This window comes from Capricornis sumatraensis, chromosome 8 (assembly GCF_032405125.1).
Source record: "Capricornis sumatraensis isolate serow.1 chromosome 8, serow.2, whole genome shotgun sequence".
In the NCBI taxonomy this organism is placed as follows: domain Eukaryota; kingdom Metazoa; phylum Chordata; class Mammalia; order Artiodactyla; family Bovidae; genus Capricornis; species Capricornis sumatraensis.
The window spans coordinates 107,237,718-107,518,926 of NC_091076.1; the positions used below are offsets into that span (position 1 = coordinate 107,237,718).

Genomic DNA, 281,209 nt, shown 5'->3' on the forward strand with positions numbered 1-281,209 from the left:
CATGGAGAGAGGAGCCCGGTGGGCTACAGGTTGCAAAGAGGAGGACTCAACTTAGCAACTGAGCACAAGTACCAGTCTCCCCTGGAATGAAGATCGCTGACATCTTCCACTTGTTGGGGGTTTCAGTTCCGTAAAGAGCTCAAAGATCCTGTTATGTGTATCCCTTGAGACAGACCAGACCTGCCCCAAAGCTGCACCGCTGTTCCCTGGCTGCTCTTCCCTGTCTCTGCCTGCACGCCCTTCCCTGATCACCCGCCGCTGGAATCTTCTCTGTGGGACTCAGGGAAGCTCGTGGAGTGTGGAGCCATTCCCTACAAACAAGGAACAGGGGACATGGAAAGGCTTCCATGCCCAGGAGCCCCAGTGGTGTCCTGCTCAGTTTCACCACCACCAGGGTCCAAGCTAAAGCCTCCTCTCTTCTCAGGTCCTCTCTCTCTCTCTCTCTCTCTCTCTCTCTCTCTCTGGGCAGGGAAGTACTTTCCCCCCAGAAATGAAACACAGCGAAGTCTCCAGAAGGAGGTATTGCTCCCTGGAGATCGTGTCTCCCTGGAATCCCCAGCAGCAGCCCCTGATGGACTCTTTTTTAAAAAATATTTATGTATTTGGTTGTGCTGGATCTTAGCCTTGGCACATCCAATCTTCACTTGTAGCAGGTGAACTCTTAGTTGCGGCATGTGGGATTTAATTCCCTGAGCAGGGGTTGAACCTGGGCCCCATGCATTGGGAGTGCAGAGTCTTGGCTGCTGAACCACCAGGGAAGTTGCCCGATGGACTCTTGGCATCTGCTTTTGCCTCCTTCCGTTCCTGTCCTGCAGGAGGGACAGGGAAAAGCAGCTGTCACTTCATGAGCTCCAAGACTGTGTGGTCTTGGTCCCCACTGTGTCTCAAGGTGTCACGAGGTGACCGGGGCAGAGGTAACAGCCCAGAGCCGCTGGACTCACCCATGAGAGAATGACTCACAAGGATCCCCGACTGTCCCAGTAATCCTCAGCACCCCCTCCGCCCCCAGGACCCACAGGACCTGGTCCCCACGCCCGCGGCTTGCGGTACTCCGAGACGCCTCACCCACCGGAATGCTGTCTCTGCAGCCAGCCTGCAAGGCCTCCCAGTGGGGCTGCGTGTCCATCTTTGCATTCTGGGGCCTTTCCTGTAACTGGTGTTTGCTGAGCGAAAGGGTCGGTGAGACGAGTCATGACCTTGAGACGATCTGTGCTGAGAAGGTGTGTGTCCTTTACGCCAACCTTTCTAAGGGTTGTTCCACACCATCCCTAGCTTCTTCGTCTTCTCGAACTGTGTTGGACTCTCCTCTGGGATCCAGGGAACAAAACGGGACTAGACTTGGGAGAGGCTAGAGATGGAGCTTGCGCTGGTCCTACCACCCTAGCAAGCCCCCAGGATGCACGCACGTGTGTGCACATACACACAACACGCACACTCAGAAACTGACATCCAAACTCCTGAGCGCAATCCATAAGCCCCTTTATTCTCTGAGACCCCTACCCTCCCAAATCATGTATTCAAAAACCCGGCCAGGAGATGCCTCTACATTTTCTCATGTTTTCCTTACCCCGATTCTGCGAGGCAGGAGCTATGATCTTCACCTTCTTCTCCTCCAATGAAGAAATCAGCTCAGAAGGTTTAAGTGATTTGTCCAAGGTTGTGCAGCTCCTAATTGGAGAAGCCAGGGCTCAAAGCCAAGTTTAGCCTGCAGACTGCTCCTGTGGCCGCTGGGCCAGCCACGCTTCAGTTCTCATGCCCAGCAGCCACCATCCTTCACCCTCTGTCCTCGTCGTATGGAAATACCTGAAGTCCCCAGAAGCCACTGTGCCTCACGCTTCCTGGCTTCTGCACACCCACCCTCTGCCCGAGACAGCCTTCCTCGGCCCGATGCAGGTCCCACCTTTCCTGCTGGACCCTCCAGGCCCAGCCATGTGTCACGGGCTTCCCTCCACCATCACAGGGCTTGCCCATCTCCCCGTGAGCCTGTGAGCAGCCAGAGGACAGAGGTTTTCTTCCGGCTCATTGTGCCACGTCCCGCATACAGTAGGTGCTCAATAAAACTTGCTGGATTAGCAAGGTGAGTGAAGGGGGAAAGGAATGAAATGCGTGCCCTGGATTACAGCTGAGAGCCTCCGTGTGAGACGGGCGTCCAGGGCTCAAAACCTCTAGTGGGGAATGGGGGGGCTGCGTGGGCAGTGGGGTGGAAGGGCCAGTGGAAGCCAGGAGGAGCAGGTTCTAGGGCAGGACGGGCTGTCTGGAGAGGACGCTCTGGGCCTGATGCTGTGCGTCGAGTTGAGGGAAGCGAAGGGGGATGGTGAGAGGCAGGAGGGGAGACAGGAAGGTCAGGGGCCCTGTGCCTCCTCGGCCTCCGTGAGCCTCTTCCCGGCTCCTTCCCCATCTCGCCTTCTCATTCATCCTTGTGACAGGCTCCCATGGGGCTTTTGCGGACCACATGTTTTATCCCTTGTCACCAGACAAACAGCCCTATTCTATTAATTTATTGTCCTTTCCGGTAGCTGGTAGCCTTCCTGTAAACCCACCCCCTTTCCCACGCTGGGTTTACCCAACACCAAGCCACAGCTCCCGGGTGGCCCTCTGCTCCCCATGCCCCGGCGTGGCTGAGGTCTCCTGGGACCCTCCTGGCCTCAGCCCTTGGAGGGCATCTTCTAGAGCCCACCCAGTCCTATGTCAGCTCGCCATGAGCACCTCTCCTGGGTCTCACCCTGCTGGGGACAGGACCCTCGCCCATCCCGAATTCTTCTCCCAAGGGCCAGCCCTCAATGACACCTCGCCCCCCCCCACCCAGAGAACAATGATCAGAGATGACCTTGGCCATGACCCAAAGGGAGACAGGTCTGGAGAACTAGCCCGGCCTGTGTGAGCTCATGCAGGTCCTGGGGAAGCGGGTCTGCTGACCCCGACCACGTGCCGCGTGTGACGGTTTTGCAGTCCAGCCCCCGTCCACGGGAGCTGTGTGCTCCTGGCGGGAGCTGTGACTCTCATCCCTGCCTCCCTGGGACTCGCGGGTGGTCACCGACAGAGTGCCCAGATTTCCATTCCCTCACCTCTGCCGCCTGCTTCAGGCGTCACGGTAGAAGGAGTGTGGACTTTGCGGACAGACCGCCTTGTGTCCCTCTCCCAGCGCCTGCGCCGACCGCCTGTGTGGCCTGGGTGGGCTAAGACACTCCGTGACTTGGAGCGACAGATTCCCTCTCTGTGCAATGGGACTGCCGTGTCTCCGTGGGCTCAGGGATCACACACAGAGACACCTGGTCCTCGCAGCCGTGGACGGAGGCTGACTCCGGGGACGTGGGACCCTGGCTGGGTCAGGGTGGGGAGTCGAGCCAGAGGGGAGAGGGCAGTAAGGGAGTGACTCCTAGATCACTGTCTCCAGTTGGGGGCTTCCCTGCAGGAAAAGGGGGCTTCCCTGGTGGCTCAGTGGTAAAGAATCCGCCTGCCGATGCAGGAGACACAGGTTCGATCCCTGGGTTGGGAAGATCCCCTGGAGAAGGGAATGGCTCCCCACTCCAGTATTGTTGCCTGGAGAGTTTCACAGACAGTGGGTCCTCATGAGCTACAGTCCGTGGGGTCGCAAAGAGTCGGACACGACTGAAGCAACTAAACGCTGCAGAAAAATGGGGAGTGCAAGGAACATCGTATCCGCTTCCTGAGCCCGGGAGAGCTAAACGTCCTGCCCGTGGCTGCGCCCCAGGGGGGAGGCTGGGGCTTTGGTCCCAGGAAGGACGAAGGAAGGGGGGCACCCACGTGCGTGGGTGGCTGGGGTGGGGGCCACCCCGCTCTCCTTCCCAGAAAAGCTGGGCTTCTGGGGAATGAGTTGGAAAGGCCGTGTGGCGCTGTCGGTCACTCCACTGCCTCCTGCCAACAAGCCGGTCCTGCCGCCCTGGGCTTCCGGGCATGCGGGGTGTCGTCAGTCACCATCAACAGAGCCGGGGCCCCGTCGCAGGGCAGCTGGCACGAGGCTGGGGCCAGGAGGGCACGTGGAGGGGTGACGCCAAGGACAGGACGTGATGCGTCAGAGGTAGGGTGGTCAGAAATTATAGCAGAAGCCTCTGGAAACAGGAGACCTGCTTTCTGTCTTCCTCCATTTGGTGGTGGGTTTCTGTTCTGTGCGGCAGCCAGGGAAGGGACCAAGGGCACAGAAATGGCTGAGACGTGTGCGTGCCCTCACGGCAGAAGACGGGGACCCCAGGCGCTTCCCAGGGAGGCTCAGTGAGCACGAAGGAGGGGCTCGCTTCTCTGGGGGAGCAGCTGTGAAAACTCCATAGAATTGGGGGCTCTGCTCCATGCTGGCTTTTTTTTTTTTTTTTTAATTTTTGTCTGGGCCACGCACATGTGGGATCTTAGTTCCCCAAGTGAGAGAAAGTGAAAGGCACTCGGTCATGTCTGACTCTTTGAGACCCCATGGACCATGCAGTCCATGGAATTCTCCAGGTCAGAATACTGGAGTGGGTAGCCTATATCCTTCTCCAGGGGATCTTCCCAACCCAGAGATCCAACCCAGGTCTCCTGCATCGCAGGCGGGTCCTTTACCACCTGAGCCGCCAGGGAAGCCCAACCAGGAATCAAATCCATACCCCTTCCACTGCAAGGCAGGGTCTAAACCGCTGGGCCCTCAGGCAAGTCCCCTATTATTTATTTATTTACTTATTTAAAGGATGATTGCTTACAGCATTGCGCTGGCTTCCACCAACCATCAACATGAACCCTATTTACCCATGTCGCCTCCCACTCGAACATGCCTCCCATCTCCCTTCCCATCCCTCCCCTCCGGGTCCTGAGGGCTTAGTTTCTGAGGGCTGTCATAACCACGCTCCAGCAACTAGGTGCTTTAATGCAGCAGCAGCGTCTGCTCTCTCAGTTCTGAAGGCTGTGCTCTCTGAACGCTGTCGGGGCCAGCCCTCCCCTGCTCCCTCCCTCTTCCAGCACCTGGTGTCCTCAGTGTTCCTCTTATCCAGGCTTATCAAGGCTTCCCTCCGGTCTCTGCATTGGCATCACATGCCTGTCTTTCCCTGGGTCGCTTACCCCGGGTGTCGGTCATATCGGAGGGGGGCCTACTCTGATCACCTCATCATCACTTAATCCCATCTGCCAAGGCTGTATTCCCCTCCTCCCCCACCGAAAAGAGGCTGTATTTCCCACTAAGGTTACATTCACAGGTACCACGATTAGGACGTCAGTGTATCTTTGGAAGGACATAGTTCAAGCCACAGGAGGGTGTGTATCAGAAATGGAAGATCCCCTGGAGGAGGGCATGGCAGCCCACTCCAGTGTTCTTGCCTGGAGAATCTCATGGACAGAGGAGCCTGGAGGCTATAGTCCGTGGGGTCACAAAGAGACAGACACGATTGAAGTGACTAAACACAGCACCAGGGTTAGGACTTCAGTGTGTCTCTGAGAAGACATCATTCAAGCCATAACAGGGAGTGTGTCAGAGACACATGAAGAATGTTCCAAAGCACCCAGCCCTTGCTCCATCTAGGAGTTAAACTTGGAAAGAGGGCAGTGGGCATCTGTGAAGCCCTTGTGCCCATTTTATAGATGGAAGAAATGAGGCCAAGAGCTATCAAGTGAGGCAGAGTGGCTTGGTATCAGAAAAGCTGGACCTCAACTGAAATTCCTGAGCCTCAGTTTCACCATCTGCCAACAAAAGGGGTTGGACCAGGCGAGTTCGAGAGATGCTTCTTCCAGTTTGGGGTGCGTGGAGCCCGTGAGAGGCCACAGACACAGCTGGGAAGGGCTGGCCTGCAGCTTTCAGGGCTCTGAGGTCCAGCCCCAGCAGCACCCCCATGCCTCGCCCCTCACACAGGAGGGCTGGGGACCAGCGCTAGGAACACAAACCCCATCATGACAGGGACCACGGCTCCCGTGGAGGTGCTCTCAGTAAACCTGGCCTGCGTCTCATTAGCATGACTTTCCTGCATCCCCGTCTCTCTCTTGTTTGCTGCTGGCATCAGGTGCCAAGGCCCAGGCTCCTCCAGCGAGGGCTGTGGAGCCTGATGAGATCTGGGGACACGCCTTCAGGAGCAAGAGCAGGACGGGGTGCTGCTGAGGGGAGAGGCCGCCCCCCGACCTCCCCTGGGCGGGTGACCACCGGGATCAACAGCGGCGGGCAGACGCCCTCACCCCTGCCTGCAGCCTCCGGCTGGGCCGCCTCTAACACACGACAGATGGGCGCTGGGCTTTCAAAGGGACAGAATGGAGAGGCGGGGCGGGGAGTCCCGGCTGGCTGCCGGGCAAGGGTAATGAATGCAGCCCCCCGGGACATGGTGGGGGGCCGCTGCCTGTCTCTGCCCCTCCCCTCCGCTCCCCCCCTTTCAGCCAGCTCTGTCCCTCGGCTTCTCCAAGCCGCCCAGCCCGGCTGCCGTCCTGAAAAGCCACCTGCTACCATTGCACGTGAGCAGGCGGAGGCCGGCCAGAGCCAGGTGGGCCGCGGGAGCAGCTGCAGCCTGGGGGATGGGGTCCAGACAGCCCCCGGCCATCATCCCCACCTGCGCTTGGGGTCAGCCCCCACCTCCTGCACCTCAGGCTGAGCCTGCGCCCTCCACTTCTCATCCTCCGTTCACACTCTGGGTTGTTGGCTTTTGGCGACTCTGGGTTTTGTGGGAGCATCAAGAAAACTCACTCGTGATGTTTACCTATAACCCCACCCCGGCCGCTTCCCAGGCACCAGACGTGGGAGGGACCCTACCTACCCTGCCAGACACTGGCCCATCCTGGACCCAGGATGGTGAATGGACCACGGGAGGCCTTCGGAGCAAGGCCCGCCCCAGGCCCCAGGCAGTGAACACTCAGCCAGGCCCCTGGGCCTGCTTTCTTTAAGTTTTATCCCAGCGAAGCTTCCTGAGAGCCAGCAGGCGGGGTGAGGCAGGACTCCCCTCCCGCACTGAGGAAGCAACTGCTCAGAAAACTCAGCTTCTGACTCAGTTCAGAAGCACAGAGCGGGGAGCCTGTGTCTACCTGCAAAGCGGAGGCTGTCTGCCCTCGTGCACTCAACCCATCAGCTTGGGCAGCAGCTGGGGAGGGTGTTTGAGGCCAGGACGGGCATTTGGCCCCGTTCCCGTGAGACCTCCTGGAGTTCCAGTCCACCCTCCATGACCCGGAGAGCGGGCCCCGCAGGCCCCTGAACTGGGAGGGACCCTGAGCATCCCATCAGGGGAGGAGGTGAAGGCAGGGGCCAGCACACCCCTTAGGGTATGAAAGAGCACTTCGAAGCCCTCCCCAGCCTTCCCCCAGGGAACACAGGGGGCTGGGGGCAGAGAGGGTGCGGGGGCCGGGAGGGGCTGCTGAGTGAAGGAGACAGAGAAACGCGCTGTGACGAGGCTGTCTTGCCTTCTCTCAACTGAGATGAGACTCATAGGCAAAACCAGCGCTTTCGAGGGAGCCGCTCTGTGGCACTGAGTGCGTTTGCGATGTGAGACTCCTACCGTCTCTACTTGATTCCCAACCACTTTCATCCCCCAGCAACGACACCCACCCCCTGCCCGTTAAGCAATCACACCCTACCCACTTTCTCCCGACCTCCTGGCAGCTACCAACTTCTGTCCTGTCTCTGCGTTCACCTCTTCTGGGGTGTTTCATACCCATGGCTCCACTCTGATGGGAAGAGGGAGAAAGGGGGCCTCCGGCACGCTCCGCCCAAAGCCCCTGCCTACTGGAAAGACCCCGGGCCTGCTTAGAAGAAGCTGGCTGGTCACCCAAGCCCCTGGGTGGGGCTTCCTCCACCTGGCTCTCCCGAGCTCCGGGCTTGGTCTCCACGAGGCAACTGACGTGGGGCCCCTGGGCGTCTCTTCTGTTAAGTGGGAGGTTGAAGGGGTGGGTCCCGATGACTCCTGTACCCCCACCTTCCCCCGTGAGGTCTAGAGGAGAGAAACTTCGTGTAACAAAGGCAGGCTGGATCAGAGATCCAGTACGTGCACGCTAAGTCGCTTCCATCGTGTCCAACTCTCTGTGACCCCATGGACCGTAGCCTGCCAGGCTCCTCTGTCCATGGGATTCTCCAGGCAAGAGTACTGGAGTGGGTTGTCCTGCCTGCCTCCAGGGGATCTTCCTGACCCAGGGATCGAAGCCACGTCTCTTATGTCTCCTGCATTGGCAGGTGGGTTCTTTACCACTAGCACCACCTGGGATTCAGAGTCTCTTTCTGAAAGAGGAGGAAAGAGACAGACGGATGGCACCTACTCTTGGTCCAGCAGGGGCAGCGAGGACTCGGTCCCTGCCAGGCTGGTGGTGGAGGGGGGTGCTTCCTGCCGATGACCGGGCCTTAGAAGGAGCCCAGGGAAATGCTCAGGGCTGCCCAGGGTCTGTTTCCCTCCCACTGGGCGCGACACCCAGGCAGTGGCAGCAGGCAGGACGCTGGCACGTGTGCCCGTGCAGGTGACTGGGGAGGGGCCACGTGCGCGGCGGGCAGGCGCGTGCAGGCCCCCGTGTATCATCCAGCTTGTAAATTGCTCGGGGCCTGTAACTGCTGAAAGGGCCATCGAGCCGCGCAGTGTTATTATTTATGATGAAGTGCGGAGGTGCCTGCCAGGGGCTGGAATGGGCTGCACGCTGCACGGGACGGACGGCAAATTGAACTCCAATTTTCTGCTCCGCAGTCTTTGTTACGCGCCACAAAACGCCGGTGCGCCGGGGTCAGCAGCCTGATGAATGCGTGCTCTTCCCGGCGGCGGCTCCATCTCGCAGCTTCTGCACGGAGGCAGGCTCTCGGCTTTGCTTTTCCCTCCCCCTCCCAGGCCCCGCCGCAGACTCCTTCCCTGGGATCCAGGCGCAGCGCTGACCTCGGAGGCTTCGCAGGAGGGCAGGCAGCCATGGGTTCGAAACCCGGCTCTGAAGCTTGGGTCACGGGTCTCCTCTGATGAGAGTCATAAAAGGGGCAGGAAGCGTAAGCTCCCCCACCCCCGCCCCCCGCCACAGGTGGCCGTGAGGGTTAAATGAGAAAAGACAGGGAGCTCGGCGTGCGTTAGGCTTGCCACAAACGTGTCCTCTTCTCTTCCCTTTTCCCAAGGCTGAGCTGCCTCCAGCCCCGGCCTGATCCCAGCGAAGGCGAGGCGGGCAGAAAGCACCAGTGCAAGCGCCCGTGTGGGAGCAGGGAGGTCAGCTGCCCGGCCCAGCCTCCCCTCTCGGTCAGTCCTGATGCTAAGTCAGACGCCCGTCCTCAGGCCCAGGGCTCCATCTTCCCTGAGGTCGTGGCGTTTTTCAAGGGCAGGAAGCAGGCAGAAAGGGGGATCACCCTTGGGAGATGTGCCACGTGAAGCTTAGGACCACTGTCCACTGCTCCCAGGACACCCAGCCCTTCTGCACCCTGCATCTGGTGGAGGGGTCGCTGGCTGTGGTAGACATGGCTTCCACCGGCTGTGAGCTCCCAGAACCATCTCCAAGCCGCCTAGCCCTTGTTCTTGGCTTCCCCAGGCCTGTGGGAGGTGGGCGTTTCTCCATCACCGGAGCGTAGGGGAGCAGGTCAGAGTGGTACCCACTCGATGGAGAGAGCTCACCTCTTAAAGAGATGCAGCTGGAGGAGTGACTGATGCCAGGGGGAACAAGTGTCTTTGGGGCCTGGCCAGGCAGCTGACCCCTAAACCTGAGTTTTGGCAAGCCCCTCATCCCCACCCTGAGGTGCGGGGTTGTCTTAAGTTCCAGCTGTGAAGCTGGAAAATTGCTGCAAGTGAGTCACCTCAGGGTCACCAAGGGGAAGACAAGCGTCCTCCATGTGGCATCACAGAGCTTCTTGGGAGGGATTCCAGGAGATAGGGAGAATTTTATTCTCACCATTTTTATAGCTCTAATGAATCTGAATACCCTGAAATGATAATAGCACCGTTAGATAAAAGCATTCTAATCAATGGTATAAGTTTAATCTTTGAACCCTGCAGCTGAAATGTATGGCAGGGCTCCCTTCCCCTCTGTTAATTGCAGAATAAACCCATCGGAAATGAGAACCATCTTTTTTCCATGCAAGGCTGGGAGAGCTCCTGTGTTATTTACCTGTGTGGTTCCACGGGAGGCCCCCCGACTGTGAGATGGGTTTGCAGAGGTTACACCAAGTAATAATAGGCATAATAGGAGCTCGTGTGGGCTCTTCGTGCAGGTGCTGGCCGAACGCCTTACCCCTCTCCGTAGGCCATGGGGTAGGCACCGCTATTATCCCCTTTTTCCATTGTAGACTCTGAGATGCGGAAGGGTTACAGAGAGACATCCAGGGTCCCGTAGCTGGAAAGCAGTCAAGCCAGGGGGCTTCCCAAGTGCCTCAGTGGTAGAGAACCCACCTGCCAATGCCGAAGACACGTGTTTGATCCCTGGGTTGGGAAGATTCCCCTGGAGGAGAAAATGGCAACCTGCTCCAGAATTCTTGCCTGGAGAATTCCATGGACAGAGGAACCTAGTGGGCTTCAATCCATGGGGTCGCAAAGAGTCCGACATGACTGAGGGACTGAACAACGACAAGCTGAGCCAGGACTCAGATCCAAGTAACCCCATGCCAGGGGCCCGGCTTGTAACCCACTGTCCAGAACTTGCAGAGTGGGAAGAACATAGAAGAATATCAGCTCTCGAGAGGGAGGTGGCCTGGCCAAGTTCAACCGCAAGTTCCCGTGTCTGGTTTTGTTTTTTTTTTTTTTTTCATGGCTCTGGGGCCTCCTGAAGGTCAGACTCACCGCCCAGCTCTGGGGCCCGGGAGGTGAAGGGGCCCATCCGCAATCTTCCCGTGGAAGACACTAGCCTGGGCGTCACCACGCGTGCAGCCCCTGTCTGTGTCTTACCTGCTGTAAGGGATGTAAGCCCAGACGTCTGGGGGCCCTGGCGCTGAACATCAGGAAGAAAGTTACGAAGCCCATCTCTTTGAGCCCTGAAGAGGGAGCAGGCAGGAGGGAGACTCTCTGGCTGATGTACAGTGGGCCGGCCAGCTGGGGAGATGGAGGCGGGGTGCTTGGGACACACAAACCCCCTGCTTTCCCCAGGCTGGGCCCCTCCGCCCTGCTCACCATTCCCCAGGGCCGTGTCGAGGCTCAGCTGCCCTGGCTACCCTGGTGGCTGGGCCCCTCCTTAATCAGATTAGATGTGTATTCAAACAAATTGATGATCCGTTCCATTAGATGCTTTTTGAACACGCTTTTCTGAGCGAGAAATCCATTCGGCTGCAGCTGTGGAGACCGAGGTGTAATTGACTGCCGCGCCTTCCCAGGCCCCCAACGTCAGGAGGTGCCCGGTTTCCTGAAGGTCACCGGTGAGGATTAGATTAAGGAGGGCGAGGGCCTTCTTTCCTGGCTAATGAAGCACTTGGCATGCAGGCAGCACTGGGCTGAGCTGGGCCAGGCATCTGCTAGGAGACAGGAAAGGGGCATAAATTAGCATCTCATTTGTGGGTGAAGCAGGGAGGGGAAGGGGAGCTGGAGGGGAGAGACCAAGGGGCTGGGGGGGCAGGAGCAGGCAGGCGCGTCAGGCACGGGGTGTGAGAAGAGCAGCTGGGGAGCCTGGCATCCCCTGTCTGCCTGCTAGCATCTGCCTGCTGCCTGTGTACCCCGAACATTTCTAGGGGGCGGGGCTCAAACAGACTTCTGCATGGCGCCCTTCAGGGGCCCCAGCTCCCTGCTCCTGAGCCCCGACCCTGGCAGCTCCCAGGCTCAGCACGTCCCTGACCTGGGTTTCAGAGGAAAAGGCATCGCAGGCGTGGTGCAGAAGCTCCAGCTGCTCCTACCCCAGTCCCAAACCTTTGCTCAGGGCCTAACAAGCCATCCCGAAGCCAGACTTGGCTCTTGAGCCAGTTTGAAGGGAGCTGAATTCTAAAAGCTCAGACTTGGGACATTCAGGAGACAATGGGCTCTGTAAGGGGGTGCGACCAAGTCAGGGGGAAATAGGTGGGACGGTGATATTACCCCTGGACCCCATTTCCCCATCTCCTCCTCCTCCTGTGATCACCCCCAGGGGCCTGAAGAGCAAGAAGGGGCATCCATAGGGGTCAAGCACTGTGTTCTGAACTTGACATACGTTGGCTCACTTAGTTCTCCCAGGAGCCTCTGGGGCAGAGGTTAGAATCTCTTGCATGAACAGACCAGTAAGGCTGGGGAGGTTACTGTGCTCAAGGTCACACTTTACTTGGCGAAAAAAGGGCATTTAAACTCAGTTTCTTGTCTTCCACTGGGACCTTCAAGCCAGCCCCCTGGGAAGGGGTGCGCCTGGGGGCTTGGGTGGCAAGCAGAGCTGTGAGATGGGGACCCCAGGTCTGCCTTTCCTTTCCAAGAAGCCCCCAGGACACCAGCCCTGCCTCATTTTACTTGACCCCTCCCACCCACATCTGTTCATCTTCTGGACCCTTTGAAGTCTTATCCCCAGGCTTCCCTGCCTGCACCACACTAGCCAAGCCCACCATAACGCTCACCCCTAGGTGGACTGCTCTTCCCTGGGCGATCGTGGCCTATTATCCTTCCAGGATCCTCTGGACCCATGCCTGGCCAGCCCATCTGGTTCACCCTCACCCCCAATGTAGGCCTGAGCCACGACATTGAAAGCAAGCCAGTGTAGCCCCTGCTTGTGACTTCCAATCCCTCCGAGAGGCCACCATCCCTCACGTAGCCCCTGTGAGGCCACAGGTCGGGGTGTGAAGAGTGGGACAGCTCATAGGGAGGCCCCATGTCGCCTACAGAAAGATCCCAAACTGTGAAGCCTGCCAGATCTGGGTTTACGTCTATGTGGCTAGGTCGTATGACCGAGTGTTCCTGAGTTTCATCTGTAAAATGGGAACAAAGGTAGCACTGGCTTGAGAAGTCCCTGTGACCCTTAACTGAAGCGATGGACTCCTTCACGTGTGGGGAGTTCGCGCGATCGTGTGAAATCAAGGCAGCAGGAATAGAAGTGTGGGGAGAGGAGGGTGGAGAGGGGCCCGCTGGGGGCCGCCGCCGCCTCTGACCTGCGCTCCAGCCAGATCCAGGGCGGGGACCAGTTAGGAGGCCACGAAGGTCAATCCAGGACAAAGGTCAATCCAGGGCCACGGAGGTCAGTCTAGCCTAGTGCAGAGGCTAGGAGGTGGTGAGGTGAGAAGTTTGCAGGAATCCCAACCTGCACCCTGTCCCCAGCTTTCCAGAGAAGTCGAGATGGCTGAGTAGCAGAGGCTGTGGGGTCTTTCAGAGCTGGGGAGGGCGTGGTCCAGGCTTGGTGCCCCATGAAGCGGGCTCTGGAGGGCACACAGACATCTTTTGGCCAGTCAGCAGCATTAGTGGCCAGTGGAGGTCCTCACCCTGGCTGGCATTCCCAGCTGGCGGGGGTCTGGCTCCAGGCAAGGTGGGCTTCCCAGGGCTGAGCTGGCTGGGAGGTCAGATCCCAGGAGACATGAGGGTAGGCTCCAGAGAAATATGGCCTTATTGTGCTAGGGGCTGAAGGGAGGGGAGAGGTTAAAGCTGCGATAAGCATCTGTGTGGGACCATTCCGCCTGGCGCTGGCAGTGGAAGAATGACGGTGGGGGTGTTTAGTGGGAATTCGGAGGAGCAGGCGGCCAGGGGCCCCTGTCTGGGGAACTAGGCGGAAGCCCAGGACTGAGGCCGCTTGCTTGCCTCTCTTGGTGGCTCTTCCTTGAGAGGAAGCTTAGGCTCTGGTGATCAGGGACCCCCCTCCCCGCCCCAAGCCGTTCCACACCCTTGAGCCCCGGGCACACGGAAGACCCGCCCTCTCCTGCATGGCCAGCTGGGCTGCCCGTGACCGCGCACCCTCTCCACTCACAAACGTGTTTGCATCTATGTGCATACATCTGATTATGAATGAATGAAAAGTGAAAGTCGCTCAGTCGTATCTGACTCTTTGTGACACCATGGACTATACATTCTGTGGAATTCTCCAGGCCAGAATAGTGGAGTGGGTAGCCCTTCCCTTCTCCAGGGGATCTTCCCAACCCAGGGATCAAACCGAGGTCTCCCGCATTGCAGGCAGATTCTTTACCAGCTGATTATAAATAAATAATCCATACCTATAGGGCACAGTGGGGCTTCCCTGGTAGCTCAGTGGTAAAGAACCTGCCTGCCGGGAAAGAGAGACTCGGGGATGTGAGGGTGATCTGGTTGCAACATCCGTCACCCCCATTGATCACCGGGGTGACTCAGCTGACCTGGCTGGCTAGGCCCGTGTCCCCTGCCTCACCGCCCTACATGCGTCCCTCCTGAAGCCGCACACTTGGTCAAAGAGGACAGCCATCCCCGACAGAGGAGGACGCATCTTTGGTCAAGCATACGAGTAGCTGTGCTCTCTGTTAGAATCTCTAAGCCTGCTCTAGAAAAAGAGACGCAGCAAGGTTCTATCCCCGGGTCAGGAAGATCCCCTGGAGGAGGAAATGGCAACCCACCCTAGTATTCTTGCCTGGGAAGTCCCATGGACAGAGGAGCCTGGAGGGCTACAGTCCATGGGGTCGCAAAGAGTTGGACATGACTTAGCGACTAAACAGCAACAGCTTAAAACACTTTCTAAAAGTTACGAAAAGACACAGAATAAAAGTGTGGGCCCCTCCCTCCCAGCCCCAGTCCCCCAGTTCTCCTCCCTAAAGCGTCACTAAGCCCAGTGTCTTACGTGACCCTCTAGAAGAAGCCTGTGCCTGTACAAGCAAATCTATTTTTATCCTTGAAGAAAAAAAGTGTGCCCAAGTGATAGCCAATTACACACCCCATTCTACACCTTGCTGTTTTTACTTAACAGTAGGTCTCAGGATTTGTTCCAGAGCCTTTCGGTGCAGAGAATTCTACTGTTTGGAGGTGCAATCATTTCTTTAACCAGCGCCCTCTTGACAGACATTCAGGTCATTTCCAAGCTTTCGCTGTTACAAAAATACAGTGTCCCTGGCAAAGCTGTCACTTGCGCGTGTGTGTGTGTGTGTGTGTGAAGGAGAAATTCCTTAAAGAGTTGGTGGATGGAGGGGTGCATTTTTAGTTTTGATGGAATTGCCAAGCTGTGTGCATGAGGCCTGGATCTCCGCAGGCTGGCCAGCCCCAGGGTTTTATCGTGTTTTCAAATCTTGGCCAAAGTGATAGGGAAAAAAAACATCCTATTGAGTTTGCCTTGCCTTTCTCTTATCGCAAAGTTCAGCATCTTTGTGTTTCCAAGTTATTTGTAATTCTTCTCTGTGAACGGTTCATATCCTTTGCCCATTTTTCTGTTGGTTTGTTCATCTTTTTCTTATTGATTTATGAGAATATTTTTTATATCAGGAAAATGAGCTCTTTGTCCATGATAGAAGTTGCAAATATTTTCCCCCAGTTTGTCATTTGTTGCTTTTTGTTTATGGGTATTTTTTTTTTCTATCCATGCAAGATTTTTATAGAGTTGAAGGTATCAATCTGTTTTTATGACTTTCTGGAGTTTGCCTAGTACTTAGAAAGTACTTGGCAAATTCTTTGCTTTGCTGAGATTGTGTATTTTTAAGCCCCTGTGATTTTTCCTAGTTCTTTTAGAATTTCATTTGTTTTTGTTTAAAACATTGATCCATCTTGCATTTATTCTGTGGTAAAGTGTGAGGAGTAGATTCAGCTTGATTTTTTTCCCTCAAATGGCATCCTGGTTGCTCCAAGACCATTTGTTGAATAATTGATCTATTCCCCACTGACCTGAAATTCTACTTTAACCCTCTCTTAAATATCCCGTATATACTGGGGTGTATTTCTAGACTCTGGTTCATCGCTTCATCAGTCCATTTGAAAAAGAACACACTGCTTTAGTGACTGCAGCTTTATGATATAGTTCGGTATGTGTGCTAATCTCTTCCGCTTGCCGTTCTTTTTCAGAATTTCCTTGTCTATTCTTTTGTGGTTTTCTTCAGTGTGAATTTTTGAATCATTTTGTCTAGCTTAAGAAATCTTCCATGTGTACATTTTCAAAGTGAGGAAGAGTTGACGAGAATGACATCTGTGGAACGTTGATTCTGTCGACCCTTCTCCACTCTCCATTATCCCTTCCCCACTGAGAATGTGGCTAGCAGGGCTGTCGTGTACAGTAGTCCAAGTTGTGTACTGCACAATCCCAGAACTAAGGTTAAGAGGCTACTGGCCCCTGCTAAGAGTGTATGAGCTCTCCCCGCCCAGGGGATCTGCCCCCCTGCCTATATGATCAAGAGTAGTAATAACTGCCTCTCCCATAGCACACACCAGTCACTTGCCTTTCCTAAGCACTTTATGTTTTTTAATTAAAGCCTCACAACAAACATATCCCCAGTTTACAGCTAAGGACACTGAAATGCAGAAAGTCAAAGTCATTTGCCCAAGGTCAATGATCTGTGTTACCCACCTGTGCAGCCACGATGCAGAAATCTTTTCCTGCACATAAGTGCATGCGCGCGCGCGCACACACACACACACACACACAGATACACATGCAATCAGAGAGTCATCCAGACACACACATGAACACACAGACGCACACACGTGAATACATACATACATACAAAGATGCATACAGACGCATGCTCAAAGACATACAGAGACACACACACACACTCAGATACACAGATACACATGCAATCAGAGAGTCATCCAGACACACACGTGAACACACAGACACACACACGTGAACACACACACATGAACACATACATACAAAGATGCATACAGACGCATGCTCAAAGACATACAGACACACACACACACTCAGACACACAGATATACATGCATCAGTCATGGGAACACACACACATGGGAACACACAGACACGTGAATACACAGACACACATGTGAACACATACATACATACATACAAAGATGCATACAGACACATGCTCAAAGACATACAGAGATACACACACACACACACACACACACACACACACACACACGCTGTTCCCACCAGCATCCTTTTCCCATCAGTCTTTCCTGCCACAGCTCACACACTCCCAGCCCCCCTGCCTTGGGGCAGGGCCGGCCCATCTAGGAAAACAGGCTGGCAGGACTCACTGCCACGCCTGCTCTCAGCTCTGCATGGGCCTCCCTCCCAAATCCCTGTATCCCGACGTGAGTCCCGACATGAGGGCCCTTTCATCTTTGGGAAAAGGAGGTGTGGCCGCATCTCAGGGTCTTGGGGCAGGGAGCCTTGGCCTCAGCCAGGAGGCCTTGTTAGGATCGCTTGGAATGAGGGAAGACGCTCTGATCTGGGTACCCAGCAGGTTCTCAGGAAAGGCTAATGCCCCACCTCCCCTCTTCCCTCAAGTCATTATCTCCAGCAGCCTCTGGAATCAGCCCATCCAAGCAGAAGCCATTTGGCTCCAGACTGGCGCCCCTAGGAGAGCCTGAGGAATGCATTGGCGACTGCGGATGTGGGGGGCACATGACCCACAAGCCGGGTGGCAGAGGCCTGGGGTGTGGGTGCCGGGTGCGTGTGCCCGTGTGCGTGTGCAAACATACCCGCCGCCCACCCCCCCTCCCCCACCGACTCCTCTGGCTCTGAGTCAGCCCACCTCCAAGGGATCTGATCTTTGGGGGCTGGGAGCGTTATTGTTTTAAAACAAACGAGGGATGACAGGAGCTAACAGAGGGTTTTTAAGAACGCGATTCAAAGGGCTCTTGAAAGCTGCTGGAGAATATGAATGCGCCTTTGAAGTGCGAATGTGCCCATTTGTTAAACTGAGAGGAGCCGGCTGCCTCCGAGGGTGGGGGATCGTTTTTCTTGGCAAATGAGGGCCTGCCTGCCTCTCTGCCCTTCGGCAGCTCCAGAGATGCATGAGGACCCCAGAAATGGGGGACCAGGGGTGGCAGACAGCCCCTCAGGACACACTCTAGGAGAGGCGCCGCCTCGGCGTCTTTAAGGCAGCGTGCTCACATGCCCGTTGTTACGCGTGATGGGCAGACGTGCCAGTGAGCAGCATCAGCTCCGGGCTGGGAACACCGGCGCCCGGGGAGAGAGGCCGAGGGCAGGGTGGTCCAGGGTGCGCCCCTTGCACGTCTGCACCTGCCCTCCAGCCGCCATCGGACCACCCCCGGCCTGCCCTCCAGTGGCCCCCACAGGGAGGGTCTGTAGCAGGGTTGGGGTTCCAGGAAGACTCCCCACAGTCTCTAGTGAAGATGGAGAGACCTTGGGGTTGGGTGGGAATCTCTGCAGCCAGCTGGTGGACCTGGGCCCCAAGCCGACATTCGGCTTGTCCTGAGTTATCCGTCTGTGCATAAGCTCAGACTGAGGCTTTGTCACAAATGCGTAAACTTATCTGAAACCCAAGGATGCCCAACCCTGGTTAAATCTGAGGGTGAGAGGATAGAGCGGAAATCCAGGCCACCAAGCCCCACTGATCCTCCAAAGATTCCACCTGGGATGCAGGAGGGGCCCTGCTTCCCCAGCCCCTGCACACACCCCGACCCGGCCTGCCAGGCCGCAGCTGGGTTCACTCCCTTCCGCCCTTGAGTCGCTGCCTCCCGACCCCAGACAAGTGCCCCTTTCTCTTCTCTGGCTGGTCCCATATCTGAGGCCTGAAGAATAATGCCTTGTGTTTTTCACTGTCTGGGCTCCTAGTGGGTCGTTAACTCTCAGACCAAAGTCTGTCTGGGGCATCAGCCAGTGCTGAGGGTGATGGAACCTCCTTCCCTGGCAGGAACACCAGTTCTCTGATGTTGGAAAAGAAATGAACGTTTGCAGAACATTTACTCTGGGCCAGGCACAGACCTAGAATTTTCACAATTGTTGTCTCATTTAACAATGGGCTTCCCTGGTGGCTCAGGCAGCGAAGAATCTGCCTGCAATGCAATGCTCAATCCTGGGTCAGGAAGATCCCCTGAAGAAGGGCATGGCAACCCACTCCAGTATTCTTGCCTGGAGAATTCCACAGACAGAGGAGTCTGGTGGGCTACAGTCCATGGAGTCGCCAGGAGCTGGACACGACTGAGTGACTAACACTATCTCATTTAACTCTTAAGATATCGCAGTGGCTGTTTCTCTTGCTGTGTCTCCTGATGGAGAAACTGAGACTCAGAGAGGTGAATGCGTGTCCACAGCCAGGCAACTGAGCACAGACAGGGTGTGGTGCCGGGACCCCTCTCCCACAAGGCTTGGAGGTCGGGTGCCCAGTGCCGGATTTGCCAGCAGCTTTCTGGCTTTGCGCACTGCCCACCCTTCAGGCAGGGTGATGGGTGGAAAGTGCTTGGATTTGGGTCTGGCAAGCTCAGAGGGTAAAGTGTCTGCCTCCAATGTGGGAGACCCAGGTTCAATCCCTGGGTCGGGAAGATCTCCTGGAGAAGGAAACAGCTCCCCACTCCAGTATTCTTGCCTGGAAAATCCCATGGACCAAGGACCCTGGTGGGCTACAGTCCATGGGGTGGCAAAGAGTCGGACACGCCTAAGCGACTTCTCTTTCACTTTTCACTTTCAGGCCTGGACCTGACTCGCCCTGGTTGCAGCTCAGGGCTGCGGGGTCCCCGGGCCGTACCCCTGAGAGCAGGTGATCAGAGCCCCCGCACAGAGTGTGCTCGCTGGATGAGCTGGTGCACAGTGCTTCCTGGAGCTCGCTTCCCCCATCTCTCAGACGCAAAGGCGTCGAGTCCGCGTGTGGGTGCCTTAAACCCATCTTCCTCTCCATTTCACCCTCATGGCCAAGTGCAGGGTTGAGTGCTCAGCCTGCAGGGCTGGCTGCTTGCCTTCCAGCTGTGTGACCCCGGGCGGGTTTCCAACCCCTCTCTGAAAGGTGGATTTGGATCCTGTCTGGCTGTGAGCTAGATCCGTGAGAGGATGTTAAAGCCCCTGGAACAACCCAGAACCTAGTAGTGCTTTGGCCCCTGTGTTGTTTCCAGCGCAGGCCCCTCCCCCAGCCCAGCCCCTCCCCTCAAACACCGGGCTGCTCAAGGGTGGGCGTGGAGGCCCTCTCCCCCTTGCTGCGTCTCCCAGTTCTTTGGTCAACCCCTTCGTCTACTTCACTTCTGCCCCTTTTCCAACTGGCCGGAAGACAGAAAGCCTCTGTTTCCACCCAAAGCTTTTGGTCTAAGTGATCCCCTGAAGCCTGGGGTCCTGCGTGCACTGTCTGTGTCAAGGGGAGCTGTGGGGGGCTCGTGCTTGGCTGGGCTGAGTCGGGTCAAAGGGATAGGAAAGAGATTAGAGCAAGGGCTGTACCCCACGCCCACAGCCCAGGCAGTGGCATTTCTTCTGTCCCCACAGCCAACCTGGTGTCAGTGACGAGGTCAAGCCAGGCTGGCCGACAACCTCGGGTGGAAGATCAAGCAGCCTGGCGATGGAGGGGGGGTGGCCGCTAGAGGGACCCCGCCCCTGGCGCCTGGAAGGGTTTCCTGTAGCCTTGGGAAGCAGGACTCAGGCCGCCCATCACCTGCCACTCCTGCCGACCAAGAGGTCCTATCCCTGTTTCCTTTGAGATATTTATCTTATTACTTTTTAGAATTAATTTTTGTTGGAGTTCAGTTGATTTACAATGTTGTGTTAGCTTCTGCTTTGCAGCAACGTGAATCAGTTATACGTTTACAGGTGTGCACCCTTTCTGAGCTTCTGTTCCCGTGTGAGTCATCACAGCGCTGAGCAGCGTTCCCTGCGCTGCACAGTCAGGCCTTAGTAGTACCGTGTGTCAGCTCCAGCCTCCCGGTTTATCCACGCCCGCTTTTCCCCCTTTCCCATGTGACGTTTATTTTCCCTTTGGCTCAAGTGCAGAAGTGCTCCCCCCACCCTTCCTCCCTCTCTGGAAGGAGAAACCAGAAGCAAAGCATGTCGGATGGATGGGGATCCTGAGGGGGGAGAGACCATGAGTCCTGGAGCCAAGGGGTGGGCCCAGGGGCTTCTGGGAGGAGGCAGGCGGGGAGAACTCGCTCTGCATACTAGCCCTGACCTGAGTTCCGGCCCTTCCTGGGCACAGGACCTTCGCCCGTTCCCCGCTGCGCCTGCCCGGTCTGCCTCCCAGAGGCCGGGCTCCAGGTGAGCGGCTGCAGGCAGGTGAGAAGTGGTAACCGGCGCCTCGGTGTCTCTGTTCCCCGCAGATGACGTGCCCCCCTATTTCAAGACGGAGCCGGCGCGGACGCAGGTGCATCTGGAGGGCAACCGCCTCGTGCTCACGTGCATGGCCGAGGGCAGCTGGCCGCTGGAGTTCAAGTGGCTGCACAACAATCGGGAGCTGACCAGGTTCTCCCTGGAGTACAGGCAAGCGCGCCGCCCCGTCCCTCCCGCTGCCAGGGTCCTGCCGTGTCCTGCAGTGGTACCTGAAGGGGGAGCGGGCTGGGATGGCAGTTCAGGGACGCTCTGGGCCAGGGCTACAGGGGGGCTGGGAAGGCGGAAGTTGCAGGAGGTTGGGCGGGGGGGAGTCAAGGCACCCTTGCCCTGGGGTGAGAAGAATCTGCCGGCTAAGGCAGCAGAGGATGGCTGGAGGGTGGGCTGGGGGCGCCGCCCCGATAGGGTGGTCCAGGCAGCCTTGGACGGGGCAGAGGAGCTCAGTGCCAGCGTGAGCTGTGACCAGATCCCCACCTGCTCCCTACTAAGAAGATGCTGCTGTCTCAGGGGAGCTGTTGGAGGGGCCTGAGTCCAACAGAGAGCTGTGGCATGTGACTACCCGGGATCCATAAGTGATGGATAGATTCTGTTCGGGAGGGAAATTCAGGGGGAACACGGAAGTGGGGCCCCCTGGGCGTTTGGACTCATCTCCGCTTCCTGCTATGGCCCTGCATGGTGCTGTGGGCTGGCCGGGCCCGCTTCCCCAGGACACGGCAAGTGGGGAGAAAGGGGAGCATAGAGAGAGAGAGAGGCTCGGGTCTCAGTGAGGGCAGGTGGAAGAGTGAGCACGAGGCAGCCACCCCCGAAGCCGGACGGCCTCCAGCCTCTCTCCTGGCTCTCCCCCATTCCTCCTCCTGTCCCCCCATCCCGCCCGGTTTGATTGGCTCCCGACCCTGTGCCTGGTAGTTAATCCCGAGGCCTGATGTGCATAATTGGTTTTGTTGGGGAAACAAGATTGTCTTGCCCTGGGGACGTTGACACAGATCACGGATAGGAAGGCAAATGAGAGGAGGGGGGTTTAATTGCTTGAGGATCTGTCCTTCCTAGGAGACCGTCCTTTTCTTCATGAAGCCAGGAAGCCAGCATTTGGGGTGACCCTGGTGCCCAGGTTCCCTCTACCCCAACACTGGTCTGGATGGGCTCGGTGGTGATGCCGAAAACTCGGCCGCTGTACACAGGTGCCAGTTTGAATTTCAGAGACAGAGTTTTGAGTGAGGTAGAAAAGAATAGCGTTATTGTTTTGCCAGGCAAATGGGGACATCAGTTCAGCTCAGTTCAGTCGCTCAGTTGTGTCCAATTCTTTGCGACCCCATGAATCGCAGCACGCCAGGCCTCCCTGTCCATCACCAACTCCCAGAGTTCACTCAGACTCACGTCCATCCAGTAATGCCATCCAGCCATCTCATCCTCTGTTGTCCCCTTCTCCTCCTGCCCCCAATCCCTCCCAGCATCCGAGTCTTTTCCAATGAGTCAACTCTTCACCTGAGGTGGCCAAAGTACTGGAGCTTCAGCTTTAGCATCATTCCTTCCAAAGAAATCCCAGGGTTGATCTCCTTCAGAATGGACTAGTTGGATCTCCTTGCAGTCCAAGGGACTCTCAAGAGTCTTCTCCAACACCATAGTTCAAACGCATCAATTCTTCAGCACTCAGCCTTCTTCACAGTCCAACTCTCACATCCATACATGACTACTGGAAAAACCATAGCCTTGACTAGATGGACCTTAGTCAGCAAAGTAATGTCTCTGCTTTTGAATATACTATCTAGGTTGATCATAACTTTTCTTCCAAGGAGTAAGCGTCTTTTAATTTCATGGCTGCAGTCACCATCTGCAGTGATTTTGGAGCCCCAAAAAATAAAGTCTGACACTGTTTCCACTGTTTCCCCATCGATTTCCCATGAAGTGATGGGACCGGATGCCATGATCTTCTTTTTCTGAATGTTGAGCTTTAAGCCAACTTTTTCATTCTCCTCTTTCACTTTCCTCAAGAGGCTTTTTAGTTCCTCTTCACTTTCTGCCATAAGGGTGGTGTCATCTGCATATCTGAGGTTATTGATATTTCTCCCGGCAATCTTGATTCCAGCTTGTGTTTCTTCCAGTCCAGTGTTTTTCATGATGTACTCTGCATATAAGTTAAATAAGCAGGATGACAATATACGGCCTTGATGCACTCCTTTTCCTATTTGGAACCAGTCTGTTGTTCCATGTCCAGTTCTAACTGTTGCTTCCTGACCTGCATACAGATTTCTCAAGAGGTAGGTCAGGTGGTCTGGTATTCCCATCTCTTTCAGAATTTTCCACAATTTATTGTGATCCACACAGTCAAAGGCTTTGGCGTAGTCAATAAAGCAGAAATAGATGTATTCCTGGAACTCTCTTGCTTTTTCCATGATCCAGCAGATGTTGGCAATTTGATCTCTGGTTCCTCTGCCTTTTCTAAAACCAGCTTGAACATCAGGAAGTTCACAGTTCACATATTGCTGAAGCCTGGCTTGGAGAATTTTGAACATTACTAGCATGTGAGATGAGTGCAATCGTGCGGTAGTTTGAGCATTCTTTGGCATTGCCTTTCTTTGGGATTGGAATGAAAACTGAGCTCTTCCAGTCCTGTGGCCACTGCTGAGTTTTCCAAATTTGCTGGCCTATTGAGTGCAGCACTTTCACAGCATCATCTTTTAGGATTTGAAATAGCTCAGCTGCAATGCCATCACCTCCACTAGCTTTGTTCTTAGTGATGCTTTCCAAGGCCCACTTGACTTCACATTCCAGGATGCCTGGCTGTAGATGAGTGATCACACCACTGTGATTATCTGGGTCATGAAGATCTTTTTTGTACAGTTCTTCTGTGTATTCTTGCCACCTCTTCTTAATATCTTCTGCTTCTGTTAGGTCCATACCATTTCTGTCCTTTATCGAGCCCATCTTTGCATGAAATGTTACCTTGGTATCTCTAATTTTCTTGAAGAGATCTCTAGTCTTTCCCATTCTGTTCTTTTCCTCTATTTCTTTGCATTGATCGCTGAGGAAAGCTTCCTTATCTCTTCTTGCTATTCTTTGGAACTCTGCATTCAGATGCTTATATCTTTCCTTTTCTCCTTTGCTTTTCGCTTCTCTTCTTTTCACAGCTATTTATAAGGCCTCCCCAGACAGCCATGTTGCTTTTTTGCGTTTCCTTTCCATGGGGATGGTCTTGATCCCTGTCTCCTGTACAATGTCACGAACCTCATTCCATAGTTCATCAGGGGACATAGCAGGCTCAAAAACTGTGTGTCCCAACCCAGGAGGATTTGGGGAGTTCTATAGCAGTGGTTCGATCCCTGGGTCGGGAAGATGCCCTGGAGAAGGAAATGGTAACCCACTCCAGTATTCTTACCTGGAGAATCCCATGGACAGTGAAGCCTGGTAGGCTACAGTCCACGGGGTCGAAAAAAGTCGGACACGACTGAGCTTCACTTACTCACTTACTCACTTACTTATAGCAGTGGTTCAAGGGTGGGGTTGCTGATCAGATTAGGGTGTGCACTTCCTTAATCTGGCTTTAGGTGGTCTCCTGATGAGTTTCTGTGGTTCTTGAGCTTATCAAGCTGTGACCTTCCCTCTGAAATGAAGAATGCTTCATTAAATACTTCATCTTCCTTTTATTGGGACTTTTCCGTCTGTAAGTGGGCTTTCCAGGTAGCTCAGTGGTAAAGAATCCACCTGCAATGCCGGAGACCTGGGTTCGATCCCTGGGTTGGGAAGATCCCCTGGAGAAGGATATAGCAACCCACTCCAGTATTCTTGCCTGGACTTTGTGTGTGTTTGTCATTCAGTCGAGTCCGACTATTTGGACTGTTTGACCCCATGGACTGTAGCCCTCCAGGCTCCTCTGTCCATGGAATTCTCCAGGCAAGAATACTGGAGTGGGTTTTCATTCCCTTCTCCAGGGGATCTTCCTGATCCAGGGATCAAACCCAGGCCTCCTGCATTGCAGGCAGGTTCTTTACCATCTGAGCCACAGGGGAGGCCAACACTACCGCTTTAATTCTGTAAAGAGTTCAAAGATGTTGTTCTGTGCCTCCCTTGAGGTGGAGCCAGGACCCCACCCCAAGCGTCCACTGTTGCTTCTTGGCCACGCCTCCCTTGTCTCTGCAACCCCTCCCTTCCCTGATTAGCAACTCTGGACCTCAGGGAAGGTCATGGAGGCTGAAGGCTGTTTCCTGCACAGAAGAAAACAGTCACATAAGAAGACTTTGGTGCCCAGGAGCCCCACAGGCTCCTGCTGGGTTTCAGTGGGAGTGGCCACTTTGGCAAACGAGAGAGCAGGAGGGGCCAGGGCGGGAGGACCACCCTCCCCTCTGTGGGTGGTGAGAGACCTGGGCCTGGATGAAGGAGGCCCTCCAGGTCTGGCCACTCTGGGCTTTGGTTCTCCAGAGAGCCACAAAGAGACCAGAGGGGCCTCCCTGAGCGGTCCCTGGGATGGTTTTCAGTCGGAGTCCCAGAACCATTCCTAAAAGCTCTGTGGCACCCTGGGCAGTTTTAACAGTTTCCATGATGAGCCCCTGGAGCCTCTTGGATGGCGGACGTGCTTGAGTGGGCACCCCCAGAGCACGCCGATGGCATACCACACTCTCAGTGGTGTCTTTGCCCTGGATTTCCGCTGGCAGGGAGCTGGAGGCAGGACCCAGGAGGAGGAGAGTTGATTCCTTATCTGGTTCTTCTGGTGCCTGAAACTGTGAGAACACGAGGGTGGGTGTTACACAGAAGCACATCCTGGCTCTTCAGGTTCAGATTCGCCCAGTGATGGAATGAGCTTTCTTTGGACCCCGTCAGCCCCCTGACCCTGGAAGCATCCAGTCATTGTCAGGGTACAGGTGTTGTTGATGATGGTAATGATGATAATAATCACTGGCAACCAAAAAAGAATTTATTTCATGGCTGATGTTATGATAGGCTCTCTGAGAGTATCTCCTTTAATCCTGTCAGCAGTCCTATGGGTAGGTTCCATTGTTTCTCCCCCATTCTACAGATGAGCAAACTGAGGCTTAAACAGTCCACGCAAGGTCAAGTTACTGAGTTGGGCTTCAGATATAAGTCAGATGACCACAGGGCTTGAATTCTTTACCACCACCCACACTGCCTCTTATTGAAGAAAGATTGTTGCCATCGCCTCCTCCATGTATATATATCCTAAGCATCTTTCTGCTAACCGTACCCTGCAAGTTCTAGAGAACAAAGATGCATTTCAGAGCTTGGCTGGATGGGAGTTATTCAGGGGGACATAAATGAACTTCCATTCGAGGAGCTCAGTCTCTTGCCTCCTCACCCCTAGGAAGGCTTTTTATGCCCAGGACAGCCTTCTTTTCTGCCTTTGTCCAAACTGTCCTATCTCCTCCGCTTAGAATATTGTCCCTTTCAGAACCTTCTTGTTGTTTCCTCCAGGGTCCCAGCTCTTTGGGAAAGCCTTTCTGGATAGAATACCTGTGTACTCTCAGTAAATCTCTCAAACACACATACGTGCGCACGCGCACACACACACATACATCCCCTCATTTCTGCCTCTCTCTGCCCTTCGTTTCTGTCTCTAATACATCTCCACATACTTTGCCTTCTAATTACTTACGTAAGACCATGCAAGTAAACCGCAGAATGAAGGAAGAGCTTCAGGTGCCTTGGCAGTTCCAGGAGTCTCAGGACTTATTAATAGAACCAAGAACTAGATACTGTCAGGGCCTCTGGGCTCAGGGCTGCTCAGCTGTGCCTGCCTCTGGATTTAGACTTTATTCTCACGCAGTGAGACGTTGAGAAGTCCAAGAATCCTAGGCTTACAGCCACATGATCTCAGAATAGAAGGAACTTCCCTGTAGGAGGAGATCCATGTAGAAAGATCCAGGGAAGGATTCTTATTGGTCCAGCCTGGATCTGCCCCTACCAATCCCCGTGGGGCAACAGCACGGAGAGCTGTGATTGGCCAGGTCGTGTCACGTGTGTGCTCCCAGTCCCAGGACTTTGCACAGCAGCTCCACCCACTAGAGCCCAGCGGTGGAAGTGGAAATGAGAACTCTGAGCAGAAGAAAGGAAAAGGGTGTTGGGCAGACAGACAGAAGTTCCCCCACCAGTCCCTTCACCGCCTCTGCCCCTGGGGAGGGCAGGGTGCTTTTTCCTTCCTTCCTTCTTTGCTTTTTAATTTTGCAAATTTCCAAATATTGGAAAAACTATGATGGTACCATCAACACTTGCACACCTTTTTACCATTCATTAGGTGTTAATATTTTGTATCATTTGCACTCTCTCTTGCTCTGTGTACACATATATGCATTCATGAATTATTTAAGAATTAGTTGGGACTTCCCAGGTAGCCTAGTGCCTAAGGCTCCATGGTCCCAATGCAGAGGACCCTGGTTCCGTCCCTGGTCAGGGAACTAGAGCCCACATGCACAATTAAGACCTGGTCCAGCCGAATACATAAGAATAAATAATTTTTAAAAAAAGAAATTAGTTGCCGATATTATGTCAGTTCACCCCTAAGTAAAATTTCCCAAGAAGAAGGCGTTTTCCTACAGAACTACCACACAATTTTCACACTCAGGAAATTGCACATTGATATTAATACAATATTACTATCTGACACACAGTCCCTATTCAAATTTCTCCATGGGTCCCAATTATACCTGTGTGGACATTTTTATTATTGTTATTTAATACAGGATCTAATCAAGGACCACGCACTGGGTTTAGTTGTTATGACTCTTTAGACTCCACAACTATTCCTCATTTTTCTTTCCTGTCTTTCCCAGCGTTGACAGTTTTGAGAGTTCAGCCAGTTTTGCAAAATGTCCTCCAGTGTGGATTTGTCCAGTTATATCCTCATAATTACGTTCATCTTTTTGGCAGGGATATTCTCCAGATGTCCTCCTTTTCAACACTTCACACTTACACGCACCTGATGTCAGTTTGTCCCATTATCGGCGACGGTAGGTTTTTTCAACTGGTCAAGATGACACCCACAGATTTCTCCCTTGTCAGGGTATCGATGTAATTTCTCCCTTTCGGATGATAACTGGAGACTGTGTGAATATTCTTCTCCCCAGGAATCTCCCAGCCAGTGGTTTGACATCCATTGATGAGTCTCACCTGAATCAATTATTACCAAGATAGTTGTGATTAGCACCTTTTCCGTCCTTTCTTGTATTAGTTAGCATTATTTCATGAAAGAGACCTTTCCTTTCTCACCCCCTTTAAAATAGTGTAACACCTATATGTACTCATGGATAATTTTTCATCTGTGTTTTAATCCATTCCCATCATTATTCATTTGGACATTCATAATAACCCAGAGTTGGCCAGTGGGGCTTCTTCAACCCGGCTCTGGAGTCCTTTTGACCTGCCCCCATTGGATTTCTAGCACTTTCTTGCTTTTTGGCTCAACTGAAGATTCTGATTTCCCCTTGGGAATAAATGCGTACTAAAAACCCCGTCAAGTAAGAGATCAGTCAGCTTCTCACCATGATTCTCTGACCACTGCTTTCTGCTGAGGCCTTCCTGTCTCTTGCAAACCCCAGGTTTTGAGTTGGGTGATAATATCCAGTTTTCAGGCAGAAAGATGGCTGAATTTACTCAGCAAGTTGAGAGAAAATAAAACTGGGAGCGACGTTGTAAATTTAACTGTTTCCCATTCCGTGTTCAAAGGAAGGAGTTAGCATGCACAGCCAGTCTCCAAGGATCTTTATTCTCAGTGGGCTCTGTCCCAGAATGAGCCAGGGATGTGTGGAGTGTGTGTGTGTGTGGAGAGAGAGAGAGAGAGAGAGCCACACGGAGGAAAGCCTCGGCCTCTTCCTGAGCGCCAGGGACTCTGCAAGGTTTGTGGGTCTAAATCCACCCTTGGGGGCGGAATGGAAATAACCTGGACTTTGGGGTTAGGCCCACCTGAATACTTTCATGCTTTTCCCGTGACTAGCTCTGTGACTTTGGACAGGAATGCTTAGCCACCCTGAGTTCGTTTCTCACTTTGGAACTGGGCACAGTCATGCCTACTCTAGAGGGTTATAGTGGGGACTCGGTGAGAGTCTCTGGGGCAGATGCAGTTAAGGTGCAACAGACATGAAATAATGGTAGCTGGTAGGTTACAGCGGGTGTCGTCTTAATAGAATAAGGAGACAAAGAGCAAACCCACCAGAAATGTCATGTGCAGGTGAGTGTGTCTCCAAAGGAAATGGCAGCCCACGCCAGCACTCTTGTCTGGAAAATCCCTTGGACAGAGAGGCCTAGTGGGCTACAGTCCATGGGGTCTGACACGACTTAACAACTAAACAACAGCCGCTAAGGCGTCGTGGTGCTCTGCGTACATGTGATTCCTTAGGTCTCATACATGTGTTTAGTGGTTGCTGCTGCCGCTGCTGCTAAGTCACTTCAGTCGTGTCCGACTCTGCGCGACCCCATAGACGGCAGCCCACCAGGCTCCGCCGTCCCTGGGATTCTCCAGGCAAGAACACTGGAGTGGGTTGCCATTTCCTTCTCCAATGCATGAAAGTGAAGTCGCTCAGTCGTGTCTGACTCTTAGCGACCCCATGGACTGCAGCCTACCAGGCTCCTCCGTCCATGGGGTTTTCCAGGCAAGAGTACTGGAGTGGGGTTCCATTGCCTTCTCCGGTTTAGTGGTTATGAGCTATGAGCACGCAAAGCATAGATGTGTTTGTGTGATGTCCTGGCTCTGTGGGGTGGTAGCTCACATAAAGGCCAGGCCCTCTGCATTGCCCTGGAGCCTGCTGTGCCAGTTTGCTCTCGCATCCCTCGCACCCTTCCCTCCCGTGGGGCGTCGGGGGCATCTCTCCAGGTTGAATCAGGTCAGGCTCCATTGGTGTCTGTGTCACCGGCCAGGGCTGCGTGGATGGGGACTCTCCCACCAGCTGAAGACACGGCAGGTGAGGCAGTGGCCATGGGGAGGGTGGAGGATAGACCTTAACCTCCCGTCCTCGTGACCACGTCCTGGCAGAGCCGTCAACTGCATTATTTGTCCCGCCCAGTAGTGCCTCCTCCTGTAAGTATTCTCACATCTAAATAGGCAAGACTTTCCTGATGGTCCAGCGGTTAAGAATCTTCCTGCCAATGCAGGGGCCACCAGTTCAATCCCCGGTCTGGGACAATCCCTCATACCATGGGGCAGTGAAGCCTGTGCACTGCAGCTGGGCCCGAGCACCCTAGAGCCCATTCTCCACAACAAGAGAAGCCGCAGAGGGCCTCCAGACTGCCCTCCGCAACCGGAGAGCAGCCTCCGCTCAATGCAACTAGAGCAAGCCTGCACACAGGCACAAGGACCCAAGGCAGCCAAAAAAATAAAGTAAAAATAAAAATTTTAAATCACATAGGAAAAACAAATCAGCAAGGCAGACCACACACACACACACACACACACACACACGTGGATTCCCACGCATAGTCAGGCACACGAATCCAAAGAAGAGCTACTGTTTATTCAGGCTCACTCACTTTCAAGAACTTAATATACATCATTTCACAGCGACACTGGGAGGTGTTCTTACCCTCCTTCTGCGGAAGCTCGCAGAAGTTCCGGAACGTGGCTGGGCTCGTCCAGGAAGCAAGTGGCCGATCCAGGAGGCCTGCCACCTGAGTGTTTTGCCCTTTCTGCACCGACGCACACAGGTCCCTGATGGGGCACTCGTCACTGTGTGTTGTTCTTCTGGCCCCAGAAGCGAGAAGCAGGGGGCCCCTCAGACCCTCTGGGGTGCAAGGGTGAAGGCGTGAGACCAGTTGAGGCTGGGCCCTGCTGGGTGTGGGGGTGGGGGCAGGGAGGCTCAGGTGAGCCAGGCCTGGCATCTGGCTGGCCCCCGCTGGGTCCTCAGGCCCACCGCCAGCCCAACATCCTTTGGGGGGGCATGGCATTGGGGAGCCACCCGGCTCGGGGGTGGGGAGAAGGCAGAGACCCCCACGAGCGACAGCCCTGCTGTGGCCACAGAGTAGGGGACTCCTGCAGAGCGGCCGCTGCTTTTGAAACCCTTCAGAGGAGAGGGTGAAAGGGAGCCCTCGGGGCCAGCTGCAGTGACCCTGTCCCCTCCCCCGGCCTCCCCGTAGACACGAGCGCAGGCAGCAGAGGCCAGGGAGGCAGAGGCTGGTGGGCTTCCCAGAGGGCACACGCCACGCGGGGGCCAGGAACCGAGCCAGGCTCTTCCCAGCAGCGATTCTGGGAGGTTGGTGCCATTATTATTATCTCTGCCCGAAGTTAGGAATCACCGTTCGGAGAGGCCCAGCAACTTGCCCACAGTCACACAGCCAGACCTGGAGAGCCAGGTTTCACCCAGGATCTCTGGGACCCTGAGCCTGTGCCCTGGCTCTGAGCTCTCTCACCCTGCTTGCCCTCCCCCAGGGCAGAGGCACTGCCAAGGCACAGCCCCAGCTAGCCTAAATCACCACGGAGGAACCAGTCATGGCTGATACGTGGAGCAGAGCGTGGACCCAGCCCTGCTCCAAGTGCTTCTCACACATCCACTCTTTTTTTTCATTGTTTTCTAATTTGGCTGCACCAAGTCTTAGTAGCGGGATCTCCAGTCATTTCAGCAAACGGAATCTTCTAGTTTGCAGCGTGCCTGCGTGCTAAGATACTTCAGTCATGTCCAACTCTTTGCGACCCTATGGGCTGTAGCCTGCCAGGCTCCTCTGTCCACAGGATTCTCTAGGAAACAATAGTGGAGTGAGTTGCTGTGTCCTCCTCCAGGGGATCTTCCCAACCCAGAGATCGAACTCACGTCTCTTAGGTTTTCTGCGTTGACAGACGAGTTCTTTATCACCGGTGCCCCCGGGGAAGCCCAGGTGCAGCCTGTGAGATCTTTCAGTTGAGGCATGTGACCTCGTAGTTACGAATATGGGTTCTAGTTCCCCCACCAGGGATCGAACCTGGGCCGCCTACATTGGGAGCGCAGAATCTTAGCCTCTGGACCACCAGGGACGTCCCTAACTCTTGATGACGAACACTCCAGACGGCCATCCACCCCTGCTTTGTTCCTCACCTCGGTTCTCGTTCTCAGTCCTTGCACATGCCAGCTCCTAAGGGAAGCCATCTCCGTACATGAGGGACACATCTTCCTGGTTCAGCTCCCCGCCCAAAGCTCAAAGTCACAGGACTAAGGCGAGCCTGATGAAGGAACATCAGGAGATGCTCATTGGTTCACCCGGTGGAGAATTAGGACCTTCTGTCCACCTGGCCCAGAGCTCGGCGAGGAGGATCAGCCCCAAGGCAATGCCAGCTCCCTCCCCACCCCACCCCAGCTCCCACTCCCTTCCTGCTGATCTTTGGAAATGTTGATTCCAGCCCAGGAGCCAGTGTGTGCTTGGTGTCTGGACTGCCTCTCTCCCCACCGTCCTCTTTCTGCCCCAGCCTCATTCCCACCCTCCTGGGAAGTCTGGACCCCTTCTTCCTCAACAAAACCAGGCCCTGTCTGCGTGTTACCAGCCTTTTTGGAGATTTACTCCAGTTCGACCGTGAGTTTGGACATCTTGTCTGAACGTTGAAGGCTGCTGGTGAGAAAGCTGAAGTGCAGGAATTAGTTATGATGGGCATAAATTGAATTTTAATAGAGATGTACGTGGCATGGAGCCAGTGTACTCAGGCAGAGGGAAGGTAGTAATTAAAAGTTAACGAGTTTAGAAATGTCAGAATCCTTCGGGAGGGATGGGGGAGGCAGGCCAGGAGGAGGACGAGACCCCCCAGCCAACCGGGCTGTCCGGCCCCTGGCCCCGAGGCCACTCTTCCCACCCCTGAGGATCCTGATTGGGAGGGAGGCTGCTGGGAGGTACCCAGCTCACCCCAGCTGTGCATCCGGGGGGGGGCCTAGCAATGGGGTGGGAGCCGAGTGTGAGGGGCCCTCCGCGGATGGCAGTAAGGAGAGTAGGTTTTCTCGACCTGGGCGTTCTTAATGTTTGCGGGGGTCGGGGAGGGGGGGCGGTCATTCTTTGTTGTGAGGGGCTGCCCTGTGTTGTAGGGCGTGGACCTACTTCATGCTGGGAGCCGCCTCCCCCAAATGTGACAACCGAAAAGTTCTCCAGATCTTGCCAAAGGTACCCTGGTGCGGGCTACCTACCCACCCCGCCTTTGAGAACGAGAGCAGCAGAGCTGGGCACCGGTGCATGCAGACTCCCCGCTGGAGCCGGGCTCGGGGGCCTGGCATGGGAGGGGGAGGGCGGAGAGGGCTCGTCCCCCTCCGGCCCCTCTTGCGGGGAGTCTCTCCCGCCCCAAGCTGTCTGTACTTCCTGTGGCACAGAGTTGCTTTCATCAACGCTGCGTTTGGTCCTTGGAGTGGGATGAGCAAGGCAGGTGTGACATCCATTGCCCAGACCCAGGCAGAGCCTCTGAGTCCCTGGGATGCCTGGCCGGAGCTCATCCGCCCCGTGACCGGGAGGCGCTGGCTCCACAGGTGTTGGTACTGTCTGTGCCCTGGTCTCCACTGGGCAGTCTTGCTTTTTAAAGCCGTGGTGGAGGTTGAGGCCATTGGTGGGAGGGGTCTCTGTTATCCATAGCATCCCTGATCTGATCCCCACAGGGGCCCAAGAACGCCTCCTGACACCGTCCTGAGGCCCCGAAAGCCTGGCCCATCCCACACCCTGAGGTGGAGTCCTCCCCATGCTTGAGGACAGGTCCTTCCTGGGCCCCAGGAGACCGGCCACGGCCACGGCCTCGGGGTCTGCTGGTGAGTGACGGGAGAAGCCGGGAGAGGGGCAGGCAGGAGGCAGAGAGACCCCGCAGGGCCAGGGCCAGGGGTGGGCAGTGAGGGGCACGGCTGGCTCCCCCGCCTCAGGGTGCCATTGCAATAATTATGCCAATTAAGATGAGTAAGTTCAAAATGTGAGGGGAAAGAGAGAGGGGGGAAAAAAGGAAGCGAGAGTCTCTAAAACACTGGCTGTCTCGGTTTCCATAGCAACCAGTTTCCTCACTCTCTCACTAATGGGTCCTGGCTTGGAGAGGGGGGTGGGCCCCCCACTGCCGAGGAAGCTGGGGATGGATGGTAGGTGTTGCCTAGCTGGACTCGAGCTTGGGGCGGAGGGGTCCTGGGGACACGTGCCTGGGGCGGGGGGAGAACCACGACTGCAGGATGGCTCCCTGGCCGCGGGGCCAAGCCTGCACCTAAGTCTCGGAACACCGTGAGAGGTGCGGGCAACTTGCCCCGGAGATGCCAGAGTTAGAGTCGAAGCCCAGGCTCCCCCAGCCTCCATTCAGCACCGCTCTGATTTCACCAGGACAAGTTCGGGAGAAGGCGGACTCCCCGATCCAGTTAGATCGGGGGCTTTTCCTTTGGCAGGTTGAGCATCTCAGGATATAGGGAGGGCAGCTTGTGCTGGGGGTGAGGGTTGTGGCCAGGCCCCGGGTCACAGGCTCTGTCCGCTCCTTTCTCTCCCCTTGGGTACCCACTGAGTCCTCATGTGTCCCCGTGGTTCAGCGTGTGGCTCCAAGGCATCACAGTCCTGAGAACCCTTGGGGGCAGGCAGGAAGACCACCTCCCTGAGGCCGTGGGTTTCCCCTGAGGGGGCAGGCAGGGAGGGGCCACTCCAGTGTCCTCAGCTCACTGACACTTGTGCGGCTGGCGCAGCTCTGGGGGGGCCCATCCACAGGCCACGCGTGGGCACCAGGTGTGACCCGATACCCGGGTACATGCGTGAGCCCTCCTTAGTGCATTTAATGCTCCCTGGGGGCCAGAGGAGGCTGTTATCAGGCTTCCCACTTTACAGATGGAGAATCTGAGAGCCGGGGGTAAAGGGACACATCCAGGGTCTTGCTGCAAATCAGGGGCGGAGTGAAGGACGTGGACCCACTGGCAGCCCCGCTGCCCAGAACAGCCTAGAACACACGGGTGTGCACACAGGAGCCACACCCTCTCTCCCTGCTCCTCTCCTACTTTCTGACCCGGGCAGCCCTGGGGGCAGGTGGCCTCGTCCACCCAGACTCTCCAGAGTGCAGACCGATCGCCCAGAGGAAGCATCCACTGCTTTATTAAAGGCTCCCGGGGAAAGCTCCTCTCGGTCGAACCAAGGCTGTTTATTTCTACCACTAGGAAGCTTAACATGAAAATTAGGGCGGGCTTGATCATCCATCACCTGAAATTGATGGATTTGGATTTGGCCCGAATCCCTGGTAACCAGTGCAGGAGAATGGGCATCGGGCAGCGGTCACGTGGTGCCCGAGGTCCTCCGGGAGGGACGGGAAGGGAGGTCCCAGCAGAGGCACGTATGTTTTTCATCGGGGCTGTTTCGGTGCATGGAAATGAGATGCTCATTCCTCCTCCCCACACAGCTGGGCTGGAGACCCCAGGCTGCCCTGAGAGCCTCCCTCTTGACTCCCGCCTCCCCAGATCTTCCCAGGGGTGCCCCCTCCCGCCTTGGCTCTCAGCCAGGACACAGAAACTAATTAGATCTTGCCTCAGTTCTGTGCTCAGGCAGGCAAATGGGCTAGACAGATGCCTGGGGAGTTGGTAATGACCCCTGCTTCCTGGGGGCTGCCTTGGTGCCTGACTCCCCGTCTCCCCACCCGTACCCCTCAGAGACCCATGAGACCTGTTCATGAGATTTCTCAGTGTGGGAGGATTCAAGTGGTCCCTCCCCTGGGTCTTCATTCTCCCAAAAGGAGTCTCTGCTGTGACCCACTTTCTGCTTTCTGACTGAGGGGGTGCCGGGGGAGTTTGTGATTTTGAACTTGCCATCCTGCCAAGGAAGAGACCGGCTCCCAGCTGGCTGCCCAAGTGCTCTGGGACCTCCCTGGTGGTCAGGTGGTGAAGAATCTGCCTTGCAATTCAGGGGACGTGGGTTCCATCCCTGGCTGGGGAACTGAGATCCCACATGTCCGGAGCCCCTGCACCACAGCTGCAGAGTCGCGTGCCTCACCAAAGACCCTGCATGCTGCCACGAAGACCCAACACAGCCCAGTGAATAAGCAAATTTATTTTTTTAAAGCCTGCCTCCTAGGGGAGGGCTTGGAGGAGGGGTGGGGTTGAAAGCAGGGTTTACGGCTCCAACCGGCAGCCCTTGGGGGCTGGAAAATGCCCGAGAGTTCCCCGGCTCAGTGTGAGCTGGCAGCAGGTGGGAGCTTCCTGCCTGCAGAACAAGAAGCAGCAACCAAGAAAGACAGCCTCCCCAAAAGAGGTCGGGCGCAGTCCCTGGCGGTCAGCCGGCAGCTGGCCTCGTCCAGAAGCTCAGCCGCTGCAGCTGCTCCTTGGCCTTTGACCCCTGGGGAACAGAGCGAGGACCCCGCCCCCAGGTGCACACCCGGCCTGGCTGCGGCCACAGCTCCTGGTCAGTTGCCTCCAAACCTTAGTCACCCAACCGTGGTTTGCTGTTTCTGGGCTGGTCCCTCCTGCGTGCTCTCATGACGTTGCGTTTAGCGGGCGGTCAGCAAGGCTGGCAGGTCATGGCGAGGACAGCTGGGCTGCTGGTCTCTCTCTGTGGCTTACTAGCCTTCGTGCCATGGTGGTCTGGGGCAGTGGTCTGGGAGGGCAAACGTGGAAGCTGCAAGGCTGTTGAGCCCTGGCTTTGTAATGTTCCACCAGGTTCTGCGGGTGAAGTCCTGAGGCCAGGCCGGATTTAGGGAGTAGGGGCGGAGGGTAGCTGCCACATCCCGCCTGGAGTGGCTGCAAAGCTTTGAAGCGGCTGCCTGTCCAAAGAGGATGAGTAGAAGGTGGAGGCAAATCAGGCTAGACCCAGGCCAGAACAATCAGGGCTGGTGGGATGCTTTGTGGGACCAGCTGCCCAGGGTCTGAGCAGATGTTGGGAAGCGCAGGAGGTGGGGGCTCAGCTCTGGGCCTGGGGGCTCAGGGCAGCCGCCATCCTAGCTCCAACGCTGGATGGCATGGCAGCCGAAGCTCGGACGCTGCTCCTGGGGCTGGCAAGCAGGACAGGAGCGTTGTGCCAGGTGTTAGGAGACTGTTAGAGGGGCTGAGGGCAGAGCTCCTTTCTCCCAGGACACAGTGAGTAAATGACAGTAACATGAGTAATCCCAGTGGCAGCTAACTCTCAGCACGTGCTTGCCACCTGCCTCATGCCAGGCCCTGTCCTACTAAGCACGGCGGGTGAGATGTCATGTCACCCTTGCACCGTGCCTTCAGGTAGGGACCATGGTGTCGTGGTGAAGAGCACGGAGTCGAAGGCCCACTGGCTGTGTGATCTTGGACAAGTTGCTTAGTTTCTCTGTGCCTTGGTGTCCTCATCTTTTTCACCTGCCGAATGTGGATAAGATGAATTCTGATCTCATAGGATAGGTAAAGGGGAGTACATGCATTATTCTGTATGTAAAGTGGGTAGAACTGCCTGGTTTGCTTATGATAATTATTATTATTACCCTTGTTTTATGGCTGAGGAAATGGAGGCACAGAGAGATTTGGCAACCTGCCCAAGGTTACACAGCAAGTAATACATACAGACAGTCCACAACCCTCCTTCTTCCCCTGTGCCCACCACCCCGAGAGCTGTTGCCCCCCAAGTCCCCAGCCCAGCTCTGGACTCTAGTAGTTGTTCAAGCCTGTTTTCTGACTTCAGTGGCAGTGTGGCCAAGACTCTCCTAAAAGTAGATATAACCCAGAGAGCCGGGAGCTAGGGGAGGGCTCAGGGAGTGGGCACCTGCCCCGCTTGGATGCCTGAGCCTCGGGACTCAGAGAAGAGAGACACAGGGCCATCTGAAGCCTCACCCCAGGTAGACAGGAAGGGCATCCATCCTGACCCTGAGCCTGGTCTGGGCAGGAAGGGAGCGGGCAGCTCATCAGGCACCCCGCCCCCCTGCCCGAGCTGCCAACCGCAGGCACGGCGGGACGTCCAGGGACACCTCTGCCCAGTGCCCCCAACCTGACCTGGCCCAGCAAGCTGGAGGCACCCCAGGAGGACAGTGGTTCATCCTCCAGCCTCATCAGCATTCATTCAGTTCAGTTCAGTCACTCAGTCATGTCCGACTCTTTGCGACCCCATGAATCGCAGCACTCCAGGCCTCCCTGTCCATCACCAACTCCCGGCGTTCACTCATTAATCCCCACAAAATCTGTCCTGGGGAAATCAGGAGCCTGGTGGAGACCAGGGAGCGGGACTCAGCCATGCAGGAGGCGCGGGCTGGTCGGGCAGAGCATCCCCCACACTCTGTGCCCACAGGAGGCTCCTGCTTCAGCGAATGTTTCTACCATGCACATTGGCCCCGCCCTCCTTAGTATTAATTACGCATCATCCCTTGTGCCCATTAAAGTGGCCACAACAGTCACTTTTGCTGTAAAAGGAGCAAGTCCTTGTTCCCTCTCTCCCCTGGTATCCTGAGATGTCCGAGGGATGGCGGTGGCAGATGGAAATGAAGGGCCTGGTTGTGGGGCTGGGGAAGAGGGCCTTGCTAGGCAGGGTATGGCAGCAGGAGCAACATGTCCTCTAAGCTGCGGAGCTGGGGGCCCGCCAATACCAGGAGGACTATGGTTGTGCTGTTATTGTGGTCGTCGTTATCACTGCTGACACCAGAGCCTAACGCAGTGCCCGGCACTTTGTGGACTCTCCAGTCTGGGTCAAATGGTTAGTGGCAATGGCAGACTCATAAAGACGCATTTCTCAAGTGCTTACCAAATGTCAGACACTGAGTTTAGAGCTTCGCAGCCGGGTCTGCTAAAATGAGATAGAAACGATGGCAGACGTCAGCACACTGCAAAATCGTGCAGTTAAAAACCACAGGGCTAGTGGGGGGACTGGGGTGAGAGCCACACTCAAAACTTCATTGTCCTTGTTTACTCGCTAAGTTGTCCGACTCTTTTGTGACCCCACGGACTGTAGCCCACCAGGCTGGGATTTCCCAGGCGAGGATCCTGGAGTGGGTAGCCATTTTCTTCTCCAGGGGATCTTCCCGACCCAGGGATCCAGCTCTTGTCTCCTGCTTGGCAGGCGGACTCTTTACTACTGAGACACCTGGGAAGCGCACCCAAAACTTCATTAGGGACACATGGGGGAAAAAAGAGGAACGTGATGAGGGTGATTACTCACGCCCCCGAGCATTCAGTGGGTAAGAAATGCATAAAGGCCACAATAAATGTACTTAGCCTTCAAAAGGGCCTGAAATCTGCTCGCAGAAGTGGGCGTCGGTGGGTTGTAGCTGTTGAGTTATCATGAAGGGTGCAAGGAGGGTTGTCTGCAATGGAAAGAGGATTATAAGACCAGATGTGGGCAGGTGAGCTCGTAACACACCCATGAGCTGAGGCCCCCAAGGTGTGCGTGTCCCGGGAACTACGTGGCTCCATTCACCTGCGGGCAGGTTTCTGGATTTACTGAGTGTTTCTTGCAGACAAAAGCTCACACAGCAAATGCAAAGCTCAAGTTATGTTCCGATTCTCCCCTCATGTATCTGTGGCATCGCCACAAATGCATGGTAACAAAACAAGCCGCAGAACGGAACTACCTTCCCTCATATTTTCTTTTATTTATTTTTTTTTAACATTTATTTCTTTCTGTGCCTGCACTGGGTCTTAGCTGTGGCACTCAGGATCTTTGATCGTCATTGTGGCCTGCCATATCCAGTTCCCTGACCAGGGATCAAACCTGGGCCCCTGCATTGGGAATGTGGAGTCTTAGCCGCTGGACCACCAGGGAAGTCCTGCTCACATTTTTTATAAAGCAGCCGCCCTTATGTTGCCAGTTACACGGGTGGAGTGCCCCCGGCTTAAGAAGTTTCAGCCCCTTATCTAAGGCCCCTTGCTTAACAAGTGATGCAGGTAGGATTATAGTGAAAATCTGAGGCCAAAGCGGGATTCGTCCAGTCTATCACTCTTTGGGACTGCGTCAGACTCACTCTCAGACTGATTGCGTCAGACTCACTATCAGACTGTGATTAGAGTCGGAGTCATCTCACAGATGAGGACACAGGACTAAAGAGTCCTTTTGTCCTCGCCGGGATGGTCCTTTGTGAAATCTTACATTCAGACCTTCTGCGCTGTGGCCACCCGCCCTCACCTCCCTCCCTTCGCCCCCCCCCCCAACACGGGCCGTGACTGTCTTTGGGGACACAATTTGGCCTTCTGCACTGGCCGTCTCATTCACTCACTCAGGGAGCGTTCACTGAACATGTGCTGTTCCAGGCGTGACGCTTGGGGAGCACGGGTGCCTCCGGGACTCGCATACAAGTACACGGCTCGTTAAACTAAATGGTGAACCATGCACCAGGCAGAGCCCTGTGGCAGCCCAGAGGACGTTCAGGAAGGCTTCCTGGAGGCAACTTCCTAGCTGAAGGCAGAGGGGTTCCCCATGAGCTGGAGAGCAGCGTGTGGAGAGGTGACGGTGGTTGTATTCTTTAGACACAGCTGGAAGTTTGATAGAATTGGGGCCAAAGGGGAGCTCTGGGCTCTGGGGGCGGGGTCTCTACGAGCCTGATTCCCGCTGTTCCCGGACGCTGTGGGCGCTCCAGACACCTGTGCGTGTGAGCGAGCCCTGGGCCCCCTGCCCCTCTGCTCACCTGCGCCGTGGCCACCCCATCCGCCTGCGCGGGGGCGAGTTGAGGCCAGAAAAGAGGGATGCAGAGACTGGCGTCTTGGACCCAGCATCCCTTTATCCCCCACGTTCTGTGGTCAGAGGCAGGGGCCTCTCCCCCTTCCATCCACGGCGGCCCCACCTGCATCCACCCTGCAGGTGGATCCCACCCCAAACCCAGGGATTGAACCTGGGTCCTCTGCATTGCAGGCAGGTTCTTTACCATCTGGGTGTACATGAGTACATTTATGCGATGCGTATACACATGTGTATACGTGTGTGCATGGGTGTGGGTTGTACACATGTGTATATATATATAACACATGTGTGTGTGTTTGTACACATGTAAGTATATATACATCATGTGAGTGCATGTGGGTATGTGTGACTATGTGTGTACACACGTGTGTGCATGTGCACACGCACCCTCCCCCACGTGAGCACCACGCGTGCGTCTCTGGCATCTGATTTATTAACGAGGACAACACAAGGAGAGTGGGCCTATTATTTCTGGTGTCCTCATCAGCTCCTGACAGCTTTGTGGAATTGAAATATCTTATTTAATGTGAGTAAGAATCATTTTAAATATCAACCGTGACACTCAAGGACTCGAACCAAAAAGGGCATTCTGCATTTCCCTGTGTGCTGGAGAAGACACCGCGTGTTTTAGACAGTTATTTTCTCCACTGTCCGTCTTGTGTCTCTAAAAATCCAGTTGTCCATCCCAGCTCCTGTCTGGGTTGTCGCCATGCACCCTCCACCCCGAGCCAGCCTTTCATCTTGGAGGAGAGAGCTTCGTGACCAGGGTCCCTCAGGTTAAATCAGGATGGGTGGGTTCTGTGTGTCTCTCTTTCCACCCCCACCCTCCAGGCTCTTTCTGCACCACCTGCTCCTTTTAACTGGGAGGAAGTCAAGCTTCTCCCAGCCAGGAGATTCCTCACCTTATGAGGAATTTACTTGCATTTGCCTGATAATTCTGAAAAGATGCCCAAGAAACTAACAGTGGTTTCGTGTGTGTGTGTGTGTGTGTGTGTTAGGAGCTGAGGATAACCATGCACCTGGGGGCAGGGATGGGAGAGAGGTGCGCTGTGTCTTTTTCTTTTAGTCTTTGAATTTTAAACCCCAGGAATATATTTCCTATAATTAATAAATAAGTGCTCCTGTGCTGGGGCCTAGAGACAGGTAAATCCAGGTGTCCCCACACCCCTGCAGCTGTTCCTCATTGGATGGAAAGTGAGGTGACAGACAAGCCAGGAGGAGGGTACAAACAGGTGACCAAGAGGCTGGGGGGGGCAGCCTTTGGAAAAGGAGGGGTCATTCCTTTGCTGTCCCCAGTGTCCTTGAAGAAGGGGGCCAGGGGACAGGGTCTGCCAGAAACTGAGGACCAAGACAAAACCTTCTACCAGTAGGAAGGATGAGAAGGGACTTCCCTGGTGGTCCTGTGGCTAAGACTCCAAGCTCCCAATGCAGGGGCCCAGGGTTCGAGTCCTGGTCAGGGAGCTGTATCCTTCATGATGCAACTAACTCCCAAGACCCGACACAGCCACATAAGTAAATAATAAAAATTTTGAATTTTTTTTTAAAGGGTGAGGAAGCCAGCGGATATGGCAGATCCGCGGTGGGCGGCTGAGACAGTTGGGGTTCACTCCCACGGGGAGCCAACAAATTTTCCGGGGAACCTGTGCTCCCCTGCTGCTTGGCATGGCTGTCTTACTGTGTCTCACTCAGGTAGGGAGCAGGGTCCTTCCGCACCCTCTCCATCCTCTCCTCTGACCCTCTCCACCTCACCCCAGCGCTCTCCACGCCCCGCCAGTGACCCATCCATTTGCACCCTCGTGTGACAGGCATAGGCATGGCACCTGCCGTGTGCAAGGCACGTGAGTCCGGGGCTTACATCAGAGACAGCCATAATCAAAGCCACCGCAGTGTCCATCACCAGTGAGTGGATGAAGAAGATGTGGTATTTCCATGCAGTGGGACGCTACTTGGCCATGAAAAAGAGAGAAAATGTTGCCATTGGCAGCAACATGGATGGACTTGGAGGGCATTATGCCAAGTGAGATAAGCCAGAGAAAGACAAACACTATATGACATTACTTATATATAAAATCTAAAAAATAGTGAATATAATGAAAAAAGAAACAAGCTCACAGCTCTAGAGGCCGGTTACCAGTGGGAGAGGAAAGTGGAGAGGGGTAGCAAAGAAGTAGAGGATTAAAAGGGAAAAACTATCAGGTAAAAAATAAGCTACAAAGCGGGGCTTCCCTGGTGGTCCTGTGGTTAAGACTTCAGCTTTCAATGCATGGGGTTCAGGTTCGACCCCTGGTCAGACTGCTAAGATCCCACATACCCCACAGCCAAACAACCAAAACAAAAGCAATATTGTAACATATTCAACAAAGCCTTTAAAATGGTTCACATCAAAAAAACAAATCTTTAAAACAAGCTATAAGGATATACTGTACAACACAGGGGATAGAGCCAATATTTTATACTAATATAAATGGAGTACAACCTTTATTTTTTTAACTTTTTATTTTGTATTGGCATATTGTCGATTAACAACGCTGTGATAGTTTCAGGTGAACAGTGAAGGGACTCAGCCGTACAGATACATGTGCCCATTCTCCCCCAAATGGAGGATAACCTTTAGAAACTGAATCACTTCATTGTGCACCTGTGACTTCTATAATATTGTACAGGAGCCATACTTCAATTTTTTTAAACGGTGGCCATTTTTTAAGCTTTTTATTTTGTATTGGAGTATAGCCAGTTAACAGTGTTGAGATACTTTCAAATGAACAGCAAAGGGACTCAGCCATACATATACATGTACACGATAACCATTATTGTCCCCATTTTACAGATGGGAAAACTGAGGTTTGTGCCTTTCCATCACTTGCCCAGGTCAAACCCCTGAAAAGCGCAGAAGCAGATGTCAGGCCTAGTTTCCTCAACATCAGAAGCCCCAGCGCCCCCTCTAGTGCCAGGCAATCACGTGTGCGCCCTCCTCACAAAGCATTTCAGCCATCCCCTGCCCCTGGAAGTAACCTCGACAGGACTGGGCTCCTCCAGTTCCCTGCCAGGCCGGCAGCCGCAGGTGGGCGGGGCAGATAGAGCTGTGGGCATCCCGGGGCCCAGGAGAGAGCCCTGTGGGGCATGAGGAGCTGTCAGGGTCATTATCTTGGATGCTCCGATGCTGTGATGCCACCAGCCGCTCTGGATTTGCAAATCGAGATGCTGGCCAGCTGCCTCTTCCACCCACGGGGAGGCAGTCTGGGTGGAGCGAAGCGGGTTTCCCTGGTAGGAAAGGCAGTGGGCGGCACTGTTACTTTAAATAATATTGCCTACAAGCCAGAAATAGTTCTCCCAGGCAGGGAGGGGAGCACCAGGGACAGCTCGGGGAGAGGGGCTCCACCCCACACCACGGCCGACCACAGATGCGGGAATGAGGATGCCCACCCCCTCCCACAGAGGTGGCCGAGGTGGGGCCCAGAGCCAGCTCTCCTCCGCTGGTCTCAGGGAGGGGCAGACCCGCACCCACGGCTCTTCCTCAGGGCCCCAGGTGGGGCCTGGGGCTTCCTGGCTGAAGCAAAGGAACTCGTGCTTTACGCTGAAATCAACTTTTATTAAAGTTTAAATTTCACTACGCATCACCGATACCAGCAGACAAACCCCAGATCCAATGAGTCCCTGGTGTCTTTTTTATAATGTATACTGACATTATATGCTCAAAGTGCATTTTTTAATTTTATTTTTAAAATAAAAGCAATATATGCACACCATAAAGAACATTCTGATGGTGCAGAAAGACATAAACTCCAGAGGCAGAAGTTTACCTTCCTCTGAGTCTTCAATACTTCTCCCAAAAGGCAAGAGATGAAGAATCCTGAAAAATGTTTATGTCCAAGCCAGAATGGGTACGTGATTATTGTTGCTGTTTAATCGCCAAGTCGTGTCTGCAACCCCATGGACTGTAGCCCACCGGGCTCCTCCCGCCATGGGATTTTCCAGGCAGGAATACTGGAGTGGGTTGCCATTTCCCTCTCCAGGGGATCTTCCCGACCCAGGGATTGAACCTGCATCTCCTGCATCAGCAGGCAGTTTCTTTCCCACTGAGCCACCAGGGAAGCCCGTATATGTGATTGTGTGTGTGCAAATATATACAAATACACACTATTCCAGTTTACCTACACGTTATACAATTTACACTGTTCCTTGACTGTTTTTGGCTCACAAACTCAAAGTTCTTTTTATGATCCTAAACATTAGACTAAGGATTTGGCAGCCTGTATCAATAAATAACTTATCAAGAGATAAGAATACATTCTTTCATGTCCCTAATACTCAGCTGTGATATTATTTAGCTTTTTACTTTCTCATGTTTTTATTTCCATAAATATCCCCTGTCTCCAGCTTCGACTTCCTTTGCGTGCTTTGTATGTCTTGGAGGCTGTTCTGTCTTGTCCCATAGAGGTGTTCTTCGTTTGTTCTATGGCTATAGCGTTATTACTCGATTCGATTCCATTTCTGATGGATGTTTATGCTGCTTCTGGTTCTCATTTGTCTCTGCTGTTACAAGCAAACCGCAGTGAACATCCTCATACCTGGTTTTTGCCACATTTTTGTAAGTACAGATAAAAGGCCAGCTCCCTGGAGTCTAGCCTCAGGGTCAGAAGACTTGAATATTCTGATTTGGATCGATTCTGCCCCGAAGGTTGGACCAACTTACTCTGTCATCAGCCTATCTGTGGTCAGCCTCACCTCCACCTCGCTCTAGCTGTGGGTATAATCGTAGAAGAAAATTTGGTGCCATCTGAATACTGTCTTGTTTTGATTGGACTTTCTTTCATTGTGACACTGGCCGAGCATCTTTTTTGTGAGTTTGGTCATTTCTGTTCATTTTTCTCTCCCTGGTGCTTTTTAGTAGTATCTGATTCCGTTTTTAAAAATAGAGAGCTTTTCCAGTCAATCTCTCCTTCTATCTTCCCTGCCAGGTCACTTCATCGGTTTTAAGACCAGAACGGTTTATCCAAAGCTGTCATTCCCCCTCCCCCAGGGAGCCATGGGCCTGTGATGGGCCTGAGGGTGGGGGAGGGGGAGAACGGGAGATTTGCCAGAGCCTGGGTACCCGCTATCTTCCCAACATCACGCTGAGCACAGGAGTGAGGGACAGATAAGAGCTGTCACCAGGGGCAGAGATAAGAGACTCGGACAGCCAGGAGGTTCTGGGTGATACTGCTGCAGAGTCAGAGCAGGCTTAGCACACACCCACCTGTGAGTCTGGGGCTCATGCCGTCCCAGACCCGAATGTTGGGTCCTGTGTGGTCGAATGTCAGTGCTGCGGGCTTCCCGGGTGGCTCAGCCATAAAGAACCCGCCTGCAATACAGGAGACCCAGAAAATGTGGGCTCTGTCCCTGGGTCAGGAAGATCCCCCTGGAGGAAGGAAAGGCAGCCCACTCCAGTATTCTTGCCTGGAGATTCCCGTAGACAGAGGAGCGTGGCGGGCTACAGTCCATGGGGTCACAAAGAGTCGGACACAACTGAGAAACTAAGCATGCCTGCATGCACGTCAGTGTTGAGCAGGTTAGCAGCTGGGCTTGGAGTCAGAGAGGTTCCATGGGTCCCTGGCACTGCTTCTTACTGCCTCAGAAACCACAGGTCAATGATGGGTATTTCTGAACCTTAATTTCCTCACCTCTAAAGTGGGGGTATAGTAGAAGTATCCCCTCCATAGGGTTAGTAGCGTGATTAGGTAAAAAGACTCTCAAATTCAGACCTACTACCCTCTTCCCCATCCGCATAAAATGAAGGAAGTGAAGCTAGTGTCGTGGGCATGACACAAAATTTCAGATTAAAATGTGTTAAAATGGCTTAAGTGTTATTGGTCCATGATGTCCAGTAGTCTGGGAACTGCTGTGTGAGGTGAACAAATGAATGGAGAGACGCCCTGGAGGTCCGGGGGTTACGACTCTGTGCTTTCATTGCCAAGGGTCCAGGCTTCACACCTGGTCGGGGAACTGAGATCCCACAAGCTGTACAGCAAAAAAAGAGAGAGAGAAATGAATGAAAAGCGCTTAATACAGCATGTGAAGCACAGGTGGTGCTCAGAAAGTGGCAGCTGTTTCATCATCGTGAGAAGCTGATGCTGATGATGGTGCTGATGGTGGTGATGGTGGTGGTGATGGTGATGATGGTGGTGATGATGGTGGTGATGATTCTGATGATGGTGGTGATGGTGGTGATGACGGTGATGATGGTGGTGATGATTCTGATGATGGTGGTGATGATGGTGGTGATGATGGTAGTGATGACGGTGGTGATGGTGGTGATGATGGTGATGATGGTGGTGATGGTGGTGATGATGGTGGTGATGGTGATGATGGTGATGATGGTGCTGATGGTGGTGATGATGCTGATGATGGTGATGATGGTGGTGGTGATGGTGGTGATGGTGGTGATGATGGTGGTAATGGTGGTGATGACGGTGATGATGGTGGTGATGATGGTGGTGATGATGGTGGTGATGGTGGTGATGATGGTGATGATGGAGGTGATGGTGATGATGGTGGTGATGGTGGTGATGATGGTGGTGATGATGGTGGTGATGGTGGTGATGGTGGTGATGACGGTGATGATGGTGGTGATGATTCTGAAAATGGTGGTGATGGTGGTGGTGATGGTGGTGATGATGGTGGTGATGATGGTGGTGATGACGGTGATGATGGTGGTGATGATTCTGATGGTGGTGGTGATGATGGTGGTGATGACGGTGATGATGGTGGTGATGGTGGTGATGATGGTGGTGATGGTGATGATGGTGATGATGGTGCTGATGGTGGTGATGATGCTGATGATGGTGATGATGGTGGTGGTGATGGTGGTGATGGTGGTGATGATGGTGGTAATGGTGGTGATGACGGTGATGATGGTGGTGATGATGGTGGTGATGGTGGTGATGACGGTGATGATGGTGGTGATGGTGATGATGGTGGTGATGGTGGTGATGATGGTGGTGATGATGGTGGTGATGGTGGTGATGGTGGTGATGACGGTGATGATGGTGGTGATGATTCTGATGATGGTGGTGATGGTGGTGGTGATGGTGGTGATGATGGTGGTGATGATGGTGGTGATGACGGTGATGATGGTGGTGATGATTCTGATGATGGTGGTGATGATGGTGGTGATGACGGTGATGATGGTGGTGATGGTGGTGATGATGGTGGTGATGGTGGTGATGGTGGTGATGATGGTGGTGGTGGTGATGACGGTGATGATGGTGGTGATGATTCTGATGATGGTGGTGATGATGGTGGTGATGACGGTGATGATGGTGGTGATGGTGGTGATGATGGTGGTGATGGTGGTGATGATGGTGGTGGTGGTGATGACGGTGATGATGGTGGTGATGATTCTGTTGATGGTGGTGATGGTGGTGGTGATGGTGGTGATGATGGTGGTGATGGTGGTGATGGTGGTGATGGTGGTGGTGATGGTGGTGATGGTGGTGATGATGGTGGTGATGGTGGTGATGACGGTGATGATGGTGGTGATGGTGGTGATGGTGGTGATGATGGTGGTGATGATGGTGGTGATGATGGTGGTGATGACGGTGATGATGGTGGTGATGATGGTGGTGATGACGGTGATGATGGTGGTGATGGTGGTGATGGTGGTGATGATGGTGGTGGTGGTGATGACGGTGATGATGGTGGTGATGGTGGTGATGGTGGTGATGGTGGTGGTGGTGATGATGGTGATGATGGTGGTGATGATGGTGGTGATGATTCTGATGATGGTGGTGATGGTGGTGGTGATGGTGGTGATGATGGTGGTGATGGTGGTGATGGTGGTGATGATGGTGGTGATGGTGGTGATGATGGTGGTGATGATTCTGATGATGGTGGTGATGATGGTGGTGATGATGGTGGTGATGGTGGTGATGACGGTGATGATGGTGGTGATGGTGATGATGGTGGTGATGGTGGTGATGATGGTGGTGATGGTGGTGATGACGGTGATGATGGTGGTGATGATTCTGATGATGGTGGTGATGGTGGTGGTGATGGTGGTGATGATGGTGGTGATGATGGTGGTGATGACGGTGATGATGGTGGTGATGATTCTGATGATGGTGGTGATGATGGTGGTGATGACAGTGATGATGGTGGTGATGGTGGTGATGATGGTGGTGATGGTGGTGATGGTGGTGATGATGGTGGTGATGATGGTGGTGATGACGGTGATGGTGGTGATGGTGGTGATGGTGGTGATGATGGTGGTGATGGTGATGGTGGTGATGATGGTGATGATTGTGGTGATGGTGGTGATGGTGGTGATGGTGGTGATGATGGTGGTGATGGTGGTGATGGTGGTGATGATGGTGGTGATGACGGTGATGATGGTGGTGATGGTGGTGATGATGGTGGTGATGATGGTGGTGATGGTGGTGATGACGGTGATGATGGTGGTGATGGTGGTGATGGTGGTGATGATGGTGGTGATGGTGATGGTGGTGATGATGGTGATGATTGTGGTGATGGTGGTGATGATGCTGATGATGGTGATGATGGTGGTGGTGATGGTGGTGATGGTGGTGATGATGGTGGTAATGGTGGTGATGACGGTGATGATGGTGGTGATGGTGGTGATGACGGTGATAATGGTGGTGATGGTGATGATGATGGTGGTGATGACGGTGATGATGGTGGTGATGATTCTGATGATGGTGGTGATGATGGTGGTGATGACGGTGATGATGGTGGTGATGGTGGTGATGATGGTGGTGATGGTGGTGATGGTGGTGATGATGGTGGTGGTGGTGATGACGGTGATGATGGTGGTGATGATTCTGATGATGGTGGTGATGATGGTGGTGATGGTGGTGATGGTGGTGATGATGGTGGTGATGACGGTGATGATGGTGGTGATGATGGTGGTGATGATGGTGGTGATGGTGGTGATGGTGGTGATGACGGTGATGATGGTGGTGATGATTCTGATGATGGTGGTGATGGTGGTGGTGATGGTGGTGATGATGGTGGTGATGATGGTGGTGATGACGGTGATGATGGTGGTGATGATTCTGATGATGGTGGTGATGATGGTGGTGATGACGGTGATGATGGTGGTGATGGTGGTGATGATGGTGGTGATGGTGGTGATGGTGGTGATGATGGTGGTGGTGGTGATGACGGTGATGATGGTGGTGATGATTCTGATGATGGTGGTGATGATGGTGGTGATGACGGTGATGATGGTAGTGATGGTGGTGATGATGGTGGTGATGGTGGTGATGATGGTGGTGGTGGTGATGACGGTGATGATGGTGGTGATGATTCTGTTGATGGTGGTGATGGTGGTGGTGATGGTGTGATGATGGTGGTGATGGTGGTGATGGTGGTGATGGTGGTGGTGATGGTGGTGATGACGGTGATGATGGTGGTGATGGTGGTGATGGTGGTGATGATGGTGGTGATGATGGTGGTGATGATGGTGGTGATGACGGTGATGATGGTGGTGATGATGGTGGTGATGACGGTGATGATGGTGATGGTGGTGATGGTGGTGATGATGGTGGTGGTGGTGATGACGGTGATGATGGTGGTGATGGTGGTGATGGTGGTGATGATGGTGGTGGTGGTGATGACGGTGATGATGGTGGTGATGATTCTGATGATGGTGGTGATGGTGGTGGTGATGGTGGTGATGATGGTGGTGATGGTGGTGATGATTCTGATGATGGTGGTGATGACGGTGATGATGGTGGTGATGACGGTGATGATGGTGGTGATGATTCTGATGATGGTGGTGATGGTGGTGGTGATGGTGGTGATGATGGTGGTGATGATGGTGATGATGGTGGTGATGGTGATGATGATGATGATGGTGCTGATGGTGGTGATGATGCTGATGATGGTGATGATGGTGGTGGTGATGGTGGTGATGGTGGTGATGATGGTGGTAATGGTGGTGATGACGGTGATGATGGTGGTGATGATGGTGGTGATGATGGTGGTGATGGTGGTGATGACGGTGATGATGGTGGTGATGGTGATGATGGTGGTGATGGTGGTGATGATGGTGGTGATGATGGTGGTGATGGTGGTGATGACGGTGATGATGGTGGTGATGATTCTGATGATGGTGGTGATGGTGGTGGTGATGGTGGTGATGATGGTGGTGATGATGGTGGTGATGACGGTGATGATGGTGGTGATGATTCTGATGATGGTGGTGATGATGGTGGTGATGACAGTGATGATGGTGGTGATGGTGGTGATGATGGTGGTGATGGTGGTGATGGTGGTGATGATGGTGGTGATGATGGTGGTGATGACGGTGATGGTGGTGATGGTGGTGATGGTGGTGATGATGGTGGTGATGGTGATGGTGGTGATGATGGTGATGATTGTGGTGATGGTGGTGATGGTGGTGATGGTGGTGATGATGGTGGTGATGGTGGTGATGGTGGTGATGATGGTGGTGATGACGGTGATGATGGTGGTGATGGTGGTGATGGTGGTGATGATGGTGGTGATGATGGTGGTGATGACGGTGATGATGGTGGTGATGGTGGTGATGGTGGTGATGATGGTGATGGTGGTGATGATGATGATGGTGGTGATGATGGTGGTGATGGTGGTGATGGTGGTGATGATGGTGGTGGTGGTGATGACGGTGATGATGGTGGTGATGGTGGTGATGATGGTGATGATGGTGGTGATGGTGGTGATGGTGGTGATGGTGGTGATGGTGGTGGTGATGGTGGTGATGGTGGTGATGATGGTGGTGATGGTGGTGATGATGGTGATGATGGTGGTGATGGTGGTGATGATGGTGATGATGGTGGTGATGGTGGTGATGGTGGTGATGGTGGTGATGGTGGTGGTGATGGTGGTGATGGTGGTGATGGTGGTGGTGATGGTGGTGATGATGGTGATGATGGTGGTGATGGTGGTGATGATGGTGATGATGGTGGTGATGGTGGTGATGGTGGTGATGGTGGTGATGGTGGTGGTGATGGTGGTGATGGTGGTGATGATGGTGGTGATGATGGTGGTGATGACGGTGATGATGGTGGTGATGGTGGTGATGGTGGTGATGATGGTGGTGATGATGGTGGTGATGACGGTGATGATGGTGGTGATGGTGGTGATGGTGGTGATGATGGTGGTGGTGGTGATGACGGTGATGATGGTGGTGATGATTCTGATGATGGTGGTGATGATGGTGGTGATGACGGTGATGATGGTGGTGATGGTGGTGATGATGGTGGTGATGGTGGTGATGGTGGTGATGATGGTGGTGGTGGTGATGACGGTGATGATGGTGGTGGTGATTCTGATGATGGTGGTGATGGTGGTGGTGATGGTGGTGATGGTGGTGGTGATGGTGGTGATGGTGGTGATGGTGGTGGTGATGGTGGTGATGGTGGTGATGGTGGTGGTGATGGTGGTGATGACGGTGATGATGGTGGTGATGGTGGTGATGGTGGTGATGATGGTGGTGATGATGGTGGTGATGATGGTGGTGATGACGGTGATGATGGTGGTGATGATGGTGGTGATGACGGTGATGATGGTGGTGATGGTGGTGATGGTGGTGATGATGGTGGTGGTGGTGATGACGGTGATGATGGTGGTGATGCTGGTGATGGTGGTGATGATGGTGGTGGTGGTGATGACGGTGATGATGGTGGTGATGATTCTGATGATGGTGGTGATGGTGGTGGTGATGGTGGTGATGATGGTGGTGATGGTGGTGATGGTGGTGATGGTGGTGGTGATGGTGGTGATGGTGGTGATGATGGTGGTGATGACGGTGATGACGGTGGTGATGGTGGTGATGGTGGTGATGGTGGTGATGATGGTGGTGATGATGGTGGTGATGATGGTGGTGATGACGGTGATGATGGTGGTGATGATGGTGGTGATGACGGTGATGATGGTGGTGATGGTGGTGATGGTGGTGATGATGGTGGTGGTGGTGATGATGGTGGTGATGGTGGTGATGGTGGTGATGACGGTGATGATGGTGGTGATGATTCTGATGATGGTGGTGATGGTGGTGGTGATGGTGGTGATGATGGTGGTGATGGTGGTGATGGTGGTGATGATGGTGGTGATGGTGGTGATGATGGTGGTGATGGTGGTGATGATTCTGATGATGGTGGTGATGGTGGTGGTGATGGTGGTGATGATGGTGGTGATGGTGGTGATGATGGTGGTGATGGTGGTGGTGATGGTGGTGATAATGGTGGTGATGATGGTGATGACGGTGATGATGGTGGTGATGGTGGTGATGATGGTGGTGATGATGGTGGTGGTGGTGATGATGGTGGTGATGGTGGTGATGATTCTGATGATGGTGGTGATGGTGGTGGTGATGATGGTGGTGATGGTGGTGATGGTGGTGGTGATGATGGTGGTGGTGGTGATGATGATGGTGATGGTGGTGATGGTGGTGATGGTGGTGATGATGGTGGTGATGACGGTGGTGATGGTGGTGATGACGGTGATGATGGTGGTGATTCTGATGATGGTGGTGATGATTCTGATGATGGTGGTGTTGGTGATGGTGGTGGTGATGGTGGTGATGATGGTGGTAATGGTGGTGATGGTGGTGATGATGGTGATCATTGTGGTGATGATGGTGATGATTGTGGTGATGATGGTGCTGATGGTGCTGATGGTGGTGATGGTGATGGTGACGGTGGTAGGCTCATATGAGAACTCATGCAAAAGAAATCTTGGCAATGCCTACAAATAGGTTGCTCTGTTCCAGGGTTGGCATAGCCTGGTGGCAGGGTGCAGTGAGCTTGTTCCCAGTCAGTTGGGTAAGGCTGAGGACACCCAAGAGTAGGGGAGGCATCCTAGGCACCAGCCCCTGGACCCTCAGAGGCTGCTGCTGGGCTAGTCACTGCCCAGATCAGCAGGGAGATCATGGGGTGGGGGCCAAGGGAACTAGCCCCTCCATACCCAAGAGCACCCACCACCTGCCACGTCTCACTGCCAGAAGCTCCTCGCAGACTGAGCCTGGCCTCCTCCCTGCCCCCAGCTGGGTGAGTGCACCGCACACCTGCTCTCCAGCTGCCCTCCTCCCAGGACCAGACTTTGCAGCTCTGGGGCCAGTAAGGTGCTCCCTGAGAGCATCCCCTGGGGCCCCCTTGTGTTCATGCACTCTGGCCATGGGGCCACACGTACAGAAAGCCACGCAGCCTGCCCAGGTGGCTTTGCCCGGATGGCATCTGGAGCACAGGCCTGCTCCTAGGCACCTGAGCCAGAGCCTTTGGAAGGGATCTTCTTACAGGACCTTGCTGTGAGCCCCATGGTACAGCTGAGGGCTCCCTGGCGCCCTTGGTCATGGAAGAGGGTGATGTGGCAACCTCTGACCCCCAGTTTGACCCTGCGTCCCCGCGGCTGCCTGACTTGCTCACTGGCTGTCTCGTCTGCCCCCAGGTACGTGATCACCAGCCTGGACCGCACCCACGCCGGCTTCTACCGCTGCATCGTGCGCAACCGGATGGGCGCTCTGCTGCAGCGACAGACGGAGGTCCAGGTGGCCTGTGAGTACCGCGTGGGGCCGGGGAAAGGGGGCCCGTGAAGTGGAGAGCGTCTGCAGGGTCTTTGCCCACCGGCCACACGCTAGGCAGAGCCAAACCCCAGCCTTGGCCTTCCATTCTGGTGGGTGCTCGTGGAGGCCCTTCCCGCTATCCGGGCTGGTGCCGTCCACTTACAGCGGACGGAACCAAGGCTCAGGCTCTCAAAGCCACACTGCTGACACATGGCACACCTCTGCTGGCTGTGAGTCCAGCACTCCTTTATTTATTTTTAATAGCTGTGCCAAACGTGGGATCCTAGTACCCCTCCCAGGGATCAAACCTGTGTCCCCTGCGTTGGGAGGGCAGAGTCTTAATCACTGGTCGACCAGGGAAGTCCCCAGCACTCTTTAGAAGGGACCAGTTGCTTCTTTTTTGAAAAGGAGGCCTGCCACCTGCTTTGAAGGTCTCCTCTGGGCTTGGCCTCCAACTTGGGGAATCTTCATAATGGCAGACTTCCCCAGGGTCTTCTTGGCAGATTTCCCAGGATCCCCCCTCCCCACCATGACCTTCCCAGGTGGTGCTGGTGGTAAAGAAGCCGCCTGCTTCTTTACCGGTGCAAGAGGTGCAGGTTCGACCCCTGGGTCGGGAAGATCCCCTGGAGGAGAGCATGGCAACCAACTCCAGTATTCTTATCTGGAGAATCCCATGAACAGAACAGCCTGGAGGGCTACAGTCCATGGGTCCCAAAGAGTCGGACACGACTGAGGAGATGTGGCACGCACACGCCCCCACAACCTGGAATTTTCCATCGTCCAGCTTGCCCAGCCCTGAAGCAGTAAGAGCTTGGAGGTCCCCACAGTCTCGGGAAGCGCTGCCAGATGCCTCATGGTGGGTCTCAGCTCTCTAAGAGGGAGAGGGGAGGTGAGCAGTCAGAGTTCCTGGAGGGAGCAGAGGGTAAAGGAATAGGCCTTCGCTGAGCCTTTCAGGTGACAGCCTCCCCTCGTTGCCACCAGGACCCAGAAGAACGTCCTCAGATGAGGGGTGAGAGAGAAGCCTCAGAAGAACCCATTGCACCAATCAGCTCCACCCGCACCCCCGACCATGACTCAGTATCCCCTTTGCAGACCCCACAGGCCCCGTATGCTAGAAATAAGCCTCAGTGTGGGCCGTTTCATTCTGGGGTTTTTAGGGGGAGACATCTAAGGTTGCCCAATGGGCCATGGGAGTGTGGGAAACCTTAATGAGCCCTGATTTTTTTTTTTACAAAGAAGACCCCCTTGAGACTTCCCTGGTGATCCAGTGGTTAGGCATCTGAGCTTCCAATGCAGGAGGGGCACAGGTTCAATCCCTGGTTGGGGAACTAAGATTCCACATGCCGTGGGGCATGGCCAAAAATAAAATTTAAAAATAATAAAAATTTTAAAAGAAAGTAGCTTGCCTTCTAAAAAAGAAAAAAACTAAAGATAGCCCCTCATGCAGGGCCCACTAGGGCTTGACTCGGATTTACCGCAGCAGAGAGCTTGCTGCTTTGGAGGGAAGCAGGAGAGAGAAGTCGAGAAGGAAGCCTTAAGTGAGGCGAGGAGCGTTTACAATAACTATGGAGAGCAGCCGTCATCAGAAGCGGAGAACCGGCTGTCCCGTAAATCAGCACTAAGGACACCTCGGCTTCCTCAGAGGAGCGGGAAAGCCCTGAATTAAAATGACAGGTCAGGGCTGCCGGCTGGAGGGCTCCCACGGAGCTCCGTTTAGCGGGTTCCCAGAACCCAACGGTGCAGAGGCAGCCATGGGTCGGCCACAGACAGCCTAGGAGTGTGTCTGTCTGTGTTCGAGTGTGGGTGTGCTTTCATGCATGTGAGTGTGCAAATGTGTTTTTGGATTGGTCTGCCTCTTTGTTCACCTGTGTGCAGCTGAGGGCTGTGCCTGGTCTTCGTTGCAGCACATGGGATCTTTAGTTGCAGCATATGAGGTTTTAGTTCCCCGACCAGGAATCAAACCCCCGTCCCCTGCTTTGGGACCAGCAGACAGAAAGTGCTGACAGAGGGCTTCAGGGTTCTTCACGTGCCAGGTCATGACCCTCGTGGGGATGGGGAGAGGAAGCGTGGATTCCAGCCCTGATCTAGCCGCTGACTAGCTTAGGGCTCTGGGCACCTGGGGAATGGAGGGGTTGCAGGTGGAGAAGGAAGCACAACCTCCGTCCCCCTGGAAAGGTGAGCACACACCCAAGACCCTGCAAAACAATCAGAGCCACAGGTCCAAGCTGGACAGCGCGTCCCTAAGGAGATGCCGAGGAACCACAGAGGAGCCTCCCAACCCCCCACCCTCCAGTGTCGTGCAAATGTCTTCCCTCCGTGGGTCCCTGGGGGCAGGTCTCCGAGGTAGGAAGGTGTGTCCCGGGAGCTACATCTTGAGAGGGGGAAACAGCCTCAGAAAGGTCAGAGGACTGGACTTCCCTGGTGGTCTGGTGGTTAAGACTCTGCCTTGCAATGCAGGGGACGTGGGGTCAATCTCTGCTCAGGGAACTAGGAGCCCACGTGCTGCCCGCGTCACAAGTAGGGGATCTATGCCCTGCAACAAAAGATTCCACCCGATCAAGGAAGGTCCCACGTGCTGCAACTGACAGCCGATGTGGCCGAATAAATTAAAAAAAAAAAAAAGTGAACTGGGGACAACCCAAGGTCCCACAGCTGGTATTTCTACCATCTTCCTCCTCCTTCCTCCCCCCATCAACCAAAGACTGGAGCGTGGACCCAGCCATGGACCCACCCAAGAACAAACATTGAGCTCAAATTCCCCTCACCTATCCTTTGGCTTCCCTGGTAGCTCAGAGGTAAAGAATTCACCTGCCAATGCGGGAGACCCCGGTTCTGTCACTGGGTTAGGAAGATCCCCTGGAGAAGGGCATGACAACCCACTCCAGTATTCTTGGCTGGAGAATCCCATGGACAGAGGAGCCTGCAGGCTATAGCCCGTAGGGTCGCAAAGAGTCGGACGCGGCAGAAGCGACTGAGCAAGCAAGCACGCACTTATCCCTGGCTGTGTGACCTTGAGCTAGTTACTTAACTTCTCTGTGCCTTCGTTTCCTCATTGTAAAAAAAGGAATGCTACTGTTAGTGCCTACCTAGCTGGGCTGTCATAATGAGTAATCAGTCAGTGCATACAAGGAGCTTTCCTGTCAGTCAAGTGGTTAAAGACTCCTTCTAATCAAAAGGTGTGGGTTTGATCCTTGGTCTCTGGAGGGAAGATCCCACACTCCTGGAGGCCAAAAGACCAAAACATAAAACAGGAAAAATTGTAACGAAATTCAATAAAGATTTTAAACAATCAGTGCACACAAACCATCATGAAAGGCCCCCAGCCCGGAGAACCCTCGGGGTGGACGAGTACATTTTCTTCTCTGCCAGGCCAACCAGGGAAGGCTTCCTGGAATAGGCATCCACAGCCTTTCTCTTTCTGTCTGATCTCCTCTGCTCTCCAGGGCTGGGACTAGGGTGAGGCGAGGAGAATGGAAAATTTAAGGAGGCACACCCTCTCAGGGACTCACCGTCTGCTTGCAGGACCCTGACAGTGGGTGCCACCTTAAATCGTTCCCCTCCCCCACCCATCGCAGTCCTGGGGCTCTCCCGGGCCTGCATCTGTCTGTCCCTCCTGTTTACACTGTCACCCAGGTGCTTGCCGTTCTGAGGATGGGTAGGGTACGGATGCTTCTCCAGACCCCGCATCTTCCCTTCTTACCAGTTCTGCCCCCCAGGGTGGGAGGGTTTTGTCCTGGGGGTTCAGCAGAGGGGTTGGGTCAGATCAGGCCCGGCAGGCCCCACCCCTGGCTCCCACCCCCCACTTTCCAAAGAAGGGCTGTGAATCGGGTTCTAATGGGAAATTAATAAGGCAGCTGTGCTAACCACTAATGATGATGGCAAAGTCGTTACAAAAAGCTTGTTTACGTGTTTTTAATTACAGCAATTAGAGAGAAGTCGATAAAACATCGCCCCCCACCCCCATCTCCCGTGTTGGCCCCACCCTGAGTCGCTTTGTTTTTGTGAAGCTGCCATAAATTTCTGGCATGCAGCAAGTGGATTAAATGGCTGAGAAGGTTGGGAGAACCTTCTGGAGTCGGCATCCAGCTTTCGTTCCATTCAGTTCAGTTCAGTCGCTCAGTCGTGTCCCACTCTTTGCGACCCCATGAATCGCAGCACGCCAGGCCTCCCAGCTTCCATAGGCTGCTCTTAGTCCTCCTCACCTGAGCAATGTCCTGACGGTATCCCAGCCTCCCTGGGTGGGCGATGGCTCAGACTTGGAACCCCCAGCCCCAGCAACAAGCCCCGCCTACCCATCACAGGGCCGAGGGCTCCTGCTCCCTGTCCTCCGAGGCAACTTAGCAGCCCCTGTGCAAAATGAGAGCTGAGGGCATCAGCCCCACTGTCCCGTGGGCTGGGGTTGATGTCCAGAATGCCAGCGGTCGGCCCATTCTTCTTAATCCTCAACCTGAGTGGACTGTTAAATGTGGAAGAAGGGAGGAGATATGGCTGAGGAGGTGGGGCCCTGGGGACAGAGGGTGACATTCTCAAATGCAGCTGGATGTTTGGATGTCACTTAGGATGCAGTGGAAGTCGTGGATGGTTGGAGTCAGAGCCATGACTGGATGGAGAAATAGCAGCCTCATAAGAAACACTCACAACCACAATGAAGTACCGTCCCATGTCCACCAGACAGGCAAAAACCAAAGAGCCTAGCAAGACCAGGTGTTAATAGAAACTCCCACCACTGCTGACGGGAGTGTGAATTGGCAGATTGATGCGAATCTGGAAAACAGCTTGGCTTTATCTCATAAGATCGATGTGTGCACAGCCTACAACCCTTCCACCTTTAGGCACATCCTCTTGAGATTCTCTCAGCGACGAGTGCTAGCAGGCCCACACGAGACTGTTCTTAGCAGGACACCAAAACATCAATAACAAGCCCGCCTGCGGCAGCACCACACTGTCTTGATACACGGACACCCAGGCAGCTCTGAGGATGACCAAGCCAAGTACAAGGACAGAGGTGGAGCCCCCAACAAACACATTGCAGAGTGGATGACATACAAGATAATCCAGAGGGCTTCGAAACAGGCTAAATTATCCATAAAAGTGTTCAAGGATGCATCTATATGCGGGGAAACTCGAAAGAAAGAGAGCAATGGTATAATGGACAGAGCATCCAAGATGGCAATTAGACCTCTGGGGGGCGCGGCAGTGATGAGAAGGAGGCTGTTGGGGAGGAAGGTGAGGTTGGTTTGTCTTCTCTTCCTTAAACTGGGTGGTGGGTTGTTGTTGCTGTTATTGTCCAGTCGCTAAGTCGTGTCTGACACTTTGCGACCCCATGGACTGCAGCACGCCAGGCTTCCTTGTCCTTCACCATCTCCTGGAGTTTGCTCAGACTCACGTCCATTGAGCCATCCAACCATCTCATCCTCTGTTGCCCTCTTCTCTTGCCCTCAGCCTTTCCCAGTGGTGGCTATGTGAGCATTTATTCTTCTTCTTTGAACTATTCGTAAAATTATATTCACTCTTTTTTTTATGCATGACATACTTCATGATGAAATTGTTTTAAAAGTGGGACCTCCCTGGTGGTCCAGTGGTTAGGGCTCCACGCCTCCCCTGTAGGGGGCACGGGTTCGATCCCTGGTTGAGGAACTTAAGATCCCACATGCTGCATGGCATGGCCAAAAAAAGTTATTTAAAAATAACTAAAGTTATTTAAAAGTTATTTTAAAATAGCTAAAAGCGGTAAATATACTCTGAAGTGGAATGCATGCTTTACAGGACCTTTTAAGATAGAACAAAGACATTAGGAATAATTTTTAGGCCCCGTCTAGCTGGGCCCCAGGCCTATACATCTTTGCTCTCAGGGAAATTCCTAGGGCATTAGATCAGAGCTGCAAGGCACGGTATGCTTTATTCACCAGCATGCATCGCCAAGAGGAAGTGCAGTAAATAAATCCTTGTGTTTCCACCTCAGTGGGAGTGAGTTTCCCTAGGAGATCCTGGACCCCCAGCTCCACCAGCGTGCACTTCTCTCTAGCCTTTCCTTGAGCAGCCCCCTTGCAGCTGGTGTTCGGGACACACATACCTGTGCCCTGGGTCCCATGAGCAGAGACAAGGGGCTCCCTGGGAAGACCTAGCAAGCCCAGGTGGCAAAGTGAGTGGAGAGAATCAGGAGGGTTCGGGGGTCTCAGAGCCACAGCGAGGGGAGATTGTGAGATGGAAAGGTGGATGGGAGCAGCAGCGGCAAGGCTTGGACCAAGGTCAGCTCTGCCCGCCCTTCACCCGTCCATCCTGCCGTATGTACATAGTCACCTGTGTCTCCATCCCTCCCTTCCTCCATCCCTCCATCCAGCCACTCATCCATCTATTCCACCGTCCACCCACGGCACAAACCCACCAGCCGACCCCACAGGCGCTTTTTAAATTCTCTCTAACTAGCTCTTCTCTCCTGCCTCCTAGTCTTCACGCATTCTCCTCCTCCTGGACTTTTACGACTGCCAACCACACAGGGGCACACGCACACGCGTGCGGCTCACACCTACCCTTTATATAGCGCTGCTTTAAAAAGCCTTCCCCCCCGCCGCCTTGGTGGCTCAGCAGTAAAGAATACACCTGTGCGGCGCAGGGGACGCAGGTTCAATCCCTGCTCCAGGAGGACCCCACGTGCCGCGGAGCGACGAGGCCAGGAGCCACAGCTGCTGGATCCCCACGGGCCCTAGAGCCCCTGCCCCCCAGCTGGAGCAGCCACCGCCACGAGGAGCGCCCGCTCGCTGCGGCTGGAGAAAAGCCCGCCCGCAGCGCAGACCAGCACCGCCGAAAACCAGACAGAAACCGTTTTTTAGACAAAGCCTCCCCCACCTCCCAGTAGATAAGGGAGACTTTCTCTGATGCCTCCTCTCATAGAGGAGCCTTGTTTCTCCGCCCTAACTGTTGTCGCAATGTGCCGCTGCGGGGCTGCCGGTTGCTGTTCTTGTGATTTTTCCCCTAACCCTGCCGTAAGTTCCCAGCACCTGTCGCAGAGCCTGCCTGACCCACGGAGGGGACTCGGCACTGTCCGTGAGAGTACTGGGTGACTTGTTAAACGCGTATTTATTTGACTGCCCTGAGCCTTAGTTGCAGCATCTGCAGTCTAGTTCCCTGACCAGGGATTGAACCCGGGCCCCCTGCTTTGGGAGCCAGGAGTCTTAGCCACTGGACCACCAGAGAAGTCCCGGTATTTGATGAGTTTAGAGAGAAACTGCTGTGTGCAGAGTATGGGGCCAGGTATCTTAGAAGGATTTCCTCATGAATATAATTAAATAGAACTGCCTCATGAAGATTTCAGTGTCGCAGAAAGGGATAAAGAAGGTGTATGAAGAAGTTGAATGCAGGGGCTAAGTCGTGGAGGAGGCGAGGGCATGCCAAGACAGGGGGCGAGTCCGGACGCTCGCTGGCCGCTGGCCGGCCCGGCCCTGACTGCTCAAGCTGGATAAACCACTCTATCTCCATGAGCTTTAATTTCCTCACTGACGAAATGGAGCTAATAAAACCCGAGAGAGAAGAAAGAAACACTATTACCATGAAATTGCTTTAAATTGTTCAAATATATCTTCAGAGTTCTGTGAAAAGTTTTTTAAATAGATAAAATTATTGTGAAGACTGAAATCAATGTGATTTATTGATGCAATTTTTTTATAGACAGAGCCAAGTAATAAAAATTAGTGAACAACTAGAAGATGCGCATTTAGGAAAACTGAGCTTTGTCGTATTACTATGCAGATGAAATGAAAAATCCATGTGAAGTCCAACTAGAAAGAAACCTGGTGTAGGGTCAGCAACTATTTGGGTGGCGGAGGGAATCTTTGTTGGAGAGGTTGATGTTAAAACTGTGAAAAATGCATAGGATTCCAGTATTCTGATACAATGAATATTAGACCCAGTTTCACCACTTTAATATACTCTTCCTGTCTCTATGGCTACATAACAAATTAACCCCAGACGTCAGGCACTGCTCAGTCACTCGTCATGTCCAACTCTTTGCCACCCCATGGACTACAATCTGCCAGGCTCCTCTGTCCATGGGATCGTCCAGGCAAGAATACTGGAGGGGTTTGCCATTTCCCTCTCCAGGGGGTGGACCGCAATTATTTGTCTTGCTCACAGATTCTGTGAGTCTGGACAGAACATGATGGGAACAGCTTGTCTCTGCTCTTTGATGACTGAGGTCTCAACTAGAAGACCCAAAGGCTAGGGACTAAAATTACCTGAGGGCGCTCATGTTCAGTCACGTGTCCAGGGTTGATGCTGGCTGTCGTCTGGGACTTCGGATCCTCTGCACAAAAGCTGTTCCTGTGTCCGTGTGGGCTAGACCGAGTTCCCTTACAATGTGGCAGCAAGATTCCAAGCAGGAGTGTCCAGAGAGCCAGGTGGAAGCTATATCCTACTGATGACCTAGCCTGGAAAGTCACATAGCATCACTTCCAGCATATTCTACCAGTGTACTCACAGATCCCTCAGATTCAAGGGGAGGGGACATGGCCCCCACCTCTCAGTGGGAGGAGTGTCAGTCACAGTGTAAGAGGGGCGTGTTGGATGGGGGTAAATATTGGTGCAGCCAGCTTTTTTAATTGAAGTATAATTGGCGCACAATGTCGTGTTTCAGATGTACAGCTAAGTGATTGACTTATATATGCATATATATATATATGGGCTTCCCTGGGAGCTCAGCTGGTAAAGACTCTGCCTGCAATGCAGGAGACCCCGGTTCAATTCCTGGGTTGGGAAGATCCCCTGGAGAAGGCCATGGCACCCCACTCCAGTATTCTTGCCTGGAAAATCCCATGGACAGAGGAGCCTGGCAGGCTACAGTCCCTGGGGTCGCAAAGAGTGAGCCATGACTTAGTAGCTGAGGATGAGCACAACATAAATATACACATTCTTTTTTGAAATAAATAAGCCTCTGCTGTTAGAGTCGAAGCCCACCCTGACGCCAGCAGGCAGGTGGGCAATCAAGCCTTCCCACCTGCATCTCTGCCGTTCTCCTCCGGGCTGATGAAACATCAGAGCTGGGACCCATGGCTCCCTCTCTGTCTGCTGACGGGGTAGACATGCTTCTAAGGGAGCAACATGATGTTGTGTTGACACGTCTGTGTAGGCTCACACACAAGGGCCAGGAAGCTGGCCCCCAGAAGTGCCTTTCACCCCACACCTAAACCCTTGCCACAGTACAGGGCAGGGGACCAGGGACAGACTCCGGGGTCTGAGTTCACATCCTGCCTCTGCCCCATCCCAACCATGTACATGCTATTGGACACGTCAACCAGCGTGTTTCAGATGGTTTTTTTTTTTTTTTCCATTGTAAACTCTTTGAAATAATGACTGACGTCTCCTGGTTGTTGAATGAGTCCACTGATTCATGGACACACAGGCGTAAATGGATATAAAGCCCAAAAGCACCAAGCGGAGCACACCGTCGTGAGGGAGGGGGTGAGGGGGCCGCGTGAGGTGGTCCAAACGCGGCGGCCGTTCCCCGGTGGCCACCCTGTGTCTGCCCTGCAATTCCCTTGCGCTCCCACCACTCCCCACCCAGGAGCCGGGCAGTCTCGGTTGCTGACCTCCGGTCGCTGACCCCTACGTGTGCTCTTCCCTCCCGCAGACATGGGGAGCTTCGAGGAGGGCGAGAAGCACCAGAGCGTCTCCCACGGAGAGGCCGCTGTCATCCGTGCCCCACGCATCTCCAGCTTCCCGCGGCCGCAGGTGACCTGGTTTCGGGATGGCCGCAAGATCCCGCCCAGCAGCCGCATGTGAGCGTCCCCCCCACCCCACCCCCGGGGGCGGGTGTGAGAAGCCAGCCCCACCCAGGAGAGGCAACCTGGGGCCACACGGAACCCCCAGATGCTGAGGATGCAAGGTCCTTTCCACTCTGGGATGGAGCCAGGTGGAGGACATCCCCAGGGAGGGCAGCCGGGTTCCCAGGGGGCCTTTCTGGGAAACCCTGGGCCGAGACTTGGAACTAGGACAGCTCTCGGCCTTCTTGGGGAATCCCAGGGTGTTGGCCTCTGTCTCTCAGCTGGAGAATAATTCTGCCTCTCAGAGCACTCCAAAAGCTCAAGTTGGCACAGACAGAGGCTCCGTCCCTGTGGCTCCAGGCCAGGGTTCGGGGTGCACAGGCAGGCGCTGGCATCTCCCAGGCAGGGTGGACTGTGCTGGGTGTTTCTGCTGGGCGGGCGGGTGTGTCTGGGTGTCCATCGGTGTGCGCGGCTGTGTGTTCTGGCTGCGGGGAGAAGGGGAGGCCTGGCAGGGAGAGGAACACACGGTCCTTTCAGCGCTAACAAGGGCCCTTCTGTGTAGCCCGTGTCAGGGGTGGTGGCCGCCGGGCTTGTGGGCAGAGGGATGGAGCCGACACCTCCCAGGAGGGCAGGCGAGGGGTCAAGGGTGGGACACAGTGGCCCTCCTGACGCCCCCGGGAGACAGCTAGCAGAGGCGTTCCTCTTTCAGACTCCCACTCTCCCCTGCTCCCAGTAGAGGGGGAAGCCCACCCTTGTCCTGGTCCACGTGGGCCGCAGGTCCGCTGAGGGTGGAGCCTGTCTGGTCTCTGCAGGAAGCACCAGCCGAGATGGCCAGTTCTTGCCTTCGGGGAGCATGAGGTTCCACGAGAGATGTTATGATCGTGTAACATAGTAACATCCTGGCAAGAGCCGTGGCGGTACGGAGCACCGGTTGTGTTCTCCGGCCTCCGCTATGCACACCACACATCACCCTCCGCTCCAGGACAGACACGCACCTCCCAGCGAGAGGGGCTCTGTCTCCTTGACTTTTTGATCACCGGAGTGAACGTTCAGGAAGTATTTGTTGAATGAATGACCCTCACGAGAACCTTACGACACTGCTGATTTTATCCCCATTTTACAGATGGTAAAGTGAAGGCCCCCAGAGCTTAACTGCTTTGCCAAATCTCACGCAACTGGTTCCAAGCTCACCAACTCCAGAGTTAGGGCCTTTTTGTATAATGGTTTCAGTGTCTTGTTTAAACTACGTATGTGAAGTGAAAGTTGCTCAGTCGTGTCCGACTCTTTGTGACCCCATGGACTATACAGTCTGTGGGATTCTCCAGGCCAGAATACTGGAGTGGGTTGCCTTTCCCTTCTCCAGGGGATCTTTCCAACCCAGGGATTGAACCCAGGTCTCCCACATTGCAGGTGGATTCTTTACAAGCTGAGCCACAAGGGAAGCCCAAGAACAGTGGAGTGGGTAGCCTATCCCTTCTCCAGCGGGTCTTCCAGACCCAGGAATCAAACTGGGGTCTCCTCCACTGCAGGCAGATTCTTTACCAACTGAGCTGTGAGGGAAGCCCAGATATGTATGTCTTTGTGTATTTTGGGCTGTGCTGGGTCTTTATCGCTACACACAGGTTTTCTCTGCTGCTGCTAAGTCGCTTCAGTCGTGTCCGACTCTGTGCAACCCCATAGACGGCAGCCCACCAGGCTCCCCCGTCCCTGGGATTCTCCAGGCAAGAACACTGGAGTGGGTTGCCATTTCCTTCTCCAATGCATGAAAGTGAAAAGTGAAAGTGAAGTCGCTCAGTCATGTCTGACTCTTCATGACCCCATGGACTGCAGCCTACCAGGCTCCTCCGTCCATGGGATTTTCCAGGCAGGAGCGCTGGAGTGGGTGCCATCGCCTTCTCCCAGGTTTTCTCTAGTTGCGGGGAATGGGAGCTATTCTCTGGTTGCGGTGAGAGGGCTTCCCATTGCGATGGCTTCTCTTGTTGCTGAGCACGGGCTCTAAAGACGCCGTCTTCAGTCATTGCAGCTCATGGGCTCAGAAGCTGCGGCACATGGGCTTAGCTGCTCTGTGGCATGGGGCATCTTCCCAGACCAGGGACTGAGCCCATCTCTCCAGCATTGGCAGGCACACTCTTAACCAGTGGACCACCAGAATCAGGATCTTTAATTCTCTTTTGCATGGACATTATTTGAAAGCAGGGACAAAGACATGGGGCTAAACAGGATAAAGTGATTGTACTTGTGGAAAATTGATGTGGTGATTCTCAACCTGGCTACCATCCGAGATCATTTGGCACCATTTGAAATATATTGATCTTTCGATTCTGCCCCTCACACGCTCTGATTGCATGGAAACAGTGTGTATGCACCTAGATGTCGGGATTTTTAAAAGCTCCCCAGGGATTCAGCATGCAGCCACAGTTGAGAACCACTCTCCTGGAATGCGTCCGTTACCTCCAGGTACAATAGTGCTGCATAACAAGTGGTCCCAATGGCCTGATGCGAAAAGCATGCATTTATCGTTCACATCAGCAGACTGGTGAGCTTGGCCTGGCTCTCTCGCTTGTTCGGGGCTGGCTGATTAGAATGTCTGGGTGGGTCCCTTCTGATCTGCTTGTCCCAGCCTCCAGCCAGCCGGCCCTAACATCTCCTCTTGGCAGTCACAGAACCAGCAAAGTCAAGGTTCTGCTGACATCCCAATGGTCAAGGCAAGTCACGTGGTAGAAGTCAGACTAAAGATGAAGGGAAATTAACTCTGCTCTTGAGAGAACTAGAGAGTCACCTGGCGGGGGTGCTGCTACAGAGCAGGTGATGGTTGAGGGGACCCCAGGTTCACAGGTGGACCCGTGCTGTGTGTGAGGACCAGGCTCCCTTAGGCCTAGTGAAAGTTCAATAGAAGCTGCGAGTGAGGATGATTAACGCAGAGACGAGGCTGAGTCACAGGAGGGGATCGCCCTGCCACGTGGGTGTGAGAAGGCAGCAAGTCCTGGCTGCTTCCCGACTCCCTTTTCTGAGCCAATCTCCCGGGCCCTCCAACCGACTGGGAGTGGCTGCAGAAATACTGTGCTGAGGAGGACCCTGAAGACTCAGACTCGGCGGGAAGAGCGCCAGCATGGATGAACCACGGGCGCCATTGCCGCCGGAGGGCCCGAGTGGACATCTGTCTCCGGGGTTTGCCGCATTAGACCCAGCTCTTTCTGCAACCTCACTCCCATCACCCCTTTCCTGACGGCTTCCCACCTCCTCTGGCCGTTCCTGGCCTCTGACATTACCACCCCCTTTTTTCATTCCCAACAGCCACTGTCACCAGAACAGAACGCCCTCAGGTTGCGTGCACACACACGCGCACACACACCTTCCTGGTCACACCCACCCCCTCCAACCCTCCTACCAAACACACACGAGAATACAGGGCATTTTTATCTCAGCAATTATAGCAGATTAATATTCGTAACCCAGAGGAAAGGTCCCTGGAAACAAATCCTCTGGTGTCTGTTTGCCGGAGATATGCATCTGATGAGCGCTATCAGCCATCGGGGCAGAGGGGCTGCACTATCTACAGAGGACTGCTGTCCCTCCCAGGGCAGAAGCAGAGATTAGCAGCCACCCCTTACCCCCACCCCTTCCTTGATACTCATTGTTGAAAAGGAGACAAGATTCCTAACAAAGATGCACGCTGAGGGTTTGGGGGCAGGTTCTAGGGTGATTTATTTTACTCTTAATTAAATGATCAATTGCCCCACACCCCCGGAGCCGGGAAAAAAGGGCTGGCTTCATTGGAGGGAACAGAAGGGTCAATAAGAGAAGCGGGACAGACCCAAGAAATTGAAACCAGGGGAGTGTGGCTGAAGAACGTAACCCAGCCTCTGCTGAGAGGGGACCCCTGACGTCCACACCCTGCAAGAATCCTGGCAGCCTCCTTCAGCATGGGTGCCCCTGGGCGAGCCGACTGGAAGCCCTCCTGAGTGCCTCAGGTAGCTGGTGCACTTTGGAAGTGAGCGACAGGGTCGTGCCGGAACCATCTATCAAGGGGATGGTCATCCTGCTGAAGGCTGTGAGCCCAGGGACCTTTCTCAGTAACCTCCTGCTGAGGGCACACAGAGGGCAAGTCAACAGGCTGCTGGCCCTTCGCTGCCCTCTGCTGACTCCGCTCACTGGGAACTCAAACCCAGGCCCCGGGGGTCCCGGACACAGAGCTCTCCTCCAGAGGCAGGCAGAGCCACTCTGGCTGCATCACAGACAGACCCCTAAACCCAGAGACTTCGCACCGTGGAAGTTTATTTCCTGCCAACTTAAAGAGCTTTAGAGCTTCCCTAGTGGCTCAGACAGTAAAGAATCTGCCTGCAATGCAGGAGACCCAGGCTCAGCCCTGGGGTTGGGAAGACCCCCTGGAGGAGGGCGTGGCAACCCAGTCCAGTATTCTCGCCTGGAGAATCCCACGAACAGAGGAGCCTGGTGGGCTATGGTCCAGGGGGTCGCAAAGAGTCGGACATGACTGAGCAACTAACACTTTCACTTCCTTTTTTCACCCTAAGAGGGGGCTGAGGGGGACATGTGAACTCCAGAAGGCTGTGTCAGAGGCAGGCTGTGGCTTTTGAGTCAACCTAAACAGACTCGTGGTGTTGGAGAAGACTCTTGAGAGTCCCTTGGACTGCAAGGAGATCCAACCAGTCCATTCTGAAGGAGATCAGCCCTCGGATTTCTTTGGAAGGACTGATGCTAAAGCTGACGCTCCAGTACTTTGGCCACCTCATGCGAAGAGTTGACTTATTGGAAAAGACTCTGATGCTGGGAGGGATTGGGGGCAGGAGGAGAAGGGGACGACCAAGGATGAGATGGCTGGATGGCATCACTGACTCGATGGATGTGAGTCTGAGTGAACTCCGGGAGTTGGTGATGGACAGGGAGGCCAGGCGTGCTGCGGACACGACTGAGCGACTGAACTGAACTGAAACAGTCTCGGGATTAGGCAGCCTCCCTCCCCCGCAGCCTTCACCCACCTCCACAAGCTGCACTAAAGGACCAGGTCCCTGCAGCCGGTTCCCTGCTCTCCACTGGGGGCTCTGGGCACGTTCATGGGGACATGGTCGCCATCCCTGTCCCACTGTGTTGACTTGAAAATATTTCAGCCTGGCGCTGTCCTCATTCCCATCACCCCACTTGTTGCTGTTCACCCGCTCAGTCGTGTCCGACTCTTTGTGACCCCATGCCCTGCAGCACACCAGGCTTCCTGTCCTTCCCCATCTCCCAGAGCTTGCTCAAACTCATCTCCATTGAGTGCGTGATGCCATCCAACCATCTCATCCTCTGTCGTCCCCTTCTCCTCCTGCCCTCAATCTTTCCCAGCATCAGGGTCTTTTCCAGTAAGTTGGCTCTTCACAGCAGGTGGTCAAAGTATTGGAGCTTCAGCTTCAGCATCAGTCCTTCCAATGAATATTCAGGGTTGACTTCCTTTAGGATTAGCTGGAGGTTAAAAGACCTCTTCAGAAAAAAAAAAAAAGGACATCATTAGGGTTCCCAGGAATTGGAGAGGAAGGCTTAGTCTTCCCACTTCCTGGAGCGCAGCAGGCAATGTAAGTCCCAGCACTGGAATCCTGAAAACCAGAATAGGGGGGAACCTGGCCCAGCCTGGCTTGAGAGAGACCAAGCTGGAGAGGCATTCACGGGGTTGTTTATTTGAGAGCCCGTTTAAAAGTCTGTCACATTCACCTAATGGGAGAATTTGAAAAGAATTCAACTGGATTTGTCCTTGTTAAACTAACATTAAGGATGTTTAACAGCTGTCTCGGGCATATCACATTAAAATCCGGAGATAGACTCGACAAACTAATGCTGTCGCTCGTCATCAGGAGGAAGGGGGAGAGGAGATGCTGGGCAGAGCCGGCCCGGGCAGGGCTCCTGCCCCCACACCCGGAGGGTGCCCAGCTTCCGCCTGGACAAGCCCTTCACCCAACCTGCAGACGTGGGGGCTGAGGGGCTGCGCCCTGCTGCCCAGACGGTTTCCCTTTTCCCTCTCAACCAGCCCTGACAGCCCCTCTAATTGGCTGGATTCAGGGTAAAGGAAATGGAGGTGCTTCCCTGGTGGCTCAGACAGTAAAGAATCTGCCTCGATGCAGAAGACCCAGGTTTGACCCCTGGGTCAGGAAGATATCCCTGGAGAAGGGAATGGCAACCCACTCCAGTATTCTTGCCTGGAGAATTCTGTAGACAGTGGAGCCTGATGGGCTACAGTCCGTGGGAGTCTCAAAGAGTCAGACACGACTGAAGCAACTACCTTCACTTCCTTTTTTCACCCTAAGAGGGGGCTGAGGGGGACATGTGAACCCCAGAAGGCTGTGTCAGAGGCAGGCTGTGGCTTTTGAATCAGCCTAAACAGATTCAGGATTAGGCTAAGGCAGTGATTCTGGAATGGGTCTGCTCATCTCTAAATGTATTATCATCTCTCATCATTCATTCATTCTGGGGAATGAATTTCTTTAGTTCTGGACCCTCCTGGTGCAGAGATGACCCGAAAGGGTAGAATTCTGGGGGAGCTCCGGCCCCTAGCCAGGCCTGGGGTGGACACAGAGAAGCGTCGCCTGGACAGTCTCAGACCCCTGGACATGCTCTGTATCTGGTCCCCAGCGCTGGTGAAGTATTGGGATTCTCTGCAAACTAATCGTGGCTGGAATTCAGGCAGTCAGTGGTGCCGGGGGGTGGGCTGGAGAAAGGGCTATTGGGCACCTGGCTTCATGTGCCTGCTCGCATTGCATCCCTGGAGGCCCGCCTGTCAGAGGAGTCCTTTTCTGCTTCCCAGAGCCATCACCCTGGAGAACACGCTTGTCATCCTGTCGACCGTGGCGCCCGACGCGGGCCGCTACTACGTGCAGGCTGTAAACGACAAGAACGGGGACAACAAGACGAGCCAGCCCATCACTCTTGCCGTGGAGAGTAAGTCGGCGTGTCATTAAATCTTGGGAATGGGGCTCCCGGGGCTTGTGGGGAAGACGGAATGGCATGGAGGGGGGAGGCTGGGAAAGGGCAGGGGAGGAGCCGTCCCGAGGAGGAGGCGTCCCAGCTGTGGTGGAAGCTCGAGCCGGGGAACCAGGAGGGTGCTGAACTCTGGACTCCATCCCCATGAATCTGAGATGGTTTCAGGAGCAGGGACAGTTAGCTTGGCCGTCAGCGGGCCCCCTGGAGACCCGGGGGAAGCATGAAATGTTGGGAAAAGTGTGTGCATGAGAGGGTTACAGCCACCCCTGGGGCTCAGGGGCCAGTGGCAAGAGCCCACCAGGAGCTGGGAAGCTCGTTGTTAAAGAAGGGTGCCGACTGCCTGCACTCAGCTGGCACATAAGAGGCACCACTTGCAGTCGGAGCTGAGCCATCCTCGCTGATGGGAACACAGGCTCTCTGCCCAGGCTCCCGCCTCAAAGTGCCCCTGTCCATCGCCAGAGACTGCCCCCTACCCTGCAGGAGAGAGGCAAGCCTCTCCTCAGCGGCAGAGTGCGGAGGAGGGCAAACGGAAAGGGTGACTCCTTGAGTCTCCTTGACGGAGAAGCGTTTGTCTGGCCGAGACCGAAGGCAGGTTTCCCGGCCCTGATGGAGATGTCGGGTGGGGTAGGGTGGGGGAGCGGGCGTTCTCCCTGGCCCCGCTAGCCCCCCACACACACACCACCCCCGGGAGGCAGAGGAGGTGGGGAGTCGCCGAGTCCGTGGGATGGGGCCAGAGCTTCCTGCAGCGGCCGAGCGCCACGCCGCCTGCGGGAGCCAGATGTTCACGTCTTCCACATCTGCACAGCTGCTGCTCCACAAGCCGGCTCATTTATTACCCACAGTCCCGCAGGGACGTCCCCGCCAGCAGCACGAGGAGGGTGCCAGCCAGCGCAGGACCTTCCCATGTCCTTCCTCTGATCCCAGCCTCTGTCTTCCAGGGCCCAGAAAGCCCAGTTGTTGATGAGTCACTAAGACGTGTCTTTTTCGACCTCAAGGACTCTAGCCTGCCAGGCTCCTCTGTCCTTGGGATGCTCCAGGCAAGGATACTGGAGTGGGTTGCCATTTGCTCCTCCAGAGGATCTTCTTGACCCAGGGAGAGAACCCACGTCTCCTGCATTGGCAGGTGGATTCTGTACCACCAAGCCCCTTGGGAAGCTGCAGAAAGCCCAAAACATTCCCCAGTCCCGACCTGCCCGTGCCTGGGCCTTCTGGCACCTGCAGAACCCCTTCCCATATCTGCAGTGACCCCCTCCCCCAGACCAGACCCCTGTCTGCCAAGAAAGAGACCTGGATGCGAGGAGCAGAGTTCCAGTCTGCGTGCTGACCCATGAGGGTCACAGGTGTGACTTCTGACCTTGACTTGAGCCAGGGTCTTGCTCATCCTGGCATCCTGGGGGCCCAGCCCACAGTGTGGGGCTGCTGTTTCTATGGGAAAAGGAGCCATCAGAGGGGGTGTTTTTCTCCATGTATTTTCCAGTGTTCTGAAAACCTGGAGTCTAATGGAATCGAGCCATTCGGTCCGAGTCAAGGTCAGGCATCTCCCTGGGTGACTCACTTGACCCTGAGCCCGAGGTTGGAGCCTTCCTCCCCCCGACTCTGCTCTGCCTTCCCCTCCCAGCACCAGCCTCCTCCCGGCCAGCCCAGGTGGTGGTGGGGGCAGGGGGGTCGTTCGCTCTCTGCCTCCGCCCCCAGCCCTCCGGGGGGCCCACAAGAAACAGGCAGGGTTCCCTCGGCCCTCCCATGTCTGCCCGAGCCTCCTCCACACTTGTCTGTTTCCTCCCGCCCCCCTCGCCCCCTGCTCTCAGGATTTGTGCTGGATTGAGAGCAGAATCAGCTGATTTTCAGCTAATTTCTCCTCCCACGAGTGACTGCACTTCAAATCCTGGTGGTTGTCGCTGACACAAATCCCCCAGCTGCCGGCCTGCCAGCCAATTTCCTGGGAGCAATTGCGACTTCGCCCACCTCCAGCAGCGTCTCCCTCATCTGTCTCGCCCTCCGCTCCCCACTCCCGCGCCCTCACCCCCTCTCTGCTCAGGGCAGGCAGCCTCTTCGCATCCCTCATCCCTCGGGAAACATCCATGCTCTTTGGAGATGGAGATGGAGAGAGCAAAGGCCAGTGACCCCCAGAGTTGCCCCCTGCCCAGGTGTCAGTCAGGTGACCTCACTCGGACCACCACAGCTCTTGACAAGTTCGTACCTGGCTGGTGGTCCCACTGGGTCCTGATCAGAGCTGCACCATGCAACGGAATTGTAATATGAGCCACATATGCAATTTAAAATTTGCCGGTAGCTCACTGTTTCAGAAGGAAAAAGGAATTGGCGAAATTAATTACACTTTATTTAGCCCAATATATCCAAAATATTATCAGCTGAACATACCATCAAGATAGAAAATATTAATGCGATACTTTACACTGGTTGTTTTTTAAGTCTTTGAAAATCCGTGTGTATTTTACACTTAAAGCACATCTCCTCAAATTTGGATGCTGGATTTTCATCTGGAAAACGTGATCTGTATTTAGATTTCATAAAATGTACAGCTGGAAAGGTGGGATCGGAAGCCCAAGTTGTTCTATACATACTTAGAAGTGTTCTAATAACTGACTCGGGGATCTGCTTTTAATCAGATAAAATTCAATCCCCTTCCATAGGGACATCGGTCACTCAAGAGCTCACGGCCCCCTGTGTTTCTCCCCCCACCCCTATGTTGGATGGGGCAGGTCGGCCCCGGGCTCGTGGGCAGCTGGAAGCCTGCCCAGGGCAGAGGGGCAGCTTGTCTCCCTGCCCTCCACCCGCTTGGCCTGTGGTCCAGTCACATGGTCCCCGAGCCACAGTTTCCTCATCTGGACGCCTGTGGCAAAGCATGGGCTTTCCCGATGGCTCAGCGGGTAAAGAACCCGCCTGCAATGCAGGAGACGCAAGAGACATGGGTCCGATCCCTGGGTTGGGAAGATCCCCTGGAGGAGGAAATAGCAGCCTGCTGTGTTATTCTTGCCTGGAAAATCCCACGGACAGAGGAGCCTGGTGGGCTACAGTCCACGGGGTCACAAAGAGTCGGATGCGACTAAGCACGCACGCACACGCCCAACATGATGCTTGTGGCAAAGCATTGTTGGGAGGATTCAGTGAAGTGACGGTGAAGAACGGGTCGAAGTGGGTGCCCCCCACCATACCTATCATCAAAACTGTCCTGGGGCAGCTGGCTGAGACCCAGCTTCACCCCTGGGTGGGGACCCCCCAGCTTCCTCCTGTCCCAGGGCCCCATCCACATCACAACCTCGCCTGGGAGATGCTGGCGCTTGCCTTGCCTGCAGCTTTTCCAGGGGATCCCTGGGGCCCCGTTCACTCCACTGCCCAGAGCGGATGCCCTGCCTCCTGTGCCTGCACCCTCGCCCTGGCCGGCCTCCCGGAGACCCGGAGTCAGCCCACCCCCACCCCTGACAAAGAGCCCCTGGCAGTCAGGTGCGCCCTCCCAGGGCGGGTCCACCTGGGCGGTCCCTCTGCTTTCCCCTCACACCGAGAGCCTCCCTTTACACCGCTCCCGTGGGCCGGGCACCATCCAGGCACCGCTGTTCCCTCGTTAGCAGCAGTCCCTGGAGGCAGGCTGCTACTCCCCTCCACGAGTTACAGATGAGAAAGCTGAGGAAACCGGTGAAGAGGTGAAGCAATTTACTTCCCGGCAACATTCACTAATGATGCACAAGGCCGATAATGGGGCCAGGTTTCCCTGCCTGCAACACTCAGCCCGTTGGCCACTCCCCGGATGTCTAGAGGCGCACACATCCCCCCGTTTTGGCGAGAAGCACCTGCTGTTGGCTCTTTCGACTCTGCAGAGGTCACCCAGCCCCCGGTCTTCACCTCCAGTCCTGGCCCCCTCCGGCTCCCCTGCTTTCTCAGGCCTTATCCCTGACGACCTCCCGGTTAGAAACCCACTTCCTCCACCCTGATTCTCCCTGATGCTCAGGGCTCAGCCCCACTGACCCCCTCCCTGGCACCTTGAAAACTGAGCTTCTAGAACCCTCCCTGTCTCGCCCAGGTCTCCAGCCTCCTGCTTCCCCTCCCCCGGATGATGCCTGGTTCTCAGCCCTTTGTCCCTGCCTCCACTGTGTTCTTGTCTGGAGAATCTCAGGGACAGAGGAGCCTTGTGGGCTGCCGTCTATGGGGTCGCACAAAATCGGACACGACTGAAGCGACTTAGCAGCAGCAGCCACTGCCTCACACCTGGTGCCTGGGCTTCCCTGAACCCCCCTTCCTATCTTCTCCGGGCACATCGCCCCCCACCCCCGGGGAACTCCAGCTTCCTGCTCCTGAAGGCCCCCCCTTGAGCACCTTCACTCTGACCTCCCGCCACCGTCTCCAGCCCATCTCCCTTCTTTGAAAACGGGGAGCCCGCAGCACAAGCGAGGAGAGCAGGAGTGGTGAAGGCCGAGCCTTGAGACCATGGCTGTGTGGCCTTGGGGAAGCCCCTTCACTACTCGGAGCCTCAGCTGCCTTTTCCCTAGAAAGGACACTACAATATACATATCTCCCAGGGCTGGGGAGAAGAATTGTAGGATTTAAGAGTGTCCTCCTCTTGGGTTTAACATTTCTCTGTAAAGAGGCCCCAGGTCGAGACGCTTTATCCTCACGTCTGCCCACCGCTCTGTGCCCGTGTACTCGCCTGGGGCCGACTCCCAGCTCCTAGCCCAGTTTGTAAATTCTCAGTAATCTGGCCCTGATCCGACCTCCCCCAGTCAGGTCCGCCTGGCCTCCCCTAGTAGGCATGGAGAACGGCGCTCGTCTTCCACCTGCTCCAGTCTGCAGCCTGCTCTTTGTTGTTCAGTCTCCCAGTCGAGTCCGACTCTGCAACCCTGTGGACTGTACCGAGGCTCCTCTGTCCATGGGATTTCGCAGGCAAGAATACCGGGTTGGGTTGCCTTTTCCTTCTCCAGGGCACCTTCCCAACCCAGGGATCGAATTCACGTCTCCTGGATTGGCAGGCGGATTCGTCACCGCTGAGTCACCTGGGAAGCCCGTTGGACAGGGAAGCCTGGCGGGCTACAGTCCATGGGGTCACAGAGTCAGACCCAACTTAGCGACTGAACGACCTCAAGAACCGATCCGTTGTTGGCACTGGGTTAAGAAGGATTCTGAGGACATAACGGGCTCCGCCAGGAGACGCCCTGGACAGGTCAGGAGAGGGGGCTGGGGGCAGGGCGGCGTGTGGGCCAGGACCCTCACGTCTGCTGGGAGGCGCTCTCCCCCAACCCTTCCTGGCGCTCTGAGGCTACCTGGGCTTGGCACCCACCTTTACCTCCAGCTCCCCAGTTCGTCTCACCGGCACCCACACAGGGCCCCCATTCCAGAATGCTCTTCTCCCTTCTGGCTCCCTGAGTCCCTCTCCCGTCCCCCAGGCCCTGGAGGCTTTGCTGACCTCCTGAAGCCCTTAGTACCCATGTGCTCTTTCCCTCAGTCACGTGGCCCCCGAGAGTCATGACTTCACCTCCTGGTGGCCTCTGGCTCCATCATTTGGTCCAGGCTGAGCTGGGGGTGGGGGGAAGAAGCAAAAAAACCCCACCCCACCCCCGCCCCAAGCACAGCAGTCAACTCCCCAGAGGAGGGGCTGTCACCTGGCGAGCACCTACTAGGGGCCAGGCGCTCTGCACCAGCCCCTGACCACCTTAGCCACGCCCCAGGATCCTCCCTCCAGGCGCCTGTGGCAGCCACCTTAATCTCCTGAATGTCTAAGCGCTGATCTGACTTCTCTCAGACTGCACGCCAGGGGGACGGAGCCCTGCCCATCTCCCCTGGTGGGGAATCCCTGTGCCTGGCACACAGCCTGGCGCATACTGAGCCCTTGGCCAGAGAAGGTTTGTCGAGCCAGGGGCTGAACCCACACAACCCTGAGAGGCAGTGACTTCTAACCCCTGTTTTGCAGCTGAGAAAACAGACTTGGGGGGTGAGGAGAGCAGCCAGAGTCATGCCCAGGATGCCCAGGGTGGCGGGGGTGGGGTCGGGAGACAAGGTTCTGAACCAGGTCTTCCTGAGCCCCAGGCCCTCCTTTGCTGAATCCAGAAGGGGCCCCTTCCCTCGAGCCGTGCCAGCTGCCGCCTGGGCCTGGACAAGGCCCCAGGACCCTCGAGGGGCTGTCCATCTCCTCTTTAACCTCCTGAAGCCAACAAGGCAGCCCCAGGTCCGGCGGGGCAGGGTGGGGCACCCCCATATTTTTAAACTCCGGGGGCTCTGTTTACCCACCAGGGCCGCGGGGCTCTGACTGTCTGTCTCCTCCGTGAGCCCCATTAATCTGGGCCTCGGAACCTGTGCGGCCCGGCGTGTCATAAACAACGCAGAGCACACTTTTATGGATTCGGCTATATCAGCAGCTTTCAATCCGATCGCTCTTTATGGCACCTACATGAGGCTTTTATATTGTTGCAATTATTTTGGTTTATACGCTTCCTTTCTTTCCCCCTTCATTTTACTTTATTTTTTACTTTTTATTCCCATTCTGTCAGGGCCTTTCCCAGCAAGGCCTGGGAGGCCCGGCAGGAAAACCTTTTCCCGAGGGCTGACCGGGCGATCTGACTTCCCCATAAAGGATGTACATTTGCCATTGACCCGGGGCCGTGTGAGTCATTATGGCCTGCCACCTCCGGAGCCTCCTGGACAGGCGCCAACTGGATGGATTTGTAATGAGAGGAAAAAGTCCTCTGGGCTTGTATTTTCAGGAGCCAGGGAGCAGGTGTACAAGACATAGTGGAGTTTCTGCCAGTTCGGGGCTTGGGCCGACCACAAAGAGAAGAGCCTGGCCCCTTCTCAAAAGACTCAAAGAATAAGGAAGGAAAGCCTCCTGCCTTTACTGGGCGTCCCTAATGGCTCAGTAGGTAAAGAATCCACCTGTCAATGCAGGAGACACAGGAGATGCGGGTTTGTTCCTTGGATCAGGAAGATCCCCTGGAGGAGAAAATGGTAACCCACTCCAGTCTTCTCGCCTGGAGAACCCCATGGACAGAGGAGCCTGGCGAGCTACAGTCCATGGGGTCACAAAGAGTTGGGCATGACTGAGCGACTGACACTTTTATTTCGTGTTATTTTTAGTTAATTTTTCTTGGCGTTTATCGTTGCTTCCAGTCGTACGTTAGTCTCTGCTGTGCAACAAGGTGGATCAGCCCTGCGTACCCATCTCTCCCTTCTTTGGATTTCCTTCCCGTTCAGGTGGCCACAGGCCTCCGATAGAGGCCCCTGTTTGCACAGCACGTTCTCAGTAGTCATCTGTTTTATCGTGCTGGACTTTGGGCTCACCCTGACGCAGCAGGACCTCCTCTTAACTTGACCGCACTTGCGAAGCCCCTCTCTGCAAATAAGGGGATATTCACAGCTGCCATGAACATGAACTTGAGGGACAGTATTCAGCCCAGTATGGGGAGTTTGCATTCTGGTGGAAGAGGTGGCAAATGAAGAAGCAAGCTGATGAGATGTGGTCGGCTTACTGACAATGTATTGTCCTTGTCACGGCATATATGCAGCCGGAAGGAAGGATTCTGAAGGCCAAAATAAGCCAGGACAGGGGATGAGGACGAGGGCACTGCATTATGGGGGGGACGTGGGTTGCATCCTGAGGTCTCCCGTGGGCTCTGCCTGGACGCTGTGCAGAGACCCACCAGCAGAGGAGGATGGAAGGGGGGAGGGTCCCCGGGGTCAGCGCCTGGAGGCTCAGCTCTGGGGCTGTGGGGCGTCTGCCCACCCCCCCTCCACACCCGCAGCGTCCCTCTGGCACGGGTGGGGCTCAGATGGGATTCCCAGCGTCTGTTCTCTCCCCAGATGTCGGCGGCCCTGCAGACCCCATCGCTCCAGCCATCATCATTCCTCCCAAGAACACCAGCGTGGTGGCCGGGACCTCGGAGGTGACTATGGAGTGTGTGGCCAATGCCAGGTGGGTCCTGCCTCCGACCCTCCCCCTTTAACCCCAGCGGGCACTCCTGATGTGGGATCCGAGGAGACCAGGTGGAATTCACAAAGGTCCAGAAATGTCTCGTGAGGGCCCATGAAAGAAGACGGGGTATTTAGCCTAGAGGAGGGGTGATGGGCCGGTGGTCAGAGAGCTGCCGGACGCAAGCAGGGCCCACCCGAGAGGAGAGGATCCCGGCCCAGGACACCTGGGGTTGGTGGGGGGTCCACTCGCGTCCGACATCCAGAGCAGCCTGGGGAGCGGCTGCTCGCCTCTGCTGCCGCGGCCTCCTTGTATGAAGGCGCGGGCAAGAGGAAAGCTGGACTTTGCTGCTGGTCCAGTGGCTAAGACTCCGCACTCCCAAAGCAGCGGGCCTGGGCTCGATCCCTGGTCAGGGAACTAGATCCCACATGCTGCAATTAAAGATTCCTGCATGCTGCAACTGAGACCCCGGATGTACATTTCCGGACTTCCACACTTTCCCATCCACTGACTTACACTGGACGGGGCAGAGCAGAGGCAGAGAGACATGTGGAAGGGCCAATTTCCGGCTCTCAAGAGTCCTCGAGCATGAGTTATCATGGGGCCAGGTGTCCCCTCACCACAACCCCCGGGGAGCAGGGCATAGTTGTCCCCATTGTACAGATGTGGAAACTGAGGCCCAGAGCCCTGAAGGACTAGCCCACACAACGGCCTGCACCTAGGAAGTGTCAGGGGCAGGGCAAACTCAGGCGCCCGGCCCCTGGTGCCTGCATGCCTCACTACGCCCTGCCCTGCCTCCCGAGCCCCTGGGAGGCTCTGTAGCTGACCGCCTCGTCCCTCGGCCCGTCCAGGCCTCTGATCAAGCTGCACATCATTTGGAAGAAGGATGGGGCGCTGCTGTCTAGCGGCATCAGCGACTACAACCGCCGGCTCACCATCCCCAACCCCACGGCCAGCGATGCCGGCTACTACGAGTGTGAGGCCGTCCTGCGGAGCAGCAGCGTCCCCTCCGTCGTCCGTGGCGCCTACCTGTCCGTGCTGGGTGAGACGGGGTGGGAGTGCTGGAGTCCTCCCGACGTGAAGGGGCAGCACGGGTGACCCGATCAGCAGCCATATCAGCAGGAGCATGGCTCTGATCCCCTCCCCCGGTCCTTCCTCCTGCAGAGCCACCTCAGTTTGTCAAGGAGCCAGAGAGACACATCACAGCGGAGATGGAGAAGGTGGTGGACATCCCCTGTCGCGCCAAAGGTAACCTGGTGGCCTGGCTGGAGGGGGGCCTTCAACCTCTCCCCTCCCTGACACGGACTTTTCTAAAGCCCACCACCCTCTCACCATTGCGCAGAGTCAGTCTGGCTGTAAGCAGACACCCCAGGAAGCAAACAGGAAAAATTACCGTAATCTTAGGGCTGGAAATCAACCCTGTGTTACCATAACTTGAAGGTTACAAATGAATCCAAATTACCGTAATTTCAGGACAGGTGACAGACTCAAATTGCCCGTAATGTGAGAGCTGCAACAATGCGGTGTTGTCGTCATGTCAGAACTGCTAGGACGTGGATGTGTCTCTGCCTGGGCTCTGCGCCATTCTGCTTCGTCTCCTCCGACTGTTTCTACTTAACCCCCAGCCCCTCTCAGAGTTCTTGCACCCTTACCGCGTTTCCCATCCTTCTCCTTTGAGTCCAGCTGAGCTAAAAGACACCCCAAAACCAGGGTGCAATCTGGGATAATGGGATGACAGGATGAGCAGAGAGGAGACTGTAACCCTGGCAGGCGGGAGGGCCCCGTGGAGGAGGAGGGGGCACACTGACCCCCGTCCTGAGATCACACACGGGGAAGACAGTGATTTATTGGACAAACATTTGGTGTGGGGTGGGCTTACCACGATCCCTGGGTCAGGAACTGCAGTATCCTTGCCTGGAGAGTCCCATGGACAGAGGAGCCTGGCGGGGTGCAGTCCATGGGGGTCCCAAAGAGTCGGACACGACTGAGTATCTGATACTTTGAGCAACGTGTGCCGAGACTGTTTTCGGGCTGGAGAGGCACGGAATGAACCCAAGAGCCAGATCCCTGCTATTACAGAACTGTGCGTTCTCGTGAAGGAGACAGACAAACCAATAAACAAATAAAGATGCCTTATTTCATTTCATCTACAATGCCATGGGTTGTAAGATGCCCCATTATTTTATGCGCCACTAAGAAAGAAAAAAGGCTGCCAATTAAATTATGACATGCTGTCGGTTGTAAGACACGTCCTCATCTCAGAGACATTACGATGAGAACAAAGGCGTAGCTTGGAGTGGGTGAAAAACGGGTGTCGGGGTTGAAAAGTGCGGGGGAAGGAGAAGCAGGCAGGCTGATGGGCTCGGCGCTGGAGGGTGGTCATTCGAACGGAGCCTGGGGAGCTTTTCTGTGGAAGCCACCTTTGAGCAGAGATGCAGGGGGAGAGATGGGAGGGCCAGGGGATGTGGGGAAGGGGTGCCAGGCTGGGGACACAGCTCGGGCAAGGCTGAGGGGTTAGGAGGAGCCCCCACACTCCTCCCTGTGCGGACCAGGCAGGACGGGGCTTCCGAAGAAACCCCCATTCCACCTGTGAACCCCTAGACACTGGGCTTGTGCTCGCCTGGGTTTGGAAAGGCCGGCTGGAGGTTCCCAGAGCATACAGAAGACTCCACTAAATATCCCAGGAGAAAATACAGTATGTCCAGCCTTTCCAAGCTGAACTAACCCCGGGAACTTGTAAATTTGCTTGGAATGCCTACTCTATGAGAATTTGAGAATCTAAGAACAACTTTCCCCGCTTCCAAGACCAGTAGTGGCACCTCTGAGAAGGTTCGGGCTTTCCCAGTGGCTCAGCGGGTAAAGAATCCGCCTGCAGGGCTGGAGCCACAGGAGACACAGGTTTGATCCCTGGGTCGGGAAGCTCCCCTGGAAGAGGGCATGGCAACCCACTCCAGTATTCTTGCCTGGAGAATCGCCATGGACAGAGGAGTCTGCAGGCTACAGTCCATGGGGTTGCAAAAAGTCGGACAAGGCTCAAGCGACTTAGCATGCAAGCACGCACTGAGAAGTTTCTAGAAACCAGAACACACCAGGGATTCTGCCCACCCCCCCACCTTAAGGACTTGCAGCCCAGCCTCCGGGGCCGGGGCATCCCTCGCAGGTGGCTGATGGTGGGCGCTTGACCCCCCAGGTGTGCCGCCGCCCTCCGTGACCTGGTACAAGGACGCGGCCGTCGTGGAGGTGGGGAGGCTGAGCCGCTTCCGGCAGCGAGGCGATGGGGGCCTGCAGATCAGCGGGCTGGTGCCCGACGACACCGGCATGCTCCAGTGCTTTGCCCGGAACGCGGCCGGCGAGGCGCAGACCTCCACCTACCTGGCCGTCACCAGTGAGTCCCCTTCGCTGTCCTGCCCGAGTCCCCACCCTCCCCCCACCCAGCTTTCCTCCAAGCCAGGGGCCTCTTGAGAACAGGCTGCTGTAGATGCAGAAATAGGATCCCAGAAGGCTTCCCCCCGGAGCGGCGTCACTGGCCTGTCATGCCTGCTGCTTCTGCGGCCAGCACTGGTTTTTGCTTTTACAAACCAGAGCCTCGATTTCTTGTTTAATGAAAGGTGATCCCATTTCCCTTGTCATGGAGGGTGTCAGCTGCCCTTGGGAGCCCTCAGTTTCCACCAGATGGAGGCTTGAGGATCGAGGCAGGGCAGGGACTGGCGTCCTTCCTGGGTCGACCCTTCCAGGGTCCTTCCACGGGGCAGGTGGTGAGGGGGCACTCGTGGGCACTCTGGCTCTTCCTGGCACCGGGTCCTCCCAGAACACTTGCATCCTTCCCTGAAGAGGGACCCACACCAATGGGAGTGGGGGGCAGGACAGGACTGGATGTGGCTAAGACACCCCACTGTCTCCCATTGCAGGCATCGCCCCCAACATCACCAGGGGCCCCCTGGACAGCACGGTGATCGACGGCATGTCAGTGGTGCTGGCCTGTGAGACTTCGGGGGCGCCCCGGCCGGCCATCACTTGGCAAAAAGGTACTTGAGACTGATTGACTTTAGAGGGTGGCCAAAAGTCTCAGGCAGCCCTGGGGCTCAGCTCCGGAGCCAGCCAGGGGGTTTTCCCGTGCACAGTTGGGAAGGTTGTGCACTGCACAACCCCAGAGGGCTTCTTTTACACACGGGACGCACCGTGTGCTGCCCTGTCCGGCTCCAGGCTCCAGAGGCTCTGCCTCTGGTGAGACCCATGACTTTGGGTGAGTTATTTACTACTCGGAGCCTTGACGTTCCCATCTATAAACTGGGGGCTGTGGGATGCGTCCCTGGGAGCAGCATGGAAGCTAGATGAGCGGGTGCCTGGGAAGGGCCTGCACCGTGTCTGGGAAGTAGACCAGCCTGTGCTGGCTGACGTAATTCCGTGGTGGAGGTTGTTAGTATGGGGAGGGGGGCCCACCCCCTCCCCAGGCAAAGCCAGCAAAGCCCAAGCTGTCCCCCTAGTCCACCCACCCCGTGCCTCCTCCACGCCCCCGCATTGTACACTCATGTCACAACCCTCCCCAGGGACACACACACAGGTACACACTGTCACTCACTCACACCCCCAGCCTCTGCCCGCATGACCCTCCTCTCACCCAGAGCCTCCCTCCGCCCCCTCCCTGCTCTGTCTCCCCACCTTCTAATACACAAGGTCATCGGCATATTCAGTCTACTGATCACCCCGCCTCCCACGATTCCAGGCTTTCAGTTTTGTCCCCTGCCGTCTCCCCGGAGCTTAGAACAGAGTGACCCACAGGGGCTGCTTCGTCAGTATCGGTGGGGTGTGTGCCCAGACCCAGAAATAAACACGCCCACTTGATACACTCACCGGTTCAGTATGCCCACACACGTGTGCAAAGGGACCCACTCACCCACAAGCTTGCACGTGGACAGTCCCCTCGGTACAGGCAGGTGGGACTTTCTTTAAAAACAGGTATGGTCACCAACAACACACTCTCAGACACACTCTGACACAAGGGTCTCCCTCCCTCTCTCCTTCCAGCCACCAGGGTCCCCGGGTCCCCAGTGGGAGGTCTGTCCCCGCCAGCGCTGCCCCCCGCCACACCCCCTCGCTGGCTGCTCCCGCCCGCCGCTCCTCTGCGCTCCCCTGAAGGTGACTCCAGAAGCATCCTTCTGCAGGCGGCCCGTCACCGCCCTGTCGCAGCTGTCTGTGCGCTCCCCCCAGCCCAGGTGCCAGCTGCCTCCGAGGGCTGTGCCCGCCGGCAGGAGGCAGCGCTGGTCTTCCCTGCTGAAGGGCAGATAGCGTGGTGGGAGGAGAGACAGCAGGAGCCCGGGCTCCGTGCAGGCCCCCTGCTCCTGTGTCTGTCCCCAGGTCCGAAACCAGGCTGGTCCGCAGCCCTGCCACCCTCGCCATGCCCCCTCCAGGGGACATGCAGTTGGCCTTCCTAAAGTTGGGAGCTCACCCTGGGACAGGGGGACAGGGGGGTGGTGAGGTGTGGTCCAGGCCCCTGGTGATGGCCGAATGCCGGGGGTGGCCAGGGGGCAGCGGGCCGGCAGCCTGAGCCCACCTGTGCCCGTGTCCCCCAGGGGAGCGCATTCTGGCGAGCGGCTCGGTCCAGCTGCCGCGCTTCACACTCCTGGAGTCGGGCAGTCTGCTCATCAGCCCCACGCACATCTCCGACGCCGGCACCTACACCTGTCTGGCCACCAACTCGCGAGGGGCGGACGAAGCCTCGGCCGACCTGGTGGTGTGGGGTGAGTGCCCAGGCCGGGCCGGGGTCCTTTCCACGCCTGTGTGTGAGCGTGCACTGAGAGTGTACGAGCCCCAGCGGCCCCACGTCCACCTGTCTGTCCAGCCCACATGGTCCTGAGACCTGGACAGAGGAGCTCAGAGGACGGAGCAGGAAGGTCACAGTCCCCAGGGCGGTGCTGGGTGGGCGGGGGCTCTTGCTGCGAGGGCTCGCCGCTCGGGCCGAGCCAAGAGAAGACAGCTGTGCGCGTAGGCCTTAGGGCAGAGATCCGCACACTTCTGCTGGAAAGGGCCAGAGAGGAAGTACTTCAGGCCCCGTGGGCCAGACAGTCTCTGTCACAGCTCCACAAACCCTTCCGTTTCATCAGGAAAGCAGCCGTAGGCAGTGCTGAACGCAGCAGGCGTGGCTGGGTGCCAGCACGGAGGGGATTTACCCAGGCGGCCCCCGGTCGGACTTGACCCCCAGGTTATGGTTTCCTGGCCCCTGCTCTGGGGGAACCTCCCAAGCCCCTTCCTGCCCCTTGGGGTCTGGCGCCACATGGAGGGGTGGGCCACCCTCCTAGCCTGAGTGCCAGGGGCCTGATGGGCGATGTCTTAGAGCCAGAGGTCCTGTTTTTACCCTGGCTGGACCCCGGGGAGCACGGCCATGATCATCCCCAGGCGTCTATTTCTTTGTCCATCCCGTGGGCACGAAATTAAAAGAGCCCCCGCTATGAGCATCACTTCCCAGAATTCCCGTGGCTCTTAGTGTTCTGGGATGTTCGCCGTGGTGGACCAGTCCACTGTAGAGCGCAGCCGCAGGGGCCCAGCTCTCCGGAAGGACCCCCACCACACCTGCATCTCACCTGTCCGTCTAGGGCCCACCTGTCCACCTTCCCACCAGGCCACCTCCCTGCTGTCTTTCAGCCCGGACCCGCATCACCAGGCCCCCCCAGGACCAGAGCGTCATCAAGGGCACCCAGGCCTCCATGGTGTGCGGAGTGACCCACGACCCCCGAGTGACCGTCAGGTACTCCTGCGGCCGAGGCCCCTTGGAGGCAAGAGGGGAGGGGCAGCTTTCAGGGGTCGCTGGTTGCTGGCTGAGTGTCCGTGCAGGGAGGTAAGTGCGGCCCGTAGGGGTCAGGGAGCAGCCACGTACAGACTCAGTGCAGGACTGAGACCTGGGGACCCTACGGCCCAAAAGAGCCCCTGACGCTGGGAAAGAGTGAAGGCAAAAGGCAAAGGGGGCAGCAGAGATGCGATGATTGAAAGCATGTCCATCCGATTCAATGGACCTGCATCCGAGCAAACTCCAGGAGACAGCGAAGGACAGGGAAGCCTGGCGTGCTGCAGTCCATGGGGTTGCAAAGAGTCCGACACGACCGAGCAACTGAACAGCAACGAAGTACATGTCTGGGGACTGAGCCAGCTTGAGTTGAAGGGGGCAGCCTGGGGTCGGGGGGAGGGGATGAAAGCTGGAGAAACATAGGAAAGAGGGTGGGCCTTTAGGGATCGGGAGAGGAAGAAGCCTCTGTCTGGGGAGACGTGGAAGCTCTGAGATGCTCGGGACCCCACTGCTAGCCCTCGCCCACAGATCTTAGACCCTCTCCCCACCCATGGACAGCAGACGGGTCTGGTGAAGAGGCGTGGGGGTCCTGACATGCCTGGGGCAGTGGAGGGCCCTGGGGTGACTCCCAGTGAGACACTCGTGAGGGGCCCAGGGCCCAGACAGGGGCTGCCCCTGCCGTCCTCCATCGGAGCCCAGACCTCGCAAGCCTGGAGGGAGCCGGGTCCAACCGGGAAAGCCCCTGGGGAGGCCTGGGAGCGCAGGGAGCAGCCAAGACAGGCCTGCAAGCTGGGAACCCGCCAGGCGGGGCACGGGGACACTTCCTGGGCTGTGCTGGGCAAGGTTTCTGAGCCAGAACTGGAGCGCAGGGAGCAGCCAAGACAGGCCTGCAAGCTGGGAACCCGCCAGGCGGGGCACGGGGACACTTCCTGGGCTGTGCTGGGCAAGGTTTCTGAGCCAGAACTGGGAGAAAATAGCCCCTTCAGACCCTCTTGAGCTTTGGATGCTGTGTTTAAAAAAAAAAAGTAACTGCTTCCGTAGAAATAAATAGTCCCTCGTGCTGTTCTATTCTATGGGCAACGTCACCGCTGAAGCCCACGGCCGGGCAGTGAGGGACGCCCCTTGGAGTCTCGGCCGCGCCGCGTGGGACCCGAGTGCGTCCTGGGGCGCCACCTGGTGGCCACTAGGCGTATGGCCGTAGGGCCGTGCCAGGTGGGACCCCAGGAAGCCAAGGGTACTAGGCTTTATTTCTTGATATTTATATTTGCCTCATTTCCCTTTATTTTATTTTTACTGAAGTACAGTTGATTCACAGTGTTGCGTTAACTTCTGGTGCACAGCAGTGATTCAGTTCTACGCATGTATACGCATTCTTCTCTAAAAAAAATATTCTTTTCTGTTATGGTTTATTACAGGATTTTGAATATAGTTCTCTGTGCTATACAGTGGACTTGTTGCTTATCCATTCTATGTATAAAAGCTTACATCTGCTAATCCCAGCCTCCCACTCCATTCCTCCCCCAACCACCGCCCCCCTCCTTGGCAACCAGTCTACCCACCCTATGCCTGAGTCTGTGCCTGTTTCATAGACAGGGTCCTTCGTGTTAAGTTTTAGATTCCACATTTAAGTGACATCATGTGATATTTGTCTTTGTCTTTCTGACTTACTTCACTTAGTAGGACCACCTCTAATCGCATCCACGTTGCTGTGAATGGCACCATTAAGTTCTTTTTGGGGGCCGAGCGGTGTCCCCTTGGATATATGCACTACGTCTTCCTCATCCATTCCTGTTGATGGACATTTTGCTTCCGTGTCTTGGCTGTTGTAAACAATGCTGCTGTGAGCACTGGGGCACGGGCATTTTTTGAAGCAGAGTTTTGTCTGGATATGCGCCCAGGAGTGGAATTGCTGGTGCATGTGCTAGTTCAATTTTTAGTTTCATAGGGAACCTCCCGACTGGTTTCCAAGGTGGCTGCACCAGCGTCCATTCAAGGAGACTAGACTTTTAGCCCCACACCCCTTCTCAGAGGCTCTGACTCAGGCCCCACTTAAAGAAACACCTCATTAAACAGCGAACATCGGCCCTTTGGACAGCCATCGTGTGGTACCACACAAACACGGACGTGAGCCCTGAAATCATGTAGGTGTGGTTAGAACGTGGCCATCAAATAATCCAGAACCTGCTTATCCCGGGGTTTATCAGAGTGTTGTTAAACATTAATATACCAACTGTAAAAATGTCTTCCAAGAGAACCCACACAATACCCCCGTAGAACACAGCTGTGGGTCTCAGACACTTACAGAAATAGTCACTATCATCTTAGCATCCGTCACTTGAAAATTTTTATTGTAACAAAAAGCTCTGTTGATTAAGGAACACTTTGGTGTTTTATTTATTAAAATGTTATCTACAAATTCTTTGGAATTGGAATGAAAAAACAAGGTCAGTTTTCATTCCAATTCCAAAGAAAGGCAATGCAAAAGAATGCTCAAATTACCACACAATTGCACTCATCTGACATGCTAGTAAAGTAATGCTCAAAATTCTCCAAGCCAGACTTCAGCAATATATGAACCGTGAACTCCCTGATGTCCAAGCTGGTTTTAGAAAGGGCAGAGGAACCAGAGATCAAATTGCCAACATCTTCTGGATCATGGAAAAAGCAAGAGAGTTCCAGAAAAACATCTACTTCTGCTTTATTGACTATGACAAAGCCTTTGACTGTGTGAATCACAATAAACTGGAAAATTCTGAAAGAGATGGGAATACCAGACCACCTAACCTGCCTCTTGAGAAACCTATATGCAGGTCAAGAAGCAACAGTTAGAACTGGACATGGAACAACAGACTGGTTCCAAATAGGAAAAGGAGTACGTCAAGGCTGTATATTGTCACCCTGCTTATTTAACTTATATGCAGAGTACATCATGAGAAACGCTGGACTGGAAGAAACACAAGCTGGAATCAAGATTGCTGGGAGAAATATCAATAACCTCAGATATGCAGATGACACCACCCTTATGGCAGAAAGTGAAGAGGAACCAAAAAGCCTCTTGATGAAAGTGAAAGAGGAGAGTGAAAAAGTTGGCTTAAAGCTCAACATTCAGAAAACGAAGATCATGGCATCTGGTCCCATCACTTCATGGGAAATCGATGGGGAAACAGTGGAAACAGTGTCAGACTTTATTTTGGGGGGCTCCAAAAATCACTGCAGATGGTGACTGCAGCCATGCAATTAAAAGACGCTTACTCCTTGGAAGAAAAGTTATGACCAACCTAGATAGTATATTCAAAAGCAGAGACATTACTTTGCCAACTAAGGTCCATCTAGTCAAGGCTATGGTTTTTCCTGTGGTCACGTCTGTATGGATGTGAGAGTTGGACTGTGAAGAAGGCTGAGCGCCGAAGAATTGATGCGTTTGATCTGTGGTGTTGGAGAAGACTCTTGAGGGTCCCTTGGACAGCAAGGAGATCCAACCAGTCCATTCTGAAGGAGATCAGCCCTGGGATTTCTTTGGAAGGAATGATGCTAAAGCTGAAGCTCCAGTACTTTGGACACCTCAGGTGAAGAGTTGACTCATTGGAAAAGACTCTGATGCTGGGAGAGTTTGGGGGCAGGAGGAGAAGGGGACGACCGAGGATGAGATGGCTGGATGGCATCACGAACTCGATGGACATGGGTCTGGGTGAACTCCGGGAGTTGGTGATGGACAGGGAGGCCTGGTGTGCTGCGATTCATGGGGTCACAAAGAGTCGGACACAACTGAGCAACTGAACTGAACTGAACTATCTACAAATACTTGGGAAATGCTTGCACATTTTATTCATAGTCTGGAAAATTCCTGTGAACAAAGAGATTCAGGGACCCCTTGCAATATAGCTGTAGGCCCACATTCCAGGCCCCCCAGTGAACTACAGATGAGAAATCGTGCTTCCAGTTTACTGGAGGAGACCTCGCCTTAGGATGGACTTACCCATCTAAGACAATCTTTTCTAGATGGAGGAGAGAGCAGAGTCGGTCCCTCCATCCCCCTAAATTGGCAAAAATCTGTGACCAAGTCCACCTCCTCATCTCCTGCCGTTGTCTGCCTTCCATCGCCTAGGCGAGGGGAGGGGAGTCTTAGGGGTGGGACGGGCCCCCAGACTTAAGTAATTTTAGAAGTCCCTGAGGTGTCTGGAAGAAGGCAGTGGCACCCCACTCCAGTACTCTTGCCTGGAAAATCCCATGGATGGAGGAGCCTGAGGGGCTGCAGTCCATGGGGTCGCTAAGAGTCGGACATGACTGAGTGACTTCACTTTCACTTTTCACTTTCATGCATTGGAGAAGGCAATGGTACCCCACTCCAGTACTCTTGCCTGGAGAATCCCATGGACAGAGGAGCCTGGGGGGCTGCAGTTCGTGGGGTCACAAAGAGTCAGACATGACTGAGCGACTCGCACTTTCATTCTCCTTCCATTAGCGACAGGAATGTTTGAATGCCATTTGAAGAAACTAAAAACACTGTGTTCTCTGCTTTTTCCCTGAAGAACCTGTTACGAATCTCTTGTTCTGTCAATAAATATTTTTGAGTAAACTCAATTACATGACTATTCCGTCCTCCACTGTGTGGACGCCCCATAATTTATCTTACCAATTCCCTAACGCTGGGTAATTTGATTATTTCTGAATTGCTGCTAATATTAGGAAATATCGTTCTGAATGCCCTTATAACTAAATATTTTTGCACATCTTCTGTTTCCTGAGGACTATCTAATATTACTTAAAGCTAAAAACCACTCATCCAAATTGCTCAACAGCCAGCTATATCTTTATGGATTATTTGGGGGGAAATGTCCCCTGAGTTAAAAGGACTGATGGGTTCTTTTTTTTAACATTCTCTTATTAAAGTTTTAAAACATACCCCAGAGAAGAGAGAATTGCATCCTCAGTCCTTCTGGACTACCTCTCAGCCTCAACGATCATCCACATTTGCCCATCTTGTTTCGTGAATGTTCCCCACGCTTTTTTTAAACTGCAAAGTTCTTTTAAAAGCAAATTTCAAAAGTGCAGTTTCACCCTTAGATATGTCTAGTGCATTTCTTACTAAAAAGGACTTTTCTTTAAACATAACAGCCATGTCCACTCTCACACCTGAGACAGTGAACAATTCCTTGGCTTCTTCTGACACCAGCCCGTGTTTCAGCCACCAAGAGTGTCTCAGAAAGCCTTTGTACACAGAGTTAGTTTCACTCAGGGTTTAAACAGGATCCACCCGTTGCGTTTAGTTGCTGCGTCTCTTCTATTCTACACGGCTCCCTTTCTTTTTATTTTTGTCTCTATTTTGGTTTTCATTTTTGTCTTGTTTTCATGCACTTAATAAGTTGGAGAAACCAGGTTCTATAGGAGAAACATCCTCAAATGTTTTCTGTAAAGAGCCAGAGAGTAAATATTTTAAGCTTTGAGGGCCATATAGTCTTTGTCACAGCTTCTTACGTCTGTGTCTGCAGTTCAAAAGCAGTCATAAGCAATCTGTAAACAAATGGGTGTGTATCTGTGTGTGTGTTCCAATAAAACTTTATTTACACTAACAGGCAGTGGGCCATAATTTGCAGAATATCCTTGCTGTAGAATAGCCCACATCTGGATTTGGCCAGCAGCTTTTTCAGGCTGTGGCTCACTTCTTCTATCCCTTGTATTTCTGATTAGATTTAAGTAATTGATCATGGGGGCTTCTCTGGTGGCTCAGCAGTAAAGAATCTGCCTGCAATGCAGGAGATGAGGGTTCAATTCCTGGGCTGGGAAGATGCCTTGGAGTTAGGAAATGGCAACCCACTCCAGTGTGCTTGCCTGGGAAATCCCATGGACATAGGAGCCTGGCGGGCTACAGTCCAGGGGGTTGCAAAGAGTTGGACGCGACTTAGCAACTAAAGAACAAGCTGATCTTTAGATTCAGGCTCAGCTGTTTTGGCACGAGCACCTGCAGGCAGTGATGGCTGCTCCCTAACACCTGGTGTCTTGGACAGAGTGTGTCTGCTTGCCACAGGTTGTTTCATGAGCAGGCATTACCCTCTGCAGCTAGATTCGCTTTAGTAAAATTCTACCCATCCTGTCAGTGCCCGTGAGGATGGTCCTTCTCTAGTCAAAGAGATGAACTGACGGTGATCACTTTTGGTGATCTGCAAAATTTGTATAAAAAGCCTTAACATTTAACTCAGTGATTTACTGCTGAGAATTTATACCCGAGGAAGTGATTTAGAATGTGGCAAATTTTTTGCCATAGAGGTGTTCATCACAGCATTAGCTGTAAGATCAGAAAACAAGGAGCTTGGGACTTCTCTGACTGTCCTGTGGCTGAGACTCCCTGCCTCCAGTGCAGAGGATCCAGGTTCAATACTTGGCCGGGGATCAAGGTTCCCACGGGCTGTGTGATGTGGCCAGAAAAAATTTTATTTAAAAAAAAAAAAGAAAACAAGGAGGTAAATTGGATGCCCATCATTACAGGATCAATTACAGAGAAATGATTATTTGAAGTGCTCTGCAGCCAAGTGAACCATGGTGAAGAAATGTCACATTAAATGGAATTTATGATATTGTCTTGGGTGGAAACAGCAGCTTTAAAATTAGGATGGATGAATAGCTAGGTATAGGGTTTTTTTTATTATTGGAGTATAATTGCTTTACAATGTTGTATTGGCTTCTGCCGTGCAACAAAGTGAATCAGCCATACGTCTACATATATCCCACCCCTCTTGGAATGCCTGCTCACCCACCCTAGTCCCACCCCTCGAGGTCACCACAGAGCACCAGCTTAGCTCCCTGTGCTCTACAGCAGCAGCCAGGTATTATTTATACTCAAAATATACTGTATCACTAAACAGTGATACACTGAAACCATAATCACAGAAAACTAGTCAGTCTAATCACACTAGGACCACGGCCTTGTCTAGCTCAAGGAAACCAAGCCATGCCCGTGGGGCCACCTAAGACGGGCGGATCATGGTGGAGAGATCTGACAGAATGTGGTCCACTGGAGAAGGGTATGGCAAGCCACTTCAGTATTCTTTCCTTGAGAACCCCATGAACAGTATGAAAAGGCAAAATGATAGGATACTGAAAGAGGAACTCCCCAGGTCGGTAGGTGCCCAATATGCTATTGGAGATCAATGGAGAAATAACTCCAGAAAGAATGAAGGGATGGAGCCAAAGCAAAAACAATACCCAGTTGTGGATGTGACTGGTGATAGAAGCAAGATCCGATGCTGTAAAGAGCAATATTGCATAGGAACCTGGAATGTCAGGTCCATGAATCAAGGCAAATTGGAAGTGGTCAAACAGGAGATGGCAAGAGTGAATGTTGACATTCTAGGAATCAGCGAACTAAAATGGACTGGAATGGGTGAATTTAAATCAGATGACCATAATATCTACTACTGTGGGCAGGAATACCTTAGAAGAAATGGAGTAGCCATCATGGTCAACAAAAGAGTCTGAAATCCAGTACTTGGATGCAATCTCAAAAACGACAGAATGATCTCTGTCCGTTTTCAAGGCAAACCATTCAATATCACGGTAATCCAAGGCTATGCCCCAACCAGTAACGCTGAAGAAGCTGAAGTTAAATGGTTCTATGAAGACCTACCAGACCTTTTAGAACTAACACCCAAAAAAGATGTCCTTTTCATTATAGGGGACTGGAATGCAAAAGTAGGAAGTCAAGAAACACCTGGAGTAACAGGCAAATTTGGCCTTGGAATGCAGAATGAAGCAGGGCAAAGACTAATAGAGTTTTGCCAAGAAAATGCACTGGTCATAGCAAACACCCTCTTCCAACAACACAAGAGAAGACTCTACACATGGACATCACCAGATGGTCAACTCCGAAATCAGACTGATTATATTCTTTGCAGCCAAAGATGGAGAAGCTCTATACAGTCAACAAAAACAAGACCAGGAGCTGACTGTGGCTCAGATCATGAACTCCTTATTACCAAATTCAGACTCAAATTGAAGAAAGTAGGGAAAACCGCTAGACCATTCAGGTATGACCTCAATCAAATCCCTTATGATTATACAGTGGAAGTGAGAAATAGATTTAAGGGCCTAGATCTGATAGATAGAGTGCCTGATGAACTATGGAATGAGGTTCGTGACATTGTACAGGAGACAGGGATCAAGACCATCCCCATGGAAAAGAAATGCAAAAAAGCAAAATGGCTGTCTGGGGAGGCCCTACAAATAGCTGTGAAAAGAAGAGAGGCAAAAAGCAAAGGAGAAAAGGAAAGATATAAGCATCTGAATGCAGAGTTCCAAAGAATAGCAAGAAGAGATAAGAAAGCCTTCCTCAGCGATCAATGCAAAGAAATAGAGGAAAAGAACAGAATGGGAAAGACTAGAGATCTCTTCAAGAAAATTAGACATACCAAGGGAACGTTTCATGCAAAGATGGGCTCGATAAAGGACAGAAATGGTATGGACCTAACAGAAGCAGAAGATATTAAGAAGAGGTGGCAAGAATACACAGAAGAACTGTACAAAAAAGATCTTCATGACCCAGATAATCACGATGGTGTGATCACTAATCTAGAGCCAGACATCCTGGAATGTGAAGTCAAGTGAGCCTTAGAAAGCATCACTACGAACAAAGCTAGGGGAGGTGATGGAATTCCAGTTGAACTGTTTCAAATCCTGAATGATGATGCTGTGAAAGTGCTGCACTCAATATGCCAGCAAATTTGGAAAACTCAGCAGTGGCCACAGGACTGGAAAAGGTCAGTTTTCATTCCAATTCCAAAGAAAGGCAATGCAAAAGAATGCTCAAATTACCACACAATTGCACTCATCTCACAAGCTAGTAAAGTAACGCTCAAAATTCTCCAAGCCAGGCTTCAGCAATATGTGAACCGTGAACTTCCAGATGTTCAAGCTGGTTTTAGAAAAGGCAGAGGAACCAGAGATTAAATTACCAACATCCCCTGGATCATGGAAAAAGCAAGAGAGTTCCAGGAATACATCTATTTCTGCTTTATTGACTATGTCAAAGCCTTTGACTGTGTGGATCACAATAAACTGGAAAATTCTGAAAGAGATGGGAATACCAGACCACCTGACCTGCCTCTTGAGAAACCTATATGCAGGTCAAGAAGCAACAGTTAGAACTGGACATGGAACAACAGACTGGTTCCAAATAGGAAAAGGAGTACGTCAAGGCTGTGTATTGTCACCCTGCTTATTTAACATCTATACCGAGTACATCATGAGAAACGCTGGACTGGAAGAAACACAAGCTGGTATCAAGATTGCCGGGAGAAATATCAATAACCTCAGATATGCAGATGACACCACCCTTATGGCAGAAAGTGAAGAGGAACTAAAAAGCCTCTTGAGGAAAGTGAAAGAGGAGAATGAAAAAGTTGGCTTAAAGCTCAACATTCAGAAAACGAAGATCATGGCATCTGGTCCCATCACTTCATGAGAAATAGATCGGGAAACAGTGTCAGACTTTATTTTGGTGGGCTCTAAAATCACTGCAGATGGTAACTGCAGCCATGAAACTAAAAGACGCTTACTCCTTGGAAGAAAAGTTATGACCAACCTAGACAGCATATTGAAAAGCAGAGACATTACTTTGCCAACAAAGGTCCGTCTAGTCAAGGCTATAGTTTTTCCAGTGGTCATGTATGGATGTGAGAGTTGGACTGTGAAGAAGGCTGAGTGCCGAAGAATTGATGTTTTTGAACTGTGGTGTTGGAGAAGACTCTTGAGAGTCCCTTGGACTGCAAGGAGATCCAACCAATCCATTCTGAAGATCAGCTCTGGGATTTCTTTGGAAGGACTGATGCTAAAGCTGAAACTCCAGTACTTTGGCCACCTCAGGTGAAGAGTTGACTCATTGGAAAAGACTCTGATGCTGGGAGGGATTGGGGGCAGGAGGAGAAGGGGACGACAGAGGATGAGATGGCTGTATGGCATCACTGACTAGCTGGACATGAGTCTGAGTGAACTCCGGGAGATGGTGATGGACAGGGAGGCCTGGAGTGCTGCGATTCATGGGGTCGCAAAGAGTCGGACACCACTGAGCCACTGAACTGAACTGAAACATATATTATAACTTCTATCAATCACCATGTTTCCAGCGCTACTCCAATATTTTATATTCACTCACACAGTCCTTATAGCAACGCTATGGGATGGATGGTATTTCTTCTGTCATATGACAAGTGAGAAAAGTGAGGTACACCGCATTTGATAAACATCCCCAAGACCACAACAACAGTAAGTGGCCAGGGAACATTCCAGCCCAGAACACAGAAGCACTGTAGTAGCTGCCTAGGGGCCAGGAGAGAGGCGTCTGGAAGGTTTACCCTCAAATGCCAGCCCTGAATATCCATCGGAAAGACTGTTGCTGAAGCTGAAGCTCCAATACTTTGACCATCTGATGCAAAGAGCCGACTCCTTGGAAAAGACCCTGATGCTGGGAAAGATCGAAGGCGGGAGGAGAAGGGGACAACGGAAGATGAGATGGTTGGATGGCATCACCGACTCAATGGACATGAGTTTGAGCAACCTCTGGGAGTTGGTGATGGACAGGGAAGCCTGGCGTGCTGCAGTCCATGGAGCCACAAAGAGTCAGACACGACTCAGCGACTCAACAACAACGGAGGAAAACTGTTGAATTTTCTCTCCTTTTTTCCTACTCTTTTCTCATCTGTGGTTGCTACTTTTCTGACTTTTTTTTTTTTAACTGTAAGTTAAAAATAGTACAGGCTCATTCTGTCTAGCCATCTCAGCCTCCCTAAAGCCAGAGAGTTCTAGGGCTGTATAGACAGTCCCCGCCCCCACACTAAGTCATTGATGGCTTATTTGCAAAGTGCCCCAGCCCAGCCCCTGCCCTGGTTGCCCTGATCCACCTTCCCTGGGGGGCAGCCGCCCTGCATCCTCCCAGAAGCTGGCACCCGGTGTGTGTTGATGACAATTATTGTGTCTCCTCCACAGAACAAATCCAGAGCAGGCATTTCTCATTGTCAGGCGCGGGTGTGAGTGTAATTTCTCAAGTTCCCCTTTGTACTGACTGACCAAAGCTAAAGTGATTTTTTTTTTTTTTTGGACACTGAGGTCAATTTGTCACAGTGATGCATTGATGTGATGGTTCTCTTCATAAAACTAATCCCCAAATGTAGTCTAGGCGGAAGCGTTCATCCTTTTTCCAGCCCTAATCTTTTAACCTCTTTGGGAGAATAGCTTGTGCCCACTCTGGGAGGCTTGGTGGTGGCTTCGGGTCAGAAGCAACCAGGCTGGGACCTGGACCTGAACTGAAGGTGTGAACACTGGATGCTGAGTCGATGTGGGTCCGCTCCTGGCCCAAGCCGCGCACCCAGACCCCCGCCGCAGGCGTGATGGTCGGTGCCCCCCCACCCCCCCGCCCGCCCTGGCCTGGGGCCCGCCTCTGGAGCTCCCTGCTCCAGACCTGCCCTGGGCTGAGCCCACCCCCGGCAGCCCCCACCCCGCCTCGCCTGCCTCTCTTTCCTGAGCAGCTCTTCCCCCTCTCAGGCACGTCTGGGAGAAAGACGGCGTCGCGCTGAGCACGGAGGGCAACCCCCGCGTCCGCCTGGACGGCAGCGGCTCCCTGCGCATCTCGCAGACCTGGTCCGGGGACATCGGCACCTACACCTGCCGGGTGCTCTCGGCCGGCGGCAACGACTCCCGCAGCGCCCACCTGCGCGTGAGGTGAGGGCGGCCTGCCCGCCTCGGGACGCGGAGGCGCAGGAGCGAGGGGCCGGGGCGGCCTGACCGGGCCTTTCCAGCCCGGGGATGCCGCCGTCTAGGGCGGGGAGCCTGGGTTACAGCTTTGGCCAGTTGGGCTCCAAAGCCGGCATGCAGTCTCTGGATAGAGGGCCGAAGGCTTGGCTGGGGGCTGAGTGCTAGACGTCACGGGGGCTCAGACCGAGTCCTGGCGCCCCCTGACTCGAGACCTCCCGGGGGGCCCACCGCGCCTGTCTCCTCCAGGCAGCTGCCTCACGCCCCCGAGCACCCCGTGGCGACCCTCAGTACCTCGGAGAGGAGGGCCATCAACCTGACGTGGGCCAAGCCCTTCGACGGCAACAGCCCGCTGATCCGATACGTCCTGGAGATGTCCGAGAACAGTAAGGTTCCGCGCCCGCCCCCCGCACCCACCGCAGGCAGGGCGGCCCCGCTCCCCAGTGCGGAGCCGCGGCGTCCGCCTCCCTGCGTCCTGTGACGAGGGAGCGGGCTGAGGCACTGGCTGGACCCGGAGCCCAGCGCCCAGAAGTCTCCCAGACGCCGGTCATTAGTTTTCTTATTTCTCCTTATCCTCCACCCCCAAGCTGTGAGCTCCCAAATTAGCAGGCATCACTTGAAGGGTGTTTTAAATACAGCTTGCTCATCAATTTGAGGGGGAAATAGGATAGGAAGGCCAAGTGCATCTCAGTTCCAGTGAGCCCGGCTCCGTCCGCAGCCAGTACCCTCCAAGCCTGGGACACGCGGGCTAAGAGGACCCAGGAAAGTGACATGGCCAGTCTCTACTGGATCAAGCTGGGCGGGAGGTATTAAGTACGAGGCTGGAGCGCTGCAGGGAGTGGGAGCAGGAGGAAGCATGCCCCCCAAAGATGCCCACCTCTGCCTCCACCCTCTGTCCCGGCAGATGCCCCCTGGACGGTGCTCCTGGCCAGCGTGGACCCTGAAACTACCTCGGTGACCGTCAAGGGCTTGGTCCCCGCACGGTCCTACCAGTTCCGTCTTTGCGCTGTCAACGACGTGGGGAAGGGACAGTTCAGCAAGGACACGGAGAGGTGAGGGGCGCAGGGTGGGCCTCGGGGGCTCCAGTGGAGGGTGGGGGCTGGGCGGGGCCATCTGCTGCCAAAACCACTGTGGCGGGGGGCCCCCGGCTGCCAGGCGCGTCCTGGTGGCTCCTCTCGGACGGATGGGGGTAACTGTACTGACGCCGGTCTCACAGGGAGGCAGAAAAAAATCAGGCGTTACGAGTGAAGGGCTGTGAGCAGCGCCTGACAAGGGATAAGCACTAATCCGGTTGAGCTGTGCGTCTCTCTGTGAGCCACGCAAGTTCCAACACTCACCCCATTCTGCTCCACATCCCCGTCACCAAGTGTACGTAAAGTTCCAGAATCACCAAGGATCCCCTTGGACCTCCGTGTGCAATGCTTTGCATGGCTCAGACCCCATGAAGCCTTCAACAAGCCTTTTTTTTTAATGACGACAGTTGAACAGCAACATAGTTCATCCACTCTAATATCTACTTATATGTAGGAGGCACATATCTACCCACCTAGATCCCGGTAGGGCAAGCAAAGTCCTCTAATGAGAAAGGAGACATCTGGTCAGAGTGACAGTGACCCCCAATCCCATGCCCCAGAGCTGTGTGCTTTGCTCTTTTTTTTAATGCTTTTTTGCAGATGGATTGGGATATCATGGGCATGAAACACAGTATGAGTATGAGACGTGCCGTGTGGTGTGACACACTCCTATATGGCAAAATGGTTACCCCTGTGGTGTTAGCTGACACCTCCATCCTGTCACATAATTACCGATTCTTTTCTGTCGTGAGAACATTTAAAATCCCCTCTCTTAGCAACCTCCAAGGGGATAATACAGTGTCATTAGCTATAATCACCAGGCGTGCATTCTCTCCTCAGAACTGGTTACTCTTACCCCTGCAAGTTTATACCTTCTGAGCAGCATCTCCCCATTCCCTCCACCCCCAACCCCTATTAATCACCACTCTCCTCTGTTTCTCTGAGCTCGGCTCGCCCGGATTGCACGTAGCCGTGAGGTCATGCAGTGTTTGTCTTTCTCTGCTGACTGCTCGTTGAGCACAGTGCCCCCCGGCCCATCCGTATTGTTGCAGGTGGCAGAGTTTCTTTCTCGTGGCTGGAAAATACTTCATTGTGTAGATATATTACGTCTTCTTTAACCAGTCATTCCTTGATGGGGCGTTTAAGTTGGTTTCACCTTTTGGTTGCTGTGAACAGCGCTGCAGTGAATAAGGGGGTGCAGATACGTTGTTGAGATCCTATGGATGGCTGGATTGTATGTAGTACTGCTTCCAACTTTGGGCAGAAGGAACCTCTATGCTGTTTTCCATCGTTTCTAGACCAATTCATCTTCCCACCAGCAGCGCCTAAAGGGCTCCTTTTAGCCCCACCTTGCCAACATTTGTTATCTCTTGTCTTTGGATAATAGCCACTTTGTCGGGTGTAAGGTGATTCCTCGCTGTAGTTTTGATTTGCATTTCCCTGTTGATTTGTGATCTTGAGCATGTTTTCATGGACCTATCGGTCATTCATTTGTCTTCTCTGGAAAAAATGTGCAGCCCATTTGTGCATTTTTTTACTCAGATGTTTAGGTTTTGGCTACTGAGTTGTATGAGTTCTTCATATATTCTGGATGCTAACCCAGTATCAGATATATGGTTTGCAGATATGTCCTCCCATTCTGTAGACTGCCTTTTCATCTCGTTGTTTCTCTTGCCGTGCAGATGCTTCTTAGTTTGATATAGTCCTGCTTATTTGTTTCTCTTTTGTTACTTGTGTTTTTTGGTACCATATCCAGGAAATTGCTGCCAAGACCAATGCCAAGGAGCTTTCCCCCTACGTTTTAGTCTAGGAGTTTTATAGTTTCAGGTCTCAAGTTTGTCTTTAATCCCTTTCAAGTTAAAAAAGTTTTTTTGTGATTGGTGTAAGATATGGGTCCAGTTGCCTTCTTCTGCATGTGGACTTCCAATTTTCCCAACATCATTTATTGAAGAGACTGTCCTTTCCCCATTGAGAAGAGTTCGTATTGTTAAAATGTCCATATCACCCTAAGCCATCTATTGAATCAATCCCATCCCTATCACAATTCCAATGGTATTTTTCACAGAAACAGAAAAAACGATCCTGAAATTTGTATAGAGCCACAAAAAATACCCAAATACCCAAAACAATCCTGAGAACAAAGCACAGAACCAGAGGCATCATACTTCTTGATTCCAAACTATACTACAAAGCTACAGTCACCAAAACAGTATGCCACGCTTCCAAAACGAGACACACAGGGCATTCCCTGAGTGGTTAGGACTCAGCACTTTCACTGCCATGGCCTGGGTTCAATCCCTGTTCAGGGAACTAAAATCCTACAAGCTGGGCAGCACAGCCACACACACACACACACAAATACAATAGACACGCAGATCAATGGAGCAGAATCGAGAGCCCAGAAATAAGCAGTCATAATATTTGCTAAGGGAGCCACGAATGCACTTTGCTCTTAGATGTGTACCCAGACCCCTCCCCACACCCAGGTTCAATCAGTCATTGTGGTTTTCCTTGCAGTTCCCGTGAGCTTGAGTCCTTCTGGCTTTTACGAGCCAGACGCCATTGAGGCGTGACACTCTAGCAGGGGGAAGAAGTGGCATGGAGAATTTAGTCATTCATCATTTTTGTTTTGTTTTTTTTGCAATTATTCTTTTCATTTTCTTGCTACAGCAGGCGTTGGTTGTGGCCCTGGGACCTCTCCTTGCAGTCCTCAGGCTTCTCTCGAGTTGTCGCATGAGGGCTCCAGAGCACACCGACTCAGTGGTTGTGGCTCATGGGCCTCGTTGCCCCAGGGCACGTGGGATCTTAGTTCCCTAACCAGGGATCAAACCTGCGCCCCTGCATTGGAAGGTAGATTTGTAACCACTGAACCACCAGGGAGGGCCCTCATTCACTGTATATTGAGCATCTGCTGTGGGCCAGGCCACGTTTGGACCATGAGGGGTGGTGCAGAGAAGCAAATAAACAGACCCAACCTTCCAGAGCCACGAACTCCCAATAACAGGAAGCCCCGCAGTGCAGGGAAACCATCCTATAACTTCTCCAGTCATTCAGGCTTCCCTTTGTAACACTGAGTCATCTTCGTACTGAATCTGCATCCTAAGGGCCCTGAGTCACACGGCAAAAGCTTAAATTACCCTCACTCCGGGCTGCACAAAGACATGGGAGGGTGTGGTACATTTTAGAAAAGCTATCCACTGGGGCACAAAAAAAATAAACAAACAGGGAAAGGCATCATCAGAAAGAATTAACTCTTATTGTTCGTGGATGCCTGTCAGTTATGTGAAAAATCCACAGAGGTGGAACGCCGCGTCACCAGGCCATGCCAGAGAAAGAGATGTAGTGGCCCCAGGCTTCAGGGTATGGGGTCAGAGGAGGGCTCAAACTCTCGCCCTACCCGGCCTGCCCCGCCCGGGTCAAGGTCCAGCTGGTTAGTGGAGGAAGCCTGTTTCGAGTTCACCACCAGCTAGTAACAGGGAGGTGAGTGTTTTAAACACTTCTACTTCTAAAATTTTCAAACACTCATGACCTCCACCAGACCCGACGGCAGCTTCTTTGACAAATGGGAAACCGAGGCCTGGGTCCCTCGACCGCACAGAAAATACACTCATCTGGTGCTTTCCAGGGACTTTCCTGGTGGCTCAGTGATAAAGAACCCACCTGCCATTTCAGGAGACGCAAGTTCAATCCTGGGTCGGGAAGATCCCCTGGAGGAGGAAATGGCAACCCACTCCAGGATTCTTGCCTGGAGAACCCCGTGGAGCCTGGCAGGCTATAGTCCATGGGATCTCGAAGGGTCTGCCGTGACTTACCGACTGAACAATAATTTGCCAACAGGGAGTGTTTTGAAAAGACATTGCATCATTTGAGCTTCAACCACTTTTATAAAGCAGACAAATGGAGCTTTATTATACTGCTTTTTTAGATAAAGAGACAAGCTCAGAGAGGTTAAATGACTTGCCCAAAGGCACACAGCAATTGCGCAGAGTCTGCAGGGACTGAGTAGGGGTGAGGTCTCTTCATATCCCTTTAAACTTCCGTGTTTGCCGTTGAGACAAGGAGTGAAAAGACCTGTCCGTCCTTGGTATCTTCCAGGGTCTCCCTTCCTGAAGAGCCCCCCACAGCCCCTCCACAGAACGTCATCGCCAGTGGCCGGACCAACCAGTCCATCATGATCCAGTGGCAGCCACCCCCTGAGAACCACCAGAACGGCGTCCTCAAGGGCTACATCATCAGGTAGGCATCCACCCCAAGGACAGCAGGGGAGAGAAGGGGGCAGAGACGGGGAGGGTCGGGAGTGGGTTGGGAAATAGAGCAGGTTCGTGGCAGGTCCTTCTCTAACAAGGACGAGACAAGAAATGCCTACCCTACACTAGGAAGCATTGAGGCTAGACATCCAGAAGAACTTCCAGCGGTGAGAGCCTCGGAATCCACAGGAATGGTGAGAGAGGAGCTACAGTGAAGTCTCCTTAGGGCTGTATGCATGGGCAAGTCTGTCAGACATCAGGGCTATAGGGAGACAGGCAACTCTCCAAGGCCAGGTTTCCCCAGTGGGTAAACGACTTGGCCAAGAATGGTTAAAAAGTGGAAATCTGGGGACTTCCTTGGTGGTCCAGTGGTTAAGACTCTGTGCTTCTACTGCGGGGGCCATGGGTTTGATCCCCGGTCAGGGAATTAAGATCCAACATGCTGCATGGCACAGCAAAAAAAAAAAAAGTAGAATTCCTTTCTTTGGTCTTTATGGCAAAATGAAGCCCAGTTTTATAGCCTTTTATTTTTCAGTTTAACTGGGGACACTTTGAAGAAGTGAAGGTATTAGTCGTTCAGTCGTGTCTGACTCCTTGCGACTCCATGGGCTATAGCCCACCAGGCTCCTTATTGGTAACCCTAAAAGCATGTTATTAAGTTGTAACTAAAATTTGGTGTTCAGAAAAGAAGATTTTGGCCTGTTATTTGAAACTACTGAGAACTCTCATCAATATTCTGAACTCGGGCTGGTTGCGAAATGCTGGGCAACTTCCCATATCTCTTTCCTGGACACTCACAGCATTGAAAGCCCCTAATTTTGGAAGAAGTTATTATTGGTTTGGCTACTCCATAGTCAGTTAATTGTGCTGTGGGTTTTCTGGTGACTCTAAAGGGCAGTGGTTCTCAGAGTGTGGTCCCCGAACCAGCCGTGTCAGTATGAGAACTAGACAGGAATGAAAATTCTCAGGTCCCACCCCTGAACTACTGAATGGGGAACTTTGGGGATAGCCCAGCAAGCTGTGTTTTGACAAGCTTTTCAGGTGTCCTTAACGCACACTAAGGCTTTGAGAACCGCTGATGTGGGGCTTCGTGATGCCTCAGAATAACCTGGGGCCTCTAATTCCCTAATAGTTAGAATCGAAAGTACGTGGGCATTGTGGTTCTCCCGTAAGCTATCCATCCTCCAAAATGTGCCTGTTCAGATCCCATTTCTTTATCGCCCTGTGTTCTCTTCCCAGTGGAGGGTGGAACTTGGTAGAGCAGGTAGCCTCAGGACTTTTGTCTCCAGCAAAGTGAGTGGCTGTCAAAAAAGGGAGCCATTCTCCTAGAGCAAGAAGGAAAATCAGCCCAAAGTTTGGAGGCCACTCTCCCATCAATGACCCCACAAAGCTGAAACCAGTGAGATCTTCCCAGGAGCTCTCAGCATCCTGTTAACCATCCCACCAACGTCCTCCTCCCCCATCAAAAACAGTAGTCCAGACACATCCCCTAGACCTGTGTTATCCAGTAGGGTAGCCTCTGGTCACTTGCAACTATTTAAATTAATAAAAAGAAATTAAATAACGAGAAAATTAAATTAAATGTAATTCCTCAGTTGCACTTAAGCACATCTCAGGTGCCCAGCAGCTACTGGATGTGGACCATTTCCGCCATCACAGACAGTTTCCTGGACATGGGGCCACGCAGGCTGACTCTCACCCTTGGCATCCTGGCTTTCTCCTCAGGTACTGCCTGGCCGGGCTTCCTGTCGGGTACCAGTATAAGAACATCACGGATGCCGAAGTCAACAACCTGCTGCTCGAGGACCTCATCATCTGGACCAACTACGAGATCGAGGTGGCCGCCTACAACAGCGCCGGGCTGGGCGTCTACAGCAGCAAAGTCACCGAGTGGACGCTACAGGGGGGTGAGTGGGCACAGTGCCCGCTGTTCTGCTTCTCCAAGCTCTGTGCCTGTGGGATCCTATACTCGCCCAGTCCTAACGTGGGCTTCCCAGGTGGCTCAGACAGTAAAGAATCTGCCTGCTGTGCAGCAGATCTGGGTTTGATCCCTGGGTCGGGAAGATCCCTTGGAGAAGGAAATGGCAACCCACTAGAGTATCTCTGTCTGGGGAATCCCATGGACAGAGGAGCCTGGAGGGCTACCGTCCATGGGGTCAGAAAGAGTCAGACAGAACCGGGCAACGGAGCAGCAGCAGCGCCAGTCCTGACCGCTTCAGCCATGTCGCCTGTTTAATCCAGCCCCAGGCTATTGCACCGGAGAAGGCAGTGGCACCCCACTCCAGTACTCTTGCCTGGAAAATCCCATGGACGGGGGAGCCTGGTGGGCTGCAGTCCATGGGGTCACTAAGAGTTGGACACGACTGAGCGACTTCACTTTCACTTTTCACTTTCATGCATTGGAGAAAGCAATGGCAACCCACTCCGGTGTTCTTGCCTGGAGAATCCCAGGGAGGGGGGAGCCTGGTGGGCTGCCGTCTGTGGGGTCGCACAGAGTTGGACACGACTGAAGCGACTTAGCAGCAGCAGCAGCAGCAACAGGCTATTGGACGCTGTGCCCAGTTACCCTGTAGGGCGGGAGAATGGAGGAGAAGATGAAGAGGTTGGGGTGGGTGTGATGAAGGCAGAGGCTTCGGGGGCACAGGGACCTTCTGCGAAGTTTCCCATTAACTGGATCATGAAACAGCTTACATTTAGCGTCATACCTAAAAACCACCCTGAGCATTTTCAGATTCATCACTTGTATTTATGGGCATCCTGTGAAATGGGCCAGACCGGTTTTATTAAACCCAAACTAATCTACAGAAGCTTCCCAGGTGGCTCAGTGGTAAAGAGTCCGCCTGCCAAGCAGGAGATGCCAGTTCGATCCCTGGGTTGGGAAGATCCCCTGGAGAAGGGAATGGCTACCCACTCCAGTATTCTTGCCTGGAGAATCCCGTGGACAGAGGAGCCTGGCGGGCTACAGTCCATGGAGTCACAAAGAGTCAGACTCGACTTAGCGACTGAGCACACAGGCAATCTACAGCAAGAGAGCATCTCAAGTCTCCATGGCTGCGGGGTGGGGTTGGGGGGGGGGGCGGTTTAAAGCTATGTCTGCAAACCTCGTGTGTTTCCTCTGCTTCCCTGGGCCAGACAGACAGACAGACAATGGCCCCTCCACCCACACCCCTACCTCTCTACTCTCCCCCAGTCCCCACAGTCCCTCCGGGCAACGTGCACGCCGAAGCCACCAACTCCACGACCATCCGCTTCACCTGGAATGCTCCCAGCCCCCAGTTCATCAACGGCATCAACCAGGGCTACAAGGTACGTGAGGTCTCTCCTGGCCCGGGGTGGAAGCCTGCAAGGAGGACTCGGGCTGGAGACGACCGAAGCTGGAGGGTACAGGAGGGCATCCCCTCTGTTTCTGAAATCACCGGTTCAGGCCAAGCAGAGGACATGTACGTGATCAAGGCAGAGGGCCTTGGGCTGTCCCCAAGTCCACGTCCAGGCCCCGGGGAGTACAGACCTTGACCTGTCTGTGACCAGGTGCAACAGCGCAGTTTCAGTGAGACTGGGTTAGAAACAAAACCAGGTTTGTTTCAGGTGCAGACCCTCCGCAGAGCCGTGGCCCTATCAGAAAAATCTAAAACGCACTTCTTGCCCCTGAGCCGTGAGCTAAGGGGCGCGTGCAAAGTCCTTGGACTGTACTTGACCCCCACAGTGTGTTTAAGGGCTGGACTAGGACTCAGAGCCTGGATTAGAGTCCTGGCTCTGCCTCTCACCGGCAACCTGGACAAGTGTGATAGTCCATCTGAGCACCCTTCCTTCGGTAAATATTTGCTGAGCCCGACTCTATGCACGTCTAGCTGCTGGGGAAGCAAGATAGATTCTGTTCCCTCATTTGTGCATGAAAATGATGCTAATTTTTATTCCTTGGGGCTATGTGGGGATTAAATGAGGATATTTGTAATTTTTTGAGCAGAACGGCAAACACCTAACAAGCCTTAGGGAAACGCTAGAAACAGGAGTGGAAGTGGACTAGCTGCGTGGACAGCTCTCACGCGGCACCACGGTCTGGGCGGCTTAAACACCAGAAGTGTATCTCCTGAAAGTTCTGGAAGCGGGAAGGCCGAGATCCGGGTGTCCTCGGGGTTGGTTCTGTCTGAGGCTTCTCTCCTTGGTGTGCAGACGGCCGCCTTCTCCATGTTCTCACGCAGGCAGGAAGCACGGGGGGGCGGGGGGTGGTGACACGTGTCACCAGGAAGCCAGTCGTGCGGGGGAAAGAACTTCAGGCTCTGGCTTGGAGGCCAGGGATCTGGCGACCTGGCAGTGACTGCAGACACTTCCAGAACATTCTCAAACCACCCATGTGCAGCAACCAAGAGTGTTTCTAGGACCTGCAGTCTCAGCCTTTATTGCTTCAAGGTCAAGGTGGTGGACAGGAAGAGACTGAGATTAAATCACTGAGAGAATTTTTCTGCTGGTGAACCAAGGAGGGGGGCTTCCCAGGTGGCTCAGTGGTAAAGAACCCCCCTGCCAGTGCAGGAGACCTGAGACGCAGGTTCCATCTCTCGGTCGGGAAGATCCCCTGGAGGAGGGCATGGCAACCCACTCCAGGATTCTTACCTAGAGAATCCCACAGACAGAGGAGCCTGGTGGGCCACAGTCCATGGGGTCGCAGAGTCGGACATGACTGAAGTGACTTGGCACAGGACAGCAAAAAGGAGGGAGGGTCTAGGTTGGGACACCCTCCAGCTGTGGCATCTTCCTCCCGGGAAGGTGCATCACCGAGGCCGAGCCGGCCTTCCTGGGCCGAGGCTGCAGCTCTCACCGGCAATGCTGGCTGGCTGGAGAAACCTCTTAATTGGGACTCTGGGGGGCGGCAGGGGAGGGAAGGGGGAGGCTCAAATCGTGCAGAGGAGCTGAGCTGGGAACAATTAGCTTCTTGTTGCTGACTCTAAGTTTCCTTCCACCCTGGGGAGCCCTGGGCTGCAAACTTCTAAGGCAAATGGCTCCCAGAGGCCAAGGAGACCAGCTCAGTGGCCGGGACAATTAGTGCAAAGACCCATTATGTGCCAGAGCCAGAGGGGGCTACAGAGGCCCACCTGACTCCCAGGTCTGGGCAGTGCCGAGCACCCACTCCCGGCTCCCTGAAAGTCAGCGGGAAGGAACAGGCCAAATAGCTGGAGCATAGAAACAGGTAAGGAAGACTCGCTCGTGCTTAGACAGGGCACGTTCTAGCGCCAGGCAGTATGGGCTTCTCTCCCATACTTGTCTTGGGCAAGGTGCACAAGAGCCCTAAGAAGGAAGGCTTGTTATCATCACCCCCATTGCATTTCTTTATTTTTATTATTTTCTGGCCATGCAGCACGTGGGATCTTAGTTCCCTGACCAGGGATCGAACCCACACCCCCTGCATTGGAAGTACAGAGTCTTGACCCCTGGACCACCAGGAACGTCCCTCGTTTTATTTTATTTTAAACATTGATTTGTGCCGGGTCTTAGTTGCAGCACGTGGGAGCTAGTTCCTTGACCAGCTCCCTGTATTGGGAGCTCAGAGTCTCAGCCACTGAACCACCAGGGACGTTCCCATCACCCCATGTTGTAGAGGAAGAAACTGAGGCGTGAGGACAGGTAATTTGTTCAAAGTAACCACAAAGCTCAGATTCCAACTCCAGAGCCTACACCTTGCCTTGTATTAAAAATACAGTGTCATGTGATTTAATGGTCAAATAATGACTGTAAGTGATTTTCTCCAAGTGCAGATGATACAGGTGGGATTTTGCTTCTTGCTCTTTCCACCTTCAGTGTCACAGGGAGAGAAAAAAAAAACAGTGTTTCTCTCTTCCATCCTTCAGTGCGAAGGGACCTTTTTTCCCCTTTGAATTGTGAAAAAGTTTCAAACATCTACAGAGTTAGAGAGGAGACTAAAATGACGAGATAAAACCATAACGCACCCTGGCTTCAACAGTTACCAGCACATGGCCCAGCGTGCTTGCTCTATTTTTTTTCTTATTTATTTACATGGCTGCGTGAGGTCTTAATTGCCCTGCAGCACATGAGGTCTTAGTTCCCCGACCAGGGATGGAACCCGCTTCCCCTGCGTTGGAAGGTGGATTCTTAACCACTGGACCATCAGGGAAGCCCTGTTCCCTCTATTTTCCAGCCTCTGTCCTAGAATATTTTTAAGACAATCCCAGGTACTGTATCCTTTTATCCATTCATATTCCCGCAGAGAAACACTATAAAGTCTCTACTTAAAACCTCACTACAGTAACCACATTCTCATTATGGTGCCTTCAAATATCAATGGTCCCCTTAATAGTATCAGATACCCAGTCAGTGTTCAGATCTCCTGGTCTCCAAATCATTTCCTTTACTGGTTGGTTTATTTGCCTCAGGAGCCAAAGGAAAGCCACACAGCTGCAGTTGGTTGGAGTTTTCTAGGTTTCAGTTGGTCCACGGGTTCTCTGTCCCCCTTTTTCTCCTTTTTAGTTTATTTTGTAGAGAAACTTAGTCATTTATCCTATAGAATTTTCCACAGCCTGGCTGGATCGGCTGATTGCATCCCTGTGGGGTCATTTAATTTATTCCTCTGAACAGTATATTTGCAGTAAATTGGAATTTAGGATGAGACGTTTGATCAGATTCAGGCTTGAATATCTTTTTTCAAAATATTACTTCCTAGACGATGCTGTGCATTTTTATTAGACGGCAAAGCATCCGACTGTCTCTCTAGGATGTAGTGGCCACTGATGGTCCTTGTGTGGTCCGTTATCTCAGTAAGGGTTGCAAAAGGAGGAGACGTGAATGTTGTGATTTTGTCTCGATTTATGAGCTGAAATACTTTCCCCCCACCGCCCCCCAAAAAAGAATTTTTCCCTTAACAGCTTTTTGGTTACCTGAAGTTTTAGTTCATCTAGGAAAAGCATAGTAAGTGCTCAAGTCTTTTCCATAAGTTAACAATTTTCAGAGGAATGAACTGGTTCCTCAGCATCTTCTAAGGTGATAGATGAGTTTGGATGGGGGCAGAAGGAGGCATCCGTGTTGTTGTTGTTGTTAGTATTATTATGTCCTTAGGGATTTTTAATACGTCTGTTATGTTTCAAGCCACTGCTGTTATTACTTTTATTGATGCCAGACTGACCCATCACCTGCCTCTTCGAGCTGCTGAGTCCTTCTGCTGTGGGCTCAGGCGCCTTCTTTTTCTCTCTCGCCTGCACGGGGTCTTCGATGCTGCGTGCAGGCTTCTCACGGTGGTGGCTTCTCTTGTTGAGGGGTTCAGGCTCTAGGTGCGTGGGCTTCAGGAGTTAACAGCACATGGGTTCAGGAATTGTGGCGACAGGCTCAGTTGATCTGAGGCATGTGGAATCTTCCCGAACCAAGGATCAAACCTGCATCCCCTGCGTTGGCAGGCAGATTCTTAACCGCTAGACCACCAGGGAAGTCCCAGCCCCAGGAGTCTTTGGTAGCTTCCTTGCTCTCTGGTACGACAGAATGCCCCAAACTATCTTCTTCCCCTGCAGCGTGCCTGGGATCAGCCACATCTTCAGGGAACCCTTGTTCCTTTTAAATGATAGTTAGATACCAGAATCTGGGCAATGGGGATGCTCCTGGTTCTAGCATTGACTGTTGTTTTAAAGCTCTGTGGATGGACAACTGAAAAATACTATTTTAAAAGATAAAACATATACTTCCAATTCAGTTTCAGGACTTTCAGATTTCTTTTAAAATAATCTCGTGGGTCTTTTCTCTCTCTTTTCTCCATAGTAAAAATCGAATTCTTTTCACACCAAAGAATCACTGACCTACTTGATCCCATAGACACCCACAACAGTCAGAATAGTAATATCAACACTGTGGTTACTGAAAATAGTTTCAGATGATCTGTAGGTCTCTCTGGTTTTAGGGTGTATCCCAGCAAGATATACTCCGCTACCCCTTTCTGTGCTGCAAAGTCTTTGAAAGGGTTTCTTTCTGATTTTTGCTACAACTCAATACACTATGAAGTTCATTTGTTTCATTTTGGTTTTGATTTTTAGGGATTGATTTTTTCATTTAATTTTGTTCTGTAATTATGTAGCATATTTACATGGTTCCAAGGTTAAATCTACAAAGAAAAGTTAACTCCAAGAAAATCAGCCTGAATTCTGGTTCTCTTCCTTCCCAGTAGAATTCATTTCTTTTTGTGTGTTGGTTTGGTTTGATTTTCCCTTCCATTTCTTTAACAGAAACAAATGCCTGCATACATAAATGTGTCTCCTCACCTCAGATGAATGACAACGTACAATACATGCTTTCTCCATCTTGCTGTTATTTTCAGTGTATCCTGGAGATCACTTTGTAGGAGTCTATAGAGATACTTCACGTTCCTTTTTAAAGAATCTGCGCTGTAGTCCATGATGTGGGTCTCACATTGTTTGGTCAACCAGCTCCCTAGTGAAGACATTTTGGTTGTTTCCTATCTTCTCCTGGAACAAACATTTCCACGGTGAATAGTTTTATGCGTACATCTTTTCATATTTTCACGTACAACTTTGGAATAGATTCTTAGACATAAGATTGCTAAGTCAAAAGGTAGATATATATAATTTTGCTGCTGTTGCCAAATTGCCCCGTTATTTTTTTCATTTTTTAATTTAACTTTCAACCAGAAATATGTTTACCCAATTCAAAACCCAACAAACATAAAAAAAAGGCAAACTTAGAGCAGAAATCTTCCTTCCGTCCCACCCTCTCCCACCCCAGCCCCTCATCTGCCTGTTTCTTTCCCACCCAACCTTGAAATTCTCCCCACTCCAGGGAATTACTGTTGTTAATTTCTTACATATCCTTCCAGGATGTTTTATACAAATCTGTGCAAATGCAAAGAGATAGAAAAATAGAGAGAAAGAGGAGGGGAGGGAGAAAAAGAAATGTTCCCCTTCTTTTTTTAACTCGAGTATCTAGCAGCCCAAACGTACTATCCTGGACTCTCGAGCCTGTACTGTACTGCCTCCATCAGAAAAAAGACACATCAATTCAGCCCTTTTCTCTACAACCCTCAGGGTAGCCGATCGTGTCTCCTATAATCCTGAGGCTCAGAGAGGTTGACTGACTTTCCCAGTAAATGACATAGTTGAGCTTTAGTTTCCCCATGCAGGTGGGAGCTTAGTTTCCTGACCAAGGATCCAACCCATGTCCCCTGCATTGAAGACAGTCTTAACCCCTGGACCACCAGGGAGGCCCCTTGGTTTTGATTTTGTAACAGTGCAGGACAGTGATTCCCATCTCGTCCTCATTGCAATGGTGAAACGGGCCTCGTCGGTGATGGACTGACCCAGTGCCAGGCCCAGTGCGTGTACCTGGAGCACAGACTCCACCCCGCGGCTGCCGGAGCCCAGCCCCTTTGAGGGCACTAGAAGGCACGGAGGACGCTTCTGTTGTCTTCCGGGCCCTGAGGGAGAGCCCTCAGCCCTCAGCCCCTCCTCTTCAGGTGCAGCTGTGGAAGGACAAGAGGTCCACACTCCGGAATAAACGTTCTGAAGCCGCCTCCGCCATCTTGGTCTCTGGCCTGTATGTGCGCATGCCCCGGGCGTGACTCCACCGCGCCAGGCTTCCGTCACCCTGTGCACGTCTTCCGTGTCATTTCTCAAGACAGTTCCCTGTGATCTTGTTTCTATGCATTTGTCGGGACGTTCTTTGTCCCTTATATATTTTTTTAATTGTAGTGATCATAACTGGTCTAAACCCAGTAAGATTATATTTACCTAGATTTTGCACTTACTGGAGAATACACGGCGCAATTAATTCTAATGGCGTAATTAATTTGAATTTACATTAATTAAATTAAATTAAAACATCAAACTTGTTTCTTCATCTACTCCAAAGAAGTTCAGCAATTTAATTGCTATGAAACAAGATAACCGAAATAAGGAGGGTATTTAACATACTTATTAAATGCCACTTAGTATTTCTGATTAGTATTTTTAGGGTCTAATTAGTGTCTAATTAACTTGCTATCGGCTATCTTTTCACAATACCAATTAAATTTCCAAACATCCTTTATAAACAGGCGGCCATGAAAAGGAGCAGATTAAGCATTGTTACGGGCATGAGTTAATCAGGAAACATTGGCATGGTATTGTTTTATGTCTATAAATACCCAGGCTTATTAAAACTCATCCCGTGTTGCTTTTCACCATTAATTGCTATTTAATCAACTTCAAATAAAGGAGGACATCTCTGAGACCAGCTGTCATTGTTAGAGACAGACAAAGGGCCCAGAGAAAAAGGAGTGGGGGGCAAGAGACCAAGAGGCAGAAAGATGCAGCCACGTGGATGGATCCAGAGACGATCACATTGAGTGCGTCAGAAAGAAAAAGGCAAATGCCATAGGATATCGCTTACAAGTGGAATCAAAAACATAACACAAAGGAACTTATCTGTGAAACAGAAGCAGACTCACAGACAGAAAACAGACTTGTGGTTGCCTCGGGGATGGGGGTGGTGGTGGAGAGAGGGATGGATCGGGAGTCTGGGATTAGCAGGTGTAAGCCAGTATATTTGGGATGGATAAACAACAGGTCCTCTTCTACAGCACAGGGAACCATGTGATAAACCATAATGGAAAAGAATATTTAAAAAGAATGTGTATATATGTATGGGGCTTCCCGGGTGGCGCTAGTGGTAAAGAAAGCGCCTGCCCCTGCAGGAGACGTAAGAGACGCAGGTTGGATCCCTGGGTTGGGAAGATCCCCTGGAGAAGGAAATGGCAACCCACCCCAGAATTCTCCTGGAGAACTTCCATGAGCAGAGGAGCCTGGCAGGCTATGGTCCACAGGGTCGCAAAGAGTCAGACACGACTGAAGCAACTTGGCACGCATGCGCACATATATATGTATCACTGAATCACTTGGCTATTTCTGCTGTACACTGTTACAGCAGAAATTAACGCAACACTGTAAATCAGCTACACTCCAGTTTTAAAAAACAGGAGGCAGGAAGAGATGGAAGGGGAGGCGGGGAGTTAATGCAGCTATGGGTGGGATGTATAGAGTGGAGATTAAATGAGAAGTGATGCTGAATTTCCAGACAGGGTTTTCCTGTTGACACTCCATCTCTAGCAGATGGTTAAGATTAAAGTCCCAACTCAGAACAAGTTTAAAAGGATTAGAGTTAGCTACACACTGAAGTTCCAGGGGAGAACTGCCCTAGCCCAGATGGAGAAAGACAAGGGAGTCCAGGTATTGGAAAGAGACCCTCAGCTTCTAGCCACTGTGGGATAGTAAAGTCACTCAGCCTCTCTGAGCCTATTATCGTCATCTGTGAAAAACAAGACTGGCTTTGTGCCTGTGTAGTCACTCAAGTCTCCATACTCGGAAGGACTGCATATTTGGTTCAGCACTTTGCTGCTGTCTCCGGAAATTCTTAACAATTTTTAAACAAGGGGGTCGCCATTTGCATTTTGCTCTGGATCTGCAAATTATGTAGCCGATCTTGGTCAAGTCCCTCCCTGCGGGGTTGCCGTGGGGACTGAATGAGAGATGACTCGTTGAAAGCACCTTGCCGGCCGCCTTGCTTAGAGTAAGTCACTCAGGGAATGGAAAAGCACCCCAGAGTGAGCTCCCAGAGGACAGATGCTCCAGGGGCCTGTGGGTACCAATGCGGCCTCCCTTCCCTGGGAGGAGGGATCCTAGGGAGCTGGGCTCCTGGACACTGTCCGTGGCCCAGCCTCTGGAAAAGCGCTGGGCCTCTGCTGGTCCCGTTCTTGCCGCCCTGCTTGAGTGCCTGGCCTCTCTGCAGCTCATCGCCTGGGAGCCGGAGCAGGAAGAGGAGGTCACCATGGTGACCGCCCGGCCCAACTTTCAAGACAGCATCCACGTGGGCTTCGTGTCTGGCCTGAAGAAGTTCACGGAGTACTTCACCTCGGTGCTGTGCTTCACCACCCCCGGGGACGGGCCCCGCAGCACCCCGCAGCTGGTGCGCACCCATGAGGATGGTAGGCAGCCCCCGGTCCCGGCTCCCTCTGCCCCCGACTCTCTATGCGCCCCCTCCTCCACGGGCCAGGCTGTGCGCTCCAGGCACAGGGCAGCCCTGCCCTTGTCTTCCAGCCTGGGGTGCCCCTGGAGCTCCACGGGTCATCTTGCAGATGGTGGTCTCTCTCTGGCTCTAACTGGCCTTGGGTGGGGTGGGGGGCCTTCTTGGGGTGCAGTGCCTGGGCCTGTGGGACACCTGAGCTTCAGTGATGTCCTGGACACCTCGCTGAAGGTCAGCTGGCAGGAGCCAGGGGAGAGGAACGGCATCCTCACAGGTAGGCCCCTCGGTGTTGCCGACGCGGGGGGTGAGCTGGGCCGGGAAGGGTCATCCTGTCCATCCCCCTACCACCTACCCAGCGTCCCTCCAGAGCCTCTCAGCAGACCAGTCTTTTTTGGAGAAGACTCAGAGGAGGTTCTCAGCCCCTCTGCTCTGTGACACACCCCAGCTCTTCACCGTGGCTGCAATCCCCACACAGCGAGGGCGCCCCCCACCCGACCCACGAAGCTCCCATCTCCCCGGAGGCACCTTGCTTTCAGCACGTGTCCAACCGCCAGACTCCTGGGGACATGAGCAGCAGAGCAGAAGGCTGAGGCCACTGCAGCTGAGCTCACACCATGCTGCGGGCTCTCCCCAGGCTACCGGATCTCCTGGGAGGAGTACAACCGCACCAACACGCGCGTGACCCACTACTTGCCCAACGTGACCCTGGAATACCGCGTGACCGGGCTCACCGCGCTCACCACCTACACCATTGAGGTGGCCGCCATGACCGCCAAGGGCCAGGGCCAGGTGTCGGCCTCCACCATCTCCTCGGGGGTGCCTCCAGGTGGGTGCCCACCGCCCGCGCCCGGCTCCTGCCGCTCTCCTCCTGATGACGGCCGCTTCCGTCCCGCAGAGCCGGCCCCTCCCTGGGGTCTGTGGTCCCTGGGTCCCCCCAGGGCCGGCCTCACCCTCGTGATGGCAAGGCTGGGTGGGCTCTGCTGCTTCTTTGTCTGGCTCTCAGGGGAGCCCAGACCCCGCAGGCCCCCACCCTTCTCTCCTCCACCCCTGGCCGCTGTCCCCCCCCCCCCCACAATGCCCACACCAGGCTCTGCATCGCGCACTGGGATCTGTGACTCAGGGAAGGAAATCTCACTGCCACCTGAAGGGTCCAAATGGGATTCCAACTAGTGGGAATGTGTGTTGGGAGCGGGGTAGAGCAGGGTGTGAATAATCCCACCCCCAGTTTAAAGAGCAAGCTGAGGTCCCCTCTCAGCCCCGTTTCTGCCAGACTCTGCAACCTTGAGCAAGTCACGTGCCCCTGTGCCTCAGTTTCCTCGTCTGTATCTAGATACCCACGCATTCCCATCTGGCTCTGTGAGTCTGTGTTTGTGCCATGTGGCCAGGATGCCTGGAGCCGCCCACCTACCAGGATGGTTGAGATAACTGGGCTTCAGCCCACCCCACGTGATAATAACGGTGACAAGAAGGAGATTGTTTGTGGCCCAATTGTGTCCGACTCTTTGTGACCCCACGGACTGTAGCCCGCCCGACTCCTCTTTTGTCCACGGGATTCTCCAGGCAAGAATACTGGAGTGGGTTGCCATTTCCTTCTACAGGGGATCTTTCCCAACCGAGGGATCAAACCTGTGTCTCCCACATTGCAGGCCGATTCCTTACCGTCCTTGCCACTAGGTAGTTATTAAATTACTTGATAATTTAAAGCAGCACTGACTGTTGATGAAGTGCTTACCCAGCCCGGAGCTCCATGCATCAATGCACTGAATCCCCCCAGTAACCCTGGTGGCTCAGATGGTAAAGAATCTGCCTGTCAGTGCAGGAGACACAGGTTCAATCCCCAGTCAGGAAGATCCCCTGGAGGAGGGCATGGCAACCCACTCCAGTGTTCTTGCCTGGAGAGTCCCATGGACAGAGGAGCCTGGTGGCCTACAATCCATGGGGTCGCGAAGAGTTGGACACAACTGAGCAACTAACACACACACACGGTATCCCTGAGGTAGGTGATATTATCTCCATTTTACCAAGAAAGATACTGTGGCACAGAGAGGTTAAGGAACTTGCCCAAAGACACACAGCGTCGGAAGCAGTCTGACCCTGGCATCTGAGCTCTTTCTGTTCATCCTGAACCTCAAGGCTCCTGGTCAGGACACAAGGCCTCCTCCTCTTTCCCCTCACCCCTCCTCCAAATCTCCCTCAGGCAGCATCGTTTGGGGAGTGCTCTCGCGGGTTATGGGTGGATCGAGAGGAGGATTCTTTCTAGGAAGCCCAGCCCTTGTTGCGTGGCCCTGAGGTTCTCTCAGCCCCGATCCTGCCCCGTCCCCGGTCTGAACACAGCGAGCCATAGATGCAGGACGGAAGCCTGTGTTGGGGGCAGGGGGTGAGGCCTCGGTCGTGCTCGGAGGAGGAGGTTTCTAGGAAGTATGTGACATAGCCCCCTCTGTGCCCAGAGAGCCCTGTTCGACGTGGAAGGACCTTCTTCTTAATCTGCCTTCCTGCCCTGTCTCCTTCTTCCAGAACTCCCCGGAGCCCCCACCAACCTGGGCATTTCCAACATCGGCCCGCGCTCCGTGACCTTGCAGTTCAAGCCAGGCTACGACGGGAAGACCTCCATCTCCCGCTGGCTGGTGGAGGCCCAGGTAGAGCCTGTGGAGGGGAGAGCGGGCAGCCTGCCCTTCGCTTTGGCCGTGCCCCTGCTCTTGAGAGCAAACTGTGTGTGTTTTTACACCAGTGTGAAGTCCATATGCAAGGTGCAGAAGGCCAGGTACACCAAAAGCGTCCACAGTTCCCCTCTGCCTCACCTGTACACACGTGCCTGCACACACACGTGCACACACACATGTGCATACACACGTGCACACACTCACACACACACACCCCCTCTGATCAGGTGGCGACCTGCTGGCCCAGAGAAATGACCAGCTGCTTCCTTTGCACTCACGGTTCTCAGCTTGGCTGCAACACGGGACCGTCCAGAAACTGCAGTGCCTGGGTCCCGCCCCCAGAAACTCTGATCCAGCTGGGGGCTTCGGCTGCGCTGAGTCTCCGTGGCCTCACGTGGGCTTTCTCTAGTCACGGTATACAGGCTTCACGCTGCGCTGACTCCCCTCGTGGAGCCCTGGCTCTAGAGCAAGGGCCTCAGTCCTTCCCGCTGGCGGGCTCAGCAGCTGCGCTTCGCGGCTCCGGGGTCCAGGCTCAGTAGTTGAAGCACATGGGCTTTAGCTGCTCCGCAGCACGTGGGATCTTCCCAGACCAGGGATCACACCCGTGTCCCCTGCGTCAGCATGCAGATTCTTATCCACTGGCCCACCAGGGAACCCCCTAGCTGGAGTTTTAGAAACTTACCGGGTGTTCAGGAGAATCACCTGGGAAGCTTACTGAACAAGCAGACTCCTGGGCACCACTCCCAGGGTTTCTGACGCTTTCACGGGCAGGGCCCAGGAATGGGTTTATGTTGTAATAAGCGTCCCATGAGATTCTGATGCAGGCGGGCTCAGGGTCACCCTTGAAGTCATGTTTAAGGGCCTGGAAAGAAGGGGGCCCCAGTTGGTGTCCTCCAGGTGAGCCCTGTCAAAGCCTTGCATGGGCCGGCCTGCACCCCCAGCTCAGCCTGGCGGGCTGGCCGGCTCTAACGGGGTCTCTCTTTGCAGGTGGGCGTGGTCGGGGAGGGAGACGAGTGGCAGCTGATCCACCAGCTCCCCAACGAGCCCGACGCCCGCTCCATGGAGGTGCCCGACCTCAACCCCTTCACCTACTACAGGTATGGGGCGCGGAGGCGAGGGGCTGCCCACACGGCGGTGGGCTCGGCCCTGGGGGCCTGCCCTCACCCTTTCGCCCACCCTCTCTCCCCCCGGCTCAGCTTCCGCATGCGCCAGGTGAACATCGTGGGCACCAGCCCACCCAGCCAGCCTTCTAGAAAGATCCAGACCCTCCAGGCACCCCCTGACATGGCCCCGGCCAACGTGACCCTGCGCACGGCCAGTGAGACCAGCCTGTGGCTCCGCTGGGTGGTGAGGCTCCCGCGAGCGCGCCAAGGGCGGTGGGGGCGGGACGTCGCCTTGCGCCTCATCGCCCTGCAGAAGCGGGCATCCACTGGCTCACCTCCAGCCCCCTTCTCGGTTCCGGCCATCAGTCTTAGCCAAACGAACAAATGTTCTGCATGACAAGAAGTTAGAAAACACTTTATTGAACATTGCCATGTGCCAAGCATTTTGCCTTTTTTCTTCCATATAATCCTGCAAGTTACAGCTATCCCAAGTTACAGCTAAGAAAACTGAGGCTCAGAGAGGTTACGCATTCACCCAGTCACACAGCTCCCTGGGGTGGTTCTGGGATTCAGACCTAATCAGTCTTGCCCACCCAGTCGGAGAATGAGGGGCTCTTCCTGAGGTTCGGGGGGAGTTGGCAGAGGCATTAAGCTCTGTCCCCATAGGTTCCACGTCGAGGGTCATTCCCCCACGTGACCCTGCACGAGTTAGTGACCCTGCACGAGTTAGTGATACGGCTGAGGGCTTCCCCTCCTGCCACGCACTGTTCTGAGTGTTCTGAGTGCTGTCGGTGTTGGACACTGAGCCCTCCCCCTGGGAGCCTGTGACAGTATCCTGGCCCCACTTTACAGATTAGGAAACTGAGGCAGAGAGAGGTGGGATAACTTTCCCAAGTAGCCTTCCCTCCATCCTCCCACACCGTCTAGTTAACAGCAGGGCTCAGAATCCCAACCCAGGGAGTCTGGCCCCAAAACCCACCACCATAAACCCTGAGCATGCTTTTGTTCCTGGGGAACAAAAGAGAACATTCCCCCCGGGACAGCATTTCCCAGGATGAAGCCCCAGAGAGCAGCAAGCCAGGAGGAATTCCTAGGCAAGGAGACGTGGGGCCAGCTCTGCACAGCCCGGCTTCTTAGAAAACCCAGGAACCCTAGCTTCAGGGGGAGCTTGCCCGACTCTGCTTCACTTGGCCCTTCCAACCACCAACTCGTTTTTTTAAACAATCGTTTATTGATTTATTTATCTTGCTGCATCAGGTCTTAGTTGCCACATGTGGGATCCTAGTTGTGGTGAACAGACTCTCTAGTTGCAGCACGTGAGCTCAGTAGTATCGGGGGAGAGGCTATAGTTGCTCCGTGGCGTATGAGATCTTAGTTCCCCGCCCAGGGATCAAACCCGCGTCCCCTGCATTGCAAGGCGAGTTCTTAACCACTGGACCACCAAGGAAGTCCCCACACAACTCCTTTTGGCCTCCACTAAAAAAGCTGAGCACCGAAGAATTGATGCTTTTGAACTGTGGTGTTGGAGAAGACTCTTGAGAGTCCCTTGGACTGCAGGGAGATCCAACCAGTCCATCCTAAAGGAAATCAGTCCTGAATATTCATTGGAAGGACTGACACTGAAGCTGAAACTCCAATACTTTGGCTACCTGATGCGAAGAACTGACTCATTTGAAAAGACCCTGATGCTGGGAAAGATTGAACGCAGGAGGAGAAGGGGACGACAGAGGATGAGATGGTTGGATGGCATCACTGACTCGATGGACATGAGTTTGAGCAAACTCTGGGAGTTGACGATGGACAGGGAGGCCTGGCGTGCTGCAGTCCATGGGGCTGCAAAGAGTCAGACATGACTGACCAACTGAACTGAACTGAAAGATCTTTACTAGTTGTCCCAAACTCAACTTAAAAAGCACCGAGCTTTGGTTTTTCAGAACCAAAGCTTATCAGGGTTATGACTTATCAGGTCATTGCTGCCTTTCATAGACAGCCTGATGGAGGTGCTAGTGGCCGTCAGCCCTGGCTGAGCACTAATTATGAACAAGGAGCCCCCCAGGCACAGGTACCGTGGGGAGCTATCCACCTGCCCAGCCCACCACGCCCCATCCCCACTTCCCTCCTCCGCTGCACTCCCATCCAGGCTGGCTCTCCGTTTGCCCCCTGCTCCTTGCTCTAAGGTTTCCAAGTACTAAAAGGCTGAGGAGTCCAATACCTGGGGTGGGGGCCGGAGGGGCACAGGAGGCAGCTTCTGGGCAGTGCGGGGCCCGGGCCCCTCGGGGCCCCCCTAATGGCGTGGCCCATTACCTTTCCTTAGCAGGTGAGGGAGCCTGAGACCTGGGCCCGGCTCGAGCTCTCAGGCGCATCGATCGCTGCCTTAATGGTCTCTGGTCTGCTTCACTAAGTGTCTGCAGGAGCGGGGGGCCGGGGAGGGAGTATGGAGGCGGCAAGGCACAGGCTGAGGACCTGGAGAAAGTGGGTCAGAACATGGGGGCCCGTGGATCAGGGGCTCTTTAGGGAAGCAGAGCGGGGGCCAGTGAGGGCTGAGAGCACCCCAGCTCCAGCCCTGCCACCGTCAGAACAAGAGTCTTCCAGTGCCTGCCCGGGTCACAGGCTGCCCCCGACAGGCCCACCTCGCCACTGCGAGTCAGCACCGCCAAGTTCATCCAGATAGACTTAAGGCAGTGGCATCAGCCTCACCAGCCTAGTCACAGGCCCAGGAGAGGAAGCTGATTGTTTTTTTTTTTTTCCTCTTCACTGAGACACCAAGAAGAGGGAGGGTGAAAATGCACAGGAGAGACGGAGGTGTGCTGGCGGAAGGACTTCCTGACAGCGGCTCCTGTAGTAGAGACGCTGTCTCCGCACGCTTGTTCTCCAAGGGCAGACACGGGCTGAGATCGAGCATGTTGTAGGCTGTTAAATAAGTATCTGTTGGCAGGCTTGGAGAAGGCAATGGCAACCCACTCCAATACTCTTGCCTGGAAAATCCCATGGATGGAGAAGCCTGGTAGGCTGCAGTCCATGGGGTCGCTGAGTTGGGCACGACTGAGCGACTTCACTTTCACTTTTCACTTTCATGCATTGGAGAAGGAAATGGCAATCCACTCCAGTGTTCTTGCCTAGAGAATCCCAGGGACAGAGGAGCCTGGTGGGCTGCAGTTCATGGGGGCGCACAGAGTCGGACACGACTGAAGCAACTTAGCAGCAGCAGCTGGCAGGCTGAGGGCGGGAGTTTAGTGGCAGAGACCACGGCCAGAAGTGCCAGGTGTTAGACAGCCTTTACGCCGCTCCTCCTGGGCCAGCCCCCTCGACAGGGTCATAAATTTGTCATATGCACTGTAGAGTGGATTCTGCCTCTCCTCTGAGCCCAAGGGGAGACTCAGGGAGAAGGTGGGGCTGTCAGAAACACAGAGTCACACAACCAAGCCATGCTCAGCATTGAGCACGCCTCACACGGGTGCCGAGAGGCTGGACAGTGGCCTGGGTAATCCCGAAGTCTCCCTGGAAGAGGCCACATGAGCCTGGCAGGTCTGCACAGCATGGGGCAGGCCTCACAGCAGTCTTCCTCCCCCTGCCCCCCCTGCAGCCTCTCCCAGAGATGGCATACAACGGGAATCCCGAGTCGGTGGGCTACAAGATCAAGTACAGCCGGGCAGACGGCCACGGCAAGACGCTGAGCCACGTGGTCCACGACCGCGTGGAGCGTGAGTGCACCATCGAGGACCTGGAGGAGTGGACAGAGTACCGCGCTCAGGTGCAGGCCTTCAACGCTGTCGGGAGTGGGCCCTGGAGCCCGGCGGTGACGGGCCGTACCCGGGAGTCAGGTACCGCCCCGGGTGCCCGCCCCTCACCCAGGCCACCTCCCTGTGGCCTGGGGACACCCCACCTGGGTCCCTAAGGCTGGAGCTGCGGTGCAGAAATGTCCTGGGCTCATTCTCCTGCTTGTGCTCAGCGTCTGACAGAGCATGCCCTGTGTGTGTGTGTGCATGTGTGTGTGCGTGTGTGTGTGTGCGTGTGTGGTTTCTGTGTGTGTGTGCGTGTGTGGTTTCTGTGTGTGAGTGCGTGTGTGGTTTCTGTGTGTGTGTGCGTGTGTGGTTTCTGTGTGTGTGTGCGTGTGTGGTTTCTGTGTGTGTGTGTGTGTTTTCTGTGTGTGTGTGTGGTTTCTCTGTGTGTGTGAGGTTTCTCTGTGTGTGTGTGGTTTCTGTGTGTGTGTGTGTTTTCTGTGTGTGTGGTTTCTGTGTGTGTGTGTGCGTGTGCGGTTTCTGTGTGTGTGTGTGTGCATGTGTGTGTGTGGTTTCTGTGTGTGTGTGTGGTTTCTCTGTGTGTGGTTTCTGTGTGTGTGTGTGTGTATGTGTGGTTTCTCTGTGTGTATGTGTGTGTGCGCGTGTGTGTGTGCTTTCTGTGTGTGGGGGAGGTGGTTTCTGTGTGTGCTTTCTGTGTGTGAGTGTACGTGTGTGTGTGGTTTCTGTGTGTGTGTGCGCATGTGTGTGTGTGTGGTTTCTGTATGTGTGTGTGGTTTCTGTGTGTCTGTGTGTGGTTTCTGTGTGCATGTGTGCATGTGTGTGTGTGTGGTTTCTGTGTGTGTGTGTGTAGTTTCTGTGTGTGTGGTTTCTGTGTGTGTGGTTTCTGTATGTGTGTGTGTGTGGTTCCTGTGTGTGTGTGCGTGTGTGTGTGTGGTTCCTGTGTGTCTTTGTGTGGTTTCTGTGTGTGTGTGGTTTCTGTGTGTGTGTGTGTGTGGTTTCTGTGTGTGTGTGTGGTTTCTGTGTGTCTGTGTGTGGTTCCTGTGTGTGTCTGTGTGTGGTTCCTGTGTGTGTGTGGTTTCTGTGTGTGTGTGTGTGCATGTGTGTGTGTGTGGTTCCTGTGTGTCTTTGTATGGTTTCTGTGTGTGTGTGTGTGTGGTTTCTGTGTGTGTGTGTGTGGTTCCTGTGTGTGTGTGTGGTTCCTGTGTGTCTTTGTGTCGTTTCTGTGTGTCTGTGTGTGGTTCCTCTGTGTGTGTGTGTGTGGTTTCTGTGTGTGTGTGTGCGTGTGTGTGTGTGGTTCCTGTGTGTCTGTGTGTGGTTTCTGTGTGTGTGTGTGGTTCCTGTGTGTGTGTGTGGTTTCTGTGTGTGTGTGTGTGGTTTCTGTGTGTGTGTGTGGTTTCTGTGTGTGTGTGTGTAGTTTCTGTGTGTGTGGTTTCTGTGTGTGTGGTTTCTGTATGTGTGTGTGTGTGGTTCCTGTGTGTGTGTGCGTGTGTGTGTGTGGTTCCTGTGTGTCTTTGTGTGGTTTCTGTGTGTGTGTGGTTTCTGTGTGTGTGTGTGTGTGGTTTCTGTGTGTGTGTGTGGTTTCTGTGTGTCTGTGTGTGGTTCCTGTGTGTGTCTGTGTGTGGTTCCTGTGTGTGTGTGGTTTCTGTGTGTGTGTGTGTGCATGTGTGTGTGTGTGGTTCCTGTGTGTCTTTGTATGGTTTCTGTGTGTGTGTGTGTGTGGTTTCTGTGTGTGTGTGTGTGGTTCCTGTGTGTGTGTGTGGTTCCTGTGTGTCTTTGTGTCGTTTCTGTGTGTCTGTGTGTGGTTCCTCTGTGTGTGTGTGTGTGGTTTCTGTGTGTGTGTGTGCGTGTGTGTGTGTGGTTCCTGTGTGTCTGTGTGTGGTTTCTGTGTGTGTGTGTGGTTCCTGTGTGTGTGTGTGGTTTCTGTGTGTGTGTGTGCGTGTGTGTGTGTGGTTCCTGTGTGTCTGTGTGTGGTTTCTGTGTGTGTGTGTGGTTCCTGTGTGTGTGTGTGGTTTCTGTGTGTGTGTGTGTGGTTTCTGTGTGTGTGTGTGGTTCCTGTGTGTGTGTGTGGTTTCTGTGTGTGTGTGTGGTTTCTGTGTGTCTGTGTGTGGTTTCTGTGTGTCTGTGTGTGGTTCCTCTGTGTGTGTGTGTGTGGTTTCTGTGTGTGTGTGTGTGCGTGTGTGTGTGTGGTTCCTGTGTGTGTTTGTGTGGTTTCTGTGTGTGTGTGTGGTTCCTGTGTGTGTGTGTGGTTTCTGTGTGTGTGTGTGTGTGCGGTTCCTGTGTGTGTGTGTGTGGTTTCTGTGTGTCTGTGTGTGGTTTCTGTGTGTGTGTGTGTGGTTCCTGTGTGTGTCTGTGGTTTCTGCGTGTGTGTGTGCATGTGTGTGTGTGTGGTTTCTGTGTGTCTTTGTATGGTTTCTGTGTGTGTGTGTATGTGTGGTTTCTGTGTGTGTCTATGTGTGGTTTCTGTGAGTGTATATGTGGTTTCTCTGTGTATGTGTGTGTGGTTCCTGTGTGTGTGTGTGTGGTTCCTGTGTGTGTGTGTGTGGTTTCTCTGTGTATGTGTGTGTGGTTCCTGTGTGTGTGTGTGTGTGGTTTCTGTGTGTGTGTGTATGTATGCGTGTGTGTGTGCGTGTATGTGTGGTTTCTCTGTGTGTGTGTGTGGTTTCTGTGTGTGTGTGTGGTTTCTGTGTGTCTGTGTGTGGTTCCTGTGTGTGTGTGTGTGGTTTCTGTATGTGTGTGTGTGGTTTCTGTGTCTCTGTGTGCGGTTCCTGTGTGTGTGCGTGCGGTTCCTGTGTGTGTGTGCGTGCGGTTCCTGTGTGTGTGTGCGTGCGGTTCCTGTGTGTGTGCTTTCTGTGTGTGTGTGTGCATGTGTGTGTGTGGTTCCTGTGTGTCTTTGTGTGGTTTCTGTGGGTGCGTGTATGTGTGGTTTCTGTGTGTGTGTATGTGTGGTTTCTGTGGGTGCGTGTATGTGTGGTTTCTCTGTGTGCGTGTATGTGTGGTTTCTGTGTGTGTGTGTGTGTGTGTGTGGTTCCTCTGTGTGTGTGTGGTTCCTGTGTGTCTTTGTATGGTTTCTGTGTGTGTGTATGTGTGGTTTCTGTGGGTGCGTGTATGTGTGGTTTCTCTGTGTGCGTGTATGTGTGGTTTCTCTGTGTGTGTGTGTGTGTGTGTGGTTCCTCTGTGTGTGTGTGGTTCCTGTGTGTCTGTGTGCGGTTCCTGTGTGTGTGTGTGTGGTTTCTGTGTGTGTGTGTGCATGTGTGTGTGGTTCCTGTGTGTCTTTGTATGGTTTCTGTGTGTGTGTGTATGTGTGGTTTCTGTGTGTGTCTATGTGTGGTTTCTGTGTGTGAGTGTATATGTGGTTTCTCTGTGTATGTGTGTGTGGTTCCTGTGTGTGTGTGTGTGGTTCCTGTGTGTGTGTGTGTGGTTTCTGTGTGTGTGTGTGTGTGGTTTCTGTGTGTCTGTGTGCGGTTCCTGTGTGTGTGTGTGTGGTTCCTGTGTGTGTGTGTGTGTGTGGTTCCTCTGTGTGTGTGTGCGGTTCCTGTGTGTGTGTGTGTGTGGTTTCTGTATGTGTGTGTGGTTTCTGTGTGTCTGTGTGCGGTTCCTGTGTGTGTGTGTGTGTGGTTTCTGTATGTGTGTGTGGTTTCTGTGTGTGTGTGTGCGGTTCCTGTGGGTGTGTGTGCGGTTCCTGTGTGTGTGTGTGGTTCCTGTGTGTGTGTGTGTGGTTTCTGTGTGTGTGTGTATGTATGCGTGTGTGTGTGCGTGTATGTGTGGTTTCTCTCTGTGTGTGTGTGTATGTGTGGTTTCTCTGTGTATGTGTGTGTGGTTCCTGTGTGTGGTTCCTGTGGGTGTGTGTGCGGTTCCTGTGTGTGTGTGGTTCCTGTGTGTGTGTGTGTGTGGTTTCTGTGTGTCTGTGTGCGGTTCCTGTGTGTGTGTGTGGTTCCTGTGTGTGTGTGTGTGGTTCCTGTGTGTGTGTGTGGTTTCTGTGTGTGTGTATGTATGCGTGTGTGTGTGCATGTATGTGTGGTTTCTCTGTGTGTGTGTGTGTATGTGTGGTTTCTCTGTGTATGTGTGTGTGGTTTCTGTGTGTGTGTGTGGTTCCTGTGTGTGTGTGTGTGGTTTCTGTGTGTCTGTGTGTGGTTCCTGTGTGTGTGTGTGTGGTTTCTGTGTGTGTGTGTGTGGTTTCTGTGTGTGTGTGTGTGCAGTTCCTGTGGGTGTGTGTGCGGTTCCTGTGTGTGTGTGGTTCCTGTTTGTGTGTGTGTGGTTTCTGTGTGTGTGTGTATGTATGCGTGTGTGTGTGCGTGTTTGTGTGGTTTCTCTGTGTGTGTGTGTGTGTGTGTGTGTGTGTGATTCCTCTGTCTGTGTGTGATTCCTCTGTCTGTGTGTGGTTCCTGTGTGTGTGTGTGCGGTTCCTGTGTGTGTGTGTGCGGTTCCTGTGTGTGTGTGTGTGGTTTCTGTGTGTGTGTGTGGTTCCTGTGTGTCTGTGTGCGGTTCCTGTGGGTGTGTGTGCGGTTCCTGTGTGTGTGTGTGGTTCCTGTGTGTGTGGTTTCTGTGTGTGTGTGTGTGTATGCGTGTGTGTGTGCGTGTATGTGTGGTTTCTCTGTGTGTGTGTGTGCGGTTCCTGTGTGTGTGTGTGTGGTTCCTGTGTGTGTGTGTGGTTTCTGTGTGTGTGTGTATGTATGCGTGTGTGTGTGCGTGTATGTGTGGTTTCTCTGTGTGTGTGTGTGTGGTTCCTGTGTGTGTGTGTGGTTCCTGTGTGTGTGTGTATGTATGCGTGTGTGTGTGCGTGTATGTGTGGTTTCTCTGTGTGTGTGCGTGTATGTGTGGTTTCTCTGTGTGTGTGTGTGTGTGTATGTCTCTAGTACCTGATCCTTCCCTGCACTGCTTCCCAAGTTAGGGGTCATGTTCCCAGGAGGAGATACCTGGCTCTGTGTCCTTTAACCCTGACCCCAGTGATGCCTGCAAGACCCCATGATTGGAGGTTGGGGAGGGGAAGGGGGAGCAGGTTGGGTTAGCTCTCAGAACCTTCCAGAAACATAAGCAGCCGCTCACAGGGGCCTGGCAAGGGGACACCCACGGAATAGGTGCTCCCAGCCTGCAGGCAGCCCTCGTCCGTCCGCACGTGGCGGGTACCCTGTGGCTTCTTCCTGACGCCCTTTAAATGACGGCTCCCCTCCCACTGGGCTCCCCCCGCCGGCCCCCCGCGGTTGCACTGGCAGGAAGTGCAGGCTCATCCTGTCGTGAGTCTGAGCGGGGGGTCACAGGGGGCTCACCTCGCGCCAGAGGCAGCACGTGTGATGCTCCGGAGCCAAGAGCATCACAGTCGCGGGCTAATTTGCTGTTTGGGGACCGCGCCCCCGTTCCCTCCCTGGACCCCCTCCACCCCTCCGCTGCAGGGTCCACACTGGGTCCTGAGCCCCTCCTCCCCTCTCCCTCCGCCCCCAGTGCCGTCCTCCGGGCCCACCAACGTGTCTGCGCTGGCCACCACCTCCAGCAGCATGCTGGTGCGCTGGAACGAGGTCCCCGAGGCCGACCGCAACGGGCTTGTGCTGGGCTACAAGGTGAGGGGCTCCCTGCTTCCCCGTCCAGGCACCCAGTCCTGGCGAGCCCCTGGCGCCCAGAACGCTGCCCCTGGCGCCCAGAACAGGGGATCTGCCTGCTGGCATCCACAGGTCACCACGGCAACCAGGGAGTCCTCCTTTGCGGGTGGGGAAGCTTCCCATGTGGGCTGGAGGTCCTGGGCCCCAGGAGGCCACATTGGGCCACTCACTCTCAGCCCCATGGGCCCAGATTCAGTTTCCATCATCTTCTAGAATTCCTCCCAAGCCTGCACCTACAGCCCCAGCCTGGAAGTCATGAGACATCCCAGCGCTGTGGCTCCTGGCTGTGTGACCTTGAGCAAGTCAGGCCCCCTCTCTGGGCCTGCTTTCCTAGCCGGATGCTCCCTGAGGAATCTCCAGCTCTGCAGCTTAGTACATCTCTGTGTCCCCCGCCCGCCCCGAGCACTAGCTTGTAACCCGGGGACCAAGCCCCTCCAAGGGGCCCCGGGTCCACCTACTCATCCTCACCCCGCCCCCCATCCAGCTCCTGGGGAGGAGACAGGAGACGTTCTGGCAAGACCAGAACCCGGCCCGCGGCCCTGACCCTGCGCTGGGCTCTGACAGGTGCTGTACAAGGAGAAGGACTCGGACGCCCCGCCCCGGTTCTGGCTGGTGGAAGGGAACTCCTCCCGCAGCGCCCAGCTCACAGGCCTGGGCAAGTACGTGCTGTATGAGATCCAGGTGCTGGCCTTCACGCGCATCGGCGACGGGGGACCAAGCCACCCTCCCATCCTGGAGCGGACCCTGGACGACGGTGAGGTCACACCCCCGGGGGTCTGGGAAAGGCTGGGAGCTGTGCTCCACTCCCTACCGCCCCCTGCCCAGCCCTGCCCCTCCTGGGGTCTCCCTCTGCCCCAAAGGGAACCGTGGCCTCAGGCTTCCCCTGGGGGAGTGGGCCTCTGAGGGCCACCTGCCCACTGCAGGGAAGGCTAGCAACAGACCTCATCCCTAAGGAAGAGATGACAGCGCAGGGGCCTTCTGGCGTGTGATCCAGCCTCTCTGGGGCAAGAAAAGAGAATCTGCGCCCCTTTTGATCCTTGTCCCTGGGGGCAGGCTCAGGCCGAGTGCAGGTCTGTGCAAGGGAAAAGGCCTGATTTTCCCTTTGCACAAGCCTACGGGTCCTGTTTGCCAACGAGTGACGTCAGTTGAGCTCCAGGCGTCCGTCTCTGCAGCAAAACGCCCCATCAGAGGCCGCCCTGACACGTCCTTTCCCCCGCTTCCTGCCCACACGCATCCTCACACGCTGCTCAGCACAAACATCGGTGGGGTCGGGCTGAGAGGGCCAAAAGAAGCCCAAACACCATATGTCTCTGCTCTCGAAAGCGATAAATCAAGCTAATGATGTGTTAAATTAAATATGTTCTATCCTTCCACCTTGACAAATATACCCTCCTAATGACCTGGAAGGCCAAGTTCAAATTTAGAAATCTCAGCTTCCTTGGCATTCTCGGTGGGATGGAAGCGGCGCAGGAAAACCTGTGCCCCCATCACCTTGGTTCTCTCCCCTCCTCACCCCTTCCCCTCCGGCTTGTACCCATCTCCATCCACATGTGTGCCCTGAAACAGCCGCCCATTGGCCATTCCTGGGTCCAGAAGGGCAAGTCTGCACCCTGGGGAGGGTGGATCCGGGGAACAGACCCAGGAAGCACGCTGGGAGCTGTTTGGACAGGGCGCCCCAGATCTGGGGATTCCAGACAGAAGTCTGGAAAGAAGAGTGGTGCTGGCTCGGGATGGGCACTTCCGTTTTCCCCCAGACTGGAGCCTGGGTCCCTTCTACTTCCTGCCAAATAATATGTAAACCTCCCTGATCACATGTCCTTGCCCCGTGCTTACACGCAGACACACACTCCCCCGCAGCTCACTGAGCCAAGCGGCCCGTCCCCCACCTCCCCCAAGCTGTTCTGTGGGAGCGGGGTGGGTCATCCCCAGCCTCCCCCGAGCTGTTCTGCGGGAGCGGGGTGGGTCTGGGGGCCGAGCGGTGGCCACTCGGTCACCTGCTCCTCCCTTGTGCCCCCCAGTCCCGGGACCCCCCGTGGGCATCCTGTTCCCGGAGGTGCGGACCACATCGGTGCGGCTGGTCTGGCAGCCCCCCGCTGCCCCCAATGGCATCATCCTTGGTAAGGCCTTCCCCTTCCCGGGCCCGGGCCACAGAAGCAGGAGGTGTAAGAAACAAGGGAGGCAGATTCTGCGTGGGCAGGAGGGAGACTGAGCCCAGGCAGTGTTCACAAATCCCCGAGAAAGGTTCTGACTTCTCCCACTAGAAATCTCAGTCTGGCAGAGGACAGCTTTGTGGTGGCCCAGGGGGAGGGGCAGAGGGGGAGAGGGGGAGTTTGGGGTCAGCAGATGCGAACCCTAGGATGGATGGACGGCGAGGCCCTACTGTAGAGCACGGGGAGCTGTGTTCAGTGTGCTGGGATAAACCATAATAGAAGAGTATACCATAAAAAGAATGTGTGTGTACACGTATTACTGAGTCACTTTGCTGCGCGGCAGAAATCAACACAACACTGTGAATCAACTAAACGTCAACTTAAAAAAAAACTGTCTGTAAGGTTATCAGCTGGAGGGCACGGTCAGGTTCAGGTCTCTTGAGGATCATTGATTAGCTCTGTACCCCCACAGAGGGGCAGGAAGGACCATTGATCAGCTCTGTGCCCCAAGAACCCCAGGGCCCCAGGCGACGGGCCATCTGGTATACCTCGGCCATGGCTTCTAAGTGTGGCCAGGTCAGGGTGCCCTGACGGGCTCAGCCCGGGGGCTATCACAGGCGGGAAATGGGGCCCACGGCCCCCAGCAGGGATGCTGTAGATGGGAAGCATCATTTCATATCCAAGGCTCCTCCCCTAACACACACACACACACTCACACATGCAGGAGGAGGTGCAGGGTTGAGATCAGCAGCCGTGTGAACTTAAGCCCGTCTGCTCCCCTCCACGGCCTCAGCCCCTCACCTGTAACGTGGAGACTGGACCACGTGTGTCCGGTTCAGGGCTCTCAATCCCGGCACCTCCCAGTGATAGTCACGCCTCTGCAGAGTGGAGGTGGGGAGGGCACGTGACTTGGACTCAGAAAGACCTGGGCTGGCTGGACTTCCGGCTTGGTCACTTCCTGGCAGGTGGTCTGGCCTCTCTGAGCCTCACTGTCCTCCTTGCGGGCTGGGCTGGGTAGGGGGTGGGTCGCACCGGTCCAAGGCCCCCAGAGTCACACTCCCCAGGGGGCAGCTGAGGATGTAAGAGCGACCCAGAGTGGCTCAAGGGCAGATGCCGCGGCAGCCTCGGGTTTGGGGCCCTGGGGGCAGCCTGCCCTGCCTCCCAGCGCCACAAGCCCCCTTCCCGCCCCGCAGCATACCAGATCACCCACCGGCTCAATGCCACTTCGGCCAACGCCGCCGCTGTGGAGGTGCTCGCGCCCAGCGCCCGCCAGTTCACGGCCACCGGCCTCAAGCCGGAGTCTGTCTACCTGTTCCGCATCACGGCCCAGACCCGCAAGGGGTGGGGAGAGGCTGCCGAGGCCTTGGTGGTGACCACCGAGAAGAGAGGTAACCATCCCCTGGGGCTGGGGAGGGGTCAGGCACTCACCCCCTTTCCTGGTGCCCCACCAGGGGTGGGCCAGTGACAAGCTGTGAGTCTCTTGTCCTGGTCCCGAATGAAGAATGGGCTCCCCTCTCTGTCCCCAAGGCCAGCACGGGCTCCAGTAGACTTCCGGAGCTGGGCGGGGCGGTCCCCTTCCGAGGACCCTGCTCTGAGCCGGTACTGGTTTTCCACAGGGCGGGTTGGTGAGGCCAACTTCCCTCCTCACTCCCTGCCCCCTCGACAGAGGGGTCCAGTTGGGTACAAAACAGGGCCGCAGCCCGGAGCCCCGGCTGCCTTCGCCCTGCAGCCTTGACTCGGCTTCCCACCCCGGATCAGGTTCCCCAGCAGCAGGCCTGATCCCCAGACCCCTGTGAACCTGACTTATCGGACAGTGTTCCCAGAAAAAAAACCCAGGACAGTGGTTCTCAACCAGGGTGACTTGGCCCCCCCGGGGGCCACTGGGCAAAGTCTGGAGGCCTTTGGGTTGTCACACCTGGAGAGGAAGGCGTCCTGGCATCTAGTGGGTGTGGGCACACAGCCCACGGCGTGTGGGACGGGCCCCGTCAATAGAGACCCATTCACCCAAAGCCAAAGTGCAGAAAACCCCCGCCACAGGGCGTGGGGACACGAGAGGGGACCATGCACAGGGGGCAGACATGCCAAGTCCCGTGGAGGGAACGTGGACTCAGCCCCACTCCATCAGGGCCAGCCTAGGTCCCATCACAGCCCCGTGCAGAAACGGGTCGAAGGAGCCGATGTCCACACCTATCACTGTCAGCCCTGGGGGGCGAGTGGGGTGAATCCCCAGACACCCAGGCCTCTCCTAGTCCGGGGACCACCGCTGACCAGGAGCCCCAGTGCTGACTGTCGGGTCTGCTATGCGTGGAAGTGGGCTGGGGAGGTGGGCGAGAACATGCATCTCTTACCCCCCTGCCCGCGTGTGCACCCCCCAGACCGCCCGCAGCCCCCCAGCAAGCCGGTGGTACAGCAGGAGGACGTGAAGGCACGCAGCGTGTTGCTGTCCTGGGAGCCGGGCAGCGACGGGCTGTCCCCCGTGCGCTACTACACCGTCCAGACTCGCGAGCTGCCCAGCGGCCGGTGGGCGCTGCACTCAGCCTCCGTGAGCCACAACGCCTCCACCTTCCTCGTGGACCGGTGAGGCCCCGCGGTCTGGCCGCCAGCCTCTCCACCCTGCCCCGCCCAGCCGGGGCCGCACCACCCTCGGAGGGACTCCTGGGGGCCCGGAGCCCAGCCCCACATGGCTTCCATAGCCCCCATCCCCCAGACCCCTCCCCATCCACACACATCCCCTCCAGCTGTGTCCGAACCTCCCTCCCCACCCTCCCTGGAGCCTTGTTAGGGCTGCCTCTTAATTATCTATTTCTGGAGTCTAGAAGCCCCCCCTTCGAGAGAGGCTGGCCACTCTTCATTAGCTGGATCCCGCCAGCCAGCCGGCATCTCCTTCTCCATCTTTAATAGGGGAGTGGAGCTCCGCTCTGAAATCCTGCCTTCAATTTAATTCCTACTGGGATGTATTTTTAATATTCCAGTTGACGTGACCGAGAGTTTTGAGCAATACTCTTCTCCCCACCCCCACTGCACCCCCAGTAAATCAAAAAGGAAGCCGTTTGCCTGGAGAGGAAATGAGCCTCATGGAGATGAAGTGCTGGTTAGCTCTTGAGACCCTCAGCCCCTCCTGAATTTACTAAGTGCAAGAGCGGCCTGGCAGTTCTTGGGGGCAGGGTCAGCTCCCAGTGGGGTTACTCCGCCTGCAGGCCCCTCCGAAGTAGGAAATATGTGGACGTTTCCACTTGGGGACCTCTGGCGTCTAGCTGGGACCAAGGGTGAGGCCACACCCCGAGCTGGCCCGGTCTAGGGGCCCCAGGGCCTGGCCTACGCCCCAGGTTGTTGCCTTCATAGCAGACCGTCCTTCTGAGCCTCCATGTTCCTGTCTGTGTAATGGACCCTCACCCTCCGGGGCTGCCCTGGGGGGACCTAGAGGGACACCTCCCCCATTCATTTATTCCGACTCCTCTACAGGCTCAAGCCCTTCACATCCTACAAGTTCCGCGTGAAGGCAACCAATGACATTGGAGACAGCGAGTTCAGCGAGGAGTCAGAGCCCCTGACCACCCTGCAAGCCGGTCAGCGCCCTCTGCTTGGGTCTCTCTCTCGGTCCCCTGGGCAGTTGGTGGGTGCTGGGCATTCTCTTTGTGGCGAGGGGGCCTCCAAAGATGGAGGGACCCTAGGCCTGCTGGATCCTTGCTCTGGCTCCCTGGGCAGACTCCCAAGGAGGTTTGGGTCCGAGGGACCTTCTCCAGGGCTCAGCACCCTCAGCCAGCCTGGCGTCCTCACATCTCCGAGCTCACGGCCAACCCCAGAAAGCCGCGTCAGCGTGGGGAGGCCCGTGGGGGGCAGAGAGGGGAGGCTCCAGGCCCTCGGGTCTGCGCTGGGGTCAGGGTCCCGGCCCCTCTCCCCATCCACATTGGCTATTCTTGCGCAGGAGTTGGGGCGGGCGGTGGGGGTGGGGACTGTGCCTGAAGCAGGACCAGCGTCAGTGGAACCTGGTTCCCATGGCCTCCCAGGGGCCCCAGAGCTCAGCTGCCCACCTCTCCCCACAGCCCCCGACGAAGCGCCCACCATCGTGTCGGTGACACCCCACACCACCACCTCGGTGCTGATCCGATGGCAGGTACGCCCGGCAGGCGGGGAGGGGCCCGTGTCCCACGCAGACTCGGTCACAGTCTGTGCTCGGACCAGCAATTCACCAGCCCCGGCAGGACTGGAACACGATGCCCACGTGCATAGACACGCACGCTCACATGTATACGGACACACCCTTCACTCCTCTCCCCGTAATCAGATCCCGCCACATACCCTTGTGTGAATGAGGACCCAGACTCGGGGAGGGGATGAGAAAGTCCCAGGTCACACAGCTGCTGGCTGGCCCTAGGTGCCCTGAGGTCAGCAGAACCCTCAGACAGAGACAGGCGTGGGGCATCCAGGGTCTCCGTGAACCCAGCCCTGCTCTGAGTGAAGGGGTTCCCAACAGAGACCAGACACAGGTGTGTGTGCCTCACCTGTGCCCGGGCCGGGCTCTGACCTGTGAGCAGGAACCCACTGTCCAGGTACAAAGAATCCCCCTTCCATCCCTGCCCACCCCCAGCCACTGTTCATGTGGGCACTGCCTCTCACATGGCCGGAGGAAGACCCAGGACACCTCTCAGAGAGCCGGCTGCCCCTGGGTACCTTCACGACCCTCCCCAACCCCCTGAAGTCCAGCCATGGGGCTCAGCAGGTCACCCCCAGGGGCCCCAAAACCAGGAACTAGTGACTCCTTTTCTCAGGATTAGAGGGGCAGGTGCCAACCTTTGCCCACCTGCAGATCCCCTGAAGGGGAAGCCTTTGAGGAGGAAACAGGAGGGACCCTCCCCAACCCTCCCCCATCCCCAGGCCCCCCCTGAGGAGGACGCTCCCCAAAGAGAAAATGACCTGGAGCAACCAGGAGCCAGTGGAGGCTGGAGCAGGGCGGGGCCGTCCTGATGGAGTGAGCAGCAGGGAGGTGCCAGATGCAGCCAGGGACGCAATTAAGGAGCTCATAAAAGGCTGAACTGTTGCAGCAGGTTTTTTAGAAGAGGTGTCATAAAAGGTAGTTTCCACCTTCTCCAGAAGCCTGTTCTCCAGCTCATCTGAGGACGGGAGCAGAAAGCAAAGGAGAAAACGATAAAGACACAGAGGCGCAGCTCAGGGAGACACGCTCGCCCTGGGTCTCGCTGAACAGCAGGGCGGGGCCTCTACCTAGTTCCCTGACTCTTGGGAAACTCCAAGAGATCTTGGCCAGGGTGGGTGACCATGTGAGGAAGTTTCTAGGCAAGTAATGACACTTTAAGACTCGCCCTGCATCCAGAGTCGTGCTCAGGGCCCCCACGATGCTGTGTGACCTTGGGCAGGTTCCTTTCCATCTCTGAGCCTCGTTTTTCTGCTCTGTGCGGTGGGAATGGCGTGGTGATCCCTGCCATGCCCTGCCTCACAGAGAATGCTACAGGGGTGGAATAACCTCGCCGGAAATGCTCGGAAATTAAAGCTGCTCAGTGCCACTTCCTGGTCCAGACACAGCCCCTGCTCTAGGCCTGCGGGAGGCGGTGTGGGGAGGGAGGGAGGGAAGGAGGGGCCAGTGGAAGGGGACTTGCCGCCGCGGTCCACCCCAGCCGGCTCCATCATCCTACCCCCTGCCCTGCAGCCGCCGTCGGAGGACAAGATCAACGGAATCCTCCTGGGCTTCCGGATCCGCTACCGAGAGCTGCTCTACGACGGACTGAGGGGCTTCACGCTGCGCGGCATCAACAACCCAGGGGCCAAGTGGGCGGAGCTCACCTGTGAGTGACAGCGGAGGGAGTTGGGGTGGGCGGAGCCTGAACCCCCCAGCTTCCCGGAACCTGGTTACCCTGGAACCCTGCCGCCCTCCCCGGTGTGTGCCTCTCAGCCCGTCCCGTTCAGTCACCAAGTGCGTGTTTCCTTAGCACTTCACATGCCCCCGGACACTGGGGGATACCAGGGAGCAAGACAGACAGGGTCCCTGCGCTCTCAGAGCTGGCGGGCTGGAGGAGGAGCCAGGTGTTGGAGAAGAAAGCCCTGGTAGGGGCATCTAAGACCTCTGGCCTGACTGCTGTGAAGGGCATATTCCAGGGGAGCCTAAAGCCGGCGTCAGAAAAGACGTCCCAGGGGATGCCAGTGGTGATGGCCCTGATGGATGATTCCAGGTCTTAAAGAAGTGGGGGTGGGGGGGTCCTGGCATGTGCAAAGGGCCTGAGGTGGGAAGGACTCAAAGCCAAGCCTGGTCGCGACCCAAGGGCAGCAGTCTGGCCCCTTCTGGTTCCTCTGGGAGGTTACTGTTCTGCCCTGGGGTCCTCGGAGCCCAGCCTGCCTCTGCAACTGGAAGGAAGACGCAAGAAGCCAAGTAGAAACCCCAGAGAGTCATTCAAGCTAAGGAAGGATGCGCCGTGCTTTCAGTTAGGACAGTTACTTCAGGGACTTGAAGATGACGGCTGGTGATGGGGCAGGGGGCCCAAGTAGAGGCGAATAGGAGACGTAGGGGAGAGTGGGAGGGTGGACCTGAGGCAACAGGCTTGGGACTGAGTCGAGCCAGTCTGGGAGATGGCGTGCTGTGGTCCACCCCCCACGGATTCATGCTGGGAATGGGCAGGGGTCACAGGAATCAGTCCCCGGATGGGCGGTGGGACCAGATCAGAGACGGGTGGGAGCGGAGGAGCAGCTTAAGATCCTCTTGATCCGTCTTGACGCTTCCTTCCATCCTTCTCTTAAACCCTCTGCTCCTTGTCTTCCAGAGGGTATTAGCAGACAAGATGATTGAACGCGGAGCCAAGGAAAATTAATAGAAAAAAACTCAGAAGTAGCTGATCCAACAGCTTGCATTCTTTTTTTTTTTTTTTTTTAAATCTTTTGGCAGACATGTGCTGGTGGTTGTGATTTTATAGGCCTGTGTATAATACAGTCATATTTCCTAGTAGTAAAATGGCTTCTGGTTCATATGAGGAAATTAACGACACCGCTCCATCACGGCAGGAACTCAGCCTTTAGACAAGGGCCCAGAGGGTCCCTCAGAACCGTCTCCATCTGGGGGTACTGGGCTCCCAGGGACTCCTGGTGCCCTGTGACCTCCGGCGGGCGCACGCCAGGGTGAGGCAGCGTCATCCTGGGAGCTGTCTGCCCCCGCCCTGCCCTGCTCCTGCCCCAGCCCCTAACTCAGGAATCTGGAAGGCCCTTCCCTCTGCATGTATCTTCCCATCCCGCCTCCTCATCAGGGTCTCTGTGGCGCAGTGGGTGTGTGTACTAACCTCCTCTGTCTGCTGTCTCCCTCCGGCCCCCTCCGCACCCCACCCCCCGCCCCGACCACCCCGCTGACCCCACCCCATAGCTTTCTACTCCACGCGGAACCTGAGCCGGCCCAGCCTCACGCAGTACGAGCTGGACAGTAAGTCCCCCTGCACAGCAGCTCCCCGACGGGCCAGGCCTCCCACGGGGAGGGGAGCGGGGCCTCTGAGGACGCCGGCCTGCAGCCCAGGGCTACGCCCACCTCAGGCTGCTTGAGGAAAGGCGGCTTCCTGCACACACTCGACTTTCCTGAAATGCACAGAAAAGCAGGGGGGTCTCCCGGGAGGGTCTGCCCCAGCCCTCATCCATCAGGACAGAAGAGAAAGGAAAATGGCTTTGGCCTTATACTCTGGGGAGCCGGGGATGGTGACGGGGTCCGCGGCAGGACCTGGTGGTCCCGCTGGTTGGATGGGTGGGGGGTCACGCTGCTGCCGCCCGTCTCGTCCATCAGAGGCACTTGTCAGCTCAGCTGTCTTGTCCACCGAGTTCCACCCTGAAGTGAGCAGAGCCCCTTCTTCCACCAGGGACCAGGACATGTCCCTGGCCAGTGCCCTGGCCCCCTGCCCTCACTGTTTTCATAATATCCCAGAGGGTGCTTGGTTCTCCCCAAGACCCAGAGCCTTGAGCCAGGGGGCCTCCCGTTAGGGGTCCACGTTAGACTGAGTTATTCATCTTCTTCCTTCCTTGTGGGCTCAGGCCTGGGGCTGTCAGGGTGGTTAGAACGCCCACCTGGGTCGGGGGGAGCAAAGAGGAGCCCCCCCAGCAGGCACAGTGACCGCCCCAGGTGTCAGGCCCATATTCCTGCAACTGCCCTCTCTCCCAGCTTCTAAGTGTCTCCCCCAAACACCCAGAAGTGAGCAGGAACAGAGGGCTTCTTAGCACCGAATTCACATCCAGTAAGCCCCTCTCTCTAAGGCTGAGCCCTGCCCCCATGTTGAGACTTGGTTTAGGGAGACTAGCCCGGGGAAAGGGAGGGCGGGGGGATGGGGAGGTGCTGGGAACCTGGCACCCCTGTGATCAGGGTGCCCAGGACAGGGAAGAAGTGGCCTGTGACCCGGCGTGTCCAGGACACTTTGGATTCGCACCTGTTGTCCCAGTGTGAATGTTTGTAGTGTCCCGTTTGGTCCTAAAAGTGTCTGGGATGGTCGCATCCTGTGCGGGGTCCCAGGGATGAGCCAAGGCGTCCGCCACCGCGGGCCGGCCGCCCCCTAGCTGTTCCCTGTCCTTTCCTGGGCCTGCACTCCAGGGTCCAGGCTTGCAGAGGAGCGTCATCGCAGCCTCCGCCCTCTGTGACGTGAGCTCTGTGTCTCGCCCCTCCCCGACTGTCGCCCCCAGACCTGAACAAGCACCGGCGCTATGAGATCCGCATGAGCGTGTACAACGCCGTGGGCGAGGGGCCCTCCAGCCCCCCGCACGAGGTCTTTGTCGGGGAGGCAGGTGAGCACAGCTGCGCTTCCAGCCCCCTCCCACCCCGGCCCTGCTCCACCCTAAGAAGCCCAGCAGGAGGGGTTCTGGGATCTCGGGGCCCAGCCCAGCCCAGCGCCTCCTCCCTGGGGGGGGGCCCTGCACACTCAGGACCCCTCTCACCCCGCAGTGCCCACGGCAGCGCCCCGCAACGTGGCCGTCCATGGCCCCACGGCCACACAGCTGGACGTGACGTGGGAGCCGCCTCCGCTGGAGAGTCAGAACGGGGACATCCAGGGCTACAAGGTAGGGGTGCTCGGGCAGGGAAGGGGGTCCCGGGGACACAGGGCCTGGCGGGGCTTGGGAGGGACCCAGGTGTGGTGAGGGGCAGAGGTCCCAGGTCTACACTCACTCTCTTGGCTGTTTGCATCCAACCCACTGAAATACACACAGCTGGAGCAAAACGCTACCCATCCTCCCAGTGTCCCTGGGGCAGGTGGCACTCAGATGCTAGAAACTCGGGCCGCACCCCAGCTTGTACCATCCCCGCAGCATCTACAACCCCCGCCCAGCCCACCAGCTCCCGGAAGCCAACGTGAGACCCCTTGAAGTGGTTATTTGGCCAACTCTAGTTACAGTATGGATGCTAATTGAACAGCCAGTTAGTAAAGAACCACCGACAAGGTCTTAGAAATCTCTGTTTAAAGTTATTTCTAGATTTTAAACAATGACATGTGTTATGACAGGTTGTGACAGGATTCTATTCATCTCCAGTATTTGCTAAGCCCTTTAGAACTTCCCTGGTCACTCAGATGGTAAAGAATCCGCCTGCAAGGCAGGAGACCCAGGTTCGATCGCTGAGTTGGGAAGATCCCCTGGAGAAGGAAATGGCAACCCACTCCAGTATTCGTGCCTGGAGAATCCCATGGACAGAGGACCCTGGCAGCGGTCACAAAGAGTTGGACATGACTAAGCAACTAACATTTCAGTTTTCACTTAAGATGCCTGAAAGCCTGCTAAAACTGGTAGAGTATAATGATTGTACCCATTGCACAGATGAGGAAACTGAGTCCCAAGTTAGTGGCTCAATGAGGTCACCAAAAAAGCTGGCAGCAGAGCATCAAACTCCAGGTCTGCTGGCCCTCGCCGTGTAGGGGGTGGGGAGGAAGCGCTGGGCACATAGCCACTGGGATGTTCTTAGCTGCTCAGTCGTGTCCGACTCTTTGTGACCCCGTGGACTGTAGCCCGCCAGGCTCCTCTGTCCATGTGGATTCTCCAGGCACGAACACTGGAGTGAGGTGCCATGCCCTCCTCCAGGGATTCTCCAGCCCAGGTCTCCCTCATGGCAGGCAGATTTTTTACTGTCTGAACCACCAGCCTCTGGAGGAGGTGGCAGCAGTAATGACAATAAGGATGTGCTGCTTGGCTGGACACTCAGCCTGTGGCCGTGTCTGAAGCCTGGCTCCCACGCCAGCGTCCGGCACTGCTCTGATTCTTGGCGGTGGTTTGTTGTTCCAGAGGGCAGTCCAGCATAGTGGCAAGGTGGCAAGGGTGGGAGCCACCAGGAGCTTCCTGGTTCAGCCCTGGTCGCACAGGCGGGGGCCTTGCTGGGTCACACGGCTTGTGGAGACTCCACATATAGGAGTCTGGCTCTGTATGGGGTGAAGAAGGCGGGAGCGAGAAGGAGAGACGTCTCGCCAAGGAGGCTCTGAAGATGGATGGTGCTCCTGAGCAGCACCAGCTGGGAGAACTAAATATTGCACCCCTAGCATATGCCTCCCCAGGGACGACAAAGGAGCCTGACGGGGCCTGATGTAGCTTGGCAGACACCAGGCTGGGGAGATGGGAACGCCTCCAATTAATGCACGGTCCCCAGAAATGTGTGGGTGCCCAGGCATCAAGCATCACGCCACAGAGGCCCACACGCTTGGGAACATCACAACCAAGCATGGACGCTGATGAGGGGAAGAGCATTGCCGCCTCCTAGACCTGCACTGGGCTTCCCTGGTGGTAAAGAAGCCGCCCGCCAGTGCAAGAGACATGGGTTTGATTCCTGCATTGGGAAGATCCCCTGAAGAAGGAAGTGGCAACCCACTCCAGTACTCGTGCCTGGAGAATCCCATGGACAGAGGAACCTGGTAGGCTGCAGTCTATGGGATCAGAAAGAGTCAGACACAACTGAGTGACTAAACAGCAACAAGACCTGCGTTAACATCCATGCTCGTCGACCTTAACATCAACCAGGTGTTAACACCACCAGCCAGTGGTCACGCCAGGGTGAGCTGTGATGTGTGTGGGGGCAGGCAGGTCGGTACAGCCGGCCTTTTCAGGAACACGTGTTTATTGAGTAGTTATTTTGTGCCCAGCTGTGTTCCCAATACTGAGATTAAATCAGAGACAGCGTGAGCTTAAACTGTAGGGGAGGAAGGCTAGTGACGCACAAAGCAAAGAGTGGCTCCAGCTGGTGGTAAGTGAAGCAGGTTAAGGGGCATGTTTGGGACTTTTAAAGTCCCAGGGTCTTCGGGAGAAGCCTTAATGGGAAGCTGCCACATGAGCAAAGATGAAGGTGAACCGGGTGTGAATCGCATGGATCTGAGAGAAGAGTATTCTGAACAAGGGGACTGACGAGCGAAGGCCCTGGGGTCAGTGGGGGCTAGGCGCATACAAAGCCCAGCAGAGAGACCCAGCATGACGGAGTGCATCACCCGGAGCCCTCTGAGCTTTGGCTGAATGAGATGACAGCCATGGGGGGTTTGGGGACAGAAGACGGCCCTGGGTGACTTGGGTTTTAAAGCTTGTGCTGGCTGCTGCGTTGAGGGGAGTCTGCATCGGGGCAACTGCAAAACCATGAAGAGGGGGCGGCAGCCTCAGGTGATGGGGGTTTAGACCAGGCAGTCGCTGTGAGAAGCGCTTGCTCTTGCTTCCCCACGAAGGATAGAGCCAACAGACTTTGCTGATGAGCTGAACGTGGAGCGTGAGAGGAGGAGAAGCGACGAGGATTTCCGAGCAGTTGGATAATGGAGCTTCCAGCTACAGAGCAGGGAAAAAGGAGGCAGTGACGGTGGGGGGAGGGGCCAGAGGAAGAAGTTCCAGATGTTTGTTGGATATCCATGGGAAAACGCTGAAGGGAGCTGGACACACAGGTGCAGAGTCCAAGGGAGAAGTTCCAGGCTGGAGATGTGAATGGTGAACGCCTTCAGCGCACAGATGGTACCAAAAGCCTGGAGATTAGACATGGTTAGATAGAAAACACCAGACGTCTGAAAACTGAGCCCCAGGACCAAAACAAATGATCAAATTCTCAAAACCCACATGAAGACTGTGCTTTCAGAAGGAGAGAGGAAGCAGATGTGCCATCCCCGAGAGCGCAAGCAAGAAGAGACCTAGGAGGCAGTGATTCAGGGATGGGCAGACCACAGCCCATGGGCCTAATCCGGCCCCCAACTTGTTTTTATAAATAAAGTTTTATTGGCACACAGCCACACCCATTAGTTTACAGATCACCTTTGGCTCCTTTCAAGTCACAAGGCAGAGTTGAATAAGTGCAACAGAGACCGTGTGGCCTGCAAAGCCTAAAATATTTCTTACCTGGTCCTTTACAGGTTTTTCCAGAGCCCTGAATGATTACATTAAACAGGCCAAGTTCACGGGTGACTCTGATAAGAGTTCAGGGCAGGCGATGCCTGCTTGGAGTGGGTTCGAGAGAGAATGAGGAGAGGTAGCCAGTACTGACATCCCTTTTGAGGAGCTTTGCTTTAGAGAAAAGTGACGAAATAGAGTAGAGGCTGGAAAAAGACAGTCAACGGAGGCGGTCTTAAGATGGGAGAAATAGCTCGTGTGTGCTGATAGAAACAGTTCTGGAAAGAGGAAGAATTTCGTGACTTGGGGACGAGAGGAAGCTCTGGTGGGTGACGACCTGGAAGAGGTGACGGGGCTTGGATTTAGTGCAGGAAGGTGGGGTCACCTCAGTAGGGAGCCGGCAGTTCGGCCCTAGCCGCAGGAGGGAGGCAGAAGGTGGGGACACAGGGTGGGAGGTGGCCCAGGTGGCGAAGCGAGCGTCTGGAGTATCCCGTGATGGCTTCTGGTGCTCCGTGAAGGGCCCGCAGCTAGGAGCAGGGATGGGGAGGAGATGCGTGGAGCCGCGAGGTGGGATATTGCAGTGGGTGGACCAGACCGGTGTAGCACGGTGACCGGCCACTCGAGGCCGTGCCCGTGAACTGAAAGTGTGACTTTCCTCCAGCGACAGCCAGCTATGTGACGTGTGGGCTTGGACCTGACTTAACTGAGGCTGAAGTCCAGCCTGGTGCCTGTGATGAAGCCAGAAGGGGCAGGGACCCCGTGGTCTATGATGACCTCGAGGGTTGGGAAGGGGTCGGTGGCAGGGAGCTCCAAGAGGGAGGGGATATACATTCACATGTAGCTGATCCGCATGGCTGGACACCATAAACTAACAACGGCGTAAAGCGATTCTACTTCAGCTGCAAAAAGCGGGCATGGAATTGAGAAGAAGAGATAGAAAGTAGTGGCTGTAATTCATTCCCGCACCTGTTCCCGTCTGCAGACAGTGTTTATCCATCAGCAAATAGTTATTGATCACCAACAGGTGTGCCAGGCATGATTCTGAGTGCTCAAGACACAAGGGAGCCAAAGATGTGGGCCCTCCGGGGAGCCGTTTCCTGCAGACACCTGGCCACCACCGGCCCGCACAGCAACCTGGCCGTATGCCACCTGCTGGGGTGCTCAAGGCTCAGGTCCTTGGGCTGTTTTGCACAAATGCCACCGAATCGTCATCTAACAGAAGTCTGCTGGATTCAGCACTCACGGCGGGACCCACCTGCAGAGGGTGCCCGTTTATGGGTGTGAGGTGGCTGTGGGTCCTGGGCCCCCCTCCCCCGTGCCAAGAGCGCGATGCGAGCGACTGGCACCCCCTCCTGCATCTTCAGTTTTCTCGCTCTAAGACTTGTCCCATCTTTTGAACGCCTCTTCCTGACCTCACGTTTGCTTCAGCCATTTTTCCCGGTTGGCCCCTTTCTAGCGTAAACCCTCCCCCAAAATGTCTGTGCCCCTTGCCTCTTCCCTGTCTCTCTTGAATCCACTCCAAGAGGGTTCATTTATTCTTTCCAAACAGTGAACCCATGAACGAGGGATTTAATGAAACTATCTCAACTCCCACACATCTACCCGTCAGAAGACTGGAAAAATAAAGAAAAAGGGAGGGGTTAGGAAAAAAACAAGGATTTTATAGTACTGAGGCATCCTAACTGCCAGTTCACACATGCCAGGTGGGGACAATTTTATTAGCTTTTTCTCACTTTTATGAGCTTTCTCCAGGCGAATTGAGAAATTGAGACGCCCAGAGCATGCAGAAACGCCTTTGGCCAGCAGGTGGTGCCAAATGCTCTCTAATCCCCGCGGCCTCAGGCTCCCCGTGTTCCGCGTGCTCTGGTCGCAGAGTTCTGAAACTAGGGAAGGATGCGCGGCCTCTCTCGCCGCTAGCGAGCCCTGCTGCTGCTAAGTCGCTTTAGTCGTGTCCGACTCTGTGCGACCCCAGAGACGGCAGCCCACCAGGCTCCCCCGTCCCTGGGATTCTCCAGGCAAGAACACTGGAGTGGGTTGCCATTTCCTTCTCCAATGCATGAAAGTGAAAAGTGAAAGTGAAGTCGCTCAGTGTGTCCGACTCTTAGCGACCCCATGGACTGCAGCCTACCAGGCTCCTCCATCCATGGGATTTAGCGAGCCCTAACCCCCGGTTAATATGAAGTAGAGCCCTCCCTCGGAATCCTCAGGGGATTGTTTCACAGACGGCTCTCCTTATCTGCTGATACAACCCACCTCGGACCCTGTTGTACTGATCTGTTGAAAGCAAATCCATGAAGAAGTGGACCCAGGCACTTCAGATCCGTGCTGTGCCAGGGTCGCCTGTGATTGTAAGCGCTGTGGACCTGCTGTGCTCCTGGACTAAAACTGCCTGCAGCCTTGTGTGTCTTCCTTCTTTGCCCTCGATCACGCTGGTCCTAGGAAGTGTGTGTCCTTGACCTCGGCTGTACAGAGGACACAGCTGCAGCACAGGGAAGTCACCTGCCCGAGTCAGCAGTGCCCTGGGGTCAGCCCAGGCGTGCCCACCCCTACCACGGGCTGTGCAAACTGCCGCGTGCCAGTGACTCGCTGGGGCCTGCACCCCTCGACAGCTCCCGGGTGATGCCGATAGGCTGGCCCTTGAACCCGCCTCTGCTGGGGTGGAGTCTACCTGCCCTGCACTCCGGAGCCTCAGAACGGAACTGGTTTAAACCTACAGTGATTCTTCTGAGGGCTAAGTGCCCAGGCTGTGCTAAATCCTACAAGCCTGCCATCAGCAGACTCGGGCTCTGTGCCCTCGTGGTGTTTACAGTCTAGCAGGGACTGAAGGATTCACTGTGAAAACGAAGGTTCTGGACGGCTTTGTAAAGCAGCTCTTAAATACTATTTCCTAGGCTTCCCAGGTGGCTCAGCGGTAAAGAACCCTCCTGCCAATGCAGGTGACGTGGGTTCAATCCCTGGATCAGGAAGATCCCCTGGAGGAGGAAATGGCAACCTCCTCCGGTATTCTTGCCTGGGAAATCCCATGGACAGAGGAGCCTGGCAGGGTATAGTTCGAGGGGTCGCCAAGAGTCAGCCATGACTGAGGGGCTAAGCGACAAGAACAGTACTGTTTCCTGGGTGACCCGCACCTGCCGTCCAGGCGTGTGGATAGTTCGAGCGGCGGTGTGTCTGAGACCCTGGGATCAAGCAGGGGCAGGGGGAAGCTGGGTCATGGTCTCCCTCACTTTGCCACCTCTGTGCCCACAGATCTATTTCTGGGAGGCCCAGCGGCGGAACCTGACTGAGCGGGTGAAAACGCTTTTCCTGGCCGAGAACAGCGTCAAGCTCAAGAACCTGACAGGCTACACCACCTACATGGTTAGCGTGGCAGCCTTCAACGCCGCCGGGGACGGGCCTCGGAGCACCCCCACCCGGGGCCAGACCCAGCAAGCAGGTGGGGGAGAGGCCGGGGCGGATGGGGAGGTGAGGGGGGCCCACCTGGCACCTGGGCTCAGGGGCGGGAGGAGGCAGCTGAGCCATCGGGGCTGGGTCTCCACGCTCCCAACGCAGGGGGCCTGAGTTCGATCCCTGGTCAGGGAACTAGATCCCACGTGCTGCAACTAAAGATTCTGCATGCCCCAACAAAGATCAAAGACCCTGAGTGGCACAGCTAAGAGCCAGCATAGCTGTATAAATAAACACATTAAAAAAAAAAAAAAGAATAAGAGAGGCACTATCCCCAGGAAGCCTTGGCCAGGCCCCCCGCATCTAGCCCTTCCTCCCCTCATCTTCCCACCGAAGCCCTCCTTGCTGACGGCCAGTGCGCGCCCAGCCAGCCCCCTTCTGCTCCCTGCCTCGTTCCCACCCAACTTGCTTTAATCTCCCTAGCTCTGATCATGCCACTGTTCACTTACTGAGCGCCTTCTCTGGGCCTGCGCTGTGCTAGATGTGGGGGACATAACAGCGAAGGAACCTGTGAGGTCCCCTCCTCCTAGCGGGGGCGTCGGCTGGTTACCAGCATCTAGAGGAATTAACCTCAGGTGGCAGGGGCTGTGAGCGGTCTCAGGGCGGAGGCAAGGGGTGGACAGATGGCTTCAGAGAGGTTGGCCCGTAGAGGCCCGGCTGAGCGGCTGACATCCGGGCTGAGATTTCAGTGGGAAGACGAGGCCGGTCACGGGAAGTCCTGGAGGTGGGGGCATTCCGGGCCCAGGGACCAGCAGGTGCCAAGGCCTGGAGGCTGGAGGGGCCAAGAGACCAGAGTGCAGGCCAGGAGGCTTGAGAGAACGGGAGTGAGAGTCAAGGGGTAGAGGCTCTGGGGGCCTCGGGAGGAAGTCCGGCAATAATTCTAAGCACGACGGGGAGCCGTTGGTGAAGGTAGGCAGCTGGGCCACAGGGTCTGGCTTATGTTTTTGGAAATGGCTCTGGCTGCTGAACAGAGGACAGGCTCATGGGGGCGGGGAGGTCTGTTAGGAGGCTGCAGGGGAGGAGCGGGCGGGGTGTGCGCCCTGCAGCCCACACATGCAGGGCACCCCTCTAGACGGCATCACTGCCGCTTGAGCCGCTGCTCCCAGGTGGCGCTAGGGGTAAAGGGCAGCCTGCTCCAGTATTCTTGCCTGGAGAACCCCTTGGACAGAGGAGCCTGACAGGCTACAGCCCAAGGGGTCACAAAGAGTTGGACACGACTGAAGCAACTTAGCACAAACACACACTCATGCGCCTTCTCAGTAGTACTATGCACTTAATCTTGTCGGAACCCCCGGATGGGCCCGTTTCACGATGAGCACAGGTGACCCGGGAAGTGAGGCTTCTCCTTCATGGTCCCCCGCTGGTCGGTGCGGGGAGCAGAGGCTGGAGCCCCGGATGTCTGAGCAAGTCCTGGGCTATCTTCACCGCTGCAGTCCCCTCCTTTGCCTGCCGTGCAGTTTCCTCCTCGAGGATCTGAATACAAGCCTTTGGGCCGAACCTCGCCTCTTTCTCAAGCTGCTGCTCCCCCTTCGGTCCATCATCTTTCTCTTAGAGAAACAAGACCCCGTGGAGTCCGTTCCCAAGTATTGTCCTCCTTGGGGACCGGCTCTGGCTCCGGGGACACTCCTTCCTCCGCCTGGCTCCCGGGGGTCTGTCTGCCTGGCCCCACCACGCTCTGTCAGTGTCATTGGCCGGATGCAGACCCCCGGGAGCCTGGATGCTTCCGTCACCGGAACGGAGTGTTCCGCCTCACGTCCCTCGCGCAGAGCGGAGGCAGGAAGGGCCTGCAGACCTGACCTCCCCCCTTGACAGACGGCTCACTGACGCTGCCTCCCGGGGCCCAAGCGGAAGCCGGCCCGGATCAGACCCAGCTCAGTGGGGAGGCGGCGCTGGACAATAATAGCCTGGCTGTCCCCTGCCCCCCGGAGCCAGCTCAGGATGCTACAGGCTGGACACTTCCTCTCTGTCCTCCCCCTCAGACCTTTCCCCTCCTATGTTTTCAGGGTCGGGTTCTCAGGCCCAGAAAACATCTTCCAGAGAGTTGACAGGTCCTGGCTCCAGCTGCTTCAGCCAGCATGGTCTCTGTTGGCCATAATCCCTGGGGCCCCAGGACAAGAGAGAGGCTATGTCCATGGCAGAGCTGGTTGTTTAATGCCCACCTGATGCTCTAAGCCCCAGGCACCCCGCTGCCAGGGAAGCCAGGACATGACCTGGCACCACCCTGCCCCCGCCACAGCAACTCCAGGGGTCCTGCTCTAAGGGCCAATTATCAGGAGGAAGCCTGAGTTCTCCAACTTTCTGAAAACAAAACCCTGTTTTCTCCTAGTACTTGGACCCTGACACTGGGAAGACTGCTAAGGATGTCAGCGAGGGAGAGGAGGGGCCCGGTGCCCTCAAGCGACCCCTCCCGCCCTCTCTCACATGAAACCCCGCTTTCTTGTTTGTCCAGGGACCCACACGCCCCTGCTGGTTCCTCGGAACCAGACCCAGGGCTTTGAACTTCCAGAAGGGAGGAAACAAAGCCCCTCTGCTCTCTCCCTCCAGCCCCCAGCGCTCCCAGCTCCGTCAGGTTCAGCGAGCTGACCACCACCTCCGTGAACGTGTCCTGGGGGGCCCCGGAGTTCCCCAACGGCGTCCTGGAGGGCTACCGGCTGGTGTACGAGCCCTGCACCCCCGTGGATGGTGAGTTCGGCCCCCTTCCAGCGGGGCTCCCCAAACCTGCCCTCTGCCCGGTTCCGCTCCACCGTCACTACGCAGAGTCCAAGCGATGAGCCTCTCCCCACTTATAAACTGGAGACGGAGGCAGAGCAGGGATGGGGCAGGGCCAAGGTCAAACAGCAGCAAGTTGAGGGCAAACTGGAGCAGCAGCCCCGGCCTCCTGAGTCCTAGGAGAGAATTGTTAAGTATGTTTTCCCCATCAGTGGATAGAAATGGGGAAGAAGGAAAAACACCTGGGCAAAATACCCCATCCCGAGATGGATCATGGAGACGGACCAGGGGCCTTCCCCAGGGGTCCAGCAGTTACGACTCTGCTCCTAATGCAGGGGCCATGGGTTCAGTCCCCGGTCGGGGAACTAGATCCCACACGCCGAAACTAAGAGGCCACTTGCAGCAACTGAAAGATTCTGCATACCACAGTGAAGGACTGTCAGTTCAGTTCAGTCTGACTCTCTGCAACCCCACGGACTGCAGCACGCCAGGCCTCCCTGTCCATCACCAACTCCCGGAGCTTGCTCAAACTCATGTCCATCGAGTTGGTGATGCCATCCAACCATCTCATCCTCTGTCATCCCCTTCTCCTCCCACCTTCAATCTTTCCCAGCATCAGGGTCTTTTCAAATGAATCACAGCCCACAGCCCAATAAATAAATATATTTTTTAAAGAATAAAAATTTAACAAACAAAAAAAAAAGACTAAAAATAAAGATGGACCACCCCCCAAGGTTCCATCCTACATATGATCCCCCAGCCTTAGGGACTCACCTGACCCCGAGTTAGTTCTTCTCTGCCTTTCGTGGGGTCAGGAGCCCCTCTGAGACTCTGATCAAAGCTCTGGGGCCTCTTCCTGGGCAAATGCAGGAGTCTGGGGGGGGGTCAATGCACCTCGCTGCCCTCTGGGAGCCTCGGCTCCAGCCCCCGGCTCTGCAGGTTGCCCCCTGCTGCCCTGAGCCCTGGTCCTGTGAGCGATGCTCAGAGCCCTCCTCACAGCCCCTGCCCTCCCCCTCCCTCCAGGCCCTGGACAGGACCCTGCCCACCTCCCGGGCCCCCCAGGGGCTGCCCCACCGCAGCTGAAATCACTGCTGCTGAGTCAGAAAGGCAGGAAGGAGACTGTGCCCCGGGAGGCCTGTGCCCAGTTCCAGGGCCCAGCAGGGCCTCAGGGGTGTGGTCAGGTGTAGGACCCAGGAAAGGAGCCGTTCCTCCCACAGAAAGGAGAGGACAGGGGTCATGGCGGCCAGACGCAGGGCCAGACGGGCTCTCGGGGTGTGTCTCGGGGGTCCACACCCGGAGAACTGTGGTCCCTTCGCCTGCTTGTCACTCAGCCCAGCGGCGTCTGGACCATATGGCGCCTCCGAGGCCTTCCAGACTCCCATCCGCCCTTGACAGCCCACTAACGAGAACTTCAAGCCTGGGCCGGTGAGACGGTGCCCAGCTGGGCCAGCAGTGTGCCTGCGCCCTGCTCCCGCCTCAGCCCCAGACTCTGGTCGGCAGCAAGCAGGCCTCACTAGGATGCAGGGAACAAGGACGCACCCCTGGCTCCCTGTAGGGAAGACCAAGACCCAGGCCAGTGAGGGGTTTGCTCCAGCAAGTCGAGGGGCGTGTACCCAGGGCTACATCCCAGGCCTCAGGGCACATCCACCCCGTGACCCCGCAGCCTCGTGACCCCTTCGGGAAGCCCCCCTGGAGCACCCACCGATCTGTCCATCAGGACTTCATTCCTGCCCCCCAGCCAGGTGCTCAGTTATTTTCTTCCACCTCGTAGCACCTGCCTAAGATGCTGCTGATACCCTCATTCGTTAGCACAGACTGAAGCCAGGGCAGGAGACGTGCCCGGAGAAGCCGGGGCCAGCCCTGTGCTCTGAAGCCAGCCTGCTGGCTGCAAAGTCTGTCTCCTGGGGTGACCAGCTCCTCGGTGGGTGTGGGAGATGAAACCGGGTCCTGGAGAGGCTGACGGTCAGGAGGACTTTGACTTGGGAGGCGCAGAGCACAAACTCTCACCTCCTGGAGACCGTCCCAGCCTCCCCTCTAGTAGCTAAGATTTGGGGCGCCGTAGCGTCCTCACTTTGGCCCTGAAGAGCCTGGTGGGTGCAGCTGATGGAGGGCCAGCGTGAGCCCCCAGCTCTCGCTGGCGCTGCGGCGGGAGGGAGCCGGGCCGGATCTGAGGTTGTCCTGGGCTGTGGGTACAGCCACGCGTGTGTACCCTCTGACTCCGGATGGCGCTGTCTTTACTGAAGCACTTGCTAAAAGATGGTCCTTGGAACGTGATTTCTAAGGGATGGGATGTGGGGGAACCAATGTGTGAGGTACGATGGTTAAATTAAACGAGATAGTTGATTTTTCCCTGCAGATGCTAAAGGACGCTGTGGTTTTTCACTCAAGAAAAGACAGGCAGGCAGCATAAATATATATATTTTTGAGGACAGCTTACAGGACTCTGTTCTGAGAATGGTCTTGGAAACACTCCATGTGGTCAAGGGTGCTGGTCCCAGCCTGACTCCAGGGTGTGCGGCCCCTGGCCAGCGCTGACCATCCATTCTCTCCCCGCCGGCCTCCCCGGCCAGGGCCTGCGGCCCTCACAGGCCGCGTGCTTCCCCACAGGGGTCAGTAAGATCGTGACGGTGGATGTGAAGGGCAGCAGCCCCCTGTGGCTGAAGGTGAAGGACCTGGCGGAGGGCATGACCTACAGGTTCCGCATCAGAGCCAAGACCTTCACCTACGGGCCTGAGATCGAAGCCAACGTCACCACAGGCCCTGGAGAAGGTAGAGGAGCCTTGGGTGGGTGTGGGGCCCCCTTCTGACGTGGGGTGGGCCTGAGGGGAAGGATCGGGGAGGAGAAGAGGGGCACTTAAAGGGGGGACATCCCTGATGGTCCATTGGCTAAGACCCCTCGCTCCCAACGCAGGAGGTTCCATCCCTGATCAGGGAGCTAGATCGCACAGGCCCCCACCTGAGGGTTCATATGCCGCAGCTAAGATCAAAATCCTGCCTGCCGCAACTAAGACCCAGTGAAGCCATGTAAATTAATTAAAAACAATTTTTTAAATTTAAAAACAAAATGAACAAAGGCAGCGATTCCAGAACACCGCGTGGGGAGCGGCATTTGTATGGACGCGTGGGAAAAGAGACCAGCATTCCGTAGGATTCTGACGGCGGCTGAGGCAGAGGAGGGGCGGGGTGGCCAGCTGCGAGGCAGGGCCAGCTGCGAGGCAGGGCCAGCCAGGCTGCAGGGGTCACCTGTGCCAGCAGAACATTTCTCAAGGGGACACTGATGCCAGAACCCCTGGGGTGCTCGTGATAATGCTGATTCCTGGGGCCCGAGCATCCCTGGGGATGTGCATTTGAACGAAAGAGCCCAGGTGGCTCTCGGGTACCTGCTGCGAGAACCAGGGCTCTGGGGGTCTGCAGGTGTGGCACCGGTCCAGGGAAGCCTGCCAGCCCCATGCTCCCTAGACGGGGGACAGAGGGGCAGCGTCGGGGCAGGCCAGGCCCTGTGTGCTGGTCCCGGGGCGATGGGGCGCACTGGGGACCAGGGAGGAAAGAGTAGCTTCGTCTGGGCTTTGTGACCCTCCCTGGGGTCGTCCTCAGGCTGGGGGAGCTCTCCTTCTTGAGGCTGAGGTTTAGCCCCCCAGGGCCTCTTTCATGCTGGATGTCCTCTCCTGATGTGGAGGCCGCCTCCCAGACTCTCTGGATTCCTGCCCCCACGCCCCCACCGAGAGCATACACAGCCCCCCACCATGTTCCCCCTGAAGCCCCTCCTCCCCGTCCTCCTTGCCCGCCTCCCTGAGCTTGGAGGGGCTGACCCGGCCGGGCGGCCTCTGCTGCCCAGCGGAAGCGGAAGCGGGTTCCAGGCGGCCACCCTTCACTCTCTTACTGGGCGCTTTCTCCCCGCCTCTGGTTCTGAAGAAGGGCAGTCTGGCTCCCAAGGCTCCCAGGGTTGGAACACAGCCTGCAGGGCCGCAGCGGGCAGCTTGCCAGGGAGCTGCCCTCCCCCTGCCCTCCACCTGCCCCCAGCCCCTCCCCAGGCAGGCAGGCGCCTCTCACCTGAGCGGCTTCCCAGGGAAACAAAAGCAGGAAGGGAGCTGGCTGGGGACCAGGGGGACAGAGCAGGGGCGAGGGGCCTGGAGAGGCCCGCCTGGAGGACACGGTGTTCTAACCTGAGGCCTGAAGTGTTGGGGGAGGGGGCGGGGAGGAAGCGTGAAGGAGCAGGCTCTGAGAAAGCGCCGCGCTGCGCCCGCTGGAGGAGGGGTCAGTGGACGTGCAGCCTGGCACCCTCTTCCTTCCAGGCCAGCTCCGCGGGTGGGCTGGAAGCTTCTAGTCTGGACGACAGCTGCACGCCACCCCAGGTGCTGCCCTGGAGGGAGTGAGAGCCCGGGGTCCTGGGAGCCCCACCCCACCGCTCACGCCCCAGGCCCTCCACCTTTGCCCTGGGCTGTGGGCAGGATGCTGGTGCGGGAAGGGAGGAAGGAAGGCAGGCAGGCTCTGAGGCCCTCCGAGGCCGTGGGCAGGGCTGGGTCATGGGCCGCCAGGCTCAGGAGGTGAGCCCCTGGCCTGCCATCTGGCCGGTCACCTCCCCCGGGGCCTGGAGGTGCTTCAGTCTGAAGCTGGGCTCTCGGCTCCTTCCCCCGAGGCCCCGGGCCAGCCTGCTGCCCACACCCCGCTGCCTGCTTTGCTCCCTTGCCCTGCAAGCATGGAGGAAGCACCTGCTGTGTCCAGGCTCCCAGGAGGCAGGGCTCCAGGCGCATGGGGAACAGCAGGCTGGGCCCCTGGGGGCCGTAGGAGCCAGCGAGGCAGGGCCCCCTGGCGAGGAAGGGGCACAGGGCGCTCTGCGGACAGAGCAGGCTCCTCCCTCGTGCTCTGGGCCCTGGGGCTGGCACCCCCAGCGGCCCCTGAGGCACCTGTCACCCCAGGGGAGCCCGTCCCCGGGGCAGGGCTAGGTCCTTCCTCCCTCATGGTGGCAGGGGCCCCAGATCCTCCTGCGGCCTCGGCCTCCTCTCTGGCCTTGCTCTTAGAGCCAGTGCAGCTGGGGGCCTTTGTGGCATCACCCCACACACCTCTCCTGGAAGGCGGGGGCTGTGGGTGACCCGGCAGAGAGTAAGTCAGGTCCTGCAGGCCTGGCCGGAATACGCTTCTTGGGGGCACGGCACGTGGAGGGGTTCCAGAGACCCTGGCCGGGGTTTTGCACTTGGGTCCTCCTACTGGAGCTCAGGGAGATGGGCGGGGTGCCTGGCCCCGCTCTGGGGCATCCCCTCGCCCACCGTGTGTGTGCGTGCAGGTGCCCCCGGCCCACCCGGAGTGCCCATCATCGTGCGGTACAGCTCAGCCATTGCCATTCACTGGTCCAGCGGAGACCCAGGCAAAGGGCCCATCACCCGCTACGTCCTCGAGGCTCGGCCTTCAGGTACGTCCGCCCGGGCTGAGCCGGCTGGGGGTCATCGCGTGACCAGGCGCTTGTGCTCTGCCGGGGGAAGCGAGGGGGGCCCCTGTGGCAGGTGGGACACGGGACTCGCACCCTAGTTAAGGCTCACCCTGGAGGCCCTGGAGAACAGGGCTTATTGCCGGGTGAGGACCAGCTCGAGTCGGGAGGGTGGGGGGGTCATCCAAGAAGCCGGAGGAACGAAGGTTTGGGCTCCCATTGGCTAAACGCCCATCGCCTCCACGCGACCCCACTGACCAAAGCCCCACGAGGAGGCTGGCCGTCCCCTGGAGAACCAGCGCGCCTTTGAGGGCCATTTCTGCATCCCGGCTCTCGCCACAGTACCTATCACGTCCCGGGCTCTCCTCTCAAGCCTGAAATCGAATCGTGAGAACCTCTGAAGGCATCAGGCGAGGCTGGATAAGTCACTGACGGGTCACAGTGACGCCCGCGGCGGCCCCTCGAGCGCCTCTCCCCGCCAGGAGCTCCCGCCCTCGGCCAGCTCCCTCCGTTGCTAGGTTTCTGGTTCATCAGAGGTGCCAGAGTTAGTGCAGGCTGCAGGCTTGTTCTCGATGTTCCATGGATGCGTGACTAGGTAACCCAAGATGAGAAAGAAAGGGAAAAAGAAGACTGTGTTGCTCCCGCACAAGCAGCAAATGCTAACTGGGGGGAGCTAATACTTCTAATGGGGCCACTGGCACATCCCAGCGACGAGGGTTAGTACCACAGGGTGGCTGAGCGCTAATCATCTCGATAGCAAATAATTCACTCCAGCAGTTCCAGGAAGCCGCCAGCACCCGGTCATTGCCTTAATCTTGGGCTAATAATCGCAGTCGCAAATATCATGTAAACAGCTATTATCTCCAGCAGCTCAGATCCAATGTGTAGCCGGAACATACCGGCAGCCTTGGCTCCCTCCTCACTCCAGATGGTCCCTCCCTGGCCCTCCAGGGCCGGCTGCTGACTTGGCCGGGAGACCACCTCCTGCTTCTCCCATCCAGGGCCTGGAGCCTGTTTTTTCCATCCAAGTTGGCCTGCCGGGGTGCCAGGCTGTGGAATGTTGGCCCGGGACTTCAGCCCTGTGGATTTTCCAGCGTTCCCTGGGAGGCCCAGCGTGGGACCTGGTGTTCTGGGTTTGGGGGCTGTGACTCGGTCCACGTCGTTGCAATCAAGGGCAGAGCATAAGAGGAAGGATCGAGCCAGGACCCCCTGAAGGCTGGGGATGCAGATTCCTCATTCTGAGGGTGAAATCGCCCTCATCTTCAGCTCCCCCTGCACCACTGTACTTGGTTTGGGCAGAACCGACTAGACATGAGAAGCCACGTTCTGCAGACCAGGGAGGGACCCACGCTGCACATCAGCCAAGTCCCGGGGCTGCAGACCGGAGATTTATTTTGCACAAGAAAATGGTGAGGCTCCTTCACTGGAGCCTTAGGTGGCGTTAGGTGGCGTTGGATTGGGTGTTAAAAAGTTTTCCATTTATGATACATTTTTCAATATTTTGCAGAGATTTTAATTAAAAAGAGGGAGAGGGAGTTCCTGGTGCTCCAGTGGTTAGGACTCAGCCAGGGTCTGGCTTTAATCCCTGGTCAGGGAACTAAGATCTCACAGGCTTCATGGCATCAGTTCAGTTCAGTCGCTCAGTCCTGTCCAACTCTTTGCGACCCCATGGGCTGCAGCACACCAGGCCTCCCTGTCCATCACCAACTCCCAGAGCTTACTCAACTCATGTCCATCAAGTCGGTGATGCCATCCAACCATCTCATCCTCTGTCGTCCCCTTCTCCTCCTGCCTGCAATCTTTCCCAGCATCAAGGTCTTTTCCAATGAGTCAGTTCGTATCAGGTGGCCAAAGTATTGGAGCTTCAGCTTCAGCATCAGTCCTTCCAAAGAATATTCAAGACTGATTTCCTTTAGGATGGACTGGTTGGATTTCCTTACAGTCATGGCTGGGATTAATTAGTTAATTAATTAATTATAAGTATAAAAAAAGAATAAAAGGGTCAGATACTTGTAAAAAGTATCTCCCGAGGACCTACTCAGTGCCAAGCACAGGGGATTCGGTATTGAGGGGACAGGCCCGACAGGCCTGGGGTCAGGGAGCACCGGTTAGGGTCAGGCAGACTGCCCCCTCTTGACAGGTGCCTCCGTCTCTGTCCTCCCACAGATGAGGGGCTCTGGGACATTCTCATCAAAGACATCCCCAAGGAGGTCACGTCCTACACATTCAGCATGGACATCCTCAAACCAGGTGTGAGCTACGACTTCCGGGTCATCGCAGTCAATGACTACGGTTTCGGGACGCCCAGCAGCCCCTCCCAGTCTGTGCCAGGTACCACCTACGGGGTGAGGGGTGGGGGGTCTGGGGCGGGGACGCGGGAGGAGAGGCACCAGCCCCAGAAGCACTGGGGACCGGACCCAGAAGGCATTGTCCTCTCAGTTCTCCGAAGCCAAGAGCGTTGGGCTGGGGCCTGGGTCGGCCTTCAACTCCGGAAGGACATAGAGGGCAGAGGTCTTGGGAATTCCTTTCCAAGGATTCCAGAAGCCCTGGGCAGGGGGCCCAGTGGCTTGAGGATGAATGGGCGGGCCCAAGATGGGAGCTTCCGTGGGCTCATCACCCAGGAAATCCAAGGGTGTTGGGTCATACACTGTGTGTATCCATGCAAACCAACCCCCAACACAGAGCCCGCAGCCTGTGAAGCTCAGGCCTGAGCGAGCAGCTCCCTGCGAGGGCAGGACTCCATCCTTCCCCCTTCCTTCCTGCCTTTCTCTTCCCATCGCCTCCAAGCTCACAGAGGACCAATACTGAAGCCTGCGGCCCCACATCTAATCACTTTTAATAGGCGCTTCCCCCGAGACAGGGATAGCGTTCAAAGTTTCTCCTCACTGGGCCAGTTTCAGAAGCCGTGTGCTTTTGCCCTTGGCCTGATTGATAGAACCAAATGATGGGAAGTCAGCACTGCAAGCCTGAAATAGAAGAGCCTGCCCCCTCAGTCAGCAACATGGATTAGTACCAGCCCAGTGCAGGGAGCACAGTCCTGGGGGCTTTGAAAGAAGGGGAGTCTCCCTGGAGGAGCCTTTCTGAAGACCTGCTCATGTCCACCCTCCCGGCTACCAGAAAAGATTCTGTCCCTACTGAACCTTGGGAGAGAAACTGTCCCAGGGCCACCACAGGCCAGGCAAGCACCTTTCTAACACACATTGACGTCTATCAAGGTAGCCCCTGGGCCATAAGTGGCAAGGGAAAATAAGAAAGAAGAAATAGCAAGCACACAGACCCTGCTCCTCCTGTGTCTTTAGCAGACATCACTAATCAATCCCAGCACTCAGGAGTCGAGAAACCACCTCAACTCACGGTCCCTCCTGTGTCTTTAGCAGACATCACTAATCAGTCAGTCTAGAAATGGCCTCAGCCCTTTCTCAAACCAGCCCTCCAGGCAACCCCTTTACTGATAAACCAGAGCTGGCCCTTGAGATGAAACCATCCCTACCAAGCCAAGATTCTGTCTCGTTCAGAGGGCACAGACTCACCTGCCCGTAAAGTGTGAGAGCAGGTGGTAGGGTCCCAGCTGGAGCCGGAGGCTTGGAGACAGGACAGGTCTGAGCACGACGGACCTGACGCCCACTCCATGCTCCAGCCCAGAAAGCCAACCCCTTCTACGAGGAGTGGTGGTTCCTGGTGGTCATCGCCCTCGTTGGCCTCATCTTCATCCTGCTTCTCGTCTTTGTGCTCATCATCCGAGGCCAGAGCAAGAAGTATGCCAAGAAGACAGACGCAGGTGAGCCGGCTGGACCGGACTTTCTCGTGACCATCTCCCTTTCCGGCAAAGGTGGTGTTGGGGAAGTCTCTCTCCTGGAAAAGCACCTGCTCTGATGGGCGTGGGGGTCTCCTAGGGTTCCTACACACAGTCTCACAATCTCCATCTCCAGTTTTGGTTTCAACACTAACAAAGAGGGGGCAGCCCAGCCATAGGGGAAAGGGGCCACCTGGTCTAAAAGGATGGAGTGAGTGATGGATGTCAGTCTCTGCCCTCCCCAGGCAACAGTGCCAAGACTGGTGCACTGGGCCATGGCGAGATGATGAGCTTGGATGAGAGCAGTTTTCCTGCTCTGGAACTCAACAACCGACGACTCTCTGTCAAGAACTCCTTCTGCCGAAAGAATGGCCTGTATACCAGGTAATGGGCTCTCTGCGTGGGGTCCTGGGCGGGTGGAGGTGGGGCCGGCATCGCCTGGGCCACAGAGCAGGCAGCGTGCAGCTGGCTTCACCTCGTCCTGGAAGCAGCATGCTCAGTTGTGCCCGACTCTTTGTGGCCGCATGAACTAGCCCGCCGGGCTCCTCTCTCTATGTGCTTTCCCTGGCAAGGATACTGAGTGGGTTGCCATTTCCTCCTCCACATCTGCATCGGCAGGCGGATTCTTTACCACTGCGCCACCAGGACAGCCCCCCGGGAAGCAGCATTCGCTGGGAATGGTCACTAGGCAGAGAGCCAGGCCCAGGCAGCTCCACAGCGGGGTGGGGAGAGAGTCACGAGGAGCTGGGGACAGAGGGTGTCTGCCAACCACAGCAGGATGCAAATCGCTTGCACAACTTTGCAAACCACTAACTGCTGTTTGGGGCCAAGTGCTCCTGGTACAGGCCTGAAGCCCTGATAGCCACTGGCCCAAAAGGTGAGAGGCACCCAGCGAAGATGGGCTGGGCAGACACACTCAAGAGCTGCCAGGAGTCCCCCATGACTGCTTCTGCCTTCGCCTGACCTTCCTGTTCTGGAAAGAGGGGATGCCCTCTCCCCAGGCACCTACTCACACCCTCTGTGGCCGTAGGCAGCTTTCTCCCACCCACCCTTGAAGTCTACACACCCCACATTGTCCTCAAAAGCCCGCATCCAAGAAGAGCCAACCAGGAAAGGACCAGGCTGCACCAGCTCCTATATTCACCTGACTCCTCTCCACCCAGCGCCCCTGCTAGCCCCACCCGCTGTGGCCCACCAGACTGCCCATTTCCAAGGTCAGGGTCAGTTGCTAGGGCTCACTTGAGCGTCACCTGATTGACCTGGCAGTTTCAGGCATCGAGAGCATGAGGGAGAGGTTGGGCTGCAGCTCAGGGGCTCCAGCCTCGGCCCCGTTAACATTCCCGGCTCATCGGAGGTGCCCGCGGGACTGAGGGGATGCCTCGCCCAGGGCCAGCTCACAAAGCTTCCCTCTGTCTGGTCCTGAAAGGAAGAGGCGACGTGTGTGTTCAGCAGGAGGACTTTCCGCGGGAGGGGTGCGCAGGCCAGCCAGGCCGAGCTCTCATCTCCTGCCAAAGCCAGCTTTCCAAAGAAAGAGCTGTTTGAGGCCGTGGTGCGGGCCCAGCATGGCCACCGCGGCCCCGCCAGGCTGGCTCCAGGGCCCTGCCACATGGAACAAGAGGGCGTTTCACCCACAGCCTAGCTTCGCCCGCCTCTCACACCCCCAGTGTACACACACCACAGGCCCTGTGTGTCCCCTTCATCGCTGTGTACACACAGAAATCCCATATGCCCCAAACTATCCCCAGGCTCCTGAGGCCTGACCCAGGCATGGCGCATGTCGCCAAGACGGTGTTAGCCTGGCCCCCCACCCCACCTCCTGTTAGTATCCTGTGTCTTCCTGTCTCATCTAGTGATGCTGCTGCTAACTATGCTATTTCTAAGTAGCTTAAAGATGCAGCTTTGTTGATTGGCATAAAATCCCCGCAGATACGGTACAGGGGGTTGCAGGAGGCAGGGGTATTGCTTGTGACACGGTCACCAGGCACCAGACTGTTCTCAGAGTGGCATTTCAGCAGGAAGCCACCTCCGGCTCAGGCGGGGCAGCCGGGGTTCAGGGCCTCTGTGCTAGGAAGGTTTCCTAGAGCCAACGGGGCTGATCACGGGGCATTGGGCCCTGGGCAGGGCCCCCTGGCACCCCTTCCTGGGAAGACATGAGTCATGGGGGACCCCAGCCACCTGCCCAGGGGCCCTGGGAGCCTGCGCGGTTCCTAGCCCAGCCTGCTGCCTCTCACGCACCCCAAAGCAGGTGGAGCGCCCGAGGCGCCCCGTCCTGGGTGTCTGTGAGATGACTCAGCCGGCAGGCCTCTCACTCCCCGGGAAGTGCACAGCTTTCTCCAGGGCTGGTTTTTCGAAGCTAGGGCGGCCCTTAGCCTGTCTCTGGTCTCTGAGCAGACGTGGAAGGAGGGAGGCCATGTGCCCCTTTTCTCCCCCGACCCTCGGCGTCCACTCTCTAGAGCTCACCTTGTGAGTTTGAGAGTCACCTGCGGAGCTTGTCTGCGGGGCATGTGTCCAGACTGAGATTCCACTGCTGGGGGGTCTCAGTGGGGCCCAGAAACGCTGTGTGACATTCATTGCCAAGACTCCCCCTGCCTGGGGCCTTGGGAGCACCGCTGCAGAATCAAGGCGCAGCCTCCCCAGCGCCCCAGGCCCTGAGCTGGGGTGGGAGGTTGGTCCTGGGCCTACAAGTCCTAGACACACACACACACACACACATATAGACACACACAGACACACACACAGACACACACACACATAGACACACACAGAGACACGCATAGACACACACACACAGACACACAGACATACATATAGACACACACAGAGACATGCATAGACACATACACAGAGACACGCACACAAACACATAGACACAGACACACACACATATAGATGCACACAGAGACACACACACATATACAAACACACACATAGACACACACATACACAGACACACACATAAACAGACACATAGAGATACACACACATAGACACACACAGACACACATACACATAGACACACACACATATAGACACACACACACATAGACACATATAGACACACACACAGACATAGACACACAAAGACAGACACAGACACACAGACACCAACACACATAGACACACACACATAGACACACATACAGACACACAGACACACAGTCACACAGACACACATAGACACACCCAGAAACACACATAGACACACAGACACACATACACATAAACACACACACAGGCACACATATAGACACACACAGGCACACAGACACGTCCTAGAGAGAGACACACACACACAGACTTACACACAGATACACACACACACACACATACTGGGAGGTTGGTGCTGGACCTACAAGCCCTAGGGACATACACACACACACACACACACACACACACACACACCCGCCCTGGGGCCTCCAGCCCGAGACGCTGCGCCTCAGGGCCCAGGCCTGTCAAAGTGCAGACACAGGAAGGAGAGATGGAGGGACCCGCAGAGGGCCTCCTGCCCACCGCCCCCACTCTCCCCAGGTCTCCCCTTAGCCCCCCACTCTCCTCAGATCTGCCCCTCAGCCCCCCACTCTCCCCAGGCCTTCCCCCTGCCCCCCACTCTCCCCAGATCTGCCCTTCAGCCCCCCACTCTCCCCAGGTCTCCCCCTCGGCCCAGCCCAGGCAGCCTTCACTACTCCGACGAGGACGTCACCAAGTACAATGACCTCATCCCGGCGGAGAGCAGCAGCCTGACAGAGAAGCCCTCGGAAATCTCCGACTCTCAGGTGAGGGGCAGGAGGGCCTGGTGCCCGCTCACGGTGGGGGTGGTGTGTGAAGCCTCCACCCTGGAGTATGGGCCTGCCCACCGCTTCCTGCCCTCCTCCCTTTATGGGCTGGAAAGACCGAGGGACCCCAGGAAATCCCCCGGACGGCGCACTGAGGTCAACCGCCACGTCCGAGCTGTGCTCAGTCTGCCCCTGGGCTGGTGGGGTCCCTGGAACTCCCAAGAGCAAGAGTCTTGCAGGAGCCCCCTGACACGCTCCGTCCCCGGTCGTCCTGGCCTGTCTCGTCGAAGACGAGGGGGACGCAGACACCGGAGCCCTGCTCGGCCGGAGCCGGAGAACAGCTGAACCTAGTTAATCAGGGTCAGAATGAGCTCCAGAAGTGGGGGGCTGGGCCCCCAAGGTTGGAAAGTAGTGCGGACCATTAAGGCGTTAAGCTTTGGAGCTTCAGACCCGAGTTGCGTCCTGGCTCTGCTGCCCAGGAGTCAAGGGCGTCGTGGGTGTACTGAGTAATATCTTGAAGCCTCAGTTTCTCTCGCTGCAGAATGGGCTCATGGGACAGTGGGGAGGATTTGCTGAGGTTACGTTCAGTGAACGTCAGCTCTTAATACTGAGAAGGGGACGGTGCCTTTGGGAGACATGGAGCTTTAGAGAGGCTGCCATTGGTTGGTCAGGCAGGGTCATGCATGGACACTCTGCCCCAGGCTTTGGGGAGAAGGGGTCTGGTGCATTCCAGCCGAGTGATGTTACAGCCTCTCGCCCCAGCCCTCCTGGCCTTGGCCAAGCCTGCTGGTTGCCAAGGAAGGGGCCGCAAAAGGCCACGGTGTCCCACGCCCTGGACCTCCTGTCCGGTCCTGGGAGAGGGTGAGAAGGAAGAGAGGCCAGCGGGAAGTGGGGCTGCTGGTCGGGCAGGAGGTGCCAGCCAGCCTGGGGTCCGGTCGCAGCCCCGTGGACCGAAGGCCTCTCCCTTGCTCATTGTTGTCTTGCTCAGCTCCAGGGTTACCATCGGGCTTGGCAGAGCCGGTGAGGCTGGAGCTGACACCACAGCTCAGAGCGGGCAGGGGCCAAGACGCAGCTTAGCCTGGTTTACGTGGGGACCCACGTGATCCAGGTTGTGGCGTCTCGTTGTGAGTAGTTAACTGTTTGCTGCCACGCCCGTACTGGCACTCACTCGGCCATGCTTCCTGAAGCACACTCTTCTTTCTTTCTCCCCAGAGGTGGTGATGAGCCTTTGGCTTGTCGGTTCCCAAAGCAAAAGTCAAAAAGGTAGAGGGACACTTCCCTGGTGGCCCAGTGGTTATGACTCTAGGCTTCCAATGCAGGGGGCACAGGTCCAATCCCTGGTCAGGCAGCTAAGATCACACATGCCTCACAATGCAGCCAAAAACCAAGATTAAAGGGACTCCCCGTGTCAGTGGACCTGTCACCAAGGGCTTCTTGAGCCCCTTCCCGTCTGTGGAGAGGGCATCGTGGTGGCCGGCAGAAGAGGCTCCCTGTTGACTCTGCTCAGCCCCCCTGACCTTCTGCAGAGGGCACTGTGATCGACGTTCATCAGCTAAGCCCCGACCTTTCAGAGAGTAACCCTCTGAGTCCACAAGGGACTGCCCCAGTCCCGGGAGCTCTTTGTGAGCACCCTGCGTGAGTCTGGGGGACACCCACATGGGACACAGAGCTGGCCCCTGAGGCATGCCAGGGCCCCCCAGCCTTGAAGAAGTTGCTGGAAGAAGAATTCCCATCCCAGGAGCAGCCCACTTCAGAAGTCACCCCAGGATGGACAGAGCACCCGGAATCCTGCTTAGAGCTATTGGTCTCATTTATTCAGAACAAGCCCTTCACTTGAACACTGTTTCCATAGCAAACTGGGACCAGTCACTACCCTGCCCCCTGCCCTCTCCAGGAGCACACACCCTAGAGAGGAGGCTTTCTGGTTCCAGAATGCCAGATCTGAGGACCACAGCCCAGACCTGGAGCTCTGCGTGCAGCCTTTGGGATAGTTCGGGGTTTGATTTGGGGCTGGATTCAGTTGACTTGGGTTTATTTACTCTGTCCTTTTTCTTTTTGGGGGCGTGGTGGGGGGCTGCACCATGCAGCATGTGGGATCTTAGTTCCCCGACCAGGAACTGAACCAGTGCCCGCTGCAGTAGAAGCAGAGAGTCCTAACCACTGGACCACCAGGGAATCCCTGGGTTTATTTACTCTGAAAGCTAAGTTCCCTGAGGGCAGGAGACACGAGTTCAGTCCCTGGGTCAGGAAGATCCCCTGGAGAAGGAAATGGCAACCCACTCCAGTATTCTTGCCTGGAAAATGCCATGGACAGAGGGACCTGGTGGGCTACAGTCCATGGGGTCAGAAGAGTTGGACACAGCTTAGCAACTAAACCACCACCACGAGTTCCCTGAGGGCAGGGACCGTGACAGTTGTGTTCATGCCGTACCCTGTGTCCTGCACGTCACTGGGAGGCAATCACTCTGTGCGTGTCTGTTGAAACCATGAAAGGGTCATTGGAGAAGGTCATCAGGCTGAACAGACTCAAGACCAAGTATGGTTAGCAGGATAGAGAATCAAAGATTTGTGGTTGTAAGTTATTCCTTTTCAACCAGCATCAGATCTCAGACATTCAAAGAGGCCCTTCACAGTGGCTGATGACAACAGCTGCACCCGCCGTGGGCCACCCGAGCGCCCCACCACAGGGTAGCTTCACCCGCCCCTCCGAGGCAGGCCTCAGTCACATCTTCTTTGTATGAATGGAAAAATGGGTCAGAGCGCTTAAGCGAGTTGCTGCTGCTGCCGCTGCTAAGTCGCTTCAGTCGTGTCCGACTCTGTGCGACCCCATAGACAGCAGCCCACTAGGCTCCTGCCGTCCCTGGGATTCTCCAGGCAAGAACACTGGAGTGGGTTGCCATTTCCTTCTCCAATGCATGAAAGAAAAGTGAAAGTGAAGTAGCTCAGTCGTGTCCGACTCTTAGCAACCCCATGGACTGCAGCCTACCAGGCTCCTCCGTCCATGGGATTTTCCAGGCAAGAGTACTGGAGTGGGGTGCCATTGCCTTCTCTGTAAGTGAGTTGACTCAAGTCCAAACATGCAAACTCAGGATCTGGGCTCCGGGTGGGCTGGAGTGGGGGGCAGATGGGAGACAGAGCAGCTGGCCGCCCTCAGATGTCCACTGAGTGATGCTCAGCGTACCAGTGCCCTGGGGCGGGGGGACACGGACTGGTGGCCGAACCTCCCAGGGTCTGCCTGGGCCCTTTCATCTCTGCAGACGCCAGCGCTCTCCATAAATGACTCCCCGTGCTGCTTGCTCGCCCCCGTGAGAGGCAGCTGGACTGCACGTCAGTGTCCAGAACAAGCGGCACCCAGCCTCACGACTTCTAGCTCCGGTGCTCACAGTCCTCCTGGGCACCTCCTTCAGGGTCAGCAGCCAACCCCCGACCCCTCAGGCCGGCTGTCTTCCTGAAGTCCCCGCCCCCCAGGCCCCCGGAGAGTGAATTCCGCCCGTGCCACCTGGTTGGAACTCTAAATCAGACCACCCAAAAGTCACCCTCCAGAACTGGATTCTTCCATTTCTAGCTACCCAGCCATTTCCCTGTAATATGGGAATAAACACAAAGTCAAGGCTTCTTACAAACAAACACACATGCTGCCATGTGGGAAAGGCCAGAACGGGGCTGTGGGTGGAGGCTGGAGGAGGGAGGGGCCGGTTTCCCTCCAGAAGGCACAGGGTGGGGCTAGGGGCCGTGTCTGCAGGGGTCTAGGAGAAGGAGGTTCCCCGGCAGGGGGACCCACAAAGGCTGAGGCTTCTGTGATGGAACTTCTAAAGACGAAGTATGGCCACCGTCCAGCTTCATTTCAAAGTCAGAGCCCACGATGGGTAGAAAAATCACATAGTTAGCACACAGTAAATCTCAATGGGAGAGAAATTCCAAGGCGATGGCAAGCCTCTCTTAATCAGTACTCAGTTCTCTGTGATGTCCTGGGTCAGCCCTGTAAGCTCATTATCGTGAAATTGAGCCTATAAGAAAAAGGAATTATCAATCAGTTCCGTTCAGTTCAGTCGCTCAGTCGTGTCCGACTCTTTGCAACCCCATGGACTGCAGCACACCAGGCCTCCCTGTCCATCACCAACTCCCAGAGTTTACTCAAATTCATGTCCATTGAGTCAGTGATGCCATCCAACCATCTCATCCTCTGTTGTCCCCTTCTCCTCCCACCTGCGATCTTTCCCAGCATCAGGGGCTTTTCAAATGAGTCAGCTCTTCACATCAGGTGGCCAAAGTATTGGAGTTTCAGTTTCAACATCAATCTTTCCAGTGAATATTCAGGACTGGTTTCCTTTAAGATGGACTGGTCGATCTCCTTGCAGTCCAAGGGACTCTCAAGAGTCTTCTCCAACACCACAGTTCAAAAGCATCAATTCTTCGGCGCTCAGCTTCCTTTATGTTATCAATACATAGGACATGTTAGATTGTATATTGTTCATTGAGCACCCAATCTGAAGAGTAGGAGTGGCTCTAAGGGTTGTTTAAGAAAGGCACTTCCTAACCCATGACCCCTGGGGGAGGCCTGGATGGAGTTAGTGGCCACGCACAGGTCGGGCCCTCTCTAGCACCTGGGAGGAGTAAGGAGCCCAGGAACCCTGGAGGAAAATGTCCTCCGGGGGGAACCTGGACCACAGGTCGGGGAGGGGCTCCAGCTGCCAGTCTCCAAAGGAGCTGCCCAGCATAACACCCCACCTGGGGCAACACTTTCCCACCAGGCTTCTGAGATTCCACAAGATAAGGGCTCCCAGGTGGACTCCCCAGTGGCGCAGTTAGTGAAGAAGCCACCTGCAGGAGACTCGAGGGAATGAGGGTTCTGTCCCGGGCCAGGAAGATCCCGTGGAGGAGGGCATGGCGACCCACTCCAGCACTCTTGCCTGGAGAGGCCCGTGGACAGAGGAGCCTGGCACGCTGCAGTCCAGGGGGTCACAGAGAGTGGGACACACACATACCAAGGGCTCTCTGCCTGGTCCCCAAGCCCAGGACAGCACTTGCCTGTCTCCTGCTGATCCGATACCACTGTCCCTGCTTCCAGAAAGAAGCAGAAAAGAGGCCTTCCTTTGCTCCCTCTCTTTTGTCTCGGCCCTTTCTCAGGGTCCTCCCTCCCTCAGGTCCCCACCTCGCTCACTCTGAGCCTGGAGGCTGCCCTCTCCCCCTTCCCCGGGCCCCGGTAATTGCTGATGGAGTGGCTTTGAGCTGCTGTTAAGAGGCCTGGGAGCTGAAGCGGTGGCCTGATTGCCTGGCAGCCAGGGACTGGCCATGAAAGGCCCCCTTTGTGCTGGGCCGGCGACTGGGAAGCTGCATTCAATTACTGAGGGCCGGGCAAGAGTTGAAAGCAGGAGTGGGAGCCCCTGGTCCCCCCCCTCGCTTTCTTTCTTCTCTTCTTACCCCACCCCCATCCAGAAAAGAAACAGATGTTCTCCGAGGTGGAGACAGAGGGGAGTGTGCATGCAGAGACCCCCTCCTGCGGTGTTGGGGAGCTGGGGAAGGGGCGGGCCAGACTCTAGCCGCCCCCCGACCCCCGCCCCGCCACACCCCTCCTCTACTGGCTTGGTGTCCCAGTCCGGTGGCACACAGTAGGTGCTTAACTTAAGGTGCTCCTTAAGGCAGGAGATGATTTGATGAATGGGCTTTGGTTTGGGCCCCAGGAGGGCCAGAGAGGCTCCTTCCCCACCCTGCTAGTCACAGCTTCATCCTGGGGGTGGCAGTGGGGTTGTGGGCAGTCAGGAACCAAGCATTCTCCTTCCGAGGGTGTCTCCTTCCCTGGGTCAGCCTCCCCTTGGGACTTCCCTGGCGGTCTAGTGGTAAGTCTGCGGTGTGAGTTCACTCCCTGGTCAGGGAGCTAAGATCCTGCAAGCTGCTCGGTGCGGCAAAAAGAAACTCAATTGAAGATATGAGTCAGTCTCCCCTATCCTGTGCCCCTGTGATCCTTCCCAGAGGGGCTTCAGGCCCCATGTCACACAGACCCCTTTCACTTTCCCCCTAATGATACCTTTACGCTGTTCTCGCATATATTAGCTCAGTTCATCCTGTTAACGTCAGGACCCACCCATTGTACTGACCGGGATACTGAGGCCGAGAGAGGATAAGTGATAGGCCCACACTTACCCAGCTGGGAAGGGACAGAGTCAGGTGGTGCCTCTGTCTTCCCCCCCCTAGCCTGGAGACTCATTCACTCCAGACCCACAGTGATTTGGGGATGCCTCTCCAAGGCTGGGGCCTGGGGCTGGCTGAAGTTCTGGAACATCTCGCAGCCACTCCAGCCGGTTGATGGTGCCCTCCAAGAGGGCGCTGACCTGCAGGGAAAATTGTGGGGGCCGTCTCTCAATCCCCACACTCACAGACCCTCACTGCGCCCGGATCCCAGGGACCGCGCCCCACCAGCCTCCCGTATCCTCCACGTCTGGCTCAGACCTCCTACCCCTGGGCCGGCCTCACTGCGGCCCGGGCTTCAGGAGCCCACCCCCGGCCCCCTTGCCTGCCCTTGGCACACGGAGCCCTGCGGTCTCTGCAGCCCCTTTGTTCGCTCCTGGGCTGGCAGCTGGGCTGTCAGCAAAGAAAGCGCTTGTATTGTGCTGCTCTGCGTCACGGGGAGCACGAGCGAGGGAGAGTGAGGGACTCTCCATTGTCGTGGCCCTGCCTGCCAAGACGGTGGGGGTCCTGGGAGTGCCTGCTGGGGTGGCGGGAGCGCTGTGGGGGCTGGGGAGGGGGAGGGAGGAGGAGAGCCAGAGCACATGAATCAGCAGAGCAGTCTGGGAGCATTTAACATCCCCCTCGAGGACAGAGGAGTTCCCCTTCCCATCTTGTGACCTCCAGGCAGGAGTTCGGGAGTTCAGAGCGTGTGTACATTTCGGAAAATCAGGCCAGTCCGCGCTCAGGTCCAGCTCATCCTTTCCTTGGGCAAAACCATCACTCTCTCATCAGCACTCAGGTAGTAGCATCATCGTAGCTGCAGCACAGAGGTGTGAAATTTAAAGACGCAAGTCAGCGTTTCCTCCTGTCTGGCAGAGAGCCTGCTCCAGAGTTGGTGTCATTTTAGTTCTGTGCTTTGTACCCATTTCTCTTGAAGGCTTAGATGCCATAAAGGGCTTTGAGTTCCTGAAAACAGGTGCACACTACCTTTCCCATACATAGCTCAGAACCTTCGGGCAAGGGCAACGCTCCATTTTCTTTTTTTTCCTTTTCTAAGATTTCTGTGCTTAGCTTCTGGCTGCGGTGGGTAGAGGCCGTGCGCAGGCTCCCCTCTGCAGGGGCTTCTGTGTCGTGGGGCAGGGGATCTAGGCGCGCTCCGGCTTCAGTGGTTGTGGCTCACGGGCTCAGCTGCCCCGGGGCATGTGGAATCTTCCCAGACCAGGTATCGAACCGGCGTCCCTTCTGTTGGAAGGTGGGTTCTCAATCATCAAACGACCAGGGAAGCCCTCCATTTTCTTCGCCTGTAGAGCAAGACACAGATGATTATCCCGGACTTGTTTATACTAGGCTCACTGGACTGCAGGGTTTTGCCAATGTGTATTCCACTCCGGCTGATAAAATGAATTTACTGCCTCTAAGCATGTATTCACTGGGCAGAGATGAGGCAACTCGAGCTTGGTCTTCTGGAATGATATTTGTTGAGCATGTACTGTTCACTAAAACCAGTGCATCCCTTCCAGAGAGTTCTAAAGGCCTTTCCATCTGCTGTCTTTTTAGTTCTCAAAACATCACTGGGAGCTGGGGGTGGGGAAGAGATACATGATATTTTTAGCTCCACAATTCAGAGTCGAATGTTACTTTACAAACCAGATGGACTCTTGTCTTGCACCGATTTTCCCAAAAGCCAGCTAGAGCACGGGCCAAGGATGCCAGAATATCAACCGTATTAAGGATAATTTAATTTTTTTTTATTTCTCCCCCAGAGCCTCAGGGTCATCACCGTGTGAAAATTCAGAACTTCTGTTAATAACCTTTCTCATGCTTCTTTTGTAACTGAGTGTGGCTTTTGTTTTGGATCACACGTGGGTGAGCATCAGCATTTTGTTCAGCGCCAGGAGCCTCTGAAGGCCTTCCAATCTGGTCCTGGCTTTGTCCCCAGTCACACAGTAAGTCAGAGGCTGGACCAGGACTGGAGCTCAGTGTATCGTGCGTGGGCCTCTGCTTTACTGTCTTAAAGATTTGTTTTTATTTATCTATTTGGTTGCATCAAGTCTCGGTTGCAGCGCATGGGAGCTTCTGTTGCAGTGTGCGGACTCTCCAGTTGGGGTGTGCCAGCTCGGTAGCTGTGTTCAGGCTCCAGAGTGCTCAGGTGTACTTTCTCCGTGGCATGGAGAGTCTTAGTTCCCCAACCAGGGATCAAACCCACATCCCCTGCGTTGCCAGGTGGATTCTTAACCATTGGACCACCAGGGAGGTCCCTGAACCTCTATTTTTAAGTGTCGGTTGGTTATTCTTCAGGTTCGATGAGGCCAGCAGATCAGGAGATGACTGCTAGTGGAAAGATAGCTTGCTATTCACAGATCCCCAGAAGAGCAGGCACAACAGGCCACGTGGAGCCACACGACCAGGTACCAGGCTTGGTGAGGAGGCGGATGGAGCAGGAAGGAAACAGGAAAACTCACCCCGTGCCCTGTATTCAGATTCCCAGAGGCAGGGCCGGAGAAGGCGATGGCACCCAACTCCAGTACTCTTGCCTGGAAAATCCCATGGATGGAGGAGCCCGGTGGGCTACAGTCCATGGGGTCGCGAAGAGTCAGACACGACTGAGTGACTTCACTTTCACTCTTCACTTTCATTCATTGGAGAAGGAAATGGCAACCCACTCCAGTGTTCTTGCCTGGAGAATCCCAGGGACGGGGGAGCCTGGTGGGCTGCCATCTCTGGGGTCGCACAGAGTCGGACACAACTGAAGCGACTTAGCAGCAGCAGCAGAGGCAGGGCAAGCAGGCTTAGCAGAGTTTGAATGAATTCAGGGGACCCTGGAGGGTCGGGGCTGCCCCTAGTTGTCTGGTACCTGACCCTGGGGTGACTGGAGGCAGGCAATAGTGGGTCCAAGTCAGCGTGTAAGCGCCCATCAGAGGAGGCAATGCAGGCAGGGGCTCTGGGCATAAAAAGCTGCTTGCTCTCTAAGACCTGTCTAGTCTTGGGAGGGGCAGTCCCTCCAGGGTCAGCAAAAATAACAAAGCATCAGAAATACAGAAAGGAAAGAACCATGACGCGTGCAACCTCGGAAAACACCATACTAAATGAAAGAAGCTCAGACACAGAAGCTGCATGTGGTGTGATTCCATTTTTATGCAATATCCAGAATGGGTCAATCCGGGAGACGAGAGTGGATGGGTGGTTGCCAGGGGTGGGGTTGGGGGCAGCAGGTTGGGGAGGAGGAAGTGGGGAGCGACTGCTTAGTGGGCACAGGGTTTTACTCTGGGGTGATGACGGAAATGCTTTGAAATGAAAAGAAGTGATGGCTGCCCGACAGTGTGCACATACCGAATGCCGGTGAATCAGACCCTCGACTGTGGTGTGAATTTCACCTTGATTTTTTTTCTTTTACGGATTCATGGAGCTCTTTTTCTTTTTTAATCGAAATTTATTTTTCAGTTGGAGTATAATTGCTTTTCAGTGTTGTGGTGATTGCTACTGTGTAGTATGAATCAACTATAAGTGTTAATATATACATATATTGTGTATATATATGTATAACATATATATATTGTGTATATACGTATACATGTATATATATAACATATTGTGTATATATGTATAACATATAACATATAACATATATGTATAACATATAACATAAATGTATAACATATATATTCCCTCCCTCTTGAGCCTCCCTCCCACCCGGCATCCCATCCCTCACTTTGATTTTTTTCAAAAGCTTAGAACTTGGGTCTTGTGGGTCACGTCGGCGTCCGCAGGCTCTGTGCCAGCTCTGGAGGAGACACTTCCTACCCATCACGTGTTCTGAATGCCTTTCACCCCCGTGGCAGACTCGGGGCTGAGATGCTCACGGTGCAGGGCGCGGAGGAGGCTGAGAGGCGATTTGGCCCGGAGTGCTCTGCGCCTCCCAGCCCTGACTGTGCCGACGAGTCCCCAGGGTCACTGACACCCCATCGGTTCTCTGTCCTCCCAGGGAAGCGACAGCGAGTACGAGGTTGACGCGAGCCACCAGAAGGCCCATTCTTTCGTCAACCACTACATCAGCGACCCCACCTATTACAACTCCTGGCGCCGCCAGCAGAAGGGCCTCTCTCGGGCCCAGGCCTACAGCTACACGGAGAGTGACCCGGGCGAGCCGGACCACGCCACCCTCTCCAACAGCAGCAGCGCCCAGCAGGGCAGCCTCTTCCGGCCCAAGGCCAGTCGGACCCCAACGCCCCAGAACCCCCAGAACCCCCCGAGCCAGCAGAGCACCCTCTACCGTCCCCCCAGCAGCCTCGCCCCCGGCTCCCGGGCCCCCATCGCAGGGTTTTCATCCTTCGTTTGATGTCGTCCTCGTCCTCGTCCTCTTCCTCGTCCTGGTCCTCCTCGGCGGAAGAGGAAAAAGAAAACACGGCACCCAGCTCCTCTCCACCCCTCCCCGCACCGCCTGCCAAAAAACAAAAACACCAAGAAACCAAGTCAACTTTTCACCTCCTGAGTTTATTTTTCCAGAGATTCCAGGGCCAGCAAAGCCGGTGTGGAGAAGCATGGAGAAAAACCGCGAGGGGACGTGTGTGGCTTCGAGATTGTGGGGTTCGCTGCGGCTTCAAGAGGCTGAGCGGGGGGCGGGGTGGGGGCGGCTACGGTGGACGCCGGTGAGTTTAGGCCGATGGAGGGAAGGAGGCAGGGAAGGCAAGGACTGGAGGGCCGTCAGGTGGGCGTGACCGGGGCCAGGAAGCTTCTGGAAGTCCAGCCGGCTGCACCTTTCCGCATGTGCTGCAGCTCGGGACCCAGTGCTGGCTGGTGCCAGGACGGGCCTCCCGGGGGGCAGGCGCCCCTCCCCCCGCCCCCTGCAGCCTGCCTCCTCCCCCGCCCAGTGTCCCCACCAAGCATCTGGTTTATTTAGGAAAACGAAACCAGCTCAGGGGTGAGACTGCCTACCCAGCTCCTTGCTCCTAACTGACCTTTCTGTTGTGAACACAAGGAAGAGGAGGTCCCTGGGGCTGGGGGGATGCTCCCAACTCCTACCCACTGAACCCAGTCATTCCTTTACTTGAATTCACTTACCCACCCCCATCCCCTGAGCACAGACTGAGAGAGATGGACTCGGGAACGGGGTGGGGGGCGGGGGGGGCGCCGGCCCAGCATCCCTGGAATAACGGAGCGTGGGGCAGGCTGTCGGGACTGGAAGAAGGATGCTTGGACTTTCTTCTTTCTTCTAATTCAGGTACCATCTGCCCCCCCCCCACCCACCTTCTTAAAGGAAGACAGAAAAGGGGGCTACAGAGACAAGAAAAGGGACTGCAGGCTAGGCTGGGGTGAGGCATGACACCTTTACACACACACACACACACACACACACCACCCCCTACATAGACACACCATGCACTCGCAAGGAAAAGGGTCCAGGGATCCTCCCCAGGAGAAATCTCTTTGGGTCCTCCTAGCCAGCAGGACACTCACTTTAAGATCTGTGTCCCTCGTTCCCAGCCTACTGTTCTTCGTGTCTAAGACCCCTGCCGCCTCAGCACAGGGGCGCAGGAGCCCAAGGGGCGGGCCAAGTCCCTGGTGCAGAGGCTGGAGCTCCCAGCACCTGGTTTACAAAGGCAGAGGCCACCGCAACCCTCAGAAACGTCTTCCAGACTCGGCTCAGCAAGGAGGGGCCTCCTCCAAACTGGACACGAGCTCCCGGGGTGTACAGACAGGCCTCCAGAGGAGCGGGTCAGATGGGACCACGGGACAATTGTAGCTGATGGGAGGCAGAGCTTTCACACACACACATGTGAGTTGCCCTGAGGAATGTTCTTTAAAAAGCTACTTCTGGTGTCCTGGGTCTTCCCATCAGCTCAGAGTTTCCGGATGCAAGGGTTTAAGGAGGAGCCTTTCCAGCAAATTCCCTGGGTGCCCACCCCACCCCACCCACCCCGGAGCCCTGCAAAGGGGCCCACCCCCCAGGCTCCTCTGGGAGAGGGGTGGCCGAGGTGGAACCCCTCAGTGGGGAGCTCCAGTCCCAGTCGCCCGCCAGGCTGACCACCGGGGAGGAGGCCACGCCCCACTGAGGGCAACGTGGAGAACGAGGAAGGAGCTGAGAAACAAGCCAAGGACGTTGCAGGGCTGTCCCCCTCCCCACCAACACGGGTGCCTGGAATGGAACCAGGGCCAGGGGCCGGTGGAAAGGGCATGCCACCCAGCTGGGGGCTCCTCCCCAGGCACTGGGACCCCCAGGAAACATGATGGGGAAAAGTGGGAAGATGGCTCCACATACGGCTGACCCACCTCTGGGGTCCAAACAGCACCTTCCCAGCTCAGGGGGTCTAGAAAGGGAAGCAGGGTCTTTCCCCCCAGGGAGGACACAGGCCTGAGACTCATCTGGCAGTTGCTCTTCCCTCCCTCTCTCTTTAGAACCACCTCATCCGTTTCTCTGCTGTGTGTTGAACCATAGAAAGTTCTTCCTGGTTTACATGAAGAACCTCTTTTTGCCCAGCCCAGGGAGGGACTGGGGGGAGGGAGCCGGGACTGGGAGAAACGCTGTGTGTACACTCGCATACAGGTCATAGGAGGCCAAATCCCTTTTGCCTTCCGCGGGTCACCTTGTGCATTAAGACGCTCGCCCTCCCCGCCCCACGCGCGCCTCCACACCCGCGCTGACGCTCGCGTGCACCTGTGGGGCGGCGCCCACGCTCACCTGGGCTCTCGCTCACCTGGGCTCACGCGTGCGTGCGCGGACACACACACACGCACACACACACGCACACACACACACACACGCACACACACACACACACACACGCACACACACACACACACACTGCGCGGCGTACCTGCGTCAGCAAGCCCCTCGGAGGGGCCGACTGCCTCCAGTGAGACAGGCAGCGTGAGGCTCGCCCGCGTGAGGCGAGGCTGGGCTCTGTTGTCTGAAAGGGCAAGGCGAGGACACTGCCAACCAGGGCTCTTCGAGGAGCCGGGAGGCGGGCGGCCCCCGGTGAGAGTCCCGCCCTCCGTCCATCCCCACCCACCTGGAACGGTGCCTCCACCGCCCCAGCCACACCTGGAAGCCCGGCTCCCAGCCGTGGGCCTCTAGATTTCCCGGGGGACTGATCCTGTCCGTGTTTACATATCTGCTGGGGCAGTGGCGGCTCCTGTCCGGACACCTGGCCGCGCTGGAAAGGTGTGTGTGGGCACAGCCCATGGGTCACGGGGAGCCTCCCTGCCCTTTGGCTTCTTGGGCCCGTGACCTCAGACCCCGTGTTGGCCTGACTCCCCCTGGAGCGGGCTCACCTGGGGACAGCGCCTGGCTCCTCACCTGGCCCTGCCCCGCCGTGCCCTCCGGAAACCTGGTGTTGCCCCGGGCAGCTCACACCTGGCGCACTAGCACAGCCTTTGCCCTCCTGGCCGCGCCTCCTGTGTTCACGTCCCTTCAGCACCCAGACAGCCAAGACGACCAACCAAAACGCTGCCCGCGGCTCCAGAAGCGCCCTCCTCCCGGGGCTCCATGGAGTCCTCGGCGCCGGCCGCCTCCCCTCCAGTCTCCGGACTGACACTGCCCAGACTCAGAAGGAAGAGAAGGCCTCCGGCCGCCCCGCCCAGCGGCTCGCTGGCCCGAGGTCTTCTGTCTCTGCCCGCACTTCCCTGGGCAGAGCTTTCAAAGGTGCCAGAGCCCTCCGCCTTCCCATGCCCCACTCTGGGCGGGGGCTCCCCTCACCTGGTGCCCAGCAGAAGGTGCCCACACTTGTGAGGGGCTGGAGGGCACCAGCGGGGAGGGGAGACACCTGAACACCCGCCTCCGGCTCCCCAGTGCCTCTGTGGGGACCTACCCAGCGGCCACCCGACCACCCCCCAGCACAGGTGCCCTCTTGGGACACGCCCCCCTTCTCTTTGTTTCTGTAAAAATAACCAAAAGCATTTAAATGTGTTACCTTCTTTTACACATATAGACTCCAAAAACAAAACCCAACACAAATCTTTATTTTTTTGATTTAAAAGATATAAGAAAAATTATAGGGAGAGTATTCATTATGGCAGGTGTCTATCTGTAAGAAAAAATATATATATATGTCATATAGCTTGTTAGCAGGTTTATTTTTTGAATGAAAGGTAACAAAGAAATTGATTTGAAATATATACCACAAGAGGTCCCATGTCCCGTCAAACTTGTCAGTATTTTATAAATAAACTTTTTTTTCTTGGAATTCTGAAGCAACATTCATTCTTCTCCCTGGAGGGCAACCCCACCCCCATATCACTCTCAAGTATTCTGATTCTGAAACACCCATTTTTAGCCTTGCTGTGGTTTTGCAAAGAGAGTCAAAGCTTCAAACTATTCTGCTTTCTTAATTCACGGGTGAGTGGGCGTCTGTGCCTTCAAGTGAAATGCACTGTTTTGTTTATTTTACACTTTAAATATATATATATATATTTTTTTTTTTGGTTGCCCCCAGGATCTTCCATCTTTATTGTGGAGTGTGGGATCTCTTACTTATGTGGGATCTAGCTCCCTTACCAGGGATTGAACCAGGGCCCTTTGCATTGAGAGTGTGGGATCTTAGCCACTGAATCACCAGCAACTGTCCCTATTTTATACTTTCAAGATAAAAGCCTCTTAGATTATGCCCAATTAGAGGCAAAATGATAATGATGAACAATATAAAAAAAAATGATGAACAATAATAGTAATAGCAATTGCTAATGCTCCTATTCACCGAAAGGACTGATGCTGAAGCTAAAGCTCCAATACTTTAGCCACGTGATGTGAAGAGCTGACTCACTGGAAAAGCCCCTGATGCTGGGAAAGATTGAGGGCAGGAGGAGAAGGGGACAACAGAGAGTGAGATGGTTGGATGGCATCACTGACTCGATGGACATGAGTTTGAGCAAGCTCCGGGAGTTGGTGATGGACAGGGAGGCCTGGTGTGCTGCGGTCCACGGGGTCGCAAAGAGTCGGACACAATTGAGCAACAACAATGCTCCTATGGCATTTACCCTGTGCCAGACGCTGCTGTAATCACTTTACGTTGATTAACTTCCTGGAATCCTTGTGCTTACCCCCTGGGAGGGAAACTGGATCAGGGAGAACTTAAGTGGCTCACCCCTGAGTATTGGAAAAACCAGGATTTGTTCTAAAGCAGGCTGGTTCTAGAGATAAACGCTGCCTCTCTGCTACGTGAGGGTAACTTTCTTGCTCATTTCCACCTTACTTTTGACAAAGCCAGCACCTCATATCCTAGTGATCTGATGTAGCAAGAACCACTGTGGCTCTCTCCTAGTTAATCCACCCGGATTTAGAGTTAGGGCTTGACTTGCTGAATTTCTGAGTACACAGGTCTTAGGCTCGACTGGATTCCTCTCCCACAAGTTAAGTCAGATGGATTCAAATAAGAGTGATGGGAAATAATTTTAATAGAACAGATAATGCAGGACTTCCCTGGCAGTCCAGTGGTTAAAGATTCTGCGATCTAAAGCAAGGGGCATGGGTCCAGTCCCTGGTCAGGGAACTGAGATCCTGCATGCCATGGGTGTGGCCAAAAGTGAAAATCATCATAAGAAAATAGTACCTGTGATGCCACTCAGTTTTACATAGTACACGTCTTTTATTTAGTCTACGTTGTATAATGAGTTTTTTGTTTTGTTTGTTAAGTCATCCTACTCTTTGTCGGTCCCATGGACTGCAGCTCGCCAGATTCCTCTATTTATGTGATCTTCCAGGCAAGAATCCTGGACTGAGTTGCCGTTTCCTTCTCCAGAGCATCTTCCCAACCCAGGTATCAAACTCACATCTCCTGCGTTGGCAGACAGGTTCTTTACCATTGAGCCACCTGGGAAGCCCTGTATAATGCATGCCAGATATTTATACATACAAAGGCTACTCAACCAATCAAGACATAATTCAAGCAGGGAATTTAAAGCATGTAAGTAGGTATGTACTTTCTTCACTTTATTTTTACTTAAAACTTGAAAATGTAGATTAATCCACCAATCTGTTCATAGTGGATGTAGCGCTTTTCCTTTTTTTTCTGTGTGTAGAGTTTTGGTCTTTCTTACACATACATCTAAAATGTATCATCAGTGAATTCCAGTTTCGGCCTCTTTAAAGTAAAGCAAAAATGTACAGGAACTTGGAACTGAAGATTTCCAGTTTCTGGCTTGTGAGGAGTTGGAAAGTGCCAGCCCATTCAAACAACAAGCAGAAAACCAAGTAAATGGAAAAATCAACACTTCTTAGATTCATAAGAGAAGTGAACGGAAGTCTCAGGACCAACTGCTGTCCCCAGAATTGGAGGAACGGGTGAATGCAGAGAATCTCCACGTCCCAGAGTAGACATGATGAATTGGTATAAAAGCCAAATCCTGGATTTTATTTGATTTGATTGTTTCTGGCTATGCCCCGCAGCCAGTGGGATCTTAGTCCCCTGGCCAGGGATCAAACCTGTGCTCCCCGCAGTGGAGCATGTATTCTTAACCACTGGACCTCCAGGGAAGTTCCTAGATGTTTTTATTCTTTCCCTAATGCTCTACAGTTCTTGTCCATGACTAACTCCACACTCTCATTTTGGAAACTTTGTGTTATCAAAGCACTTCTTTTCCAAAGCATCCGATGTACTCGTCTCCTTTTTCATGCTTGTCCTACTCACTTACATCATATTTCATTAAATTATGTAATTACTATAAAAAGCACAACTGGCATAAACAAGTTTGGGAACAGTGCTCAGCGACTCTTTGTAAACATCCAACTCAGTTTGGTAGGAGTGGGAGTGTGTGGATATGGCAGAAAGCAGGCCATTAGCCTTCGGCATTTGGAGGTTGATGAATTTCTTCATGTTTAGCAGAAAGAATCAGTTACTACGGCTAATTTGTTAAGTGGAGGTCAGAGAAGGGAGCTTCTGTATATATGACAGGACAAGCCCTGCCCACTCTGTAACTAGTTTTCAAGGTGAGTAAGGGATTTTCAAGGGCGATTCTGACCGCCTAAAACCTTCACACTGTACACAATACGGAACACAACCACATTAGCTTAGAGTCCATGCCAACTGATTTGAGGATGTTCGGTTAAAGGATAGCAAGGGGAAGACATTCCAGAAGAATGAGTCAGAAGAGTGGGCTTGGTTCTAGAGTGGTCACTTGCAGACTGAGACTCGAAGTATCTTTTTTTTTTTTCTTTTTCTGGAGTACAGTTGATTTACACTGTTATGTTAGCTCCAGGTGAACAGCGAAGTGATCCAGTTATACACATACATATATATACTTTTTTTCCCCAGATTCTTTTTCCTCATAGGTTATTACAGAATTCTGAGTAGAGTTCCCTGTGGTATACAGTAGGTCCTTGTTGGTTATCTATTTTATATATAGTAGTAAGTATCTGGGCTTCCCAGGTGGCCTTTGTTAGGTAAAGAAGCTGCCTGCCGTTGCAGGAAACTTAAGAGACGTGGGTTAGATCCCTGGGTGGGGAAGATCCTCTGGAGAAGGAAGTGGCAACCCATTATTCATGAATACTCCAGTATTCTTGCCTGGAGAATCCCATGGACAGAGGAGCCTGGGGGATTATGGTCGCTGGGGTTGCAAAGAGTCTGAGACGCCTGAAGTGGCTGAGCAGCAGCAGCAGGGAGTATCTGCTAATCACAAACTCCTAACTTATCCCGCCGCCTTCCCAGGTGGCTCCCTGGTAACGAATCTGCCTGCAACACAGAGACTCAGGTTCGATCCCTGGGTCAGAAAGATCCCCTGGATAAGGGAATGGCAACCCACTCCAGTATTCTTGCCTGGGAAATCCCATGGACAAAGGAGCCTGGTGGGCTACAGTCCATGGGGTCACAAACGAGTCAGACCAGATGGAACACCCACGCATGCGCACGCCTGGTCCCTTGAAATCCCTCTTAGTTTCTCAGGGGAAACAGGTAATCTACCACCAACCACACTGACAAGAAGAGCCAAGGAAACAATGAGATCTGAAGGAAGGGCTTGAGCCACCAAAAAGCGTGTCTTCCGGGTGGTAGAAGCTTGTTTGTTCTAGACCCAAGAGATGGACAAGGCAATGGCATCCCACTCCAGCACTCTTGCCTGGAAAATCCCATGGACAGAGGAACCTGGTAGGCTGCAGTCCATGGGGTCACTAAGAGTTAGACATGACTTAGCAACCTCACTTTCACTTTTCACTTTCATGCATTGGAGAAGGAAATGGCAACCCACTCCAGTATTCTTGCCTGGAGAATCCCAGGGACGGGGGAGCCTGGTGGGCTGCCATCTCTGGGGTCGCACAGAGTCGGACATGACTGAAGCGACTTAGCAGCAGCAGACCCAAGAGAAGCCTCTTCGTGTTCTGGAATTCAGTCTCAGCGTTTCTAATCCTCAACCGGCCCCTCCCTATCTGTGGCCAGTGGGCATGGTCTGTGACTGTTTCCAGCAACGATACCAGTCAAATACACTAGAGAGAGAGGGGGAAAAGAGACAATTCCTTCACCGAAACAATGGGGACGGTGAATCTGCTGAGAGGCAAGGGGGGAGGGGAAAGGAAGGTGCTTTCCAAAACCAATGAGACACAGGGTGATACAATGTACCTGCCTGGATTATAGGTAATGTTCCTTCTCTCCACTGAGCAAAAGTAACCTCACCCGGAAACATCAAAGAGGCCTCTCAGATTTATTTTCTAAGAACTCTCAGCATCACCAATCAGGAAAAGGACTCTTGATTGGCAAGGCTAACCAAAAAGTGTGCGGGGCTGGCAGACCTAGGTTCCCAGAAATTCTAACTTGAGCTTGAATTCAACTTCCACCAGCCTCCCCTGCCTTGTCTGTGGAACGGATGCAACTTCTGCCCTTGCAACATCAGGCTCACGGAACAAAGCACAGAGAAATAAACTTTTAGATGGAGGCGACATCCTGGCCGCCTCCTTCCCAGTTTCTCTGTCCTGCACACGTAAGGGCACTCCAGAACTATCAGAGGCTCTGTGTTTCAGTTTCCCCATCTTGATGGCAAAGCACTTTAGTTCTGAAGTGTGGTTGCAGTCTGCAGGTTGAGAGTTCAACTGCTGTTTTTCCTTCTGACATCCTCGCTTCTGGCAGGGAGGAATCACTTAAAGCAGCTTGCTCTGGAGGTTATGGGTTATGGAGGAGGTTGTGTTAGGGTGCAATATATGAGGGTAAGGGAAGATGAGCCTGGGTCAGCTCCAGCTCCGTCAGCCGATTGGCTTCACCAGATTCAAGAAGGGCTGCCAACTGCCTGCCCCAAGGCTTCCAGCACACACGGCACCCACCCACCCACCACATTGGCCCCAAGAGGCCAGGAAACCCAGGAGGCCTCACCACTTCCCCCTGGGTTGTCTAAAGCCAATTGCTCAGAAGCCTATCTGTACCCTGGGAATGAAAATGACTTAATAGTGTTTGGTTCCCTTTCCTCCCAAAGTTGACCATCGTAGTCAACCAAGCCCCTCAGGTTGGGGTTTATTCCTTCTTAGCGAGAGGTTCAGCCAATGCCCAGGTCATCCCAGAGGACACAGAGGGTCAGAGCCCAGAGAATATCACTTGTTGCTCCGGAGGATCTGAATGCCAGGATGACCTCTCTGGACTTGGCCCTGAAGGCTGGTGTGTGGACGTGGGACCAGCCTAGTACTGACCTGACTCTGACCTGAAGGGCTCCTCCTCGTGGCAGGTGGGGGGGTATTTGCTGCAAGACAGTGCGGGCTGGGCTGGCTGAACACCCCCACACACACCGCTCCGCCCCTGCACAAACTGCCTGCCGCCTGCTAGTATTGAAGGGTTTGTATTAATAATATGCTCAACAGCGCCTGTGAAGCCCAGATAAAGCAGCCAATGAATAGGGTCAAGATAGGTTCCGCGCCACACCTTCTGTCCTGCTGTAATTATCTATGACACTCCCTTTCACTGGGTCAATAAATGACCTGGTCCTCCTCCTGATGGGTGGTCACTGACAGTGGAGGCGGCCAGCGGGCCCAGCTTGACACATGCCCTGCAGGTGGGGCCCTGGGACTGCATGCTGAAGGTCCGGGAGAACCCAAGGACCATCCACTGGACACAAGTGTGACTTGGGTGGTGTGGAGGTGCCAGCAAGTTGGGTTTCTTCCAGTGCTGGCCCTTCTGCTCAGTTTCACCTCGGCTGGGGGCAGGGGGATACCATGACCCCAAATTCAGAGGGTCCTGATGCAAGTTCCTCCCTCTTATTTTTTTCTGACTCTTTGTCCTACCACTTGAGGGTCTGTGTGGTCTCCAGGCCAGTTCTCCCTACCGAGGGCTCCAGGTCTGGGGAGCTGCCCTGCCCGCTTTTCTGATGGAGGAGGAGGCCTTGTTTATACATATGTCTAAGAGGACAAGAGACAGATCCTCCTCCCCGCCCACTTCGCCAGACTGACCGATTATTTGTGACATCTGGTAGGAATCGGGAGGTGGGGGTGGGGTGGGGGGAGTCAGTGCTGGGCTGAGCCATCTGTATTAATCTTATTGGTCGGCACAGTTGCTATGACAGAACGCACAGGCCTTGAACGTAGAAAACTTAGGGTCCACTTAGGGTTGACAGATAAAATACAAACCAAATTTTGCATAGGATATATTTATCCTAAAACATTGTCATTATCTGGCATTCAAATCTAACCAGGCAGCCTCTATTTTTTTACATGTTAGATCAGCCAGTTGGTTCCGATCCTCACTGTGTACCAGATGTAGGGGCTCAAGCCAAATTTACAGACCCTCAGATTCTTCCACCAGAGAAGGGAGACGCTGAAAACTGCACTGGGCTCCTCACCGAGAGTGTCTGGGTGTCAGCAGGGAGATTACACGTGAGCGTGATTTGTAAGCAGTAAAACACGCTACACATTTAAGGGATTATTGCTATTGTTGGTGGATAAAATGACATTTATGTGAAGTCGTCCAAGAGCTCATGGCTTTAGGCACAGTTCTGGTTCAAGCAGTCGGCTCCCTCACCAAGTCATCCTCTACCGGGCCTCAGGACTCTCCGAAGCTGGAAATGTTGTTAGTTGGAAACTTCTGCATCTTAGAAATTCAGGGGATTTTGCAGGACAGAGCTAAGGTGCCTTTTTAGAGTGTAACTGACATGCTGGAAGGCAACAGGGCGATCAAATTAGGGCCATTCGAGGAAAGTTTCATAGAAAGACCTTGTATCACATTGCGATATGGTTTGGGGGAGCCACAGGGTGAACCGTAGGACCTGGGGTTAGGAACAGCTGGGCACCACTTCCACCCTGAGCCTGCCATGAAAGGAGGAAGTTACTGGAGCCTGCAGACAGAGAAGGCGGGATGAAGCCAGCCTGACAGTGCCAGCTTGGGGGTGGTGGGCAGTGGGCAGCACTGGAGAGCCACGACCCTCTCTCCACTGGCTCTCCTTCCATCCTCCACTCTCCAGCGGGGATCCTTGTGGTCCACACTCGGCAGGAAGTCAGGCCCCACTGGGATGCAGTCTACCCAGGCCAGGCTCCCCCGGGGGGCAGAGAGCAAGGTGGCCACACAGAACCTGTGCCTTCCTGGAGAGTTCTATTCTGATCCCCCAGCAGAGGAGAGATGCTCCCCTTTCTTCCTTTTCTCAGTGTTGACGGGGTTGTAATTAAACCCATGTGGCTTTGGGGGAGCTCTCCCCAGGATGGCTGGGAACTTCTGGTAGGTTGTATACTCAGTCACTCAGTTGTGTCCCACTCTTTGCGACCCGTATGGACAGGCTCCTCTGTCCATAGGATTTCCCACCAAGAATGCTGGAGTGGGTTGCCATTTCCTTCTTCAGGGGATCTTCCCGACCCAGGGATCAAACCCGCATCTCCTGCACTGGTAAGCGGGTTCTTTACCACCGAGCCACCTGGGAAGCTCCTCTGGTAGGTTAGAGAATGTAAAAGGTCTTTGACATTTTTGTCTGTAACCTCCTGAGCCAATTGGAGCCACAAGACAAAAGCGATACCAGATGGTCTTTGTCGACTGGACCCCGCCCATCACTGTGTCGAAAGCTTTTTCTGCAGCCTCGTTATCCACATTGCAGGCTCATCAGGAATGCAGGAATGTCACCTCTTCCTCCTTTAGCAGATAAGAAGACCTAGACCTGGAGAAGATCCAGCACTTTGCCCACCTGATGCGAAGAGCTGACTTATTAGGAAAGACCCTGATGCCGGGAAAGACTGAAGGCAGGAGGAGAAGGGGACAACAGAGGATGAGATGGTTGGATGGCATCACTGACTCGATGGACTTGAATTTGAGCAGACTGTGAGAGATGGTGAAGGAAGGGAAGGCTGGCGTGCTGCAGTCCATAGGGTCACAAACAGCTGGACAGGACTGAGCCACTGAACAACAACAGAACTGGAGAGGTGGAGGAACGTGCCTGCCGGGTGAAGGCCAGAGCCAGGGTTCCAGCCGAGGTCCACCAGGCTCCACCGCTTCCTGTCTTTAACCTCCAAGTACCCTCAGCCCAGGTTCAAACACTGCTTGAACTAAAGGAGACGTGAGCCCATGAGCCCGTGGAGAGGCCTCCACCCTTCCAGCGGCCACAGGCCGGGCAGGAAACATTATTTCAGGATAACGATGTCCGCCTGCAGGGCTGAGCAAAGGTTCTCTGTCAAGGGCCAGATAGTAAATATTTCAGGCTTTTGGGGGCCAGGAGGCCTCCAAAGACAATACCTAAGCGAATGTGCCTGGCTATGATCCAATCAAGATTTATTTATGAGCCCTGGAGATAGAATTTTGTACCATTTTCACATGTAACGAAATATCATTCTGGTTTTCATTTTTGCTGAATCATTTTAAAATGTGAAAATCATTCATAGTTCCTGGGCCATACAAAAACAACCTCAGGAGCTGACTCCTGGTCTGGTCTATACTTTGTGGGACTTTATGAGGTTTAGGAAGTTGAGGGTGCTGTAACAGGATGAAGAGTCTGCGTGCATGCTCAGTCCCTTCTGACTCTTTGTGACCCCATGGACTGTAGCCCACCAGGCTCCTCTGTCCCTGGGATTTCCTAGGCAAGAACACTGGAGTGGGTTGTCGAGCCCTCCTCCAGGGGATCTTCCCGACCCAGGAATGGAACCTGTATCACCTGTGTCTCCTGCACTGCAGGCGGATTCTTCACCACTGAGCCACCCGGGAAGCCCAGTTTAAGTCGCGCCCCCACCACCAATTCATGTCCACCTGGAATTTCTGACTGTGGCCTTATTTGGAAGCAGGGTCTTTGCAGGGTCTTAGCTGCTATGAAGTCACACAGGATTCGGGTGGACTCTCGGGCCAGTGACTGGTGTCCTTGGAAGGGGAAGAGAAAACACAGACACACGGAGGCCACCTGGAGACGGAGGCACAGGCTGGAGGGATGTGGTCACAAGCCGAGGGTGCCAAGGATGGTCGGGTCACCTAAAACTGGGAGAGGCGAGGAAGGCTGCTTCCCCAGGGCCTCACGGCGGGGACGTGGTCCTGCTGACGTCTGGGTTCTGGACTTCCAGCCCCCGGGACTGTGAGAGAATACATTTCTGTGGCTTTAAACCCCCCATTTGCGGTCATCTGTTACGGCAGCCCCAGGGAACAGGTAATAAGCTTTGCTTGCAGCCCCGATGTACATCATCTGTCTCTGGGAGTCGTGGCTCAGTGGCCTCGCAGAGGCTGGCGGAAGCCCAGGTGGGCACCGCCCAGACCTCAGGCCTCCCTTCCGCTCCTCCCCCAACAGCTTTAGATTTCTCTAGAAAACTGCCAGCCAGGCCCTGAGTGAAACTGGCAACCACGGGATGCTTATTTTCCTGTTTCTCCCCAGCCTCCCCCCTTCTTAAATTGTTTCCACCTCTGAGAGCCAAACAACAGTCATTCCCCGAGGTCAGGAAAAACCCTCACCAGCCATTAACCTGCAAAATATTAATCACAGATGCTGGTGACCGGAACTCCGGGGGCCTCGCTCCCTCTGTGGCCGTCGCTGGGTAAGGGCAGGGGGCCGGGGGGGACAGATGGGGAGCAGGGGGTGGGGGCAGAACCTGCCTGTCTTCTCAGGCTGACGTGTGCCTGGTCCGTGGGAGCCTAGGCAGGCTTCTGGCCTAGCCCAGGTCCACACACCCTCGCAAGGCCGGGCTCCCCATGCCCCGTTTCCTTCTAGGACCCGACAGCAGAGCAGCCCTGGAGAACACCCACGTGCAGCCAGTTCCGTCCAGTCCAGTCGTTCAGTCGTGTCTGACCGTTTGCGACCCCATGGACTGCAGCACACCAGGCCTCCCTGTCCATCACCAACTCCCGGAGCTTGCTCAAACTCATGTCTGTTGAGTCGGTGATGCCATCCAGCCATCTCATCCTCTGTTGCCCCCTTCTTCTCCTGCCCTCAATCTTTCCCACCATCAGGGTCTTTTCCAATAAGTCAGTTCTTCACATCAGGTGGCCAAAGGATTGGAGCTTCAGCATCAGTCCTTCCAATGAATATTCAGGACTGATTTCCTTTAGGATTGATTGGTTTGATCTCCTTAGTGTCCAAGGGACTCTCAAATGCAGTCAAGTACACACACAATGGGCTTCCCAGGTGGTACAGTGGTAAAGAATCTGCCCGCAATGCAGGAGACACAGGTTTAATCCCTGGGTTGGGAAGATACCCTGGAGAAGGGAAGGGCAACCCACTCCAGTATTCTTGCCTGGAAAATCCCATGGACAGAGGAGGCTGGCAGGCTACAGTCCATGGGGTCGCAGAGAGTGGGACATGACTTAGCGACTCAAGAATGGTAACAATGCACGTAAGTAAGGGTGAGAGTTACACTCACCAGACACTCTGCTAAGTGCTTCACATTCATGAGCTCATTTCGTCTTACAGAGGCCCAGGTCCCCTGCCCCAGGTGAAAGGACCAGGGTCTTCAGTGACATCCTCCATGCCTGGGGACTGTCTAAGTCCAATCACCAAGTGTCCCAGTTCGAAAGGCGCTCAGCACTCCTCGGGGAGAAGGGACCTCCCCACACTCCTGGGGGGACCCCAGCTGGAGCCGCAGCTCTGACTCCACAGTCCTGGACTGCTTTTGTTCCACTGTCTCTTCTGGGGAAAAAGTCATTCCTGAGTTCAGAGCTCCAGAGGCGACACTAAAATACGGCTGGCAGCCTTGGCGTTGCTTACTCTGTGTGTGTGTGTGTGTGTGTCTGTGTGTCTGTGTGTGTGTGTCTGTGTGTCTGTGTGTCTGTGTGCGCGCGCGTGCTCAGTCATGTCCGACACTGCGGCCCCGTGGACTGTAGCCTGCCAGGCTCCTTTGCCCGTGGAATTTTCCAGGCAAAAATAGTAGAGTGGGTTGCCATTCCCTTCTCCAGGGGATCTTCCCCACCCAGGGATCAAACCTGCACCCCCTGCTTGGCAGGCAGACTCTACCGCTGAGCCCCCGGGAAACCTCTTTTAGTATTGTTAAGGGGCTTGGCCAGCCAATAGCTAGGAAGGCGCAGGAAGACTCTAGAAGACAAGGGTGGCTGGGAAGAGCGGGAAGGCAGAGGACCCTCCTCAGGAGGAAGCCCCCTTGTCATTTCTCGGAAGGAGCCCCGTGGGGGCGGCGGGGTGCTGAGCTCTAGACGGTGGCTGTGAACACATCTGTTTGCAGTCTCCCCGCTCACCTCCCGCCCCCACCTCGGCCTGCCCTCTGTAATCACCCCGCTGCCTGTGCTTGTCCAGCCTCGTCCTCCTGCCTGGACCAGTCTGGTAGATGCGGGGCCGTGAATCAGTGGCCAGCTGTTTCCATTGCCCTTGGATGGGGGTGGAGTTGGTCCAGTCACAACACAGGGATCTCACCCCGGTGGTGGGGAGGGGGCTTCCTGGGGTTCTGCCCCAGGGAGCTGTGTCTACACGGCCCCGACCCAGGGGGACACACAGATGCCCCAGGAGCAGGCAGCAAGGACCCACAGGAGAGCGGCCGACAGAGAGGAAGGGAAATAACATACCAGGCATGCGTAGCGACTAGATGACAGGTGACATGAGGCCTCGGAAGACGGAGGCCCAGGAAGCCAGGGAGCCCGACAGCCTCCTGCAAGGGGTGGCGCTCGCACTGCCGGGGAGGAGGGCCCTGTGCTGCAGGTTCTTCGAGAACCAGAAATCCACATTTTGGGGATTCCCTGGTGGTCCAGTGGTCAGGTCTCCGCACCTCCACTGTAGAGGGCTCGAGTTCAATCCCTAAGATCCTGCTAAAGTGCCCTCCTACAAAAAAGAGAAAGCCACATTTTATGTGAATCTGCCTTATACTTTTCAGGTGGCCAAAATATTGGAGCTTCAGCATCAGTCCTTCCAATGAATATTCAGGGTGGATTTCCTTTAGGATGGACTGGTTGGATCTCCCTGCAGTCCAAGGGACTCTCAAGAGTCTTCTCCAACACCACAGTTCAAAAGCATTAATTCTTTGGCGCTCAGGCTTCTTTATGGTCCAACTCTCATATCCGTACATGACTACTGGAAAAACAATAGCTTTGACTAGACAGACCTTTGTTGATGTCTCTGTTTTTTAATACTCTGTCTAGGTCTGTCATAGCTTTCCCTCCAATGACCAAGCATCTTTTACTTTTCATATAATTTATTATAAATTCCATTTTGAGACCCATAAGCCTCCTTACCACAGTTCTCTCTCTGAGTAACCTCCCACTGGCCTTGGACGAGAAATATTTTATTTTGCTGGAAGACTCCCTAGTTGCCACTCAGCTGAGGTTTGACTTGCTACTCAGAAATCTGCTGCCTGAAACTGACTCTTCTTGCCAGCTTACCTAACATGTCCTTTGCCTTCAGCCGTGACTGCTTTCTGGAGAACAACTGGCTTGTGGAAGGGACAGAGGGCTGGGAGGGGAGAGAGCGCTAGCATCCCACGGCATCAAGCTGTCAGGCCCGGGGAGCGTAAATCAGCCTTGACATCAGGCTAGGATGAGCTTTTGTTACGACTCAAAGGCATCACAGGGGCAGGGGAAGGACGTACATATGTACACAGACACACACACACACACACGTGTGTGCCAAGACCACATTAGCGAACTGAAAACCCTGGAGAAAACAAACTCTGTAGCCGCCATGATGAGTTTTGACAGTTACATCCAGCCCACAAACATGTTTCTCTACACATCTTCGTTACTCTCCCCACAAATGAGAAGGGATATAGAGGGATTTCCCTGGTGGTCCAGTGGCTAAGACTCTGCACGCCCAATGCCAGGGGTCCAGTTCGATCCCTGCCTGGGGAACTAGGTCCCACATACTACAGCTAAAGGTCCCATGAGTCACCGCTAAGATCCAAACAGCCAAATAAACAATTTTCTAAAAAAGGAAGAGGAGTACAGAGATGTCAGAGATGACACTTCACTCTCACCTCTTTTTTACAGCCACTGGATCAACACGTAATCTCTTTGCCTTGAACGTAGAGGGCAGACTCAAGGGGGCAAAACAGACATCACTTAAACCTCATTGCTTTCAGAGCCTCCCTTTGTGTGCCCAGAAGGCAGGGAGACGCCAGGGTCCAACAGAAGAACACAAGCCCCAGATGATCAACGCAAGGACCTGGGAGGCAGTGCAAAGGGAGGGAAGGAGGTGAGAGCACCCCCGCAAAGTGCACACAGGCCCCAGGACCTGCTGGTTTGAGGATGCTGTTCCTTTAAGCCCCTGGAACCTCTGGGCGACGTGTCATATCACATTGGGACAAAGAGGATGCTGAGTGACGTCTCCAGCGCCTCTTCACCCCTGGGCTGTGCGCCGGGCTCCAGGAACGGATTTAATCGAGGTCTTCAGCGTGGACGTGGGCTGGGGCTGGGGGTGGGGAGGGGGCAGAGGGTGACATCATTGTAACTGCCTTGAAGCAAAGTGCCTCCGTTCTCCTTGAAACAGTGTGAACCCTTCTTTGACAGATGGGAGTCTGTCCCCTCAGTATGCTGGTGCCCCTGACGACCGTCCCTTGCCCACCATGGCTCGGTTCAGTAACAAGATCGTTCGGGCTCCAGCGAGAATCTGTTTCCTTTCCTGCTGCTTTGTGGTTCTGCAGCTGGAGCTGAGGGCTCCAGAGCCCCACTGCTTGGGTTTTTCCTGTGTACAATCTGGACTTAGCTGTGTCATCTTGGGCGAGTTATTCAGTCTTTTTCTCTCTTTTTTTAAAAAAATAATTATTTATTTGGCTGTACTGGGTGGGTCATCTGTCTTCACTGCAGCATGTGGGATCGAATTCCCCAGCTAGGGATGGAACTCAGGCCCCCGCATTGGGAGCACAGTCTCAGCCACTGGCCCACCAGGAGAGCCCCATAGTCTTTCCTCTTTCTCGTCTGAAAAATGGGACTCACGATGGCAATGAGGATTGAAGTGCAGGGTTCCGAGCCTCCGGCAGAGCCTCAGCACGCAACAGCAGTCCGCCTTCTCTAAGTGCGTTTCCTCCAGGCTGCATTTCCCTCCGAGGCGGTCTCTCGGGGGAGAAGACCGGCCTTTTCTGGGCTCAAACAGATGCTCTTTCCTTCCTCAGTCCCTTTTCTGCTCATCCCTCCGGAGGCCCAGGAGCATATCTGGTTGTCAGGAGCCGCCCTCCAGCAGAGCTCCCCGGAGACCATGACAGAAGCATGTCCGTCTGCGGGAGCCCCGCAGAGCCTTTATCAGCGGCTCAGGACCGCCTCTTGCCGATAATGTGGTTCATCTTTTTCTGTTAGCTCATTTCTGGGAAACACTAGCAGGGCTCTGTGCCCAAGGAAGGGTGCTCAGGAGTAAACTCACTCTACAAGGTCTAACCTGGCCCTGACTTTTGAGACTGGCTGGTGTCCATGTGGGGGCCTTGGTGCGGTCCCAGCTTTACACTGACCTCTGACCTGCGTGATCCACCAACTTCACACCATGTGGTCCCCATTTCCAGATGAGAAAACTGAGCCCCAGGAGCTCAAGTGACTTGTCTCAGGCCAGTGAGCCACAGTGGGACTTGCACCCGGGGCCTGGGGTCCTGGTCTAGACGCAAGGTCCCGCCTCTGCTGGGGGGACAAGCCTGGGCTCTCCTGCTTGGCCCCGGGGGTCACTGGGGGGTAAAACCCTGGGCTTCAGGACTCTGGGGACCACATGGAGCTTTCCTTCCGGGGTCCCCCCCACTTCCCAAACTTCCTGTCGTTCCCTGACGTCCACGCTGAGGCCCTGAGGAGCCCAGACCTCTGCGACATCTTCCCTGTGCGTTCTTTTCTCCCTCCTGGGTAAATAAGACACGTGGTGTCACCTCCCACCTCCTGGAAGTAGCCCAGCTCAGCATTCAGGGCCGCATGCTGACAGCTCGGTGATACACTGACAGGCCTCCTAAGTGGGGTGAGGCCGGGGTGGGCTGTGCCCTCTGTCCTTCCCCTGGCCACGGTGCCCCGGAAACCTGAGATCTGACTCAGCAATAATAATGGTAACTGTGGCTGGTTCCCCTCCATCAGATTCGACAGTTGGCAGAGCAGGGCCACAGGCTTTACTTCTTTCTGTGTGTGCGTGTTCAGTCCTGTCCAACTCTGTGCAACCCTGTGGATTGCAGCCCACCAGGCTCCCCTTTCCGTGGGGATTCTCCAGGCAAGAGTACCGGAGTGGGGTGGCATTTTCTCCTCCAGGGAATCTTCCCCACCCAGGGATCAAACGCGTGTCTACCTGCATCGCCAGGCGGATTCTTTACCCCTGAGCCACCAGGGAAGCCTCGGACAGCTTCCACCGACTGATAACCGCCTTCGGTCTGGATTGTGAGCTCCTGCAGCTGTGACTCAGACAGACTGCCGCCCCCAAGGTCACACAATCCAGAGGTTCCGACCCCGCGTGTGGACTCATTTCCAGTAAACTCCACAGCCTCCCTGCCCTGCCACTACCCAGTGACGCCCCTCATCACCTTCTCCCGGCTCAGTTCAGCCCTCCTGTGGCCTCCTGTCCCCAGAGAGTCCCCAGTCCAGTGAATGGCCAGGGGTCTCCTGAGACACAGCGGCTTCCTCACCCCCTGAGTCCTCCGGACCTGCTGTCTTGGGAGAATAAATGAGGCCCAGGGAGTTCATTGCAGGGGGGCAGGGAATGGGGGTTACTAAACCCGGTTCAGTCCTGACCCAGACTGGCGATTCAGACACCAATCAAGGGCTTCCCTGGCGGTTCAGTGCTTAAGAATCCACCTGCCAATGCAGGGGACACGGGTTCGATCCCTGCTCCACGAAGAGTCCACATGACTCGGGGTTGCAGTCCATGTGCCACACGGCTGAGCTCTAGATCCCGTGCTCTGCAGCTAGAGAAAGCCTGCGAGTGGCAAGGAAGACCCAGGGCAGCCAAAATTAACAGAAATAATTTTAAAAAAAACCCAGCAATCAGATATCATCCTGTCCCCAAGGGTCCCTTGACCTGCTTTCTAATTCTCTATGTGCACTGACCCAAACCAGTCCATCCTAAAGGAAATCAACCCTGAATATTCACTGGAAGAACTGATGCTGAAGCTGAAACTCCAATACTTTGGCCATCTGATTCGAAGAACTGACTCATTGGAAAAAGTCCTGATGCTGGCCAAGACTGAAAGCAGGAGGAGAAGGGGACGACAGGATGAGATGCTTGGATGGCATCACTGACTCGATGGACATGAGTTTGAGCAAGCTCCGGGAGTTGGTGATGGACAGGGAGGCCTGGCGTGCTGCAGTCCATGGGGTCGCAAGAAGCTGGACATGACTGAGTGACTGAACTGGACTGGTGTGCGCTGGCTGCCCCAGAGCTCTGATGTGTTACTCTGAGGGGGCAGGGGGGAAGTGGAGTGGAGGGAGGGGGCGGGGGTGTTCGTTTGCCTGAAGCCTGGGGCAAAAGAGGCCCCAGAGGTGGCCTTTGCCACATGGTGGGGGGCCTCTCCCTGAGCCCCGGGCCCTGGTATCCTGGGGATTTTCCCAGACTGCACTGCAGAGGTTGCCAAGGCCCCAAAAAAGGGCCCCAGGTGGTTCCCAAGAACAGGGAAGCGAGGAGGAGACCCTGCCCAGAACGGTGGGGGTGAGAAGCCCAGGGAGGGGGCAGGGCCTCGGGCCACCCAGGCTCCATCCCAAACTGTGCTATGGTCAAAGCCCCGGTGACACGCTGAGGGGTCCTTCCGGGACCTTCTCATCTAACCTCAGAAGAAGGAAATTCAGGGGGTGGGGTCTCTGGATAGAGGTGGGAAGTCATAGAGCTTCCAGAAAGTGACATGACCTGCCCGGAATCCTGCTTCATGGCAAACACAAGACCTGAGTGAGTCAGGCCTCCGACTTCTCTGCAAGGGAACAGGATTAACCAGCATAAGGGATCTCATGAAGGCTGGGGTCAAATTATGTGAACCAAAATGCCCAGCACCCAGTATGCACAACGGCTGGGAGCTATGTGCTTCGAGGGGGGTGGCCGGGTCAAGGGAGGCAGGCCCATGCAGCTGTAAGGATCACGCCCGCCGAGTCCCGGGCAGGCCCCAGCAGCAGAACAGGCCAAGACACACGTCCCGGCCTAAAGGCTTACAGGTCAAGTTTCACCAAAGGTGCAGTTAAGACCTCAAATCCTTCTCCAAAGTCAGGGGCGTAGAAGTTGCCAGAAATTTCAAGATAGGCGTTCAAGCTGCAAGTTTTCCATTTTGTGAATTTCCTCTGATTCTCTCTAGGCAGCTCTAGTCTGAAAGGTAGAAGCAAAACTTAGCCTCAGCAAATGATTAGGAAGCCAAGTCCTAATCCCAGAAATGGGACTTCAACCATCAGGCAAAATTAGGACTTGCTCTTTATTTTTTCAGTTGAAGTATATAGTTGATTTTCCCTGGTGCCTCAGAGGGTAAAGAATTCACCTGCAACGCGGGAGACGCAGGTTCAATCCCTGGGTTGGGACGATCCCCTGGAGAAGGAAATGGCAACCCACTCTAGGATTTTTGTGTAGAGGAGACTGGCGGGCTACAGTCCACAGGGTCACAGAGAGTCAGACACAACTGAGAAACGTACACTTCTACTCACTCATAGTTGATTTACAAGGTTGTGTTAATTTCAAGTGTACAGCAAAGTGATATATATATATATATTTATTTATTTATTTATTCAGATTCTTTTCTCACATAGGTTTTACAAATATTTTTCAATTTACTTTTAACAGGAAGATAATTGGTTTACAGTATTGTGTTGGTTTCTGCTATACAACAATGTGAATTGTATGTGAATCATATAAATATTGACTTCCCTGTGCTTTACAGTAGGTCCTTGTTTATCTATTTTATATGTAGTAGTGTGTATATGTTACTCCCAAATTCCTAATTTATCCTTCCCAGCATTTTCTTTCAATCAAGACTCCCTGCCAGGGTATTGGCAATGCAATGGCCCCGAGTGTCTAGAAGCATTTACTTTTTTTTGGCCCTGTCACATGGCAATGTGGGATCTTAGTTCCCCAACCAGGGATTGAACCTGCGCCCCCTGCAATGGGGCTTCCCTGGTAGCTCAGCTGGTGAAGAATCCACCTTGCAATGCAGGAGGCCACAGTTCGATTCCTGGTTTGGGAAGATCCCCTGGAGACGGGAAAGGCTACCCACTCCAGTATTCTGGCCTGTACAGTCCATGGGGTCACAAAGAGTCAGACATGACTGGGTGACGTTTCACTTTCATTTTCCTCTGCAGTGGGAGTCCAGAGTCTTAACCACTGGGCCACCAAGAAGCCCCAAGTAGTATCTACATAGCTCCTACCTGGAGCAACCTGCATCCGCTGAGGGCATGCTGAGGGCAGGGATTGGACTCAATTTATCTTTATCCCCAAAGGCAAACCTCAATGAATGTTCCCAGATTGTGGAAGGAGCCTCAGATGTAAAGCATTGAATTTGGATAAGGAGTGGAAGAATTACAAAGACTTTGTCCTGGAAGGACGGCTTGTTTGATAGGTCATTTAATTGGGAAAGGCAAACCTCAGACACCTGTAAAAGGAGAACCAATTACTGAGGACAAAACAGTTAGTTAACAATGGTGGGAAGGGTTGGGGAAAGGGGAGGTGTCTCAGAGAATCCAGAAAGTTTGGGGGGACAGATAAAACTTAAGCTCTGATTTCAGGTGGAAGGGACCTGGGATGCCAGCCTTGGGGGAGGGTTTCCTGGGAGCCTGCGGGGGAAAGTACCAGCCCAAAGAGACCAGTGAGGGGTCCCATCCAAGGTCAGTGGGAGGGAGTCTACAGCCTCTCACGGCCTGACCCTCTTCCCTGAAAATTAAAACCCCAGGCCAGGGAGCTGCTAACAGCTAGAGAGCTTAACTGATTGCTGTGTCTTCTCTCCTGAGGCAGTTTGTTAACAGCGATCGCTTACAAGGGGAAGCTACCTCTCTACAGAGATTCTCATAGGATTCAGGCGGCGGGTCTCAGGAGTGCTTGGCCCCCGAGGTTCACTTGCCGCACAGGGAAGCTTAGTTCGGGCGAACACTCGGGGGGCTAGGGGCACGGATGTGGGAGAGCGGGACAATCAGAGGCAGGTCCCCCGGCCCGAGTCTTCCGAACGCCCACCCCGGGCCTGGCCTCGGGGCCGAGCCCTCCCCGCCTTGTCTCCAGGAAGAGTCCGGGACGGAGAGGATCCCTGCCCGCAGCGTTGCCGACCTCGGGGGCTTCCTGCGTTTCCTGCACTGGGACGGGGAGGGAGGGGCGGGGGTTATCGGGTCCCGTCTCCGCTCCGAGCCCGGAGGAGCCGCCTGGGGAGCTCGCGCTAGGCCCCCGAAGGGCGTCGCGCCCCTGACCCCCAGGCCCCAGGTGAAGCGGTCAAGGCCGGAGCGCAGCCAGGCGGGGGCGCGCCGGGACCCCACCGGCCGGAACCGCGGCACACGCCGTTCCCGGAGGCTCCGGCTCTGCGATTTGAACCGAGGAGGCCGGGCGGCCCGGCCGCGGTTCGCAGCGGCCATTGGCTGCGGCGGCGCGGTGACATCAGCGCGGGGGGGCGCGGGCGGAGCCCGGGAGGGGAGTGTCCGAGCGGCTCCCAGCCCCGAGCCCGAGAGCCAGAGGCAAACCGATGCCGAGCGGACATGGGCCGCCAGCCCCGGCGCCTCGCTGAGCCCACGGAGCTGAGCGCGCAGCTGCGCCGACCCGGCGCTCTCGTCTCTGGGGACCCAGGTAGGCGACGGGTACCCCCCTACCCCGCCTTTGGCCGCGACAGCCCCCCGGCACCCTGCGGGGCCTGGGTGAGCTCGGTGTGGGGACCTCGATTCCCCCCCGCCCCCGACCAAGGGGGCGGATGGGGTTGAAAAAGCCGCGATAGGGGCGGCGGGTTGTGGAGCGGAGCCGGGTGTCCCCACTCCTGCGCCCGCTCCCGGGTAGCCAGGCTGGGGCCCGGGGCCACGCACCGGTGTCCGAGCAGATCCAGGCTGGGGAGGGAGGTGGTGGCGGTCGATTTCCCCTCCCCAGACTGGGCTTAGCCAGTCGGATCCAGGCGCTGCTCGGGGGGTGGGGACGGGGGACCACCCGGCTTTGAACGGACCACCCCTTCGTCCGGGTGGGTGACATTGGGGCGGGAGCACAGCCTTCGGCGGCGCGCGGTGCCCCAGAGTGGGGCGTGTGTGCAGAGTTCTCCATGAATCAGAACCCGATCGCTCGCGCGTAGTGGCAGAGGCGTGCACACTCGCCCTGGTACACTCGCCGCAGCACACGCCGCCCCGTGTCACCGCGCCGCGCGGAGAGGGGCGACGAGTCGCCCGGGAGGGAACGGCCGAGCGAACAAACCCTCCTCCCGCCCCACACCCTCCCTCCCCGGCTCGCCCGGCCCCGCCCCGTGCGCCCGCCTCCTCGGGAGACCGGGAGGCCGAGGCTAGGGGAACGGCCGCGGCGCCGATCGGCCGGGTGGGGCCGCTTCCGAGCCCGGCCCGTGGCCGCGCGCGGGACTCGGCCGAACGCTCCGGGCCTGGCCTCGAGCCGGGAGCGGGCGGTTAATGATTTAGTCACCCGCTCCGAGCGGTGGAGCGCGATCGGTCGTCTGTAGCTCCGCCCCCTCCCTGGAGCGCCCTCCGTCCGGGGGCACAAAACTGCCCCCCACCAGCCCCGGGCGCGTCCCGGGTGAGCCGCTCTGCGCGCCGGGCCGCCGCGGGTGAGTGTCCGGGCCGCCGGGGGAGCTGGGCGGGAATCGGAGCGGGGGCCGGCGGGCTTCCCGGGGGAGGACGGGCCAGGGCGTGTGTGTATGTGTGTGTGTGAGTGTGTGTCTGGGGGAGGGGTGCTCTCGGCTAACTCAAACCAGATTCCTCGTTTCCCGACGCGACGCCGTAGCCTGCGCCTGGGAAGTTTTCTTTTTCTCCCCGGGAGAACGAAGGGGAAATACAATGCTTTCTCTTTTCTTGTCACGCTTGCGATCTGACAGGCTCCCACGGCCCTGGGCTGCGTCTCCGGTGTCTGTTCTCTGCCCCTTTAGCTGAGCAGTTGAACGGCGGGCAAGGGTCCCCGAGCTGTGTGAAGCCCCCTGCTCCTCTCCTGGGGAGGTTAGGTGCCGGTGGTGGTGGGAGGGGGGTGGAATCTCCCTCCTGACCGCCCCCTCCAGCGGCCATCTGGACCAGAGCAAGCTCCGCCATCCAGCCCGCGTAAACAATGAGGGGCCCGGTTACAGGAGGGCCTCCAGCAACGCAACTTCTTTGCAGAGTCTGGGTTTCTAATAACTCCCTACTCCCTCCGCCCCTTTCCAAGGCCGAGGTGGAGGAGGGGACCCCCCGGCAGGATGGACTGAATTTTAAGAGAACAAAGAACAGGGCACAAAGGAAGGGGGAAGCTGAGCTGTGGGTTTCCCCCAGAAAAGGGGAGTTTGCTGGACCAGGCCTGGACTTAGCCAAGCCTCTAGGTGGCCCCAGGGCTCCAGAGGCAGTAAGAGGACTTGGGACAAGGGAGGCGCCATCCCTTGGGGGTAGCCAGGACCCTGTGTGAGTCTGGGGGCGGGGCGGGGCCTGTGGGCCCCAGCTTTCATCAGCTGCCCGGTGTGAGGAGCCCGTGGGACCACCCGATTACTGTGGTTTCTCTTCTCTGAACTTGGACTTTGCCCAAGGGACAGCTGCTCCTTCCCACAAATGGGGGTTCCGTGAACCTTGGGAGACCCCTGGTCAGTTTCTCCTGGTCTTCCCAAGGGATCCTGGGGACCCTGCAGGGACTGGGAGGGGGTCGGTGTGATGAGATGAGCCTGGGGTTTGGAGACTCCGCCGGCCGCTCTGCCCTCTCCCTGAGTTCCTGGAGCTCTAGCTCATGGGTGACCATGTGCTCATGGATGCTCCCTAGTTCAGGCCTCAACTTCGAGGGTTCTTTCCATCTTTTTCTGGGATGTCCACCTTTCTCTTGACTCCTCTTCCATTTCCCTCTCATTTCTCTCTCCCACCCACCCACTCATCGATGCTCACCCCAATCCCATGTAGGCACACACCCAGCTGACTTTGGTCCTGTTGCCTCATGGAACCCGACAGTCCAGCCCTCACAGGACTGGAGACCGGGGAGCCCCAGGCCCAGAGACTGTTGTCTGAGAAGTGGGGATGGGGGGGATTGGGCGGATGTTGACCCCCGGAGAAGGACCCTAGACCTTTCTTTACCCTCAGGAGCCTTCGGTAGGACCTCTGGTTGGCCCTGGCTCAGGGTTCCTCGCCGCCTCCGCCTTTGGAACGGCTGATTGATTTCTGCAGCCAGGACAGGCTGTGCCCAGGTGTGGCGGGCAAGGTGCTTGCAGCAGGCCGCCCTTCGCCCTCTCCCCTACCCCCTCTCCTCTGAGCAGGAAGGTGGGACCAAGCTGGAACCGGAGGCCTCAGAGGCCAGACTTGTTGTCAGGCAGTGGCTCCAGCCTCCAGTGGCTGGAGCTTCCACAGGCTCAAAGGATCCTGTCCCTGTGGGGGGAGGGAGGAGCCTGTCCCTTGGAGGAACAGGATCTGGGTTGATGCCAGAGATACGCTTGGGGGCGGAGGGAGAGGAGTTGAGCAATCTGGCCCTGGAAGCTGTGAGAGCCTCGATCTCCTGACCTATGTGCTGGAGGCCTTTCCGCAACCTTGGGAAAGGGAACCGAGCCCTGGACCCGTGGGCAGAGTGTCCTCAGAGCCAGCACCTCTGGGGACTCAGGGAGGGTGGGATCCTGCTGGGAGGGACTCATGTGGTGACTGGACATGGCCCTTTGCTCACGGGGTGCCGAGGAGGAAGTCGAGCCCTGAAGGATCCGGCATTCCCACTCACTGAGTCCCTGAAACTCTAGCTTAAAATACAAGGAGCCTTGGGCTTCCGTCCAGGAACTCTATCAGAGTCTCTCCTCGGGCACTACCAGCTTGCAGCTCGGGGCTCCAGGCCAGGGAGGCAGCACTGACGTCCAGAACCCCTCTTGCCAGGAGCAGGGGCTCTGGTGGCCCCCACTCAGCCTCCCAAGCTCGAAAGGGGCTCCTTTTCGGGTCAGGTGAGCCCAGTTGGGGTTACCCAGCTGGTAAGGAACCGCTGGCATTTCCCTCTCATTCCTTCATCTTCAGGGTTGAGGGCATCTGAGAAGCTGCAGAGCTGGGATGAGAAGGAGCCCTGGGGTTGACCTTAGGGACAGCATCTCTTGCTCAGCCAGGGCCGCTCTGACCACCGTCTCCTCCCCTACCCAGCAGGGTGGCAGACAGTGTCCGCCAGAGCAGCCTCTAGCCTCCCTAGGAGCATCTCAGGGTTCTTATACCTGCATCCAGGCAGCTCTTGGGGTAACTGGACTTGGTCTGCAGACCCCAGTTTCAGATCCATGACAGTGAAGCCGGGGTCTGTGGTCAGGTGTCTGCTCCCCGCCCCTCCTTCCTCTCCACACTCAGGTTTCCACTCCCTGCAACCCTTCTCTGTTCCTCAGAACGTTCTCCTTGGCTCACTGAGACATCAAGAGGAGCCCCTGTGTTCCCCCTGCCCTTGGGATTGAAGTCTCAGTCAGATGGTGGGAATGGAGAGCCAGAGAGGGTACAGAAGAACCCCTTCAGGGCTGGCATCACCGTCTGTGGACACCTCTGATGAGGACCGGGTTAGGTCCTAACTGGGGGTTATGTTGATAATCAACCATTATTTGCTTCTGGCAGCTGGTCCCCCCGATTTCTAAATTCGCTAACCTACATCTTAGGGAGGAACGGGAGGGCCTCATCCCCCGTATTGAACTGAAATCAGAAAGAGCTGAAGTCCCGTCTGAGAAAAGCCAGGCTCCTCCTCCTGTTTCTTTAAAGGTTAAAAGGGAAAGAAGAGAGAAGGGAAGGCACGTGGGGAAGGAGACCAAGCCCAGGGCCTGCGTGATCCCCCTGCTGGTCTGGACTAGGCAGTCTACAGCTGGGCTTGGGAGCCCCGAGGATACCCGCACCCCGCAACAATTCATCCTGGGGCCCCCAAGGACTGTGCAAGGGGTCAGCCCGGGGGCCTTTTGGATAGGAGCCCTCGGGCGACACTGAAGGTACGTGTCCTCTTTGAGCTTGGGGAGTGACCGTTGGCAGAGAGTCCCAGGGGATGCAGGAATTCTACTTTTCAAGGTGTAGAGATGGGGCACCTGCTGAAAAAGAACACATTATAGCATCATTTTCACAGCAGACAGTGGGGCGTGCTCACCCCTTACGAATCCTCGCGTAAGGGCTTTACCTGTGTTAGCTTATTTCATCTTCACAGCAGTGCTAGCAAGTCCGTGGTGTTATCAGTCGCTTTGTAAACTAATAAGGACACGAAGGCACAAGTAACTTGCCCAGTGTGGCCGAGCCAGCTGGTCACCGGGGAGAGTCTGGCTCCAGGGTCCCCCAGGCTGCACACTCCATCCCACAGAGTCAAGGTGGAAATTCACCAGCCTGCTCTAGAGCCGGACCTGATCCACCTGGCTCCCTCTGGAGACCCAGGGCGTCCTTTGACGCCCCACTCCTCCCTCAGCTGAGCATTCTGCTCTTAGGAGAAGCCAAGTGAAACCAAACAAGATCAGGCCGATCTGATTTCAAGCCCAGCCGTTTCCTTCTGAGGCCCTGGGCAGGAGGGAGGAGCATGGGCCCCCTGCAGGCACTCCTTTTGCTCCCCTCCTCCAGCTTCTTCCCTCTGTGATGGGAGCTGGGTGGCTGGAGAAACACACACCGACACCCACCCCTACCCCTCCGGGAAGAGGGGTAAACAAGTGAAGCTGCTGACTGCCCTTGAGCCGCTGGCTCCTCTAGGCTTGGCTCCAGAGCTGTCGCTTCCTGTCACTCCCAGGTCAGGGCTCACTCCTTTCCCTCCCGAGAGGCTGTAACTCCTGGTTAGTGATGGGGCAGGGCCTTTCTCCCTCCATGTCAAGCCTTCCCTGCCGGCCCTCCTGCTCTCCTTCCTCTGGCCCAAGGCATTAGGCTTCTGGGATGAAGAGGGAGCAGGGTGGAGAGAGAATGGCCCATCCCCAGCCCAGGAGGAGCATGGTTGCCCAACACCATGGACCTCCTGGGGTGGGGGGCGGCTGTGGTCTATATGTCACGGGATGTGTCTTGTCCTTTCCCTGCAGTGGTGGGGAATGAGGAGCCTGGACTTGCGCTATTTTAACCTGAAATTCTGTGCAAAGTGGTTGTCTGGTGGGTGCTCATAACCAAATCCGTAACCTTCGTCAGATTTGAGTCCAGCACCCCCAGCAATGCTTACAGCACTCCTGTGATACACCTTATGGTCAAGTCGGGAAAGCCCAGGGTTCAGAATCAGGCAGACTTGGACAGCTTTGTCCTTAGCAGCTGTGTGGCTCAGGGGAAGCATTTAACTCTCAGCCTCAGTTTTCTCATCTGTAAGATGGGAATGATGCTGGTAACTCCATGGGATTGTTGGGAAGAGCACTTAGGGTCTTTCAAATGCCTAGGATGGTGTTCTTACTTGCCCCTCCAAAAGGGAAGCTTAAACAAGATAAAGCAGCCAGCTTGGTATAGGGTAAAGGTATTTTGATCTCCATTTTATTTCTCATACTTCCTCCATGACCTACGGTCCAGGGGGCGCATATCCATCTGAGGTCCACGATAGGGTCTAAGGTATCATTTCCTAATCTCTAAGCCAGAGTGGACATTGTAGTTTTTTTGCAAAGGTAAGTTAATTATCCAAACTGCAGTGCGTTTTCCCACAACTCAGCCTAAGTGACTGGCATCGTTTTCCTAAAACTGTAAAAACTGTAAATTCTCTAAGATGGTTGAGAATATCTTCATGAATCCAGTGGTGAGTATCATGATTAGCAGAAATACCTCTAACACAGCATCAATAGGAATATAATGCCAGGCACATAAAGAAATTTTTAAGTTTCCCAGTAGCTACATTTAAAAAACTACAAACTGATGAAATACATTTTTATTTTGTTTTAATTTTTTGGCTGTGCTGTGTAGCACGTGGGGCTCCAGTTTCCAAAAACCAGGGACTGAACTCACACGTCTGCATTGGAAGCTCAGAGTCTTAACCACTGGACCATCAGGGAAGGGCCCTGGTGAAATCAATTTTAATGTTGTATTTAAGCCAGTATGTTCAAAATACTGTCATTTCACCATGTAATCATAAAAAAATATTAACAAGATATTGTTACATCGTTTTTACATCATTTTTTTATACAAGGTCTTCAGAGTCCATTGTGTATCTTACACATGTTGTTTGTTTGGTCACTAAGTTGTATCTGACTCTTTTGCAACCCCATGGACTGTAGCCAGCCAGGCTCCTCTGTCCATGGGATTTTCCAGACAGGAATCCTGGAGCAGGTAGCTGTTTCCTTCTCCAATATTTTACACACCTGTAGCACACGTCAGCTGGGATGCTAAATCTCATAAATACCCCCTCAGAATTGGGAAGTAGATTCACACCCTCAAGGTGTTTGAAACATACTTGGGTTTTCCAATCACTGAATCAAGCATCAGTTTTTTCATTTAAAATCATTAAAATGGAAGAAGATTTAAAAACTCAGTTCCTTGGGGGCACTCGGCACATTTCAAGCACTCGACAGCCTGATGTGAGCGGGGCTACTGTGCTGGGTGACTTGGGTTCAGGACAGCTGTAATGCCAGGAACCGAGCGCCTAGCCAACATTATGTTGACAATGGTGGCACACTGAGCAAGATAAGAATGAGGAACGGAGGGGGCAGAATTATTATTAGTTGCAGATGCTGGGTTGGTGTACTTGCAAAGCTCAAAAGATTTAATCATATGGTTGATTAGGGTGTGTAAAGATAGTACAAGCTTAGTAGGGTAGACATTAAATAGATAGAAATTTTAAAATTGCGGCTTTCCCATATACCAGCTACCACCAGTCAGAAGATACAGCTACATGAAAGGGGCTGGATATAAAACCCATTCACAATGAAAGACCATAGAATAACCCAGAGTGAACACGACAAGACGTGTGTCAGATTTGTAGGAAGGAAAAAACCACAGAATTTAATGGAGAATGTCTAAAAGACTTGGATAAATGGATATGAAGACATGATGTTGTGATAACATCAACTCTCCCCAAATTAATTTATTGTTTGCTTTCAATCCCAATGTAATTCCATCAGGACTTCTTTTGGAACTTAATAAAATGTGTCTCAAGTCTTTCGGGAAGACTAACTGCATTAGAAAGGCCAAAAAGTTTTCAGGAAAAAAAAAGTTAAAGCAGGGATATTATCCTACTGAATACTCAAAACGTATTTCACAGAGCTGACAGTATAGACCTGGTTTCGGAATAAACAGAGACCAATAAGCAGGATGTGAAGAACTGACTCATTGGAAAAGGCCCTGATGCTGGGAAAGATTGAGGGCAGGAGGAGAAGGGGATGACAGAGGATGAGATAGTTGGATGGCGTCACTGACTCAATGGACATGAGTTTGAGCAAGCTCCGGGAGTTGGTGATGGACAGGGAGGCATGCTCTAGTCTATGGGGTCCCAAAGAGTCGGACACGACTGAGCAACTGAACTGAACTAAAAACAAAAAAGCGGGAAAGGAAGTCCAGAGAAACCGTGGGTGGTACTATCTATATCTATATATATATCTGATGAAGGTAGCATCTGATCCTGTACTCATCATTTATACCAGTTGTATACAGAATCAGTAACTAACTTGGCTATATTTTAATTTTTTATCTATTTTTAAATGACCCGCAGTTTCAAGCCACAGACATCTTTGTATTTCCTTTACTAGTATCTTTATCTCCATGAGTAATTTTTCATCATTACATTACCTGGTAGTTTTAGAAGAAGTGAATACTTTCATAAAACTTGGGAGTGGGGAAGGTCTTTGCTTCATGGTTTTAGAGCCAGAAATTATAAAACAGATTTAACCATGCAAAAACTAATGAGCACTCCATGGAAAAGAAAACAACAAAATCACCATATTGTAGACAGGCATATGATACACTTGTAGAAATACCTGCAAAGTATAGTCAACATCCCTAAGAGCCTTAAGATTTAAAGTCATACAAATCCAATGGAAAAGATGAAGGACCCCCCTGCCACCTTGCCCCCAAATTGGGTAAAATGGCTTCCACAAGCAATTCATTAGAGAAATATTTTCTAAAATGCCCTCCCTCTTTAGTAATGGGAAAAATGAAAATGCAAATTATAAGTTTGCAAAGGTGGTGGTGATCGTGGTTTTGTTGTTTTCAACTAAGGGCACCATAATGCCTGGTATTGGACAGTGTCGTCCTCTATGTTGGTGAAACTGTAACTTGGTAAAAACCTTCTGGAGAGCAAGTGAACAAGAGAAACAAAAGTAATTGTACTCACTTATCGGTATGTATCCTCCGGAAATGGACCTGGGCAGACTTAGCTGGAAGGCTGCTTGTTACAGAGTTGGAAGGAAACAGAAGCAACCTAGCATTCTTCAGTGGCCTGCTGGATGTAAAACTGAGGCTAGAAGGGCTTAATCTAAAATAATGTAGCAGTATTTATGAACATGTAACCATTTTCACTCAAATGTGAACAGTGGTTGGCATTATTCATCCCTCTGCCTTGGAAAGTGCTGCTTGTATTTTGAAAAAAGGTGGGGGGAGGGGCGGAGAAAAACATCTTAAATCGGCACTATCGAAGAGAGGTAGCGTGCAAATCTCATATATAATTTACGGTTAAAATAGATGCATTTGAAAAAATACAAAGAGGTGAAACGACCATTTTCTTTAACTCAGTATATTCCAAATATTATCATTTGACAATAATTTAAAATATTATCATTTGAAAAGATCAATTCTAACATGCGATCCGATGTGGAAAATGAGCTAATTTGCCCTCTTTTTTGATGCTAAGTCTTTGAAGTCCAGTGTCTGTTTAACCCTTTAGCACAGGTCAACTTGGACATTCCAACCTGGACTCCATTTGGGGTGCACATTTCAAATGCCCCATGGCCACCGGGCTGGGGACTGCTGTATTGGACAGTGTGAGCCCATGTTATGTAGTAACACCTGGACAGGCAGCAGACAGTGGGGTCCTTAAGGTCTGTGCCCCACGCTAGTGTCCTGATTACCTGGAGCCAGTTCATCCCCCTCCCCAGTGGCACTCCTGTCCCGCCTCCCCCCTCCCCCAGGGAAGTCTGGAGAGTGGGCGGTGGCTGCTCGCTGCTGCAGAAAGCATGTAGTGAAATTGGGGCTTTGTTCACTTTCCCTTCCTTCCGGGAAGAATCTATTCACCAGAGTATGTTTATCTCCAGGAAATGGGACTTGTAGCTCCCTTGGGCCAATGAACCCAAGGTCTAGATTGACTCGGAGAGGCAGGGAGGGTGGAGCCAGCGCCAGGCACCCAGCCTGGGAGGTTTCAGGACAGGGATGCGGTCCAGGTCCTGGCCTTCCTTTCTGGCAACTACCAAGAAACACAAGCTGGAGATTGGAACAGGGACAGGCATGAGAAACACGTGAAGTGGGGCTTCGTGCTGGGCCCACTCTTGACTCTGCTGGGCGAGTCCTGGCTTCTGCTTCAGGGGGCTCCTCCCCACCTCTCACCTCCCAGGGAGGGTCCTCAGAGCAGGAAGCGGGGATGAGATGTGGAGTAAGGAAGGGCCCGTTTGAACCATCTTTGGGAGCAGATGGCTGATGGGGGTGTCCGTCAAGTGAGTCTCGGTCCCCAGGTCTTAGATAAACAGTCTGCCTAATCCCACCCTATCGCCATCTCTCTGTCCATGAGCACATTCTCAGCTGAGGACATCTGAATAAGCTGGAGGTTGTGTCCCAAGGTCTGCCAGAAACGGGCTCAAAGCACCATTTAGTAGCTGAGAGAGAGAGCATGAGGGCCTTCACTCCATCCGAGCCTCGGTTTCTCTCTTCTGTACAATAGGGGCAATCGCGACACCCTGCGCGCGGGGCCAGGGGCCTACGTTTAATGATGCCGCCCCACAATTCCTGGCACGCAGCAGGCACCTGGTGTATGGGAACTGCTAACGGTATGCCTATTTCTGCATTGCTGGTGGTCGGCCAGTGCCTGGGGCCCTGGGGCGTCCTCCCCGTGTCCTCGGGTGACCCCGCCTCTTCGAGTTCCCTCTGTTCTCTGGTAGCCATCAGGAGACCCGAGCTGGCTGTGGAAGCAACAGGGACCAAACTGCCCCCTGCCCAGGGTACCACTGGGGGATGGCCACTGTGAGAGGCTGGCCTCCAGCTCTGGGCTTTCGTGTCACTGGAAATTGGCCAGTCTCCCAGGTGGGAGGTGGAGGTTGTCATTTCTGAATTGCTAGTTGTTGGAAAGCGGGTTCTTGGGGGCAGGGAGTGGGTCCTAAGCTCCCTATTTCCCCTGCCACCTAGTTTAATAGGCTGCCCACTTTGTCCTCCCAGGCAGTTTAAAACGAGGACATAATAAACTTGTGATAAACTTGTCCTTCTGGGGGAGGTGCGGATTTAGGGGGAGGGAGAGAGAAAGAGGACAGACATCAACGGGAGATTTTTTGATCGTTTGATTTGAGAGTATGTGGCCTGAGCCCCACGCCCTTGCCCTTCTCCTCCCAGCCCCCACACAGTGCCTTGTATGGGCTGCAGCTGCGGGAGCCTGAGAATCTGATAGTTTAAAGCTGGTTTGGAAATTAAAATTTTTTCCTTAAGCCTTTGATGCTTTGGGATTTTTACTATTATTATTATCAAAACAGCACTGCCACATTAAAGGAAACTATTTTTTTTTTTTACAAAAGCCCATTTTCCTCTCCAGCCTGATGTCACTCCTTTAATTTCTCTGCCTGCCCTTTTGCCTTTCTTCGAGAATGCGTATGTGTGTGCCGTCTGCGATCACTGCACGTAAACAAGTCTAAGTTCTGCCTTTTTCTCCTTCTGCTTGAGGTCGATTGGTGATCCGTTTTCCACGTCCTGCGTGGTCTTCATAGACTGCTTGTTGTGCTTGCAGGTAATCTGTTGGGTTAATGTGTCCTTGTTTTCTCAACCATTTTCTCATTGCTGGGTGTTAGGCTGTTTCCAGTCTCTTGATATTATGAATGAGGCGTCAGTGGCTATCTGTGTTGGGGACTTTTTTCTGCTCTGAAATAGTTCCAGAGGGTGCGTTTCCCACTGTGGAGGCTCCTGGATCCTTCTGGATTTAAAGTTGAGTGTTTAAAAAAACTTCCATAATTGACGATGCCCCAAGACCATCTCGTCCTGGGGTCATTTTGACTCTGAGCAGCTCCTGGGCTGGGGTTTTGTACCTCCCTCCCTGCCTGGTGGCACCTGGTACCTGCTGTTCAGTGGGAGGGAAGTCCTCCTCTTTCCCTTTCCTGGCTCAGTGCCACCAAGATGGTAACAGACTCAAGAAGGCCTAGCGCCATGCCTGGAGTGAGTCAAAGCCCATGTTATCTGCGAGGACCTATCGAGACTGGGAGACGGGGGCCTGGGCGTCAGCACGCCCTGGGTTCCCCACCAGCTCGGTGGCCTTGGGCAAGTACTCTTCTCCACCCCAAAGTCCCAGTCAAGGCCACTGGATGGGATCATCTCTGGGCTGTCCTTCCTCTCTCAGTCTTGGCAATCTCTGAAGTTGAAGGCATTGTGGATGGGTCTGTGGGTGTCACGTGACATTGTGGGTACCATCCTGTAGCACCACCCCCAGGGGTGCACACAGAATCCACTGACGGACTTCCCTGGTGGTCCAGCAGTTAAGACTCAGTGCCGGGGGTGTGGGTTCGATTCCTGGTTGGACAACGAAGATCCCACGTGCTATGTGGCATGGCCAAAATATTTTTTTTGTAACCAAAAAAATAAAAAATCCACCGAGATGTGGGAAGAAAAACACAAGAACTACTATGTTGTATTTTGGCTTTTTTTTTTTTAAGGAAAACTCAAACCTATTAACTGATGCATGGATTGACAATAGCCTCATTTATAATCTATAAAATATATGTCTGTGTGCATGTGTATAGAGATTACAGGCTCCATGCTTTAATGTGCTGAGGTCCCCACACTCTGGGTCATGCATCACTGTTTTAGTGATGGGAGCTGGGCTGTGGGAATAAAGCCCTGGCTTCTGTCCATGACCCCAGGGCAAATCTCTTAATTTAGACTCTTCATCTCCGAGATGGCTGCTCCGCAGATACACAAGGGGTACAGGAGTTATAATAATGATATTTCGTGCTTCCATCCTGGGCTTTTTTTTTTCTTTCCTTCCCTTAATTTAATTGTGGCCATTCAGGCTCAAATTATTTTAAGACAGGGCTTCTTAACATCCTTGTGGCAACAGCAGACTTTCAAATAGAGAGGGCTGCTGGCAGTGTTAGTGAGGGGACGAAAAGTTTCCAGATACACTCAAGGCAGCAAAAGTGACCCCACGGCCCCGCCGAAGTCCCTCCAGCCCTATGTAGCAACAGGCATCAAAGCTCCCAAAGTCTCGTAGGTTCCCTCTGCCGCCGGCCGGCCGGCTGTTGGAATAAAGCAGTCTTCCGCTTTCTCTGGGACTCCTTATCTTCTCAGGATAAGGCGGGTGAGCATTTCAGAAAGCGACAGAGCCTCGGGGCGCCCATGGCCCCCCTGGCGCCCGCATTTCTTGCACAATCCCCTGCAGCGTGTTCTTCCAGCTGTCGGATGTTCTCAGCACAACCCCACTGCCCCGCCCCATTCTGCAAAGTCAGCTTCTTCCCGGTACAGCATTGATTGCACCCCCGAAGTGAAAAGCCCCTGGCCTACCAGGTGAGACGCCCCCGCTGGGCTCCAGCTCCCCTGGGAGTCTGTCCTCCGTCTCCTCCCCCATCGGGATGCTCAGGCCCTGGGGTATCCACCTCCAAACCCGGCCCTGGATGTGTCCTAACCCTAGCACACCCCGCCTCGCCCAGCTCCTTTGCCACACTTTCATCCTGGCCCTGTCCATCTCCACAACCATAGCCTTGTCCAAGCACCATCCTCTTTGCCCTGAATTCCTGCTTCCCTTCGTCTCTGCCTGAAAAAGCTTCTTGTATCCAACCCAGAGCACAACTGAGCTCGAATGCCCCCTTCTGTCCAGCCGCGTTGCTTGGGGATGGCCTGGGTGGTTAGAAGCAGAAATGCTGGAGGGGGCGGGTGGCTGTGGCTGTGGGCGTGGAAATGTGAGTCCTCTGTGTACCCGGTGAGCTTACAGGCCAGCTGCACACTGGGAGGCCTGTCCGGCTGCCCTGGAGGAGCTCAGGTCTGTCTGGGAGCCGCTGGGCTAGTGATGAGGTGGGGAAGTGCCCTCTGGACAGCCTGCCAGGGAGGACGACAGAAGGTGTGGTTAGAGTCGATCCAACCAGGGTCCTGGCCTGGCCTGCCCTGTGCTCAGTGGGCCAAGAGGAGAGGAATCGGATTCCAGAGGAGGCGAGGGCATCAGGGAGAGAGGCAAGATGTGGCTCTGTTTTCCCTTGCTCGGCCAGGAAAGTGGGATGTGGCTTCCGGGGTGAGGAGAGGGGCGGGGGCGTCCCGCCCAGGGTGTGCCATGGGGAGTGGCTGCCTATTTTAGCCACTTCCCCTGAGCTGAGTCACAGGGCTTAGCAGAGCCCCCTCCTGAGGCCACGGTGCCCTTGGGCACAGTCCCCTTCTGGGTGGCACTCAGTATCGCCCCCCAACCTGGTGCAGACCACCTGCTTGTTCTTATCCTCAGAGTTTCAGCTCTTCACCCCCAGGTTGCTCCCTGTTCAGAGCTTAGGCTGACAGTGTCATGAGGGTGCCGTAAGACCAGAGATTTGAAACAGCCCAGTGAGTGGGCTCTGACTAGTCCTGAAGCTGCAGCTGTAGGGCCCCAGGGCTGCTGGGTCCTGCGGGTCCTCCTTCCTGGGCAGGGTGCCCAGTGGGTGACTCCACCTAGGCCCCCTCTCTTAGGACATGGGGTGTTCTCATGCTGGAGGTCGAAGATGGTTTGGTTTCTCAGGAGCCACAAACCCTCGTCCCCACCCCCAGGCAGCGAGACCAGGGGTGGCAGATAAGCGCTGGCCAGACCTGCCCTGCCTTCCTGGGGTGCAGGGCTGTGCAGGGGCCTAGGGCTCTCCTTGCCGGCCCCTTGAACCCTGACCTCTAGCTCTCCCCTTGAGAATGTCCCGGCAGAGGGTGATAGGATGGTGGGGACCCTTCCTGTCCTGGAGCCACGATGGCTGGGACCCCTGGCCCCTGCGGGGGGCCACGGCGGTCCACACCATCCCGGCTGAGTCCTGGGCAGCGGGGCCTGCGGTTTCCTTTCCGCTCTCTCGAACAAGCACTTGAGCTCAGGGAAACCGCAGCCCCTGACGTTGCTCCCTGGGCCTGGGGATTCCTGCTGTTAGCTTGAGACTCTTACACAACCCTGGAGGTTCCTGTCACAGATCCCACAGCTGGGATCCTTTTCATCTCCTCCCCTGTTCCTCCCACCCCCACCCCCCGCTTTTTTTTCCTGCCTGAGCAGGCATACACACTCTCACTCCAGGACTGGGATTCTCAACCCAGGTGCTCCCGCGCCCCCACCACCGGGGGACACTCGGCCCATCCGGAGAGGCTTTGGTTGTCACAGTCATAGCGGAGGAAGGGGTGCTGCTGGCATCTGGCAGGTAGAGGCCAGGGATGCGGCCAGACAGCCTACAGGAAGCGGGATAAGCCCCCACCACCGAGGACTCTCAGGCTCCAGGTATCAGCAGGGTCAGCGTCTCTGCGATATGACGGGTACTTTCTCCAGCCAGCAGTCGGGGAAGGGAGTTGGAAATGGTCCCTAACGGGAAGTGCTACCCACCAAAGGCCAGAAAGAGGCCTGGCATGGAGCAGAAAGAGGCCTGGAGCAGGAGGCCGGCCTCCAGCCCAGCTCTGCCCTTTGGCACATAAACCTGGATAAGTCACTTCGCTGCAGTGAGCCTGTTTTCTCATCCAGAAAATGAAGCACTTGTGCTGAGCGCCGAGGCTTCTGTGACCAGAGGCAGGAGCAGAGCTGCAGGCAGGTTGAGGACACAGACCCTCACCTTTTCTTCTTGCCTCACTGCCCTGATGGCAGCGGAAGCCTGTGGGATCCTCTAGCATCCAGAGTGCCTTAGAGACCTGATCTGATTTCCTTCAATGTGAACAGTTCTGAAACTGACACACTCCACTCTCGATTAGCCAAAGAGTTTTCCCTAAAGTTGGCCTGAGACCCCATTGCTGCCCCCAAGAGTCACATACGATGACTCTCTGCTGGATAAATGTGGAAGGGATGGCCCTGCGTCTACTGTAGGCAGCAGCAAACTATGGCCCAAATCTGGCCCACCACTTGTGTTTATAAATAAAGTTTTATTGGGACGCAGCCACGCCCATTTGTTTACATACAGCCTACTGCTGCTTTCCTACCACTGCAAAGACAGATTTGAGTAGCTGAGAACAAGACCGTAACTGCCGTACAGCTGAAAATCTTTGCTGTCTGAACCTTCATGGAAAACACTTGTCAAAACCTGGTCTAGCGGCTCCACGTCTGATAGTTTAGAGGTCAGATCCCAGGGTATAGGGATGGGTGAGGTCAGGGGTGGCAGAAGCAAATTTTCCTAAGGGTCTGGTGAGGAGGGGGGGTCACCTCAAGGGCTTTCAGAGACGTCCTCACCTGACTCTGCCAGCCTGCGTCACCCATGTGGCAGGTGAGCCCCAGTGCCTGGCTCCTGCTGCCTGCCGGCCCCGGAGAACTTTGTTGGCTGGAGTGACGAGTGCTGAGACTGCCTGGGGGCGGGGCGGGGGGGCACGTGCTAGCAGGGGAACCATCAGGCTGGGCGTCCACCGCAGGACAAGGAACAAGGAAGGAGCGCGTGGTGGGGGGGAGTGCGAGGGCTCAGAGAGGTCAGGCCCGGAGCCCCAGAGCTGTAGGCTGAGGTGTCATTGTCCTTGGGCTCAGGAAGGCAGAAAGGCAGCAACCCAGAGACTCGGGTGGGTGGTGGCCTTTCAACAGGTGTTTGGAGACCGACTGTGCCAAGAACTGCCAGACGGGCTTCAGTGGCGACGGGCCTGTTGCAACCCTCCGGAAGCTCATGGTCTGGTGGGGAGATGACAGTCCAGCCAGCAGCTATAGAACGACACAGCCAGTGCCTGCTGGGGCCAGGGCCATCCGCGGTGCGGGGGCTGGGGGACCAGGAGGCTGGGGGATCTCACTGGGCTAAAGCAGGCTTCCTGGAAGAAGTGACATCTCAGCTGAGCCCTGAGGATGCTGGGTGAGCCAGGGGACCAGTGTTCCAGGCAGGGGACTGTTTGTGTCCAGTTCGGAGTCCAGGAGACAAGCTCAGGGCTGGGGCAGACCACAGGGGTCAGGGAGAGGCGAGGAGGGAGGTAGGGACCCGGCACCAGATAGGGGGGTCTGTGCTGGGTGGTCCTGGGCGGGCTGTTTTAGCCAGAAGGTGAAGGATGGGGGAAGGGGAAGCAGGGCCAGGTGGGATGTGGCGGCTAGCCTGGGGCAGAATCAAGAGTGAGGAGGAAACGCTGTGGGGCGTCCTGAGTTGCCAGAGGCAACCCACCTCTCCCCGCTCTGCTCAGCCCTGGGCTGCTGGGCTGGTTTGGCTTCAGCGTCGGACTTCACCTTGGTCCTTGCCGGGAGTCGCGTGGCTGGGGGTACGAGCTTTCAGAGGCTCTCCTAGGCTCCCCCAGGATGTTCTTTGATTCAGGTTAAACATCCTGGGGGTTGGGGGTGTCTGCAGTTGTCTAGTCCCTACCGCCCTGTGCACCCCTAATGATTAAAGAAACAGCATTTCCCAGTCTTGGTCCCTGAGATGCAGGCAGAGGGTGGACCCTTGGCAGAGCTCAGTGCCCCACGGAGGAGGTGCGGCAGGCGGGGTCCTCACTTCTGGGACACCCAGTGAGAACCGGAGGGCTGGGGAGCTGGTTCTGTGGTTCCTGGCGGCCCCACCCTCATTCTGATTCAGAGAGTGAGCCGGGCTGCCCAGGTCCATGGCGGTGTCTGCCCTGCCTCCCTGGGGCCTGTCCTGTCCTACCCCTTCTCTCAGGGCTGTGACTCAGGCTGAGGCGTCCACTAACTGCACAGGGATTGAGGTCAGCCAGCAGGAAGAACTGGAGAAGGCAATGGCACACCACTCCAGTACTCTTGCCTGGAAAATCCCATGGATGGAGGAGCCTGGGGGGCTGCAGTCCATGGAGTTGCTAAGAGTCGGACATGACTGAAGCGACTTAGCAGCACCAGCAGGAAGAACTTACAGCTTGTCTCCAGACTGGTCGTTTGCAGTAGTCAAGTCCCTCCCTAGTCTGCTGCCAGCCTGTTGCACCTCCCCCACTAGCTGGCAGCATCCAGGTGGGGTGGGGGGAGACAGGGTCCTTGAGACGACAGAGCGGCTCTCTCTCTAGCATCAGGACAGGCATGTCAGTGGCTACCTGAACTCCATAGGGCGCTGGCTTAGCCCCAGAGCCTGTGCAGGAGGGAGCTGGCAGGGTTCCGAATTTGATCGCTGGCTTATTTCACACTGTCTCACTTGGGTGGGAGGAGGAGGTGTAAATGGCAGCCCCTGGGCCGGATGGGCTCTGGTGCTGGGGAGACAGCTGGGTTAACCCTTGCCCTGCTGTGTTTTTCTTGCAGCCCTGTGATCTTCTCCTCATTGCCCCTTCTGGCCGCCGGACTTCACCTCTGGCTGCCGATCCACCTCCGCCGGACTTCACCTCTGACCCCCCTGGATCCACCTCCGCCGGACTTCACCTCTGAGCCTCAATCCACCTCCAACCCCCTGATCCACTTCTGACCCCCGCCTCTCCCATCCGCCCCCGCCGGATTTCACCTCTGACTCCCGATCCACTTCCACCGGACTTCACCTCTGACCCCCGATCCACCTGCTGCCTTGGGAGGGCCCCCCTGTGTCCTCCACCCCAGCAAGATGCCGATCCTCAAGCAGCTGGTGTCCAGCTCGGTGCACTCCAAGCGCCGCTCGCGGGTGGACCTCACGGCCGAGATGATCAGCGCCCCGCTGGGCGACTTCCGCCACACCATGCACGTGGGCCGGGCGGGGGATGCCTTCGGGGACACCTCCTTCCTCAACAGCAAGGCCGGGGAGCTGGATGGCGAGTCTGTGGATGAGCAGGCCCCGTCCTCCTCCTCCTCGTCCTCCAAGCGCAGCCTCCTGTCCCGCAAGTTCCGGGCCAGCAAGCGGTCCCAGTCGGTGACCCGGGGAGACAGGGAGCAGCGGGACGTGCTGGGCTCCCTGCGGGACTCGGCTCTCTTCGTCAAGAACGCCATGTCCCTGCCGCAGCTGAACGAGAAGGAAGCCACGGAGAAGGGCTCCAGCAAGCTGCCCAAGAGCCTGTCGTCCAGCCCCGTGAAAAAGGCCAGCGCGGAGGGCAGCCTAGAGGAGGCGGCGCCTCGGCGGAACGGGGCCGCCGCCCCGCACTCCCCAGACCCACTCCTGGAGGAGCAGGCCTTTGGGGACCTGGCGGATCTGCCCATGGTGCCCAAGGCCAGCTTCGGGCTGAAGCATGCTGAGTCCATCATGTCCTTCCACATCGACCTGGGGCCCTCCATGCTGGGCGACGTGCTCAGCGTCATGGACAAGGGGGGTGAGTGGGAGCCGGAGGGGGCACCAGAGGACGGCGATTACCATGGTGACGGGGACCCAGCTGGCATCCCAGCCCCAGCGCCCCGAGCGGCAGGGCAGGAAGGTGAGGGGGACCCAGACGTGCCCACTCGCACCCTGCAGGATGAGGGGTGGGCGGCGGCGGCGGCCCCCAGCCCTGGCTCGGCTCGCAGCGCAGGCAGCCACACCACGCGAGACAGCAGCTCACTGTCCAGCTGCACGTCGGGCGTCCTGGAGGAGCGCAGCCCGGCCTTCCGGGGGCCGGACCGCACCCCTGCTGCCCTCCCTGCACAGTCGCCCGACCCCGAGTTCTCCTTTATGGACGAGGAGGAGGAGGATGAGATCCGAGTGTGAGGCTGCCCGGAGGTGGGGGTCTCTGGGCGTGGTCCCCTCCCTGCCCCCAGCCACGCCGCGGAGGCAGCCAAGGCTTTGACCCTGGGCCTCATGGATGAGGGGTGCGTGCCGACCGTGGGGGCCCAGGAGGACTTGCATCTGGCTTGGGTGCCTGACTTTTTTTTTTGCACACCCTGCCCTGCCCCAGAGCTCTTAGGACAGGGCTGCGTGCGTGCAGGAGACACCAGCTCTCCCCGCCCCCCAGGCCTCCTGTGGATGCTCGCTGGCAACCCGAGTCCCTGCCATGTGCGGCAATAACAGGGCAGCGGGGGCACCAGGGCTGAGGACAGCTGACTCGCCTCTTTTGTCCCAGCGTTTCTGCCGTGACTGGCAGTGGCCATCAGAATAAATGTTGTGCCAGGTCGTCTGCAACGGGGAACCCCTTGGAGGCAAAGCGGACCTAAAGTATACACTAAACGCGACCCCTTCCGGGGACAGAGAACAGGATGCAGAACCGATGGAGCGCTCCAGGCGGCTTGAATTTTCAATCAAGACGGGGCCTTCCAGGATGACAAGAGACCAGGCCACAGCCCTGACTCTGTCCCTCTGGGTCTGTTGGCTCTTGTGTTTAAATCTTTCTAGAGCAATACCTGAAGCGGTGTTTGTAGACCCGCCACCGGGAGGAAGACGAACCCTTTTAGGAAAAGACGTTTATACTAAGTGCTTCCAAACTTTATTTAGAGCTGTATGGGGTGGGAGGGGGTGGTCTGCGTGTGTCTTTCCCTGGCCCCCTCCCCCATAGCTATTAACAACTGGGCAGGCAGCCAGTGTAGGAAATTTCTGGAAAATGATTATTAAAAGAGCTGTCATTCCTAGGGGGGGCGGGGGCGGGGTATAAAAGCTTTCTTTGAATTGGGTTGTTCCTTCCCCCTCCCCCAGCCCGGGACTGACTACTTCCCCTTCCTCTCTCAAGCCTCTGACCAGGGAACCCCCTTCCCCACCTCTGAGTCAACAGCCACAAGGGCAGAGTGTTGCCAGAGTTAGCAACAAAACGAAAAACAGAATGCTGAGTTAAATTAGAATCTCAGGCGTGCAGAGGATACTCTCTTTAGTGTAAGTATGCCCTGTGACTTATTTGGCACATACTTAGACTACAGAGTTAGTGTTTTTCGTTCTGAAATTCGGATTTCCCTGTGTCCCTGAGTTGAGCTTGGGTGTGAGCCTCCAGAGTTCAAGCTGACTCACCTCCCCGCGTGCCCTTGTAGCCAAGGGAGGGAGGGGGACAGACAGACAGAACCAGCACCGGTGCAGCCGGGGCGGAGGCAGACACGCACTCAGACTGTAGCTTAGTTTTTGAATGGAGGGAGTGCCCTCAGGTGCCCCCTGGTTTCCAGTTGTGCAGCCCCCTGCCCCCCCACCAGCTGCCCTGACACCCATCTAGACAGTGGTCAGTTCCAGATTCCAAACTGTACATTTTTTTTCCGTGAAAATGTTAAAAGAGCAAGGAAACAGGAAAATAAAAGGCTCCACGGCATGCCTGGTGTTCTGTCTCTGCTTTTGGAGTTGGGGTTATCTCAGGATGTGGGGGAGGGTAGATAGGAGGGTGCAGATGGGGGACCTGTGGCAGCCCGAGCCCCCATGGCTCTCGGGGGCTTGAGGTAGCTTCTCTGTCTCGGGGCCCTGCTCCTCCTGCACAGTTCTCCAGTTTCTGGAAGGGTTCGGCCTTGTGCGCCTGTTTGCCCAGGCAGGCTCTTGGGATCTCTGGAATTTGGTGTCTGAGCTGCCGCTCACCAGCTGGGGTCCCCAGGCACTCAGTCACCGTTCTGCTTTGTACCTTGTTCTTGTCTGTTAAATGGGAATCTTGCTGCTCTCAGGACTTCCCTGTTGGCTCAGACAGTGAAGAATCCGCCTGCAGTGAATTGGGTTCAATCCCTGGGTTTGGAAGATCCCCTGGAGGAGGGCGTGGCAACCCACTCCAGTGTTCTGGCCTGGAGAATCCCACGGACAGAGGAGCCCAGCGGGCTACATACAGTCCACGGGGTCACGAAGAATCGGACACAACTGAGCCATGTGTTTACCGAGTTGTTCCTAAACCCAGGGAGGTACCTGACCTGCGCGGGAGCTGTCAGCACCAGGACACAAAAGCCAAGTCAGCAAAGGGGCCTCCCTGCCCTTCCTCCCTTTCCCCATCTGACCTGGCGAATCCCCTTATGGAGGTGTGGTCTCCTTTCAATCTCCTGGCCTGGGAGGCAGACTCTGGTGTCCCCATTTTGTAGCAGAGACGTGCTCCAGAGGCCACGGGGCCACCTTCTCCACTGTCACCAAGTGGCAGAGTCAACAGGGCTGATTGGAAACCCTTTCCACGCTCCTCGAAGCTTCGTGACTTGAGGAAGTGAAGCTGGGGTGTGTCAGCCCCGAGTGGGACCCCGGGAGCCCGGCAGTCAGCCCTTCGCTCACCCCTTCCCTTCTGCATGGGCGCATCCCTAGGGCACGACTGTCAGCCTGGGTGGGGCTGCCTCTGCCCCTCCAAAGCCCTCCTTTCCACCTAGGGGCCCGGCGTGGCTGAGATCTGAGTTCGGGAAACCCTGCCCCTGTCCCGGGGAGAAATTCAGGCATGTGCTCATCATTCTCCTGGGGAGCAATTAGAAGCGTTATTAAAATGTCGCCAAGTCCCTCTGTCCCTAGACTGGCTCATTAGAGGTAATGAGAGGCATGAAGTTATGAGTAGGCTGGGTGGTGGCCCGGGTTGTGGGGGGACATCCAAGCCCAGCGGGAATGATGGGTCTCCCAGCTCCGGGGGCATTGGAGAGAGGAATGCCCTGTTAGCAAAGGCTCAAGCAGGTGTAGAGGGCCATGCCTCTGAGACATCGTGTACCTGCCCTCCCCAGCCGCCCACTGCACCCGCAGCCGCTCACCCAGATCCCTGAGGGGCTGGGAGCAGCCAGCCCCTCCCCCAAAGCTGCAGACCTGCTCCTTGACAGTTCAGGACCACCCGGGGGCTTGCAGAGGCCCGGCTGGACCCACACTTCGGAAGCATGCTTTCCGACCGGGGCCCAGTGCGCCCACCAGACAAGTGTAGGATAACCAGGCAAGACCAGCCCAGCCAGCAGCGAGGACCTTGGTTCGTCGTGTGGCCTTGGGCCCATTCTGTTCCCTCTGGGCGGTTTTAGTTTCTCCATCTTTAAAATTTAGGTTCTAGTTCAGTCGCTTTCAACTTAAAAAAAAAAGAAAACCACAGTTGTTTTTGTCGTGAGGTATTATACAAACAGATGAACCAGAGCTTCTCTGGGGCTGCCAGGGCAGTTGTTGGGGGGCGTGGGGGGTGGTCCTTTCTCCCCTTTGGCCTCTGAGAAGCCTAGGACCCCCATGGAGCATCTCTCTCTCTGAGCTCCTTTGTAGGGCTCCCTCTACCTCTGACAGCTCAAAGCAAGAGCTGGAAACTCTCTCTGGGTAATAACTCAGTAATTTTAATTCAGATGGCAGCTAACATTTCCGAAAATTACATGCAACCCCCAAAACCTGCACCAGGCAGGGCTGCAGTCACGGCTCAGAGATGCGTTAGGACGAACCCCGCCCTGGTCCAGCCACCGCCAAGGCGCCTCCCCTCAGCCTCCCCGATCTGTCGAGGGGCTCTGCTCTTTGCTGGGTGCATACGGCTCTGCTGTGATCATGTGAGGGCTGTGTGTGTCGTAAGACTGCTGCTGGGCCACTGGGCTGGAAAGTGGAGGAGGTGGATATGGACCAGGCACCAGCTCCAAAGCCCTTGCTTGCAACCACTATCCATCCTAACCTGGTGATGTCCACTTTGGAGCCTGGGATGACCAGGTGGGGCCAGTGACCTACTGGGCAGAGTGGTGCAGAAAGGCTGAGCTGACAGCTGGGCTGGTCGGGGTGTGCCCAAGAGGAAGAGGGGTGTGTTTGCAGCCAGGGGAGGGGCTGGCGGTGCCAGGACCTTTTCAGCAGCTACTGCCGCTTCACATCGTCCAAAGGGCTCTGCAGGTGGTGCCCCTGCCGGTGGTGCCTCTGCCCTTCCTGGCATTGCTTGGGGCTGGCCTCTGTCTCCAGCCACAGCCTCGCGCCCTCCTCCTGGCTGGGGACCAGGCTGGTGCCAGAGGGCTTCCCTTTGACTCCATTCTCACACCCCAGCCACCGCCTCCTCTTCACCAGGGTTGCGCCATGTTCCCAGGAGATGGACACAAGAAATAGAAAAGGGATAAAAGGGGTCAGGACATGGACTTGCCTGGTGGTCCAGTGGCTAAGACTCCTTGCTCCCACTGCAGGGGATCTGGGTTCGATCCCTGGTCAGGGGACTAGATCCCCCGTGCCACCACTAAAGATCTCGTATGCCACAACCAAGACTAAAAGAAGAAGAAGGGGTCAGGACACATGCAGAGAGGGGCGTTCTAAGGATCGGCACCTTTTAGGGTCTGGTTCACCGCCCACCTCCACCCATTCTACAGATGGGAAGACAGAGGCTGGAGAAGGCAGACTGGCTGCAGTCTTGTGAGCAGACCCTGGGAGGTGGACTGGGCTGGCTTGGCTCTGGTGTGACAGACGAGGCACAGCCTGACCAGGTGGACTGCGTGGGGCAGAGCCAGGAGCGTGCTGGTTGCCAGGGTGGCAGAAGGGGGCAGGGCTGGCTTTTCCAGGGGTACCTGACACCCTCACCCTTCCCTGTCTCAACTTGGCTTTCACACGGCCGCCTCCCAAATGTCCAGAGTCCACACTCAGGTGGGGACCCTGCCTGGCATGGCCCCTCCCTTGCAGTAATAACCTACATGCAAAATGCCCCTAAGAAGAGAAGAGGGTGGCAGAGGATGGGATGGTTTGATAGCATCATTGACTCAATGGACATGAATCTGAGCAAACTCCAAGAGACAGTGAAGGACAGGGGAGCCTGGAGTGCTGCAGTCCATGCTGCAAAGAGTCAGACATGACTGAGTGACTGATCAGCAACAAGAGTATCCCTAGACCCCAAAGACCCTGAGTCAAGACGCAGGAAAGTGTGGATAAACAAGGTCCTGGGACTTCCCTGGTGGTCCGGTGGCTAACACTCTGAGCTCCCAGGGCGGGGGACCCAGTTCAATCCCTGGTCAAGCAACTAGATCCCACATGCCTCAACCAAGAGCTTGCATGCCGCAACTAAGACCTGGTACAGCCAAAATAAGTAAATATTGAAAAACAAACAAGCTTATCCAATCTTCTTGGATAAATCATAGTGGAAAAGAATATTTAGAAAAGAATATATGTATACCTGAGTCACTTTGCTGTACAGAAGAGATTGGCACAACGCTGTAAATCAACTATACCTCAATTAAAAAAAAAAAAGAATGAAAAGAAAAGATTCAAGAGAGCAAAGTCAGGAGTGAAAGCGGGTGAGCTTGTCGATCGACTTCCCTTTCGAAGGCTCCTGGGGCCCTGTGGCTTCCCGCCAACAGCCAGATGGGAGCTGGGGAGAAGGCTTCAGGGGAGGGGAGGTATTTGCAGGCAGATGGAGGTTGGAGGTTTTGCCGCTGAAGCCTGTTGCTCTTACACACGGAGCTTCTGTTCTCCAAGACTCCCAGGAGGAGACAGGAGGAGCCGGAGAGCTGCCTTCCCGGGATCTCCAACACTGAAGTGACACTCACTATGTTATATATGTTTAAAAGAAAAAGCCAAGGCCACTGGGCCCTGCTGAATTTTGTGGGGTTTTTTTTTTTTTTTATCCTGCTTTGTTCCCCCAAGGAATTAGAGGCAGCTTACAAAAATATGTAAAATACAATGGGATAAAAATAGATCAGAGAAAAAACTAGGCTGGAACAAACTGAACCAAGAGGGTGGAACATAGAAGTGTGCTCCAGCGTGAACTGCAGAGCGGGCTCTGAGCTTCCTACCAGTCAAAGCGAAGAGGGAAATCCCCCCGGTACTAGACTCACAAAGGCCACGCGGTTGGAACAATTCCAGAAGCGGCTTTTTCTGACACTGAGTTCTTTCTGAGAGGGGTTCTTGTGAGATAAGAGGGCAGGGCTGCAGCCAGTGTCCCCAGTACAGTCTCGTAACAGAATGGAAACGTATCTGTATGGCGGCGTCCCTTCACTGTTCACCTGGAACTATCTCAACACGGCTAACTGGCTATACCCCAACAGAAAATAAAAAGTTAAAAAGAAAAAGGCAAACAGCCTCCTAACACATTCAGTCACGCAAACGCCATCTCTGCGTGTCTGCTTAAGGGCTTGATGCCAAGGCACAGATCAATAAAACGAACTCTATGGAGGGCCAGGCCCAAACCACCCAATCATTCATCCGAGAGAGGTAGTTTCGATTCTTCCAGACAGAGCGGGATTTCTCAGCCTCAGCACTGTGGGCACGTGGGGGCCTGGATCCTTCTTCGTTGTCGGGAGCTGTCCCACACCCCGTAGAGATGTGAACAGGTGAGCCAGGTGAGTCCCTGGCCTCTGCCCACTGCATGCTGGGAGTATCCCCAGCCACCCATGCCCCACGTCGGTCCAAAATGGCCCCCGACATTGCTGAACATCCCCGTGGTAATGAAAACCACAGCTCTTATCAGAGTGGTGGGATACCTTTTCTTATTCTTGGCCCATTGCAGTGAAAGCGCTGGGTGGTTCCACTGGACCGCCAGGGAATTCCTTTTTTAAAAAAATAAATCAATCAAGGCCAGGGGCTTCCTTGATGGCTCAGTGGTGAAGAATCTGCCTGCCAATGTAGAAGGCAGGTGTTCGATCCTGGGTCTGGGGAAAAACCACGTGCCAAGGAGCAGCTAAGCCCGTGTGCCACAACTATTGAGCCTGGGCTCTAGCGGCTAAAATCCACAGCTACGGAGCTCGCCTGTCCTGGAGCCTGGGCAACGAGAAGCCTGTACCACAAAGCAGGGCAGGCCCTGCTCGCAGCCGGTAGAGAGCAGCCCAGAGAGCAAGTAAGACCCAGCACAGCACCTCCCCACAAAGACACAGTGAAGATCAAAAGTGAAAATAAATAAAAAGTAAAGGGAAAAATCCCAATTTAAAAAGGTTTCTAGGTCACTTTTTTTTTTTAAATTCAAAGTATAAAAATGTTTATGGAGCCTTCTGGGAGGTAAATGGACATACTTGCATCTTGTTACCAACCTTAATTCAGAAAGCTGGCTCTTCATCTTAGCCAGTAACAGGTAACTCTGAGGGTCTTCTCAGAGTAGCAATCCCACGGAGGTGGTTTTCTGATTTCTCATCCTGGGGTCAGATTTGAGGTGTATTAAAAGGTGGCTGCATGGAGCGGGTGGTTATCAGGAAGTGGGGCCTTGGGGGGATGATTAGGCTTAGATGAGGTCACAAGAGTGGGTGTGTGTGTTAGTTGCTCAGTTCAGTTCAGTCGCTCAGTCGTGTCCGACTCTTTGCGACCCCATGAATCGCAGCACGCCAGGCCTCCCTGCCCATCACCATCTCCCGGAGTTCACTCAGACTCACGTCCATCGAGTCCGTGATGCCATCCAGCCATCTCATCCTCTGTCGTCCCCTTCTCCTCCTGCCCCCAATCCCTCCCAGCATCCGAGTCTTTTCCAAATGAGTCAACTCTTCACCTGAGGTGGCCAAAGTACTGGAGCTTCAGCTTTAGCATCATTCCCTCCAAAGAACACCCAGGGTTGATCTCCTTCAGAATGGACTGGTTGGATCTCCTTGCAGTCCAAGGGACTCTCAAGAGTCTTCTCCAATAAACACCACAGTTCAAAAGCATCAATTCTTCGACGCTCAGCCTTCTTCACAGTCCAACTCTCACATCCATACATGACCACAGGAAAAACCATAGACTTGACTAGGCGGACCTTAGTCGGCAAAGTAGTGTCTCTGCTTTTGAATATGCTATCTAGGTTGGTCATAACTTTTCTTCCAAGGAATAAGCATCTTTTAATTTCATGGCTGCAGTCACCATCTGCAGTGATTTTGGAGCCCCAAAAAATAAAGTCTGACACTGTTTCCCCATCTATTTCCCATGAAGTGATGGGACCGGATGCCATGATCTTAGTTTTCTGAATGTTGAGTTTTAAGCCAACTTTTTCGCTCTCCTCTTTCACTTTCATCAAGAGGCTTTTTAGCTCCTCTTCACTTTCTGCCATAAGGGTGGTGTCATCTGCATATCTGAGGTGATTGATATTTCTCCTGGCAATCTTGATTCCAGCTTGTGTTTCTTCCAGTCCAGCGTTTCTCATGATGTAATCTACATACAAGTTAAATAAGCAGGGTGACAATACACAGCCTTGACGTACTCCTTTTCCTATTTGGAACCAGTCTGTTGCTCCATGTCCAGTTCTAACTGTTGCTTCCTGACCTGTATGCAGATTTCTCAAGAGGCAGGTCAGGTGGTCTGGTATTCCCATCTCTTTCAGAATTTTCCACAGTTTATTGTGATCCACATAGTCAAAGGATTTGGCATAGTCAATAAAGCAGAAATAGATGTTTTTCTGGAACTCTCTTGCTTTTTCCATGATCCAGCGGATGTTGGCAATTTGATTTCTGGTTCCTCTGCCTCTTCTAAAACCAGCTTGAACATCAGGGAGTTCACAGTTCACGTATTGCTGAAGCGTGGCTTAGAGAATTTTGAGCATTACTTTACTAGCATGTGAGATGAGTGCAATTGTGCAGTAGTTTGAGCATTCTTTGGCATTGCCTTTCTTTGGGATTGGAATGAAAACTGACCTTTTCCAGTCCTGTGGCCACTGCTGAGTTTTCCAAATTTGCTGGCATATTGAGTGCAGCACTTTCACAGCATCATCATTCAGGATTTGAAACAGCTCAACTGGAATTCCATCACCTCCACTAGCTTTGTTCGTAGTGATGCTTTCTAAGGCCCACTGGACTTCACATTCCAAGATGTCTGGCTCTAGATTAGTGATCACATCATCATGATTATCTGGGTCGTGAAGATCTTTTTTGTACAGTTCTTCTGTGTATTCTTGCCACCTCTTCTTAATATCTTCTGCTTCTGTTAGGTCCATACCATTTCTGTCCTTTGTCGAGCCCATCTTTGCATGAAATGTTCCCTTGGTATCTCTAATTTTCTTGAAGAGATCTCTAGTCTTTCCCATTCTGTTCTTTTCCTCTATTTCTTTGCATTGATCGCTGAGGAAGGCTTTCTTATCTCTTCTTGCTATTCTTTGGAACTCTGCATTCAGATGCTTATATCTTTCCTTTTCTCTTTTGCTTTTTGCCTCTCTTCTTTTCACAGCTATTTTTAAGGCCTCCCCAGACAGCCATTTTGCTTTTTTGCATTCCTTTTCCATGGGGATGGTCTTGATCCCTGTCTCCTGTACAATGTCACGTCCATAGTTCATCAGGCACTCTATCTATCAGATCAAGGCCCTTAAATCTATTTCTCACTTCCACTGTATAATCATAAGGGATTTGATTTAGGTCATACCTGAATGGTCTAGTGGTTTTCCCTACTTTCTTCAATTTGAGTCTGAATTTGGTAATAAGGAGTTCATGATCTGAGCCACAGTCAGCTCCTGGTCTTGTTTTTGTTGACTATATAGAGCTTCTCCATCTTTGGCTGCAAAGAATATAATCAGTCTGATTTCAGTGTTGACCATCTGGTGATGTCCATGTGTAGAGTCTTCTCTAGTGTTGTTGGAAGAGAGTGTTTGCTATGACCAGTGCATTTTCTTGGCAAAACTCTATTAGTCTTTGCCCTGCTTCATTCCGCATTCCAAGGCCTAATTTGCCTGTTACTCCAGGTGTTTCTTGACTTCCTACTTTTGCATTCCAGTCCCCTATAATGAAATGGACATCTTTTTTGGGTGTTAGTTCTAAAAGGTCTTGTAGGTCTTCATGAAACTGTTCAACTTCAGCTTCTTCAGCGTTACTGGTTGGGGCATAGACTTGGATAACTGTGATATTGAATGGTTTGCCTTGGAGACGAACAGAGATCATTCTGTTGTTTTTGAGACTGCATCCAAGTACTGCATTTTGGACTCTTTTGTTGACCATGATGGTTACTCCATTTCTTCTGAGGGATTCCTGCCTGCAGTAGTAGATATAATGGTCATATGAGTTAAATTCACCCATTCCAGTCCATTTTAGTTCGCTGATTCCTAGAATGTCGACGTTCACCCTTGCCATCTCGTTTGACCACTTCCAATTTGCCTTGATTCATGGACCTGACATTCCAGGTTCCTATGCAATATTGCTCTTTACAGCATCAGATCTTGCTTCTATCACCAGTCACATCCACAGCTGGGTATTGTTTTTGCTTTGGCTCCATCCCTTCATTCTTTCTGGAGTTATTTCTCCACTGATCTCCAGTAGCATATTGGGCACCTACCGACCTGGGGAGTTCCTCTTTTGGTATCCTATCATTTTGCCTTTTCATACTGTTCATGGGGTTCTCAATCAAGAATACTGAAGTGGCTTGCCATTCCCTTCTCCAGTGGACCACATTCTGTCAGACGTCTCCACCATGACCCTCCCGTCTTGGGTTGCCCTGCAGGCATGGCTTGGTTTCATTGAGTTAGACAAGGCTGTGGTCCTAGTGTGATTAGATTGACTCGTTTTCTGTGAGTATGGTTTCAGTGTGTCTGCCCTCTGATGCCCTCCTGCAACACCTACCATCTTAGTTAGTTGCTCAGCCGTGTCCAACTCTTGGTGACCCTATGGTCTGTCCATGGCATTTTCTAGGCAAGAATACTGCATTGGGTTGCTATTCCCTTCTCCAGGGGAGCTTTCCAACCCAGGGATCGGACCCAGGTCTCCTGCATTGCAGGCAGATTCTTTACCATCTGAGTCACCAGGGAAGGCCAGTCTGTGATAAAGCTAGTGTCTTGATAAGAGCAGAGCCCAGAGCTCACTCTCTATCCACATGTGAAGACACACACAGTGAGAAGCCGGCCAAAGAGACTTCAGCAAAAGCCGACCGAGGTGGGACTTTCACCTTGGACTTCCAGCCTCCCAAACTGAGAAAAATAAGTGTCTGCTGTGTATGCCCTATCCATGGGTCCCGAGCTGATGGGGGTGACTCCCCACGTGCTGTTCATCTAGACGGGTCGTCCTGGACCCGAGATGGAATTCAAGGCCAAGCCAAGGAGTAACACAGGCAAGGGCAGCTGGGTGGGTTTGATGAAAGTCTGACAGGCAGGAAGGTCAGCGTGGGCGAGGTTCTCCACCCCACCCCCCTGCCGCCCGGGGCCCTGCCTTCTTCCCCAGCCCCCCACCCGGGGGTCAGGATGCTTCGTCCAGGCTGGCAGTGGGGAGGGGCGGCTGCCCTCTGCTCGCACACTCCTGCCACCCACACCCCCTGGGCTTTGCACACAAAGTGGGCACCATTGACTCCCTGTCAACAGTCAGGGCTGGAGGGTTTTTTCCATCTGCACCCAGTCTGTCTGCCCCGTGACCCAAGAATCATTTGGAGATAACAGACCAGAGGGCAGTCTTTGGTGATGAAAATGGACTTTGTCATCTGGACTCAATTGACCCAAAGGCAGATCGAACCTGTGACCTTGGCCCCCATCCATCAAAGTGAGTGCACCAGGCCGGGCCAGGGAGGACTCATCCATCATGGTGTCTGCGACCAGCTGGCTGCCTGTGTTCTACAGAAACCTTCCTCTTCCTCCCCTGAGTGAGGGTGAGGGGTGCAGGAGCGTCCCTCCAGATGTGGGAACTAGATACTAGAACCTTGCTCACAATTACGGTCTATCGTGACTCTCGACCCTTGAGCAGACCCAAGGCTGCAAAGGCGGCTCCTTCCTTGACTCCCAAGGCCTCAGGTTCAAGACCCTTCCCGAACTCCCAGCTCCTTGACTTTTTCGGGGGATTTGTCTGTCAGTTCATTTTTTCGTTGCCACACACAGCATGTGAGGTCTTAGCTTCCTGGCCAGGAATTGAACCCCTGCCCCTCAGCCCGGAGCTCAGAGTCCTAACCACTGGACTGCCAGGGAAGTCCCTTTTTAGGTCTGTTTTTTGTGCCAGCTCCTTGAAAGTCTCGCAAGAGCCAGAGAGCCGGATCCAGCCGCACAGGGCCAGAAGCGGATCCACCTGTGTGCTGCTGCTGGGGATCCCATCCTTTACTGCCTGCCTCGCCTCCGTTTCATGGCCTCTTGGACCCCCGTCCTTGCTGCCCAGGTGAGACCAAGGTGGTCTTCTTCCCCAGTCCCTCTGTGTCCTGCCTCGTAGGATTCCGCTGCCTGTTACGGACAGCTTTCCTGTCTGTCTGTTTCCATGTTGTTACTGTATCAAATGTGTGCCCGCTCAGTGGCTTCAGTGTCTGACTCTCTGCGGCCCTGTGGACTGGAGCCTGCCAGGCTCCTCTGTCCATGGGATTTCCCAGGCAAGACTCCCGGAGGGGGTTGCCATTTCCTCCTCCAGGGGATCTTCCCGACCCAGGGTTCGAACCCCAGTCATTTGCACCTCCTTCTTCGGCAGGCAGATTCTTTGCCCCTGGTACCACCTGGGGATCCCAACACAGATGTATTGTCTCACAGTTCTGGAGGTTAGAAAGGGCCTTCACTGAGCTAGGATCAAGGTTCTGGCAGGCCTTCCTTCCTTCTGGGGGTTCCAGGGGAGAATTCATTTTTTTCACCTCTTCCAACTTTTAGAGGCTGTTTTCTTGGCTTGCGCCTCCACCCTCAACATCAGAGCCAGCAGTGTAGTACCTTCAAATCTCAGTCTCTCTCTCTCTCTCATTGGAAGAGATAAGCTATTGGGACATTCCCTGGGCCAGGACTGATTCCCTGAGCCCCAAATGTCCTGTTTCTTTGACTCTCAGGCTAGAAGTACAATCCACATGCCAGCCCATAGGCACAGCCTCGGGTCACGGAGGTCTTAGTAGTCTTACCAGCCTGGATGGGGTGGGGGATGCCTCTCTTGAACTTCAGTTTTGTTGACTGGAGGAGCTTGTGGTCATGCAGACGGAGCTGGTGGTCTTTGGGAAGCTCACCCAAGCCAGTGAGCGCTGATTCTTTTCAACTGTAGAAGTGCACGAATGGCTTTCTCCCTGGGGTTTTGTAGTCCAGTAAGTAGGTTGGTGCTTTTGAACTGTGGTGTTGGAGAAGACTCTTGAGAGTCCCTTGGACTGCAAGGAGATCCAACCGGTCCATTCTGAAGGAGATCAGCCCTGGGATTTCTTTGGAAGGAATGATGCTAAAGCTGAAGCTCCAGTACTTTGGCCACCTCATGCGAAGAGTTGACTCATTGGAAAAGACTCTGATGCTGGGAGCGATTGGGGGCAGGAGGAGAAGGGGACGACCGAGGATGAGATGGCTGGATGGCATCACGGACTCGATGGATGTGAGTCTGAGTGAACTCCGGGAGATGGTGATGGGCAGGGAGGCCTGGCGTGCTGCGATTCATGGGGTCGCAAAGAGTCGGACATGACTGAGCGACTGAACTGAACTGAACTGAACTGACTGAAGTAGGTTCAATAGTTAGGAGTCTGGGCTTCCCTGGTGGCTCAGACGGTAAAGAATCTGCCTGTGATGCAGATTTGTTCCCTGGGTCAGGAAGATCTCCTGGAGGAGGAAGTCACAACCCATTCTAGTATTCTCACCTGGAGAATCCCATGACAGAGGAGCCGGGCAGGCTACAGTCCATGGGGTCACAGGGTCAGACACACCTGAGTCACTAACACACACACACACACACACACACACACACACAGTCAGGACTCCAGATTCCCATTCTGACACCCACTTGCTGCATGAGCTTTAAGCGGTTGCTTCACCTCTCTGGGCCTTGGTTTATCTGCAAAATGGGTAAAGCCACTTGAGCGGTTGCAGAAGACTGGAGGAGGCCGTGATGAGCAACGTGGGAGGGTCCGCGCCCCTGGGGGAAGGGGATGCCCCACCCAGAGCAGATTTCCTAGAACCGCTGGCTCCCAGAGGCCAAGCTCCGGGGCAGGGACACAGCAGGACCGTCCCTGCTGTTGGACATCCCCGCCCTGCACGTCCAGTGGCTCTTGTGAGACCAACAGCTGTCCCCGCCAAGCGGCATCTCGGGCACAAAGAGCAGCAAAGGGGCAGGGCACGCGGGTCCACTGTTCCTGGCCCAGAGCAGCAGCTGAGGGTCACGGCGGGGGTGGGGGGTGGCGATTCCTCTGCCCTCTGCCCTCCCCCAACAGCTCTCCAGCAGCCAGGCCCATCCCTACCAGACATAAAGCCCCTCCAGCAACACCTGCACGGTGTGGAGTCTCCTGCCCCCACCCCGAAGAACCTTTTATCAGGGGCTGGACGGAATAATAAATTTGGAGAAGGGTGGCCCCAGGGACCTGGGAGCGGGACACCTGGGCCCTTAAACATCGGGTCAGCACCCATCTGCTGTGTCAGGCATCCACATGGACTTCTCACCAATCTCAGTTCCCCTGGAGGTCACGCTGTGGGTCCCCCTTTTACTGACGCAGAATCTGAGGTTCAGAGAGGTGGCCTGGGACAGCAGGCTGGGGACCCACAGAACCAAGGTGTGAACCCTGACCTGCCCGATGCCAGTGCTAGCGTTCGAGTGGGGGGTAAGGCAGATGCATGGGTACCCAGGGGGTGTGTGGCCACACGGTACCCAAAAAAGTCCCGGCTGGGACCCATCCCAGGCCTGGCAGAGCTCATGACCTCCATGACCTCGGCCAGTTCCAGGCAGCGGAGAATTGCAGAGCTCCTGAAGCCCCTGCTTTTCAGAGCTGTATGTTCATAAATGGAAAGGAGCGTGGGGCTGATGACTCAGCAAATCCACAGTCTGAGTTCAACGAGAAGCTCGTAATGATGGTGATTAAAAATGAACACCACTGTTTGTACAGTGATTTGCACGTCCACTTTGCAGCCATGAATTAATTAATAAATGAAAACACAAATGCTGGGGGATCAGCTCCAGGGCACAGAAGAGGAGATGGGAGGTTCCAGAGGGGACATGCCAGAGCTCCTCCCACCCCCACCCCAGCCCAGCCCCCGCCCCCAGCTGTTGCCAGGGTTCCCCTGGTCTGGGGCTGGCTTTTTATCCTTGCATGATCCATGGTCCACTCCAGAACCCTGAGAGAGGAATATAAATGGGGGTGCGGGGTGGGCAGCTCCCCAGTTCTGAGACAGAGAAGATGCGAAGGGCCTGCCAGATGGGAGACCTCCAGATCTGATTCTCAATCCTTCTTCTTTTTTAAAAAAAATAATTTTTCAACCAGGCAGACTAATTGATGGATATTTAGGTCATGTCCAAGTTTTTCTTTACTTTTTTCTTGGCTGCGTGGCATGCGGGATCTTTGTTCCCTGACCAGTGATTGAAGTCATGCCCCCTGCAGTGAAAGTGCGGAGTCTTAACCTCTGGACCACCAGGGAAGTCCCCCCAGCTCCCAGCTCTGATGCTCATTAGCTGTGGGACCTTGCCAATCGCCCAACTTGTCTGCATGCTTATTTGTGCCTCTGTAAAAAGGGCAGGAATTGCGGAAGCTCAGTCTCCAGGTGGGAAGATGTTTCCTGAAGCAGCTGTAACAAATGGCCACAAAAGCGGTGGCTTAAAGCAACAGAAATTCACTCTCACTGTTGAGGTGTCAAAGGGCTCCCCAGGTGGTGCAGTGATAAGGAACCCGCCTGCCAATGCAGGAGATGCCAAAGATGCAGGGTGGATCCCTGGGTGGGGAAGGTCCCCTGGAGGAGGAAATGGCAACCCACTCTTGCCTGGAGATGGACAGAGGAGCCCAGAGGGCTACAGTCCGAGGGGGTGCGAGGAGTCGGACACGGCTGGGCACACCTGGCACACACGTGGCGGTTCACAGGTTGGTTCCTTCCAGAGCCCCTGCGGGAGGAGCCCCTGTTCCGTGGGGTCCCTCAGGTGCCTCCAGTCTCTTCCCGGCGTCTCGAGGCTTCTTCTGTGGGGCTTTTCTGCATCTCAACGTCTCCAGTCGCCTTCTTTTATCTTATAAGACACCCGTCATTGTGTTTAGGACTCACCTGAATTCCAGGATGATCTCACTTTGAGATCCTTAATTTAATTGCGTCTGTGTCTGCGGAGACCCAGTTTCCAAATAAGGTCACAGCCACAGGCAGGAGAGGTGAGGACTTGGAACCTCCTGGAGGAGACTGGGCGGCCCACTCCGGGGGGACTTGGGGAAGCTCACAGCCTGCGTGCACAGCGCTGTCACTCACGCCGCACTGACCACAGCAAGGCCGGGGAGGAGGGACCCCACCGGTGTCACCCTGCGTGCACCTTCTGGGGGTGGGGGGCGGTGGGGGGCCTTGGCCAGGAGAGGAGGGCGGGGCGGGGGTGGATGAGGGGCTGTCTCCTTGTCTGCTCTTATGATGACGTCTTTGCGGGCCACCAAGGTGCTAGGAGGCGCCCCCAAAGACGTCTCCAGGCCTATAATTGTTATTTTGTGCCATCCGCGAAGTGGTCTCCTGACACTCTGCTCTCCAGGGTGCTGTGTGGGTGACTCTCCTAGCCTTGAACGAGCTCCCCACGGGCTTCATGATTAAAACAAAAAACAGAGAACAGTCCTAAAAGGCGCTCCAGGCCCAGGGCCTATGCTTCCACCAAACCGAGGCCCTGACCTTGCCTTGGCCTGCCATGGTGCTCCGCCCCTGCTCTCACGCTGCTGACGCCCCACACACATGCCCTCCCCTCCCCCATCGTCCCCAGACGCCCCTCTGAGAGCCTCCCCGCCCCTCCCCAGCCCTGAACAGCGAGCGCCCTCCTTGGCACCTGTGCCTCTGCCTTGCTGTCCTGCTGTGGGAGACCTGTGCCGTGAACGTCTCCCCCTAGACTGAAGGCAGGGTCTCAGTCCTGTTTCGGGGTCCCCGGTTCCTGGCACAGAGATGCTCTGGGGTGTTGATGGAGAGAGACCTGGGTGTGAACCCCCCGACCATCTTCCCAGCGGTGTGCCCTTGGCTTTGCCGGGTCTTTCTTCTCCCCACGTCCCCGCCTCCCTGACAGGTAGGCGGGAGGGAGCCCGCCATGAGCCCATGTCCACAGGTGAAGGTGTTCTGGAGGCACCGGTCAATGTCCGTGGCTAGGGCCCAAAGAAGCAGGGTCCCGACCCCAGGGACCCTCAGCCCACCTCCCACAGCCCCACCCCGGCCCTCTGCCTCCCGGGGGTGCAGCTGGCAGGAGCCCCGAGCTCTGGAGTCTCTTGGATCCTGTCCCTGCCCCACCCCTCCCCTCGGGGGCTCTAGGGGCCTACCTCTCCGTCTGTTTTCTTTTCTGACCCGAGTTCAAAACAACAACAAGGACAACTCTGGGAGCGAAGGCCACGCAGAAACAAAAGCCAGCGGGCTCCGTCCCGTTGGCCCAGCTGCGGCCCCGTGGGGTGCTGCCGGCCTTGCCCGCTCTGTTCAGCAAGGAGGGCGCCTGTGTTGCGGGCGTCCACTCCCCCGCAACGCTGAGAGACCTCAGCCCGGTGGAGGGGGACGGCCGCGGGGTCCGGAGCGGCGGAGGTGGAGGCCGGCCCGGGTCAGAGTCCTCAAGTGCTCCTCCGAGAGCCTCTGCAGACGTCCCGGGCCTGGGGGCAGGGGTGGTGTAGTGACTATAAAACAACATTTGCATAGAGATTTCGTGTACAAAGCGCTTTCTCAGGGGCGGGAGGCGCGCGGGTGGCCCGCGGAATCCGGGCTGGGAGGCCGCGGCCCGCTCGGCCCGCCCCGGCCGGCTCGGGATTGTGTGCCGGGCGAACAAAGCGCTATTCATTCGGAGATTTCCGATTCCCCCGGATTTCTCCTCTCTCCCTGCTCTCATGTGAAAAGCTCGCTCCTGCTTGTCACTCAGGCCGGAGGAGGGGCGTCAGGGGTCCCCGCGGGCGGGGGCCTGATTCTGCCGCACCCTCGCCCCACCCCCTCGCCCTCCGGCTCCCAGGCTCCAGCTCCTGTGAATCAGAGCATTAAGGCAGCCTCGCTGGGGCTGGCTTGTGCAACTCTCCTCACAGCTCACACCTGCGGCTGTGCCTTCACGTGAAAAGTGTGAACCCGGGGGACGTCCCTGGCGGCCCAGTGGCTAAGACTCTGAGCTCCTGATGCAGGGGGCCTGGGTTCGATCCCTGGTCGGGGAACTAGAACCCACATGCTGCAACCAAGACCCGGTGCTGGGCCAAAAAACCCCACAAAGTCACCTGAACACAGGTTTGGGGACGTCTGCGTGTTTGGGAGCCTGCAGACGAGCAGTGTGTGTGTGGGGGGGCTCGCTCGTCTCTCCCCAGCAGCGCGCATCGGGCGCGGGTCTTGTGTTCCCGGGGTGGGGGGTGGGGCCCGGGGCTCTGCGCCCCTGCGTGGGGCAGAAGCGGAAACGGCGGGGCGCTGGAGGGCCTCCGCAGAGCCTGGCCCTTTAAGGGGCTCCGAGAAGCTATATAATAAGGTCCACCTTGGAGGCCTGAGCGCCTTTCTGCAGCCTCAGCAGGGCGGGGAGGGTGCAGGAGGTCATCGTGGGGCTGGAGCGGCTGGCCTTCGCCTTCGAGAAGGACGTGGAGACGCAGAAGGGCACTGGACTCCTGATTTTCAGGCCATGGACAGTGCGGCCGGGACCCCGAGTGCCCCCCCCCCCCCTCCCCCCCCGCCACCCCCAGCTTCCTCTCAGCTGCTCACCAGGGAGGTGGAGGAAGGTTTGGGCCCACCGTCCTGTCCTTCCGGGACCCCAGCATAGCCCTTTGCTTCTCAGGCAGCCCGCGTCCCCCCTTACATCCTCTCCAGGAAGCCAGAAAATGGGGCTGGCTGCTGGCCAAGCAGAGACCCTAGAGGGGTCAATTGAAAGAAACTGGGACCACCCCACAGGCTGCCTGAGCGCCAGGCCGGCCTTGGGCCCCTAGTCCATCGTCTCCACTGCAGAGTTCAGGGCGCTGTTGAGTCCAGAGGCTGGTTCCTGGAGGCCAGCACCTAGAGGTCCACGCCTCGAGGGGCAGGGGGTGAAGGCCCTCCGGCCGCCACAGCATCCCTTCTGCCTTCTTCGCCCCCAGAGTCCGGCACAGCTCTGTGCCCCTTCTTCACCAAAGGGCTCTGCGAGAAAGGTGAGTGGGTAGAGGTGAGGGCTGGCAGGGGCTCAGCTTGGCTGGGACTGGGGTGCTGGATTTGCACGTGAGGAAGGGGAGGTAGGAAGGGGCATGAGTTCATTCGCAGGGCAAAGGGCAAGTGGGTGGGGCCATCAAGAGGGCTACCCACCACCTCCCAGGGATGTCCCCGACTGCATAGCATCCATTAGGGCAGGCACGGCTGCCTGCAAGGAGACAGTCCCTCCTTTCTGCCCAGCTGTAGGGGGGAGTGTTTGTGGGTGTCAGGTGTTGGCTCCCAGGAGGCCCCTGAGTTCATAATTCTCCCCTGGCCAGGAGAGGGGCTTCCTTCCTGCCCCTCTGAGTTAATCTGGGACCTGTTCAGCGGCCCCCTCCATTCCTGTGTTCTAAGAAAGCTCAGGCTGCAGTCTCAGAAACATGTCTCCCCCTCCCCAATGGGGCCCAACCGTGCACTCTTCCAAACCCCTCTCCCCCAGTGAAGACATTCTGTGAGGGGGCGCTGACATAAATCAGGGGTTCCCATCTTTTGGCTTCTGAACCACTCATGGGCTCTTCCTGTAGAAATCCAGTTGCCCCTAGAAGTCTTGCCTCCAGTTTTGGGGTCTCCTCTAGAGAGCCAGGTTGAGAAACTCGGAATGAGTTTAGGACCTGCTTTTAGGATCCAAGTGATTCTGTTCCGGGGAAGCTGGGAGGCCAGGCGGGGCCCAGGCAGGAGACCGGGAGCCCGTGTGGCCACGTGACTAGTTTATGTTTGGGGCAGCCCTGGACAGTGGGGTGAGGAAGAGAAATGAACTGGTTGGTCACTCCAGGCTTTGAATCCTCAGCTTGGTCCATCCAGTCTCTAGAGCAGGGTTTCACAGAGATACCCTCTTGCAAAGAAATAAAAGTGTTCTTAGGTCTGGAAGGTCAGAGCCAGGTGAGCCAATGGCCAGAGGTGGAGAGTAAGACCATCAGAAGGGACACCTCCCCAGCACCCCAAAAATGCTACCAGAGAGTTGGCTCAGCACAACACTGGTCCTGTTTAGAAACGGGTATCTTTCCGGCCGGTGGCAAGACAGCCTGAACGAAGACCGACAAAGAGCGAAATATAACCTTTCCATTTCCTTCTGAATTGTTACAAGGTCGGCTCTCACGTCACCACGTTAGATCTCCGGAATCAGGAAACATAGCATTTGTATTATTTTTTAAGACATGAGTTCCGCAGGCCCTTAACGAGTTCTTCCTTTGTGCTGGGACCTTGCTGGGTTGGGGGCTGGAGAGACCAGGGCTGGAAACCATACACCCCCCCCCACCCCCCGCCTCACCCCTGCAAAGTCAGGCTGGAGGGGATGGGGTGTGATGGGTGCTTTGGGGGGGGCATTCTTGCGGTTCGAGAAGGGCCAGAGCATCATGTCGGGCAGAGAGGGCTGGGGGCTGTTAAGCCATCTCTGGCCCCCAGTTCTAGCCTCTGCCAGGGGAAGGGACTTCAGTACCTCCTGCTAGGGGTGAGCTGGGCCAGGCTATGGGTGCATGGAGCCCCCAGCCAGGTGCTCTGGGTCCCCAGGGAAGCTGTGCCCGTTGCGGCACGACCGAGGGGGGGGGGCAGGGAGAAGCCGGTGGTGTGCAAGAAGGGCGACCAGTGCAAGTTCCTGCACCAGTACGATGTCACCAGGATGCCCGAGGGCCACTTCTTCAAGTCCGGTGGGTGATGCCCCTTCCTGTGCTGCCCCCCGCCCCGAGGGAGGGGAAGGAGGTTTGGGAAGGGCCCCCAAAGGAGGTCTCGAGCGTCCCAGGTGGCAGCCCAGGCCACCCTGCTTCTCCAACCCTCTAGAAAAATCGGACCTGTCTTCTGAGCCCTGCTCCACTGCCCTGCCAGACTCAGGCACACGAAGCCCATCGTCTCCACCCCTGCCCCGCCCCAGGGAAGGGGAGGGTGGGGGCGGGAATCAAAGGCCGAATTGTTACCCTGCCCCGTCCGGCTAATCACACAGCCAGACTGGCTGTCTGGAAAGGAGGCAGTATCTGGAGCCCCAGGGAGGGTCGGAGCCAGTGTTTCCCAAATTTCACGGTGGGGCTGGACGCACCTGCCCCATTGCCGCCTCTTTCAACCGTCTCGCTATTTTTCACTTCCTTCAGAAGACAGCTTCACATCGCTTCCCTAAACGGAAAACTGGCATCACTGATTGGGAGCTCCCGTCCTAGCTCAGTCAGTAAAGAATCCCCCTGCAGTGCAGGAGACCCAGGTTCGTTTCCTGGGTCGGGAAGATCCCCTGGAGAAGGAAATGGCAACCCACTCCAGTGTTCTTGCCTGGGAAATCCCATGGACAGAGGATGGGACAGTCCATGGAGCTGCAGAGAGTCAGACCCAACTCAGCGACTAAACTACCGCAGCGTCACTGAAGGGGTAGAACGTCACTGAAGGGGCAGTCACGAGCTTCAGAAGTTCGGCCCCTGCAGGGACCTTGTGTGGTCAGCTGCGGACCCGCGCGTCCCCTCCCTCTGACCCGTCTTTCTCTTGCCGTCCGAGGGGGCGTGCAGGGGGACGCCACCGCCTCCTTTAAGAACGGGATCTGTGCATGGGTTTCAGGCCGTAGCTTTCCCGGTGAACTTTCACAGTTCCGTGCTTTTCAGAGCTGGAAGAAGCCTCAAGGATTATCTAGTCCAGCGGTTTTCACACTGTGTTCGGAAGGGGGATTCGGAGGGAGAGGGGCCAGCCTCCAGGGACACCTCTGAGCCAGGCGGCTGGGCTTTGAGACGTCAGCGGGGCTGCGGGCAGCTGTTCCTCCTTAGTGTTGATGGGGTTGGGGGAGTCCTGGGTATCCAGGAAGAAGGCGCCCCCCTCAGGGTCAACAAGAGCTTCCCTCAGGCTCAAATCCTGTTTCCTGCCCCTTCCGGCCAGTGGCGGCAGTTCGTGAGGGCTGCGTCCCTTGTAGGAAAGGACCGAGTTTATCCGGAGCCTGGTCCCCCTTGATCATAAGCTTAAACGACTCTTTATTCTTTTAATTAACCTTGCCTGGTTTCCTTGGGGGACTGGGGGCCGTGCTGGGCCTGGCTTGGGAACAGGACCAGGTCCCTGTCTGCCCTGGAGCAATCCCCAGCGTGAGGGCCTGTGTGGACACCAGGGCTGTGATGTGTAAGCCAGGTTTTTTCTTTTTTGGCTCTTGGAGTAAATGAATGAATATCTCTATTAGATATACGGTGCATATCAAAGTGTAATTATCGGTCTTACTGGAAGGAATGGTTTTACTTAAAAACTATTGTTGGGGAGATGTAGCAGCGGGAAAGGGCCGCTGAAAGGAGCTAGGAAGCGGGGGTCCTGGCCCTATAAGTGGATGAGTGCCCGTCGCAAACGTACCAGCCGTTGCGGCCCGGCCGACGGCAGGCGGGGTGCGGGCGCCACCTGCTGGCGGACAGAGGAACGGACAGCCGCACCGGGCGGCGCGGAAAAGGCCGCCTCTGCCCCTGCTCGCCAGTCCCGGGGGGTCACCTCCCTTCTTCCGAAGGCTGGAGCCCAGAGGGAGCGCTGTGCCGAGAGCCCACACGGACAGCTGCAAGCACAGTGTGGACGGGGGGTCTCTCCTCTCTGAGCCACGGTGTCCTCCTTTGCGAAATGAGAGAACTGCGAAAGGGCGGGGGTTGAATTCTGGGGCAGCCATGGCGTTCTTCGGGCTCAGGCGAGACCTTGCTTTGCAGAAGCCCGAGGTATAGAATAGACCTGTTTGGAAACCAGTGGAATTGACATTGTGGTGTTCCTTTTGGCCCTGGAAAGCGCTAAGTTGCAGGCTTTTTTTTTCTTTTTTTAAGTACAGTTGATTTACAATGTTGTGTTAGTTTCAGGGTACAGCAAGGTGATTCATATATATAAATATATACACACTTTTTTCAGATCTTTTTCCATTATAAGTTATTAAAAAATACTGAGTACAGTTCCCCATGCTATACAGTAGGTCTCTGTTGGTTATCTATTATACACACATACACAGATATAAAACAAAAAAATCCTGTGAAAAATGCCATTGGTAATTTGATAGGGCTTGTGTTGAATCTGTGGATTGCCTTGGGTGCTGTGTGCTGTGCTGAGTCGCTAAGTCATGTCCACCTCTTTGCAACCCTGTGGACTGTAGCCCTCCAGGCTTCTCTGTCCATGGGATTTTTCAGGCAAGAGTGCTGCAGTGGGTTGCCATTTCCTCCTCCAGGAGATCTTCCTGACCCAGGGATTGAACCTGTGTCTCCTGCATTGGAGGTGGATTCTTTACCACGGAGCCATTGGGGCGACCCCTGCCTTGGGCAGTACAGTCATTCTAACACTACCGATTCCTCCAGTCTAAGCACACAGTATGTCTTTCCATCAGCTTGTATCATTGTTGATTTCTTTCATCAGCATCTTCTAGTTTTTTGAGTACTATAAGTCTTTCGCCTCTTTAGATAGGTTTATTCCTGGGTATTTTATTTTTTAGATGGAGTGGTAAATGGGATTGTTTCCTTAATTTTTCCTTCTGATCTTTCATTGATAAGTTGTAGGCTTTTAAGGAGGATGAGATTGGAAACACTCCCTAGTTCTCTGCTTGAATGAGGTGAAAAAAGGGCTGAGTCTTCCCTCTTGGTCCCTTCAGAGCCCCTGGGGCCTTGCGCGGAAGCTAAGTGGGCTAGACTCCCTCCCCAAACTCCTGGTGGTCTGTGCCAGTAGGCTGGCTCCTCCTAGGAACCAGGAGTTTTGGTCAGAGCCACAGACAGACAGGTTACAGTACAGGCTCCGTGAGACCACAGGTGTCCCTCTGGGTCCCGTTTATTTCATCTCTGTGTCAACTTTGAAGCAGTGCTCTGCTGTTGCGGCATTTCCCCCAGAAAGAACTGTGTAGGTTCTGGAAGCCTTATTGGTTTCATCGTAGAGATGAAGCTTTAACCATGGTACAGGGCTTCCCAGGTGGCGCTAGTGGTAGAGAACCCGCCTGCCAGTGCAGGAGACATAAGTGGTGCAGGTTCGATCCCTGGGTCGGGAAGATGCCCTGGAGGAGGGCCTGGCAACCCACTGCAGCATCTTGCCTGGGAAATCCCGTGGGCAGAGGAGCAGCATCTCCACGCAGGGTCGGGGTCTTCCCGGATCTCTAGCTGCTGGCTCGGGGTCTCCTCTTCCCCTCCTCTCCTCGTTCCTTCTCCCAAGTAGCCTCTGAATACCTTCAGTTCCAGTCCCTCCTTCTGAACATCTGGCCCTGCCCCACCTCCTCCAGGTGAGTGTATTCATACCCAAGCCCCAGTGAGCCAATACGTGTGGGGTCCGCCTTTCTTAGCTTGCAGGAGGGAGGAGAAATTTCTTGCTGTCCTCCAAAAAGTGCTCACCCCAGAAGGCAGGCAAGTGGCCTATATGCAAGGGGCAGGGGCAGTCTTGTTCCTGGAGGGTGGATGTGACCTTGAAGACGTGCCTGCTTGTGCACAAAGATTCCTGGGATTTTCAGGGGACTGCAACAAGGGACATCCGTTCCTCCACGTGAAGCCGGCCTTCAAGACCCAGGACTGTCCGTGGTACGACCGAGGTTTCTGCAAGCACGGTGAGGCCCTGACGGAAAGGGGGCTCCAGGGGATGTGGGGGTGTCTCCTGGCAGGGGAGGGACGCACCTTCCTGAGGCGGCCCGTGGGCTCTGCCCCCTGCTTCCCTTGCTAAAGAAGATCTGTCTGGCCATTCTCTCTTTGCCCAGCAAGTCTGCTGTGTAAGTACCAACATGTCTGCAGGACAAAGTGTACTAACTACTTAGCTGGGTTCTGCCTGGAAGGACCCAGATGCCAATTTGCACAGTAAGTGTGAGAGACCAACCCGACCCCCACCCCCGACCCGCCCCCACCCTGTGCTGGGCCCACTCTGGCTTCTAGAGCCTTCCATACCTTCACTGGCCCAAGGTGGGGAGTGAAGCGTCTGGCCAGCATCCACTCCTGAGGTTCTCGGGGCGGGGCTCCTCCTACGCCCACCTCTCCTTGGTCCTGCTGGCCGTGCTGAACTCTGTTAGTGCTCAGGCCTTTCTCTGTGGGGTTCTGAGAACACGCAATCAGGGCAGCAGGCTGGTGCAGGGGGTGTTAGTGAGCCGGTGGTGGGAAGAGGGGCTTAGAGCCAGGCTGTGATTCTGTCTTGCCATGCCTCCTTCAGTCCCAAGATGAATGTTTCATTCAACCCAAGTTACCTGAAGGTGAGTGCAGGCAGGCAGGGGGCGGCGCGCTCACTCCTTCCCAGTGAGCGGCTCCCTGGGGAACCCTGACTCCCCAGCCCTGCACTGTTCCCACAAGCTCTCACTATCACACCATTTGCTCTGAATGCCCATCCCGGGAAAGGTGCTCATACGGGGTCTTTCCTCCCAGACCCCCTTGCACCTCTGTCATCTCTGCTTTCCGCAGAGCGTCTCGGCCCCTGAGCCCCTCTCCCTCCTTGGCTCCACTGCCACACGTGTGGGTTTTAGTGAAGGAACCTGCGGCCAGGCTGAGGCTTTGTGGTCTAGAGCTGTTCTGCGTCGGGGCCACCCTGCTTGTGGCTGGTCCCCGTGGGAACTGACGCTGCTCCCACTGATAACAAGCCTTGATAATGAGGGCCTGCATCCGCGGTCACGAGTCTGAGCAAACTCCAGGAGACTGTAAGGACAGAGAGGCCTGGAGCGCTGCAGTCCGTGGGCTTGCAGAGTCGGACACAACTGAGCGACTGAACGATAATCCCCAGTCCGCAAAGCTCAGCCTGCGGGGTGAATCGGGCCCTCTGTTTCTGTACAGCCTGGAACCTAAGGGTGACTTTTTTTTTAAAGGTTGTGAAGAAAAAAGAAGAAAAACCCAATGTAGTATTTTTTGACACATGGACATGAAAATTCCAACGCTTATAAATAGTTCCATTGGAACGGGGCCAAGCTCATCATTTACATTTCCTGTCTCTGACTGTGCTCACGCTTACGACGGCGTGATGGCAGAGTTGAGTAGCTGCAACACAGACCAGATGGCCTGCAAAGCCAAAAATATTTACTGTTTGGGTTTCTATAGAAAATGCTTGCTGGTCCCTGGTGGGGATGGCTGGATGCTGGTTAAGTCTGACAGAGGCCAAATGGGGAGCATGGGTGCTGGGGGGAGCTACTGAACTCTTGTTAAGTAGGGGTTCTGTATCCAGTGCTACGCCTTGTGGCTCAGTGGTAGATAATCTGCCTGCCAGTGCAGGAGAAACTGGAGACGTGGGTTCGATCCCTGGGCTGGGAAGATCCCTTGGAGAAGGAAATAGCAACCTACTGCAGTATTCTTGCCTGGGAAATCCCATGGACAGAGGAGCCTGGCGGGCCACAGTCCGTGGTGTCCCAAAGAATTGGACACCACTGGGCATGAGGCTTCCCTCCAGAGCACTAGGCTGGGGTGGTGCTGGCAGGGGAGGAGGGCGACCCCTGCTGGTCCCCGGTGGGACAGCTGATGGCAGCAGGGACGTGATCGTCTGCGCTGGGGAATTCACAAGTGCATTTCTAACTTCCATCCAAAGGGATGCTTTCGGCAATTAAGCTGTAAAACAAGGCCATTCACGGCCTGAACGCCTGGCCAGGCCCTCTGCCCTCTGTGTAAAGCCGCCTTGTTTGTACACAGGGGGTGTCTGTACACGGGGGGTGTCTGTACACGGAGGGAGGGGGGCGTTCTGCGGTGTTTTCTCCTGGCTTCACTTTATCTGCAGCTTGTCAAGCAGCCCCTGGGTTCCATACGTCCTCCTGCCTGGGAACCCTGCGAGCCCCGCTCGCTGACAAGAGTGCCTGCCTCCTCATCCTCAGATGAGGCCCCGTGAGTCAGGGGCCGCCCACTGCCTGGGGCTCAGGTGCTGGAGTGGGGCCTGTGCTACAGGGTGAATGATGATGGGGCTGGGCTCTTGCTGGGCTGAGGACGAGGGGAGGGGTGTTAGCAGCGGGTTAAGAAGCCAGACTCAGGTTTCGGCGAATTAAGAGAGAATGGGGCAATTTGGCTGGTAAACCAAATGTTCCAATTGTAAGGTCTCAACCTTACTTTATTTGCTTCCCCTGCCAGACAGACTTTCTTTCTTTAAAAGGCTAACAAGTTAAACATCTTTCAGGCCCTGTTTTGCTGCCCAGTGATCCCTTGAGTTATTTATACATAATGGTCTTAAGATGTGGTGGGGGGAGGGGGCAGCTTGGTAAGGAAGGGAATGTCACCCATCTTACATTTTTTAAAGAATTCATTTTATTTTTGGCTGTGCTGGGTCTCCACTTGTGGCGAGCGGGGGCTCCTCTCTAGCTGCGGAGCCCGGTCTTCTGGTCGCGGGGGCTCCTCTCTGGCTGCGGAGCTCGGCCTTCTCATCGCGGAGGTTCCTCTGGCTGCGGAGCTCGGGCTCTAGGCCCGGGGGCTCAGTAGTTTCCCACGCAGGCCTAGTTGCCCCGCAGCCTGTGGGGTCTTCCTGGATCTGGGATTGACCTTGTGTCCCCTGCATTGGCAGGCAGATTCTCAACCACTGGACCACCAGGGAAGCCCACACCTGGCCTTTCTTGGTTGCTATCTTTGGTTCATCAGGAAGAAACCCATCACGTTTCACACCTTCAAGAGACAGACTCTAAATTATCCTCTGCGTTCTCTGTTTTGCAAGACAGCAGTATTGCTGGGATGAGAGGTGAGAGGGGCACGGGGCTCGCCCTCTTCACACAATGGCTGTCCTCTTTACGCGTCCAGCCCTGTTCTCTGGGTTAGCGATGCTGGGCGTGAATCTCAAGGCCTTTCTCAGGCCAAACGAGGAACTTCATTTAAGAGTAGAAGCCAGGTTCCTCGGTAAGCCGGCTAACGGTCTCCTATGGTGCCCGAGAAAATTTGGCACTTTTTTTCTCTTGGGATGTGAATTTACAAAAAGTCACAGTTAAGTTTTTCTCTTTTAGTGTTGAAAGATGAGCTGTAAAAGTCAACTGGTAAGAGTCATTAAAAAAAAAGACCCCACGTTGGTCTGGGGAACTGGAGGACCTTCTATATATAGTGAAGACGCCGGAAGGCCGTGCTGGGCCATGTCCTCAGTGAGCTTGCTGTCCCCTAACCAGCACAGGAGAGGCCGAAGCAGCCTGCTTCCCGCTTCCTCTTCTGTAAGTGAGTGAGCTGCTGAAGACACAGCAGGAGTCGGGGCTCACTGTCCGTGGCAGCGAGTTAACTCATAGAGCGGTGGAGTGCCTTGCCTGCACAGCCAGCTTGAGGGTGGGGCTCACACCTGTGTGCAGCCCACTCAGCTCCCCGTGGCCGCACGCACGCACGCACGCCGCTCCCGGGCACATCCGCTGCATGTGGCCTGAGCTGCTGCTGTAAACTGGCGGTTAAATCGTTTCTTCTGCACAACAGCTGCTTCCCTGGACGGCTTCCCTAAATTCAGGATCTGATCCTGAGCTCATCTTATGTGAGGGATCACGGGGCCAGGGAGGGGAGGTAGATGGTACCAACGAGGCTTGCCCCAGGAGGTGAGGAAGTGACGTGGGGCAGCAAGCACCGTGTGATCTGTGTCATCGTCTAAGTCAGCCCCTGGGCAGCCTAAACCCCGGGGCGAGGGGCAGGGAGGCCAGGCCGGGCCGCTGGAGGAAGAGAAGAGGGGCGGTGTGAAGGGACCAGGCCTGCAGGTCTTGCAGATACAGGCAGCGGCCTCATCCCACTTGGTGGGAGGGGAGAGGGCGGGGGGCAAGGTTGTCCAAGAGCATGCTGGCCCAGCAGACAGCTCCTCCCTGGGCGGGTATGTGACACATGGCAAGCAGCCAGACCACCAACCTTCGCAAGCCTGCACCCTCTCTCTAGGGGAGTGTGACGGCTGCTTTGGCCTCCCTAGGTGGTCGTGAGCGGGCGGCAGGTGAAGAACGGTGCATGGGGCTTGGCTGATGAAAGCAAGCACCTGGGTGGTAGCCCGTTTGGCTGGATGGAGGTGGAGCCTCTTGCTGGATTCCAGTTCAGGATGTGGACGCAGGACGAGGCCACAGGAGGTGTCGGCAAAGGTGGTGGTGTTTCGTTCCTACTATGTTGAGACTTCTCATCTCACCCAGTCTCTGCAGGGCAAGTGTAACTGTCCCCGGTTTATGGCCTGGAACAAGGAGGCTCCAGTTGTTAGATCACTTGTCCAAGAACAGACGTGCTACTTACCTCACAGGTGAGTGTCCAGCAGAGGCACGGAACCGGAACAGAGGAATGTTTTTTAGAAACATCTTTGTTATGGAGAGTGGCAGTAGTCATGTGTAGGAGCAACACTGTGTTGGAGGAGAAGCAGGTATTAAAAGTAACTTAGGGTTACCAGGTAAAGGTAAGGTAAGGAAGTTACCAGGTAAACCAGGTAACTTAGGGAAACCAGGAAAGGAAGGCGTGATAAAGAAGTGACAGCAGATAGGGCTTCCCATAACATAAAACACTCCACTTATGATACAACAGAATGATTTCATTCGCAATAGCTGAGAATTTTTATATATATAGAAAAACATACTCTCTCCAGTAAAGGCAGGATTAATCTCAAGTGGGCAGCAGGGCCACCCGCCGTTTCCCTGGCCACGCGAGTTACAGCAGGGCGGTCAGGTGCTGTGGTACACGGGTGGGTGACGGGACCTGCCCTGGAGTCCAGGACGGGGGAGCCTGGGCGTCGCCGTGGCCTCAGCTGCAGCAGGGGAGGGGAGGTGGGTTCTCAGGCTGCGTTTCCTGGCACGTGGCTGGAAGCTGTGGTGGGAATTCATGCAGCCGCTCTGGAAGCGGAATCTAAGCGCTGCTGCTCACCCCGGGAAGCTCCCACCAATGCACCGGTTTCTTTACAGTAGTGAGGAAAACGATCTCGACAAGTACTGAGTTCAGAAAGGCTCCTCCTGAAACATGTCCCAGCCCTGAACGCTTTAGGGCGGACCCCGGGTGGTCTTCATCCCTCCAAAGGAGCCCGTGAGGTCCTGTTGGCCCAGGGCAGGGGTCGGCAGGCTTTCTGTGGAGGGCCAGAGAGGAACCACGTTCAGCGCTGCAGGCTCTACCGTCTCTGCTGTGACGGCCAGCCAGCACCTCACCAGCAACCCGGGCTGTGTCCCCGAGACCTCACGTACGAAGAGGCCCACGCTGGCTCGTGCCTGTGGGCTCTCGTGGTCTGCGGACCCTGCTGGGGCGGGAGAGGACCCGCGCAGAAGTCGTTCCCACCCACCTCTGCACCAAGCGGCTCTGACCGAGTGAGGCAGAGGGGGAGCTGCGGGAGGGCCTCCTCCCCGCGCATCTCTTCTGGGGCATTTACAAAGGCAGGCCACAGAGCCCTTCCAGAGGGGCTTCCGGTGACGTTCTCAGGCGCACTAACCTCCATTTTAGTTATACTTCTACCACACTTCCTCAGCTGTGAAGTCTTCCTTGTGGACAATTCCAGTACCCCTTCTCCTTACCCAGGAGAATCTGATGCAGGATTATACCCCCACTGGGGACAGTCAGAGAGGGTGGGGAGGCAGGGGACTGAAGAACAGAAAAGGGAGATAAAGCCAGTATCGCGTTCTCGGGAGAGAGGTGCAAACGCGTGAGAGCTGGCTTTACAACAGCACACCCGCTTTCGTGTAGCTCTGGAGTGGGGGCAAAAGGGGGGCTGAATGCATGTTCTGGCCTGAGGATCACAAGCAAAGCTAAGACCCAGACAGACTCACTGGTCCAATAGGGGCACATGTGTATCCGAGACATAATCAACCCTTGATACTAGAAAAGGATCAGAAAACCTTATCCATCTGTGCGATCTACACTGGATTTCCAGGAAGCCTTTATCCAAGTTATCGTCTAGGGTCCAAAGCAGAAGTCATAAAACTAGAACAACGTGGAATATTTTGACCAGGGAAGAAACCCCTAAACCCACCCTCCTTACGTAGCCCTAACGAAGTGGGAGGAATATGTGAATATTTCACTCAGCTTCTTGGGGGGTGTAGGGATCGGATTCTGAAACGCTTCCAGGAAAAGCTGAGCAGCAGAATCCACTTGCTCACTGCTACAGTCACTGCAGATGTGGAAAAGATGATTTAACATTCTGTGGAGTGTGCTGTTTTAATCAGCTTAAAAGGAAAAAAAAAAAAAAAAAAATCACCCGCCAAGGATTTTTCAGAGGCTCACCTGCAACTCTGAACCCACCCTCTGCTTGTTCCTCACAGCTGCTGAGAGCTGGTCAAGGACCCAGAGGAGCCCACCCACCCCCAAGGGGAAGGGTCCGACGTGAGCTGACTTCCAGCCACTTCAGGTGCTCTTCTGAACCAGTATCCGGCAGAGATGAGCAGCACGATGCCAAGATACAGACAACAGTTTTGGGGAGAAATGATTTAGAATTGGGATTATTTTTACCGAGAATGAGAAAACAGCTATTTTAACGATGAACTCCTGTCATCTCCCTGTCTCCCTGAATAACATCCGCCTTTACTATTAAACAACTTCAAGTTTTTCTCCAAAACTTTCAGTCACTTTTGAGAACAAGCCAAAAGAAATATCCATAGAGAACCAGACCTGTGCAGGTTAAAAACAACACCTGGCTCCTCCAGAACGGTCGGGTTCCAGCAATTTTATTCTGCCCCCTCCCTGCCTGCCGCGCAGTTTCCACCCTTAAACGCGCTCTGCAGTGCCTCCGCCGTCCTCGACTCGGAGCGCCAGAGCTTTCCGTGGCGTCCAGGTCAGCGCTGATTACGCCAGCGCCGCAGCTCTTGGGATAAAGAGAGACAAATGTAAGGGTCTACGAGGCAGTTCCCTGATGGCTTCTACATCTTGCCCCTGAAGATCATCCCCCTGTATTTTTATAAATTTAGAAATAAAGTCTTAGGTACAGGGGTAAGTTTCTGCCTCACTTTCCTCAGTCTCAATTTAAAGATGTGAAACAGAAACTCCAGCATCACCTGAGTGGTCTCTCTTTCAGGGGAGGCTTTTTCCCTGTGAAACGATGTGGGATTTCAGGCATCGTGATCAGAAAGGAATTCCTTTCTCGCGGATGGCCACGTGCATGAGACGCCGGTGGGCAGCTGTGGCTCGCTCGCCGAGATGTGAGAACTTGCTGCAGACGTGCTGCACGTCTTGGCCCACACCCTAGTCGCCAAGCCTAGCTAAGGGTCAAACCTGGCATTCTGCAAGTCTGTGAATTCTTCTGGTCTCTAGTGTTAATAATGATCTCGCACTTTTGCACTGAAAATTTTCACCTGGAAGCATTTGGATTTTGTCTGTTGTGGAAGAATACTGGGCCTTTTCTGATTTCTTCAATACAATACTTTTTAAAAGTGAGCAAATGTTATCTGGAATTAAAAGAGCAGTGCAATCTAGGCATTTTCCTTCTGGTAAGATCTGGAGCAAGTTGAAATGCATAACTAGAAAGGTGGTGGTTCTCTTTAATGTTAAAAGTACGTTAAATAAAACAGCTCTCAGCCTTAGACACACTGACAAGTGACAGCTGTGTTTGCTTCTCATCTCTTAGGATATAAAGCTGTTTGGTTTCCATCCTAAAAAGAAGTTCTTAGCAATCAGAAAGTCACCAAAGAGGAGAGCCCTGATCTTCCAACAGGCAAACAGCTTTACTGAGAAAGCGCACCCGATCTCCTGCGACCATCGTCGATGGAGCAGGAGAGCGGCTATGTAAACTAGTCAAATCTGATCAAGGACATTAGAACCAAAACCTCCCATAAAAAACCCCAGAGCCTCGGGCAACAGCTTGTTCATTGGGGCGTGTCAGACAACGCCAAACTGAAAAATGAAAACGCAGTTCAGAGGAGCCCTCAGCGATGCGCGTCATGGCTGTGGCCTGCTGCTGAGGATGCAGAGCGAGGCTTACTCAGATGCTTGAAGCTCCAGCTGCAGCAGAGGACGAAGCAGCCGGTGATGAGCAAGGTGAGCCCGCCGACTCCGCTCCTCACGCTGGTGCGGCACCGGATCCAGCCTGTTGGCAGAGAAGCAGGGCTCACGTTAGAGGGCAGGCCACTGGGCCCCTGTCTGCAAGGGACTCAAGTCACCCGGTCAGCTCAGGCAAAGGAACTGCTGCGCGAGGAATTTACATACCACTGTATTATATATGTGTGTTTTAAACAAACGAAAAGGCGAAAACCAAAAGAGCTTAATTTTAATCAATTTCAATTAGTCACTCTTATTTTGGGGAGTCTGGCTAAAAGTTTCACGGGGAGGAGCTGAATACGAGTGGTCTTGCAGCTGAGCCTTCCTTGCTTGGGGACAGCAGAGGTGGGCAGGTACTGAAAAAAAAAATGAAACCTGTTTGATAAACGGCAGCTTTCTCACTTCAGTGCTTTAATTGCGTCAGACTCCAGGATGAAGAAAGGCAGGGAGGAAGATGGGAAGCTCGCAAGCCGTCCTTTTCTAGTTCTTGAGCTGGGCTGTGACAGAGCCTGGCTGTGACAGCCCTGGCTGAAGGAAGAGAAAGTCTGGAACCAGCAAGAGAGCCCCGCAGGCGCGACTCGGGCCTCACCTGTGTGGACAGCTCCCAGAAGCCTCCTGAGAGAGGAGCTGGCCGGGGCTTGCAAGCTCCTCACTGCCGTCGCGCTTCTTTCCAACCAAGGAACTAGGGTTCCAAACAGAAGTCACTGTGACAGCTCATCTAAATCCGTCCTCTTCCCCAGCACTCGGTGCCCGAGGTCCCCAGGGCGAGGCTGCGGGAAAAGTACATGCCAAGTCGTGGGTGACGGTCTGCCCTGGGCTGTGGACGTGTGAGCACCGGAGGCCAAACCATCTAGTCGGCGCCGAGAAAAGGTTCTTCAGCAGACTAAGGGGCCGGAGGGATCGGGACCTGGATCATCTCTCATCTGATGAATATAGCGCCCAGATGACCCCCGGGACAGGCTTGGTGAGTTACTTCTACTTCCTCTCGCCTGCTGAACACCTTCTCAGCAAACAGCACGGCTTGCTACTGGTGATTACTCGCTACTACTGCCGACAGCCGACAGGCCTACTCTATCGGCCCGTCACCACCGCTGACCAGCACATGCTTCTTGTTCATGTTCGATATGAGAATAACTAAAGCAGAGCCAGGAAGGCAGGTCTCTGCTACGTACTTACAGTTCCCCTGCCCTTGCGGCTTTCCACGCTTAATGATAGGCTGGGAATCGCTACTATTGCTGGTTCTCTGGTCTCGGTTTGGTTCATCAGGATAAAGTGTAAATTAATATTTACAACTGGTTTGGCAGGTGTGGTGAAGTTGCTGCAGATGTAAAAATACTATGCAAATGATCATCCATTTATAAAAAATGACAAGCACCATGCTGGGTTCTCAGAAACCACACAAAAGCTATCTCTCTGGCAGGCTGAAGATTCACATCTTAAAAAACAGAGCATGGCAAACCCATCCAGCTTGGAAAAATGGCTCAGCTCTGGGAAGCCTGCAACGGCACCACCTCTCCCTGGAGTGTCAGGACCCCAGCAGCTTGCAGGGTCTTCTCCAGCCGGCTGAGCCCGCTCACTTCATTCCAGGTCCAGGCACTTGATGCGGATGACGTCAGTTGAGGCCTAGAGCTGGGATATGTAAGCAGCCCTTGGCTGGGAGAGCCCAGGCCCAAGCCCACAGGGGTCCTGCTGGAGCTCTTTTCCGTGACTCCCCGCCTACCGCCCTGATGTTCTGGGTTCTGACCTCCATCTCTGAGGAATGGTCGTGCGCCTGGGGCTGTTGCGCACGGCCAGCCTCTGCCACCTCACCCAACACTGCTCTGCAACTGGCCCCACTGGGACGGGGTTCCGCAGCCACGGTCTGTGCCTTAACCGTTCCCATCACCCCTCTGGCCTGGCTATAACCCCAGAGGCATGGCTCGACTCACCTCTCATTCTCAGGCTACTGGTTACTCACACGTGCTTCCCTTCAACACCCCCTTTTATGGGCTCCTCTGGTCGACAAGGGGACCTAGCCCCGGCCCGTCAGGCTTCTGCTCAGGTTCTGATTCCCACCGCTCCCTGCCCGTTCCCCACAGGCGCCCCTCCTCAAAGCCCTCACAAGGACACCCTACTGATGGCAGCCCCGTGTGCAGGTTAGAGAACAGCATTTAGTGGTTTCTGGGCCTTTGAAAACCCAGGACCCGACAAGGCTTTCCTACTTGACCTTCTGGTCTCCCCATCAGGCAAGGTTTGCTTTTTGTAGTTACACAAACTGTGTTTTGGTTTCTTTCCCCTAAACCACCTTCTCCCTGCCAGTGTGAGAACAGTTCACTGCTGGGTGCCAGGGGCCTGCATCAGCGCCAGCATCCAGCAGCTCTTCTCAGACGTGGCTCATCTTCAGAGACACCGAGGACACGTCTGGAAGTAGGTTCTGAGGCTTTACTTCAGATCAGTCTCTGGGCATGACGGCTAGGAATCATAAACGACCATGTGACACTTTTACCTGTCCAGATTGGGAACAGATCTCTCAAACCTCCTGCCCTGAAGCCAAAGCACTGGAATTCTGCCAAAGGCCCAGCCAGCGCTCCCAGCCCGGCGCTCTCAAGGCGACTGGTGGACTGCTGAGGGATCTCAGACCCTGGGCCTTGTCGAGTCTGAGATCGAAATTTTGGACTTTTGAAATCCACTTTCTCTCAGGCCAGGAAACTCCTCCTGGTAGTTACATCCATGAGCATCTATCTTCCCGAAGCTTGAAGCTCCTCGTGCCGGCGAATCCCACAGGCTCATTTCCCTCACTCCTGATTTAGCGAAGCCTAGCTCGGGGTGCCCTCAGATGGCCACACCCAGGTCTCCAAGCACAGCCACTTTTCTCTGGCCACGAGAGCGTTTCACTTTACCCTCCTTCATCAAGATGAAGGCCTCAGGTGCCTTTCGGTCAGGCAACCCCCTCAACTGGGTCTGCTTGGGTACCTGATATGCAAGGACTAGCTGTGCGCTGGGGCTGCCCTCTGAACGAAAAGTAAGTGACTACAGCCCAGAGCCCAACAGCCCAGCAGGAGAAACGCTGCCTGGAAACGCCTAGCAGAGACCCAAATGACCTTCGAGACTGACTGAACCCTGGGCCAGTTACTCACCCTCTCTGAAACTCAGTTTCCTCATATGTAAAAGGGGTAAGAGCCATCTCCCAGGACTGGCATAAGATCACTTAAGGTAACTGAGGCAAACGTGCATGTATCCCAGCACATACAGTTACCTCGGTAACTATTACCCCACTGGCCCTGCCTGTAAGTACCAAGGGACGAATGGCTTCCGAGAGAGGAGGAAGGCTCATCCAAGGTCTTGCCTGAGCCAGAGCCTATATGGCCCAAACTCCTCTGCCAAGACTGCCTGCAAATTCAACTTCAACCTGTGGCTGTCAGGGACAGCCACTGCTGGGTGAGGTTATGACGCTTTCTGAGAAGCCATGCCCCTTTTCAATCCTTGTAGATTCCATGGCCTTGAAGTCCTTGGGCAAACGACAAATTAAATCTTGACTGTAACTGAAGGGTCACTAGGGTCTCCTCTGGCATCTCCTGTTCGTTCACTGGCAGCATCGAAGTCTGAACATTAATGGTGGAGCCCACTTCAACGGTTTTTGGTTTATAACAGAATCAGAGGCCATGTGATGGCCACACATTCCCCGATACAGAAACCCAAACTGAGCTCGCATCGCAGGCTATGACCAATAAGGCGAGAACAAAATCCTTCTCGGCCACAACTCTGGAAGCGCAGACTGCCCGCTTCTGGCCACACCCCTCCCCCGATCTCAGCGGCTCATCCTTGACCCCCCACCTCCGCTGCCTTGACTGCCCTGCCTCCCAGGTCAGCTTTAACCCCAGCCCGCCCCCAAACCAAACACCCCATCTGCTGCCAGAGCCGCCAGGTGCTGTGTCTGACCACATGCCCAGAACCCATTTTCTGCCCAACCTGGTCCTGACTGAAATCTAAGCACAGCAGACCCTGAAGTCTTCATGCTTCTCCTGAGTCTGTCAGCATGGAAACACACCCAGTTTCTAGAAGAGGCTGTGCCTCTTCCAAGTGTAGAGGGTCAAGTGTTAACCAGCATCACCGGCCAGCCTGCCGTAGTCCTGCCTTCAGCTCTTGGTGGAGGGGAGGGGAGAATGATGAACCACCCTTAAAACTGACCCCTGGGAGCAGGAAGTCATGTTCTGAGAGCAGTGACAAGTGCGGGGCCCTGGAATGCGAGGGTACAGAGGATGCTAACCCATTAACTCAGAAGGCATGGAGCCGCCTGGTTGAGCTTACTCCTGAGCGTGCTTACCTTGAGAGAGTTTCTCGCCCTGGGGACTGATGACAAGCAGGGGCTTCTGGGCCAGAGTGCTCCAACGCTGGGGCCTCTCTGGCAGCACCCCGAGGCCAAGATAACCAGAATAGAGCTCTGGAAACCACTCCAGCCCCAGGGCGCTCGACAGGGTCTGACCGGCCAAGCGGCTTCTGGAAGCACGGTGCTGGGCTGACCGTGCAGACTGCAGCCCCTGGGGGCGCGATGCTGGGGGCTGAGAGCCCAGCTTAGCAGTCAGAGGAGCCCTCTCCTCACCCGCCATCAACGCCTTCACAGCAGGGACTCGATTCCGGCTGCCGGCTTCTGCTTTCTCTTCCTGGAGAAATTTTACAGCCAGAGAGGTGGGACTCTGGTTACGTGACTGTGCTAGAGGGAGACGCTCAGGGCAAGTTGTCCCCGTTAGCGGGAGCAAGTGTAAACCGGAACCTCTGTCTCGAAGTGTCTTCTCCGTGACTGAATCATGGCTCAGGGAAGCCCAATCCTGCCTTTCTGTCACAGATACACTTTTCTCCGCACCTCCTTGGCTCCCATATGTCTCTGCTCCAAGGTGGAGTGCTTTCCCCTGGTTCTCCCTGCCCTGGCTTTTACCTAAGGGGTTAAGTTTAAAAGCAGCAATCTGTGATTCTGCACTCTTTGCCACAGTCCTGAAGTCTCTATCAGTAGAGACTCCTAAGAGGCGATCCTCAGCCTTGGAATCTCTTTCTCTGCCTGATGACAACATGCTCCCTCTTTGAACCCTGTGACTGCAAATCACAGGAGACCTATGACCATCACCAAGAGGTGCACTGAATAATTCTACGAGGTTCTGTCCTGAGGCATCCACCCTGTCCAATCTTAAATCAGCTGAAGTGGCTTGCACATCATTAAGGAAGGCTGAAGAATATTTCCTATCGTGATTCGACCGAGAAGGTGCCACTGGGCCAGGAGGTAAAGGTGCTTCAATTTCTGAAGGGTTGTTTCTACTTTCTCCTGATTGAGGCAAAGCTTTGGCAAGTTCTTTTGTAGAACTGGTGTTTGCTGACACAGAAAACTGAGCTGTAGTTTCTCCCTGGAAAGCAACCTTGGGTTTAGTATCCTTTAACATTTTGAGGGAGGGCTTAACTTGACTCTTGATGTCTTCATCAGCTTTTTTATGACTTGCTTTTTCCAAACCAACAGCTCGTGCTGAAGGGGACTTGACTGTCCATTCTGAATTGTTCCCTTTCAGTTCCAGATTTCTTTTCTTACTGTCTATCCCTAACTCTTTCTCTTTTGCTTTAATTGAGTCTCTGATTGGCGTTTTGATTTTTTTACCACGTGTGAGTGTAGCTGTCTCACACTGATGAATTTCTTGATCAGCAGGCATAGTCGCTCCTAGCATCTTACAGTGCGGCAAGTGGGATTTCAATCGTTTAAATGGCTTCTTACAGTAAGGACACAGTTCCATCCCGGGTGAAACAGCACTCTCCTATTCCTGAAATAGACAAACGCAAGGAGATAGGAAGCATACAGTCTGTAAATACTCATGCCTTAGTTAGGTGTCATACCTTTTAAATTCATTTGAAATAAGCCAGGCTGAAAGACATTTTAAAACATTTATTTTGATTCATTCTTTTTCTTCTATAGGTATAAAACAGACACAGTTGGACTTTAAGGTCAATGTTCCTGATTCCATTTCTTCTTGTTATTCCAGATTTTTTAGGTCTTCTAGGAATCAATCATTACAAAAGATGACCAAAGGGGTTTTTCTACATCCCTAACTAGGAGGCGAGCCAGGCAAAAGGACTTATATCTAGTGAATTAATGGTTGGTGGAAGGAAAAGGTGTCCAAAATGCCAGCCAGAATGAAATATTTGCTATTTAACTTTGTAGCAAGGCAACTGGATAACACATGTGTAAAGAAATTGTTATAAAACACATCATTCAAGGGAAGAAAGTTGAATAAAAGACTATAGCAGTATGTATAGAAAAATCCACTGCGGTGCAAGAAAGCATTAGAACTTTAGGTAACTTCAATTACCTAAGCATGAAAAATGAGAATGCTACTAACGTTTAACACATTAGTAACATGCATACATACACACACACACACAGATATGGCTAATGTACATAATACATAAATGGAGGGAAGATGGTCTCAATTTTTTTACTCGGTTTGTATGACAATGGATTAATGAGAAATTTGTTTAGTTTGACACTTTTATGAAATTTATGCCATATAAAAACATTGAAAACAAAAAACCCTTAAACTCTGCACTTCTACTGGCTTCTAGGGGGGACTGGCTTGACCCCTAGTTGGGGAACTAAGATCCCACATGCTGTATGTTGCCACCAAAAAAATGAAAAATACTTAAACCACATACCATTGGTGCCTCTGTTATACTCTCCAGTCAGGAAAAGGTAGTATTTCATTCCAAAGCTCAGATGAAAGTTATTTGTTTACATTTCTTATTCAATTACGTTCCAGAGGGTAGGGGAAAGGTAGCTCCTGGGCACAGCTGTATTCTCAGAACTGAGCACTGGGCCTGGCCCTGGCCAACCCATTTATTAGAGCAACCAACGCACCTTGTCCTACATGAAGTCAGGCAAAATAAAACTCTTCTGCCAAGAGACTTTATAGGAATTTTTCTTACTTTGGAAGTACCCCTTAGATAATATAATAAATGTTGTGGACCATTTGGGCTTCCCAGGAGGCTCAGTGGTAAAGAATCTGCCTGCCAATGCAGCCGCAAGTTCAATCCCTGTGGAGATCCTCTGGAGAAGGAAATAGCAATCAACTCCAGGATTCTTGTTGGGATAATCCCATAGACAAAGCAGCCTGGCAGGACACAGAACATGGGATTGCAAAGAGTCAAACAGGGCTAAGCACACATATATAGGGACCATTTATTTACAAAAAGACACACAACGGAAGTCAGTGCACGGGCCTTGGACCAATGATTTTAGAAGGGGATTGAGACCTCTGTTAGAGGTGTCTGCCTACATGCTCTCCATCCTCACTGAATCCTCCTGAGATCTTTCCTGTACCGTCGAGCTATAACGTCTCAACGCGGGTGCCTTAATGTTACTGAGTCCAAGCTCGTCTGGTTCATTGCACAACAGGCCAATAAATCCAGAGGAATTGTTGGTACAAGGACCAGTGACGTTGTTTGGAAAGCCAGCAGACTGAGAAGATGGTGGATTTGTGTCCCAAAGAACCATGCTGCCAGAGTCACAATTCAGGCCTCTTTAACCCTCAAAGGGGAGGGAGGAAAGTCAAACACTTCCTGGTTCCCATCATCCTGCGGAGGGGGTGTGTTCATTTCCTGCGCCTGCAGTCATTCACACGTGAGCCCGGTTAGGCTGTTTCCTTGGAGCTAAACAGAGGTATTTTAGCTTCAAGTTCATAACCTGGGAGATAGGATTCCCAGAGGTGGGCCATTAGGTATAATTTGAGATTATAAGTAGCATCCTTCTAGGGATTAATTTGCGCTAGAAAACAAAGGTCCTTCCCTATTACATTAACTACTTTTTTACCTGAGTTTTTGTAGAAGGATGCTAATTTTGCGATTGTTTCTCCTGTGTCTGCACGCTCCACGACCGCCGTTAGCCAGGCGGGCAGGGTGAGTTCGATGTTAAGGTCAGCCTCTGAAAGACACCATTAGGGCAGTCACTCGAGGGAGTGAAATGAACGAGAGGAACAAACTATTGGGGCAAATCCGAAACAACGGGGGTCACCAGTAGGGGACTTCTACCTGGGGGTCCTGGAGAGCAGACGTGTGACCAGCCTCCTGGGCCCCGGGCTGACCTCAGAGCCCTCCCTCCCGCGCCCTCCAGTGGGCTTTTCGCCCCCCTCTCCCTTGCTTTTTCAGGAGAGCGGTCGGCCGGCTTCCAGGGAGTTGGGTGGGACCACCGAGCAGCTCCGACCGGCCGCCCCGCAGTCTCCCCCAGCCCCGGGCGCCGGGGCGCCGAGCCTTCGGCCTCAGAAAGCCCTCCTCTCACTCTCCTCTCGCCTCCACATCCGCGCCCAGGCCTACAGCCGAAGCCACAGACAGCACCGCCGCCTGTGGAAACTCCGCCCGGGCGGCGTCTCACCTCGCGAGACACAAAAAAACCAGGAACTCCCGCGACGAGCTCCCTCAGCGCAGCCCACGCGACGCGGCCCAACTCCCTGGACTAGGCCCCGGGGCAAGCCGTCTACACGACTGCCTGATGCTTCTCCGCTATTTTTTTTTAAACTATGGCTTCACAGGGATCTAAATCAAAGACTTGTATCATATGATTATGACACGGTTTAATTTCACTGAAGCCTGGCTGGACTCACGCCGGCCGTCTCGGCTGCGAACAGGCAAAAGCCCGGGCCACCTCTAACGAGGTCCTCTTTCCCAGAGGCTCCTCGTCGCTCCTCCCCACCCCCCGAGCCCGCCTCTTCCTGTGGGCGGGGCTACCGGTCGGCGCGGCCGAGCTCGCGCCACTGCGCACTCGCGGGAGGGCGGTACCACGGCGGCGGCGACATGGGGGGGCGCGGAGCAGACGCCGGAAGTAGCGGAGGGACGGGTCCCCCCGAGGGGTACTCAGCGCAGGCCGCCTCCGCCAGAGCCGCGGCCAGAGCCAAGGCCCGAGGGGGTGGGCGTGGCGGCCGCCGAAACACGACCCCCTCGGTTCCCTCTCCTCGCGGAGCGGCGCCGCGTCGCTCGTCTCCATCTGCTGCCATGAGCGAGCGCCTCCGCCCCAGGTGAGTCCGCAGGGCACCCTCTTCCCCTCAGCCCCTCGCCGGGTGTTGTGTCCTGGGGTACACGGAGCCGAGGCGGGTGCGACGCGGGGACCGAGCGAGCCTGGGCCCTGCGAGTCTCCGTGTGGGTGTCTTGCCGTCCGGGCGGGGAGAGGGGAGGGATGCTCGGCTGACTGGGAACCTGATCCCTGCGGGCGCCGGAGCGGTGACTCCTCAGGGCCCGGGTCACCCCTCGACCCCATCTTTCTTCCCCCAGGCCCCCATCTTTCCCTGTTTGGAATGAAGTCCGGTCGGTCCCGGCGGAGAGAAGGGGGCCCCGAAGCTTCCCTGTCCTAAATTTAGGAGGGTGGGGGGATGGGAGGAATGGCCGATGTTCGAGAGGGGCCTCTCGGGCGCCTTTGAGGGGACGGCGGGGCGGGTAGCCGGTCTCCCCACGGTCGGGAAGAAGGACTGGGCTTAACTCCGCAGGACGGAAGGGTTAGGTCAGATCGAAGCCCTTGTGCCCTGCTGGGCCGTCGTGGACGCAGAATGGGCTAGGGCTGAAGTCATGACCTGTGGCTTCCCTCCTCGGCCGTAGCGTGAAGAGCAGGCAGAATTCTAAACGGTTTGGGTGCCGAGCCGTTTGACTCCGAAGGCGGGAGGTAGGGCTATATTGCGACGCACTTTTCCTCCGAGCCTTGAAGCCGGGGCTTAACTTAGAGGGTACTGAGGATTCTTTTCCTTTTTCTCATTTCTCACCTCTGTGAACAGGTTAGGGAGGGAAAAGTTGGGATTGTACCCCAGAATGGAGAAGATGGACTTTATTCGAAATTAGAAAAATCCCTCATCGTGGAGTTTGAACTGAAAACTATCGATATCACCAAGTCCCATCTTTCATTCTTCTGATCAGGAAGCAGATTTAGAAAGCTCAGTTGGTTTACCTGGGTCTTTCTAGGCCAATACTTTGGCCGTCTGATGCGAAGAACTAACTCATTTGAAAAGACCCTGATGCTGGGAAAGATTGAAGGCGGGAGGAGCAGGGGACAACACAGGATGAGATGGTTGAATGGCATCACCGACCTGATGGATATGAGTCTGAGTAAGCGCCGGGAATTGGTGATGGTCCGGGAGGCTTGAGAGAGCTGCAGTCCATGGGTTGGCAAAGGGTTGGGTACAACTGAGCGACTGAACTGAACTTCTAGGTTCACTGTTCTCTTCCTTTTTTTTTTTCCCCAAAATAATCTCAGTGAGGCTTAAGTGAATGAGACTGGGATTGCCTTGGTAAATTATGCTGTAGGTTTTTTTTGTCCCTCTATGTATTTAGTGATATTTGAATGTAATTGACAGTCTTTCCACGGGGACCTGACGCTAGAGCGTATTAATTCATAGGGTTGAGATTCTGGAAAGCATCTTGGAAGTTCTTTAGGGCAATAGTGAAAATCAAGAGTTCTCCAAACTTCTGCATATTGATTTGGGTCATGTAGTGAGAGGGCCATAAAACCTCTACTTGTATATGAAAGAAGAGTGGGCTGAATTTGAAATTAGGGGACCAGTGTATCAACTTGCTACTGAGATTAGTCACGGGATCCTTACGTACAGTAAGCCTGATATAACTGCCAGTTTTTTCCTTCCCACACCCAGTTTGTACTTCCAGCAGTCCCTCGGGATGTCTCACATATCTGAAAAAGTCTAAATATTTCTCAGAAAAACATTCCTTTTATCCAGTGCTGTACACAAATACCCTGGATGCGCTTATACTCCTAGCAGATTCCTTTTATTTCGTTCACACAGTCTCACAGGGTAACTTCTTTACTGTGAAAGAAGTCACGTGAGTTGGCAGTGCTTTCTCTGCTCCCATGTGTTGTGTAGTGCAGTGGATCAGATCCAGCTGTCTTAGCATCTTCAAGTCGGTTCAGATCTGTGGATCTGTTTCCTCAATTTTAAGAGGAGGCGTTGGTCTGTGATGGTGGATCTTCATACAGGAGGGGTGGGTATGGGTATGTGCGCCTGTGCTTGCTCAGTTGTGTCCGACTCTTTTCAACCCCATGGACTGTAGCTCAGCAGGCTCCTCTGTCTATGGAATGTCAGAGTGGGTTGCCATTTCCTTCTCCAGGGGATCTTCTCGACTCAGGGATCGAGCCCAGCCTCTTGCATCTTCTGCGTTGGTAGGCAGGTTTTTTACCAGCTGAGCCACCAGGGAAGCCCTGTGTGGGAGGGAGGTCCCTACTCCAATTAAAACATGCAGTGTCTCTTCCATAAATTGAAGGGTTTTTTTTTGGTAGGGTGAAATAGTTCTGTCATTTTTAAAATAAAGTTTGAAAACCACTAGTCTCTGTTTTCTAGGATTTCTTCTGTGCTCAGTCTCTAGGAGGGGACAGGAGGGTTGGAGAGAAGTGAAGTGATGAAAAGTGATGTATTTTGCCATCCTGAGAAGTAACAGATGCTAAGCAATAATCTGTAACTAAATGGCTAGGGAGAATGTAATTAGTTATAGGGTGACTGCTCAAATTATAACCTGGCCTATGGCATTAATGTTAAAAGTTACAATCTTACTGATTGTGTTGAACATGAAGCTATGGTTTTGTAAAATATTCATGATGTTGAAAGAAATGCTTCAAGGATGAATTCTGCAAAGAGCTTAGAAAAAGGAGAATGAAGAACATACAGGGCTCATTCTTAATCCAGAACCATCCGAAGGAGAGAACTCCCAAAAGGCCGGAGAGATCTTCTGGTACCTGAAGACATCAGCTAATTATGAAGCAGGGATATTTCATGTGACTTTCTCAGTTTAATTGAAATCTTCAAAACCAGCCCATCCTCTTGACGTTCATCGTCTTGTCACTAGAAAGATAGTAACCTTCTCTCCCATTATAAATGAGGAAATTGGAAAGTTGTAGTCAGGCCATGAGTTTGCTGGCTGTGACTCAGCTGCCCCGGCACAATCATCTGTTTGAACGCCGATAAAAGAGGAGTTGAGGGGCCGACGCCGTCATTCGAGGAGTTTCTCTTTGGGCGGAAGCTGGGTGTAGCGATTTCTTGATTCAACTAGCACATCCATGTAATGATTATTAAAGCCTGATATTTACCTAGTTTTTAGCCTCCAGTACATCAAGGTAAGATCTAATCCCCTGAGAGAAAGGTGAGGAGCAGATCTTATTTTGTAAACAGCCGAGTCTTAGGATGATGCTGTCCATTGGGTCACAAAGAGTCGAACACGCTGAACTGAACTGAGGCTTAGACCAGTGTAGTCCCCGCTGGTTGGCTAGTGCTTCCTCAGAAACATACCCCCATATTTATCATTCCAAGCCTAAACTGGGTCCATATCCATCGATTAATAACGTTAGATGCATTCACAAGTAAGAGAGAATTGAGCTTAGGGTGATAAATTTTTGCCGACGTCCAGACCTGATCAAAGCCCCTCTACTCACATAGAATGTGTAACTGTATTGAAAATACTGTGCGTTCAAATTCAGTATTTTCCACAAAGCTCTCTTACTCTCTAGATAGAGCAACTTGAACCCTGAAGAACTTTCATTATAACAGCTTATGCTGCTTTGTATAAATCAACCTTTCACCACCTCTGTCCAGTAGAATTTTCTGTAGCTCTTCTGCCCACGGTAAGTGTACTGAAGTGGGTTGCCATTTCCTCCTCCGATGGTCTTCTCGACCAAGGAATTGAACCCAAGTCTTCTGCGGCTCCTGCATTGCAGGTGGATTCTTTACTGCTGAGCCACCGGGGCAGCAAAGTTCCATGCAGTTTGACTTAAAAGTATACCTCCTTTAATAATTTCTATTTTCTGACTGGAGTTTTAGAAGTCCTACCAGCACTAGTTTTTGCATAGAAAACATACAAACTGTCTCCATCATACACCTCAGAGTACTTGACCGAGAAAGAGGTGTGATTTTTCTTTAAACCTGGACATTTAAAGCAACCGGTGCTGCAGTGTAACAGTAACAAGCTGGTGAAGTAACTTCTCTAACAATACCAGGTGGTGCAGCCAGCCATCAAGTTAATGTGTCCGAGAGCTGCCTTTGCAGTGATTGTCCAGAAAAGTAATTTGATGCCTTAGAGGGCAGAGAGCTTTTGTGTTAATGTGATAATTGGGGGAAAATCAGAGAGGAAAGAGAATGAAAGAATAGAGGCTGCCTCCAACCTCTAATGCTCTTCCTTTGTAGCACCGTTTTATAAGGATTTTAAGTGTAAATAGGCAAAGGCAGCCACTCCCGTCTTAGATGTTGCCACATGGACAGGAGTAAAATTAGGATAACTTGGAATGGTAATTTCAGGAAATGGAGGACGAGATCACCTTAATTAGGTAGAATTGGAGAGCTTAGTCATCAATGTCTTCCTGCGCTTGTTTATTCCCAGTAAGCATTTCAAATCGTCAGGCTTCTTTTTAGAAATTAGTTGTACTAATTTAAGCTCGACTTTCCTCCTGTTGTTTTACATTTTTGCTCTTCTAACTTTTTTGCCTGTTGGATTATCATATGACGATCTATCTCTCAGGCAAGAGGGCAGATTTAATATGTTTAAATTACAATTTGAAGTGTGCAGAAGACCAATTCTTTTCTCTTTGTGGCTTAATTCCAGGAAAAGGAGAAGGAATGGCAGTGAAGAAGACCACCATCTCCCCCCACAGACCAAAAGGAGCAGTAGAAATCCTGTCTTTCACGATTCTTGGGACACAGAGGTAGGAAGTGTGGTTGAGAGCACCTGCTGTTTTCACTGCTTGAGCCACTTCTGGGTAATGAAAATTATTCTTTGAGTAGAGAGAAGTGATCTGACTTGATTGCAATGTTTCTAACCTTTTTTTTTCTTTCTTCTGAGTCATGGCTGTTTTGAGGATGCTACCCATCTTCTCCACAGCAAAACAGCCTGTGTTTGCATGTAGTAATACATACACATGCCCAGAATTTGTATGTTATGGGTTTTATGGACCTCTGAAAGCCCATCTTTGAACCCTTGTTGGTATTTCAGAAGCCACAACTTCTTTTATTTTTTAAAGTTTTTTTAAAAAAATATATGGACCATTTTAAAAGTCTTTATTGAATTTGTTGCCATATTGTTCCTGTTTTATGATTTGTTTTTTTTGGCCTTGAGGCATATGGGATCTTAGCTCCCAACCAGGGATGGAATCCGCTCTCCCTGCATTAGAAGGCAAAGTCCCAACCACTGGTCGGGGGATGAGCCTCTGAACTGAGGTTTCCTGGGTGCTTCTGTGTCCCTCCTGTGCACTTGAATGCCTGGTCTGCAGTGGGGCAGGGAAGCTGACCAGAAGCTGCTATTATTAATAAATGACGCACCTGAAGCTTTGACCCTCAACAGTTGTCGGCCTAAGAGAGAAACTCCTCACTGCAAAGGCCCCGAAGCCCCAGCCTTGTCACTTAAAGCGGAACTCCGTGCCCCCCAGGTCTCGCAGAACCAGGATACTTTTCACTTTAGGTCTTGATGGTAGGATTTGATCTATATTCGGCCTTTAGCAGAAATCCAAAGTAACTCCCTCAAGGAGGGAAAAAGTCAGTAACTGTCAGGTAGGTAATCTTCATTCAAGAGCAGCTGATGCACCCCAGAGCAGACTTGATCCTTCTACATGGAGACTGAGTTTTCCGTAGATTTTATCCCCCCTTTTAAATCCTCGTATCATTTCCCCCCCCCCCCCTTTAGAGTAGTAGGAAAGTGTTGAGCTTTAGGTTAACGTAATAACTAGGGAATTTTACAGATGGAAAAAAACCAAAGATTAAAGGCTGCCATGAACATCTAACGATAAGAATTGAGTTTCCATGATTCTTTTGAGTTAAGACTTCATTAAAAGAGTGTGTGATGATTGCTTTCATGGTACCAGTGTAAACATCTCTTTACTTGTGCCTGTATGTCAGACCTGCCGTTTGATGTTTGCATTAGTTCAGAGGTACAGTAGATCTTTTTATTTATTTTTTGTATTGATCTTTTTTCCCCTGTGTCTACAGTTTTAATGCTTGAGAGCAGGAGTGTAAATGGTCATTTTTAAAAAAAAATCAAGCATTTCTGATCTCTTATTTTGAATACTACTCCCTAGTGTTAGGTTTGGTTGTATCTTGGTTGCTGTTTGTAGAGAATGACCTTCACTCCCTTTCTGGTGCCATGCATTGGTCTCACAGAAGAAGTTGGTGTATTGTTGTTCAGCCTGTGGGTTCATGTGTGTTGTTCTTACTTGTCCAGAGAAATTCAGCAGTTAAACCACTCTGTAGTTACTGGTTGGAAGCGTGGACTGGATTGCCCAGGTAATAATTAACAGTCAGCACAGGTACTTTTTACCTGTCGTGGTAACCTGAACTTGCTGGTAGGCCCTTAAGTTTCGTCACATTTACTGGCATCTGGTGCTGTTGAGTAATGTGGCCGAGCAAACCCAGGGAGTGCTGGAGCAGCAAATGGCAGGGGGAGATACCTTTAAAATGGAAAGTTAAGTCCTGAATAATTAAATCTGCCACTGGAGTAGATCATTATGTTTATAGCGTAGGAATAGCCAGTTTAGGGACCTTTGGGTGCTCGTTGACAATTGTGTACAAAGGGGAATATAATGATAAGTCATTACTAGTGGATTCTTAATTTTACTAATTTGCATAATGAAGTCTATTATTAGTGAAAATGGTATCTTTTAATTCTAAGCTAGGGCCAACAAGGTATATTTCTTTAAAACACTTAAGAGAAACATTTCCTGTGTCTTTCTTGAAATACTTAAGTTTAGAATTTTTTTCTTGTAACATGAACAACTTTCATTTGGTTAATTTCCAAAATTCACCGTTTTCTCCTAAATGTAATAATATTGCCAGGTACTGGGAAATAAGGCATGAGGTGTTGGAATTATTTTGAACTGTGCCACGAGTTAAGTCATGCTTATCTGTAAAATGGAGATGGTATGGGCCTCTTTTTTCCTTGATTCTAGGAAGCTGAAGAATGTGAACCGACTTGCCAGATTAGTTACGTAAAGAGAAATTCTGAATCTACTTGTACATTTTCTTCCTGTCACTTTGGTGGGTGTTATGATCTCTACTTTTTAGATGGAAAAATTGGGCGACAGAAAATAAAGTCACTTGCCCAGAGATACATAGCTAGTACGAGGCAGGTCAGTGAGCCCCAGAATGTGAGCTACCCACAGTGTGAGCATCTCCCAGAAGACAGATCAGAAGGTCTGAGGGACTTTGCTAAATATGCTCAGTGCTGCTAGGCCCTGGACTTCTCTTGAATCATGGGAACAGAGAAGAATATTTTTCCCCCAGTTAATGCTCTGAAACTATATTACCTCAAAAGCAAGTTTAGTAAAGAAATTGGGGTTTGGTATTCTTTTCAACTTTGATCAGTCTTTGCCTGGAAGACGTTGAATGTTTACTCCAGTGGCTTAGATTTAATGACTTGGGAGCTTTAGGGTAGGGTTTTGAAAATTGAGATATAATTTACAGGTATAGGAATAAAAAAGTTTTTTGAAAGCCATTCTAGATGATTCCTGGTAGTTCAGGTCTAAAGCAGGTTCTGTTTTCTGTCTGGTGAGTAAGTGAAGTGATTGGTTACTTTGCGTCTTCCTGTTGAGTCCTTTCCAAAGGTAGCCCTATTCCCTGACCTCACACAGTGACTGGATGGGTAAAAACTAGCTGAATTTAATTGAGTTAGGCTGACCTTTTCTTAGGTTGGCCGTCTTGGTTTGAATTGTAGCTTTGGTTATAGGAATGATGCTCTTTATTTTCAGCTTGAACATCTTTCTTTTAAAAAACGACACTGGACACTTCCACTGAATCTGGCCTCTGGTGTGTGGGTAAATGCCTTACAAGAAGTACTGCTACCTGAGTGAATGAAAGCTGTACTGTTTTTAAATACAAAGACTCCAACTTAAAAAAAAAACAAACTTTATTTCACTGTGCCAGGCAGGACTTAGCTGTGGCATGCAGACTGTTAGTTGCGGTGTGTGGGATCCAGTTCTCTGGCCAGGGATCGAACCAGGGCCCTCTGCACTGGGAGCACAGACTCTTAGCCACTGGACTGGCAGAGAAGTCTCACCACCGCCCCCCCCCCCCCCTTTTTTTTTTTTTTAATACTTTTAACTTACCAAGCCTGAGCTTTTAAAGATTTTTTGGATCATTATAAAATCACAGCAGGTAGAGAACGAGAAGATGTGGAAATAAAGCAGAGGTGGCTTAACTGGAACAGCCTCTGTCTTGTTCTTGTGTCTACTAGAAGGGAAATCTTTGATGTCATATCCCTGGAACCCCGAGGGTGTTTTATTAGGAGTGCAGAGGCATGGCAAAAACAGTAGAACCAGAGGGATCTGTGCATCGTTAAAACTAGGATGCCATAAGTCCATTTGTCTTAACTTATAAGAATTAGCAGAATGTTAGGTGATTTTTTTTTTTTTTTAATTTATATGACCCTGGGAATATTTAGCATAGCTTTGTAAGAGGGTATTTTAAGACTTTGTTTTTGCTCATTCTCATCGTTAACCTGTCTAGGGTAGTAGGGCCAGCCTGAGACAAAACTGTTTTGGCAGACTCGGGGTGTGGCATCAAGGTTGTGTACTGAAAACCCTGTAGCAGGGGACTTCGTTGGTGGCTCAGGGGTAAAGAATCTACCTGCCACTGGGGGAGATGCAGGTTCGGTCCCTGACCTGGGAGGATCCCACTTGCCATGGAGCGGCTGAGTTCGTGCAGCCCCAACTCTTGAGCCTGTGCTCTGGAGCCCAGGAGCTGCAGCTGCGCAGGCCACATGCCCTAGAGCCTGCGCTCTGCAAATAGAGGAGCCCCCGGAAGGAGATGCCCTCGAGCTGGAACTGGACAGCAGACCTGCTCGCCGCAACTCGAGAAAAGCCTGTGCAGCAGTGAAGACCCAGCACAGCCAAAAGAAACATAAATAAATTTAAGAAACTATTTAAAAAACAGCCCTGTAGCAAAGTAACTGAAATTATTAGGTTGCTGCAAAAGTAATTGCAGTTTTGCAACATTGAAATTTGCCACTTGATATTGAAATACAGGGCTTCCTAGGTGGTGCAAGTGGTAAAGAACCCACTTGCCAGTGCAGAAGATGTAAGAGACTCCAGATTCTATCTCCGGGTAAGAAAGTGGGCATGGCAGCCCATTCCAATATTCTTGCCTGGAGAATCCCATCAACAGAGGAGCCTGGCGGGCTACAGTCAGTAGGGTCACAAAGAGTTGGATACAACTGAAGTGGCGTAGCACACATACACATGGGAATACATTCTAGATAAATGAGGTTATGTTATACGTCATTTTAATGTGCTTTTGTGGGTTTTATCTTTTTTAATATGACTTATTACTTGCTGTTGGTATTTATTTTAGGCAATAGAAATGATGTTAGATAAAAAGCAAATTCTAGTAATTTCCTTATTTGAGTTCAAAATGGTTTGTAAAACAGTGGAGATAACTCACAACATTAGCAGAGCATTTGGCCCAGGAACTGTAACAAACGTACAGTGCGGTGGTGGTTCAAGGAGTTTTGGAAAGGAAACGAGAGCCTGAAGATGAGGAGCCTGAAGATGATGGCCGGCTGTGGGAAATCGACAGTGGTCAGCTGAGACCATCATAAAAGCTGATCCTCTTACAGCTACACGGGAAGTTGCCGAAGAACTCACTGTTGACCATTCTACGGTCATTTGGCATCTGCAGCAAATCGGAAAGGTGAAAAAGCTCGGTAAGTGGGTGTCTCATGAGCTGACTGGAAATGAAAAAAATCGTAGTTTTGAAGTGTCATCATCTCACATCCTGTGCATCAACAATGGACCATTTCTCAATTGGATTGTGACGTGTGATGAAAAGTGGATTTTATATGACAACTGGTGACAACCAGCTTAGTGGTTAGACTGAGAAGAAGCTCCAAAACACTTTCCAAAACCAGTCTTGCATCAGAAAAGGTCATGGTTACTGTTTGTGGTCTGCTACTGATCTGATCCACTACAGCTTTCTGAATCCCAGCGAAAACATTATGTCTGAGAAGTATGCTCAGCAAATCGATGAGATGCACCAAAAACTGCAACGCCTGCACCTGGCATTGGTCAACAGAGAAGGCCCAGTTCTCCACGACAGCACCTGATCACATGCCAGGCAACCAGTGCTTCACACGTTGCCTCACATGCTGTGTTCACCTGACCTCTTGCCAACCAACTCCCACTTCTTCAAGTGTCTTGACAACCTTTTGCAGGGAAAACTCTTCCACAACCAGCAGGAGGCAGAAAATGCTTTCCAGGAGCTCATCAAATCCCGAAGCAGGGATATTTATGCAACAGAAATAAACAAACCGATTTCTCATTGGGGAAGATGTGTTGATTGAAATGGTTCCTATTTTGTCTAATAAAGGTATGTTTGAGCCTAGTTATACTGCGGTGTTGGAGAAGATGCTTGAGAGTCCCCTGGACTGCAAGGAGATCCAGCCAGTCCCTCCTAAAGGAGATCAGTCCCGGGTGTTCATTGGAGGGACTGATGCTAAAGCTGAAACTCCAATACTTTGGCCACCTCATGCGAAGAGCTGACTCATTGGAAAAGACCCTGATGCTGGGAGGGATTGGGGGGCAGGAGGAGAAGGGGACGACAGAGGATGAGATGGTTGGATGGCATCACCGACTCGATGGACATGAGTTTGAGTGAACTCCGGGAGTTGGTGATGGACAGGGAGGCCTGGCATGCTGTGATTCATGGGGTCGCAGAGTCAGACACGACTGAGCGACTGAACTGAACTGACTGATACTGATGTAAAATTCACGGTCCGAAACCATAATTACATTTGCATTGACCCAGTAACTTTTTAAAAGACCCATTCAAAATGGAGGAACACTCAAAAGTTTTAGAAGTGTTAATCACTCAGTTGTGTCCGATTCTTTTTGACCCCCTGGACTGGGGCCCACCAGGCTCCTCTGTCCGTCGAATTTCCCAGGCAAGAATGCTGGAGTGCGTTGCTGTTTCCTTCTCCGGGGGATCTTTTCAACCCATGGATCAAACCTGGGTCTCCCACATTGCAGGCAGATTCTTTTATCATCTAAGCCACCAGGGAAGGCTCACTGTTCAAGTTCTTGAAATATTTGTGATAGCTTGCATTAGCTCCGAGCACGGATAGCTACCCAAGCAGGTTCATCTTGAACCTGACTGTTGTCTCATTGAGTAATGAGGATACATACATGTTTTTAGGCAGAAACTTCAAACAGATGGTGTGGTCCAACTCTCTCTTGTAAGGATATGCAGTTACTTATGGACACAGACAAAGTGACCCCTGTATTTTCTTCCCATGCATATTTAGGAAGTAGTTTTAATTGGCCTACTGAACTTACTTGGAGTCTTATGGGCCCACTGGCATTAGCAGACCTGGCACTCTCTCAAGTCGTTGGGCACTCTGGGGGCACCGTTTCAAGTTAGAAGCCGTGATGGACTTGGCTGGGAGCACCTCGTGCACGTAACTCGCATTCTGCAGTGGCCTTAGGGTGAACTTTCATTCTCACTCCAGGGATGGAGTGTGTAATACAATCAGCAAGATTTTTTTTTTTTTCTTTTCAGGCTCATGTAAATTAAAAGCACCACTGAACCTGGAGATGGATGTGAGGGGAAGCCGGGGCTTGAAGGAAAATAAAATACGATGGTGCTCTGCTTTTCTAATTAAGAGAAAGCATACAGCTCTAGGTAACAAATGTGCACGTGTATTCCGGCGCTCGCTCTATGACGCAGAGACTCACTAATTAACAGTCCCGCCTGGGGGACTTTCTAAAGGTTATTAGTAGAAAGAGTCCTGAGAGTTATTTTGTTCCTACCATGGGTTTAAATGGGCTCTCTCTTAAACTGACTTCACACTGTGGGAAAGTAAAATTCAGGGCAGCCTAGCTGAGCACCAGGCTCTCTTTACTAACCCTCTGCTGTATCATTGGAGCCGCGTGAACTAAGACAAGGAGCTTCGGCTTCTCTGTTCCCTGCTCCACGATTTAGACCTGTTCTTTCTGCCAGAAACAGTGCGTGTCCCTCTGCGTTCTCTCAGGCTTTTGAGTGCTTTTTTCTGATGCTTTTCCCTTCCTGGCCCTCCAGACAATCCGATCCAGAAAAGCTCCACCAAGTGGGGGAAATGCAATTTTTTTTCTTGTCTCAGGTTTTCAGTTTTATGAGACAAAACGATTGATTTCTGCATGTGTCTTAAGGCTTTGCTAGAGACTTAGAATTTCGTTTTACACCTTCAGGGTTAAAAGGAGATAATGGTTTTTCCTTTATCCCATAAAGTTAAGACCTATTAGAGTAACTTTTCAGACTTTCTGAAGTGGTCCCATAGAAATGCTTCATTTTGTGACCTGTACATACCGAATATACTCGTGCATCGTTGAGAGGAAGCCTCACGGAACCAGTACCCTGATCATGTGGCACTGTTTTATATTATGCCGGTTGCTGCTGGCCCATCTGTGGATGGTGACATATTCCCTGAAGCCCCCGTCCCCCAAGTGCCAAGACTGGTCTGAGAAGGCAGCAAGTAGGAATGAGTGCACTCTGAGGGATTTGTTTTCACCTTTAATGACAGCATGTATGGAAGGTTTTATGTGTATTTAAATGACATACAAAGTGCATCTACCTGGATTCCTAGGCTCTCAGTAGGTTCTCTTAGTCTAAAAGCACCATCAGTCTGCTGTCGGTCTGCTAATGATTCAGCTGGAATAGTTCAGAGGTTCTTAAGCTGTTAGATTAAATGAGATGAAGCGGTCTTCCTAAAATCTCACTGACAGTGTCGTCGTATTACTTTAAGTCTCAGTCTTAGAGTTAGGAAAAAATTGAAGACCTTACTCTCTTTTGAAGTAGCACTCTTTAGTTCTTTGAATGACTGCATTTTGTCCTTAAAAGAAGTATTTTTTTGTAGAAGCTATAGAAAATAAAGATTTTTTAAAAGTAGGTCTAAATGCTATTTTGGCGTGTCTGTCCTTCCAGAATATTTTTGGTGTCCTTATGTGTATACATAAGCACTTTGAAAACCAGCAGACTTACTGTACATCATTCTGAAGCCTATAAAGACGGTGTTAAAGATCTTTCTTCTTCAGCATGTGTATGTCTCCGCCGTCAGTTAGCCAGCTGCGTAGTTGCGTCGTTGTGGATCAGTTCTTGGGTTGCATTCTGTGCTTGTCGCTTCGCAGTTTAATCAGTCGCTTCTAGTTTTAGACAGTTAGGTTGTCTGCATTTTTAACTATCATAGACAAGGCCACTCTAGAAATTTTAAGACATGTCTTTAAAACTGAGCTACAGGTACTTAGACTAGAAGTTGAAGGTCTCTGTCTCCTTCTTTCCCCTTTTTAACAGCATTTGTACAGCCGTCTTTTCTGTTTATCTGAGAGAACTGCATTTTCTCAGAGTAGTGTCACCTTTGCTGTTATCCTTGCTTTAATTTTCAGACAGTGGTTGTAATGAGAAATGGCAAAGAAAAGCAAAGAGGAGGCAAAATGCTCTTGGTGGTGGGTTTCTTCCCTAGTGGAGTGGCCTGCTTGTCACCTGGCATGCTAAGCTGGGTATGCCGGTGGCAGTTCTAGCTGATTCTACTCTAGGTCAGGGGAGACTTTTCATGGAACACTGTTTTTCTGTTTGAATTGGCTTTGACTTCTTAGGTCTTCAGGTAAATGTACAGTAATTGCTGCTGCTGTTATAAGTAACTGCAAATGATTTGGTGGACCGTGATATTTCTTGATTTAAGAATGGATGTTTGTGACCATGGCTTTCTTTGCCATTTCAGTTTATATACATATTGTTAGGTGTAATTTTTTATCAGAAAATAAATAGAACTAGCTTTTTAAAAATCATGTTTAAAGTATCTGGAAGCATATATGTGTTTATTTTTATAATGAAAACACTGCAAACAGTTGTAGGAAATGGTAGAAAAAAATCACCAATTAGAATTCCTCCATCTAACAGAACTATTGTGATGTGTTTCTTTCCGGTCTTTTTCCTCATCTGTGGGTTTCACACGATGGAAGGCAGGCATTTCAAAACCAATATTTTTGTCTTAAGGGAATATAAATTTAGATGTGTCCCTCCCCAAGAAAATGCTACGCAAGAGCGTTAACCTCCGGAGTTCTTGCTCCTCGTGCACTGATCCCTTCTGGCACAGTGTCGTGTGGAGTTGTGAATGGAGGAGGGCGCTGCTGGCCCAGTTGCTGGAGCTGTCGCTTAATTGTGGGTGTGCGGTTGTGTCTGGTCCTGATTCTTTGTGACCCCGTGGACTGGAGCCCGCCAGGCCCTTCTGGCCATGGGATTTCCCAGGCAAGAATACTGGAATGGGTTGCCATTTCCTCCTCCAGGAGATCTTCCTGACCCAAGGATCAAACCCAGGTCTCCTGCATCAGCATGTGGGTTCTTGATCGTCTGAGTCACCAGGAAAGCCCAGGGTATCTGAAGTTAAACCCCAGTAGAGCTCCTGAGACCCCAGCAGCCTGACTGTGATGCGTGTCTCTTTCCTTGTTCCAGTCTTCAAGCAGTGACAGCGGCGGCAGCAGCAGCAGCAGCAGCATCAACAGCCCCGACAGGGCCAGTGGGCCGGAGAGCAGCTTGCACCACCTCGCCGCCGGGTCCGGCCCCCACACCCCACAGCCCACGCCCGAGCCGTCTGCGCTGTGCCAAGGCCCCTACTTCCACATCAACCAGACCCTGAAGGAGGCCCACTTCCACAGCCTGCAGCACCGGGGACGGCCTCCCTCGTGACGCGCCGGCAGACTCTTGCCTTCTGTGAAGGGACAGTGCTGTGCAGATTTGATATTTCAAGTTAACGATGTTTTAAAAAAAATTGCACAAAAAATGCCTGTTGGCTTTCAGTCTATATTTGAGATAATAGGTTAACAGGCTGTTGTTTACTTGTGGTTTGCTGCACTATTGCGATTTCCAAGGGGCTTTGAAGCAGTTTTTATAGGATTCTTCTAAGGGTGGGTCTCAAGGGAGCCACAGGAGGACACACCATCTGTGTGTTGAACCCATAGTCTGTCCAGTTTAGACTGCTTCCAGGTCCGTCAGTTAGAAATTCTACTTTATGTAAAAAGGCCTTTTAAAACTGCAGGATCTTCAATTTTTTAAATAAACTAGTAAAGAGGATCTACTTTCCATGGAAAAAAAAAGATTTTTTTTCCAGAACATAGAGAGCTGGACCAGTCTTGCACTGAAGCGACTGCCATGCTACCTCTTCGCACGTGGACGTCCTGTTGAAAGTGCGGTCCTCTGGGACAGGACGGTCAGACCCCGGATAGACTGTGAGTCAGCTCCCTCCCCATAGCTGTCTTTTCTCTGCTATATATTTGTATTTCCAGAGAGAAGGGGCTTTCTGATTCATGGACCCCAGATACCTTGTTAACTGTTGTTCCTCCAGAGCTTGCATCTCAGACTTAGGAAACACTGCTCAGCTTGGACAGTTACAGAACACGTAAGTGACTTCCGGTCTCAGGCACCACCTTGTCCCCCAACAGCTGGTGTGAGCTCCCTGGTTAATTCCGCCTTGCGTTGTGAGAAGGCACCAGTGAAGGCTGATGCAGTCTAAGCTATAGGAACTGAGGTCTGGAGTCACGAGTGCTGTGAACTCTGGGGCACGGACTTCATTGGCTCTATGCTTAAAGTCATCCCCGCCCCAATAGGAACGAGGGGGCCACATCCCACCGTGGCCACCACAGAGACTGGTGTGGCTCAGAAACAAAGGGGCAGAGTCACTTCTAGGAGAAATAACGCAGGAGTATTTATTTAGACAGACGGAGCGTCCTTGTCACTTGGTCATGCTGGAAAGCCACCCAAGTTTGAACAGCGAGGGTGCGGCCGAGTCTTCCTCGTCAGCGACCAGCTGCCTGAACAGGGAACCGGCCTGCCTGGGGTCGTCTGCTCGGGAGAGCGCCGGGGGCGCCACCTGCCGCTGTATGGAGAGGAAAGTGCCTTAATGTGACCTGGACCTCCAGCCGCCCGCCCCCGACTCCGCTCAGAGGTCCACGCGGCGTGCACACGGCGGGTCTGAGCAGCACGGCCAGCTCCTGGAGGGCACTGCTTACTCCAGATGGGAAAGGACATGCGGCAGACTGAGGGGCTGTGGCAGGACAGCCAACACCGGGAGCGAGGACTGGAGGAAGGGGAGCGTGTGCCTCCTCCCCGTGGTGTGTTCCCCTTGGGGACAAAGCTGAACAGTCAGCTACTGGAAGGAAAGTGGACAGCTGTGGGGAAAGCTCAGAGCACAGGTCTGGGCTCAGGAGCGGGAGGCTTGTGCATAAACCTTTGTTTCCCCCCTTTACTCCCATCTCCAAGTTTTAAAACCCGGTGTTGATTGAGGATTTTGGACCTGACTGGGTTTGATGGCAGGGAATATGGAAAGGAGACATTGCGAGTACTTTTATCTAACCAGAGAGCAAACGAAGACTACATGCTGGAAGGAGGGGAGCTGTGTGAGCTCTCAGACACACTTGTACACAACACACTTCAGAGACCCCTGGAGGACTCCCGCAGCTATCCTAGCAGATGGCAGCCTGCTGAGACAAAACGTCTATCAACAAGAACAGGTGAAACTTGAGGAAGCAGACTCCCTACCCGCCTAAGAGAAATGAGAGACGAAACCATCGCTGAAACAGAGCCTTTTTTTTTTTTTCCCCAAATAAGTACAGTTGTAGTGCTGGGTTAGCAGTTAACTCTTCTACCCTCTTAATCTCAATCACAAACTGTAATCCCGGTCCGTCCTGCACATTTTCTACAGCCGTGGCAGCCTGAGTCACTTCTACTGTGAGGCTACTTGATAGTGTCAGTGGGCATCTTTTAAAACCTCTTAGCTCAAGCTAGTAACATCGTGTACTTCCTTATTGCGCCGCCATTAAAAGCAGCATTAGTGCACCTTGCCACTCGTTCTCCATCGGTTATTTGAGGCGGGGCTGAGTGGGTGGCTTGGTGGGAGGCGGGGCGGGCTCCCTGGGGAGGAACTCTCGGTCGGACACTCACCTGGGCTTTGGTTTCCATGCTTCCGCCAGCTGACTTGGCCTTTCGTGTGCTTGTCATGCTCAGTGGAAGAAGCCCAAACCTGTCGGACAAGACGAAGGCGGCTCAGCGGAGGGGCCGGGGAGCTGGGGGCCAAGCAGGGGCCGCTCGGCGTCCTCACCTGATCTGGCTTGACGCCAGCGGCAGGATGTTGTGGGCTTCCTGGGAGTTGAACGTACTGCTCCTGGGGGTGAACTGGTTCTCCAGACCTGTCACCAGTCCAAAGAGAACCTGCGGGACGAGAGACGGGACAGGGTGACAGGCTGCGTGCTGCATTGTCCAATTGAGAGAAAATCTGCTCCTGTTAGCAATCGGTCACTGCTTTATTTCTAACCATCCTTGGGTGGGGGTATGTTCTCTTGAGTGTGTTAATACTGCAAATCATTGCCGGCAGGTCAGAGTCTCAGAGTCGAGTAGCTCTGATTCATTCCTCTTTCTAAAGCCCTGATAAAACTTTAATAGTCCTTACCCACAACTAAAGGGGTCATCCCATTGCCTGGGCTGTGAGGTTTGAGGTTCAATCTAAACCTCTCTCCACCCGTGACTGACTAATTCAGCTGGGTCTTGGCCGTCCCCACCCCTCAGTTACGTGGTGGGCAGGTCTGGGCTGTGACCTGAGCCCCTGGCCCTTCACGCAGAGCAAGTGTGTTCTCCCGCGACTTACAGAGGTCCGCTGCACCAGGCGGTTGAGGTTGCTGTGAAGGTGGGGTGTGAAAACGTCCAGGTCAAATGGGTCGATGAGCGTTTCCAGGTAGTCAGCCACTTTCTCAACTCTAACGAAAGGGTTAAGATGGTCATTCTCCAGCTTTTGTAGGACAGAAACCAAGCTCAGGCTGTTGTAATGCTGGAGAAGTCCTGGAACAGGTGGGTCTGTTCTCCGTAACTGCTGCCTTAGCTCCACTTGTCACTGATCACTGTGCTTAAAGAATCCTTAGGAGTTTGAACCTGGTGGGATGTCTTCTAAGTCAAGTACATAACTTCCCCATATTGTTTTCAGGAAGGGCACCGGAGGCTCAAATTACACTTAGCAGTTGGTAGGCGGACTCAGAAGAACGAGACCGAACTACTACCGACCCTGGAATCGATCCAGTGGGTGGCCATTCTTTATCTTGCTGGTAATGTGAGCCTGAGTTGTGCTGAGAATAAACACAGGGAATGGGCAGGAAGAGGCGGACTCCCGCGGCTTCCCAGAAGGGGGCCGTGCAAGTCAGGAAGAGACGCGCTGGGAGGGTGGGCACGGCTACCTGGGGTCCTGTCTGCAGCGGCCGCTCTTCATCTCTTCACCCCTGGCAGTCAGGACGACACTGAGGTAACGAAGATCATAGAGCAGCTGCAGTGCCCGATTCTGGGTCATTGGAAAGGCACCTTCTTTCTGCAAATGAATTTCCCATCCCCACCCATTAAGGTGAGAATAAACAGCTTCGTGTTTTGTCTGTGTTTCAGCTGGTTATTTCAGAAGCTTTTTATACTCAGAAGGCCAGTTTTATCTCATGACAGCAACAAAAGCAACTTACAGTAGATACTTGGTCTTGAACAAAACTAAAAAGCTAATGGCAGGGAGGAGAGCTGGTCCTTAGAAAAAGGTCTCAGGTGCTGCAGACGGTCGCTTTAAAGGAAAAAAGCTCCCGGCATGAAGGGGGAGGCCTTTTTGAGTACGCTCAGGAGAGAAGACTCATCTGAACTCTTCCCCAAGTCAGGAGCTGGTCCATCTTAGAAACAGGACTGATGAAATGGGAGTAAGCTGGAGGTAGGGGGCTTCCAGCAAGCGACGGGCGGGGGGCTGGGCGATGCACGCCCCTGACACAGGTGGGCTCTGCTGCTCCTCTCCCCCGGCCTCTGCACCTCCGCGCCCCATCTACGTGCCCACAGCACATCCTGAGTAGACGGGTTAATGATCTGCCCAGAGCCTGCCTGACCACCTGACATGGCTGGGCGTGCACAGCACATGTCTACTTTGAAGTTTTCGTCCCTGCCGCCTTATGGAAGCTGCTTGGCCCTGGGAGTGGGTGTGAGTCAACTCCCGGAGGCGGAAGCCACTGCCCGTTAGGCTGTCCAGGGTGAGTGGGCCTTAACACCTGGACTCCTGGATGAAAGCTGCCCAAACCCAAGAGCAACCTGGGGCTTTTACTTCTGTTCTTAACGGGAAGAAATTGGCAGGCCTACCTTCAGCTGCTTGGCTTCTGAGAGCCTCTCGTAGGCGGCAACTACTCGACCCAGGCAGCTTTTCAGCATCTCCTGCAGGGTCACCTTTGGCAAGGCATGGCCTCCAACCCGATTGATTTCCTGGCACAAGCTAAACAGGAAGGACTGGACATACCAGGACGGCTAGAGGGACAAAGGAATGCTGAGTTGCCAACTTGCACTGATTAAATGAGACGTGCGGAGAGTGGGCTCCAGGAGCCTAACGAGGCTTCTGCTTCGGGACTCTGACCGGGCCAGTCCGCCCCCTCAGAGCAGACCAGTGGACAGGCCCGAGTGGCATCTGCCCTCATTCCCCTGGTGCCCTGGGCTTGACCCGCCACGCTGCTTGCCGCTGCAGAGTCCACTGCAGGGCAAGCTGTCCTCTCGCACAGAGTCTGTGCTACAACAGGAGAGGAGCTGAATGGGCTTCTCACACCGTCCACGGGCTTGGCCGTCCGCCCACTTTGCCCCACAGGAGAAAGGCGCGCATACTGTCCGCTCTTCCTCAGGAGCCGCATTTGGATGATCCTTCCTAAAGCCGCTCCTTCCCACAAAGCAGGCTTTCCCCCTTTTGGTTCACAGGCCCCTCGTGGTGGCCCCTGCTCACCTGTACAGGGAGTCGGATCTTGGACGTGATGCTGCTGCCAGACTCCGCTTCCTCCTGGATTTCCAGTTCCTCCCAGCTGGTGGCTGTGGCCAGGATGGAGCCAGCATCGTCTACGAGTAATGACTGGGCGAATCCATGGGCCAGAACCTGGTGATGAAACCCAGATATCCACACAGACCACTCAGAGCCTCTGTAGAGTTTGAGTCAAACTACTTGAGTGATCGTGCGGCCAGCTTCCGCCGCACAGGTTGCCTGTGGATGGTGAGTGGCCGAGATCACTTCCTTCTGACCAACTGCTGATACCAGCGGTGGGGTCTGCCTGCCAACTACGCTACACAGGAGACCCCTCTGAAGACCCCAGTGGAGGCGACAGGGGTTATATTTATGTTGAAGATCAGAGAACAGAGACCCTTGTCCAGGAAGAAAGTCTTTCATTCTCATCAGATCAAAGGAAAGAAAAAAAAAAACCCAGTGTTTCAGTCTCTAAAATCTAGGCTAAAATAAATAGGCAGTTTTTACACTTGAGCTCTCTGGCAGAGATAAAGCAACTGTGAAACAAGAATGGTTATTCCCTTACTATTAAAAGGCCTTGCTGAGCTTGGCCAGCCTGGACTATGAGGGACAAGGTGGGGAAGGAAGCCTGGCAGGCACGGAAGGAGCGCGCTGACGTGTCACTCACCCTCACGACCGCCGAGCCCCAGACCCGGTAGCCTGTCACGCTCCGCTGCAGGAGGAGCTCTTTCACGTCCTGCCACCTGGCCTGTGTAGGGAGGACCTCCTGCGCCTTCCCCTTCCCCTGTTTCTTCAGAGCCCGGGAGTCCCGGGCGGGCTTCTCGGGGCTCCCCGATCTTCCCAGGATGCACTGCTTCAGGTGGGGACACAGCTCCCCCAAGGACTGGCATAGTCGGGCCATGAAGAGGGCAGACTGCAGCTTGGCCCCATCGAGCACGTCCTGCTGCCCTTGAATAGCCTGTTCGATGCTCTGCAGCTCTGCCTGGATGCAGTCCGCGATGTCCTGGATGCAGGCCGTGGAGTGCGTCCGCAGCGTCTCCTGCACGGTCTCCGCGTCTGCGAATCTGTCGAAGGCGCAGCTCTCAGCTGCCGCGGGGGAGGTGTCCTGGCGGGGCGACGGGTCACCAGAGGGGAGGTAGGCCAGGAGGTCCTCCAGTTTCACCTTCAGTTTAGAATCCAGGGCGGAGCAGAAGCTCTGCACGCAAGGGCTAACAGCCTGTGCCTTCATGGAGAGCCCGCTGCCCTGAAACGGAGCCCGGCTGGCCACACTGACCCAGGCGGCATCAGGGGGCAGGTCGCCAGGGCTCTCGGACCACAGGAAGATAGCCATGTTGTGCTCGGAGTGGAGGTGCTTGCCTGAAGCCGCGCCACTGCCTTCAAGTTCCCGCAAGGCTGAAATGAGGAGCTCCTTGGAACCACTGGAGATGGAGTCGAAGCCTTCTTTGGTCAGAGTCTGAAAGAGAAGGGGAGGAGAGTTCGAATCCCACTTGCTTCCAGGAAATCTCAACCTACAGCACCGAGTGGCAGACGACCCCAGCGTTGTGTTCTCCCCGACGCTCAGAGAGACGGCCCGGCGGCGGCAGAGGGGTGCGTCGTCACTGATGGGGGCGGACGCGTCCCCAGCCGCCCGACGGGGCCTGGCCTCTTATGCAGCAGCAGACTCTGTTCATTTTTACAGCTCATTATTCAGAAGAGTCACCCGGGGCATAAGTTGGCAGGGAAAGAACATACTTATAGGAAGTGGTGGGAATCTACCCAGATAGTCAAAAGGTGGCACCGGGCAGGACTGGCCAGCGGGCAGCTGACCCGTGGACTTCCCATCTCACCTGCAGCCGGTCAAGGAACAGCTGTTGCATCAGGTCCTCCCAGAACAAGAGCGGCTTGTCCAGGAGCCGCCGGCAGACCACATCCCAGCTGTGGTGGATCGACTCGTTGGCGAGTAACCCCCAGACAGCATCCCGGATCCCCGCCAGCCCCTTCGTGCTTGTCACGTACATCAGCAGACTGCTGATCCCGTTTCTGATGTCTTCATTACACCTGCAACAGAAGCATTTCTCTGGGGCTTCATAGTCTCCTCACCTTTGTTAAGAAAAAGAGCTGGACTCTACTTGAAAACCTCTTAACTGAGTCCTACTATATAAATATAAACATGCTCTATGTCTCAGCATGTTTATAAAAATATATATATGTATATATAAATAGCATTTCTGGCTGGATGGGAGGTGGCGCCTACAGCCCCTTCACCAGGCCAACCCTTACTCCCTGAACAGGCCTGTCTCCAAGGAAGTCTAGAGCCCCAGAGCATGACTTCAAAGAATTTGACATTAACATATACACAGTACTGTACAGGAAAACAGGTAAACAAGAGGAACCTAGTATTGCACAGGCACCTATACGCACTACATGTAACCTGTAATGGAAAAGACTCTGAAAATTATTTTCAGAATTCGGAAATCAGAATTGGCATAACTGAATTGTTACTGCACCCTTGAAACTAACACCACACTGTAGATTAGACGTCAGTTAAAAAAACACAACTGCTCTAAATAAAAGCATAGGAGTGGCAGGACTCAGGGGGTTTAAAATCCTCTACACAGTATGTTGAAACACACATTCCTTCTTGGTTCTCCCAGAGGTGGCTAGCGGCTGTGAGGGCAGTGGGAGGTGGCTGAATGGGGGGCCGGCCCGACCCCAAGGCCCGCCCGGAAGGTCCGGCCCCTCCCGCTTCCCCATGGCCATGCGAGGCGGCGGTGCTGGCGGTTCCCGCTGCCCCGGGAGCTGCTCACACGTGGATCCACTTCTGCAGCGTGTCCTTCAGGTACTCCTGGCTGATGGGATGCGCCAGCGTTCGGAGAGCTGGCTGGAACTCGACAACGGGCGCGGGCAGGTGCTTGAACCAGCTGCACAGCTTCATCTCGTCCTGCAGAACACCAACACCTTTTCCTGGGGAGACGAGGACCAAGGCGGGGGCGTCACCGGGAAGTCAACACAGGACCTGGGAGGGGTTTCCAAAAGTCACCCAGTCTTTCTCTAGGGGCAGCCAGACTGGACCCCGGGAACAGGGGGAGAAAGAAAAGTAGACTATGTCCAGGGGCGCCCTCATCTGGGAGGGAGTGTGGCACAGAAGGGGAAGGAGAGAGAGGAGGGAAAAAGGGCTGTGTCATCCTCGCATATTAAAAGCAGTCGCTGAGCTCAAAGACAGAGCAGGATAGATGAGACCAACTGACACAGGTCTGTCTGCCACCACATTCTGCCCCCTTCCCTTCTTCCTTTTCCTCGTCTCTGATTCTGGACTCTCCTGAGGCTCGGTCCTCCGCCACCAGCTCCTCCTACTGATGGCGTCATCCACCTCCAAGGCCTCAAACGACAGCCGTGCGGATGCTCGGCGGGTGTGTCTCGCCGGACCCGCTCACTGCTCTGCTCTGGACCCACAGTCGCCCGTCCTCTCTAGTCCCGTTCCAAGGTCTCAGCTGTTTCCAAGGCAAGGTTTTCAAAAGTAAAGTCATCATTGGCCCTTTTAAGCCAACTCCTTTTTGAACCCTCCTACGCTGTCGGTGGGAACGTGGCCACCACGGAGAACAGTGTGGAGGTTCCTTAAAAAACTAAAAATAAAGCTACCATGAGATTCAGTAATCGCACTCCTGGGTACACATCTGGACAAAACCATGATCTGAAATGATATATGGACCCCAATGTTCACTGCATCGCTGTTTACAGCAGTCAAGACACGGAAGCAACCTAAACACCCACTGACGCAGGAACGGATAAAGGTGTGCTCTGTGTATACAATGGAACACTACTTGGGCATAAAGATGAAGTCATGCCATTTTCAGCAACACGGACGGACCTAGGGATGATCACACAAATTGAAGCAAGTCAGAAAGAGAAAGACAAACATTGGATGATATCACTCAGAGTGGAACTTTAAAAAAATGATCAAATGAACTTACAGAAAACAAACTTACAGTTACCAAGGGGGAAAAGAGGGGGGAAAGTTAGGAGTTTGGGATTAACAGATATAACCTACTATATATAAAATAGATAAACAAGGCCCTGCTAATAGCACACCGAACTGTGTTCACTGTCTTACAATAAGCTATACAGACCTTGGACAGGAGTGTTTGAGTCACTGTGCTATACACCAGAAATGGGCACAACGCTGTGTGTCAACTGTACTCCAACCAGAACAGTCTCCTTTTCCAGTAAACGCGGACACTTCCCTTCAACACCCTCCACAGCCAATCCCTCAACAACCATCTCCTAAACACACGTCCGCGTTGTCCAGTCAGCTCCGTCTCTACTGCCCCCACCACCTGTCACCTGGTTCGTGGTGACAGCCTCTCAAGTGAGCTCTCAGCATCCGCTCCACCCCACGGGGAACCACTGCCACATAAAAGCCACGTGCATCTAATTCCAACTAGGACAAATGCCAACAAATAAAAGTGCAGGCTGCAGGGGCACTGTGACCGAAGGCCTGAGTCCGGAAGGTCCTGGAAGGCTATCTGCTGTTCTGTCCACACGCGCTGAGTTCACTGGTCACGAGGGAGAAACTGGCCACGCACCTCCTCACGCTCCTCCCCTCCCACCACTGCCCCCGCTTCCTTTCACGCCCTCACGTTCAAACATCCTCCTGGCCTCAGGACCTTTGCACCTGCTCTTCCTTTTTGCCTGGAACTCTCTTCTTTGCCTCTTACTCAACCTTCAGGTTTCAGTTTAAATATCCTATCCTGGCTTCCCTGGCGGTCCAGTGGTTAAGAATCTGCCTTGCGATGCAGGGGACACGGGTTCAATCCCTGGCTGGGGAACTAAGATCCCACATGCTGCAGGGCAATTAAATATCCTGACTTTGGTCCCTCCATTCACTGCTACCAAGTCAAGCTGCACTCAGCCTGGAGAGCAATGACCAGGATTGATATTAAGCAGATACTGTGGATTCGTGAGTCCAACATCTGCCTCCACCCCTAGACTGTGGCCTCCATGAAAGTGGGTCCGCATCTGTCCAATCCACTGCGGTACGCCCAGGGCCCAGCACAGCAGCTGGCAGGTGCCCGATAAACGAATGAACCAGGCAATAGAAGAGGCTGGCTCAGAGCTCACCGCTAGGGTGCTGGCTGGTGATGCTGTCCAGCGTGGAGAAGAGCAGGCCACACGGCAGCGAGGGGTCTGGCAGCAGCCCCTCTGGTAAAGTGTAGAAGAGAGCGTGCGCTTGGCTCAGAGTGGTGGCCAGCAGCTCCACCAGCGAGCAAATCTGCGCCTTGATACCAGCACCTGTGAGAAGAAACCACCTTCTTTTAGCAGTGTCCTTCGGTAAAGTTAGAAACAGAGAACCCTCTGGACTCCCTCAGCTCATCCTGCTCCATCCCTACATCAGAGGCCCACATCTAGGAGAGAAGCTGCACCCACCGTGGTGAGGCTGGTTGAGAAGTTTCTGGATTGCTGCCTTTCTGGCCAACAGGAAGTC

At 54.3% G+C, this 281,209-nt stretch overlaps 6 protein-coding genes across 8 annotated transcripts in view; 4 read left to right on the plus strand and 2 right to left on the minus strand.

Annotated features, from left to right (window-relative positions):
* The first annotated feature begins 10,435 nt into the window (after positions 1 to 10,435).
* On the plus strand, positions 10,436 to 171,618 carry SDK2 (sidekick cell adhesion molecule 2). Its single transcript, XM_068977528.1, has 48 exons — positions 10,436 to 10,536; positions 11,157 to 11,239; positions 12,443 to 12,530; positions 20,813 to 20,889; positions 20,934 to 21,093; positions 53,854 to 53,960; positions 63,591 to 63,738; positions 70,517 to 70,650; positions 78,493 to 78,604; positions 79,453 to 79,643; positions 79,766 to 79,849; positions 81,792 to 81,986; positions 82,510 to 82,626; positions 84,172 to 84,339; positions 85,241 to 85,343; positions 96,909 to 97,085; positions 97,365 to 97,501; positions 98,020 to 98,167; positions 102,284 to 102,424; positions 104,161 to 104,342; positions 105,626 to 105,741; positions 114,202 to 114,397; positions 114,611 to 114,709; positions 115,070 to 115,261; positions 116,950 to 117,071; positions 118,083 to 118,192; positions 118,292 to 118,442; positions 121,782 to 122,019; positions 127,375 to 127,490; positions 128,094 to 128,283; positions 129,548 to 129,646; positions 130,873 to 131,067; positions 132,055 to 132,256; positions 133,142 to 133,245; positions 133,723 to 133,793; positions 135,342 to 135,477; positions 137,037 to 137,093; positions 138,329 to 138,430; positions 138,588 to 138,703; positions 145,223 to 145,409; positions 147,965 to 148,102; positions 150,737 to 150,898; positions 153,411 to 153,536; positions 155,718 to 155,882; positions 157,189 to 157,329; positions 157,590 to 157,728; positions 160,991 to 161,117; positions 171,265 to 171,618. Exons 1-48 carry the CDS (start codon positions 10,436 to 10,438, stop codon positions 171,616 to 171,618), a joined length of 6,804 nt encoding a protein of 2,267 aa, XP_068833629.1.
* A 23,523-nt stretch (positions 171,619 to 195,141) lies between these two features.
* On the plus strand, positions 195,142 to 215,796 carry CDC42EP4 (CDC42 effector protein 4). 2 transcript variants are annotated; one of them, XM_068976733.1, is made up of 2 exons: positions 195,142 to 195,242; positions 212,961 to 215,796. In XM_068976733.1, the coding sequence occupies exon 2, from the start codon at positions 213,253 to 213,255 to the stop codon at positions 214,297 to 214,299; it is 1,047 nt and encodes a 348-aa protein (XP_068832834.1). In that variant the 5' UTR covers positions 195,142 to 195,242; positions 212,961 to 213,252; the 3' UTR covers positions 214,300 to 215,796. The 2 variants fall into 2 exon arrangements, with proteins under 2 accessions (XP_068832834.1, XP_068832835.1); XM_068976734.1 differs by lacking the exon at positions 195,142 to 195,242 and adding an exon at positions 195,977 to 196,209.
* A 9,506-nt stretch (positions 215,797 to 225,302) lies between these two features.
* On the plus strand, positions 225,303 to 238,969 carry CPSF4L (cleavage and polyadenylation specific factor 4 like). The gene is given in 10 exon segments (XM_068977529.1): positions 225,303 to 225,350; positions 226,209 to 226,361; positions 231,418 to 231,656; positions 232,593 to 232,684; positions 232,687 to 232,704; positions 233,146 to 233,196; positions 234,740 to 234,771; positions 234,774 to 234,876; positions 238,629 to 238,721; positions 238,869 to 238,969. Coding segments are annotated over 10 exon segments (930 nt in total).
* Positions 238,970 to 245,684: 6,715 nt separating this feature from the next.
* On the minus strand, positions 245,685 to 252,737 carry MTNAP1 (mitochondrial nucleoid associated protein 1). Its single transcript, XM_068977530.1, has 4 exons — positions 251,291 to 252,737; positions 247,577 to 247,669; positions 246,932 to 247,036; positions 245,685 to 245,818 (listed from the first exon to the last, which is right to left on the minus strand). Exons 1-4 carry the CDS (start codon positions 252,735 to 252,737, stop codon positions 245,790 to 245,792), a joined length of 1,674 nt encoding a protein of 557 aa, XP_068833631.1. The 3' UTR covers positions 245,685 to 245,789.
* Positions 252,738 to 255,783: 3,046 nt separating this feature from the next.
* On the plus strand, positions 255,784 to 272,770 carry VCF1 (VCP nuclear cofactor family member 1). Of its 2 annotated transcripts, XM_068976119.1 has the most exons (4): positions 255,784 to 256,004; positions 260,572 to 260,671; positions 269,363 to 269,422; positions 270,429 to 272,770. In XM_068976119.1, the coding sequence occupies exons 1-4, from the start codon at positions 255,784 to 255,786 to the stop codon at positions 270,660 to 270,662; spliced, it is 615 nt and encodes a 204-aa protein (XP_068832220.1). In that variant the 3' UTR covers positions 270,663 to 272,770. The 2 variants fall into 2 exon arrangements, with proteins under 2 accessions (XP_068832220.1, XP_068832221.1); XM_068976120.1 differs by lacking the exon at positions 269,363 to 269,422.
* Positions 271,624 to 281,209, minus strand: part of COG1 (component of oligomeric golgi complex 1) — a 12,171-nt gene continuing 2,585 nt past the window's right edge. Inside the window, exons 3-14 of the mRNA XM_068976118.1 lie at positions 281,152 to 281,209; positions 280,846 to 281,016; positions 278,535 to 278,691; positions 277,575 to 277,785; positions 276,416 to 277,201; positions 275,737 to 275,883; positions 275,112 to 275,273; positions 274,193 to 274,320; positions 273,613 to 273,721; positions 273,070 to 273,179; positions 272,913 to 272,991; positions 271,624 to 271,848 (exon numbers count right to left, since the gene is read on the minus strand). The exon at positions 281,152 to 281,209 is cut by the window's right edge and continues 124 nt beyond it. Coding sequence (XP_068832219.1) covers positions 271,705 to 271,848; positions 272,913 to 272,991; positions 273,070 to 273,179; positions 273,613 to 273,721; positions 274,193 to 274,320; positions 275,112 to 275,273; positions 275,737 to 275,883; positions 276,416 to 277,201; positions 277,575 to 277,785; positions 278,535 to 278,691; positions 280,846 to 281,016; positions 281,152 to 281,209 — 2,262 coding nt within the window. The 3' untranslated portion in view covers positions 271,624 to 271,704. The remainder of the gene's footprint in view (positions 271,849 to 272,912; positions 272,992 to 273,069; positions 273,180 to 273,612; positions 273,722 to 274,192; positions 274,321 to 275,111; positions 275,274 to 275,736; positions 275,884 to 276,415; positions 277,202 to 277,574; positions 277,786 to 278,534; positions 278,692 to 280,845; positions 281,017 to 281,151) is intronic.

Bases quoted from the DNA above. Each gene is read 5' to 3' on its own strand.
- SDK2 (XM_068977528.1), top strand. From the start codon at position 10,436: ATGACTGAGGGACTGAACAACGACAAGCTGAGCCAGGACTCAGATCCA. The intron at 21,094-53,853 runs GCAAGCGCGCCG...GTCTGCCCCCAG, and splicing joins AGGTTCTCCCTGGAGTACAG to GTACGTGATCACCAGCCTGG. The intron at 78,605-79,452 runs GTGGGTCCTGCC...CGGCCCGTCCAG, and splicing joins GAGTGTGTGGCCAATGCCAG to GCCTCTGATCAAGCTGCACA.
- CDC42EP4 (XM_068976733.1), top strand. From the start codon at position 213,253: ATGCCGATCCTCAAGCAGCTGGTGTCCAGCTCGGTGCACTCCAAGCGC.
- MTNAP1 (XM_068977530.1), bottom strand. From the start codon at position 252,737: ATGGAACTGTGTCCTTACTGTAAGAAGCCATTTAAACGATTGAAATCC. The intron at 247,037-247,576 runs GTGAGGCCCGAG...CTCTGCCAACAG, and splicing joins TCTGGGAGCTGTCCACACAG to GCTGGATCCGGTGCCGCACC. The intron at 245,819-246,931 runs GTAAGCCTCGCT...CTTTATCCCAAG, and splicing joins CTGGAGCTTCAAGCATCTGA to AGCTGCGGCGCTGGCGTAAT.
- VCF1 (XM_068976119.1), top strand. From the start codon at position 255,784: ATGGGGGGGCGCGGAGCAGACGCCGGAAGTAGCGGAGGGACGGGTCCC. The intron at 260,672-269,362 runs GTAGGAAGTGTG...TTTAATTTTCAG, and splicing joins ACGATTCTTGGGACACAGAG to ACAGTGGTTGTAATGAGAAA. The intron at 269,423-270,428 runs GTGGGTTTCTTC...TCCTTGTTCCAG, and splicing joins GAGGCAAAATGCTCTTGGTG to TCTTCAAGCAGTGACAGCGG.